The sequence below is a fragment of the Filicampus tigris genome, chromosome 1 (assembly GCF_054856515.1).
Source record: "Filicampus tigris isolate MCC_2025a chromosome 1, RoL_Ftig_1.0, whole genome shotgun sequence".
Classification (NCBI taxonomy): Eukaryota; Metazoa; Chordata; class Actinopteri; order Syngnathiformes; family Syngnathidae; genus Filicampus; species Filicampus tigris.
In genome coordinates this window covers 33,626,771-33,831,482 of record NC_141217.1, presented here as the reverse complement: position 1 = coordinate 33,831,482, position 204,712 = coordinate 33,626,771, and the positions used below count along the sequence as shown (strand labels likewise).

At 42.1% G+C, this 204,712-nt stretch overlaps 15 protein-coding genes across 35 annotated transcripts; 11 read left to right on the top strand and 4 right to left on the bottom strand.

The window, feature by feature from the left end:
- Nucleotides 1-3,700: 3,700 nt before the first annotated feature.
- Nucleotides 3,701-7,608, top strand: amigo1 (adhesion molecule with Ig-like domain 1). The gene is made up of 2 exons (XM_086034990.1): nucleotides 3,701-3,814; nucleotides 5,963-7,608. The coding sequence occupies exon 2, from the start codon at nucleotides 6,079-6,081 to the stop codon at nucleotides 7,573-7,575; it is 1,497 nt and encodes a 498-aa protein (XP_085891116.1). The 5' UTR covers nucleotides 3,701-3,814; nucleotides 5,963-6,078; the 3' UTR covers nucleotides 7,576-7,608.
- Nucleotides 7,609-15,040: 7,432 nt separating this feature from the next.
- Nucleotides 15,041-26,195, bottom strand: sypl2b (synaptophysin-like 2b). Its single transcript, XM_086035039.1, has 6 exons — nucleotides 25,769-26,195; nucleotides 25,575-25,652; nucleotides 23,529-23,647; nucleotides 22,025-22,229; nucleotides 18,431-18,622; nucleotides 15,041-16,260 (listed from the first exon to the last, which is right to left on the bottom strand). The coding sequence occupies exons 1-6, from the start codon at nucleotides 25,784-25,786 to the stop codon at nucleotides 16,135-16,137; spliced, it is 738 nt and encodes a 245-aa protein (XP_085891165.1). The 5' UTR covers nucleotides 25,787-26,195; the 3' UTR covers nucleotides 15,041-16,134.
- A 2,280-nt stretch (nucleotides 26,196-28,475) lies between these two features.
- LOC147153709 (sortilin-like) lies at nucleotides 28,476-50,183 on the top strand. The gene is made up of 20 exons (XM_086034887.1): nucleotides 28,476-29,035; nucleotides 31,966-32,025; nucleotides 32,167-32,240; nucleotides 32,319-32,421; nucleotides 32,503-32,664; nucleotides 33,030-33,103; nucleotides 34,581-34,630; nucleotides 34,730-34,857; nucleotides 35,881-36,025; nucleotides 36,091-36,246; nucleotides 37,692-37,798; nucleotides 38,381-38,483; nucleotides 39,234-39,399; nucleotides 41,435-41,625; nucleotides 43,653-43,842; nucleotides 44,704-44,820; nucleotides 45,433-45,541; nucleotides 45,640-45,749; nucleotides 46,936-47,077; nucleotides 47,718-50,183. Exons 1-20 carry the CDS (start codon nucleotides 28,796-28,798, stop codon nucleotides 47,730-47,732), a joined length of 2,442 nt encoding a protein of 813 aa, XP_085891013.1. The 5' UTR covers nucleotides 28,476-28,795; the 3' UTR covers nucleotides 47,733-50,183.
- Nucleotides 49,816-54,782, bottom strand: ngrn (neugrin, neurite outgrowth associated). Its single transcript, XM_086034903.1, has 4 exons — nucleotides 54,063-54,782; nucleotides 53,769-53,879; nucleotides 52,957-53,098; nucleotides 49,816-52,030 (listed from the first exon to the last, which is right to left on the bottom strand). Exons 1-4 carry the CDS (start codon nucleotides 54,278-54,280, stop codon nucleotides 51,614-51,616), a joined length of 888 nt encoding a protein of 295 aa, XP_085891029.1. The 5' UTR covers nucleotides 54,281-54,782; the 3' UTR covers nucleotides 49,816-51,613.
- Nucleotides 54,783-56,972: 2,190 nt separating this feature from the next.
- Nucleotides 56,973-71,628, top strand: nfyal (nuclear transcription factor Y, alpha, like). 6 transcript variants are annotated; one of them, XM_086034827.1, is made up of 10 exons: nucleotides 56,973-57,165; nucleotides 59,084-59,187; nucleotides 62,059-62,145; nucleotides 66,237-66,383; nucleotides 66,453-66,584; nucleotides 67,760-67,862; nucleotides 68,189-68,355; nucleotides 69,314-69,487; nucleotides 69,567-69,677; nucleotides 70,845-71,628. In XM_086034827.1, exons 2-10 carry the CDS (start codon nucleotides 59,107-59,109, stop codon nucleotides 70,908-70,910), a joined length of 1,068 nt encoding a protein of 355 aa, XP_085890953.1. In that variant the 5' UTR covers nucleotides 56,973-57,165; nucleotides 59,084-59,106; the 3' UTR covers nucleotides 70,911-71,628. The 6 variants fall into 6 exon arrangements, with proteins under 6 accessions (XP_085890953.1, XP_085890964.1, XP_085891002.1 ...); XM_086034838.1 differs by having other exon boundaries at nucleotides 56,974-57,165; nucleotides 62,059-62,142; XM_086034849.1 differs by having other exon boundaries at nucleotides 56,982-57,165; nucleotides 68,189-68,337.
- A 370-nt stretch (nucleotides 71,629-71,998) lies between these two features.
- On the top strand, nucleotides 71,999-93,689 carry ahcyl1 (adenosylhomocysteinase-like 1). Of its 2 annotated transcripts, XM_086034787.1 has the most exons (18): nucleotides 71,999-72,185; nucleotides 72,253-72,764; nucleotides 79,983-80,097; nucleotides 81,053-81,196; nucleotides 81,867-81,967; nucleotides 82,038-82,140; nucleotides 83,345-83,439; nucleotides 83,508-83,614; nucleotides 85,988-86,104; nucleotides 86,196-86,259; nucleotides 87,586-87,674; nucleotides 87,910-87,980; nucleotides 89,228-89,322; nucleotides 89,398-89,496; nucleotides 89,594-89,662; nucleotides 90,574-90,652; nucleotides 91,663-91,783; nucleotides 91,871-93,689. In XM_086034787.1, exons 2-18 carry the CDS (start codon nucleotides 72,570-72,572, stop codon nucleotides 91,875-91,877), a joined length of 1,671 nt encoding a protein of 556 aa, XP_085890913.1. In that variant the 5' UTR covers nucleotides 71,999-72,185; nucleotides 72,253-72,569; the 3' UTR covers nucleotides 91,878-93,689. The 2 variants fall into 2 exon arrangements, with proteins under 2 accessions (XP_085890913.1, XP_085890914.1); XM_086034788.1 differs by lacking the exons at nucleotides 71,999-72,185; nucleotides 72,253-72,764 and adding an exon at nucleotides 78,493-78,645.
- Nucleotides 93,690-95,791: 2,102 nt separating this feature from the next.
- pgm2l1 (phosphoglucomutase 2-like 1) lies at nucleotides 95,792-104,386 on the top strand. The gene is made up of 12 exons (XM_086034781.1): nucleotides 95,792-96,100; nucleotides 97,559-97,726; nucleotides 97,788-97,894; nucleotides 98,338-98,422; nucleotides 98,501-98,781; nucleotides 99,439-99,631; nucleotides 99,741-100,019; nucleotides 101,011-101,104; nucleotides 101,174-101,303; nucleotides 101,561-101,750; nucleotides 102,576-102,709; nucleotides 104,057-104,386. The coding sequence occupies exons 1-12, from the start codon at nucleotides 95,990-95,992 to the stop codon at nucleotides 104,157-104,159; spliced, it is 1,875 nt and encodes a 624-aa protein (XP_085890907.1). The 5' UTR covers nucleotides 95,792-95,989; the 3' UTR covers nucleotides 104,160-104,386.
- A 272-nt stretch (nucleotides 104,387-104,658) lies between these two features.
- Nucleotides 104,659-115,750, top strand: LOC147153704 (coagulation factor X). Of its 10 annotated transcripts, none has more exons than XM_086034794.1 (11): nucleotides 104,659-104,721; nucleotides 106,976-107,044; nucleotides 107,114-107,292; nucleotides 107,360-107,384; nucleotides 107,472-107,585; nucleotides 108,509-108,643; nucleotides 108,801-109,096; nucleotides 109,846-109,960; nucleotides 111,401-111,597; nucleotides 113,454-113,579; nucleotides 113,646-114,876. In XM_086034794.1, the coding sequence occupies exons 2-11, from the start codon at nucleotides 106,978-106,980 to the stop codon at nucleotides 113,886-113,888; spliced, it is 1,497 nt and encodes a 498-aa protein (XP_085890920.1). In that variant the 5' UTR covers nucleotides 104,659-104,721; nucleotides 106,976-106,977; the 3' UTR covers nucleotides 113,889-114,876. The 10 variants fall into 10 exon arrangements, with proteins under 10 accessions (XP_085890920.1, XP_085890917.1, XP_085890933.1 ...); XM_086034807.1 differs by lacking the exon at nucleotides 104,659-104,721 and adding exons at nucleotides 105,348-105,660; nucleotides 115,732-115,750 and having other exon boundaries at nucleotides 106,976-107,292; nucleotides 113,674-113,775; XM_086034797.1 differs by lacking the exon at nucleotides 104,659-104,721 and adding an exon at nucleotides 105,348-105,660 and having other exon boundaries at nucleotides 106,976-107,292; nucleotides 113,674-113,775; nucleotides 114,368-114,876.
- A 136-nt stretch (nucleotides 115,751-115,886) lies between these two features.
- Nucleotides 115,887-120,922, top strand: clrn1 (clarin 1). Its single transcript, XM_086034744.1, has 3 exons — nucleotides 115,887-116,156; nucleotides 118,571-118,750; nucleotides 120,292-120,922. The coding sequence occupies exons 1-3, from the start codon at nucleotides 115,898-115,900 to the stop codon at nucleotides 120,555-120,557; spliced, it is 705 nt and encodes a 234-aa protein (XP_085890870.1). The 5' UTR covers nucleotides 115,887-115,897; the 3' UTR covers nucleotides 120,558-120,922.
- An 864-nt stretch (nucleotides 120,923-121,786) lies between these two features.
- LOC147153702 (zinc finger protein 335-like) lies at nucleotides 121,787-142,011 on the top strand. Of its 2 annotated transcripts, none has more exons than XM_086034711.1 (28): nucleotides 121,787-121,929; nucleotides 123,361-123,557; nucleotides 124,435-124,714; nucleotides 124,831-124,896; nucleotides 125,952-127,028; nucleotides 127,656-127,862; nucleotides 128,115-128,279; nucleotides 128,579-128,834; nucleotides 129,804-129,981; nucleotides 130,077-130,189; nucleotides 131,091-131,109; nucleotides 132,340-132,459; nucleotides 132,827-132,903; nucleotides 133,137-133,297; nucleotides 133,568-133,791; nucleotides 133,865-133,964; nucleotides 135,404-135,492; nucleotides 135,575-135,834; nucleotides 136,843-136,957; nucleotides 137,033-137,227; nucleotides 137,489-137,631; nucleotides 138,260-138,402; nucleotides 138,539-138,636; nucleotides 138,704-138,790; nucleotides 139,687-139,770; nucleotides 139,841-139,900; nucleotides 140,401-140,494; nucleotides 141,199-142,011. In XM_086034711.1, the coding sequence occupies exons 2-28, from the start codon at nucleotides 123,366-123,368 to the stop codon at nucleotides 141,342-141,344; spliced, it is 4,749 nt and encodes a 1,582-aa protein (XP_085890837.1). In that variant the 5' UTR covers nucleotides 121,787-121,929; nucleotides 123,361-123,365; the 3' UTR covers nucleotides 141,345-142,011. The 2 variants fall into 2 exon arrangements, with proteins under 2 accessions (XP_085890837.1, XP_085890844.1); XM_086034718.1 differs by lacking the exon at nucleotides 121,787-121,929 and adding an exon at nucleotides 122,088-122,145.
- Nucleotides 142,012-143,635: 1,624 nt separating this feature from the next.
- On the top strand, nucleotides 143,636-146,616 carry LOC147153701 (uncharacterized). The gene is made up of 6 exons (XM_086034729.1): nucleotides 143,636-143,753; nucleotides 143,827-144,138; nucleotides 145,393-145,501; nucleotides 145,703-145,818; nucleotides 146,213-146,259; nucleotides 146,364-146,616. The coding sequence occupies exons 1-6, from the start codon at nucleotides 143,708-143,710 to the stop codon at nucleotides 146,472-146,474; spliced, it is 741 nt and encodes a 246-aa protein (XP_085890855.1). The 5' UTR covers nucleotides 143,636-143,707; the 3' UTR covers nucleotides 146,475-146,616.
- A 1,972-nt stretch (nucleotides 146,617-148,588) lies between these two features.
- prok1 (prokineticin 1) lies at nucleotides 148,589-156,838 on the bottom strand. Its single transcript, XM_086034758.1, has 4 exons — nucleotides 156,752-156,838; nucleotides 153,522-153,860; nucleotides 149,932-150,057; nucleotides 148,589-149,035 (listed from the first exon to the last, which is right to left on the bottom strand). The coding sequence occupies exons 2-4, from the start codon at nucleotides 153,594-153,596 to the stop codon at nucleotides 148,913-148,915; spliced, it is 324 nt and encodes a 107-aa protein (XP_085890884.1). The 5' UTR covers nucleotides 153,597-153,860; nucleotides 156,752-156,838; the 3' UTR covers nucleotides 148,589-148,912.
- A 70-nt stretch (nucleotides 156,839-156,908) lies between these two features.
- lamtor5 (late endosomal/lysosomal adaptor, MAPK and MTOR activator 5) lies at nucleotides 156,909-162,479 on the top strand. The gene is made up of 4 exons (XM_086034769.1): nucleotides 156,909-157,301; nucleotides 157,398-157,459; nucleotides 160,928-161,045; nucleotides 162,178-162,479. The coding sequence occupies exons 1-4, from the start codon at nucleotides 157,267-157,269 to the stop codon at nucleotides 162,236-162,238; spliced, it is 276 nt and encodes a 91-aa protein (XP_085890895.1). The 5' UTR covers nucleotides 156,909-157,266; the 3' UTR covers nucleotides 162,239-162,479.
- A 2,791-nt stretch (nucleotides 162,480-165,270) lies between these two features.
- Nucleotides 165,271-193,504, top strand: slc16a4 (solute carrier family 16 member 4). Of its 5 annotated transcripts, none has more exons than XM_086034691.1 (11): nucleotides 165,271-165,493; nucleotides 165,682-165,836; nucleotides 166,548-166,625; nucleotides 176,879-176,990; nucleotides 177,138-177,270; nucleotides 177,729-177,872; nucleotides 178,085-178,246; nucleotides 178,639-179,268; nucleotides 188,423-188,634; nucleotides 189,563-189,656; nucleotides 191,228-193,504. In XM_086034691.1, exons 3-11 carry the CDS (start codon nucleotides 166,585-166,587, stop codon nucleotides 191,437-191,439), a joined length of 1,740 nt encoding a protein of 579 aa, XP_085890817.1. In that variant the 5' UTR covers nucleotides 165,271-165,493; nucleotides 165,682-165,836; nucleotides 166,548-166,584; the 3' UTR covers nucleotides 191,440-193,504. The 5 variants fall into 5 exon arrangements, with proteins under 5 accessions (XP_085890817.1, XP_085890800.1, XP_085890788.1 ...); XM_086034674.1 differs by lacking the exons at nucleotides 165,271-165,493; nucleotides 165,682-165,836; nucleotides 166,548-166,625 and adding exons at nucleotides 173,558-174,592; nucleotides 174,921-175,024 and having other exon boundaries at nucleotides 178,639-179,079; nucleotides 179,175-179,268; XM_086034662.1 differs by lacking the exons at nucleotides 165,271-165,493; nucleotides 165,682-165,836; nucleotides 166,548-166,625 and adding exons at nucleotides 173,558-174,592; nucleotides 174,921-175,024.
- A 4,680-nt stretch (nucleotides 193,505-198,184) lies between these two features.
- On the bottom strand, nucleotides 198,185-203,179 carry rbm15 (RNA binding motif protein 15). Its single transcript, XM_086034649.1, has one exon. The coding sequence runs from the start codon at nucleotides 203,038-203,040 to the stop codon at nucleotides 200,488-200,490; it is 2,553 nt and encodes an 850-aa protein (XP_085890775.1). The 5' UTR covers nucleotides 203,041-203,179; the 3' UTR covers nucleotides 198,185-200,487.
- Between the last annotated feature and the right edge of the window lie 1,533 nt (nucleotides 203,180-204,712).

Sequence of the window (204,712 nt, the reverse complement as noted above, 5' to 3'; positions counted from 1 at the left end):
CCACTCAGATGCGCAGAGGGCGATCCAACGGGGCCGTGCCGCAGCTTTCTCTGCTCAAACGGGACGTGGAGGCTGGAACAATTGCACGAGGGGTTTCTGTGGTGCCTGAGCTGAACCAGGTGGTCGCCTAAAGCTCAATCTACTGGAGGAGGCGCCAAAAGGCTCGGTGGCCACATATGTGGACAGCACTTTCTCGCTCTTGTGTCCACTGTGGAACTGGGGGTGTTTTGGACACATATGCGGGCACTTACACTGCCATCTTGTGGTCTCAAAAGAGTATTACATACTGCAGTCAAAATACAGTATCCAAAATACACTGCAATATAATACAAAAAACTAAAAGATGATGCTTAGTTTTTCTTCTAATTAGGTTCCAATAAGCCCAAATATCAAAAAAAAAAAAAAATGCATGTAAAAAAACCAGCTTGGGCCTTCGGAGGTTAAAACAAAAACGCTCGTCATACTTGCCAACTTTCCCGATTCACGTGGGAGACTCCCGAATTTCAATCTTATTTTCCACGCGGTTCCCAATCAGTCATTTGTCCCGCTAATCTCACGATTTTACAGTGAAGTTAACATGTTTGGTTTTTTTTCATTCCTGGGCATCCACTGTGGTATGGTTCGAGTTTCAAGTGATGGTTTTAAACTAGGGTTTGGGTTTCAATGTAGGGTTTTAAATTAGGGTTGGGTTGGGTTTCAAACTAGGTTTAGGCTTTCAAACTAGGGTTTTAAACTAAGGTTAGGGTTTCAAAGTAGGATTTCAAACTACGGTTAGGGCTTATAATTAGGGTTTCAAAGTAGGGTATCAAACTAAGGTTAAGGTTTCCAATTAGGGTTTCAAATTAGGGCTAGGGTTTTAAAGTGGGGTCTCAAACTAGGGTTAGGGTTTCCAATTTGGGTTTAAAACTAGGGTTAGTGTTATGATACTGTGACTGGGTTTGGGTCTTTGATTCCTTGAAGTTGCTAGTTGCTTTGTCCTTTATTTGGTCACGAAGAGTTTTTTGTATGTAAGCTTGAGATACTTACACGTTGTCAGAACGTTTTGCCTTCCATGCCCTGCTCTGTTTTACTCAGAATTTTTGCATATAAAGATTTTTACTAAGACGGTTTCTGTCTCCTGTCTGCTTTTGGGTCCAATTCCTGCTCCACACGTGACAGTTAGGGTTTCAAACTAGGGTTCAGGTTTTAAATTAGGGTTAGATTTCCCAATTGGGGTTTTGAACTAGGAATAGGGTTTCAAAGTAGGGTTAGGCTTTCAAACTAGGGTTTTAAACTAAGGTTAGGCTCAAAGTGGTTTCACACTAGGGTTAGGGTTTTAAAGTTGGGTTTCAAACCATTAGTCTTTCAAAGTAGGGTTTTTAACTGGAGTAACGGTTTCAAATTATGATTTATTTTTGGAATGGAATTGTGGCATTTCCACTTGATAGCCATTTGGGAGGACTTAATGGGAGACTGATTCCGATTGCAGCCACGGAAGCCCACCTCAGAGCTAAACGGCGAGGCAAGGCCACAGGCGGCGGTTGCCTGGCAACAGCATCCCCATTGCCGCAGCAAGTGGAGTTAAGCAGAGCATGAATCACTTTCACATCCGTCTCGCCAGACGCGCACGGGCACCGAGTTCAGACACGCCTCAGCGCGCTTCCATTGAGTGACATCATTAGCGGTCTTCACTTTACTTCCCGGTTTTGAGAGCTTTTCCCAGAGCTGAAAACCAAACATTTTTACAATCCAGCCACTTTCACTTAGCGACATGGCATTTGGCAGCAATGTCTGTCGTGGGTAGACCCACCAAAAAGTCACAAGAAGCCTTACCCAAAAAGACACAGAAAGTCTTTCATTTTGTTTTTTGTCCGGGATATTTTGTTTGATTGCCGCCCAATTTAAACCACGGACCAGATAGATGGGTGAGACTTATCATGAGTAGACCCACAAAAAAGCCTGAGGAAGCCATGTCCGAAAATGAACAGGAAGTCAGCAATTTTTATTTGAAGCAACCATTTGAGGCTTCATTCTGGAGGGACCCTTTAAAGACAAATATGTCCTAGGGAGTTTGTCTGATTGCTTGATGTTTATGTTTTGTACTCCACTGTCCTTTAAAAAAAAAAAAAATTGTCTACATTATCCCCTGTCAATCATGAAAATTTGCGAATAAATGGCGCTCACCCAAAAAGGTTTGCAATTGCCTATAACTGCCTCAATTTGAAAGCAAAAATCACTTTTGGATGAAATTAAGTGGCAACATACACACACTTCAACCCCACAAAAAAAAAAAAAAAAATAGAGAATTTGTGAATCCCGAACCACAAATATGCAAGGTTTCACTGTACAATTGTGTCTTGAGATAAAGTTAATCTGAGTTGGACATGTTCATATCTCAACTCATCTTTCCCCATTTAAAATGAATGAAAATGCCATTAATCCCTTCCAGCCTCCCAAAAAAAAAAAAAAATTCTCATGTGATTTTTAACAACAAAAGTAGCACTCTAAAATGTACTTTATAAAAACACAGTGGTGACCGAATTAAATAGGATGTCAAGAATTAAACCGTTTTTTTGGTTTCAATCCGGTCTCAATTAAATGGACATTGTACTACTCCTCGTGTGTGCGCGTTGGCCACCTGGAGGCAGAATAATACAGACAAAACAGTTATACAGGAAGACAGTCACAACTGTATCTGTAAGCCACAGTAATACTGTCATTCTTTGCAGAGGAGAAAGATTACCAGGAGCTGGGCAATTCCGTCCCGGGGGCGGAACGGTCCTGTTCTCACGGAGGGGAGAAGAACAGGTAGAAGGAGAGGAAGAAGGAGAGGAAGAAAAAGGAGAAGAAGAAGGAGCGCTACATGGCGTCTGACCGCGGGAAATTTGAAACTGAATGCCGCAGCCGCTTCATTCGCGCACATCGGACAGGGTAGGGGCTTTGCTTGATAGTAGACAACGACTGGCAAAACAAACAAACAAAGGTTTCAACATCGCAATCAAGTAGCCGACACTGTGCTAAAGCTAATGCAAACAATATTGCCGTCTTGGTCAAGTTCAACAGCTGTAAAACACTAAAGAAAGAAAGTCAAAACACGCCGTACCCTCACTCACGGTTCTCCATGCTTGGTCGACGGAGGACGGACCGGCAAAAAAAGGGTCAAGTGCCCAGATCTGAAGATTACGTGCCTATGAGTATTAGGCATCAAGTTCTGTTGCTTAAATGTTGATAACAATTAGCACAGAGCTATTTGGTAGCCCATCTATAGTGTTTTGCATAGTTTGCTAGCTTTAAGTTCACGGCTAATTCCAAAGCAATGTCGTGTGGTTGTTGTAATTACACAAAGTGTAATTCTCTTTGAGTATTGTTACGATACGATGTGTCATTAATACATTCGTTATAATACAATACGGTCATGCAGTACAATACTATTGTACTGAATAATTTAGAAAGTCAGTAAGAACACTTTTTAATTTTGTGCATAAGTAAAAAAAGACACTAATGGAGTTGAATCGGTACTCCCGTTTGTACTTTTTTTTTTTTTTTATAACAAGTGTACTTCTACCACAGTGTGAGTATTTTACCACCGCCGCGTGTTTAGTTCGTTACAAAAGGCTGGCGGGCAAATGGCGTGTGAGCAACTGCGCATGCTCCGTGCATCCTCATCCTCCTCATCCTCAGTCTTGCTGCTCGGACTTCCTTTGGCGCAAAAGCGTCATAAGCCAGCACCGCAGCGGCACAATAACATTGGCGAGGGTATCTCGTGAGGGGTGGAGGGGGGGCATCTGCATCCTACGACAGCAGGCGAGGGGGGGGGGGGGCTTCAAAGATGAAGGTAAGCGTCTCCATCACGCTTGTTTTCTTCCTCAACGGAAGCTCTCACGAGGATGCAGCACAAATTCAATATATGTATGTTGAGGGTAAAAGGTGTGTGTGTATGGGGGGGGGGGGGGGGATTCTTCGAAGCCTAAATAATGAACGACGGATGTGCGAGATGAAGCACGTGACGTGATGCGCTTTCAATGGAAGGACAAGATGAATGGAGGACGCGGTTTTCTCCCAAGGAGCATTGGCAAGACCACAGTGCAGTCAGGAGACTTACATATAAACGTTGCCTTAAAACCTGCTGCTTTTTTTTTTTTTTTTCAAACAATCCAAAATCTGATTTCTTTTACTCGTTTTTATGATTTAGCTTTATATGTTTTTAAAAGCGGATGCTTTTATTTATACAGCTCAGTCAACAACAGTTCACTTTTTGAGACTTTTCATTATTATCATATACTGTTTGTCAAATCCTTGCTTTGTTTACGCAACCCTTATACAGTTACTTAGGTACCTGAAAAAATGTATATATCTGAATGAATCTCTAATTAAAAAAAAAACAACAACACTATTTGAATACTAATTTGATTTTAGTATTACTCAAATTAAATTACAGTTAGTGGGATGTAAATAATGTTCATTTTTGCTGGAGGCTAGGGGTGGGCGATTTGGGCAAAAAAAAAAAAAAAAAAATCTCGATATTTTTTCCACAAACTCAGTAACGATAATTTGACGATATTCAACAAAAAATATTCCAAATCTGCACTTGATTCACAGAACAATTATGGATTGACAGCATTTGCTATGTTCACAGGTATTGTTTATATTTTTGAGGTTTTTCTGAGCGTGTGTGCTTAGCTTTTGTTTAGCGTGCTTGTGGAGTCGTAAAGTTTTCTTCGGAATCCATATGGCTCGCGGTGGAACAGAATTGCTCTTCACGGTGACCGTTTTGGCACATCTAACGATGTTATTCCCACCGACCTCAATCTTGTCAACCCAAATCATTTACAGACTCGGGACGTGGATTTGCGCCTTGCTATTATTAGCGTACCCGCTGAGATGGGACAATCCTCCATATTTGAAACACGTTTGCTCAGCTGCTAACAGAGTCACGTGACTGGGCCCTGCCCGCCGATTTGCCGAATGAGGATTTCATCACTTCCTCCTACTTTGTGGCCATCGACGGACTCGTTCTTCATTCCTTTTCGGGGCAGTCTAAATACGCGATAATGTGAAATTGCACATCGTGATAGCAACGTTGACGATATCGATGACGATATATATCGCCCGCCGCTACTCGAGGCTACATGCTAGTAAAACACATCAAGAACTAATTATTTTACATCAAATCACGTTCCAAAATTATTAGCATCCCAGATGTTAATACTTTGCACCACCTTTTTCCGACAAAACAGCACTTAATCTTCTGCTACAATGTTTCACAAGATGGGAGGATACAGAAAGCGGGATCGTCTACCATTCCTCTTTGCACAATCTCTCTGATGGTTCTTCTCTTCTGCACTCTTCTGCGCTCTTTTGTCCCTGCCACAGGTTTTCAATGGGGTTGAGGTCTGGGGACTGAGATGGCCAAAAACAGTTTGGTTAAAAACAACACAATTTTGGGTCAAAAATGGACCGATCCACTAATTGGGTCAATTTGATCCACTTTCTCGCATTGTTTTGTACACAACAGCCCAATTTTTTTAGGTTATTTTGCAAAAAACTACCATTTTTCTTTGATTTATTTTTTTACTTGGGTTAGGATTTATTGACCCAACTAGTGGATGGGTCCATTTTTGACCCAGAATTTGGTTATTTTTACCCCAACTGTTTTTAGAACGTGTCTCTGTGGAACCTGTCTATTACTACAATTTGCATGAGAGTGTGTTTATGCAATAAAATTAAATTCATTTTTAGGCTTTTAACACAACTTTACCAGCGGCGCCAATAATTATGGAGGGCACTGTATGTGTCCGGCCATACAGGTAGGTGGGTAGTTATTGTTTCGTGTTGTTCTTATTATTTTTGTTAGGGTCAAATTTAAAAAAAAAAAGTTTTGTGATTAAAAATGTAACACTAGATAGAAAATGTCGTCCAATTTTGGAGTGAACCTCTGGACACGAGCAGAGGGAATACTGAAGGTATTCTGTTTGTTTTTCAGCCCCACTAAGCAATGTCCCAGACTTCTCCAAGGAGTGTTTTCTGCGATTGAGACCACAGCCCAGTTCTCCGGTGTAGGAATCAATCTGCGGCCAGCCAGCCAGCCAGCCAGCCAGCATGTCGCATCCGTCCAAGAGAAAATGTCCGCCCCGGAGCGACTGCTTGGAACGGGCCCTGGCTCTGGCCGTGTGCCTGGGCTACCTGTGGCCTCCCGTCGGGGCGTCGGCGGCGCCCTGCATCTGCGCCTCCAACATCCTGAGCTGCTCCAAGATGAACCTGAGCAGCATACCGACGGGGCTGCCGCTCTACACGGCCGTCCTGGATCTCAGCTACAATGACATCGCGAGGCTGAAGTCGGAGTGGACCCCGGTGAAGCTCCCAAAACTTCGCAACTTGCTCCTGAGCCACAACGGTCTGCTCTTCCTGTCGTCCGAGGCCTTTGTGAACGTGAAGCATCTGCGCTACCTGGACCTGTCCTCCAACGGCCTGCAGCAGCTGGACGAGTTTGTCTTTGAGCCGCTGGTCAACCTGGAGGTTCTCCTGCTGTACAACAACAAAATCACCCAGATCGACCACTCGGCCTTCGTCGCCACGCTCAACCTCCAGAAGCTCTACCTGAGCCACAACCAAATCTCCAGATTCCCCGTGGAGCTCATCCGAGAGAAGTCCCGTCTGGAGAAGCTCAGTCTGCTGGACGTGTCGTCCAACAGGATCAAGAAGCTTCCTCTCGACGAAATGCGAACGTTGCCCGCCTGGTTGAAAAACGGCCTCTATTTCCACAACAACCCGCTGCCGTGTCACTGTGACCTCTACACGCTGGTCGCCCACTGGCAGCTGCGCAAGCTCAACTCCGTCGTGGACTTCGGAGACGACTTCACTTGCGTCCTGCCGGGCCCGCTGAAGATCCGGGCGGATGTGTTCGACTTGAGCGGCGACAGCATGAACTGTAGCACCTTCAAGGAGGCGGAAGAGGAAGCCTTTCTGGAGCAAACGCTGATCCTGGGCTGCGACACCAAGCACAGGAACATGCTCAAGACCTGGACGCTTCCCGGTCCCTCTGCGCTGGTTCCCGACGGAAACCAGACGGCCAAAGTCATGGCGGACGGCAGCCTCCGAGTCAGTCCGGTCCGGTCCGAGGACTCTGGCACCTACACCTGCTTCGCCACCAGCGAGGCCTTCAACGAGACCATCTATGTGGTGCTGAAGGTGCACAACTTCACCATGCACGGCGGCGGCGAGACCCTCAACACGGCGTACACCACCTTGGTGGGCTGCCTGGCCAGCGTGGTCCTGGTTCTGGTCTACCTCTACCTGACGCCATGCCGCTGCTTCTGCTGCCCCGGCAAGGGAAAAGCCCGGGGCGACGACAGCATCCGCTCGTCCGTGCTCAGCGTGACGCCCACCCACGGGGGGGACCCCTCGGCGCTCAACAGGCACGTGGTCTTCACCGACGCCAAGGAGGCGCGGGGCCAGAACGGCAAGCTGAACCCCAACGGAGACCAGGATGACCAGGAGGCGGACGCGGAGGCTCGCTCGCTGATGAAAGGAACCAGGAAGAAATCCGTGGCGGAGTCCATCAGCTCCGTCTTCTCGGACACTCCCATGATGGTCTGAGGGAGGACAAAGATGAGGACGGGGCGGGGGGGGGGGGGGGGGGACAACAAAGCAGGACTCTTTTATTTTATTTTCTTTTTCTTTTTTTCTTTCCAGCATTCTAATGTGTAGCACTTATTGATTGACATACTGTGAAGGAACAAGAAGTGGACGTCTCGGGATGCGGTTGAGACGACTGGACTCTTCGGTTGTTGCAAAAACCACCAAAACCTGAATGGAGGCAACCGGACTCTTCAGGGTCAACGACCCAGAAGAGTCCGGTTGCCAAAGTTGAACTCCGGCGGGTGACCATGACCCGGATGCCTGAGGATCTGCACAGACGCTCAGGTCAGGATGTGATAGATGATATTATGCCAATGTTTGCAATCGCTTCTCGCCTAGAACATATAGTAGCATCGGTACAGTGTTCCCCCCCCCGGCCCGGCCGCAGATAGCAAAAATCCAAGTCACTCACCCCACCCCAAAACCCGCCGCTTGAGTTAAGTGCGGGAAAAAAAGGATACAGATTGTTGCCGATGCACTTTCAGACGCTTATTGAACATTACAAATAGTTTAAGCACATAAATACAAAATGAAAAGACTCACAAGGAGCATGAAGCTGACACTGAGCTAAACGCAGAGTAAACGGCTAACCGGAGTTCTTTCGAGGCGCAGGTCAACACGCACAATTGAATACATATCTCGATACCGTATATTGGGTGCGATACGATCCAAGGAAGGTACGTTGCAATTCAAGTGGAACCGTTCAGTTGGAATCGATGCACTCACGTTTGAAATCAAAACCGATTTTCCATTTTCCGATTCAAATCAACTCATGTTCATACACACAGTATGTTTATTAAAACCCTTTATAGGGCAAGTGACTATTTTTGGTCATTCCCGCACCCTTTGCAAATGGTCACCCTCTTGTACCTCAGTGAGGTCAAGAACCACGTGGTCCTCACTCAACCATACAAAAGTGATCACCCCACATCACAGATCACATGGCTGTGATCAGAATTATTAGATATTTATTTTTAGATTTATTGTAACTCTGGATATATCCCCCAATAACACTCTAACGTTTTTTTTTTTTTTTTTTTTAAATTTCATAGTATTTCAATGAGTGCCCTATAAAAGCTCAAAACAGATATTAGGGGGCTGGAATGGATTAATGGCATTTCAATTCATTCCAATGAGGATCATTGATTTGATACATAAGTGAATTGAGTGACAAGCCTGGTCATGGAACAAATTCAACTCAGAACGCAAGGAACCACTGTACTTGCCTGCACGAGATGGCAGCAGAGCACTACGTGAAGCTCCTTAACATACTTCAACATAGTTTCATTGCACCAAGATGCCGCAAGATAGCGCCAAACCATACTTAATTAGAGAGAGATTTGACCTGTACACAAAAACAGCAAATAGAGGATTGGTTCAACGCCCAAATCCATCAATCTGTGAATTTGCAAGTAGCAAATTGTGAATACACGGGGGAACACTGTATGTTTAATCAAGTACGAGGGACAGATTGGCTCCATAAGAGAGGCAGGAATAGGTGTTGAGGCTGGATTTGCATTGCACGCGTCAAGTGACACCAATCTTGCTCTCAAGTGACCATTAGCATGTGCGCCATGGTAGCCTTGAGGGAAAAAAAAAACAGAAATCGGATAGCTTCAGACTGGGAATCTGATAGGTGTGGGATATCTGCCAATGGGGATATACCGCATCAATGCCAACTCGTCGTCAATACACGTACATCGGTGACATACTATATGCCTGCGTCTGCACAAAATGTTGAAAATTAAAAATGATGTAAATATGCTACATTAGAGGTGCACAGTATAGGACATGAAATATAATGTTGTATGATACATTAAAGGTGTATGGAACATTAAATATGGTCGAAATAGCTACATTGGCGGTTTGTGGAACATTAAATATGCAAATACAGTGGTGCCTTGAGATACAATGACCCGATTTATGAGTTTTTTTTGTTTTTTTTTAGGTCTGAGCCATCGTTGGTAGCGCGCTACAACCACACAACGTTGCCTTCCGCTAGCTTAATGCTAACACACAATGCAAAACATCATAAACGGGCTAGCGAATAGTCATGGTGTTATAACCCTTTCGGCAAAGGACATTGGAACAGAAATTGTGCATCAATACATGTAGACTGATAATATAACAATACACACGGACATGTTTCCATTAGCCTCTGCGAAGAACGGCGAACATTGTGGCAGTCATTTACAGTAGTTGTGAAAGTCTCGTTTGTGTCTTCATGACTATATTCTACTGCCCTCTGGTGGCCAAGTCGCAGACAACAGAAGCGGTCGCAATGAATTAATCATGATGTACAAACTGTATTACTTTATGTTTCTATAGTAAATATTATAAAGTGATATTTTCCTTTATTCCATGACACACAATTGTATTGGGTTAGGGAGGCTGGAACAGATGAATGACTTTTCTTTCATTCGGTTCAATGCCAAAAGATGATTTGAGATGAGTGTTTGAATGGAATTAATTGGATTTGTATCTCAAGGTGCCACTGTATGCTACATTAGAGATGTGTCGATCATTAAATGAGGACAATAAAGTGTAGTCATGTGGAAATCTCCTCATTTAAATCAGTGGAGGCGAAGAGGCAGCCCAGGTCACCTAAATGATGTATAATGTTTGTATTATTTATGTATTATCGTTTACTTCCGTGTTGTCATTGCCTGGTGTTGACGCTTGTGTGCTACTTGTGTGTTGTTTTCGTGTGGATGTGGAAACAGTCCTATGGAATATGGGCATTAAGTGAGAATTGGGCCATTGGACCTGCAATGTAAATCCAGCCTAAGTGGATCCATCAGACATTTTACAGAGACAAGTGTAGCATCGACATAAGGTCATGGAGAGCCAAAAGATAGCTGACCTATCATTTTGTAGTCATGCATAGAGTCATTGTTCATACATTTTACTCTGTATAACTACGCTTTGTAAGCCTTAGTGACTAAAACAAGACATAACCTCCAGCAAATAAATATTGAATGCAGGGAAGCACTTTGTCTGACTTGTGATATGAACATATTTCGCGCGGATGGTTCTGAAAGGAAATCACCATTCACGTTGTTGAAGAAGCAATGAATCCGGAGGTGTTCACTAATTAATTCGACATGCTGTGAACAAAAAACTACTGCATTCAATCCAGTGAAAGTAAGACATTTCAAACGGACAGAAACACGTTCACCTGGGAATCAATTCATGCTACATTGCAGGCTTCAAGAAGTTCACTGACGCTGCGGAAACTCTTTGCAGACCGTGGTTGTTGTACACTGTTAAAAAACAAAAGACAGGAAAAGCCTACTAGGACATCTGAGCTTTAATTGGGGTTAATCAGAGGCGTAAGTTGCGGCAGGTGTGTGCAGACTCTTATTTTACATGAGTTTGAAAGCGACTGGTTAATTCCGAACACAGCCATGTCTTCCCTTAAGAGAATGTGCAGACTTGTGCAAGCACATTATCTCAGTTGTTTATTTTTACTTCCTATCTCAAAAAGATTGCACCGGCCAATAACAAATTTTAATCAGAGATGGCTTCATGCGTCCTTAAACAGACTTTTGACATGGATTGCTAAAATGTATTTTTTTCTATGACATCAAGTTTTTGAGATATTTTCACTTTTTTAAGTTTGACCTATAAAAGCTGGCACAATACGGAGTTTACCATGAGTTGGAATTTATAGCTATGACGTCACATTTAAAGCGGAAGTCAACGCAAACATATTTTTTTCAAGAATATGTTTTATGCAAGCCCATTAGTTGAAACAGGGCATTCTGATAAATATTGCGTTTGTGGAATAAGTGTTAATCCACTCGTTTTCAGCCATCTCTGGGGGCGGCCATTTTGTCTTCTGTCGACTGAAAATGACATCACAACTGCTCACAACGACCAATCACAGCTGACCCGTTCTCTGAATCTGAGCCGTGATTGGTCGTCTAGAGATGGCTAAAAACAAGTGCATTTTGCTACTTAAGAAACGCAAAATTAATCAGAATGCTATGTTTCAACTAGTGGGCCTGCTGGGAACATATTCTTGAAAAAAAAATGCTTGGGTTGACTTCCGCTTTAAGGAAAAGGGTAATGCCGTCTGTTGCTGAACCTAACCCTACATTCATAAATATGACTAAATACAGCATATTCCTAGATCGCATGTCATTTTATTGTAATTATACTATCATTATTATGAAAGCCTGAAGTGCTAGAGTAAAACATGAGGGCAGATTCAGAATCACAGGGGGAAAATACATCTAGAAATTGCATCTCTGATTAAAATAATTTTGTAAAAAATTGTTGACCAGTATTTTTTTTCCAAAGCCAGTTGCAGAGTTTGTCATATTAATAGTGAAAAACATATATATATATTGGTCTCATTTTGTTTTTACATCGCACGTGTAGACTTTTTAGAGCCACTCTATATGCCCCGACATTGGTTGGCGAGCAATCCAGTACGTCATCTTAAAGTACATTTCTTGCTTTAAGAACGAACATGTGTGGGTTTTCCAGCCTCCCAAAAGGGCATCGTGCTCATTTCCCGGATGAGTGGCCGCTGAATCGAGACAATTGGCGTGGCCTGAGACAGTAGCTTTCTGATAGTGGTGTTGTAGTGTGACTCATGACAAAAAGACACATCGAGATACGGCGGCAAAGTCTTTAATGACTCACACGCTCACGGCTCAGTTCCATTTTGTCCGTGTTGATTCCGAGAGCATCGATGATGTACTCGGATGATGTATATACATGTAATGCTAAATCTAGAGAGAGAAAGAGAGAGACACTATGGATTGGTCTCCCGCTTCATGTCAATCAGGGCACATCAAGATTCACGTGCTTGTAAAAATTGGTGAGATTTTTGATTGACGCCGCTGCGGGGGAGATGCTAACGGCAGAGGCTTGTTAAGAATCATTAGCTGGCTAATTTACAGAGCTGGGCAGTCCGTCCCTGGGCCGGACCGGTCGGACCCTCCGGCCCGGCCGGATGCCCATTTTTGGGGCAGGGGGTGGGTGCTGACAAAATTTTTTAAAATGGCTGGACTAAGCATGGCCGGAAGTGGATTTGAGTCCGGCCCCCTAATCGGTCCTCATGCGTTTGAGTGGTCACGAGGCGGCCAAGTTTAGTCTCAGCCTACTCGGTGAAAGGCTTCTTTTAAGGCTTCTTTCTACTCCCGCGTCCCGCATATAAATTCCTCTAAAACACCAAATGCAACGTTATTGCACTTTTAATGTACGTAGAAAATGTAGAGAACTGGATTAAAAAAACGTTTAAAACACTGTTAATATGCCGTTTAAGCATCTAATTCAGATTATTCACGTACCGTTAGAGGGAGCTCACACACCACTTCTACACTTTGAGAGTCACTTGTATCATATATTAACTGAAACGATACCAATTTGTGAGGGGAAAAAAGTCCCAAATATGTTGCACTCTGGCAGCGTAGTCCCTCTAAATGTGCTTTGAGGATAAAATTGGCGGAATATTCCAGGCACAGTACTGCGTGGGTGAGAATAGGAAGCCCAACTCGCCAGGATCATATAATGTGGCAGCTCCGGTGTCGGAACTAACACCTTTAGCAGATTCACGGACAATTAAGCAGTCTGTGTCCCCAACTGCGCGGAGCGTATCGATGACGTCAAGGACAGAGATACTGAAAATAAAATGTTACGATGAATGTTTTACCCTCAAATTGTATTCTATTTTCTGGGACGAAATATAGTCTTCTTAAAATGTACTACACTGCTCTTTGTTTGCTATAAAGAGCGATGCACGAGTATACAAACTCCCATTTAGCACTTGTTGGCAACTTTGTCTTCACTCTGCGGTCCAGCTCACCCCAAACCATCTTTATTGGATTCAAACTATGTTTTCATTTCACCTTTTTTTTTTGTGAACTTAGTGAATCATCTCAGTGCCTGTACTGTAATTGATAAGAACATATGAGATTTCACATCTTTGTGATTAAAAGCGCTCCTAATGTCACTCTCTACTTCCTCCTCCTTGACTGACATTGACAGCAGTGCTACTTCTACCGAGTACCAGTGGCACACTTTTGCTACTGGCAAGAAAATCTGACTCTTGCTGTTATGTACTCTGTGTCACTGTGAAAGACTTTTTTTTACTCTCTTTCCATCTTCTTCACACCACTGTGGTAACTTTCATTTTTTTCACAACTGCACCAACAAATTTGTTGTGCTACCGTCTTCCTGACTCACATCTGCACATACGCAGAGGATGGAAAAGTTGTACGAGGGTGAGCATTCCAAACAATCACGATAAATTAAGCATTTTGTTTTCAAACGTGATTCACTAAAGGCTAGACCAAAACAATAATTGCTTTAAATCACAGAAAACTAATAACTTTTCACAAGACATTTGGAGGCGACGATAGTTAATTGCCCGTTTGCGTAATGGTAAATAGACTAATAAGCAGTGGCGGTAGTAGTAGTAGTAGTAGTAGTAGTAGTAGTAGTATTGGTACTAGTAACAGTGGTGGCTCTAGTAGTGGTTGTTGTACTACGAGTAGTCAAAGATAGGCATTCCGAGCCAGGGACAGAACAGTTCATCCATCCGTGAACGGACGCCCATTTTGTGGACGAACGAATGGAGGACAGAAGTCTTTTAGAAAGGACGGACTAAGCAAGGACGGAAGTAAGTTTTCGTCTGCCCGTCTATTCGTCCCTAACCGGGTTAAGTACCGAGTGTTGTGTTTTTAAAAAAAAGCCAGACCAGTGTTCTCTTCTGTGATACCAAGGAGCCGCCTTTATTGATTGACAGCACAACACTTCATGTGCGCTCCATGCAGTACCATTGCACAGGCATACTCTGCCCTCTAGTGGTTCAACACATGTAATACCATGGATTATGGACCCCATTTCACTGATTGACAGCAACACAACGAGTCGTGATTGTTATCCGGGATAATTGGGCGTAGAAAAAAGGTGGATAGCAATTTTCTTTTGTTAACTATTAACATTTAGCACATAACTTTGCATGCAAAGTATGTATTTGTGTGTTGGTCGCAGTTTGTAGTGGGAAACGCTAACGGAAGCCCGTTTAAAATCATCAGTGGACCGGCCCATAGGCAGGTACTATTTTTTCCGTCCGGATAAATTGGCGAATACACGGATGGTGGAAAGGTAAGGCAATAAATGGACCGCAATTTTTTTTTTTTTTGTAAAATGCCCAGCTCTGCTGCTACAAGTAGTGGGTGCATCAGAAGCAATGATGGCATTGTCCGGTAACTAGTACTTTTGGTGACATAAAATTCATACTAGTAATGAGCATGGAGTGCTTCACTAGTAGTACAAGTATAACACAGATGTCAACTAGTTTACAGGTTTTGCCTCACTAGTAACATATTTGTTTATAGTACACCAGTCATTTCTACTAGTGTGCAGAAATGTCAGACAGTAGCGGAAAATCAGCACTTGGTTCTCCTTGTGCGTTGTTCTACAAACATTCACTTTATTGAATAAGCAGATATTTACAATAAACAAATGTTTTCTGCAGAATGTAGCCAGTACAAAGCCACGTAACAATATGAAGTGCACAGTCCATTTTGTAACAAAGTGGGTTTTATTAGCTTTAGCCATTGAAATATTACTGGACCTTCATGATGACGACAAGGCTTCTTTTCACGTCAACAATATTCAAGACCAAAAGATGAGAAAAGTCATCTGGCACAGTTTAATGTGTAAACAAATGTTAAAAAAAAAATCACAATCTCAAGACTTAAATGAATAAACAAGAATCATGAGAATAGCCAAGTCATGTGATGCAGGATGACAGAGAGGGAAAATACAATAAATAAAAGGAAAAAAAAAAAAAAAAAAACACACTTCAATCTAATTTTAGTAACCAAATCGAAAACTGTTTTACTCAAATTCCTTCATTCAAGGATTGAACAGGGAAAAATAATTCTTAAAAAACTGTTTTTATCCATTTGAGCAATTCAAGTGCAGCGCCAATATTATTATTACTATGAATTACTATTACTATTAGAGCCCCCACCTACACAAGCATACAAAATAAGGGCCTCTGTGATTCTAGCTGTTGGGTTTTAAATATACAAACTAATCATCTTGAAATGTAAAACAATTTCAAAGGTTTGCATTAATTTTGGAACAGTGTAAAAGACTGCATTTACACCAAATGATTCAAATGTAATCAGTCGCGCCGCTTGGAAAGTTAGAAAAAAAAAAAACGAGCCCCTGAAATCAGTTTGAATTGGCCCGAAATTGACCTCAACCAGAAATAGGTATCCTGGACAGATTGTAAACGTTAAACTGCAATGATTTTTTTTTTGTTTTTTGTTTTGCCGACGCCGTCTAATTCGGAGGAGCACCAAAGTTTGGTCATCATGACGAGTCAAAAAACACTGGATATAGGCACTAAATGGGAATGGGGCACTTAAACTTTCAGTGTAAATGTTTAGCCACAGAACCGCATACCTTCTAATCTGCAGCCGTTCTTCAACACTTTGTCACTCATGACAGGCAGACATGCCGCTGAGACAATTACGGGATGGGGAGTTATGATGGTCGGGCACCGCCCTCAGCTTCTGCAGCGGGAGGTTCAGCCGACTTGTGGAAAGGCGTTTCCTTGTAAATGAACCAACAGTTGCCACTCCACAAGATGAAGTTAAGGAAACCAAAAATCTGCACACACAAAAAGAGATGTGGAATGAAATAAGTGTAGACTTCATTATATTTTGTTTTAATTTGGCTTTTTGTGATACGTCACAAAAAAGGATTCCGGTAAGAGAAGAAGTGTCGAATTTATTTCCATCAACAGTTACAGTTGCCCTTAGGCAACCACTTTGAACTGTTTAATCATGAACATCTCGCTTCAGTTGGTACAGTTAGCCGGTGTTTCCCAACCAGGGGTACACGTACACGTACCCCTAGGGGTTTGCAAGCACATTGCAGGGGGTACATGGAAATCTTTAATAATTTTTTTCCAAGGTGATAAGTAAATATTCTGTCATTTCATAAGACTGTCAATAAGATGGTATGTGAGCGCTAGGGCTGCATGATATTGGAAAAACATCCCGATATTGCGATATTTAATATGTACCTAAAGAAATGACATTTTTCTATCTAATGAAAGAAGTACATGTTTTTCATGCAGAAAAATAAGCAAGCTCAATGTGTTCTTAGCTAATTAATTTTAATTAGCATCTGACAGGTCAAATTCAGATAAAAGCATAAAATCTCATAAGAAAATCATTTCATGTCTTTGCGATATGCATATTGCATAGACCAGGCATATCAAGTCCGGGCCAAGGGCCAAATGTGTCCCGTGTTCAAATTTCTACCGGCCCGCAACCTCTGGCCTAAAATGAATAGAGAGGCCCGTCAGTAGTGTTGACCACAAGACAAAATACACGTTAAAAAAAAAGAAGAAGAAAGAAAAAGCTGTTTTATATTTTACCACCAGATGGCAGCAGACCTGTGGCTGCACTCTCAGGTGCTTTCGGACATACGCTCCGAGCATGCTCTGCCTCTCCGAAAACACCACTCAAAGTCGTGTTAGGTGTCAAGAGTGAACACCTTTGTGCATGACCTTCTGTGTGGCCCTTTCCAGCCCATTTGAGAAATAGAGACTGTAGCGAAGAAAAATAAAGTTGACTGAGAGTGCCGTTGCTTCGAGGACAAGTGGAAATTGGCATATTTTTCACTGAAATACAAAACAACTGTGTCTGCCAAGTTTGCTACGAGACTGTGGCTGTTTTCAAGAAATTCAATATCAAGAGTCACTACCAGACGAAACATGCAAACTACGACAAGGTGAAAATTTTAAGCAGCTTGAAGCCCAATGGTTGGCCCCCACGTATTTTCACCTTACCAACCCTCTCTTCAAAAAGTTTGGACACCCTTGGAATAGACCATAATCGTGATATCGATATTTTTTCGATATATTGTGCAGACCTAGTGAGCGCTACAGCTTACTATACTTAGGAGACAATAACCAATGACACGTCCACGCCAAAATCACAACAGCTGCATGTCAGCCTGTCAGTGACTCGTTAAAAGCGGCAATGACCGATGAAAGGAAAGTAAAACTGCTATAGTGGGTCTGAATATTATGAAGGAGACTTATTCAAAGGAGGTCCCATTTTTTTGGTGGTTAAATAAAAGACAAAATAAGACAATGCCTTAGAATGAAATGTTACAAATTGGGGGGGATAACATAAAATGATTTTCATTTGATAATTAGTTGGATTACATTCTACTTTTGAATCATGACACGTATGATTGAGGTTGTATTCACTGCATGACAAAAAGTTTTGGGGGTACACAAGACAAAAAAGGGTGGGAACCACTGCAGTAAGGGAACAGCATGCACAAAAAAAAAAGAAAAAGAAAAAAAAAAGCTTATATTTGTATGGACACGGACTGATTTAACACATTTAAAAATGAAACATGAACATCATATTTATTTCTTTTTAGGAAAGGGGAGCCTCAATAGTTGCAGCCAATTTCTGCTGATGGTCTACAGAAGAAAATGGAGCAAAATTATGCTTGAAGATTGTGAGACCTCCAACGGGTCTTGCTAAAAATCAAGAATGCACGCACTGCGTACGGAACCCGCACTCCTTTTGTACGAATGGGTCACGCGCAGTCACTGTATGAGTGGCGTGCCGCAAGAGTCATACACAAGCACACTGCACTTCATATTTATGCAGCCCTCAAGACAGAAGTACGTCTGACTTTGGTCCTGTTAGTGTGGCATTAGTGTTTGTTATGTGTATTACAAATATGAACCGCATTCAAACTTTCCAAGTATTGGCGCACAATATATGGAAAGTGACGGATGCGAACTTACCACCGAGGCGTTGAGTCGGCCCATGTGAGGCGTTGCACCAGCTGTGCACTTGGTCTTGCCATCCTTGCACATGGTGATAAAAGACATAATGGTGGCCGGACTGGTTGCCCACTTCACGTCAGACAAGCCTTTGGCCCAAGCGGAGGAGGAAGCCAGCCACATAAATGCGAAGGCTGCAGTCAACAGCAGGTCCTTTTTCAAAGAAAGGGAATCATTTCGTCATTTTTGGTGGCTATCAAAAATGCCACAAACATGGGATCATAAAACGGTCTACTAAAAAACATCATATTTCAAGTATTCACAGAGTTAGACCACTATATCAAGGTAGATTTTGTTATTTTACATGCATGAAATAAGTATAAAAAATTCACTTTCGATGTTGCTGTTTACAATTTTGACTCGGTAGATAGTACACTGTACAGATTTTAAATCTTTTGAAATTCAAAGTAAATATTTGTTGCAAAGGTCTTTGCGCCTGTCTGTGATTTTTCTTTGTTTACATTTCTTTTAGCAATATTGAGGTATCACATGATCACAACAATAATCAATGATCACTAATCATTTTTGTTGCTATAATTATTTTACATTTTCATGCCGTAGCACCGTTCCTCGTTGCCGGTAAGAAGTCTCCACCTCCCCAGTTTCTGAACTGTTTCTGGACACAACAATTATACAGTAATGCCTGTAGCGATATATGAAGTATATGCACGTTGAAAGTTTAGAGATGGTCAAATTTCAAGTTTACCTGTAAATGGAGTAACACATTTTAGATTCATTCTGAAATTTCCTCCAAAGGCCCAATATCCCAAACTTTATGTGAGTAGTCAATGTACATATCGTTAACTGTGGGCCGAAACTTGGTCAATTTGAATCTTTGTTCCCAAATCAATACCATTCGTCAATCGTCACGTGGGTCTGTTATTTTTACAAATTATTTACCAATCTAGTTGAAAATGGTTTGCTCTCTTTGAAAATGCAATGGTGGCCGAACAAATATGGAGGTACAGTATAAGGATTCCACCCAACTCCAGTGTTATGCAGCTCTGGGAAAAAAGGAATGACACCCCCCCCCCCCCCCCAAAAAAATCTTTTGATCATTTTTTGCAAATAAATGATCAAAAGGATTATTTGCAGAGGTGGGCATTCGTCTATGCTTTAGTCCGTCCATGAGTTCCCGTCTATGCCCGGTCGGTCCGAGTCAGCCAAACAGCGTTGAGAATGGACTTTACCGGTACTACGTCACACGCAGGTGCCCGACTCCTGACACGTAGTCAAACACAGACAAAATAAAAAAATAAAACAGTGTTGTGTACCTTTCAGTCCCGCAGACGCAGTGACATGTGCCCCATACTGTTTTTATTTCACCGATCATCACGCCGTGCGTGCGTGTGTGTGCGTCTTTTGTTTTTATTTGACGCTTTTTTTTTTTTCTTTATTTGGCGGCGTGTCCGCTTGTGCGCCGCCTGCGTATGACGTGAAAATTATGTCCTCGACACCGACTGGCTGTTGCCGACGATGGACGGACTGGAGCCACGTGGGTCAGCCGGAAAATCCCGCCCAGAAGTTATAGACAGATAGACAATGCCCAACTCTTGATTATTTGTATTCAAAATTTGGGAGTTATGTTGTTGCTAGTCTATGGAATAAAACAAAACAGTTCATTTTATTCAAACATTCACTATAAATAGAAAGAACAGATAAATGAATAATTCCTCAGGAGTTTCAAATATTTTGTAGTATAATGATTATAATACTTCAATATATTGCATACATACAGGTATATCCCCTTTCAGTGTTTCCAACCAGAATGGAAGAGCAGCATGGTGCCATCTGCTACTAAGAAAGACCAACATTTCATTTACGCTGCTCTGCGAAGCCTCTTTCACACTGGCCATCTAAAAGCTAGCATTTTTCTAGCTTGCTTTCCTGCATGCATGAAGGTACCAATGTTTATTTTCGAACCCTAACCCCAAAAAGTATGTTGTCATAATTGCCTGTAAAAGGAATGGGGGGGGGGAAAATATATGTCATCTATTCTGGAATAAGGATGTAGCGTAAAATTGATTGGTCCCTTTCACTTAACAGGTCCTCTTTTAAATTGCGACTATAAAAAGCTTAGGATGTCTCTTTGAAAGAGGGTTTTATGGTTTCTTAATGGACCAATATGAGACTGCTTAACTTCTGCTTATTCTTGTACGAACTGCGATCCTAATGGGGAATAAGCGGTATATAAGCAGTACAGAAAAATCGACGGATGCTATTTAAAACATTACTAAAGGCTTGATTGAAATGGGTTATTATAAATACAATTTAGGGCTTAATGGGAATTCATTTCTTTATTTTTTTTTTTTAAAGTCCACCAAATCGAAGTCGGACCTGCATCACCGAGAGGCTCATGGCTAAATGTTGAGATAGTGATGGTGTAACAATACATCTATTTCATCGACGTATCAACGTCTCGACCCTACAATCCAGCTGCATCGATCAAAGCGAGAGTAGTTTACGTCACATATCGACGCAACATCATTTTTTACAAGTTATTGATCGATTTAATTGACATACTTAAGTAAATAATCCTACACTAAAAAATTCCAATACAGTTTTATTTTCTTATATAATCTTGAATGTTATTTTTAACCTACTCCTATTGGTTTTTCGCTCGTAGACAACATCTCCGGCCGGCGCTAGCGATTTACGCCAAGCAAGCGACATAGATAAGAGAGCAACATAGATCATGACACTCTGACTCTGCTTATGTGGAAACACTTTGAATTTAGCAAGAAAGGAAACTGTTTTGACAGGACAGTTGCCGTGTATAGCCTTTTCATATACCGAGTGAAATGTAAGGGGAACACAAACCTTCTATACTTTATATTTTATAGACTACATGTAAACTCAACTTTTAGGAAAACTAGTTTATCTTTTATTTATTTATTTAAACATCACTAGTAGAAAACGTCCACAGAGGTTTATAGAGCCATTAGTGTGACATCTACCGGTACTGTAATGCAGTTGTATTGAACAGGTTATGATCATTTCCATGGCCGGATATGCAGGAGTATAGCCTCTGTGCTTTTTGGACACAGAATTAGCCATTTCGGATTTTCAGCAACATTTTTTTTTTCCAAATACTGAGATCAATGCCTGCATTTATATGTTTGTTTAAGCATAATGTATACATGTCAATGTATGTATGTATGTATGTGTGTATATATATATATATATATATATATATATATATATATATATATATATATATATATATATATATATTTAAGACAGAGTTGGTGAGCTCCGTGTGCTTTTTTCTTTTCTTTTTTTTTTTTTACATACCGGTGTTAAAAAAAAGGGTATCGAGCCGTTCTTGACGCCGAAAAATCACAGTATGGTACTGGTATCGGTATCCGGTGCAACGCTAGTGTATATAAAGAGAAGACAACTAGCTGGTTCGGTTTCACTTTGTTTATGCTACAATATTAAGAGAAACTAGCTCGTTCTCATAGCAACTTCTGATGGCAGTTTTTTTTACCCTATGAGGTACCCATGACAAATTTGACCATAAGTGAGAAATGTGGTGAACCCCTAGAAACGTACCATAATTGGGCCACGACTAGATCCTCTGTACAGATGCTGGAAGCCCAAATAGATGATGAGTGACGCGGTGCTGTACAGAAACGCCAACACTCCGATGCACACATAGAACTGTGCCGACGACGCATAATCTCCAGTCAGGTAGTAGACCGAGGGCTTGGTTGCATTGGCAACACAGGTGGGAACATCATAAGGATGTTCCATCAACCTGCATAAACATGGAAAAGAAACACTGGCAAGAACGCAAACACAATTTGTATGTTTACTTTATATAGCACACATTTTATATTAGAAACATCACATGGCACATCAGTGAAATCACTAAAAAAATAAAATGTCACAAAAAGGAAAGGTCTCCTTAAAAAAGGGAAGTAAAAACAACTCTTTGCATTATGTTCTGTGTGCCCCAACTAATCTAAACATGATATTCTGATTATTATTGCATTGGTGTAATAAGAATTAAAGCGACACTTGGATGAGCTTAACATTGGCACTTATGCAATAGGTTTGCATGTAAAAATGACATCAGTACTAAAATGCCCATTTAAGGGCTTTTTTGGCGATTAGGTTTACGACAAATTGCCACCGCCCCTTTTTGGTGCGCGGCTCCTGTTATGTTTTCGGTCTCAGCTGTCTACGTCACGGGAGGGAGGCAAGCGTGGTAATATTGCTCGCTTTGTCAGTTCTGTTGTGTAAAACGGCGACCGATCGCCACCAAAATGCAAATGCACATTGCTACTCTTGTCCACTTCAACCTGTGAAAGTATTAAAGTGTTCTGCACAATAGTTTGCATTTATTGACATAAAACGTGATCTCGTCATGATCACCTCCTCAAAATCAAAAATACCGTGGCGTTTCTCCTCTTACACAGGCTGAAGCGGACAAGAGCAGGAATGCGCACACGAACCCCCGACTGGTTTTGTTTCGGACATTTAGCGACGCTAAACTCGTGTCGACGCTCGGGAGGCAGACGGCGACTGGCAGTGGGCAAACAATCAGGCAAGCATAAATCTATGTAGCTCTGCTCACTTTCACATTTCCTCATTCTCACATAAATCAGCCACGGAGAGGTTAATCCTTTTGATATGTTGAAGTGGTCATTAGTAACGATATCCACATAAATTTTGGTGTCAATTAATCAACGTTTTTGGATGTTATAAGCAAGGGTACAATGATTTCCAATGGAGAGTTTGCAAACGGTTCCTCCAGTGACTCCGACCGAACAAGGATAGAACAGTAGGGGGCGCGGCCATTCTCCTCATTAACAAGAGGCGTTATTCATGGAGTCACTTATTTCCTAATTTCTCCCAAATCTATTGATAAAATAGAAAATGACATCTCTTTTCATTTTCCTGATAAAAAAATATATAAAATGAACTTGTTAGTGAAAAGCCATCCCGGCCCCATCGTCCCTTTAAGCACATTAATTCACCCATTGCTACACAAATCTGAGCTATTATTGTTATTATAATTATAGTGGACAATGGCATGATAGTGCGTGCTTACCTAAACGGGTAGTTGAACTGTGCATGGATTTCTTGAATCTGGCTGCCAAGGCACTGGATGGTGATGCTGGTTGTACCGCTGTAGCCTCCAGTTGTGGCAAAGGCAAATATTGTGAACACCTGCAATCACACACATATTCAATGGAATATGCTGGTCATATATACAGTACATGACCAAACAATATAGAACAGATCAAATATGTTAGATAAACGCCTCAAGGTCTCATCTCATGACATGGAAAATCCACCAAAAATTATGCGCACCAAGTGCGGCAGGCCTTAGTTATAGCATTGACATCTCCCCCTGTTCTGTCCAGTCAAATCACATTTCAGCATTTTACGATTATATTGCAAATGCATCTAATCATTGAGCCCTAGTCCAGACACCCACACAAAGACTAACCGACCATGTTCTTGATGTCAAGTCAGTGGGCCACGCCCCTCCCTTAAAAAGCATGCATACAGCACTATAGCTGTTGATGTTGTGACGTGGCTTGTTTCCAACATGCAGTTATTACACTTTATAAAACCATTTTATGTCATTAGTTTGTTTCTCATGTTTTATTAAATTAGACTGACACAGTGCTACTCTTTTATTGAGAAGACAACTTTAAAATGTTTTTTGGGGTATGGTATCAGGTTAATGTCATTTCAATTAATACAATGGGGAATGTTGATTTTTTTAATATGAGTCAATAGGTCTTGGTCACGTAATAAATTAAGGTAAAGCTGTTACTGTTCGAAGCCTGCAGATTTTTTCCCAATATTTATTAAACAAATACGGATTTTTTAAATTTGTTTCCTAACCATCGTCTTTTGTGGCAAACGGTATTGGAGGGAGGTTTATCCCTATTCTTTCCAAAATTTGGGGGGTTTACAGTATATATTTTTGTTCAATCCATTTACTGTACAATTATACGCGGATTTTCACTGTTCACGGGCCGACCTGGTGATCTGAAATTCCTCCCTACCCGTCGAGACGTCGCACTAATGCCCAGTGCGCTTGTTCACGCATGCGCACAACGCCGATAAGTGTTTTCGTGGGAATTTTGTAACTTGTTTGTCCTACATGTCGTACATCCGGTTAAAAGCATTGCGTACTTACTATTTTCGTTTTTATTGAGTCATTTGACTTTTTCATTGCCTTGAAAATACTTTTGGCATGTGATTTCCGTCATAGCTTTTAAGCATTGTGTGTTTTCTTGTAGTAGCTACTAGCTTTTGAGCAGTGTTTATCTATTGACCCCATTCATCACACAGTGTATGTATACCACACTCAATTGTCTCATTCAATTGTCAGGACGTCCTATCTGCTTGTGCTTCCCTGTAAATATTTCCTTCTGGGATTTTTTTCAAGTACTACCTATGCATATAAACAAAACAAGCTGAAAGTGCACGGCAGTATTTGGGCTGTCAAATTACGCTCCGTTAGGAGGTTTCGCATGGGTAGGACGTTTTGCCAGAACATGCAGCCTGTCAAATCAGCCTCCGGATGTTTCGCGCTGAGAGGAGATTTTGGCATAACATCTGTACCTTCCCCTGCAAATGACGGTGGCCCACGGTACTCGGAAAATAAAATGTTTGCGCAAAAGAGTTTGAATACAAGCATTGCTTCTATACAAAACAAACAACAACAACTAATAATAATAACAACAACAATAATAATAACAATAATAATAATAATAATAGTTGCATGTGCTTGTTGCTAGGCAGAATTTATGCATGAGTCAAGCCCAATAGAACGCTGATTTAACAAAACGATACATAACTGTATCGGATGGATGGCATTGTGTTGTCACTCCCTTTTTAGCTTAGCGTGCTAACAGGAATTTAGCCAGCTAATTAGCGCGTGGCATCACGGAAGAAGACAACTTATTAACGTCATTCCAGCACCACTTTGCTGGTGCTTTCAGCTCATGAAATTGCTTCAAAGTCGTTTTTAAGACGAGCAACAGAATCAATTTGCGGGCTCATTTTGTCGCTAGCGAGCGAGAGTTACGGAATCACGAGACGGCTCATTGAGCCATATGGCGACGGCCAAACTTACCCATTCGAGCAACCGGATAAACGCCAACGGCTCTTTGAGGGGACCCAAATCGAATGTAAATCCAGAAGATAACACTTTCTAAAAGACGATATAGGGAGACGATTGGAAACAAGTGGAGAAGTTACTTGCTACAAAGTCACACTTTGAATGTGCGTTAGTTGGAATTAAAGTATTTGGTGTGTTGCTGTTGTTACCTGGGCAACAGATTCCATATTTTACCCAGGATATGGTTGCTGTAACTCTTTTTCTGCCGTGAATGTTGAACGCTGGTTTCGATTCGGCTCCTGTGAGCTTGTCAAAACTTTTTCCTCAACTTCAAGTCAGAGGCAAAGTGGCAAACACGTGACCCGTGACGCATGCAAAAGTTAATGTGTCAAGGCGTGAAGAATCCCACTGGAGATCTCGGCAGTAACACACGCATACAATCACATGACAAGACAAGGGCGTATTCTGACTGGATGCAGGAGCAGAAGGGCGTGTAATGCCTAGAACTCTAGTAGGATTCACTATAACGCGTTAAGAAGCCCTCTTGGAAAAATATGCGCTCATAACACGGACGTATATATGACGGTTATACGTCAATATATATTTTGTTCACCAAAGCGTACAAAAGTGTATTCAGTTGAATAACAACAAATCTGGAGACCATCTGCACACAAGTGGTGGGTGTGAGATACCTTCGAATTTGCGGGTAACTCTCAAAGAGGAAGCATGTAGTGGTCGCTTCAACCTTTTTTCTGCCACGGAACGGTTCATACAAGTCTATACCCTTCACGGCCCTGTAACTATTCCCCGTCCGGGGGTTGGGTTGGCGGGGGGTGGGAGAAACTTTCCAAATACGTCTGTTTATTTTACTCATTTGCTAGCTTGTGCATTTATTATTAGCGTTACGCGAGGGAGACAACTTGACATGCGTTAAGAGTCAGTCATAGATGGATGTAACGGAGAGAATCCGGTCACTTTTCAAAATAAAATGTTTTTTCAACTTCGGATAATAAATAAACCGGAAGTACTATACGGTTTTTTTCTACATCCTCACCCTGAATTGAGCCAAGGCACCTATTTTACACTACAAAAATGTTATGGTACCCATCCATCCATCCATTATCTGTACCGCTTCTCCTCACAAGGGTCGCGGGGCGTGCCTATCCCAGCTGTCTTTGGGCAGTAGGCGGGGGACACCCTGAACTGGTTGCCAGCCAATCGCAGGGCAAACAGAGACAAACATCCGCACTCACAATCACACCTAGGGGCAATTTAGAGTATCCAATCAACTTACCATGCATGTTTTTGGAATGTGGGAGGAAACCGGAGTGCCCGGAGAAAACCCACGCAGGCACGGGGAGAACATGCAAACTCCACACAGGGAGGCCGGAGCCGGGATCGAACCCACGACCTCTGAACTGTGAGGCGGACGTGCTAACCAGTCGAGCACCGTGCCGCCCGTTATGGTACCCCACTGAACAAAAATGTAAAAGTACGAATACTTAAAGAAAGATGAACTTGTCTCAAAAATGACTCAAAATGTTTCTTCCCCTGTCTGAAATCTAGCCACCTGTTTGGGAGTCCTATCATTATTTGTCATTATATGTGCAGAGGGGAAATCAAACCGAAAATTACGGGTGAAGCATGACTCCACTGGGATTCACACTGTGTTCAACACATCACCATTAAATGTGTCTGTTAAGGAAGGCAAACTAGTACGTCAAGATACGAGGCATGGAATGGCGGAGTTTTGTGAAAGCCTTAAAATTCAGCAAACTTGTTCCTCCACTTTTAAATTTTGGCAGCTTTATTGTTGTTGTCGCTGCCTTGGGTTGATGATTGGAACGTGTCAGACTGGTTCTGCCGCCCGGCGAGTAAACAAGAGCATAATCAAATAACTTCCAGAGAGAGCACATGATCTTCTCCTCCCTTCCTTCACAAATACTTGCATTTAACCTCGGCGCACATTTGAGGTGGTCTACACTGCAATATCAGATACCAAAAAAGGAGACTTATTACATTTATATAACTTATTAGTTAATAAATTGTCATCTGAAGCAGAGGTTATGAAGAGTTTGTTGCCCTGCCACACACAACCAAAAGTCATGCATGTTTGAGTGAACCATCTGGCCCATCGTCACATGCAGACATTTAATGGCACGAGCACACACACACACACATTCAGTGCTGCGTTTTATTTTTCAAATCAGAATTTCAGCCCAGTTAACTATGTCCCCCCCCTACCAATGCGTTACAATAATGGGCCTCCTGTGACCTTGATAATAATGTAACTGGGTCAATGTGACCCGGGTACATCATGTTTAGTTATCCAAAACGGTTAATTGAGCTAATCCTCGCAAACTCTGGCTAATTCATCAACCTAACTGGCATGTTTTTGGAATGTGGAAGCTTGAGTATCGGCAAAAAAAAAACACATACGGAGAACATGCAAACTCCACAAAGAAAGGCCAGAGTCAAGATTCGAACACCATCAATCAGGTTTGTGAGGGGTTTTTTTTGTAATTCCACTCAATTTCTATGTCACTATCATACTGAGTATATAAAATTAAAGTCGGAATTAAAACGGGTCACAGTAAAATTATGTTATAAGAGTTGACAGTGTGTTGAGGAGGAAAGTCTTTGAATATTTCCTCCGTCAGTTTAATGGTTAAAAGTTTTTTTGTTTTTTTTTAATGTTTATTTTTTGGTTAATAGGTTTTAGTTTCTGTTATACACATGACATGACAGCTTTGCTCTCAACCTACCATGGAAGTCTCTTGACAGTCTTTCTATTGTTACCTTCTCGTAATGGCACCGCCCTCAATCCAGATAACAACCAATCAAATTAAGAAAATGGGTGGAGCAATATGAAATGCCAGCCAATTACGTCATCGCTTTTCAGTGCGCGGCGGTACAGAGCCAAAAGCCACAAAATTGCTTCTTCGCTTGGTGTCAGGTGGACCATTCACAGTACAGAATTTGGCGTTCAGGTCCTACCGTCATTTTTTTTAATATCTGTTTTTTACATTATTTTCTGGATTTGATGGTCTATCTGTCGGATTTCAAATCGCTGTCAGTGGCGTTTGTGTTTTGTTGATGTCATTGGCACCACCAAAGCCCGTAGCGACCTTCAAGCTCAGTGAGGCTTGAATACACATTTTATTTATTTATTTTCCCCGCCCAAACTCTTTTATTTTATTTTTAAATTTTTTAACCAAACCAAAGTGGCGACGAGGATGGGACTTTCGCTACGCCGCTTCCTACTGTTTTCCCTCCTAACTCTGATAGCCGGTGCGGATTTCCTCCTGGACCTCAACAAAGCGCCCGGACGGGTTCTTTTTCGAGATTCGAACCGAGCCAAGAGGTCCGCGGCAGCCCTTTGGCGTCACAGCTTGAGGAAGAGGAGCGCCCCGCCGGACCCCTCCTGCGGCGCTCTTCAAGGATATGAGACCAAGTTGGACAATAACACGCACAGTGTAAGTTACCAGCTGCGCTCCACTTACACTTTGGACGGCCCAGGTAGGCAGGTACACCAATTGGCTCTAAAATGGCGGCTGGATTGCAGGTGCAGAACAAGGTTGACAAAAATATTATAACATAACTATCGTACAATGTCAGTAGAGCAAAATGTATCAAATGGAAGCTAATGTCCAGCGAGGTACACTAATGGTGGCTGGAATGCAGGTGCTGTACAGTAAAGGAAAATATCGGAATCGCAAAACTGTATCGATATAGCACAAAACAGTTTCAAATGGAAGATAAGTCCCTGCCACACTAAAATGGCGACTGGATTGCAGTTACAGAATTGTACATGTGGGACAAATTATTGGAATCATGATGTATCATACCAAATCCAAAATTGCGGCTAAGGTCCATGTAAACAGCCCCTCAAATGGTGGCTGGAATGCAGGTGCCGGACACTATGGGTTGGACTAAATAACTGTTTTGAAATATATTGTAACATATCAATAAAGCAAAATGTGTCAAATAGCAGATAAGCTAATTGGCCAGACTGCAGGTGCAAAACTGTACAGGTGGGACAAAATATTTCTTTTGTAATATATTGTTCTGCATCACTTGACCAATGTTTAAATTAGGGTACCTGGATCTCAGCTATTAGTTGACTTTAAAATGGTGGCTGGATTGCAGGTAGGACAAAAAATAGTGAAAATAGACGATTACATAGGCAAAAAAAAATGGGCTTCTGATTATGTTTAGTCAGACTATTTTGTTAAGTTTCCCATCTCACCGGGGCATAACTCCCTTCACAAAAATGTTGTACTTGCTTACAGATGCCACAAGGTTGCATCAAAGAACTTTTATTTAGACAAATCTATGGACTGATTAAATGAAGCTCCTCCCTCTTGTCATTCAAACATTTCAAACGTCCTCATGTCGCGCTCATTCATGTCGTGGTCTGTTGTATTCTGTTATTTGCAAAAATACTGTATGTCAGTTCTGTTAAATCTTCCATCTTTGTCAGCAAAACCTTTAGATCAAGATCGCTAGATCAATGATGTGGCAGTAATGCCATGGCATACCACAAAGTACTTGCTTGTCATTCAAGCATCCTGTAGTGTTGTGGGCCACGTGGCGCCATTTGAACTCTACCATTTGTTCCTCTTGAACAGCAATAATGTTCCAAAGATTAATTAGTCAACGAGCACGCTGTGTCAGCGTGTAGTAGAGTTTGACATTTTTTCGGGAATCCTACGGGATGAGAGTCAATTTACCTTTTAATCAAGTGATTGAGACCGTACAGGATAAAAAGTTAACGGGAGCGGGATTATCCAGTAGGAAAAAAAAAAAAAACTCGGACAGATGCGCAGCCATTTTTAATATAGCTGACCTCCAAAATGGGAGCGGTATGGAGTGGGAGTTGTTGTTGTTGTTATGTTATTTTTACTATGGGACAACGGGATTTTTTCCATGGGAGTGGGATGGAACGGGAGTGAAAATTTATTCCCGTGTCACCCTCTTATGTGTAGCGCGTCTGCCTTTCTATTAATTTGTATAGGGTTTCATTTCAACTATTATACCGTAAAGTATAATAGTGTTGGGAAAGCGTAACTCGCTATACTCGCCGCACAGCTCTCAACCGGTTTAACCTCTTCAGTGTTCTATTGTTTTTTGTGTTCCAACGATCCACATTGCATATTTTGCCCTAATAGGGGGCACCTTTTTGAAGCTGAGAGCTACTTCTTGGGTACTGAATACTGGGAAGGGCTACCAGTTAGATACACACTTCTGAAATAACGCATTTGCTCAAATGAACTTTAATTAAGTTAGTATATGGTATTATTAATCATAGTTAATGACATTCATTTATGTGAAACACTGATCTTGTTAATGATTTGATGATTTCTCACAATAATAACATTTCTTTTTGTAAATCTCTGCCAGTGTTTCCATTTCCAAACGATGACTTCTACAACCTTCCTAGAAAATCACAATGTGCCATTATTGGTGGGCTATTTTTAGAAAAAGCCCACGCTTCATTTTGGTGACTCCTGCTCTAAACTATCTGCCTGACCGCAGAGGAGCGCAAGGAAGTGACCTTGTGACTGGCTGTGTGCTGGTTATTAGTTTGCCTTATTTTTTCTGTTTGGGGACATCCAACAGTCATGGTTTCCATTTAAATGTTTCAAAAGCACTCATTTGTCTGAATGTTGGAAGCATTTTGACCCATGGTATGTGCTTCCTAAAGCTACAACAATTTAGCACAGGTTGACTTGCCTCACCTCAACAACTTTATATGAGAAAAGAGCTTGAGAGAGTGGGAGTGGTGTAACATTTTTTTCTTGAAAAACGGACTTACAGTGGATATAAAAAGTCTACACACCCCTGTTCAAACGCCAGGCTTTGTGATAAAAATAAATAAATAAATGGTGAATAAATGACAGTTGGATAAATAATTTTCCCCCAAAAATTCTCCACGGTTAATGTGACCAATAACCCATTCAACTAAATAATAAAAAAGACATTTTCAAGTAAAAATGAACAACTTACTGAGATAATATGATGTGCGTAATAATTGTGTGCTTATAACTTCAATGACATTTAAAGTGCCTCTGATTAACCCTAAATCATTTTCAGATGTTCTAGTTGGATTTTCCTGGCATTGTTTTTTATGTCTAGCATAAACCTGAAGATTTTGTGCTGTGAAAAGGCCAACAATTTATGTGTTCCTTTGAACACCAACTTTGACTCGTGTGGTTTTGTGCATTCAAATCTGAGGAGGTTGGCGGGGATGTGGAGAAGTCTACATCGTAATACTGCTGACCTGCAGCCTGTTGTACCATCTCAACCACACGGCCCCCCCAAATCTTGTATGCTATGAAAGAGGAGGTTTGAGGGCCTGTTCATTCATCCTTTAATGTGTTTTGCTTTTTTTCTTTCTTTTTAGCACACTTTCATTGACCTGAGTGGATCAGTGTCATTGGCCTGGGTTGGAGATGGCACAGGGGTGAGTGTCATGTTGCCTAAATAAACCAATTAATTTTTTCACTGTGTGTAACTTGTACACTTATTTGCGTGGCAAGTAAACTGATGGGTAAAAAGGATGAATTACCCAGCGCTAATCCATGCCATTTCCTTCTTGTGGCAGGTCATCCTAGTTTTGACTACATTTCAGGTTCCCTTCTTCATGGTCAAACTACGACAGTCCAAACTCTATCGAAGGTATTTGTGGTGCTGTCCGATCTGATGTCAGACATGGCGCGTTGATGTCTGATTTGACGGTGACTTCATTTCTTCCAGTGAAGACTACGGTAAATCCTTCGTGGACGTCACCAATCTCATCAACAACACCTTCATCCAATCAGAGTTTGGCATCGCCATCGGCCCTGAGAATTCTGGCAAAGTGAGCGAAGTGCACATGTCGTTTCCCGCCGTGAAATCTTTTTGGATTTGTCAGTCTGCATTTTGTCCCACACTGTGGTAGGTCATCTTGACTGGCGAGGTGTCCGGTGGTCACAGCTCTCGGATCTTTGTCTCAAGCGACTTTGGAAAGAGTTTCACTCGCCAGGAGCTGCCTTTCAACCCACTCTCAGTCATCACATACAATCCGGAAAATTCCAACGTGCTGCTTGGCCTCGGCAACAAAGTAAGCAGCCAATGGTCATCTGGTAAAAATGCGGACATATTATGGAAAAAAAAAATGACACCTGGGAACTCTTTGAAATCGTAAAAAAAAAAAAAAAAAATATATATATATATATATATATATATTGCAGAATATATTATGCAACACAGATTGGATTCAAATGGAGCTAATGCATAGTTAATTTGAGACTTCTTCCTCTTGACATTTTTATGGCGGGAATAAAACTCCTTCTTGTCAATAATCAGTCAAGTGTTGACACAGAGTACATTTATTAACATAGTCCTAGTTTGTTCAGGGTCAGGTCTGTGAAGCCAAACGTCTTCACTGCACAAGCGTTCCAATTTGTTCATTCTTTTTGTCCTCAGAAAGAGCTGTGGCTGACAAAAGATTTTGGCCTCAGTTGGAAAAAGATCCACGACATGGTCTGCATGGTGAAATGGTGAGAGACCAACCTCTTGTCAACAAGCCTCAGTATTAAAGTGGACATACAGTGGAGTGTTGCTATTCACATTGGATAAGTCCTGCCGCGGATAGCAAAAAAAAACAAAACAAAAAAACGTGATTAATTATCATCTCTCCTAAAAGGGATTTGTAATCGTCTATAGATGCCATTTAATGGCAGCAAAAAAAAAAAAAAAAAGGGCTATATGATGTCTCTAGCGGTTCAAATGCTCACTGTGGCAAGTTACAGAGTTAAAGAGCACACCCTGGTATTCCGTTGCTTTTCTAATTTGCTGTGGTCACAGACCACACGGAGAAAGAATAATCTGCTAAGCGCCAACACCATACATAAAATGTACACAATCATGAACCCATGTTACATAAACACTTTTATTCAGTGGTTAAATTATCCAACGCAACCTATCTTTCACATGAGACTCATCAATATTATTACCTAGCACACTGCCGAAATAACATGCTAGCACAAAGTCACGTGACATCACACTTGGGCAATCAAATAGCACTTTTGGAGCACTTTACCATAACCTCCGATTATGACATTTCCCCAGAATACTAAATGTTAGGGTCCCTAATGGGAAAGTAGAGTATTCCGCTATTGGTAGACGCACGGGGAGAGAAGCAAAAACATACTTTCTGCTTCAACTGGGTACTAGGTACATTCACAGAACAATACGGAAACTCCCACAATGGACAATAATTTAGAGACAGAATTTCAACCAGAGCACTGTTTCCTCTGATCATTTGCGATGGTAAATATATACGCAGAGAAATGTGTCTGTTCCTTGAAAAAAGCTGAGCATGGGCAGAGAAACTGTGTGATAAGAGTGGTTATTTTGTAAATTACATTCAAAACGCTGGCTTGCAGATACACTTTCGAAAGTAGGCAGCTAACAAAAGATTGACTTGTTTTTTTTTTTTTTTAATTTCTCACTTGATGGGCAGGAACTCACTCCAACTACTGGGGTACAAGACATTCAAAAGTCCTGGCTAGTATGCTAACTTTCCTTTTCTGTTCAGTTAGATGAGGCAGTAGTAAAAGTCTAAACTGCTATTCTATTCACTTTCCTCTACAGTCTTCCTTCTATTGAGCTGTTGATATATAAAATGCAGTTCATGCCCTAGTTAATCCAGTTTGATGACTCAATTATGGCGTGAGACAAACAAGTTCACATCAATTCTCTTGGGTATTTTCCTCGTTGCTCCACCTTTGCAGTAAAAGCCGCTTGGCAAGCAGACTTGTCGTGTTGCTCTGGAGGCACTTCCTTGTATGTTTGCCTGTCGCCATAGTAACATCGATAGTTGAGTATCTTAGGTTTCAAGCGTGTACTTTAATGCTGTGAGTAGTAAAAGCGTTGAGCACGCGGGACAATCGAAAACAAATATTCACTAAGTGTTCTATTCTTCACTTTTGTTCATCGTGCTTAATTAAAAGCGTGTTCCCACTTTGATTCCAGGGGGGCGAACAATGCCATCTTTTTTTCAACCAATCGCAATGGATCCTGTAGTAAGTGTTCCAAACCGTCACTGATTTAACACTTCGTTAATGCTTCACTGCTATCAGATGTTACTAGCATGTAGTTTTTATGACTAATTTGTTATTCAGATGCCCGCGGAGCACTGGAGATCAGGAGGACGACTGATTTCGGGAAAACAATCAAGACCATTGCTACCAAGATTTACTCCTTCGGCCTTGGCGGTCGCTTCCTGTTTGCTTCTGTGATGACCGGCAAGGTTGGTTTGTGGCAAAATAGAGGCGACGTGCTGTTATGTTAGATTAAAAAAAGCGATGGCATTTCTGCAAGCATGTGTGAGGCAACATGATTCGGACGGTCATTGGACGCATCATTATGCCCCAGTAAGATCCAATATAATAATAATTAACAGGCTTTTGCAATCGCATTTTTGTGTTGAATTCTTGGGAAGATGATCAAAAGTTGCAGACATGCAGAATTGCACTGATATAACAAACAACACACTTAATCAAAGGTGGATGTTCCGTCCCTGGGACGTAATCATCCGTCCGCCCGCCCATTTTGTGGACGGTCAGGCGGAGGACGAGAACGCCTTTAAAAAGAGCAGACTAATCAAGGACGGAGGTAGGTTTTTGTCCGGACCAATGGAACGTAAGGACGGAAGCGCTTTAAAAGGACAAAAGGATACATATATATATATATATATATATGTTAAATATTGCAATAGTATCGATATTGCTAAATTCAAGAACCACATCACATAACGCCTGTTTTTCCAATACCGTGCAGCCCTAATGTGAATTCACTTGAGCAGAATATTGACTGATAAACCGCCGCCGCTATCATAGTCTATCATACGGGTGTGTGGTTGCTCTGCGATGCCGCAATGATATGATTGTCTGCTAAATAAACAAATGGCAGAATGATGTGGAATTCCATGCCCTCCGATAAGCACTTTGGCATTATCCGTCGTCAACTCTTGCAGCAGTGAATTAACTGCCAGAAAGTTCAACAAGTGACAGAATACAGTAGTATGGAACTATTACGATTTTTAAGGCACTATACTTATGGCCGCGGTGCTGCACGGAATTGCCTGCGGGTTGGTCAACTCTTGGTAAGAGAAGCTAAGAAGAAATTAGGCTTTAAAAATTTTTTTTTTATTAAATTCTAATAGGCTCTTGAGCACTGTAGGCGCCTGGGCTCAAGCCCGTTGGCAAAGGCGGCATCTCTGTGCATTATTCCCAACTCTTCCCCTCATGTCGGTTGTGGTTTTTCTTTGCAGGCCACTCTGAGGATGATCCACGTGTCAGTGGACCAGGGCGACACCTGGAACATGGCCCAGTTACCAGCCATCGGTCCCGAGCAGTTCTACTCCATCTTGGGAGCGAGCAATGAAATGGTCTTCATGCACGTCGACGAGCCGGAAGGTTAGTCCAGTAACCTGACACCTTTTATCTTAAGAACGTGACGCTATCTTGATATCTTTCCTCAGATGATGGCATCGGCACGATTTACGTGTCAGATGACCGGGGCACCGTCTTCTCCAAGTCATTGGAGCGCCACCTTTACACCACCGCAGGGGGCGACACTGACTTCACCAACGTCACCTCCCTGCGAGGAGTTTTTATCACCAGCGTCCTGGATGAAGGTAGTTTTGCTCATGTGTCTTCGAGCTGTGGCTCTCACACAAGGGCCCGTGAGCTGTAGCTTGATGGGGTCTGAAAAATAATCAGTCAATCATGTCGGATCATGTGCATACTTACATGTAGGGACATAATAGAAACAAACATACTAAAACACAGAGGTGGCCACGTCGGTCCGTCATTATTTCAGGCCAGCCCACTCTGTCGTCATGGACGAGAACGTACTTGCTTCGTCGAGTGTTATTGCGGCCTGTTGGACCGAAGCTTTTTTTTTTTTTTTTACTTGAGTCTGCTTGCGCTGCGCCTGAGTGTGACGTAGTGAGTACGTTCTCGACGCCGATTGGCTGTCGTTCGCGACGGCGGATGGACTGGGTGAGCCTGAAATAATGACGGAAGGACGACTGACGGGTGCTCACCTCTGCTAAAACAGTTACTCCTCCTTATCTTAGTGTTGGGCCAATTAAAAGCGCTGATATGATTGTGATGTCTCATCACTTAAATCTGACATCCCATTCCCTAATAAAAAGCATTCTTTTTCAATAATGTAACCTATTTTTTTAAGAGAATAAAAATAATTTTCTCAATAAAAGGCATATGGGAATACGGTTAATAAAATTAAAATATTACTTCATATGAAGAACAAGTTCTTCTCTTCTTAAAATTTGACTTTGATTCCAACCTTTTTATTAGAAAATAAGACAACCTATTTTCTCTCTCTCTCTCTCTATTGTATGTACATGTGTGTATATATATATATATATTGTATGTATATATATAAATATATACATACACTGTGTATATGTATGTATATATATATATATACACAGTATATATATATACTGTGTGTGTATATATATATATATGTATGTGTGTATATGTATGTGTGTATATGTATGTGTATATATATATATATGTATGTGTGTATATATATATGTATGTGTGTATATATATATGTATGTGTGTATATATATATGTATATGTATATATATATGTATATGTATGTATGTGTATGACATTTACATGGTAGTTACATTTAGTTGGTTTTGAAATTATGAGGAGGTGGTTGGAACAAAATAAAAACTCAAGAAATTTTCATTGATGTTTTGACAAAAGGGCTTCCCCTACATTCCCAAAAAGTACTTATCTGTAAGTAAACAAAAATAACTATTTCTATTATTTCTGTGGACATTGACACAAGTTAATGCTAGGGGGAGATGGTTTCAAAACCTGTTTGATATCTGTCTCAATCAAGTAAATCCTAGGAGGAAAAAATAACACAAAACTTGATTTGAATGCCATTGTCATTTGCCTTTTCTATGAGTGAAGTGAGAATTATGAATTGAAATTGTATTTTTATGGGGGGAAAAGTCCGAATTAATTTTAAGTCCATATGGCCCAGCTATAAGTAAGTAATTTAGTCAGTAAAGTAAATGCACTTTTGTTGTTCCAGACAAAGCTGTGAAGTCTATGGTGACCCGTGACATGGGAGGCGAGTGGACTCCCTTGCACAAGCCTGCCAACAGCGAGTGTGACTCAACAGCCAAGCTCCCAGAAGAGGTGAGCAGAGAATTATAGCGAGTGACGATAAACACACGGGCTTTATATTTCCCTCTTACCTTCAGACTCCCTGCAAATTTTGGCCCATTTGCAGTTTGACTAAAATTTTCATGAAAAATATAACATTGAACAAGGACATTAACAATAACTGATGGGGGTGGTTTAAAATCCTTGATCATCACTAGAGTAATCCCTTCACTAGAGTAATCCCTTGCTTATTTGATGATCAAATTGACCAATTAGTTTTTTTTATCTGTGGAAACTATCCCCTGCTTTTGGCTGATACTCTACAGTCTAAAATGCCGTAAGATGCCACAAGGTGGCGTTAAAGCCTTGTCCAATTGTAACATTGGTGTCAAGGAACTATGTTGAAGTGATGCATCTTGACTGGGAGATGTTGACAGGTGCGTTGAAGGAGGGAAACATGTAAAACAGGCTGAATAGGGGCTCTCAAGGACGGGACTTGGGCACCCCTGACTTACATCATTGACACGATATTGGCGTTTGATTTAATTTCATCAGTTGGAATTTGGTGTTACCACTGCGCATGTATTAAATGCTACGTTGTCTCTGTTTGAACAGTGCGGTCTCCACATCCATGCATCTTACAGTACTGCTATGAAGCTCAACGTCCCCATGCTGCCCCTGAGCGAACCAAACGCTGTGGGCTTAATATTAGCTCATGGTAATTACATTTTCAAATCAGTCCCTGTGACACATTTTTAATTTCTGGACCCTCATGCTTAAAGCGGAGATCAACCCAAACGTATTTTTTTCAAGAATATGTTCCCAGCAGGCCTACTAGTTGAAACACGGCTTTCTGATTAATTTTGCGTTTGTGGAATATAAGTTAAGCAGCAAAATGCGCTCGTTTTTAGTCATCTCTGTTGGCGGCCATTTTGTCTTCTGTCGATTGAAAATGACATCACAACTGCTCACAACGACCAATCACGGATGACCTGTTTTCTGAATCTGAGCCGTGATTGGTCGTTGTGAGCAGTTGTGATGTCATTCTCAGTCGACAGAAGACAAAATGGCCGCCCCCAGAGATGGCTAAAAACCAGTGGATTAACACTTATTCCACAAACGCAATATTTATCAGAGTGCCCTGTTTCAACTAGTGGGCTTGCATAGAACATATTCTTGAAAAAAAATGTTTGCGTTGACTTCCGTTTTAAGGGGATACTTCACTAATTTGGCAACATTCAGCAGTAAAAAGTAAATATTTTGTCTATAATGAATTTGATAACTTCATTATTTGTCACGTCCAACCTTTAACACCTTTAAAAAAAGCACATGTGATGTCATTTTCAGTCGACGGCAAGTGGCAAACTGCATGTTCATTATAGACAAAATATTCACTTTTTTACTGCTGAAAATTGCAAAATTAGGAAAGTATCGCTTTAAGTGGACATTTATGCCCAAATCTTTGCAGGGAGTGTCGGCGACGCCGTGGGGACCCCCGACGTGTTTGTGTCTGACGACGGAGGCTACACGTGGATGAAGGCTCTGGATGGCCCGCATCATTATGCCATTCTGGACTCGGGTGGGCTGCTTGTAGCTGTGGAGCACAGACCCGATGAACCAGTCGACAAGATCAAGTAAGTGTCACTGTCTCATGCTGTTCACATGTCACCAGAGGGCGGAGCTAGGGTGTTGCAAATAGGCAAGCAGTTTCATGTTCTCATACGGCCCAGACTCTGAGGAGAAATACAGACTTTTACATTTTGGACATCACCACAAACACATGTACATGAAAGTATAGCATTTGCAATCACGTGGTAAGTGTTTCAGCGGGATTCTCTATTCAAACGCTCGGGATTCTCTAGTCGAAGCTACCAAAAGAATGAAGGTAGCAAGAAACAAGCAGAACAGTCACTTTGACTCTAATATTTCTTGCTTTTGTGACCCTTCAAACTGTAAAACAGCAAAAACATCATCTTTATTGAGAAAATACATTTCACAATACTCAGGATATATGATTGAAAACTAGTATAATAGTTATAATACTCAAAAGGAGTAGGCTGAAGCGTGACACTTATAAACGCCAAGCCCATTTCCAGACTGGGAAAGGGCAAACCTATAATTTTTTTACAGATAGCCAACTAAGAAATGTGCCATGAGCGACACTGACTCACTGCATGGCTTGAGTTGCACATCAGTGGCTTTTTTACGCCATCAAGTGCGTCATCTTTTCTCACGATCACAACAAACACTTTCTACTACCTACCACGACACATCCGTTGTTTATGCTTGAGCTGCAACTAACAATTATTTTAACAATCAGTTCATCTGTTATTTTGTCGATGAATTGGATTTCTCAAAAAAAAGTTTTGATTTCCATCCCTATATTCAAAAACAGGCCATCATTTGAAATTGAAAGTTGATAACATGCAGAAACATAAATTCAGTTAGCTTGGTCTGTAAAATGTCAGAAAATAAGCAAAAGGGTTGATCATTGTCTTCCAAAGTAAAAGCAGAGCTTTGCAAATCGGTTGGTTCTCTATTAATCTTTGCAACTAGTATATACCATACGTATACGTACTCTTTTCATGCGTGAGGCGTCTAAACTTGCCCGCCTTTTGTGGTGCCATTTCTCACCCTCATGTTCGACAGGACAAGCCAAAATTCACCCCCTATTCTTGAACTTCTACTCAAATCCAAAGCGCTGCAACGTCGCCATCTCTAGGGATCTGATGGTCATTGCAGTTGTGTAAAATTTTATATTCCCAGACAGGGAGCGGGACACCTTCCTCCATGCCTAACCTTTGAAAAACGTACTTAACGAATATATTCCTCAGTTGCAATACACGATTGAATTCCAATTCTTGACGCCAATAGCTGCGTATGACTACATTTGCATGCAGTCAATAATCCTTTAAAAATCCAAATATTGGCATTATTCAGCTTTTGAAGGGCCATGAATACGTACAAAAACCCAAATAAGACCCCTGGATTGTCCCCTTTTCAAACACAAATATTTAGTTATATAAATGCGATTGGAATTCTTCTTTTGAAAGGAACATCGGTTCGTGTTCTGCTCATGCTCTGTCCGCCAGAAATCTATTGAGTCATTTGAGTACAGGAAGTGCTTGTATGCTCAGCAATGCCGCTTACTCGCCGTAGCGAGAAATGAAGCCACCAGCAGCCATCTTATGTTGCCATTTGCTAAGTAAGCCTAACTTGAATACAATTGATTTCTCCGCGGCGTTTTCACATTATTTTCTGTCTTATGCGGTGAAAATGACACATCGTGTAAATAGACATAATATATGCAGAGCTGGGCATTTTACTAAAATTTCCCGGTCCGTTTATCATCCTTCCGCCGTAGGTCTATCTGCCTTTTTGTCCGGCTGGACCAAGTAGTAATCACCTATAGGCCGGTCCGCCTATCATTTTAAACGGGCTTCCGTTACCGTTTCCGCCTACCACCTTCGTCCAACTTCCAAGAGCTGGTGCGGGAATTATGTAAATAATAAAAATAAAAATGTCACCCTATGACTTTGCCGTCTTGGTCAAACTTGCGAAGCACTCCACTCAGACACATTTTGGGAATTGGGTAGCTAACAAAAGATTGACTTTTGTACTTTGAGTTTATGTTTTCTAAGTTTTTTCGACTCTCTGATGTCCTGACAGGTTCTCGACGGATGAAGGACAGTGCTGGCACATATACACGTTCACCGATGAGCCCATCTTCTTCACAGGCTTGGCGTCAGAACCGGGCGCCCGCTCCATGAATGTCAGCATCTGGGGCTACAAAAACAGCATCCTCAGCCAGCACTGGATCTCAACTACCATCGACTTCCGGGATCTCCTCACCAGAGACTGTGAGTGGGAACAATATTGAGCAGGGAATACTGCTGGCCACATACGGGTGGGAGTGTCGAGGGCTACGTCCTTAAATGTGGCCCACCCAGTACTTACATTATCAAGAGTCTTGTAATATTTGTTACATTCATTAAGCGGTCATTGCACCCCTAAAACACATAATTAAAACTTTTTTTTGGGGGGGGGGGTTATCAATGGGTTTAATTATTTTATTGCAAGTAATATAACAAAAATATGTTAGTAAAATTAACAATTTTGGATATCCAGTACCTTAAAAAACATTTTTTAAATTAATTTTTCATTCCGTAATTGGTTATTTACTGTATAGAATATCTATTAGTAAAATAAACAATCGTACTTACACATTCAGCAATGTTTTCGTTATTTATTCATTTATTTCAGCTGGTAAATAATTGATTTATTGTAGTTAATAAAACAAAAAATATGACTAAATTAAAACATTTTACATATGCTAGACATCTTTTAATTGTTTTTATTCATTTATCTCATTAAATACTTGGTTTGTTGATTATAAATAAAATACAATAAATAGTAAAAAATGTATCATGAAATAAAATTGGTAAACACATTTTTACAACATTTTTATAATTAGATGCAAATAAACATTTCCTTTTTTTTTTTTTTTCCGGTGATTCCGAATGTGCTCTGTTGTTTTCACTAGCGCATCAGGATTTCATAATAATATGTAATATGATAATGTATTTAGTAATATTTATGAATTAAGGGCTCGGATCAGCAACACATGAAAGTTTTTTACTGAAACATCGTCGCTATAAATTACAATGCATGGTAAAATCCGTGTTGCAAAAGCTTTTACAGGTCAAACTTAGAAGCAAAAAATGAAAATATCTCAAAATCCTGATGTGCTAGAAAAAAGTAAAGAAATGTTTTTAAATCACTGCAAAGATACGTTTTAGGAAGACATGAAGCTACCGCAGATTAAAATTCACTGTTGACCAGTGTTATTGTTCATTTAATTAAGTCATTAATTAAACATTGACATTTATGAACTATTTTATTTGACTTTCACTTAGAGCACAGGTGTCAAACTCAAGGCCCGGGGGCCAGATCCGGCCCGCGATATCATTTTATATGGCCCGCGAAGCCAAATTGTGTGTGTTGACTTGACTTGAATTTCTTTGAAATTGTCTTCACTGTTAACACAACATATAAGATACTTCAAGCATTTGTTACCAATCTAGTTGAAAAACCTATAAGCTGGCTTCTGATTTCAAAACTAGCTTTCCATCAATTTGTTGTGTATAAAACGATCATACATTTACATGGGTTCAGTCGTAACCTATTAATACGGCGCGCCATATGGTCTGTAAAATATGATCCGTTTTTAATGAAGGAAACAGGCACTGCATAGCTAAATATAAACATAAAAACGTACTAAAACATGATACAAAAAGAACATAAACATAAATTGATTCATTGAACAATGAAGCTGAATGTCACACTCATACACATTTTAGTACATGCTAATGTGTGTCTTTAAGCCCGTATCTCACTGAGCGGCCAAGTTTGGCGAGTGTTTGCGCACGAGCTGAATGTCGATTTTTCGTCAGGTTTCGTTCGCTCGCGAAGACGTTCGACAGACATTCACCAACCGTTTTAATGGTCGCAAGCATTTTTTCTTATGCTAGCGCGACAACATTTGGCACCTTGCCATCAGGGCAGCAAACGTGTTCAAAGTTTCTTTGCAGCAAGAAAAAACTGTTTGCAACCTTTTAGGAACCCTGACGAAAACCGACATTTGCTACGTGCACAAACACTCGTGGCTCAGTGAGGTACAGGCTTTAAGGAGCGTGGCTTGACGTCAGGAACTGCATTCGTGCGGTTATTGTCTGCTCTCTGCGGGTGTTTTCATTTTGCAGTTGTTGACTGAAAATTTTGACACGCAACAGGAGCATTGGCCATGAAAACTGGAGTGTGGGGGCCCCCGCCCCCATGTCATTTTTTTATGTGTTTGTTGACTAAGGCAAATTGACTTTCTCCGTAGGTGTGGATACCGATTACGTGCAGTGGCTGTCACACTCGGATAACATCAGCGACCCCAGCAACGGCTGCATCCTGGGCTACAAGGAAACGTTCCTGCGTCTCCGCAAGGATTCTGTTTGTTATAATGGACGAGATTATCTGGTCAGCACGCAGCCGACGCCTTGCCCGTGCACTTTGGATGACTTTCTTTGGTAAGACAGAAGACCCAATGATTACTTGCATTAAGCGTTGGGTCATTCTCAAACTTAAAGTGGAAGCAAACCCAAACATATTTTTTTTCAAGAATATATTCTATGCAGGCCCACTAGTTGAAACATAGCATTTTGATTAATATTGCGTTTGTGGAATATGATTTAAACAGCAAAATCCACCCACTTTTAGCCATCTCAGAGGGCGGCCATTTTGTCACTTCCGTCGACTGAAATTGACATCACAGATGCTCAGGGGCATTATGGCTCAGCTTCAGAAAACAGGCGACTGTACCCTGGACTAGACGCTGATAGTAGCACACTAAGAAGTAGACACTGATGCTAGAACATCAAGAATAGACTCTGCTGCTAGAACATTAAGAGCTAGAAATTAATACCAGACATCAAGAACTGGACACTAATTCTAGAACACTACAAACTGGTCGCTCGTACTATAACTTGAAAAACACTACAAACTAGACAATGATACTAGAACATCAAGAGCTAGACTAATTAAAATTGTTCTTTTTTTTCCTCTTTTTTTTTGTTGTTGTATGGCTAGTTATTGCGATACTTTTCTGGTACCGGCATTCCATGCAACCTACAATGTTATTACTGTATTAAAAAAAAAACAAATACATGTTACAAAATGTTGTTGATGTTTTTGGGGGTGCTGGAACAGATTAATGGCATTTCCGTTCACTTCAATGGAATTTGAGGGACAAGTGATTTGCTTTGCAAGTGTGGTTATGCAGCAAAAACTCTTAAGTCAAGGTAACAAACTGTATTTACTAGCACCACTGGGCACCGGAAACTCAAAATTGCCATGCAATTAATAGTAACGTCCTTTCCTTCTTGACCCAGTGACTTTGGATATTACCGCAAAGAAAATAGCTCCGAGTGTGTGGAGCAACCGGACCTGCAAGGCCACGTGCTGGAGTTCTGTCTGCACGGCCGAGAGGAACAACTGCGAACCCAAGGGTAAAAACCTCGCTAGACATTTCAATCAGCATCAAAGAAATAGTTCTTGGTCAGGGTTCAAGGCTGGGAGTTTAATCTATTTGTTCCATACATTCAAATTCACACTGCTGGCTAAAAGTTAATGATATTGGACTTTTGGGTGAAATTTCAGGATGAAAACCTGTAGCCTAAACTTTATTTGATCTTGTAGTAAAACTTAAAAACAAATACCGGTACAATTACATTGGTTCAGTGATAGACCAATTTAACTGATTCCTGAAAAAATATACAATTGCCCCCATTTGGATATGTGTCTGCACCACCACCACGTATTAATAGTTTATGTTGTTTATGCTGTGAAATTGCATTTTTTTTTTTTATTTTGTTGAATCTTGAAGAAGTGCACTGCACCTATTTACACTTCAAGTTTTTGGATTGTTGTACAGTGTATTTGATGTGCTGATGGTTGTTCATTGGTTAGTTTTTAGCAAGTTATTACATATTTTTAAATTGTCGCAATGCTATACCCAGATTAAAAAAAGTGTTTCTTTCATTTCTTTTGAGCAGTGTATAAAAAATGTTTAAAATAAAAACTAAATCAAATACTAAATCTAATTAACTTTCTCTCCACAGCTACAGGAAAATCCCTGGTGATAAATGTGAGGGAGGTACGATTCCTGAACGCAAAGAGATTGACCTGAGTGAGAGGTGTGTGAGTGATCTGCTGGGCCCGGAGATCCAGGTCAGTACAGAGTTCTGCTTTCTTTATTTTTTTTTTCATTGCTTATTTATTCATTTTAAAAATGTTCTTCTTTCCTCTTTTTCCACCTTCTTTTACAGAAAAAAGGCAACTCCTCTACATCCGTAGCCATTGTGTTAACGATAGTAATCATGCTACTCAGCATCGCCGCCGGAGTCGTCTTCATCAAGAAATACGTCTGCGGTGGCAGGTTCGAGTGCCTTTTCCCCACCTAATTAACCCTCCTCTTAGGCCCTGTCTACACGTAGCCGGGGTTTTTGAAAACGCCGGATATAAGCCTGCGGTTAGCCCTAGCATCCACACGTCCCCGGAGTTTTTTTCAGTGAAAACTCAAAACTCCGGCCGCAGTGGAGATTTGCGGATATATCCGGATATCTCCTGATCCGCGTTTTCGTCTGGACGGGTATAGCCGGAGATTTACGTCGTCGTCGTGCTACAACAATGCTTTGACGTCACTTGCGTGACTTGTGTTTTCATGCGAGTCAACATGGATTCTCGCGGCGCTGCGTTGGTTATAGCCATTCTCGATGCGATTTTTGCTTACTTATCTGTCCGCAACCAACCACTGCTTCTCGGTGAAAAGTTTAAAAGCAATTCTGACCTTTTGTTGGTTCTCCCGAACGAGTTTGGCGCCGTGTTTTCGGTTTCGTAGAAGTGACGTCAGGGGACGGAAGTTCTTCCGGATGGACAGTATTTGGCTAACTACTGCCGCCTAGAGGCTTGGCGTGCGTTTGTAAAACGCACTTCTGCGGTTACGTGTGGATGCGTTTTTTAATGTGTATTCCAACGCAGCCGGTGGGGGGGTGGGGGCGGGATATACGGTTGTTAAAAAAACCCGGCTACGTGTAGACAAGGCCTTAGGTAAAGAATGGGAATTGTGTATTAATACGTTTTAATACGTATTAATAAAAAAAGATTTCAGTGTCTTAATAATTTACAAAATTGAGAGATCTTTATTGTTCGTGTATTTTTTATTCTGGTTTCTTAGAATATCACCCGAATGGTTCGCTTTAGTTTATTTTTTCAAAAAAATGTAGCATTCACTTGTCATCTTTTCAAAATAAACATATTTAAAAAAATATCCGTTTTTTTTGCACTGAAAATATACCGAACCGAAGTTTCCAAAAAACCGAATCAAACCGAAATGTGATTTAGCGTACCGTTACACCCCTAGTATGTGTGTGTGTGTATGTTGCATAGAGAGAAATTCTAACAGACTTTTCTGCCATCTTCAGCCACTTCTATTGCTGCCAGACTCATGTATTTCTATTTTTGTCGTTTGCCATTTTTTAGCCTTGACGTTGTCCAGCAACCAGTTTGTTGTTTGTATGTGACACACAGACAAATCTGTAATGTCTGACTTGTGATCTCTGCAGGTTCCTGGTCCACAGATACTCTGTGCTGCAGCAACACGCCAACGAAAACGCGGCGGAGGGCGTGGACGACATGCTGGACGACCAGCTGGACAGCAACCACGGAGTCAACGGGAAGATCGACTTTCACGATGACTCTGACGAGGTAGGCTGACGTCGGCGCGGCGCAGATGGCGACCAATTTCTCTGTGTCGATCAACATTTTCAATAGAGCCACACCCCAAAAAAATCCATATGACGGTGAATTACACAACCAGCTATCTGTTTTTTTCCCAATGTTTTCTGAGCATTAGTTTTTGTTTACATTTATTTTAGTAATATGATCCGTTTGGTCATTATACGGGCGGCACACGGTGGTCGACTGGTTAGCACGTCCGCCTCACAGTTCAGAGGTCGTGGGTTCGATCCCGGCCCCGGCCTCCCTGTGTGGAGTTTGCATGTGCCTGCGTGGGTTTTCTCCGGGTGCGTGGGTTTTCTCCGGGTACTCTGGTTTCCTCCCACATTCCAAAAACAGGCATGGTAAGTTGATTGGACTCTCTAAATTGCCCCTAGGTGTGATTGTGAGTGTGGATGTTTGTCTCTCTGTGCCCTGCGATTGGCTGGCAACCAATTCGGGGTGTCCCCCGCCTACCACCTGAAGACAGCTGGGATAGGCTCCAGCACGCCCCGCGACCCTTGTGAGGAGAAGCGGTATCGATAATGGACGGATGGATGGTCATGATAATCTTGATATGAAATTCTCTTTTTGGTTTAATCTCCAATTCTTCTCCAATTTTGCATTGCAGGACCTGTTGCAATAGCAGCCGGAGTTCTGTCAATCATTCCGAAAGGATTCCCGGCCTTGCGCTCTTGCAACCGGACGCTCCTTCCGTTGCGCTGCGTCTTTCTTTGGCTCGAACGTCGATCTGGTGTCACTCAGCTGTCCTCTTCCCCAACTCTGACAAACGTCCATGCTCAGAAGTGAAGAGAAATTAGTTTGGAAGGGAAATGCGTCCGAATTTCCACTCTTGAAGTAAGAAGCACCACTCCAAGCGTCCATTTGATAGCAATAAAATGTACGTACTTATTTCCATTCATGTAAAAAGCTTCCGTACCGTAGCTCCAGCTGCTGCGCCGTAGAAATGAAGGATGCAAACCACTCAGAGAATATTTCATGTCAGTACAGTGGTGTTTCCAAGTTGGACCGCAAACCCTCAAAATTTCCCATCGAGATCAATTATCCACGTTTATTTTCAACAGAGCTTATTTTCATTAGAGTCATAGTTAGGGGGACCTGGAAACGATTCCAGCTGACTGTGCGAGGGGCATGTTACAACCTGAACTGGTCACCGTTCAATCGCAGGACACATGTAGATAATCAGTGGACTGTTTAATCCTTGGGTCCAGTAATCTGGACCAAGACCCCTTAGATGTCCAGGAACCTTTGGGCTCCAGGAACCTTACCTCAAATGTTCAAAAGATATTGGGTTCTAGAAACCTTGAAAGTTCTAGAGCCTTTGGAGTCCATGGAACCTTGCCTAAGATGTCCAAAAACCAGTTCGGTCCAGAAACCTTAGATGTTTCGTAGCCTTTGGTGGCCAGGAACATCTGCAGCCCGGGAAGCTTACTTTAGAAGTACAAAACTTGTTGGGATCCAAGAACCTTAGACATTCTGGAGCGTTTGGACTCCGGGAACCTTACCTTGGATGTCCAAAAACCTTTGGGGTCAAGACTCTGTAGATGTACATGAGCCTTTGGAGTCCAGGAACCTTACCTTAGATGTGCAAAAAAAAACATTGGGGTTCAGCAAATGTGGATGTACATGAGCCTTTGGAGTCTAGAAAGCATTCCAGGAATCTTACCTTAGATGTACAGAAACTTTTATAAACATTTTAACGTTAAGAATTTGATGAATAGGTCTAGGATGAACACATTTCACCAAATTAGTGACCATTGAGGACTTTTTTTTTTTTTTCCAACATTAACTGAGTTTATTAAGTCGACTAACGTAATGTCAAATGTTTTAAAACATAACAATCGTGAAACACTTTATTTTGTGATCGCAAGCGGCAAACAATTTGACATAAAACCAGTCGTCAACTAGCCACAAGTCTACACCTCATGTCTTGTATGGCAAACGTACCAGGCAGACGGAAGGTCCAAATCAAAACTGTCCCACGTGGGATGAGTCCTGTCAAATTGTCCAACTTTTGCCGTGCTCCAACTTGAAGGCGGTACTGTACTCGCAGTTAACAGCACAAAACAAAATGTTAGGTCATCATCACAAAGCAATAATTTCAAAAGTTTTGTACTCAATTTTGAACAAATTGCTATGCAGCTCATTAGTGGATACAACACGAGTCGGGTTATCAATCATAGATTTTGTGTAATTAGTCATGAGAGACAACATGAGTACTTGAATGGTGGAAATTTTGTAAGACAGGTTGACAGATGTTTCAAATACGTTTGTTTTTCCTTTTACCTTTAATGTATGTTAGGACGTAGAACTCAAATCTTAAAATACTTTTCAAATCGTTTCCACTTTCCAGATGTCTCAGTAACAGCTCTCTGATATTTGAACAAAAATGATCAATGACGGTGGAATGATCTCAATTAAAGTCACACTGTGACATCACAATCCAACTAATTTTGAAAGGGCTCACTGGCAGGCACATTTAGAAATAATCAGCTAACATAAGATCGACCCAACTATTTGTACATGTTAAAATAATCCACGTGATGTAATATGTCCCGTTTAAATGTTTTTTAATCCCTCTTCTTGATATATTTGCACTTCTTTCATACCTCTTTTCTATTTATTTGTAATTAGCACGTTCAGAGTGCAGTAAATGTGGTGTGGTGTGGATCTTATTTGAAAAATCGATAGCCTAATAGCTCAAGTGTCCAAGTAATTTTTGAACATCCTTGGGAAAACAAGAAAAAAAAAAAAATACAAATTCAGAGTCCAGTTGCCTCGATTCAGCCATTGTCGATTATCAGGATTTGGATGACTGAAAATCTACACAGACACAATTTTTAGCAAGCAAATTAATATTTCTAATTAATAATTGCAACAGTGAGTTCAAAATGACTGAGGCAATTAAGCTGTTAGGCTATCATAAAGTGATGCGATCACATTTTTCTTAACATCTAAATAAAATGATGTGCAATTTAAGGGTTAATTGTAAATATGCAATCTTTGTATCTGCTGTTTGTATCATTCCTAGCAATTTTATCTTTGGGTTTGCCAATAAATTTCTATTGTTCCTCTACTTGTAACTCCTGGTTGCCCTTTTTTTGTCACTCATAAATGTCATTAAATGCACAGACGGGGGTCACCTGACATATTAAACGCTCAACGTGCACAGCATTTTTGTGCCATCTAGTGGTGAACTATAGAATGCAACGACCTAATCTCGAAGTGCGTGCATTTTGAAGCGCGTACATGTGCCGTGCACTACAGTAGTGATTTTTAACCGGTGTGCTGTGGCACATTAGTGTGCCGTGAGAGAACATGGGGAATTATCCAATGTCAATTATTTTGACAAAAAATATATATTTTCTAATTGAAAACGCGTTTTGTTCATTTATTCATGCCAACCACGTATAGTAATAGCAAAATATATAAAATGTTACAATAAAATGTTCTATTACTAGATGACAGAAGGTATGTAATGACCCTGTGCAGCCACTTTTTGTGAATCATTTTAAGTGATATGCTGTGAGATTTTTTTCCCGATGTGAAATATGCGACTCTGCTCGATAAAGGCTGAGAAACATTGCACTACGGTGCCTCAGGGAGATTACACGTTGCAAGCTTACCACCCATTTCTTCAGCACAGGTACAAGTAAAAATGTTACCACAAATGACTTCTAGAAATTGCGCAAGTGATAAAGCAAGTGCATTGATTTTATTACACATGCCGTATTCATGATATGGAGCAACTACACTCAACCAAAAATATAAACGTATTGTTTTTGCTCCCTTTAATGAGATGAACCGCCCACAATAAAAGGCCACTCTGAAAAGTGCAGTTTTATCACACAGTACAATGCCAAAGATGTCGCAAGATTTGAGGGAGCGTGCGATTGGGAGCACGTTGACAGCTGGTGTCAACCAGAGCATTTGCTTGTGCATCTATTGAATATTAATTTCTCTACCGTAAGCCATCTCTAAAGGCGTTTCAGAGAATTTGAATTTTTTGGTATTTTGAATATTTTGAGTATTTTATTGTGGACAATCTAAGCCAAGGAATACTTGTGCACCACTCATGGTGTCTATCAGCAAGAAAAAGTTTTATACCTCTGAGTTAATCTCATACAAAAATGGGAGCAAAACCAAAAGTGGTGCGTTTATATTTTTATTGAGTGTACGTTCACTAAATTTGTCTCCTTCGGGTACCCGTAGCAGAAAGATGGCGGAGAGACATAGCAGCCCTTTGTCAGGGAGGTGCGCCCTATGTAATATAATGAGAGATTACTTCACCTACGATTCGCTTATATTAAAAAAAGAAAAAGTACATTGATGTGATAGAACATCATTTTTTGCATAATTAATCGTGGGTTTTCAAAATGAATGAACTTTGAATAATCAAAACATCCTACACACTCACTTAAAAAATATCATCTGAATTTGAGGCGCTTATCAATGAAAGTAGCAATGTATATTTCATATATTTCACTTTTTTGTATCCAGGGCTCATTAGATTCTGTACAAAAAGTGGCCGTTGCCATCAAAGAAATCATTCCCAACTCGTAGCACGGGCGCAGGATTAGTGTCCCTAAACTCATCGAGCTCTTCCTCAGAAAACACTCGTCCATCCCATGTCTCGTCTTCCGCCTCCGCCGGATTGACATCAGCTGAGCCATCCTGTCCCGGCCACGCGGTTGTTGCTGCGGCATCTTTGTGGTGTCTTGGCGGCATCACCGGAACAGTAACAAGAGCGGAAGCTTTAGTGGGGGGTTCATCCGTACGTGCAGCCACGGGAACCAAAGCCGCTTCCGGGTTTCCGGCAGGCAAGAACTGGGGCGGCGAGTGGCCCGCGTGCAGAGCCGGTCGGCTTCGCTCTGTCCCGACTTGACCTGAAGGCAACGCTGGACGCTGAAGCCTGGACATCACCTTTGTGAAGGAAAATATTTTCAGTTATGAGACATTAACCCATTAAGGCCGGGAGCGCACAACCGCGTTTCTACCACTAGAGAGCCGGGAGCGCTGTTGCGTCTTTCTACCCTTAAAGCCAGGAGAGCGTAAACGCCATTTTTTTTTTTTTTTTATCCAATTCTCAAGTCTCTTAACGAATTAAATGCATCAGAAAATACACGCAACGGTGTTATGAGCCGGCGGAGAATATTCCGGAATTCTTTCGAGTCATAATGGCGGGCGCCGTCGATCGCGGGAGCTCTGAAATGAGTAACCACAGTGATTTTGTGTTTGTGGACTTTGAACCAGTAGAACGGGTCAAACGTGATATATGATTAAGATAAATGTTTGTAGACAATATCGAAGTCTTTCTAACAGAATAGAAGATTGCCACTCGATTTTTAAAAAATTTAAAATAGTGCTTCATTTGCACTTACACTTTATTTTTACGTCTTCGATTGAAACAGTAAAGATTGATAAACTTGGGCCTGGGCGAGCCACATGTCTAAGCTCTCAAATTCTTTTGGAATGATGTTTCTACCTGCTACAAGGATCTGAGATATTAATTATTTTGTAGGTGTGGAATTTCCCGGGGAAACTTCAGGGGTAACTCCAAAGACGACCTTAGGTTTTGGGGAGGTGTTGAGCCAGGCGCTTTAAGCTTTAATGGGTTCAACTGGGGAATAGGCCAAATGTCAAATTTCCCATTAGTGAGAATTGAGAAATCAACCAAATAAAATGAAAAAGTTTGGGCTCTTTTAAGTATGAAATCTGGTTATTCTGGTCTGAATTATACAAAAACACAGTTTCCACGACCACATTATGTTTCCTTGTTCCCATCAACTCCTTTTAATTTCCATGTAAAATTTCCAACTTTGAAAATTCACAGGATTTTGCAACCTTACCTTGGCATCCTGCTCTGCTTTCCTTTGAAGCGTCGGGCTAAACTTGGTGCGGACCACCCTTCGGATTACTGCGGGGCTGACCGAAAAGCCTTCAGCTAGATGCTCAACCGTCCACTCGTCGGGATGCTCTTGCTTTAGATACCTGAAACAAGATCCATGATATTAGATGCGACGTTGCTCTGCCATTCTCAAGTGGACAGCATTGTATGTTCAACTCTTATCACATTCAGGAGCCTTAGAGATCCAGGAACCCTTGTGGTCCAGGAATCTGTGGAGTCCAGGAATTTAAAGCGGGAGTCAACCCAAACATGTTTTTTTCAAGAATATGTTCCCAGCAGGCCCATTAGTTGAAACACTGCATTCTGATTCATTTTGCGTTTGTGGAATATAAATTAGTCATCTCTGTTGGCGGCCATTTTGTCTTCTGTCGACTGAAAATGACATCACAACTGCTCACATCGACCAATCACGGCTGACCTGTTTTCTGAATCTGAGCCGTGATTGGTCGTTGTGAGCAGTTGTGATGTCATTTTCAGTCGACATAAGTGACAAAATGGCCGCCCCCAGAGATGGTTAAAAACGAGTGGATTAACACTTATTCCACAAACGCAATATTAATCAGAATGCCCTGTTTCAACTAGTGGGCTTGCATTTAACAAAAAAAAAGAAAAAAATCTGTTTGGGTTGACTTCCGCTTTAAGGGATCCAGGAGACTTTGGGGTCGAAGTACCGAATATTTGTCCAATCTGCTAGCCATCGCTCTGTTGCCTCTCACTACTTAACCAAGTCAGAGTCCTCACCAAAGAGCTCACCTGATGGTCTCCATGGCTTCCCACGTCAAGTTCCTCTCTGGAGCGCCCGACGGTGTCATCTTCTTGTGAATGATGTTGTACTTGATCATTTTCCGCTTTTGTATACTTTCTCTGGCAAAAAAAACCCAAAACAAAACAAAAAACTGAATAAATTGAATTTAAATTCTTTGGCCAAAATACAGATTCGGGAATGTAGGCCAATTAATCCTCCCCTTATGCTGTGGGTCAAATTGACCCATCAAAGTTTAATATAACTCATCGTGGCAAATAATGACATTTCGGAACTAAACTTACTCCAGCAAAGCGTTGAGTTTGTCCTCTACCTCCTCCATGATGGAGTCTTCTTCATAATCTTCCATCTTTCTTCTATTTTGCTCTCCGCATGTCTTTCGCACACGTCGACTGCTGCTGCTGGCATAACGGCAAAATGCCGAGGGAGGATGCAGCGCCTCCGTTTTGAGGATACAAGCACGAACCCACCGGGAGAGCACACAGAGACGTCCGGCGGCCATGAAGGACGTGAGTCGCAGACTTGGGAGTCTTGTTGGTTGGAAAATGTGGGAAAAATGTCTTGCTCCTGCTCGCTGATCAGCAGACAAGGGATTCACCAATCGCCATTTTAAGGAAACAACTTTCCTTAGCTGCACAAACTATTTCCTGGCTTTGTACGGCAAAAGCGTTTGGACAAATTACATAAGCCCAACCAAAGAGGCGAAATCAGATGACAAACACGACCCTGCCCTTTAAGGGAATAAAATTAACGGAAAGAAAACCTATAATGCCAAAAATGTGTCTGTCACCCAGGTCATTAGTTTCTACGGCATCAACTTGGACCAAAAATATGCTCGATCGAAGATGTGCATATAAAACCTGCAGCGCATTTAGACAACGTAGGTGAACATGCTCCGTACTTTCGAACAAATTCAATCAAAAAAAAATATATGCTCCGTACTTTCGAACAAATTCAATCAAAAAGAAAATTAAAATCATTGGGAGAATACATAACGTTTTTCACCCATGTCCTTCAGTTGACAGTAGACTTTCTGTCGTATCCTGCCCCCTGGCGGCCAAGGTGTGCATATCACAAGAAGCAACACAATGGATGTCCAACTTTACCCGCTAACCCAGGGATAGGGAACTCCAGTTCCTCGAGTCATATCCTATCTGTGTTGGATCTCTCCCTACTACAACACACCTGATTCAAATGATCAGCTCAAAAGCATGCTCGGTAGAAGTCTGAAACGATCCTGATCATTTGAGTCAGCTGTGTTCAACAAGCACACAACACACTGTAGTGTAGTAGGGAGAGATACAAAACAGGCAGGATATGGCTCTCGAGGAACTGGAGTTCCCTACCCCTGCGCTAACCCCTTCTGCACACTAGTCCGCACTTATGTAGCACAGCACTATGTACTACTGTACAGTAGTTCCTTCGTTCTGTTGGGCGAATCGGGCAGCGAATCGGACAGCGAGGCGTTAACCCACTTAAACCCAAACATATTTTTTTCAAGTATATGTTCCCAGCAGGCCCACAAGTTGAAACACGGCATTCTGATTAACTTTGCGTTTGTGGAATATAAGTTAAGCAGCAAAATGCACTCGTTTTTAGCCATCTCTGGGGGGGCGACCATTTTGTCTTCTGTCGACTGAAAATGACATCACAACTGCTCACAACGACCGATCACGGCTCAGATTCAGAAGAGAGGTCAGCCGTGATTGGTCGTGAAGGATCTGAATCTATAAGAATGGCTTTATATTAGCCAACAGGTTAACCAAAAAACAAATTGGGAATTACACATCGCATAATCAGTTCAAAGTCAGCGTGCCCTGATCTGAGCACGGGATCAGCTGGTGAAGATCAGCCCCATAGGCCAGCCAGGGAGGAGACCAACCCACATTATGTTTAGATTTTGAAGACAGTATAAATGTGAGGGCTGCATGTTAGACCGCTCCCCTTTTCTGCCCTCGCCCGTCTCGGGTGATAGCATTCTTGAGGATGGAAAAGCTGCCAGATCTGCTTATTGTATGATTCCTGAACTTAAGAGATGGTAAAGAAAACTCAATCGATTTGTGTGAGTCTTTATTATAATTATTATTTACATATTGGATGCCTTCTTGAAAGATAAAACAAACACGCAGTGAGTTGTTTTTGTGAATTGATATGGGCTTGCGCCCTGGTGACCCTATAGCAACCAACAAGTCCAACAGTCGTTGTGAGCAGTTGTGAGATGGCTAAAAACGAGTGCATTTTGCTGCTTGACTTAGATTCCACAAAAGCAAAATTAATCAGAATGCCGTGTTTCAACTAGCGGGCCTGCTGCGAACATTGAAAAAGATATGTTTGGGTTGACTTCCGCTTTAAATGTGCATTATACCGTAGGGTACACAGACAATGTCAGTGGTCATTAAATAATGATGACATCATCATTTTCATTCTGTGTGTTTTGTATTGCATGCTGTATTTTTCTTATTAAAACAACACGTTCGCTTTGGCTGATACTGACAGGACACAGTAGGGCGTAATTTTTCTCTGCTTTTTATGGCCAATTCCGGTTGGCGTTTTTACTGCCGGGCAACGATCAAAACGACAGTGACAACAATGGATATCGTGCCTTCTACAACTTAAGGGACCTAGATGACTAGGCTATGCATTAAATTGTTTTGCGAAAACGATCTGGAAGGTGGCAGCGAAGGTGATGCGTGCGTGTGTTTGCGTCTTTACACACAGACACACACACACGCGCACACGCCCCCCCCCCACACACACACACATACACACATATACACACGTACACACATATACATGTGACATAACACCCACGCTGCCAAACTAGTTTGATTCGCAGCAGCAACAAGCTGACCCACCACACGTGGGTCCCCTCCCTCCGTGGTGACAAATAAATTGCCCTCAAATTACTCAGCCGGGGGAAAGTTTACGTCATTGCAACATGTGATATAACGGATCAATCACGAGAGAAAATGCGCGCAACGTCGTATAAGCAGCAACAATTTCTGACGTGTGCGTGGCATGTGTTGCAGAACTGTCGCCAACATGTCGCACGGCCCTACACGTCGGTCACGTGATGCAATGGAGTATAAAGACGCCTATAGAATCAAAACTCGTGTACTTGGTGTAAAAAGTTTCTCAACCACTAGGGTGAAGACTGAAGAGCTTCTCAAGGCTTCCCAAAGGAAGACTCTTGTATGCGGATTGCGACATCTGCCGGGCACCTGGGGACACTGCAGCACCTCCTTTCCACATTTCATGCTCCCTTCCTCCTCCCCCTGAACGGGGTTGCTTCATTTGCGGCCATTTTGTTCGCTCACTTTGTTGATTGGGCTTTAGCGAGCTGTACTGGAGCCAATCAGAGGGAAACCGGACAGCGGCGACTACACGGTAAGGGAGAGCCGATTGAAGGCATTGGGTAGCTGTCAGCACGGATTGGTTTGCGGCGGACCAACCAAATGACTAACCCGACAAAGTGCTCAAAAATCGAATGATTTCGGGGCCTGTGCCCAAATTTGCGGGACATGATCGGTCTCGCGCCTCGTTCGGGCGAGCTAACCGCTTAGCTTGCTAGCTCGAACAAAGGGACGATGGAGAATGGCTGCATTCGCCGCCCTGGAACGGCTTCTCTCTTAAAATTGCGGACTAGTGGAAATGTCTTTTGGCGCCCCTCAGGATCAAATCCGGTCAAATGGATGCCCCCCAACGAGGCCCCAACATGAGTGCTATTTACCTCCCCACCCCCTTGTTGAGTTAGCTTTAGGCGCCATGTAGCCTCGTTATCAAAACAACATGCTGTGTCTACCTTATCGAAATTGCTTATTTGTACGCGTATAATATTCAATGCTATGCAAAACCTTTCACAATCTTGGGTTGCCTCTTAGTCTTATAATTATTTTCTTCTTCGGAGGTACAGCCTTAAACCTGGCTAAAATGGGTTAGAAATAAATAGAAATAAACATCTTGAACATCCATCTCAAATGTCCTAGAAATGTCACATTGTTGACAGCCTTTTAAATGTTTCCTGTTCTTGAGTGGTCAACAGTAGTTTCCATTACCATGTTTTAAACTGTAAATTCTATAGTGCTGGCATTTTATGTAAGATAGTTACTATATTTGTACTCTAAATAGTTTTGGATTTATTAGCCATAAAAAATCGTATTTTTCTGCTGAGATTTTGTTGCGATGTCGACCTGTTTTTGTCCAATATTTGAGTGTTTTTGTTGTCTAAATTTGATGACCAAGACACAAAACCTATTTGCATTATTTTCTAAAGCGTAAAAGGGATTTCTGCAAAGAGCATTTTGCGATAGAATAATTTTTCCTCAAATAAGGAAATGTGCAAGATTTTCTCATAGGGTACAGAATGTCTGCAAATTTGTGAAATTTGTCGTCGGGGGTGGAACTGATCCACTGTTATTGGCTGAAAACTCACGTATTTGCTGTTTTTGTGCTCAGATGAGAACCATGTCTAATATAAAACTATTGCTTTGGTGTCATGCAACAAATTTGAACTGAGGGGAGGAGCATCATTTAGTCAGACCATAGCCTTGTCTTTGACACCTTCTGGTGTCATCTGCAGGCAATTACAAACCTCTCAGGGTGGGCATAATTTAATGCGAATTACAGCAATGCTTCTGGATTGAAATCTCAATACAAGTCTTATTTAAAAAGTTTGACATTTATTTTTCTTTTTTCAAAATTTAGGCCTCGTTTATTCTTACAAAAAATGAAAATCCTTAAATATGCTGGTCAAATGTCTTAAAAATGCCAAAGCTTGGGCAAAAATAATTTCACGTGTCTGTTTCATTTACGTGAGTTCATTCTAGTTTGCTTTACCATAATTACAATTAATTACTTATAAATTGTTTTTATTTTTTGATAATTCATCTACATACAGTTCCACTCTGGAAAAAATGTAGAAACCACTGCAAAATTATAATTTTGGGGGATTTGGCTATATACAATTATGTCTAAGTAAAATTAACATTTATAAACTACTGACAACATAACTTCCAAATAAAAATATTTACATTTAGCGCATTTATTTGCAGATAAAAACAAATAAAGTGTCGTTGTTGTTTTTTGGCCTCTTAATATTTTTCAGAACTGTAATTTTAAAATTAAATTTAAAATTAGATACCATGATATAACGAGCTTGTATCACCCACTCCCTGTGGTCACATTATTGTGTACAATGAATAAAATGTGGGGAAAAAAAGGAAAGCACCAAATAATCCCGTGAAGAGCTGTGTAAAATGTCTGTCTGTCTGTCTGATCTCCCTGACAATGTGTGTTTCCGTTGAAGAACGGCGTGTTGGTTAAGCGGCCATGGAGCAGTACACGGCTGCCGCCACGGCAACTGGAGAGCAGATCGTAGTGCAGACTGCCAATGGACAGATCCAACAGCAGGTGAGCCTCGTCTCGAGGGAAGCTAGCGCCAGCACCACAAGCAGCGAGCGTTAACAGTTAATCAATTAACACCCACAGGCACTCAAACCTGAAAACATAGTGATGGAACATTGTCCCCTCGAAATGTATTGGAACGGCAAGGTCAATACCTTTGTTGTTGTTGTATACTGAAGACATTTGGGTTTAAGATCAAAAGATGAATATGAGACAAAGTTCAGAATTCCAGCATTTATTTTGTGGTATTTACGTCAAGATGTGTTCAACGACTCAGGACAGAGCACCTTTTGTTTGAAGCTACCCACTTCTCAAGCCAGCAAAATTATTGGAACAGAACAGACATTATTAAATGAACTCCAAGTGAATAACATTGAATATTTGGGGCCATAACTTACTTGCAATAAATAAATAAATGCATCAAACCTACAACCCTTTTCAGGTTATTGGTCATATGTGACGAGACTGTGGGGAAATCTATTGGTGGAAGCATGTCAGTAAAAACATTCATAAATAACCCAGAGAAAAAAAGCTGCATTTAAGTAGGTTTATTTTAACATATTAGATTTAACCTTTAATAAGACATCAACGCAACTATGAAAAATTCCAATAAACTGGTCATATATATATATATATATATATATATATATATGTTAGGGGTGTAACGGTACGCTAAATCACATTTCGGTTCGGTTTCTTGGAAACTTCGGTTCGGTATATTGTACAATTTTTTTGGGGGAAAAAAATAAAATAAAAATAAAAGCGAACCATTCAGGTGACATTCTAAGAAATTACACCAGAATAAAAAATACACCAACAATAAAGATCTCTTAATGTTGTAAATTATTAAGACACTAAAATCTTTAAACACTCAGCAGCAACAGGCTATGACACATCTAAGTATTCAAGTTAAAGACAAGTTGTCATTACAGTACATATACACTTTTTGTGATGAAAAAAAATACATACAATAACAGTTACAATTATTGCTAACTGTATTAAAACTCTTTTTATAATGAAATATAGTAACTTTAAAATCTTTATGAAATTATTTACACTTTTTAGGCATTGAAATCTTTGAATGTTCAACAGCATATTGTCACGAATTGGGTTATCTGTGTTGTGGTCTGATTTGTGTTTTGCTGAGTTGTAATGTTTCCGAGGTTCATGAATGCATCGTACGGCTAGCGAGAGAAGCAGCGGAGAACGAAACGAAGAGCTGTTGGACTTTGTTTTTGGCTAAAAATACTGCTTGCTTCCTCTAATAGGAAACATTAAAAGTCGGATATTCGTTATCATGTCAGACATGTTGCAACATTGCTACCAATCTCATGTAGCAATGTCGGTACACAACTTTGGGACTTATCCACGTACATTTCCCCATCGGCGATTTTAACAGGAAAGCTAGAGTGTTCCCAAACTGGGTAAACGCAGTGTACGGGGGACCTTCGAGCTCTGGCTTGTTTGCGTATGCCATTATAATGCCATTTATCCATGCATTTATGATTTAATGCATTTTAATTTATGTTTTTTGTCAGAGTTGACTTCGATTTACGTGTCTCCAAAGTTTGAGCACACACACGCAGACAATGTTGAGCGGCTATTTGAGCCGCAACAAATAAAAATGCATCCGTGCAAAGATGTCAAGCGGTAAAATATTAAGAGGATGAATTCGGCCATATGTTTCAAGCCAAGAGGGATGAAAATATGCTTAATGATGAGTCACCGCCGAGTGGTAATGCCTTCTGGCGCGTGGTATTACGTCATAAGTAGGCATTATCTTACTTTTCCTACCGGGTGGCGCGTGTGATGTTACTAACTGGAGATTGGGTAAGCATGAATTTCATACGTTTTATTTATTTATCCGTTTATATTTTAAGGTGAGTGATTTAAGAAGTGCAATCCACGTTTGCATATGTTTCATGGAATGAAGTGATGTGTAGGATGTGGTAGTAGAGTTACTAGATTATTGCGTATCGGTCTATGTAAGAAGTTGAGTGATTAAGAAGTGCAGTCCACATTTACATCACGTTTCATGAAACAAAGTGATATGTAGGAAGTGGCAAAACTACTGATTTGTTTACATAATTGTCGTAATCTACGTATCCGTATCCTTATGTTTACACCACACCTGTGTGGAAGAATTATGTTGTCATGGTGAACGCTTACAAAACTGCGCATCGAAATAATTTAGTGAGTTTATACCTGTAATTGTAGTAGGTAAACTGTCTTTCATATGAATTAATGATTCATTTTGCCTTTACCTTAGTATTGTATAATGCATAAGAAATCTGACATTGTTTGTTGTAATAGATTAAATGCTGAGAAATACATTGGAAATATACATTAAAACAAATCTCAACTCCTATCGCAATAGCAATTTTTAGGAAAATCTTCGCAATTTTCCATAATTGTTCAGCCCTAATGTATGTATGTATAGATAGATAGATAGATAGATATTGAATTATTGCCCAGCCCGAATTAGCAAAATCAACTCTCTCTAAACAACCCATTTACTTGAACAAGGTAAATGTAGTGTACATCTATAAATGCTTCATTTTCATTTTTCAACATGAACCTTCACACAAGTTTGAAATAGAACTGCTGATGTCATTTAAAATGTTAACACAACCCACACAAAATACTTTACGGCTAACATAGCAGCTCTATCTATGGATATGTTTTTTCAATCGTGGTCCTTTGGTCATCAGTGTCGTGAAAGCAAAATACACATGCCGAATGAATCATTTGAAACGAGGCGCCGATCTCACGAATGAGTCTGATTCCAGATTGTCCTTCTTTTTGGGCCGTTCCACCTCGAAGGTAGCACGACTGTGTTGGTTTTTGTGAGGTTGCATTGTGGTGCCTTGCCTGCAGGCCCAGGGCACAGTGACGGCTGTGCAGCTGCAAACGGAGGCGCCCGTGGTGACGGCCTCGGGCCAGCAGGTGCAGACACTCCAGGTAGTGGTGTTTTGGCCGCTTCGTGTCAGTGGCGTAAGCCTGGTATATGACTCCATATTTGCTCGTAGGGATCACACGACCGTGGCATAATAAACACATAAATAAATAAACAAATAAAACAAAATACCAATTCAAAGCGGAAGTCAACGCAAACATATTTTTTTCAAGAATATGTTTTATGCAAGCCCACTAGTTGAAACAGGGCATTCTGATGAATATTGCGTTTGTGGAATAAGTGTTAATCCACTTTTTTTTAGCCATCACTGGGGACGGCCATTTTGTCTTCTGTCGACTGAAAATGACATCACAACTGCTCACAATGACCAATCACGGCTCAGATTCAGAGAACAAGTCAGCTGTGATTGGTTGTTGTAAGCAGTTGTGATGTCATTTTCAGTCGACAAAAGACAAAATGGCCGCCCCCAGAGATGGCTAAAAACAAGTGCATTTTGCTACTTAATTTATATTCCACAAACGCAAAATTCATCAAAATGCTGTGTTTCAACTAGTGGGCCTGCTGGGAACATATTCTTGAAAAAGATATGCTTGGGTTTAAGTATTTTTAATCATAGGTATGGGAAAAGTGCATACTTTTCAATCTGGATTTAAAAGCATTTACACATTATTGGTATGTTTTGAATTTTTTATTCAATCATATGATTCACTCTGGTAATAAAGCATACCAGCAAATCAGAGGACTTATTATGCAGACAAAAAACTGCCTATTAAGGGTGAATTTGGGGGACTGTATTCTGCACGTGTGTGTGTTATTCACACATTCATGGGATTTTATGGTAATTGACAAGTATACGTGTCAATGGCAGCGAATACAAGTGTTCGTCCTTGTTCAAAGCAATAATGTGAATAAATTCAAGTCAAGTACGGTGGTACTTTGACTTTTGAGTTTTATTCGTTCTTTGGCCATACTTGGAACTAAAATCCTAGTTTCTCAAATCAACATTCCCCAATGAAATGAATGGCAATGCCATGAATCTCTTGCAGGTTGTTTAAAAAAAAAAAACACCTACAAAAATGTTTGTAATGCCTTTTGTTAATTACAAAATGTTAGGGCCCGACCGATAGGATTTTTAAAAATACAGATTATGCTATCTGGCAGAATGAAATTCTGATAACTGATTCATTGGACGATTAATTAAAAAAATATATAGAATAAATAAAATAACATATTTTTTGATCCCTGAACGCTTATAAGAATGACTGATTTAGACTGATTTACAATACCGGGTTCTTGTTTAACTTTACAACAAAGAGAAAAATCTGTAAAAGTCTGACGATATTTTGTTTTGTTTTTTCCCTGATTTAAAAAAAAAAAAAAAAATTTTTTTTTTTTTTTTAAAAAAGACTGACTGATTTTGAAAGAGCTAATATCATCTGAAGAATCCTGTGTAGTAAATTTGGAGTCATATGCGTTTGCATGCAACAGTCGGGGGCAGATTGCTTGTATTTTCATGACGCATCTGACACGCGGCATGCGTCTCCCAGCTGTCTAAAAATCCCCGCATGCTGCTCACTCAGCACAGCGTCTCATGTGGCGTCCGCCTGTACCGTCATTTTGTGCCATGACTGCTGTTTGTTGGTGTTGAAAACATCGGCAAAGGGTTTTCGGTTCAACGTGATCACCAGTGACTTGCATGAATTCATTGTCATGCACTTGCTAGTCCGGACAGCAGAAGCTTTCATTCAGTTCTTCACTTTTTGTTTTCTAACGTGGAAATTGTGTTGCCACTAGGGATGAAACGTTTCACTGATAAAACATCATAACATTTCAGACCACGGTGACCATCCGCTACTCATGGGCAACAGGGACATCAGGGTCATTTAAAACACACACTAGTATTCCTTTTGGTTTAATTTGTTTACTGTTGTTTACTGTGGTCTGTAACATATTCAGCAAAGCATCAACACCATGCAATTAGAATGTACACAGTCATGAATCCGTGTTACATAACCATTTGTGTTCAGTACATTTTCAACACAAACAAACCACCTTCAAATGAGGCTCATCAATAGTATTATCTAGCACAGCCCTCCCCCTTAGATGCCAGCGAAGCACTACTTATGTCTAAATGAATGTGCGCGTATGTCTTTAACATACTTGATGCCAACTAAATGGTACCAAAGCAATACTTATTAATCATTGCTTTGAACTGAGCACAAAAAAGTGAAAAAGCAAGCTTTTCATTGTATAATGGAGGATAGGTTTACCCAAAATAAAAATAAAAATCTATGAATTTGTGAATTCTGAATATGCAGGGGTTCACTGTATTGGTAATATGGAAGGATAGCACACAACTCAGACTGTTTTATCTTGTTTTGTTTTTCAAAATGTTGTCCGTCTTTCATCAATTTTACATTATTGTATTTTAGTATTCCTAATATTTTGTTTACTTTTTGTCTTATGGTAAAAAAAAAAAATTCTAACATTTAAGTCTCACTGTTTGGCTTTTTTTTAAAAAAAAGTGTGTGTGTGTGTGTATATATATATATATATATATATATATATATATATATATATATATATATATATATATATATATATATATTCCCTCTAATATTTTTCATTTTCTTTTGTATTTTTTTCCAAATACATTGTTGCTTGGTTGATTTATGTTTTCCTTTTTTGCTTTGTTTTGCGAGAAAAACCTTTGAGTTCCGGGCAAACTTCAGTTGCACTGCTGCTTGAGCGAAAGAAAAGGAAAATTAGAAATATGGGTGCCCTCGCATGTTGGCAAAGAGAGCCGCAGTCGCCGATGCACTTGGAGCCAACTTCTGCAAACAGTCAACCACATGAATATAAAATAAGAACAGTCGCAATTAGTTGCAGTAGGGCCAACCCAAATTCCTGTTCCGGATGTCACTCACTGCGCCACTCCCCCCTAGGGGCACATATTCAAGACATGAATAATTACACTTTACTAAACCGGTTATTACTTTAACTTCTCTTCTGTTATGTTTCATAATCAACTTTTATACAATACTGTGTTTTTTTTTTGTTTTTTTTTAAAATTATTATTGAAAACACGTAACATTTTAGACATTTGAAAACATTTTCAGCATTGTTGTTTTAGCTAGTTCAGACACCTGTGTAGCATTTGACTTGTCCCACCCCATGTGCAAGTCCCGGGCCTGTTTCTTTTTTCAAGGTGGTGATAATGCCTATAACCATGATCATTTTTCTCAGTCATCGTTATATGACATTTTCTTATCGTTTCATCTCTAGTTGCCACTGGCTTGTGCGCACTCATTGGTTTACGTGTCATGTGTCAAGCCAATTGATGCTATTAACGCGGGAGTTAACCCAAGCATATTTTTTTCAAGAATATGTTTTATGCAAGCCCACTAGTTGAAACACAGCATTCTGATTTATTTTTGTGTTTGTGGAATATAAGTTAAGTAGCAAAATGCACTTGTTTTTAGCCATCTCTGGGGGCGGCCATTTTGTCTTCCGTCAACTGAAAATGACATCACAACTGCTCACACCGACCAATCACAGCTGACCCGTTCTCAGAATCTGAGCCGTGATTGGTCGTTGTGAGCAGTTGTGATGTCATTTTCAGTCGACAGAAGACAAAATGGCCGCCCCCAGAGATGGCTAAAAACGAGTGGATTAACACTTATTCCACAAACGCAATATTTATCAGAATGCCCTGTTTCAACTAGTGGGCTTACATAAAACATATTCTTGAAAAATTATGTTTGCGTTGACTTCCACTTTAAGTGTTTGCCAACAGTCAACCCTCACTATTGGCGGGGAAGAAGGCCCAAGACCTGCCTTGAATAGCAAAAGTTTTAGAAGGGTATTTTCTGTTAAATTTACAAGGCAATTTAAACTGGGGAGTTAACTCAATTAGAAAGTTGCCAATTTGTAAAAATTCCCCAAATTTTGCAAACCTTGTTATTTTTGTCGTTTAGTTGATTTTGCCTATGGCAATTACGCCAATTGGCGAGGGATGACTCTACATTTAAAAAAATAAAATAAAAAAAAGATAGTATAAAAGACAAAAAGAGTCTCTCCTTCATGAAATGAGTAAAGCTTGCCGTGCTGCTGTGACAGTGGTGGTCCTCGCATGCAGGTCCAGGGGCAGCCTCTGATGGTCCAGGTGAGTGGCGGCCAGCTCATCACGTCATCCGGACAGCCCATCATGGTGCAGGCCATGTCGGGCGGCCAGGGCCAGACCATCATGCAGGTTCCCGTGTCCGGAGCTCAGGGGCTGCAACAGGTCAGGCATGAACCTCGCACGGGGAGTGTGTTCGCATTCGGTGTACTCATGCATTGTGTGCGTTCGTAGATCCAGCTGGTGCAGCCCGGTCAGATCCAGCTGCAAGGTGGTCAGACTCTGCAGCTCCAAGGTCAGCAGGGCCAGCCTCAGCAGATCATCATCCAGCAACCCCAGACGGCCATCACTGCCGGACAGAACCAGGTGTGAAATATTGGCCAGCAAAGTGTTAAGGAGATTTATCATGCATATTTTCCCACTACTTTATGGCATTCTTGGGTCAAAATCCACAAAGGATAAAGAATTACATCACACTTACATCCTCTCGGAACACTCTGGTTGAAATCACTCACTTTGGGGAAGGGGGAATTTTGTCTCATGCAAATGAGCCACCGCGTACCCTGTACAGCTGGGCCATTGTAAAGTATGGCGTTCATTACCATGACGACCGGCGAGGGTGTTGTGTCCAAGGGAGGACTACTTGGTGTTGACAATTATATTTAGCGACTTTTCCAACCCCCTCTGAAGACTAGTTTTCCAAAAAGCTACTCACAACAAATCTAGTCCGTTTTTGTGGTGTCATTGGAGACTCGTAGAGACTCTGAGATTTCCTCCAGAGCCGGAGATGTTCCCCCCCCCAAACTTATGCGCAGCCACCATTGGCCACCAAATTACAATTTGTCATTGAATGTTGCGTAATGTCTGTGCATGTTGCACATGCAGTGGACTCAATTTAGCCGAAAATTCGAGTATGTGTCGCTTATCAGATTCGCTAACACTGCAGCTCTGCTGACCTTTTGCCTTTTGGAGAAATCTGATGTGGTTGCGGTATTATGTCAACTAACCAATGTCACAATCTGCTTGGAAAAAAAAAAAGAGAGAGAGGGACACACAAACACATTTTGGACACTAGTCAACTAGAAAATATTGACTTGGTTGTGTAATTTCACACTTGTTGGCTTGGCAGGCACACCGCACACATAACTTTCTGTAGACAACACATTTAAGTCGTATTTACATCTCATGTCCCCAGTAAAATCTCATCCGTCCATCCATGTTCTATAATGCTTGTCCTCACATTTGTCCAGGTGACTGATACACCATGAACTGGTTGCCAGCCAATGTCTGGGCACATGTAGACAGACAAGCATTCACACTCACATTCACACATACTGTATGGATAGTGTATTTGTCTTAAATGGTGAACGACATACGAAATCCGCACAGGCGGTTCAGAGTCTAGATTTGAACCACGAACCTTAGATCTATGAATCTATGAGGCAGACTTGCTAACCATTCATTCACTGTGCTGGCTAAAATTGTATCCACTGTATAAAATGAAAAAAAAAAAAACGTTATTGAGTGTCTCTTCCCCACAGGGTCAGCAAATCAGTGTGCAGGGCCAACAAGTGGCTCAGACAGCTGATGGTCAGACTATTGTCTACCAGCCAGTCAATGCAGATGGAACCGTTCTACAGCAGGGTAAACTAAGTCACACATCACATAGCACAGAATGGCCAAACAACAGTGCAAAACACACAGATTTATTTATTTATTGCTCTTTCAACACTCTTATGATTTGGGTCGAATTGACGGTTTAAAACTCTCGAAAAAATATTTTTAAAAAAAGTATTTAAAAAAAAAAAAAAAAAAGGATGGCTTGTATAATGTGCAAAGGCCCTCTTGGAATCAATCAACAGTTTCTGCACGAACGTGTATCCTGGCGAATGCGTGGCTACATGTGGAAGGTCAATTCTTTATTTGCTTTGTGCTTTTGAGTTGTCTAAAGGAGGATCTGTGTTTGTCAGGAATGATCACAATTCCCGCTGCCAGCCTGGCGGGTGCCCAGATCGTACAGGCAGGAGGTGCCAACACCAACACCACCAACAGCCAAGGCACTGTGACCGTCACCCTGCCCGTCTCTGGCAACATGGTCAATGCAGGTGGAATGGTCATGGTAAGACCCAATGTTGAGGTACCCAGCATCTTATTGCATTTGTGTTTGCTCTCAATTACCGTATTTTCCGGGCTATAAGCCGCACCTTTATATAAGCCGCACCTATCTATGTTGAAAACTTTTATATTTACTGCATTTACAGAACGATTAAGCAGATTCTTTCCTAACAGTGCCTTTTAACACTGCAGCAACGATGCTGATTAAAACAGAAGAGAACCAAGAGAAAATAAACAGTACTTATCTTCATTTCACTGCCGACTGCCGCTCCAGTTTGTCGGCTGATGTCCACCAGACTCCACCATCTATTGTTCTACTACATTCTACATATGCACATGCCTTGTTTTATGTTAATAAAGTCAGCCAATCGAACACACGACGCGCTAAATCAACAATAGCATTTCACATCGAAACAACAGAACAGACGTAACATCAGCCAATCGCATTCAAGTGCACTTCAGGGACCTCTAGGAAAACATAAAATCGAAGCATTACAGCACCTAATGCAATAACCTAGTCTATGGCGCCCTCGCCTGTTGAACTCCTCCACCTACAGTCACATCCAGTTAATGGGAAATGTATTGAATTGTACTGTCATTCTGGTTAAAGCGCCCCGAGCGGTGGAAGAAAAATCCACAGAATATCAATCAATCAATCAATCAATCACATTTTATTTATATAGCACTTTTCATACATAAAAATGCAACTCAAAGTGCTTTAAAACATTCAAAGCAAAACAAGAATAGCCGCACTGGACTATAAGCCGCTGGCTCAAAATCTAGGGAAAAAGTCGCGCCTTATAGTCCTGAAAATACAGTAATCATACACATGGCTTGGAGGTGCACTGTGTGTGGTGACTGTATTTTTAGCTTTCCCAGTTAAGCAAAAGATATGTTTTCAGACCAAAATGGGCAAACAACAATATTTTCTGAATTGACGGAGAGTCAGAGACATTTATGCATAATATGTTCTGGATTAGATGGTGCCGGGAGGTGGCGCAGTACCCACAATGCAGCGGATTCCTCTGCCAGGCGCCGAGATGCTGGAGGAGGAGCCACTTTATGTGAACGCCAAGCAGTACCACCGCATCTTGAAGCGACGGCAGGCCCGAGCCAAGCTGGAGGCCGAGGGCAAGATCCCCAAAGAAAGGAGGGTAAGGCTCACTTCTCCTCATGCTGGTTAAATGGCGTCAGTCAATAAATTCAATGCAATGCGCTTGTTTTTACTCTCAGAAATACTTGCACGAGTCTCGCCACCGTCACGCTATGCAGCGTAAGCGAGGCGATGGAGGGCGTTTCTTCTCACCCAAGGAAAAGGAAGAAATGGCGTTAGCGTTAGCACAGGTAACAAGCACATTGGTCCACTAGTACTTTACTACTTACCCAACTGCGTGTGCTTACTTCCGTTGCGAGCCACGGATTTCGGTTTTCTCGTATTGTATCATTATTTGGGTCCAACAGACGGCCAGAAGTCGCATTCAACAAGTTACTTATTTATTTTCCACACTTCCCTTCGTTCACGGCCTTCAAAATAAAAGCATACCAGCAAACCACTATACACAGCAGGTTTGCTACGGCATATTTCCGGAAGTAGAAGACGCCAGAAGAAGTGCATGAACTCCACCTTGATGTGCCAGCGTCATACTTGAGTGCTGCGCGCAGATAAATATACTCCCGGACACAAGTTGTTTTGAAACAGTTGAGTTCCAAGTCGGGGGGTGTCGCTTCAAAAAGACAGCAACAACAATGGATATCATGCCTGCTACCACCATAAAGGGACCGAGATGACTAGACTATGCATTTAATTTTATTGCCAAACTAGTTTGCTTTGCAGCAGCAACGAGCTGCGTGCTGTATCCTCTCTCCTCTTCCTCTCCGTGTGGGAAACTGTATGTCATCGCAACATGTGACATAATGGACCGATCGGAGTAGCAACAATTCCTGATGGGTGCGTGGCATGTGTCGCAGACCTGTCGCCAACAGCACAATGCGTCGGTCACGCGAATCAATGTGGCAGTTGTCGCTCGCGCCGACGCGGGAGTAGAAAGAAAGCCTAAAAAGAAGCCTTTCACCGAGTAGGCTGAGATGAAATTTGGCCGCCTCGCGATCACGTCAAACACATGAGGGCCGATTAGTGGGCCGGACTAAAATCCACTTCCGGCCATGCTTAGTCCAGCCATTTAAAAAAAAAATTGTCAGCCCCCGCCCCAAAAATGGGCACCCGGCCGGGCCGTAGGGTCCGACCGGTCCGGCCCAGGGACGGACTGCCCAGCTCTGCAGACACGTCAATCAAAACGCTTTATGCATACCTGACACAAAGGTTTACCCACAACTGCAACCACACCACAAGTGACAGCAACCTGGCAAATACAAAACACTACTGTTTAGTTACCACGAGTGGTTGATTTCATGTTATTTTTCATTTCATAACGTCATCGTCAAAGCATTCGGGTGACCTTATTTCTATTTTGGTCCCAATGTGCTATAAATAGCCAATGTTTCTCTTCACAGCAACAGCAGGAAGCGGCACAGGCGGCAGCCGACGAGACGGTGGCTCAGATGATCCGAGTGTCTTAGCGTGACTATGGTTGACTCTCCATCCCGTCTGCCAGCTTCTCTTCTATTCTACTTGCCACTCTGGACTTCTGGCTAGCAGGCCAGCAGCAGCAGCCCCCTTTTGTGGAACTTGTCATTCTTTTTTTTTTTTTTTTTTTTTTTTTTTTTTTTTGGGGTCTGAAGTTGAACAAATAATTCTTCTGGCCAAACACTTTCGGCTACTATTTTCCCCCGGACTAAAATTATGGTTACATTTTCTTGTCTTTTTTTTTCTGTAATGAAATTCTTCCTTCCTGGCCAAACACTTAGCACCTGTTATTTATTTCCCCCTAGACTAAAATTATAGTTACATCAAGTCTGCTCCGTCGTTCAATGCTGATAATGAGTCTTGACATTCAACTGGTACAGCCTTTTTTTTTTTTTGTCTTTGAACTTGTTAATGCATATGTTGTGAACTTCCTTTGCTTTGACACCACCCCGCTCCCTCATAAAAGAACTTAAGTGAAAATATTGTATATTAATAATTTTTCTCCTCCCCCAGTGTACTTAACTAGTTTATCAGCTTTTTTGGACACATTTTATACAATGTTGTTTGGATTTTTGTTTGTAGGGAAAAAGTTAAGTGTTTGAATTGTACATTTTTATTCATCAAATGAGTCAATGTTTTTTTTTACATGAACTGTTTATAAAAAAAAATTGGTTGAGCACCTATTTAATTAAACTGCAATAGGTCACTCAATGTGTGTGGCTGCTTGTGTTTAAACTGTTATGCTCTGTTTTTTTTTCTATACAGGTATGACAGACGTATTTTTTAAGGCTGCATTTTTATGTTGCCATAATATATGCCTAATTGTGTACTATGTCTAGTATGTCTACGGTGATTATTATTTGACTTGTAGTTGGGTGGCTGTCAATTGGCACATTCAGACTAGAGCCGCGGGTTCACAATCGAGCAATCACGGTGGAGAGGGCGGGACTATTACTACACTTTGCAATGAGGGAGGCGGGGGGGGTGTTACCATGGAAACGGACAATGTGCGACTGTCACTAACTCTGAGTACAAAGCAACTCAAAATCAAACAATAGCTTTCATTTCACCGAATGAGCTTCCACCGCAGAGCAGATGAAGGCACACTTTACGGAAGCTCAGGTGGCCTTGACTGTTTCACAATCGACCAATCACGGCGAAGACGGCGGGACTATTACCGGCTTTCTTGAAAGGGGGGTAGTCCGAACCAAAACATATCGTTGTGTAACCATGGCAACACAATGTTTGACTGTCGCACTAACTCAATGGTACAAATTCATTCACAAAGTCCAATAATGGCTGTCGTTGGTTTGACTGCCCTGCTTTCTCCCGCAGAGTCGATGAGTGCGACCGCCTCCACCCCTTCCCGAGAGCTCAGGTGACCCGCTCGCTCCCTAGCATCGCCCCCTCCCCTCCCCGTGGAGATGCAGCCTGCCTGCGGACCGATGCGAGTCCAGCTGTCGCTAGAACCAAGCAAGTGTCTTCAAACAAACTCGCCAAGACACGAAACATCTTAATATTCACGTCCAAAGTTAAATACGTGTGCTTTTGTGGTGGGCCCACACGACCGCTCTCCTCTCCTCCCTCCCTGCGGCAACCTTGTCCCATCACCCCCTGCTCCCCGAAACGGGACACCATACTCGGCAGATGAGATGAGCGACTCGACGGCGTCCGACGGAATGGTGGAGGTCAAACAAGGCACCAAGTACGTCAAGGAGACCGAGAACGTGGCGGAGAAATACTCGGCAATGACCGTGAGCAAGAACAGCAGCGACGTGAACATGAACGTCGGGGAGATGCCCTCCGCCGCGTTCACCGCCGTCCCAACGCTCAAGTCCGTCAAGAAGGTAAGGACGGGGCGACCCGCCATCAGCCTGCCAGGGAGGAGGCGGGCGCCGCCGCATTACGAGTCGGGGGGGTGGGGGGCAAACCTTATCCTGGCCCGGATGGTAACTGCCGCAGTACAGTAAGATTAGGATAACATCCTAACGTAGGGCTACGAGCAACGTGTGGGACGAGTGTGAGGTTGTTTGCACGTTTGGGTTGAGGGTTCAAATTGCTTGCCTGTGGTTTTCCTCCCACAGTTCAAAAACATGTTAGCCTATTCGCTTCATTAAAGAACATATCGTCCCGAAGTGTGAACGTGAGTGGGAAGGCGTGTTTGTCCCACTGTATGTGCGGTGATATTGAGTGGTGACTTGGGCTGAAATATTTTGAAAAATAATCCACCCCCGCCCCCACCTCCCCAGCATTTTTTTCTTAAATCCTGTGATTGAGATTTAATATGGGAATATTTTTTCAAGGTCCTCTTCCCTTGCATTTTTTAACAAACACAAGGCAATAAATTAGTCTGTATTACAACAAACAATATTAGATTTACTATACAACATATGTTGTTCTTATATGGTAGGCTCCTGCGAAAATAAAGGCAAATGAACCATGAATTAATATGTGAGACAGTTTATGTATCTACTTAGTTAACTTGTCACTGTATTAAACACTTTTACTTGCAGTCTTTGAAGCGTCCACTACAACTACAGAAAATTCTAACAAACAAACGTGGTGTAAACAAATCAAAAATTAGATTACAATATTGTAAATAAATGTGTATATTGGGGACAGCATGGCTCAGTGTTAGAGTGTTTGTTTCCCACCCTCGAAGTTGGGGGTTGAATCCCTGGCCATTGTGACCGCAATATTAATAAGTAAGCCTATGGCTTTATTGTGTTTTTATCCCTTTGGCAGCAGGTGTGCGGATGTATATTTCATACATGCTTCATTGTCGATAAACATGTCAATCAATCAATCAAATGTAGAAGTGTCCTTGCAAGATATTGAACCGGCAGTTTCTCCTGATGTTGCGCCATCAGTAGTTAAATGAGGTAACTGTGAAGCGCTTTGAGTACCCAAGGTATAAAAGCGCTATCCAAGTGTCAGCCCATTTACCATTTGTATGTACATGCACGTCTTAAGAAATGAACTTATCAAGACATTATATAAATGAATGAAAATTAAACCTACTAACTGACCGACTACTATGAAGCAGAGGGCTTTTTTTCCTCTGCAAATTGAAGCCTTTGCAATTTAATATTGCAGTCTGCTACATTTTGATGTCGACTTGAATATGATTAATTGTTCAGCCCTGGTGACGATTAAATTGTTTGTCGAAACATGCCCTGAGTTTGACTTGCAACTACTCTGTTGTCTATAAGTGGCATGACATTGACTGGCGACCCTTGACCCCTGACTGACAACCAGTCTATTTTGTCTATTTGCCCTGACAATGACTGGCAATCTGTCTATTGTTTGTCAATACATGCCCTGACATTGGCTGGTGACCATTCCAATGTTTATCTCAATGTGACCTGTTGTGTGAATATTAAAAAAAAAAAAAAAATATATATATATATATATATATATATATATATATATATATACAACTTTACAACTTTCAGGACCATATTACATATGTTGACATCATTTAGCGAGTAGGGGCAGTACATAACATCACTTGATTGTAAGCTATTACTTCCAGCTATACTCAAATAATAAGTTCTTGTCGCTCTTGGAGCTTCACGCAACGTAAATGCGCGAGTCAACTTTCTTCCCAGGAAGTCAATCGTCTTTATATTATTGACAACAACTAAAAAGGGCTGAGGGCGTATTGTTTGTGACAATAATCACTGTCACACAAAATACAAGCAGGAACAAACCTAAGTAAAACGAAGGGAAGAAACTGCAAACAAATAAGTCACTGTGCTTTTTAGATACGATTTCATGAACGTAGCGCCGTCAATTGCCATATGTAAAACGTAGTGATTCTGATTGGCTGTTCGCAATCAAAATGCAAATCATCTGCCGGTGACAAATGACGTCACGCTACGGCATCATCAATCGGACAAACTACAATAGACGCCATTATTAGAGTCTGACGCGCTCTTTGTCTCCATGTAGTAAAAGAACATTTTAACGAACTGAACTTTCAATTATTATAATCTGTCTATCTATATTGTTAGACCAATTATCGATTATATGCTATGCATCACTATTATTTGTGTGTAAATGGCAAGCGCTTCACACTGTACCTCATCTACCTCCTGATGACGCAGCATCGGGAGCAACTGGGGGTTCAGTATCTTGCTCAAGGATACTTCAGCATGGTCACAATGGCCGGGGATTGAACCCACAACCTGCCGGTTGGGAAAGGACCACTCTACCACTGAGCCATGCCGCCCCCAGTGTGTAAATTAATTTGAGAATAATGATCATTTCATTTGTGGTTTACAGTCTGATGATTTATTTACTCGACAAAATATCAGTTCCAATATTTATTTCTAAAAAATAAATCTTATTGATACAAATATTGATTAAAGGGTAGTGATGTCCCTCCACACCATAGGGTCGAAACATTTAATATTATAGACCACACTATATAGTTAAATATGCTCATAAATTAACTTTACCTGCTAGAGTATGGCAGCAAATTTTGCATTTTCCTTTTAAGGTCTTGAAATCATTATTAAATAAATTAATCCCCGATTTTTGAAAAAGTAACTTAAACTTGTGTAACGCATTACTCTACAAATAGAGTAATATTGTAAAGAAACATTACTTTCACATGCAAGTAACTAGTAATATGTAATATATTACATTTTGGAAGTAACTTGCCCAACACTGTATATATGTATATATGTATACATTTACTTGGCCACACCCCTTAAAGGCACACCAATACTTAATTTCAATCTGTAAAAATTGTGAATACAAACCCTCTCACGAACAAATTACACTCAGTAAATCAAAGCGTACGCAAATAAAATAATATATGAAAGAATAAGAATAGAATGAGCGCAGCAGATTTTCTTTCAAACTATTCACAGGTCAATTTGACCTGCAGTATTAACAGTGGGGTTTTCAAACGATGATGCATGAACAAATATACAGTGAGTCTCATTCCCAGCTGGGCGTGTTGTGTAATGGCTCGGCTCCACGGGAAGGAGACAGAAGGTCACTGACTCACATATGCGGACAGACGGACACTCACTCACTCACTTAGTTGGACAACTTGATCATGATGTTAAAAAAAACAAAAAAAAAAAACAGCGGCAGTTTCATTCGTATTGGCTTGACAGGACTCGGCCAGTAACAGACGACTTTTAGTTGACAACGGCCCTTGAAATGAACACAGTCAAATATGTCTCCTTGAAGCATGTTTGACTCGCATATTCATTGGTTTTCTCCGCGGTGCGGGTGCCGGCTCAGTTGGACTTGAGCCTCCGGTGTGTATTCATAACAAAGTGCTTTGTTGTCATAAGCTCTCTGCAGCATTCCTTACCATCCAATATTGTTTTCATATTGGAACAGAGTCCACATGTTGTTCTTATTGCCTGGCAGGTGAGCAGAATATGTTATCCAAGTGGTTTTCAAACTGGGGTCCTCGGACCCTCGGTCGGGGCTCTGCAAGTCACAGCTTGGGGCTGCGCAAAAATAATTAGCAATAAGCACCAAACAAACAAAATAAACACAAACTAACTCAAAATACTCCTCCCTGTCTTAGCTTTTTTGGGTCAGTTACACAGTAGATTTCGTAGGGTCCATTTTACTCTAAAAAGACTATATATTTGCTCCCAGTCCAAACAGAGTAAAATTTACACTTGGAAGATAATAATATTCAGAGTAAATTTTACACGGAAAGTTGTTTACTTGAAAAAAACTATTACAGTTTTTTTTTCATCGCTCATGTGGTAGAGTGGCCATTTCCTAACCTGAAGGTTGTTGGTACATTCCTCAACCCTAACGCAATGCGAGTAAAATTGACTCAAAAACTCTCCTTGTAAAGTTTAATCAAATTTCTGAGTGGAAAAACTTTAATAGTTTTTTTGTTTGTTTTTTTCAAGTAAAAATGTAAAAATTTACTCTGAATATTATTCTCTTCCAAGTGTAAATGTTACTCTGTTTGGACTGAGACCAAATATAGTCTTTTTAGAGTCATGTACTATATAATATTGTATGTATAAAAAAAAAAGACTAATAATAAAATTAGTAATTATAATGTATGTAAAATGTACTCTACGAAATTACTGTGCACAGTACTGTACTCTGCATTGCCGGCGTCATATCAACAGTGACATGAGCGACGTGCGGCCGCACAGTGTGGCATTGCATTGCGTTATTATCAAAATATGACTTTATCTTGGCAGATTGCGACTTTATCTGTCCCTCTTTCTCATACTGGTGTTGCGTACACGCCATGATTTGTGTGTAATCCGCTGCGACTCAACGGCCTCAAGTCATTTATTTTAAGACATAGACGAACGGCCAATGCGTTGATTTAAGACCGTCTGTTGGATGACGTCCGGGTCAGTAAGTTGCTAACACAGTCAGACAGAAAGACCTCACCGAAGCAGCTTAAGTCTGCCGCTTGGCCAGTGATCGCCTCGAGGAAAACCCCTTTTTTTTTTTTTTTTTTTTTTTTTTTTTTTTTTTTTAAGCTCTAAGATGTAATTGGATGGCTTGTTTGTTTAATGAAAACAAGGGCCAGGCCAATAAAATGTGGTCGTACTGTCAGAGCGGGCATTGATGTCGCCCCTTTGCAACCTGTAAAAATAATTACTACTTTCTTCCTATTAGCCATTTGTCGACTTGATCTGATTTAACTCACTGATACATGTGCACTTATTTTTTAAACCGATATATCGCAAACCTCTCTTTAGTTGAGCACTCAACTCTGCCTTGGATGGTATAAGAAAAAGGAAAAAAAGAAGGAAGGAAAGGATGGTGGCGAAACATAAGACGGAAATTGGGAGGGAAAACAAGAAGGAAGTAAAGGAGAGGAGAAGGAAGGAAAGAAGAAATTAATTAAAGAAGATAGGAACAGGAAGGATAAAAAAGGCAACTGAAAAAATTTAGGCAAAATGAAAAGGAGTGAAAGAAGGGAGGACTGAAGGAAGGATGAAACTGAAGAGAAGGAAAAAAGGGGACAGAAGGAAAGAAGGGGAAAAAACAACAGATGAGAAGGAATTAAAAAAGGAACAGGAGAAGGAAAGGAAAAAAAATAACTAAATAAATAAATGAGGAAGGAATTAAGGAGAGGAAAATAAGGAAATAAAGAATGAAGGGGGAATGGGAGGAAGGATAGAATGGAGGAAAACAAGACGAATGAACAAAAGGAATGAAAACAGGGGAAAAGAGAGGAGCAAAAATGAAAAAAGGGGGAAGAAGGAAGGATTAAAGCCAGGAACAAAAGGTTGGAAAAAAGGCATCAACGAAATAAGGAAAGAGGAGAAGATATAAGAAAATAAAGGAGGAAAGAAGGGGGGAGGAATGAGACCAAAGGAAGAAAAGAAGTGTGGAAGAGAAGAATAAATGAAGGGAGGAAGGAACAGAAAAAGAAGAAAAAAAAGGGGACAAAACGCTCTCTGGCTATTCTCCCTCTCTTCATCACAGTCTCTTACTGTCTTTATTTCTGTCTCTCACTCCCTATCTCTGTCTCCATCTTTACCTCGCTTGGCCTTTCTCCCTCTCTTTCCCTCTCTCTCTCTCTCTCTCTGTGCCCGCCGCTCTCCCTTTGGCCATTAGAAAGGAGGAGAACAGGTGAAGGGTGCCTCCCACTCGGGTTTTTCAAGGAGGGTTTTCCCGGCGCGGTAGCATTGGGTCCAGCAGGTGCTGAAAATGTCACACGGGGAGCGCAGGGGCAGGGATCAGGCAGCGATGGCACACACGGAAAGGGTGAGTGGCCGCTAACAACCCGAACTTATCGGGCCTCATTTCAACAGGCGCGCTTGTTTTGCTCTTGCGCAATTCATGGCAAGATCCAAGCGAGTCACACGGCTTTGGAAAAGGCACACTATTTGGCATTAATCTGATGACGGCGAACGTTAGTGTAAGCGAGGATCTTGATAGAGTGACTGTACGTTAGAAGATGTAGCTTGGACAGATATTTATGTTGTCGATTCAACATTAAAAACCAATAAAGAAGCTAGCAACAACTGTATGACCTTGTGGAGAATGATCTTTTTCAAGAGGCCACGACTTTGCCAGACTTGACCGGACTAGACGATATGGCGTAGGCTAACAACATTTTCCGAATTTAACGTTATCCATTTCAGATAACTGCTTCCAGTTTGGGTTAATTCCCTAGCAGGAGTTTGTCAACGTAGGAGCCAGCTGACCTAAAATGACTGCTTCAAACCAAAATGGTAAACTCCCTTTTCAGTTTCAGGTATAGGTCCTTGAGACTTTTTGGTCTGTCCTCTTAGGATTGACACATCCACCCAATTGGATGCCGATTGGTGAAATTGATGTCTGGGGCCGATTTTTCTACCAAAACTTTCCGCGGGGGGGGAATTGCTGATGGAATTTACCCAAAATGGCTGCTTGAAACCAAAATGGCAGACTTCTGTTCAATTCTGGACATGGGGCCCTTGAGACTTTTTGACGCATCCTGGTTGTGATAGACCACCCAATTTCCTTTCGATTGGGCTGATTTTTATCTTTTTTTTTTTTTTTTTTTGGAGAATTGGGGGCCATTTGAGCAAATTCCCTTGAAGGAGTTTGTCAGAGTACAAGCCCTTGCCATTGGTGTGCTCCCGGATTTATGCATGTTTTGTCAACTGTGCTGACCTGCGCGTGGGTTTTTAGTGCAAACACATTCTATGGACATCTAAAATAAGGAGGAAATTTGACAGCATTCCACAGTGAATGAAAACATTTGAAAGAAGTGATCGCTGAAATCCTGCGGATACGTTTGCAAGAGAACAGACTTATGCTCACAAATGTTCAGGAATTAGAAGGCTCAAGAAACAATCTGGAGTTTTGTATTCATTGGCCGTATTATTGTATTTGGTTGACTTTCAAGACAAAATTGCCTATTGAGAGCTCTTCTATGTGTAAAATGTTCTCAGCTGGGAGAACAAAAACACGACATATTGTACAACTGACACTCAAACACTATGGGGGAAAAAAAAACGACTTTTTGGATACCAATGGAGTCTATTATGAAAAAGGAGTTTGAAAAATTTGAAAAAAATTGACAACCTTATTGTTGTGTTTTTCCTCTCCTGTAGATCCAGTTTGCCAATGCAGAGGACAAACAGGAGTTCAGCAAATACCCGACCAAGGCTGGCCGCCGCTCCCTCTCTCGCTCCATCTCGCAGTCATCCACAGACAGCTACAGCTCAGGTACCACACTTCATCTTAGCATCCTAGCATCTTAGCATCGCTTCCGTAATCAATGGTGGTTAAAGTATGGCGCGTGTGCTATTCAATACCCGGCCCATCTTTTCGTCTTGCCCACGTATATAAAAAAAAAAACACAAAAAAATTTTATTATTAGAATTAATTTTACATACATTTTTTTTCATGTTGCCTAATATACGAATGAGCTGACCCACTTGCTTACACCCTATTCATTAGCTTGCTAAAATTAACCCGTTTTGAGAGGGTGGCCCTGTCTCGTTCAAGTGCACAACAGTTCACCCCGCCCTATGTATAGCTGAGCCAATGGTGAGTCTGGATTTTGTTACCACGACAACGGTGAAACTCAGGTATTGATCGGGGCAAGCTGTGTCTACTCACAGGAGTGGAGTCCAGAGTGTGGGCAAAAAAAAAATAGTGTGCGTCCTTAAAACAATAAAAGCATTTTCACACTTTCACTAGTGGAGGCAGATGCTTCATACACTTGTCAATTAGCCGTGGGGGTGTTGCTATGTCAATTAGCGGGCTCACTCAGCCATATTGTCAGAAATAGATAACTAAGTACTTGGATGCAAATTCCATCTATTTTTGGAATAAGGCTGTAACATAAAATGTGGAAAAAGTCAAGTACCGTTGTCACATTTCCGGGATGGAGGACCCAAATGCAGTGAGGCAGGAGAAGCAGGGGGTACTGAAGAAAATATTTATTAACAAAAACGCGGACAAACAAATCTTGAAAAGCCCAAAACTCAAAGTAGCAAAGAAACAACAAGAAACAAAACAGAACACCGGCAGAAACAAAACAACCTGACAGCGACAATGATCCGACAAGGACAGCGCAAAAACTAGGATTAAAATGGCCTCTTTTTATGTATTTATTCACACTTCTGTCCATCCTTCCTACTTCCTTCCTTCCTTCCTTCCTTCCATCTTTTGCCAGCTGCCTCATACACTGACAGCTCTGATGATGAAACGTCCCCAAGAGACAAAGCTCAGGTCAACACACAGGGCAGCAGCGACTTCTGCGTGAAGAACATCAAACAGGCCGAGTTTGGCCGCCGTGAGATTGAAATTGCAGAACAAGGTACTTTTGAAAATGATCGCTCATTAAGTAGGGCCCAAACAATTAAGCAGACGATATATTGGCTTTAAAATTTGTAAAAAAATGGCCAACGTTTTGCTGATTTGCTACAAAAGATAAAGGTATGACATTTAAACATTCTCTGCCCAAAAAAAGCAGGCGATTTTTTTGCAGATTTTTCCCTCTGTTGTAAAGTTAAACAAATCCAAATCCTAAAGGCCAAAGTATTGCGAAACAAATGTTCTGCCTGTACTTCACATCTTTGTTTTAAGTGTTATTATTCTGACAAATATCAGAATTGCCCAAAGTCAGCTGCAATTGGCTCCTGTTCACCATCTAAATAAATTCCAATTAAGAAATATATATATATTTTTTAAATCTCAAATGTGGGCACAAAGTGCAAATGATTAAAATTAGTATCGCTCCTCAACAGTTGGGTAAGCAAATGGAGCGCACATCTCCAGAAAGCTAAGTAGAGGTCATCCCTCATCGCTGTTCCTCACAAAGGTGCGCTTCATTTGCTGGCCCAGATGTCCAAATTGTTCACGGAAATGACGTTAACCCGAGAAATGTGCATTTTGTGCCAACTTGTTTCCAAGTTTGAAAATCCTTCCAATTTTGCAACGCTACTCCCAACGTGACGAGCGTTCCAATTCACGTTTGCTTCCTCCAGACATGTCGGCCCTGATTTCCCTGAGGAAGCGGGCCCAGGGTGAGAAGCCTCTGGCAGGGGCCAAGGTGGTGGGCTGTACCCACATCACGGCTCAAACGGCGGTAGGTTGCTCACTTTCTTTGCATCCTTCCCAGCGTGTTTGTCATTTTGTTCATCCCCATTGCCTGTCAGGTGCTGATCGAGACCCTGGTGGCTCTGGGGGCTCAGTGTCGCTGGACCGCCTGCAACATCTACTCCACTCAGAACGAGGTGGCCGCTGCTCTGGCCGAGACAGGTGAGATGCCCGAGGTTTGACCAGGAGGTCCACATTTCTTATTTCAATAGTTTGACCAACACTTGAAATGTAGCATGCACAACTGCTTGTTTTTTTTTTTTTTTTGCATAGTTTTATTTTAACCTGTGTAACTTATTGGGTAGTTAAATTTTAGCCTCAACAGATTTTCTTGGTACCTTTATAACTTTTTTGCTAGCTTTATTTTAACCACACACCTTTTTAGGGTACTTTTATTCGAACAAGTACAACTTGTATTTGGTCTTTCTGTTTTAACAGGATCAATTTTATTGGTTTTATTGTAACCTAGACTACTACTTCCTTTTGTAATTTCATTTTAACATGCACAACATTTTTTTTTTTAGTTTTAGTTTTACATGCCCTGCTCTTCTTTTTGTTAGCTTTGTTTTAACCCGATAATTGTTTTTCAATTTCATTTTATTTTATTAGCTAGCTGTAGTTTAACCTGGAGAAGTTTGTTATTCATGCAGGTTTTATTTTAACCTGTACAATTTTTACTTGGTGGTTTTAGGTTAACATAATCAACTTTATTGTTTATATTTTTACATAGACAAATGTTTCCATTTGTAATTTTATTTTAAACCGTATCCCTTATTTTTTTATTTATTTTTTTGCTTGTTTGGTAGTTCTATTTTAACCTGCACTCCTTTTTGTCGTATATTTATTTTAACCTGTACATCTTTTATTTTCATTTATTAATTTATTTCGTTATTCGTTTTGCCTGATCAACATTTGTCTGTTTTAATTTAACCTACACAACTATACTTTTGGGGCCGGTGGGGAGGGGGCGGGGGGTGACAGTTACGTGAGGGCACATATAGACAAACCATATTGACAATGACAAACAACTCAGGGAATGTACAGTATAGGCAAAAAAACAAAAAAACATTCCCACTCACATTCATACCTATGCACAATTTGGAATCCTCAATATAGCCAAATGTTTTTGGAATAAAGGAGCTCAAACACACATAAACACAGGGAGAATATGCAAACCCCACACAGGATGGAGAGACTTGAACCCTGAACCTCAGAACTATAAGGCAGGCGGGCTAACCATTGTGTATTATGCTGCCCTTACATCCTAATGATGACAAGTCCAAGTCCAACATTTTGGTGGTCTTCCAAACTGCCCAACATCTTGTGGCCATCAATCTTGATCCTTTTGGCACGTTGCCTTCTGCAGGAGTGCCTGTGTTTGCCTGGAAGGGCGAGACCGAGGACGATTTCTGGTGGTGCATCGACCGCTGTGTCAACACGGAGGGCTGGCAGGCCAATATGGTACACTGCGGTATGGCGTGGCTTTGGTGCAGCGAGGAGACCTTCAACTCTCATCGGTCTTTTTCCAGATTTTGGACGACGGCGGAGACTTGACTCACTGGGTGTACAAGAAATACCCCAACGTGTTCAAGAAAGTGCGGGGCATCGTTGAGGAGAGCGTCACTGGAGTGCATCGGTGAGACTCTTGAGTGCCATTGGCGGGTTGCAGACGAGATGCGGAGAGACTGGGAGAGTGACAGAAAGGCATAGACGTGAACATCTTTGGAGATTTTTTTGTGGCTCAAACACCTGTTGTGAATGTTGCCGCTAAGTAGCACTGAAACACTGGTAAAATAGGCAGTAACATTTAATACACAGTGAGTTTCGCAACAAGGTGACTCAGTAAGCCGCTGTAATATTAGTTTGGTCCAAGAGCATTTAGAGATGTATAGACCAGCGGCAAGATTTCTTGATATCTCGTGATTCTTTGACTCACAGGAAGCCAGTGCAGTGATATGAGGACAGGTGTGATCTGGTCCAGTTTCCTGGTTTTTCTAAGGACTCTGGTGGCAGCAATTTAGATGAGTGCAGCTGTCTCATTAATTGTTCACTTTATTTAGTGAGTTTTTGACCTGTCTAGTAACTATTTGTCCCAGAAGAGACTAGCAAAATTGACAACAATGTTAGCAAAATTATTATTTCCTCACTGTGGAGGGAAGATGGCCAAGAGGATTGGCCAGATAATGCTACACAAAGCTAGCGTTTCATAGGCCGTAGGTATTGGCTGTGTTTTAAGTCATCACTGTATCATTATACGTCATTGTTAATAATATTCTACTTGCTTATAATTATCTATATATTTTGGGGGTCCTGACTAGGAATGGCTAATGTGAGTTGCTGGCTGGCGCACAATATTGTTAGAATTTTGGAATGTGTAAAGAGGAACCTTTAATAGCCCCTTATAGGGGTGGGCGATATGACGATATTAGATCGTTAAGGACTTTAACGTGTTGACGATCTCATAAATCCGAAAGATCGTTTGATAGGCTACATGGCACATTCTATACAGCTTAGCGCTATGGCGGCTCAAAGCCGCTGACGCACACCCGACCAACCAATCAGAGCACGCACAGTGCACCGTGCGTGACACTCCCCGCCTCCCTGTTTGTTTGTATAGCGGGAGGCTATAGCGGAAAGTCACCACGAAGCAGAGTTGGTCCCGAAAAGAAACTCCACTTCCACAGTGTCGATTTGGTTTGGCTTTTCCTCGGAGGAGAAAGCGCAAACCAGTTATTAGCAAAGTTTGCAGGGACTCGGTTCGGGCGTCAGATGGCAACACGACAAACCTGTTTAATCACTTGTGGAGATAGGACCCAAAAAACTACGCCGACAGCCAAAGCAAACGGAGATCAGACACATGGTAGCCAGAGGCAGCCGCTAGCTCCAAGCTAACGCAACCCACGGTAACACAGTCATTCAACAAGGGCACTCCATATGAAAAAACAAGCAAGCAGTGTAAAGAAGTAACTGAGGCAGTGACTTAATACCTTGCTGAAGACATGATTGCCATTAAAACAGTGGAAAACGAGGGCTTTAAAAGACTCTTCAAAGTACTAGACCCGCGTTACGAGCTGCGTTTTTATGTTTACGTTACCTTTTATGTTTACATTCACTGCACATTTTAATAAAATTTGGCACTATTCAAATTAAAACCTGTTCAGAAAGCTTAGCTGATGTCTTTTTTCGTCTAGGGTTTTATATACATTTTAAATATGTTTTATATGTTTAACATGAGGAAAATGGTCAAAAATTTGCAAATTAGTCTAAAAAATTATGTGAAAAAAAGAATCATGATCGTGATTTTATTTTTTAAAAATAGTGATATGATATTTTTGCCATATCGCCCACCACTAGCCCATTATAATTTTGTTTTATATTTGCATTTCCCAATTACTGTATAACAATACATACCACATCCATGTAGTATTCTATTGAAAGACAATATGCTTTTTATAAACAGATTAGAAATAATGTATAACGAAGTTGAGGTTTGCATGTTGGCTTGGTCCTCTGCAAGCATTCCACTTTCTCATGTGGTCCCTTTGCAAAATTAATTGCTTACCTCTGGCATACACTAGTATAACTCGTAAGTAATAATAACTAGTGGCTTGGGACCCAAAAGTGCATCGCAGATCCCATTCTTGTTGGGGTTAGGTAATGAAGAATTATGTTTTATTTTTATTCCGTTTTTTTTTTTTTTCAAGAATAGTACTGAGTCATACCAAGTCACAATATTGGGTAAGGTTTAGGAAATGTTCCTCAAATACAAATACAGTGCAGCTCAGCCTTTGGCTAGCGGCTATCATAGCTAGCGATATACTTTTGGACTAACTCATTTGAAACTTTGTTTGAAAATGTTTCTAAAGGCTATTTTTAAACAGAAAAAAAAGGCTTTATTCTTTCTCTTAAATAGTTCGTACCTCTGCAACAATAGGAGGATGCGGGTCCCAGAGTGACAACAGTTGAGAACCACTGCTGTAGATTTTTGACTGTGTGGCCACGTTTGTAGATTGTACCAGCTGTCCAAAGCCGGCAAGCTGTGTGTCCCGGCGATGAACGTGAACGACTCGGTCACCAAGCAGAAGTTCGACAACCTCTACTGCTGCCGTGAATCCATCCTGGACGGGTGAGCGTGAACGCACTGTCCTTCCGCCACACACCGAAATGTACTCCTTTTTTTTTTTTTTTTTTTTTTTCAATCTCTTTTTCTTGGCCAGCTTGAAGAGGACCACGGACATCATGTTTGGTGGCAAACAAGTGGTGGTGTGCGGTTATGGAGAGGTGATTTATCATTCGGAATTGATTGAAATCTCAATAAATTAGAACATGATAGAACGTCTTTATTTCTGTTAATTGTAATGATTATGGCTTTCAATTGATAAAAAAAACGAACTTCAGTACAACAGTAAACACCCACTAGACCAGAGGGATAGGGACATCGCAATTTGAAATAAATCTATGAATAATTAAAAGTTTTGTAATTTTCTATAGATGCCATTAGAACAGGGGTCGGGAAATTATAAGTGAAGTTTATTTTGTTTGTCTCAAAAACGTGTATCATGTCTTCTTAAGTCAAAGTTTTTGGACACTTTAATATGTGGTCCTAGATCGGATACCTATCAGATTTTTTGCAATGCGACGGCAGTCTGAACCGCCAGGTCGCATATATATAAGACATTGATGTCATCTGGAGCCCAAAATGGGCGGAGTGCTGGCAGCGGGAAGATCAAATCTACAAAGTTGTTTTGAGTAACAGTGTTGACTTTATATTTGACTTTAATGTAATCCCACTTGAAACATGAAGCATAAAATGAAGCATAAAAATTTATGGTGATAGTAGTAATTCAGCCATGGCTCAGATCGGCTCATTTTTTTTACGTGCGGCTATGAAGACGTGACGTCATCTTTAGTGACGTCTTCATGAAATGAGATGGAAAAGCCTCGCCTCATCATTTCCCTCAAATACCGTTTTTCTTTTTTCTTTTCAAAAAAGACGTCAGCTTAGAGTCCTGCGTAAAGATGAATGTGTTTGAAAGTGATTTGCAGGAGCTGTGCGCAGAGGTTCAAGAGCACAAGTCCCATTAACCAGGTCAAATAAATATTCAGGCAGTTATTTTGCAAATATTTATTTTCATTCTTCAGTGAAATAGTCCGCTTTCATTCCATTGTATATTTAAATTCAGGTCAAGTCTACACGTGCCGAAAGCCCAAAGGATGACGGCTCACGGCGTTTTTGTTTGCTAGATGGATAATTTAAGTTCAGCTTTTTAATTCATTTGAAAGAGACCATCAACTCTGCGATTTTTTTTGTTTTGTTGTAAGAGTTCAAAATGTGTTCATTTAATAAGTAAAAATTAATGTTTGCATCTCCCAGCGTTTTCTTTTCCGTGGTAACCGGGTCGAAATGACTCTTTGACTGTGAAAGGTCGCCGACCCCTGCATTAGAATATGTGGCAAAGCACTACTTATGTTTAAATGAGATTCCTAAACTCACTACAACTTACATTCTTGACATCAACATGTCACCAGAAAGCGCCAAAGCAATCCTGTCATGAAAATGTTTTCTACCATATCAAATGTACTGAGTTGCACCTGTACATGTTGAAGGTGGGCAAAGGTTGCTGCACGGCTCTCAAAGCACTCGGAGCCATCGTGTGCATCACTGAGATCGACCCTATCTGCGCCCTGCAGGCGTGGTGAGTGTCTTCTGATATTTTCATGTCAATTAAAGTTGCTAATTGCTTTTTTTTTTTTTTTTAAATAGTTGCTCAAGGGGCCAGAAAGTGGCTAAATTGCCAACACTGACTGCTTTTGCAAACTAGCTCCTCTCTGTTCGAAGCCGTGTTGTTAGTGTAAGATGCTAATATATCCTGGAATTGTTGGGATTTTTCTCAAATTGTTGACAATGTTTGTGGAATCACAACCAATCAGCATGGACGGCTTCCGGGTGGTCAAACTGAGCGAGGTCATCCGGCAGATGGACGTGGTCATCACTTGCACTGGTAAGACGCAGAAAAAAAACACGCACACTTAAAATCGGACTTGGACAAAATTTCTTGGTTGTTTTATTTTAACCTGCACAATTTTGTTTTTTTATAGTAGTTTTATTTTAACCCATACACATTTTTTGGGTACTTTGCGTTCAGTCTGTAAAACCTGTTGGTTTTATTTAAACCTCACACATTTTTAGTAGTTTTAGTTAAAGTTACACAATTTTTGGGGGGGCGGAGTTTGTCATATCAAACAGTAGACTGATCATCAAGGTTATTATAGTTAACACAAATTAACCAAATAAACTAAAATTGTAAAAAACATTTTCGTTAATGAAACAAAATAAAAACGAGAGAGAGCGAACAAACATGGCAAAATGTCCTTTGTTTTCATCTTTGTCAATTAATTTCATACATGAGTTTTGGGGGTTAATTTTAAATTTTAAAAGTTTTTATTCCAGTATTGCTTGCTGCACAGAAGAAAGAATATTAAACAGTCATTTGGGAATTGTACTTTGCTATACATCATTATAGAGTACTTTTTTTTTTTTTTTAATCTTGGAACTCCACAAATACTCAATTTAAACTATTGCTAAACCTAAAAAAAAATCCTAAACGAAGCATAAAAAAAACCCTAACAAACAAACTCTAAGAACGAATTAAAAGTAATTGAATACAAAATAAAAAAATCTAAATAAAAATCAACCATAAGGGAAAATCCAAAACTGTTATAACACTGCTGATCACCAGTCAAAACACGGGACACATATACGTAGACGAGGCACGGGTTTGACAGTCAATGACAGGGCATATGATACATAGACAAATAATTGTTCAGTTGCAAATCAGTGTCAGGGTGCATTTAGACAATTTACTTGCCCGCTAGGCAAAAATAAATAATGGACTGGTTACTAGTCAATGACAGTGTGTACATGCAAGCAACTGACTAGTCTCCAGTCAATGTCAGAGCACTTATAGACAACAATGAACTGGCCGACAGCCAGGCCGACTTCGCCCAGCCCTGAAAAAAAATGGAACAGAGGCATTAACTCATTCACTGCCAGACATTTTCAGACCCTCTTCTACCCTAACGTTTTGAAAAAAAATATATAAATAAATTCCTGGGATTGAATGGTTGGACTGTGAAAAGACAAGTCAATTCATCAATGGCAGCGAATGAGTTAAAGCACTTGCACCTGCATGCTATTGGCGCCATTGTCTTTCTGTTGTGAATTTCTCGTGCGTTTTTGGTCCCAAAGGCAACAAGAATGTCGTCACCAGAGAGCAACTGGATCGCATGAAGAACGGCTGCGTGGTGTGCAACATGGGCCACTCCAACACAGAGATTGACGTGGTAAAAATCACATGTCCGTCCCGCGTCCTCTTGTTGAAGACCACCCTCTGATTGTCTCTGATCCGCGTCACGCAGGCCAGTCTGCGCAGCCACGAGCTGACCTGGGAAAGGGTCCGCTCGCAGGTGGACCACATCATCTGGCCCGACGGGAAGAGAGTTGTGCTTCTGGCCGAGGTGACGGATCTTTGGCGAGATCGCTTTTGAATGATTGCACCAGTGGTTTTACTCATCGTTTTAGCGTCCATCTCGGTTTGTTTGTGTTCCCTCCCAGGGTCGCCTGCTGAATCTGAGCTGCTCCACAGTGCCCACCTTTGTGTTGTCCATCACTGCGACCACTCAGGTGGGTCCTTGTGCGCTCGCTGTGCATTCAGTAACCACTCCGGAGCCCAAGACATGACATGGAAATTGAATTTATCGCCACAATATAGATAGAAAGTGCACACAAAATTGTACTTTGCGGCCATGAAATAACAATCTGGCCACTAAGCAGGTAAAATGCGCACACAAAATACTAATTAATACTATTTATATAATTCTAATATTATATAAAAAAAAAAAGCTTGTCTAATAACAATAAAGTAGACGACATCACTTAGTCACAAAGATGCGCTCCATTCGCTTATCTAGAAGTTCAAGTTGTTCATAGGAATGATATGAAACCCACAAATTGGTATTTTGTGTGCACATTAAAGACACTTTGTAGCAAAAAATTAGTATATCATACAATTTAGTATTTTGTGACCGCAGAGTAGCCTTTTGCGTGCACATTAGAGCGATAGGAAATGTGCCCCTGCCGCGAATTGCGAAAATCTGTGCATTATTGACGCTTCTACAAAAAGTGTTGTATATTGTAATTACCTATGGATGCCATAAAGATGTTGGCAAAGCACATCCTTCTGTTAGAAAAAAAGTTAAGGCCTGACGAAATGTTCCTTCGCTGACTTTAAAATAGATGCTCGCCACCAGATGGTGCCAAAGCAAAAGTTTAATATGAGACGTGACTTTGGCCTTGGCACAAAAACTGTTTTCCAGCAAACAATGGAGAATATAGGTTTAAAAAAACCAAACATTTCTATGAATGCCAAACCATGTCGAGCTTCGCTGTATAGTTATATTATTATGGCCAATAATTTTTTCCCCATGCCATGTCAGGGGCTACACATGACATAAGTACTTCATGGCGATGGTTGTGAATGTCAGCTCTCGCTCTCTCTGTTTCTGTCTCTCTCTTGTGTGGTTGTTTGCCTGCAGGCTCTGGCCTTAATTGAGTTGTTCAACGCTCCAGAGGGACGTTACAAACAGGACGTGTATCTGCTGCCTAAGAAAATGGGTAAAGCTGCGCTTGTGTTTTCTCCACCCGACAAAGCAAAACACGGTGTACCCCAGAGATGCACGTATTTAAAAGTGGTGACTCATGCTCTGCAGAAAAATCTCATGGGACAGCAACAAAGAAAAATGTCACAAAAAGTATACGCAGTCAACCACCTTAAGTGAAAATCAAGATAGAAGGCAGCGGTAGCACGAAAAACAAATACTGTATTTTCCGGGACATAAGCCGCACCGTTATATAAGCCGCACCCGCGCTATTTTTTTTTTTTAAAGAATATTCTGGGAAAAAAACTTAAATAATGAAAACTTTTATATTTACTGCATTTACAGAAGGATTATGAACTGTAAATGTACATGTGTGTACCTGAGCAGATTCTTTCCTAACAGTGCCTTTTAACAGTGCGGCAACGTTGCTGATTAAAACAGAAGAGAACCAAGAGAAAATAAACGGTACTTATCTTCATTTCACTGCCGACTGCCGCTCCAGTTTGTCGGCTAATGTCCACCAGACTCCACCATCTATTGTTCTACTACATTCTACATATGCACCTGTCTTGTTTTATGTTAATAAAGTCAGCCAATCCAACACACGACGTGCTAAATCAACAATAGCGTTTCACATCGACACAACAGAACAGACGTAACATCCGCCAATCGCATTCATGTGCACTTCAGGGACCTCTAGGAAAACATAGAATCATAGCATTACAGCACCTAATGCAATAAGCTAGTCTATGGCGCCCTCGCCTGTTGAACTTCTCCACCTGCAGTCACATCCAGTCAATGGGAAATGTATTGTATTGAATTGTCATTCCGGTTAGAGCGCCCCGAGCGGTGTAAGAAAAATCCACAGAATAGCCGCACCGGATAATAAGCCGCATGGCTCAAAATCTAGGAAAAAAAGTCGCGGCTTATAGTCCGGAAAATATAATGAATGTGCCGATAGAGTGAAATTGGATTTGATGATTGGGCATGTGCCCCCACCGTGATGAGGTAACTTTTTCTCTGCAGACGAGTACGTGGCCAGTTTGCATCTTCCCAACTTTGACGCTCACCTCACGGAGCTGTCTGACGAGCAGGCCAAGTATATGGGCCTCAACAAGAACGGCCCCTTCAAGCCCAATTATTACAGGTACCTTGCGTTCCTCCATACACTATACAGTATGTAGTGTTGGTTTCGATCTTACACGTGTGCAATCATGCTGTATTTTGTCCTCAGGTATTAATCGGGCGGCCTGCTGACGTTTCGCTGAAATGAACAGAGATATCTATTTTATTCGAGAAATTGCTACCAAATGGAGGACTTATTTTACTTATCTAACCTAAAAAGTATGTCAGTCATAGCTTCAAAAATGAATTGTATAATCAGCTAGCATGTTTGTCTTGTCAAATATGTAAACAAAAGCTCATTTGCATGCACTGTTAGCAGCTAAGGCTTTTTGATTTTATTTTTTTTTTTAACTCTGTGCCAAAAATGAAGGCGGTAAGAATGAAAGCCAGTCTGTGACATGAAATATTGAAGTATGATATACATTCCACTTGTACATTATAGTCTAGCAATGTCTTCTTTTTACGTGGACAAATTCCAGTTGAATTATATTTATATTTTATTTGAATACGTGCCGTCAAACGTATCACCAGGTCACCCTTATTTACTGCACCAAACGACAGTGAAGATATGGGACAACTGTTCCATATCAGAAGTCCTCAATTAATCCAGAACACCGCAATGTATAAAACGCATTCGAATTCGGACCTAAATATTTGATCCTCTCCTACCGAAATAAAAACACATCAAATTATGCACTATTCACTTAGCTTGGTTAATAATAAAGACTTTGAAATCCCCAAAAGTTGTAGTGCTTGAACTAAGATCAATGTAAATCCTCACCAAGTTGTGCCGGTCAAAATAAAAACTACCTTGAATCCCCAAGAAGCTGTGCTGATTAATACAGTGGTGCCTTGAGATACAAGTGACCTGGCTTACAAGTTTGTCAACATACGAGTCGCTGTTTGGCCGCTTTCCTTGTTTGGCAAACTGAATTATTCCTCTGTCTATTTAGTGCCGCTCCAAATTGAGGATTACAAATTCTGTTTTAAAAACACAACCTCAACATTTCTGCTCTAGGAACAACCACTAGCTTATTGCTTATGCATAATTTAAAACGCCATAGACAGGCATCTGCATCGATAATTGAAGTGTTATAAACGTTTAAGCATCGTATATCGGAAAACATATGGTGGAGCAGCATATTGTATGTAGACGGACAAAATCACAGGCATATATTCTTGATCCTGTACGTAATAACTACATTATTGTAGCTTATTGTGGTTAGAATCGGCCAATTGGGGATGATTGCAAACAGTTGGCAGTACTTCAGGGTGTTACAACACAAGTGACTATTGCTGAACCGAAAAAGATAGCAAAATCGTCTTGTGTTTGGAGTTGGGATACTGCAGATATACCCTAAAAGGTTTATTTATTTTCACAATCTTTCACAATAAATAATCATTAATCAGGGAACCTGAAACCTCCCCCATCAGGTTTAAAGTTGAAATGCGAAGGCTTATTGAATGTGTCCTTATGTGAAATCCAAAGTCAGGCTGAAGCGATCAAAACCTTCTCGGTTAGGTAAGAGGGAAAGAGATCTTATATCATAGCCATAACATGTTGTGCAGGTTAGACAAGCGGCATCAGTCACCAAAAGAACCACTCCACTGTAGGCTAGCCTCATTTACAAAATTATGCTAGTATGCTAGACTTTAGGCTACACCCAAATTTCATCTATTGCTATCTCCTGAATTAATTAGCTAGGCTCTCAGTGACCATGTAACTATGTGTGAATTTCCACCGTGCTATTTTTGAATCAACTTGCCTGTCGAAGAAAAACATTTGTCCTTTGTAACGTAACCTTAGATAGCGTGTTTTCTTCCTAACATGATTGTCTTCTTTTGTTGTCAACATGCATTCAATCAGCAATAAAAGACATTTGTCAGCAGCGGAGAGTGCATCTTCCAATAAAGCTGATTAAAGGAAATGTTTTGATTCATAATTTCAAACATGTAGTACAAAAAAAATTGCTAAATAAATATTTTCCCTTTCTGAAACACAGTGTAGTGGTGGTCCGAAAAACAGTATGAAGTAAAACTATTTAAATCCTACTCCCTTACCTAAGATGCGAAAAGTATTTATATATGGGTCATTCCATAACTGGAGGATATTCCCTCCCAATGAAATTTCAAAGAATCCATGCACAAAATACAAAAACATAAAATGACTGCTTAGCAGTCGTAGAATTAGTTATGATTTTAAATACCATCTAATTCCTGGCCAACCCCTGAAATAGAATTTTCTCTTCAGATGACCAACTTACATATCAAATGTAACAGTTTTTCTTTTTTTTTTGTGTTAAACTACTGTGTTTCCTTGGCGGCTTTCATGATGCGCCATCTTATGACGTCACATTTGTAAAAAACGTATTTTCCCATTGAAAATTACAAGATATCAATAGACTGAAAACCAAATACCAGAGCTGGGCATTTTACAAAAAAATTGCGGTCGGTTTATCGCCTTCCGCCAACAGCCAGGGTACCCTTCCGGCATCCGTCTAGCCGCCATTTTGTCTGGCCGGACCAAATCATTTTAAACTGACTTCCGTTAGCGTTTCCGTTGACCAACTTTGACAAACTAATGCCGAAGTCAGACTTCACGATGATAGCCCGATTTTGGTCAGACAGACATACAGACAAGTGCTCGTAGCCGATTTTGAGTTGTCTTGACGCATCAAAGCCCGTGTAGTGTGTGACATACTCAACGATTGGTCGTTTGGCATCTGGGACGCTTCACGATCACCGCCACGAGATGTCCTACGTCATCCTTCGATTGGTTTTTCAGCATTGATCAATAGGAAGGCAGTGTCGTCCTACTTATGACGAGCGACTGGATGTGGCGCGCACAAATAAACGGTATCCTGGTGCACAGTACTGTAGTTAAAAAGTGACTTGAACAAATGGAGGAATATTGGAAAGTCAACTCATGCTACGTTTTTTTTTGCTAACTGCAAAGCTCGTAGCTGAAGTATGGTGTCATTAAACAAATTCGTTACCTCAAGTTCTTTTTGGAGAATAGACAGTCTGTGCTGCCCTCTCCCCACCATCCAGGAACGGGTCCATAGTCTTTTTTTTTTTGGTTGCCTTTTCTGAACTTATGAACAACGCACATGCATTGGCGCCCAACGCCTCTGTCGATGTGACAACACAACTGCTTGTCCTGCCTCCGTTGACATAACTGACAGCTGCTTGTCCCGCCTCTGCGATGGATCTGCGCCGATGGGAAGAAACTTGGCGGAAGCGCGCGACGATTGGGCGGGGTCTGATCGTTGACGGACTTGTAGTGTGATGTCTCACGCGATCGAAGACACAGAACGATAATATCTTATTAGTAGTCTGACGGCGCGACCGTCGTGAACGACAAAAAAGTCCTTGTAGTCTGAGAAGGCCATAAGTAAATGGGCTTCCAACACAGGCTTTGTCCGACTTTATTTAAAGTTTTTTTTTTTTTTTAAGTTTCCCGTCTATCGCCTACAAAATGGGCATCCGTCATAGGCGGATAGGCGGACCGGCCTATCACATAGGCGGAATGCCCAGCTGTGCCAAATACTAACCTCAACCATACAGGGAGTGTGCCCTCTGCTGAGCACATGTGGTACTACAAGTAAGTGGAGGACGTCTTTTAACTATGGCCTATAGACACTCAGAACTCACATCAACGCCCCAATTTTCAGGGCCCCTGAACACACTTTACAAGCTTTAGTGGCTCTGCAACCCTCCGTTCACCCAGAATGGACGTCAAATGCCCGTTTCGACCACTTCCGTCCAACAGTTCATACCTAGTAATGGTCAATGTTCAGTGACGTGAACGTGAAGTGTTAAAAAGTAAGCGCGACGTCATAAAACGGCGCATCATTAAAACCACCAAGGAAATAGTTGAAGAAAAATGGAATAAAGAAGGCACTGACCAATCAGTATGGGCGGAGTATATATACGCAAACACACACATATCATTTGACTGTTGCATAACTTACTTTTAACATCTTAAAATTGCACGTATTTATTGAAATTGTCGAAATAAAGCCAAACGTGTCTGTTTTTTTTTTTACTTTGAAGGGCATACCTTTGTTTTGGAAGACAGCCGGAAGCTGCACTCACTTAAAAGGACTTGACTGTCCAACTTTTTGTTGGCGCTGCTCATCAGTTTAGCATCAGACCAAGCAATAGCTTTAGCAATACCAGGGTAACGTCGTCACGATGGCACTTAGCTCGCCAGTCTCGAGTCAGCATGGGCGACGCTGAGCGGGACGACGGAGCCACGGAGGCCGAGCAGAGGCCACCGAGCTGCGGCGATGATAAGGTGGACGAGGCGCTGCGGCGCTGGATGCGCTGGGACAAGGTAAGCCTTGAACACAAGCACCGCATCCTCCGCCCCTCCTGTCAATCACATCGGTGCTGCCAATGACTTTGATTGACCGCTCCTTTCACGCCACTGACAAGCTTCACGAGTCACGTGTGCTGCATTATTGACAAGTTGTCACGTGTTTATTCCTCTGAAGCCAAAGCGGCTTTAGACAAAATCGATAAAGCCGAATCACTTACCTGAACGTGATCAATAAGAACGTCTGATTATTTTAATGACATTGGTCAAACTTGTGCGTCAATACGGAAGCAAATGACAAATGAACGTTTGTCATAGCGACTAATAAATGGACTGTCTGAAGGTGTTTTGTGCAAACCTTCTTTGTGGAACATTTTGGATTTGTCCTGTCAGCACACGAATCTTCTGGAAAGTTCCCGGAAAATCAAATCAAAGCGGCTTTAACCCCCTCACCCCATAGGATAAAGGTCATGAACTCTGACAACCTTGAGTGTAAATGTCAACTCTCGCCTCACTTACCCGTAATATGATACTATACACGCATATCACCCTCCCCAACACACATACACAGGAACCTCGCGCACACACACTCACACGCACACGCACGCACGCACGCACACCCCAGCAAGCACACACACACGCCATTACACTTACACACTGTTAACATGACTATTGTTACAGTTGGGTGCGCACACACACAGAGTGACCACCCCCACACGCTTAGTCACACGCACATAGTCACACACGCCCAGTATGATATGAATGAATATGACCACACACACAGACAGTTACCATGACTACACTGCCATAAACATACACAGTTCCACATGGGCACGGATACATGTGAACATGACCTCATGGACGCACATACATATACGTAGGTACATTGTGCTTAGATATTACTATTGGATCATTCCAGAATTATTAGGCACTGAGATCTTTTTAAAACAGATCTTTTTAAAATAGTCAATTTTTTTTTAGAATAGGTTTGAAAAAAACCCTAACACAAACAGTGTAAAGACAATGTCAATTGTCCCGATCAACCATCAACTTGATCGGATATTTTACTTTACTGTGCTCTGCTGTGTTATGCTCAGCCCCGGTTCAAGCTTAGATTTTTGGATTTTTTTATTTTATTTAGTTTTGTTTTGAGTTTTGTTTTTGAATGTAGCTAGTTTTAATTCGTTTTCAGATCGTTTTTTTAAAAAATATAGATATAGATATAATATATATATATATATATATATATATATATATATATATATATATATATATATATATATATATATATCATGTCGTTTCAAAAGTGTAAAAGCGTTTTCAATGTTATTTTTATACGACACACTCTACACACACAAGGAACAACGTAAAACATGACCGCACACGCTCGCACGCCCACGCGCACATAACAGTGGTTACAAGCACAGTGATTACCCACAGTGAACACTGAATGTGTGTGTTTGTGTGTTTTGTCAGAATGAGTGCACTCGGGCGCAGGCGGTCGCCTTGCTCAGGTCGGCGAGCGTGCCCGAGCTGCAGCGCCGGTTCTGCTCCACGTTGACTTTTGGCACCGCCGGACTGAGAGCGCCGATGGGGGCGGGGTTTAACCGCATCAACGACCTCACCGTCATCCAGTCCACACAGGTCAGTGTTATGTTTATATGTGTGTGTTTTTTTTATGTTGATGTCTGTGTCTGTGTTGCAGGGGTTGTGCGCCTACCTGCTCAGGTGTGTTCCAGATGCAGAGCGCAGAGGCGTAGTGGTGGGCTTTGACACCAGGGGGCAGCCGGAGAGCGGCTGCAGCAGTCAATGGTAATTACGACTGCAGTGTGCGTTGTCAGAAGCGTCATGTATCCTGTTGTTGCCGTGGAAACAGCACATGTACTGCTGTGCTGTTTGCTTTAGTTGTTACTTTCAACACAACGTATTTACTGTTATTGCTACGGAAACAGCATCTTTACAGTTGTTCCCATCGAAACGGCGAATTTGCTGCGGCATGTGTTGCCCCGCGGCGTGTCGCTATGGAAACCACGCATCTTCAGCTGCGCGCGTCGCCATGCAAACAGCACATTTACCGATGTTGCTGCGGAAGCGTGACTTTTACAGTTGACTCTCGCCGTGGAAACGGCACGTTTACTTTTGTTGGCGAGGAAACCGCCGCCTGTACTGCAGCACGTTGCCATGGAAACCACACATGCACAGTGTCGCCAGGGTGACGTTGAGGCGTCAGCGCATGTGCGTGACGTTTTGTGCAGGCTGGCGTCACTGACGGCGGCCGTGATGCTGAGCAGAGAGGTCAGCGTCCATCTCTTCTCCAGCTACGTGCCAACGCCGTACGTGGTGAGCAGACGCGACGTTGCTTCCCGTGGCAGGGTTGGCGTGCGCGTGTGGCCATGACGCCTTGTCGTGCGTTTGCAGCCCTTCGCGGTCAAGGAGCTGGGCGCGGCGGCGGGCGTGATGATCACTGCGTCTCACAATCCCAAAGAGGACAACGGCTACAAGGTGTACTGGTGTAATGGGGCTCAGGTGACGGCGCCTCACGACGGCGCCATCATGGCGTGCGTGAAGGAGAATCTAGAGCCCTGGAGCGCCGCCTGCTGGGACACGGCGCTGGCGCAGCGCAGCCCGCTGAGTAGCGACCCGCTGAGGCACGTGGACGCCGCGTTCATGCGCGCCGTCGCTAGCCTCTGCTGGCACAGGTGAGAGGAGTTGTCGTGGAAAAGCAAGTTTGTTGTTGCTGTCATGGAAACGGCACGTTTACTGTGGTGTACCTTGCCATTGAAACGGCGCGTCCACTGTTGTTGCCGTGGCAACATCGCATGTAAAGATGTGCGGGTCACACTGCAAACAGTATTTGTGGTTATTGCTATGTACTATTACAGTGTGTGTTGCCTGGGAAATTTCACTTGTACAGCGGTTGTCATGGCAACAGCACAATGAAACGCGCGTGCCAACAGTGTCGATTGGTTGTCGCCATTGAAACAGCACATCCCAGAACAAAAAGTGCGGCAACCTCGCATTTACTGTACAGCGGGATGCGTCGCCATGGAAACCACATTTACTGTTGTTGACAGGTTGAAAAGCGCATTTACTGTCATGGCCACGGCAACAGCACATTTACAGCGGCGTGGGTAGTCATAGAAACAGTAGTTGCTATGGAAATAACACACGTAATGCTGCCACGAACTGCAGTGCCACATGTATTGCTATGGAAACAGCACATTTGCAGTCGTTGTCGCGACAACGTCCCACACACAGCTGCGTTGCCATCGGAACGGCACGTTTCGTGTCGTTGTCACGGAAACAACACAACGACAGCCGACTGTGTTACTGTGTTGTTGTGTGCTTGCGTGCAGGGAGGCAAATTCGAGGTGTCCGCTCAAGTTCGTGCACTCGTCTTTCCACGGCGTCGCTCATGACTTCGTCCAGCGAGCCTTCGCCACCTTCGGGTTTGATTCGCCGCCCATTCCCGTCCCCGAGCAGAAAGACCCCGACCCTCAATTCCCGACCGTGCGCGTGCCCAACCCTGAGGAGGGCCACTCCGTCCTGGTAAGACGCTATCTTCTTCTTCTTCTTCTTCTTCTTCTTCTTCTTCTTCTTCTTCTTCTTCTTCTTCTTCTTCTAGCCCTTCTTCCTCTTCCTCCCTTCGCATTTCCAGGAGCTGTCTTTTCGTCTGGCCGAGCGGGAGAACGCCGCCGTGGTCCTGGCGACCGATCCGGACGCCGACCGTCTGGCGGTGGCGGAGCTGAGCGACGGCGGGGAGTGGAAGGTGTTCTCGGGAAACGAGCTGGCCGCCCTGCTCGCGTGGTGGATGTTGTCGTCGTGGAAGAGCACGCGCGGCGACCGCGCCGACCTGCGGGACGTCTACATGCTCACCACCGCCGTCTCCTCCAGGATCCTGCACGCCCTCGCCCGCCAGGAAGGATTCCATGTGGAGGCGAGTCTGACGCCACCATGTCCTCTTACAGTATTGTACTACCGTATTTTCTGGACTAAACGTCGCACTGGAGTATAAGTCGCTCCACCCCCTCTCGGAATCCAAGGTGTCCCTGTCCCGCAACGCAAATAAATGTGTCCATCTAAATCAAATTGATAAAATTGTGCGCTTAGTACACAACATTTCCACCGAGCTATGATGGTAACATGTAGCTAACATTCACACATGTAGCATTACAAGAAAATTACGGTAAGATTACTTTAAACTCATCCAAACGGTCGTAGATCGATTAAATAAGTCTTTTATTTGTCGCCGACCTTGCAGAAAGTTTCCAAGTCTTGCGTGCGTGTGTGTGTGTGGCTGGCTGATGATGCAACACCACAGCCAGGCACGGCGCATTTAAAGGAACACTACACTATTTTGTATAGATGGATTGTCAACTTGTCTTTTTGTCATACTATTTTAATTGCTTATTTAACAAAATATTAGATTTTAACCGTTTAAATTATGCATGCATTTTAATAGCTTTTAGGATTTGTCTTATGTTTCTTTACATGGGTTACAATAACATGTGAAATTGATATAGAGGTAATTGTCATGGCTTGTTAGTGCTGACTTGTATTTGTGACGTCTCCCTCTGCAGCTTGACCAAGCTGTAAAATGGCTGTAAACACGTCAAGCTAACATGTCGCTTAGCAGACTACGTGAACTATGAACTGGAGGTGGCGTGATTAAATCTGCCAATAAGAAAACAAGTTAGAAATATTGGGCACAGATTCAATTACGCTAAAGCACCTGCAGAGGGAGACAAATCATAAGTCAATACAAGTCAGCACTAACAAGCCGTGACAGTAATGATGTGTTAACAATTTCGCACATGAGTCGCTCCAGAGTATAAGTCGCACACCTGGCCAAACTATGAAAAAAAAGTGTGACTTATAGTCCGGAAAATGTAGAAATGAAAGAAATCAACTTTTTTTCTCATCAACAGGAAACACTTCCTGGCTTCAAGTGGATCGGGAACAGGATTCAGGAGCTCAGAGCAGAGGGAAAGACCGTCTTGTTCGCCTTTGAAGAGTCCATCGGTATTTGCCACCGCCATTACGTCGCCGCCATCGCGCCGCCCGAATCGTGACACACGTGTGGGCACGCAGGCTTCCTGTGCGGCAGTCTGATTCCCGAGAAGGACGGCGTGAGCACGGCCGTCGTGGTGGCCGAGATGGCCGCCTACCTCCATGACAGGAAGCTCAGCCTCCAGCAGCAGCTGCGTAACATCTACCTTACGTAGGGACACAGCCGCTTCCCGTGGTAGACGCATCCACTTCCCGTTCGACACACCTACTCCTGTGCGGACACGCATCAACCGCCCGATCGTCACGTTTGCTTCTCGTGTCAACTTCCCGAGGGACAGATTTACTTCCCGCGTAAACGCACGTCAACGTCACATCCGCAATACTTCCTCACTGGGCGCACGTCTCCCTCTCTGGCGCACCTACATGTCCGTCCCGTGCAACGCCCACGCGTGAACTTCCTTTGCACAGGTACGGCTCTCACCTGTCGCGGACGTCTTACGTCATCTGCAACGACGCCGTCACCACCCGCCGCATCTTCGCTCGCATCAGAGACTTCGGCGGCGGCGGCTCGTACCCCGACGCTTGCGGCGGCGTACGCGTAGTCCACGTGAGAGACGTCAACGTGGGATACGACAGCAGCCAGGCGGACAGACGCTCGGTAACACGCCTCCTGTCTCTGCCTGCCTTCTTCTCTTCCCTTCCTTCCTTCCTTCCTTCCTTCCTTCCTTCCTTGCCTCCTTCCTTCCTTCCGTCCTCCTGCCTATTCTCCTCCTTCTCCTTTCTTTTGCTTCTTTTCTGCCGTCATTCCTCCTTATCCTTCCTTCACTCTTTAATTCTTCCTTCCTCACCCCGTCCCTTCCTTCTCCATCTTTCTTCTCCTCTTTTTTTCCTTTCTTTGACTCATTCCTCCTTCGACTTTCTCTTCTCCCCTTCTCCTTCATTCGGCCTTTTCTCCTACTTGCTTATCTTCTATTCCTTCCTTCTATACTTCCTTCTCATATATTCTCCCTCCATTATTCTTTTTTCTCCTTCTTCTTTTCCCCTTCTTCTCTTTTCTCCTCCTCCTTCCTTCATATTTCTTCTTCTTCCCCTTGCTTTCTTCTCTTTCCTTCACAATCCTTCTCCTCCCTCCTTTTGACCCTTCTCCTCATCCTTCTGTTTCCTTCTCTTCCCCTCCTTAATTCTCTTCTTGCATCTTTCTTCTACTCCTTCCTCATCCTCCCTTTTCGTTCTCCCTCTTTCCTTCTCCTTTCTTCTTCTTCCTCTCCCTATTCTCCCTCCTCCCTTTCTTCATCTTCCCCTCCTGCCCTCCGTTCTCTTCCCTTCCCTTCTTTCATACCTTCCTCTCTCCATTTGTCCTTCTTTGTCTTCTTTCTTTCCTTCTCCTTCCTCCTCTGCCTTTCCTCTACGTCTTCCCCCACCTTTTCTCCTTCCTTGTCCCGTACCACCTGACGCTAAGTTTTTCCTTGGTTTCCCGGCTCAGGTACTTCCCATGAGCAGGAGTGGTCACATGATCACCTTCACGCTGGAGAACGGCGTCGTGGCCACGCTGAGGACGAGCGGCACCGAACCCAAAATCAAAATTTACACGGAACTGTGCACCGCGCCTGGAACCAGGTGACACGATTCTTACGTTTTTCATTTCTGCTTTAATGCGACAACAAAACACAGTATTCTGTAGCAGTGGCTCTCTGAATTTACAACCTTTTAAATAAAATCGTTACAATAATATGTTCTATGCGTCTCCACTAGTCTAAACGTTCTGATTAATCTTGCATTTGTGGAATATGACTTAAGCAGCAAAATCCACCCCTTTTTAGCCATCTCTGTCGGCGGCCATTTTGTCACTTCTGTCGACTGAAAACGACATCACATATGCTCAGGGCTCAGCTAACAACCAATCACGGCTCAGCTTTAGAAAACAGGTGAGCTGTGATTGGTCGTTACCTGAGCCCTGACCATTTGTGATGTCATTTTCAGTCGACAGAAGTGACAAAATGGCCGCACCCTGAGATGGCTTACTCACAGAAATAGTGTAACGAATTGATTTATCTGTGTTGTGGTCGAATTTGTGTTTTGCCGGGTTGTGTTTCCGAGGTTAGTGAATTTATCGCGCAGCTCGCTGGATGGGAGGGGATGGAAGCGAGAGGAGAGTAGGAGGAGAGCCGTTGCACTTTTTTGACCGAACGGTTGTCGTACTGTATTGGCGTCGGCTGCGGCCCACAGTAGCCGGTTGGACTAATAAAAACGTGGTAATCAAACTACGTCTGTGTTCTTGGAAGACGCTACAATATATTTTAAAGCGAAGGACCCAATCACATCTGCTACCCACACCGGCTTGCTGCGGTCTGCGGGCCGGATCTAATAATAAAGCAATATCATCTCAGGGGCCGTAGAAAACCTTCTCGCCGGATGTGGCCCACGGGCCTTGACTTTGACATGGCTTTTGATGTGCTCTAAAGTATATTTAATGTTAACATTAAGCAGTTTGAACTACGGCTGTCACTATCGAATATTTTTAGAATCGATTATTTTCTCGATTAATCGAATAATCTGATAACATTTTATTTTGCATTTAAGTGTATTCGTTTTTTTTTTTTTTTTGCAGATAACTGTTTATTAACCAGCTATTGATGTTTATTTGTTATCGTTTAATGATTAAAAAAAACAACAATTAAGAAATATCGATGATCCTTTTTCAAACTGATTCAGTTAATGGTCCAGTCACTGTTTTCCAAAGTCAAAGCAGATGTTTGCAAATGTCTTATTTTAATCAAACACAAGAGATAATCAAAATACTGCAAAAAAAAAAAAAAAAAACATGAAGCCACTGTAAATTTCTGCACAGCTTGAAAATTAACACCGCGCTTGAATATAGTTAAGTAGTATTAAAATAATAACGAAGCATCAGTCTGACGTGTGACCGGTCGACCAATCCTACTTATCGACTCCATTGCATTGCAGTGAGGTGTCTGGCCTGGAGGCGGAGCTTCGGAAGGTGACTCACGCGCTGCTGGATGACTTCCTAGAGCCCGAAAAAAACAACTTAATTCGCCGCGCTGTCTAGCTCCACCCCCTTTGTGATGTTATTTCCTGTTCTGTTTCATCGAGTACTTTAAGAATCTAATGGCAAAGCCTGAAGTTGCTATTGTGATGGTGACAAATCCAAAGTGTATGTTTACATGCGCGGAGCGTGAAAAGATGACTATAGCTTTATTTATTTTTCTAACGTTGCTGCTTCCAGTGTTCACAAATATTTCATGTTCTGCAAATAAAGCTGGCTTAAAGTTCAAAGACTAAAATGTTTATATTTATGGTTCTATAACATTTATGGGTATTGTGGGTATTATGGTTAACTTTGGCAAATGTCAACTTTCAGGGTGAAAGAATGACATTTTGGGTGTTTTTTTTAAATTTTTTTTATTGCTGGTAAATGTCAAAATGAGTCACAGACGACTCAAACAATATTAAGTGATTTGTCTTGAATATATGTCGTTCGGCTAATGTGTGCTGATGACGACATGTCCAAGAACATCAATGTTTGAGTTCTGGTTAACGATCAACGGAACCGCCATTTTAGCTCCAAAGTAACGCCATCTGTCAATCATCGTCATCTGCGAACGCACCAGGTAGGTCTGCAGTTGTGGTTACTATTTTTGTTTTTAACATGGAAATACAGTATTCATAGTGTGCTACATTTATGGAACTCCTTAGTTTTCTTAACCAGCCATGTGTTGTTTTACCTAATAAATACAATGATGAACATAATACTTAGACGTAGTGGGTGTTAGTTCCCGTGTGTTTGCGAGATTTTGTTATTGTCTGATAAAACGAATGTTGAACTTGCCTAAGAGATATATATATATATATATATATATATATATATATATATTTAAAAAAAAAGACAAGAATAAGTTGTATTTAACAACATCACCAATTTGCCGGTCCAATTTAAAATCACTGTCCAATTTAAAACCCGAATTCGAGACTGTTGGATTTAGATGCCAGGGGGCCCAAATCAACAGGGTGAGATGCACAAGGGCCACTGGGACCGAACACCACAACTTCAGTATTTTGTTTAAGTTCAATACGTTTTGTTCCATTCAGGCCTTGATTTCCTCCAGACAGGACAAAAGTGGCCTTAAGGCAGGGGTAGGGAACTCCGGTTCCTCGAGAGCCATATCCTGCTTGTTTTAGATCTCTCCCTACTACAACACACCTGATTCACGTGATCAGCTCATCAGCATGCTCGGTAGAAGTAAGCGAAGAAGACAACAACCCGGAAATTGAGACGTGCTGACTACGGCGCTCCGTTTTGATACGTTGCTAAAAGTACGTTGTACTTTTTAAATTTGAAAGGAAGCGCCTTTTCATCCCTCCGTGACCCGATGGCTTGTACCACAAAGGTTAATGAAAGGTGTTATAAGTGTTAAGAGCCGCTTAGGAGATAATACTTTTTTTCCCCCGGGGAGCTGGTGTCACGTGCTCAAAACGAAGATGCCGACTGGCCAAAGAGGCGATCTGCAATCGGCTTCTCATCCTAAAGTTCCCGTATGTCTGTCACTGAGGTTTGAATTTTTACTCGTCGAACTGAATGTGAGCATTAGCAGCATAGAATTTTTAGTGAGGTGACTTTTTTTTTTTGGCGGAATTAAAAACGCATTTTACAGTCTTGAATTCAGTTTCAAGTATATTGGGATACAGTTCCTAACAAAAAAAACTAATCAAATTTAGATCGAACAATTCAGATTCAAATTAAACAAATATACAATGTATGTAATTCTAATTCAGTTTTTCAATTCAATAATTGAGTTTTTCGATTTCAGTAATGCAGTTGTCAATTCAAATATGCAGTTTTCAATTCAAATATTGAAGTTAAGCAATTCACATTCAACTCAACAATATTCAGATTCAGTTTCTGGTAGAAAAACTCAAGACAAATATAAAAGTAGCATTTGAGGGGACACATACACGGACAGCCACTTGAAAGAACTGCTATTGTCACCATGTATTTTTGCAGTTTTTTGCAATTTTCATGTTGTAATTTGTATATTGAACATTAGCAGTATCACAATTTTTTTTTCCAATACATTATAATAGTCCGTTTTACCACCCTTTAAATCTGTTTGAGTATATGCAAAAGGTTCGTCCCAACACAAAAACAACAATAATAGGTTACAAGTACTTTGCCATAGATTTTAATCTCACTAATTCCACTTCACAACAAAAAAGTGTACTCACACAGAAGCTGCTGTTGTGGGCCTTGTGCTCAGCAAAGTCATTTATGAGTCTGTTACCTTGTTTTTTTTGTCTCTGGGGAATGGTCTGGTTAGCCTACAGTACACAAGCAGGCTGCTATTATACTGCTTTTTGGTCTTGATGTCAGGCGCCAAATAGGGCTGCAGCTATCGACTATTTTGGTATTTGGATATCCTTCTGAAATTTCTAATCCAATAATCGTGTATTTGGGTAAAAATAAAAAATATATATATATTTTTGCTTGGTTAAAAGATACTCAAGACAAAGTGGAAGTGGAAGTGAAATGTCTTTTACATCACTTAATTAATGGCCAACTGGTTTTTGTCTTTAGATATTCAACATTTAATACTTACATTTAAATTGTGCAAAGCAATACACCAATTTATTCTCTAGAAACATTAGTGAGCTTTCAGACAAATCTCTCCCCCTAGTTATTAGTCTATAGCGATTTTGAGTAAGCCTGCCCGGTTTGCTAAAAAGCGATCAGTAGGAACGGAAACTGTGTCAGGCCGTCAGCATCAAAGTGTGTGCAGTCATTTACGTCCACCGCCTTTGAAAAGTAATGGAAAAGCAGCGCTCGAGTGCAGGTGACCTGACTCGCACCCTGCATGTGCTTCTTCGCAGACATGTTGACACCTGTCGCCACGACAACCACACTACTGCTGCTCGCCGCCGCCCTCGTGGAGAGCACAGGTGATGCTCACTCGGCCGCCGCCGGCCGCCCGTTGATGCTAACGCTAACGCCAACGTCTGCCGCCGCAGTGTTCCTGCAGCGCGACTCCGCCGGGCAGATCCTGCGCTCGACCGCCGCCAGTAGGAGGCGCCGAGCAAATGCCATGCTAATGGAAGAGATGTTTCCCGGTGACCTGGAGCGGGAATGCTACGAAGAACGTTGCTCCCAGGAGGAGGCCGCCGAGATCTTCCAGTCGCGGGAGAAGACGGTGAGAGCCTTTCTTCCCCCGGGGATACTGTTATGATATGCTGCTATAGTCTGCTGTCACTCCCCAGCTGGAGTTCTGGTTCCGATACACGAGTGAGTCCACCTGGAAGCAGGAAGCAATGTCATGAACAGGAAGTAATGAGCTTCTGCCGTGGTAAACAGGAAGTTGTGCTTCTGCAGACTTGAACCCGTGTGCGACCAACCCGTGCACGAACGGTGGGAAGTGCACGCTGGAGCGGGGAGACTTCCTGTGTCTGTGCCCGCCTCGCTATCACGGCAGCACCTGCCACTTGGGTAACCGTGGCGACCATTCGCCCTGCCTACTCGCCTCTTTCCACTGACGCGAGTGTGTGGGTGTGTGTGTGCATGTTTCTGAATGTACAAGGGCTGGGATGGTACAGGTAACCGGTCTGCATTGACAAAACCTTTTTTCCCATTCATTCATTATCCAAACCGCTTAGGGTACACCCTGAACTGGTTGCCAGCCAATCGCAGGACACACACAGACAAACAATCATTCACGCTCACAATCATATCTAGGGACAATTTAGAGCGTTCGATTAACCTACCATGCACGTTTTTTGGATGTGGGAGAAAACATGCAAACTCCACACTGGAAGGCCGGAGACAGGATTTGAACCCTCGACCTCTTCACGGTGAGGCTGACATGCTAACCAGTCGTCCTCCATGCCGACCAAAACTTTTTTCTCTCTTAAAGTGTAATTCAACCCAAACATATTTTTTTCAAGAATATGTTCAATGCGGCCCCACTAGTTGAAACCAGACATTATGATTCATATCGGGTTGACTTCCCCTTTAAAATTCTCTCTCAAAACACTACTTGGATATGAACACTGGAGAAGCGGGGTCATATTGCTTTGAGTTTCCTAAAAAGGACAGGTTTCAAGCAACGCTTGCAAACTATAAAAATATATTTGAATGAAGGCGGTGCCTCTTGAACTTTTCGGATACAGTTACAACTGTGAGTGGGTGATTGTGCAACAGGCCCGTGAACACACAGTACGGAGCATCAACGCAAAGTGAATTGCAAAATTGAAAAAAAAAAAAAAAAAAATGCTGCCCGCAATGACTCATTGTCCCGTGCAAATTATAGGGAACGACCGAGTACTGTCTCATCCCTCATGTGTAAAGGCGTGTGTTTATGCGCGTGCGTTTGAACATGTGTGTGAAAGTGTATTATGTTTGTGTGCCTGTAGAGGTGTCATCGTGCACCTATAGAAATGGCGGCTGCCTGCAGTACTGCACAGACCTGCCGGGAGGCGCTGGTGTTCAGTGTGGATGTGCCGACGGCTTCAAGCTGGAGTCTGATGGACGTAGCTGCTCCAAGACAGGTGCCGCCCACATCAGTGACAACACTTCCTTTGGCCAACTCACACACACACACACACACACACCTACACGCATAGAGACACGCAGACAGACAGACAAGACACACACATATAAGCACGCTCACAATAAAACAATTATTTGTCTTCTGATTGTGCTTAGTGGCCTTTCCCTGCGGCATCCAGCAGGCGGCAGTGTTGCAGAGGGGTCGCGCCCTCTGGAAGCTCTCGAATGATGCCAACTTTACAGCAGAAACTGACATCATTTTGGATGACGCCAATTTCACTGCGGAAATGGACGCCATCTTGCACGACACCAACGTCACCGCGGAAATGGACGACGTGTTGGATGATGACCACGCCATCCGCTTCAACTGGACACAACATACCGGCGATGGGCCATTCAGTCCTCGCATTGTAGGAGGAACCTTGGAGAGACTGGGAGGAAGTCCCTGGCAGGTGAGGACATTTCCATTTCCGGGATTTGAAGAATTCATTTTCCGGAAAAGGAACAATTCAGTTTCCCGCATGGGATAGTTCTATCTCGCGAATGGGAAGAATTTTGTTCAGATGGGAAGAGTTCCCATAACCGGATGAAAAGAGTTCAGTTTTCCGAATGGTCAAGAGTTCCATTCCCGGAATGGAAAGAGTTCCCTTTCCAAAAGGGAAGGAGATCGGTTTTCAGGATAAAAAGAGTTCCGCCAACATTCCGTGTTCCGATTCCGAGAGGGGAAGAGTTTTGTTTTCACGGGGGGGGGGGGCAAGTTCTGTTTCAGGAATGGGAAGATTTTGGTTTCCAGGATGGAAATCATTCAGTTTTTGGTAAGGGCAAGACTTCCGCTTTCGGGATGGAAAGCATTCTGTCGCCGGGATCGAAAACGTTCCGTTTCAGGGAAGGGAAGAATTGTGTTGCCATAAGGGGAAGTATTACATTTCCAGGAGGATCAGCGTTCAAATTCCACGATGGAAAGAGCTCCGTTTCGGGGATATGAGAAGTGTTCCTTGTCTTGGATTGGAAGTATTAAGTTGTGATGGGAAGCTTTTCTGTTCTGTATTTTTTACTTATGACTTGCTTAACCCAAGTAATGACTCACTTTATTTAATTTTTGCCAAAATGACTTAGGACTTGCTTAAAATTTGAAGGTTAAAATTTGAGACTTACTCCTGACTTTCAGTATGTGACTTACTCCCACCTATGCTGCCTTCAGGTTCTCATTCGTCGTGCTGATGGTTACGGATTCTGTGGAGGAACGCTGGTGTCGGATCGTTGGGTGGTCTCGGCCGCGCACTGCTTCCAGCAGACCGCTCACCATGTCACCATAGGTGACACCCTCACGCTAATGTTAGCATGTAGCGTCAACACAAGCGGAGAAATCAGGCTGCCACAATGGACCCCACATGTCTTCAGTGGTGTTAGCATGTGTTACCTTACCTACAGTGTATGTAGGCCATATGTTAGCCACACTGTTAGCTATATGTTAGTACCGTTAACATTTTAAAAAATATATGTGTTAGCTGTATTTGGGCTATGTGTTAGCCACGGTGTTAGCTATATTCAGGCTATGTGTTCGCAACAGTATTAACTATATTTTGAATTACATGTTAGCCACATATTAGCTTTAGGCTATGTATCACAGGGTATCTACTGTATATTTAGGTTATTATTAGACACATTATTAGCTAAATCTAGGATATTTACAGAAGTGGCAAATCCAGGTCCAGAAAGAAAGGTCCACGGGAGCTCATTGAGTAGAAGCACCGGGTGCTAAAGCCAAACTGTGGCAGGGTTTTTACTTTCTTGACCTGGATTTGCCACCTCTGGATGTTTATTAGCCACAGATTGCTAGTGTCCATGCTGGTAGCTGTCAACACCAGCAAGACCAGCATATTTGGGATTTTTTTTTTTTTTTTTTGAAACACCATTCACGTAAAAATAAGAAAAATGAAAAAAAAAAAGTTTTTTTTCACAGGGCAGCGACGATATGCTGGTTGTTGATGAATGGTATGGTGGTCTTCCTGGTGTCAACAGATACTAGACTGTTATAGTTCTGTAAACCAGCATCGAACAACATTCTATGTTGATAGAAGTCAGACAGTAACATAAGATCAGCATTTTTCAACTAGTTAAAAATGAATGAGCAGAAATCTAAAAAGTGAAAAAATAGAATTAAAGGTAAAATCACTAGATGTGAATGCCAATTTATTCTTATTCAATGCCTTTACCTGGATAAATAAAGATTAAATAGAAACAAAATGTGCAAGATACTGTCTTGGAAACAAGAAATACAATAATAGAAATAGGCCAAGCCCTTTTGTCATTTTCTGAAATTGAAAAGTGCGAATCGGGGTGGCCACAAAGTGACAAGGAGTGGCCTTGGCCGACCTGTAGCTCCGCCCCTGCCGCTAGGGTACTGATGCCAGTAACTTAATTTTAAGGGGCCCACCACATTTATTGTTCAATAGCCTCTGACCGGACACACTGAAAATCGCGCACACAGACCCATCCAGCAACATGGGAACAACTGTGCTGCCAATTCCCCATTGTATTCCACATCTCACGCTGGTCCACCGGCATTCCATGCTGGTCCACCAACATCCCATGTTGGTCCACCAGTAACACCAGCACAAACCGGCATAAACTATCTTATACCAGCAAATTATCCATACTGGCCGATGCTGGATTTTTTTTTTTAGCAGAGAAGATATGCGTTAGGCACAGGTTAGCTATATTCAAGCGATGTGTTTTGTCTGTTGCCCGTGAAGGAGACTACGACAAGCAGCGTCATGATTCTGGCGAGCAGACGATTCCAGTCAAGCAAGTTCTGCTTCATCCTCACTACCACGAATTCACTATGGACAGTGACGTGGCTCTGCTCTACCTCGCCCGGCCCATCGTCAGGGGGCCCACCGCCATCCCCGCCTGCTTGCCAGACCCCCACCTGTCCAAATACCTTCTGAAGGTGGGTGCGCATCAGCATGCTTAACCTCACCACATCATTATCACATTATGCATCGCAGGGAGGGATGGGAGACTCAAGAGCCACATTTGATTTCTTTCAAACGGACGACAGATGAGACAGCTTTTTTGGAAGAAAAAAAAAAAAGTTGAACGTGAATGTAAAATATTATTGGTCATTAGGGCTGTCACTATTGGATATTTTTAGAATTGATTAGTCTATTGGTTATTCCATCGATTAATCGAATAATCAGGTACAATTTTTTAATTTTTCATTAAAGTGTATTGCAAAACTATTTTTCCACGAATACGGTTTATTCACCAATTATTGTTGTTTATTTGGTATTATTTTGTGATTAAAAAAAGAACTAAACCACAATTACATTTTTGAAACTGATTCATTTACTGGTTCGGTCATTGTTTTCCAAAGTACATGTAAAGGCAGATGTTTGCAAATGTCTTATTTTGATGAAACAAAAAGGAAAAGGATTTGGGCAACTTTAAGTTAAACTTACTTGAATATCAAACTAGTTGTTGATTAATTTGATGATCGTATAGTTGTTGATTAATCCACTAATTTTGGAGTAATTAGACTATTATTTAACAAATAAAAAATATACAATTGCTTATTTTACTCATATTTTTGCATTTTATGTAAAATTATTTATTTTAATATTAAAATAATCCATATTTTTATTTCTTGTTTTACTGTTTGCAATTTGATAATCAATTAGGCATTTATTTACGGTTATAAAAAAAAAACCCCAATCCAAAAGTTGTTTATTTTATGAATATTTTTATATTTTATTGAAAATATTTTTTTAATCAAATAATAAAGCGCTAATTTTTATTTAGTTTTTAATTAAAATACATTTGTCAATTACTTAATAATAAAAATGTAGACGTGTTTATTTGCTTACATTTCAGAATTTTATCTAAAATAATACATTTTTATACTAAAATAATGAATGTTTTTTGTTGAATTATAATAAATCTATCAATTCTTTAATAAAAGTGTTTTGGTCAAATATTTGCTGATGTTTAAGATGTTTTAATGAAACAATTCATACTCATTGTTTATATTTTACAATCGATTTTTAATCAACCAATAAACATGTTAAATGTACAGTGATTGTTAATATTTACTTAGATTTGCTATTTAAAAAGTGTTTAGTAGTCAGTTATCCATTGAGAAGAATGACTTAAAAAAAATACATACCTAACCAATTTTTGGAAAACAAAGGTTTTTCTAAATGCCTTGATGGTAAAGCTGTAAGTGGGATACTGTATATCATCCCAAAAATATCAGGAAAAGCCTACTAGAACATCTGGACTTTGAAATCCATGATATGGACTAATATGACTGAATGTGATCACAGCCACAAACCCCAGTTAGAAAAGGGTGTCCACACTTGTGCAATCACATTGTCTCAGTTGTTTATTTTCACTTTTTCCACTGGAAAGATTAAAACTTGTTTTCAATTTAGTTGTACAGGTTATACTGTACATCACATCAATGGTGGAAAAACCTTTGAAATTATTTGTCTTGGTTTACTTTTTGTACATCACAAAAACCTGGCATTTGCGCGTACTGTAGACTTTTTAAATGGTATGGGTATTGTTGTATCCTCTGCATGTATGCGTTGCTGCGTTCTGAGTGTTGAATCAGTTATAACAGTTGTTTGACGGTTTATAATTACCGTAACATCAATGCTAATTTGTGTTAGCCTGTGTATGGCCTTTCTCATTAAGTGTTAGCAATACGCTAGTATACTGTTGTTAGACAAAATGACATGATTTGATTGAAAATTTTCATATTCAACTATACAATGTTTAATTGTCTTTTTGTTTTCTGTTCAGGAGGACAACCGGGGGATGGTGACGGGATGGGGGGCCACCCACTACCTGCGCCGATCCTCCCGATTTCTCAGGAAGGTGGCACTCCCGGTGGTCAACCACCATGTTTGCACAAAGTCTACCGAGCAGGTGAGCATTAGCGTCATGCTAGCATTGTTAGCAGCATGTTGATAGCCTGTACCTCCCCCTTTACAGGCAATCACAGACAACATGTTCTGCGCAGGCTACGTGGACGCCGCCATGGACGCGTGCAGCGGAGACAGCGGTGGGCCCTTCGTAGTCCACTACCGGGGAACCTGGTTCCTGACAGGCGTCGTTAGCTGGGGTGAGCGCTGCGCCGCCACGGGCAAATATGGCGTCTTCACACGCCTGGGAAACTTCCTGACTTGGATCAGGACCACCATGGAAAGGGTGGACCGGAACGCCACGCGCAGCTGAGCCTTATCTTCATTCATTGGCTGGATGGAGGAAGTGGGCCAAGCCAAGCGTGTGTGTTGTGCTTGTGGATGTGTGTACAGTGAACTACCGATTGCAGTATTTTAGACATTTTAGTAGTACAATCACAGCGCTGCAAATGTATGCTAAGTTGTTGTGGCGCTACGCCTCGGGTTGAAAAATGTTCAACTTGGACAGGCTGTGACATCAGAGGGCACATCCAATAGGAGAGGGGTTGGCAGAGTGATTTCAGAATGCTAATAGCAATAGACTAACCAGTGGTAAAAGCATCCACGCTACTTCTCGGTAGGCTGCTAAGTAACCACGAAATATGGACAAGCTTGGCCCGGAGCGCCGTTGTCCCTGCCAAAGCCGTAGAAACCGAAGTGTGGGCATTCTTTGAACTGGTTGCGCTGCTCCACATCGGTGAAATAAATCCATGTCACATAGTTTATGGACGTCACCTTTGTTTCTATTCCCAGCATTTCCTTGCATTAGCTTCAGACAGTTTCTGGTCTTTTCGTCCTTCTGGCTCTTCCGATCATCTCATCATTTCCCCAAATCCCCAAAATGATGACGCCTGTGGGGTCGGCAAACCCAATATTCATCAACTGTTAATTAAGCACAATCTAGCATCATTACTTTGAAAAGATAATGAATTTATTTATGTCAAAATAAACTTCAACCTCTTGGTGTCACCAAATTGTAGTGTCGCTGCTGACTCTCAGAAAGCTCTTGAGATACTCTAATGGTTTGTTACGACAACCTTTTTTGAGGATGGCATACTTTGCTGCGGATGTGATATGAAAGTGGCCAAGTTTTAAAGGCAACAAAAAAAGTCACTTTCATTCGCAGTAAATTTTCATTGAGTTATATTTTTGTGTGTGTCAAATTCACATTTTGTTGGTTCCGACTTTTGAACCCAGTGATTTCATGTGCACCAAATGTATTGTTCGTTTTGTGTGCTAATAAAATATATACCTGTTTTAAATTTGGGGGGAAAAAAAAGTTTTTCCAATTTTGAAGGGTTCAGTGAATGCGCGCTTGAAACTTGTGGGGCTCAGTACCTCCAACAAGGTTAAGAACCACTGATTTCAAGTCATCAATGAACCTAGCATGTATTTTTTTTAGAATGAGACAAGAAACCGAAGTACCCGAAGCAAGGGGAGCACTGGCAGCTCCACACAGGGAGGGCGGAGCTCGGATTTCAACTCCAAACCTCAAAACTGTAATGCAATGCAGTAGTTTGGCGCCTGGGTGGGAGTATAAAGCGGCCTTTAGACTTCATTAGGGCAGTGTTTTTTAAAACTCCCTGACACTGATATTGTCAGGTGTGCGGTGGGAAATGATCTAATTTTTGTGCCTGTGCGGTCTAGCGCCTGGGAGCGTAATCATGTCTTTACGACATTGTAGTACTCTTCCATACCAGCAGGTGGCAGCAGCAGGTAGCTAATTGTCTTTGTTAAGAGACAAGCGAATTATGTGGTGCATGTTTATCTAAACAGGCTCATGTTTCACACTAAGTATCAATATGAAACATTATAAAATACTTTTTTTCATTATTTATTTAATTCCTATTCAAGACGTTATAATATAACGTCATTCTTCAATGTTATAAAATGTTTATATAAACAATAAAACACTTATATTGTTAAAATAAGCTTTTTTTTCACAATTTCAGCTGGTGGTGTGCCGTGGGATTTTTTCCAATGAAAGAAATGACTCCAAAAAGTTTGAAAAGCACTGCATTAGGGGACAGAAAATGTCCTCCAATTCAGTAATGACCCATATAATGAATACAGAATAGTTACCCTATTACTTATACGCAGATTTTCACCATTTGCAGGCTCCTGCCTGCCCTATGCAATATGGGGATACACACAGTATGACCTCTTGGGCCATCCAACCCACTGTATATTCTCTATCTCCGCCACTGGCCCAGGCGCGGCGCGGTCGCCATGGAGACGAGGTGGGATGGGGGGGGGGGGGGTCATTGGTGAGGCAGGACGGCCATGGCAGCGGCGCGGCGACACAAGCGTCTTCTGCTGAGCTTCGGAGGCGGGCTGGCGGCGTGCTGCGCGCTGGCGGCCGCGGTCTGCGCCGGACTTCCTCGCTGGCTGGACGGGTTCGTCCTGTGCAGAACCGGAGCAGAACTCGTCAACGCCACCGGGAGCGAGCTCGACAAGTTCGTGGGACGTCTCGCCTACGGACTCTTCCACGGAGAGAGAGTCAAGACCTGCGGCTTGGGCGGGAGGACCTCACGTTTCTCAAGTAATATGCTTAGATATATATTACATATTTACCATTGTGTATATTGCTTATGGGTCATCCAAGAACTGTAAAACATTTTTTGGGCCCCCGCAACCCCCCCTCCCCCCCTCCCGAGCCCCTAGTCCAGTAATGCCCAATTTGTCCTGATCGACACCAAATGTAACTGTACTAAAAGTGATCCATAACAAATTTTAAACGACAAATATAGAACTCCTGAGAACCCCCAAACTGTTTTTTTTTTTTTTAATTATCTTGTCTGTCGTGATGACCAACTTATATCTCAAGTACAACGGAAGTGGTAAATAAACTTTTTGTGGGTTAATTTTTTTTTAATATATCTTCCTACTATTTACACGCAATCCTGTTAGTAAAACCATTTTAGCCGTTTGGAGAAAGACAAATAACTTATTACTTAGTTAATATTAGCCTACTTATTACTCATGGTCAAATAAAGACATTTTAACATCAGGGGTTTATTTATTTCATTTACCATTAGATAGCCTAGCTAAGTTTCTTCTAGACCAGTTAGCATAACAGCTAACACGGTCAGCAAGTATAGCCTTGGGAAAAAATCTTTAACATTAGCATTGATATGCAACTTTGTCACTGTAATTAAAGTAAAAAAAAAATGAATTTGCAATGGCATGAAATTTTACAATATTTCTTCATAAATTCAACAACAGCTTGAAAATATATATTTTTCAGGTGCCTGAGTATCTAACGTGGTTGTGCCAAACAGCAGAATATATGATACTGCAAATTAAATATCTCTGAATAGGAGATTACTTCAATAATATAAAGGTTTATTACCTGTTTTTCTTGAAAACATAACAAAAATGACATCATAAATGATCTGTTTCTCAGACATGTTGGTGCCTAAATTGTCGCCAGTTCCGTAATGACCCATCGATTCTTTAAACACACACAAACACAGATTGATGCCATATCCTGACATCTTGAGGTAGTCAATCGGGTTTCATCAGCTGTAGCTGAGCAATGATCGTCAAATCACAAGAAATATTTTACTGTGTGTAGTGAATACTGTAGCCTACAGTATTGTTTGAGTTTCACTTTTTCAATTGAACCGCTGAAATCCCTTTAGTTTTCCACATTCCCATATATTGCTACGCTCATGTACGTATATATGTATGCATGTTGGCCTACATGCCACATATGTGCTGCACGTGGTGTATGCACGTGCTTGTATTTCAGTGTTAAACACATCCGTGATAAAGTTTCACCTCATCAATAATAAAAGACAGTAGCGACTTCTTCAATTATTCAAAAACTTGTTGACACTAAGACATCAATATCATTTACATATAATGTTTTTGTCATATGTAACTGTACACTACTTGGTCGCTGTCCTGTGAAAAACACGTATGTCCAATTTTGGAATTTTTAAAAAATGTTCATGCTAATGCGATGCCTGTAACGCGAAAACCACATTCATGTAAAAATAAGAATTTAAAAAAAGAAAAAAAAAAAAAAAAGACATAAGTGTTTTTCACAGGACAGTGACGATAAATGATATTGAAAATATCTAACAGTCATTGTGGGAAATGGAATAAATTCAAGTCCTTGCTTAGTTTAGAAGCTTGGTATTGTCGTGCTCACTGCACATTTGATAAGAGGACAGCTTGTGGACACAAGTGGACAGTTAGACAAGTTTATTGTCTCACTTGATATGAGAGCAGTGATCCAGCTCTAACAAGTTCTCAATGGCCTTTAGGTTTCCGCCTCGCTGCTTGTCTGCTGTGCTGTGCTTCACAATTCGCTAAACAACTCTGGTCTCCACACTAACATTCCCAATCGCGTGTCTACGTGTCCTCAATTATGTCCTTACGTTGTATTATTTCCTCACTATGTCTTTAAAGCGACAATCTGTAGAATGTTTAGATTTTTCAATGATCATTCATTTGACCCACTATTCATTTCAACAATATGCAAAAAAAATGCTGTATCACATCAACGTTATTATTTTTATATAATCATAGGTGAAGAAATCTCTAATTGGGCCCGCCTCCCCTTCAGGAGGCTGCCATGTTTCACTGCCATCTTTGTGCTAGGGATAACCGAAGGAGACAAACTTAGCCGACGTAGTTATGAGCATCATGACTACCGCATGTGTAACAAATGCAACGCACTTACATCAACACTTGAGGGAATACTAAAAATCGTTTGTGATTACATTTTTCTTGCACCTCTGCTGAAGAAACTGTCGGTAGGCATGCAACGTGTCGTCTCTCGAAGGCACAGTAGTGGGTGTGCTTCAAAATGCACTCGCTTCCATCTTAGGTTGTTGCATTCTATTAGTTGACCACTGGATGGCACTGAATTCTACACATTGTCCTTTTAAATGTTTCTAAATGTCCCCGTTGCGTCTGTAAAGTTGTGTGATTTTTGTGCGGCAGTCTTTTCAGAGTTGTTGGACGCCATCCCAGCAGGTCTCCACGTGACCATCATTTTCTTCTGCGGCGCACTCATCGTCTTCTCGTCCGTGTCCAGCGGCTTCTTCTTCTTCAACGCCTTTGGACGTCCTTACGAGACGCTGCACGGCCCTCTGGGACTTTACTTGTGGACGTCCATCTGCTGTGAGCTTTATGATGATTATTACCAGGAATGTTTTTAAGTTGACAAATTTAACATTGCCATCGAATGGCTTGGCGTGTGGAGAACACCTTTGTGTTTCTTAAACCTCTCCAAAATTGAGCCATGGCACGCACAGAAAAATCTCAAAAGTACACCACCTAAACAAAATGTCACAAAAAGTATATATACTTGAATCAAGGGTGGACAAACTATTTCCCGTGGGCCACATGTGGCCTGCTCCGTTCTTTGCTCTGGTCCACCAAGTGTCTACATCACAGGTGTCAAGCTCAAGACACACATCATTTTATGTGGCCTGCGAAAGCAACTCAAGCTTGTCAACTTCCATGAGGTTTGCAAAAATCTGTACCAAAATTTTAAATTGTTATATGTAATAAGCATTTCTTCTTGCTTTATTACAGTAACTTCAACAATACTGTAGTTGAACAAACTATTATACTTCAGATGTCAAACTTTATTATACTTTAGATGTCAAAGCTAGTTATCCATCAATTTGTTGTGTACTGCATATTAATTTATTTGTGCTTTGTAAAACAATTGGATATTTAAACATTAGTATATTTATTTTACTAAATGTTTCATTTATTTATTGTAAATAAATCATAACAGGAACATAGTGACATTAACAACTTTACCTATACATTTTTTGAAAATATATTTCTGTTTTTTACATTTTCATTTAAAATACATAAATTAAACAATTGTTTGATCAAATAAATATATTTGTAAAAACATGTGGTAAGTGTAATTTCACTAATTTAAAAATGCAAATTCCTTTTTTGCTAGTAAAAAGTTTAAATGAAAAAAAACCTCTCATTTTTCACTTATTTGATTAAATAATAATTTTATTGATTATTAAACAATTACAATATCTAATGTAATACTTCAGAATTAGTCTATTTAAATTTTTTTTAAATAAAATAAACTATATTACATCCACCCCTTTTTCTCACTTACCTCGCCAACAACCGACCTGCCCCATTTATATGATTTAAAAATTAAATCCAGCACGAAGAGCCTCCAGTGTAAAAACTGCCGAACACATCATGCTAGCGACTTGGCAAACGCATTTATAATTAATTGCACCTCTAGTTTAGTGGACACAATTGTTGTGCCTGTCACTGAACATCTTTGGCACAGATAGATGAACAATTAGTTGGTGGCATTTGATCGAAGGAAACGCTAACAGAAGCCCGTTTAAAATGATAGGCGGACCGGCCTATAGGCGATTACTATTTGGTCCGGTCTGACAAAAAGGCAGATAAATGGACGGCTGAAGGGTATCCACGCTGCAGATGGAAGCCGATAAACGGACTGGGAATTTTTTGTAAAACGCCCAGTTCTGCACAAAACAACACAGGAGGTCTACAATGTTGGTTTGAAGAGGTGATTTCCAGGCATCCTTCAAAGACTAACATGACGCTTGGCAACATTAATATTGGTATTATTTCTGTATGGTAAATAAATACAATTTCAGACACTGGATTGAAACTGTCAATCATCTCGGGACTCTTCCTCCTGACAGGTGCATGCAGCTTCCTGGTTGTGGTTCTGTTCGCATCCGAGGTGAAGATTGAGCGTCTGTCGGAGCGCATCGCCAACTTCAAGGAAGTGACCTTTGTGTTCCAGACGCACGGCGAGCGCTTCGACGTCTGCTTCTGGATCCTCCTCCTCGTTTTCTTCCTGCACGTGCTCAACGCGGCGGTGATACGACTGGCAGGGATGAACTTCCCCATGTTGCGGGGAAAACACTCGGACCCAGGCGGGGGCGCCGCTGACCTCATGTACTGAATCAATTTTTTTTTTCTGAACACATCACAGCTAGCTAGCTAATTAGCATCACTGTGAGCCCACAAAGAATTTTAAATGAGTATTCCCCATTGAGACAAACTGAAATGCCATTAATCCATTCAAGTCCATAAAGAACCATTGTTTTGTTGTTGTTTTTTAATAAAGAACAATAACACTGTATTTTTTTAAATCATTAAGAGAAGAAAATATCCCAAAAAAATAAGACGTAGTGTTGAATGTTTGCCTTTAAGGGGCGTGGCCGAGTGATGGCCATCAGAAAGGTGGACGTGCCTTTTGGCATAATGTAGCTCTTTGCTAGTGTTCTCATTTTATATTTGTGTATGTTCAATAAATGGCTGAAAGTGCACTGGTGACTGTTGCTCTCCTTGCCCACATGCATGGGCATTGCAGTAGCTTAATTTCACGTCACTCGAGTGGTGGCGTATCTTTGATATATCGGTATAGCATGTCTCGTTAAACTATTGCGCTCACACCGCTTTGCCTATGTTTTTCTGTGATTTCACCTTTTAATTCGGTGAGTTAATTAACATTAAAAAAAAAAAACGTCCCCTCACACAGTATTGCAGCCAATGACTTGGTGGCTAGGCTGGGCAAAGTTCCAGTGGAGGAACCACATTTTGGTACGACGGCTGAAGCTTTGACGTTGATTGGTGACTAGTTCAGTTTGTGCCCTGGCGCTGGCTGGTGACCAGCCTGTTGTTCGTATGTACCCAGACATTGATTAGCTACCAGTACACTGTTTATGTGCTCCTCGAGGCCAGTTCTGGAGGCCCTCTTTAGTTGATCGATAAGCTCTTATTCCCCTTGTTCACCCTAATAAGGACAAGAAAACGGTTACTTCCTTTTGTGTCGTAACTTTAGATGCTGTCTGTAGTGTTAGTCCATAACATTATAATAACAAAACAGATGCGACGATTTTACATAATAGGTCACAAAAACGACGGCTTCCAAGGGTTTCGATTCATTTTCTAAAATTAGCTCTGCGACGTCTGGCTGGTGGGACGACGTCTGCAAAACGGCACATATTCCTCCGCGCAAACGGGCGTGATTCGCCTTGCACTAAAAGCAATAGTCCGCTCGTTTACTTCAAATAATACACTTAATGGTCATCAAACGCTAACAAAATAGTTTGACTATGAGTAACGAAGAATCGACTAAATTTGTTGGCACGCCAGTGTCTGTGGTACGAATCGGTTTGATCAAAACAATAAATAAGACCTGGCCACACGAACAGGAAGCGAGGAGATTTTCATGGCGCCCGACTAGAATGAAGCTACAATTACCTCTTACCGATGCCTGTACTATTAAGCGCCGCTACGCTGAAGGACACGTATCCATTCGCAAATACACGGTAAGAAAAAAATAACAGACATTCGCTAGGTAGGTTACGTATATTTATTTTGTTCAGGGAGAGCGTTTGGGCGGTCTGGCGCAGCTTGAGGCCCTCGAGGTCCCCAGTTGAGCTTCCGAGAATGCCTGATGTAAAAAGACGCCCGCCTGTTGGAAAATGGCGACGCGGCGCAGGCAGGATCAAGGGCAGCTAGGCCATAAGCTACGCCATGCTAAAGTACTTAAGTACAATACTCCAGTTTTGGACCTTTTTGCGACCAAAACGCGGACTTTGTCGAGTCCGGAAAATGTGTTCGGTTGCGTTCATGTCAGACAGTCTTTAAATTTAGTTGGACATTACTGTATAATGTTTGAACATCACTACCCGTTAGGGTTAACGCTGACTACGTAAATGACAAGGGGATCGAACCAAGTTGGGTCCAGTGTGTCGTTAAACCCCCAACATATGATTCATCTTATCTACAGTATTTGTTAAGTTGGGATTGCCTTTTTTGGGTGAAAATGCCTCTAAGATTCGTAAATGACCAACGTTACCTGCGTAGTGAAACTCCTGCATATACAGTATACGTTACCACAGAATTACGCTGACAAACATGCTTTAATCCAGTGGGTTTCAAACTTTTACACCAAGTGCCACCCAATAAAACATATTTAGATCTCCAAGTACCACCACCGTTGCCAACATTAAAGTATGATTAAAAACAAACATTTCTCAAAGGTTAAGTTTCAAATGTATTGTACTTAAGTCACCTTCAACAAAACTTTACTTCATTGTACTATATTGTATTTGAAGGGGAAAAAAAGTGATTTTTAAAGGACAGGGCAGCTTTAACCAACCCCTCCAATATCATCACATTGACTGGATTTGAGAATGGTTGACTCCTGACTGATTTGCACATGGAGAAGACATTAGCGTTGGGTTCACATGCATTTTTCCACTGCAATATAAATGTTTACATGTTGTTTCCAATAAAAGTACAAAATATAGCCTACATTTGTTGTTTTATTAGTTTAATATTACAGTACTATGGTCCTCTATTGTTGTGATTTAGATGACCATCAGATCACATTTTATGAAACATTTTTCTGAAATCCTGGTATTCCCAAAGGGCTTCAGACTGTGTTTCTAATATTTTGACTCATGCAAACTGAGGTAACCAAAATAGTGTTATTGGCCCCTATTAAAAAATAGAATAATAATAATAATAATAATAACAACTTCCTGACAGTGTCAATCCAAACAGAGCATCATTATGTTTGTGAAGGTGAAACTCACATGAGGGAATTGTTTATCATAATTCAGATTGCAGGCACAACATAATTACCTAAAATTCTTTCTTGGCCTGTAAACATTTACAGTACCCATATTTTTGATAATTAGAATCATTTTTACATGTCTGTGTAGAGACTGATCTTATACTTTCTTGTACAGTACTGATGGATTCTGAAGAGAATGAGGTGGAAAGCAGCAGCGATGCAGGCCCCTCTGGAATGGAGGAGCCGTCGGAAAGCGGCATGGGCATGGAGTCGTCGGAGGCCATGTCGGCCGACAGCAGCGATGCTGCCTCCTCTCACGCACAACCACCCGAGTCGGACTGTCATGTGGGACAGAGCTCTGAGGGATTCGTGGTAAGATATCGCTTATGATTTCAACAGGGGAACCACGGTAGGCGAGAGATTAAGAACTTCTGCCTCACACCTCTGAGGGTCTGGGTTTGAATGTTCTCCCCATGTTGCTAGTAACACAATACGTTGACTTGTGTGCCGGTAGCTTTTTTTGGAAAAAGTTTTGATTTGCACTGATTACTTTCAGTTGCGTTGCGGCAATGTTGTCTCATGCTATAATTAAGCGTTCATGTGTTGAATGTCCAATAACTAATACTGAAAGCAAAAAGAACTACCAGTAATCAAAAGTGAAACAAATAGGCGGTCACTACACAAAACAGTAAGGGTACAAGTACAACAAAATGATGCACATCAAATAAGTAAAAGACACCCAATTACAGTACTATTGGACTATAGAAACACAAGCAACTAACATTTAATAATGAAACAATTCACTAAGACTATTTACAATTGCTGCTAGACATGGTGGGAATTCAGCGTCAATGGCCAAATTTTATTTCTTTACATTTTATGTGCATTGGCTTAATAAATGTTGGGGAAACATCACACTACACTCATTGCCAAGTGTAACTGGACGGCTTGGCGATGAAGCACTACCTCCACCAGTGAAAATCTGTCTTTGTTTGCTTTTCACATTCTTTATTGTTTGAAAACAAGAAACCAATTCGCTTGGCTGCAATGCTTTAGCCCTGCCCCGGGTTTCCACGGTAACAAAAGTCCATCCATTAACTCATTTAACGCGGACGAGAACTGCCTGAAGTGCGACAAGTGGATTTTGCCATTTATTTTGACCAAAGAATGTCAGCGACCTTTTATATAAAAATCTGATAACAGATTCAAAATGTGAAAAACCGATGACGTCACCTTTATACTTCTCAAGGTCTTCATCCCAGAGACCAGCTCCAGCACGGACGTCCGAGTGTCCTCGGTTCACCTTCCGGACTCCTCCTCGGTTGCCCAGTCCACCAGCGTTTCCAGCGTGTCCACGGTGACTCAGTCCGTGCTGGTGTCCGAGTCGGCCCAAGTGCTCGTACACTCCAGCGCCGCCGCGTCCGAAGGAGCCATGATGGTGTCCGACTCCACTGCCTCTACCTCATCCGACCTGGGCTCAGCCATCGACAAGATCATTGAGTCCACCATAGGCCCTGACATCATGAATGGTATCTCAACGTTCCTTTCTTGCCACAGAATGGACAAATTCAATTGTTTTTGTTTGGATCGCTAGACAAGGCAAATACATGTAATGTATGTTTCTTCGCTACTTTTTCCCCAAAAGGTTGCATAGCCGTAACCAGTGCCGAAGACAGAGATGCAGAACCAACCCAATATCTCATACTACAAGGTGCAGATAATATTATGTGTTAATCCTTTAAAACAGGGGTGTCCAAATTACGTCCGGTGGGCTCACAGCCCAGTTGATGCTTTCTGTATGCGGCTATTAGGAAAAAAGGTTTGGACACCCCCTGCTTTGAAAGTTCCAAAAGATACCTATACAGTAAATCCCCCCCCATCAAGGGGGTTTATGTTCCAAACCACCCCTGCAAATGAAATCCGCGATGTAGAAATACACTGTAGTCCCTAGGCATTTTATTATAGCATTTAAGGCACTTATTTTTTTTAAGGTCTTTAAACTTAAAAAATAATACAAACACATTCAAAAACATTTAATATATTGAGAGAGAGCTAGAAGAGCAATGGATAAGACAAAGTTATTGTACAAATAGTGTAACAGTGTGCCGATTCCTGCGTTTCCAGTCAACGAATCCCATTATTTCCAAACGAACAAACTTATCGTGATCTCACAATATAAATCAGTAATTATGCCCAAAGTACATTATAAAATGAGCCTACAGCCATTGCTTTTGGCAGAGCTGGGCATTTTACAAAAAGAATTGCCGGGGTACCCTTCCGCTGTCCGTCTTGCCGCCTTTTTGTCCAGACGAAAAAAAAAATAATAATCGTCTATAGGCCGGTCCGCCTATGATTTTAAATGGGCTTCTGTTAGCGTTTCCGATTACCGACTTCGACAAACTACCACTTCCTTCAACACAAAGAATGAGCGGTCAGCTAGAATCAGATATTGAACTTTGCGAGCCACTGTCGGCCTTCCGCCTCTGATACTTAAAGCGAAGATGCCAAATTGGCGACTTTACTTTCCTTCCGCATCGCTACCTTGCACACATGACAGCAAGCCTGTAAAATCGGCGGGCAAAAAGTGACGGCAAACTTGCTATCATTGCGGGCCCTCAGTGAAGTGATCATTCCCTCAACTGCAACTGTCAAGTCACGTGTAGCCAGCCATGCAAAAAGTTGGGCTTCCCCGACAAACAAGCCAACTATTTTGAGCATCACGTCCGCTGTCATTCGATCCGGTTTTCACATCTCTGTCTTCCTTAGGTGCTCCTATGGTAGCCCACATGTCCTCATCGGCCTTGTCTAGTCGTATAGCCATCGAGGCACTTTCCGAGGGTCCCACGTCCACCTGTCTGGACCAAGGAGACATTCAGAGGAGCCAGGAGCCCGACCAGCCCGACGACCAGCCCGGACACTCTGGCTACCCAGAAGACAGCAGCAGTCATCCTGATCAGCCGCAACACTCTCACCCCTCCCAGTACATGGACTGCGGTGCAGATGGCCCGGACCAAACAGGGGAGTCCTCACCTTCCTACGCGGAGTGTTCTGAAGAACCCGACCAGACGCGCTCCCAGTCGGGCTTCCCCGACTACAGTGGCGACAACAGCGACCAGGACCTGCCCGGGTATGTTGAATGCAGCAGGGCGGATTCTAACGCCACCAGCCGGGGGAACTACGTGGTGGAGTGCAGTGCCGGGTATCTGTGCGCCGTGGATGACGGAGAGCGGCCGCATCACTCGCGCGCCTACATCGACAGCAGCGCCGATCACAAGACGCAGTCGAGCCGGCAGTACGCCGGCGAGTACGGCGGCGTCGCGGCTGCCGATTCGGAGCAACCCGAGTGCTCCCGTTACCGGGCAGGTGACGACGAGCAGAACCAGGATCCCGATCAGCCGCAGCAGCAACCCCAGCGTTACTGCTACACAGAAAACAGCAATGGCCCCGACGCGTCCCTCTATACTGACGACAGCTCCTCGTCAGACCGCCCCGTCGCTGACACGGCAGATTCAGGGGGCGTCCCAGAGGCGGCCGAGTGCAGCCAGAGCCAGCTCTACATCACCAGCAGTGGCACCTACACGGCCAACACCAAGCCCGCCGCGGCACCGCGTTGCTCGGTCGGCCGGGATGAGCCTCGGCAGGAGGAAGCCGCCCAAGGCCAGGAAGTGGACGCGTCGGCCGTGCCTGAAGGCTCCGGAGACCGGCCGCCCAACTTGGCTGAGCTGGAGCAAATGATGGAAGTTGTGATTGTGCAGCAGTTTAAATGCAAAATGTGTCCGTATAAGAGTGTCTCCAAAGACACGCTGATTAACCACATGAGGGACAAACACTTCAAACCGGCAGGTAGGTTAGCATGGTTGACTTCAATGGAACTTTTCACATGACGTCACAAGTGCCTGCGGGTGCTAATAACTCTTGACGGCTTGAATTATTAATCAGCCTTCTTTTCTGCTGCTGTAGTTTGGAATACGTCACTTGTCAGTCGCAAAGATGTCAGACATAGGTTACACGATCATTGAGGGAATGGCTAAGCAATTGACTTTTCCCTTGCTCAAATTAAAAGCGATTAACATCATTGACGGTGAAATGAATAGCACGCTCAAGAGCCGGCGTTCGCTAACAAGCTAGCCATCATTTTTGCTAAGTTACTCCAAAAAAAAAACGCAGTCAAACATTAGACGTGCCTGTGAGAAAATGTCTACAATAAAGTCAACGATCAAGGTTTGATTCCTCGTCCAGCAGGTCTACGAAGCCACTAGGCGGTCTTGCGATCTTCTCTGTACAACTATTTACGATACCCCGCTTGATTCCACGATAAGTGCAGTTGAACATGGACGTTATTATTAAGCCGCTCTAGAATTCAGATTTTCCATATAATAAGGTCTGCATTAAAGATTGATATTTAAGAGCGGTTTATGTCATGATACGCGTGATAATCTTTGAGTTGACTATCCCTGTTCTGCGTTCAAGGAGGTTTGCAAACTAAGCGCAAACGTGGCCGACCTCCCAAAAGCGCCGTGCCGGCTCCTCAGCAGGCAGACCAAGAGAAGAAGAAGAAGGAGGCGGCGGCGGAGAGGAAAGCAACGCAGGCAAAGGTATCCGCATCTCATCAAGCTCAAGAGGATGAGGATCAGGAAGACCAGGTTCCAGATGCTGGCGCCATTGATGATTCTGAAGGTCAGTGTTAGGGTTTATCAGGGAACCCTCAGTCGATCTTCGTTTTGGGTTGAGAGAAGCTCTGTTCCAAACTTTTGGTGTGAAAAAGTACAGAGGGCTGCTAATTGATATTTATCGGACGTAAAATAAATGTTTTGGACTGTGTATCTGCGATTTATCTTAACAACATTGTGATCTTCCCGATAATGGCGATCATAGAAATCAGTCACGCTGTTTCATCTGTGATGTCATCCCTTCTCATTTGCTCCCCAGAGGACAGCAACTACAACCCAGCTGAAGAGGACCGCCGCGGAAGACTGCCTGCCATTTTGAAAAAAAACACACCCCCGATCTCTTCCTCCTCTCAAGCCCGTCCTCAGCGTAGAGTTGGCCGTCCGCGGAAATACACCCTTCTGGAAGATGATGACGACACTCAAGGTGGGTGGTTCCTTTCCCGAAGAGCATTACAGCAGAAGTGCGGGTTACTTTCAGGCAAGGCCTTGAAGTCACTGCGGCAAAAATCAAGCAAGTCAAGTCGAGTCCCAACTCCCCACGCAATTAACAGCAAGTCGAGTCAAGGCATTACTTGGTTTATGCAAGTCAAGTTCATAAGTTTGAGCTAACTTTCAAGTCCCGATATTGGTCTTAGTAAAGTCATGCGACTACTGGAGCCCTCCACTCTGCCACGAGTGATCCGCCCGCGTGAGAACGTTTAATGTGTTCATCCCTCCCCACAGAGGCTGAGAGTTTAGCGAAGAAGCCGAGATCGAATGGCGACCCGAGCGCGGCGGACGAGGCCAGCTCCTCGGGCTTGGACAACGGCAGCGCTCTGGCGGCCAACGGGGACGAGGTGGAGGTGGTGGTGAGCCAGTCGGACTCGGAGAACAAAGACCCCTCGTCCAACTCGCAGCAAGAAGAATTCTTTGAGAGGAAGCGAGGCCGCCCCTCCAAGTGTTTTCTCCGCAAGAAATACAAGAAGCATTTGAGTCGCAAGTAAGTGCCATTTCTCTTCTCTTTTAGCCATTTTTAGCTGTGCATCTCCTCTTTCAAGGTTCAAGGAGAAATTTGTCTCGGACAAGGGACAGCTGCTTACCCAAATACGAAACAATCATAAATCTATATCGCATTTTCTTGTGGAATTTCTCAGATACAGAAATTATTTCTTGAGCTCAGTTATAGTCTTTCGCTGTCCTTATTCAAGGAGCAAAATGCAGCAATCTTACACATATAACTGGGCGAGTTCAACTATATTTTGATTTTCAACAAAAATACTCTTTTCTCTTTCACTTTAATGACAAATGAGGTGGGCTGAGAAACTTAACAACAAAAAAAATCACAAGAATATAAAATTAACCACTGATTTTGCTGGGCGTCATGGCCTTTAAAATACAATTTATTAATTTTTTTCCCACAAAAATCTGATTTCCGATTCTAATCGATTTATTTTCCCCCTCTTTGCAAATGACAATGCCACAATTAAAAACAAGTAATTTTTTTTTTAATTTAGCTCTGCTTTTGCACATCTAATTAGGCACCATGTCTTTGGCAATGTTGATTATTGACTTCATGATTGTCTTCCACTGGACTAATTTATCTTTGACAAAATAATGCGAAAAGGATTCCTCTCCTTTTGTCTATGTCTTGGCAGGAATAAAAGTTGCCATTTGCTCCTTTGAAAAAAAGTTGCTCGGGGTGGCTAAAATACTTTCCATTAACCTTATCGCTTGGGTTAGCAATGCTAACTGTGCTTATGTAAATTCAATTTTCTCTGTTTGTAGCCATGTCTTTAGTGTAAGCAATGTATGTGAAGACAACCCCCCCCCCCCAACAAATCAGTTATCCCCCCCAAAAAATGTCTTGACAGAAAAAACGGACTTATCAACATCTATGAAATTGATTGATTGCCCTGCCCGAGTCTTACATTTAGTGTAACGCGTAGTCAGGCAAAGTTTCCTCTTTCAGTCGGTACTACAAATCCCTCAAGCCGCTCCTGAGACCTCACAGCTGCTGGATCTGCGGCTCGCGCTTCCTCACGCAGGAAGATCTGCGCTTCCACGTGGACTCGCACGAGGGCAACGAGCCGGAGCTCTTCAAATGCCTCCAGTGCAACTACCACTGCAAGCGCTGGTCCTCGCTCAAGGTCTGGAGGTGCCCCATCGCACGCGCGCACTTCGGCTGGTGTTTGTGTGCGTGTAACGTTTTGCGTACGTGTGTGTGTGTGCGTGCGTTTTGCAGGAGCACATGTTCAACCACGAAGGTACGAAGCCTTTCAAGTGCGAGAAGTGCGATTACTCGAGTGTTTACAGGAAAGATGTCATTCGTCACTCCGCGGTTCACAACAAAGAAAAGTAAGGTTCATCGGTCAGTGTGCACCAGGGGCTGGCAAAGTGTCCGAGTATTTACGTTATCTAGAGTCTTGTAATAAGAGGTTGCATGCATTTTTTCATCTCCTTCCAAACCGGTTAATTAGAATGATGTATTGATAGGGCTGTCAAAAGATTAATCGCGATTAATCGCAAATACGGATTTTTACGTAGTTTGACTTAATAAGTTACTTGACGGCTCATTGGAGAAATCCAAAATAATTTGCACACTCTGCACAGCCAAATTCAAATAACATATTTGCTGTACATCTTTGGTGTATCGTTTAACTGTTGTATTTTACAGGAAAATAATCATATTCAAGGATCAAAGAAAGCTATTAGAACAGTCTTTGAATTGAAAAATACTTTTTTCCACATTAATTCTTAGATTTTACTCAAGTAAATAACTATTCAAAGCTTTGTAAAAAATGTAGTTGAAAAATGCGATTAATCGCGATTAATCTTTTGACAGCACTAAAATGACATTTAAACATAACCCAATTTCCGTCGTTTTTCTAGACCGTTTATCCTCATTAGGGTCGAGAGAGTGCTGCAACCTGACCCAGTTGACTTTGGCCGAAAGGCAGCATTCACCCTGTACTGGTCACCAGTCTATTGCAGGAAATAAACCATTTTATCCAAACATTTGATCATTTTGTAGTAAGTTACTTCAATTGTTGATTCATTAACTGGAATTCAAACACGGTAATTACGTCATTGTTTTATAATAAAATTTTGAGACTCATTTTAATCTCACCTGGGAATTAGCTGATTGTTTAGAAAACCCAAATGGATCTGAAAAGTTTGCTCACCCCTGGTTGACACTAAGCTATACATGAAAATTTGTTTGACAATTTCTAACTGTATTCATCTTTACATCCACCAGGAAAAAAAAGACAGATGTGGTAAGTTTTTGCCATAGAAGGGACTTATGTAAAATTGACTTTTTGATATCTTTAAAAAAGTTGTGACTTCAGTGCCTTTTCACCCATCAAGTGTGAAATTATACAACCAAGTCATCCATTCCCAAAATTATTTTGGATTTAATTTGTATCAATCACACAATTCTGCTCTCACACAACGTTTCTTTGCCCATGGTGTGGCAGATAAACTCAGCTGGGCCATTTGGTGAGCAGAGCTGCAATTTTAGAGCAGACCGGCATTATTTTGCAGTGGATTAACTTCTGATAAGTGGCACAAATGCTTGAATTTTTAGCAATGTTGTCAACATGAGGGCATGGGTACATTATGTGCGGAGCCACTAAACTAATAAGTGTAGTTGGGCTGCTTGGTAATGAAGTGCTGCCTTCACAGGTGAAAATACAATTAAGTCTTTGTGGCCGGTCACTTTTTTTTTTTTTTCTTCATGCTGTGGGATAATTGTATCCAGCCCACACCCCAACCCCCGGAAATGACTGATGCCTATGCCTGCGCCAACACTGTTGCCCTGCTGTTAGCTTTGCCATGATCGTCCTTTGGCTGCTGCGTCCAAGTGGTTCTTTTGCGTTGCAACCAGGGGCGGAGCCTAATGGGTGGGCCCGGAAAAATCAGGGTGGGCCTGAATATTTCTCTCACTGAGCACAATCCACCCGTCCCGACACATCTTATATTGAAATAAAATGACAAACTGAATAATATAAAGGTCAGATCTTCCTTAGACAACCACATTTATGCCATTCTTAATATTCGATAAAATAAAAAACACAACGAAACACAAATTTAAAAATAATTTCATAGTAATTGACTAAAAATGTAAAAGTATTTATTTTTTCATGAATCTCACTGGGTGGGAAGTCTGTCAATCTGGGTGGGCCTGCGCACACCCGTGCCCACCCATCGCTCCGCCCCTGGTTGCAACTTGATCCGGCTCAGCTGATCATTTCATTGGCTGAAAAATTGGTAGTGTCATCTCTAATTACTGTATTTAATAATAAGAAATGAATAAACCCAACCATAACGGACACATTTTCAAAGTTCTAGTCCAATACAGTAACTAAAAAATGACCAGGTTGTTTCATACTACGCTTGATGGCTGGGCAGGTGCTCCAACAAAATCAATTTTCCATCATGTGGCAAAATGTCAGCAATCCATTTTCGAACGCTTGATGGGTCCACTTTTTGTCCTTTTCTTTTAGCCGGTGGCGACGATAACCGAGTTCCCGTGTCCTGTCTGTCACAAAGTTTACCCCATGCAGAAAAGGCTGACTCAGCACTTGAAGACCCACAGCGCCGAGAAACCGCATATGTGCGATAAGGTCCGGCTAGCCAAAATGTCATTATAGCACGTTAGCAACCCAATGGCGAAAAATATCATAGTGGCCTTTAAGGGACAGTTGGCACTGCTCAGGTTTTTAAAGTCCCTTAACCCTTTCATGCAAAGTGGTCTCTACAGTGGACAGCTATTTAAAAGTTGCTTTCGCCTATATTAATTCATCTAAAAAATATATTTTTAAATCATAACATTAAATCATAAATGAATGCACGTAAGGGTTAAAAACATTTTTAAAAATGTAGATGAATTAATATAGGCGAAAGCAATTTTTAAATCGCTGTCCACTGTAGTGACCACCATGCATGAAAGGGTTAAACTTGTAATCTGATTCTTTCTTTCTGTTCTTTCAGTGTGGCAAATCCTTCAAGAAGCGCTACACGTTCAAAATGCACCTCCTGACTCACCTTCAGAGTGTGGGAGACAGCACGTCAGTAATGCGCATTTTTGTATACCTCTTACCTTCTGTATTAATTTTTCACCTTGTATATACACTACCGTTCAAAAGTTTGGGATCACCCACACAATTTGAAAAGATTGGCGGTCACTCATAAATATAAGAAAAGCTTCTTTTTTTTTTTTTTTTTTTTTAAACCAGATCAACAATTTCTACATACGATTTGCTCAGCGTGTTGGGACTAACCCAGTGTGTGTGTTCATCAGATTCAAGTGCGAATTTTGCGACTACACTTGCGCCAACAAGAAGCTTCTGCTCAACCACCAGCTGTCCCACACCAGTGATCGACCCTTCAAGTGTGACCACTGTAAATACACTACTTCCAAAGAGGACTTCCTAGTGTCCCATCTGGCTATTAAACATACAGGTCAGTTCAAGTGGATCTAAATATGTTACCAGAGATGGGCATTCCGTCCCAGGGACGGAACGATCCGTCCGTCCGTCTGTCCTGGACGGAGGACGAGAAGTCTTTTAAAAAGGACGGACTAAGGACAGAAGTGGGTTTTTGTCCGTCCCTGTAATTGTCTCTAACCGGGTCAAGTACCGACTGACGATGTAAACAGACCATTAGTTATTGGGCACTTTGACTTGCAGTGTTGTTCATTTGGACTTTGCTCTAAATATGTCTTGTACGCAGGAGACAAGCCCTTTGCCTGCTCTATGTGTCACTTCGGGACCAAACACCGCAAGAATCTTCGGCTCCACGTGCAGTGTCGCCATCCGGAAGCTTTCGAGGAGTGGTCTGTCTCTCAACCGGCGGCGGAAACCAAGACACGTCGCAAGCCCTTTTTTGCCTTGCAGCACGTAGAGGAGAAAAAACAGCAGCACGAGGACGGAGCGCAAGTCGTGCCAAACGCCATCGTGAGTCCACGTGGCCGCTTTACATTTGATTGTAAAGCGCTCAGCGCTCTCCTTCTGTTTTCACGTCTTTCAGGTTTCAGTGGACCCTGTTGCGCTTGAAGCTATTCAGGGGATGGGCAATGCGTCAGTGTCCCAGGATGCGCTGGGGAACACCACCATCATCTATGAACAAGGTTGGACACATTGACCAAAGTCATTATTAAACCTCTTGTTTCACTTGTTTTTCCGTAACAGCTATAATCTTATTTAGCACGTTAGCTCTCAAAATGTATGGTTCACAGAGGATAATTCACTTATTTTTTCTATTTAAAAAATACAAATGCATGCTCTGTTGTTTTGTATAGAAGTATGTGAGATGAACAATTTCCATTGTTTGGATTTAATGCCAAACATTTACTTTTTACTATCCCTCCATATTTGTTTGTCCTCATAAGGATTGTGGGTGAGCTGACTTTGGGCGAGAGATAGGGTACACCTTTGACTGGTTGCTGGCCAGTGTTGGGGTACATAGACAAACGGTGGAGTGGTCGCCAGTAGAGCTGCAACTCATTTTTATTTTAGTGATCGATTAATCTGTTGATTATTTTATTTTGTTGATGAATCAGATTGGATAAAAACAAACCAAAGTGTAATTTCCATCCCTTCATTAAAAAATTCGACATTCTTTCAAATTGACATTCCTTCATTTATTGCTTTCACTTGTTATATTATTGCTGTTTTGTTATTGTAATGTAAAGTGCTTTGTCACAGCTGTAGCTGTTATGATAAATAAAGTTGCATTGTATAAAATGCACAAACACAAATAGATTAAAGTTCAGTCACTGGTTTGGTACGTTAGATGTCAGAAGCTATAGGCAGAAATCGTGATCATTTTATTCCAAAGTAAAAGCGGATTGTTTCCAGACGATGCATAGAGAACAACAGAAATCTACAAATATTTACTGTTGAGAGCAGGGGCGGAGCCGGAACGTGGCTAATGGGTGGGCCTGGAAAAATTGTATATTCAAATAAAATGACAAACTGAATACTATGAAGTTCAGATCTTCCTTAGACAACCACAATTATACCATTCTTAATATTCAATACAATAAAAAAAAACAACGAAACACAAATCAAAAAATAATTTCACAATAATTAAAAAACATTTTAAAGTATATTTGTTTTCATTAATCTCACTGTGTGGGCAGTCTGTCAATCTGGTTGGGCCTGTGCACACCCAGGCCCACCCAAGACTCCGCCCCTGGTTGAGAGGCTGACATTTTGAGGATTTGGACAATTTAAAATTAAAGTCTGAAAATGATTGATTATGAAAATCATTGATTGATTTCATAATCTATTAATTATTGATTTAAAAAACAAAAAACAACAACAACATGCAAACACTCGGGAGAACATGCCAACTCGACACAGGAACGCCCGAACCGAGATTGAATCGGTAAGGCAGGTGCGCTCATAACTGTGGCACTGTGCCTACAACTACGAATGGGTGAATTCGACCTGCAACAATACAGGAGGGTTAAATCTATCTACCAGGGGACAAATTAAGTAACTTCATGTTGCTCGCTGTACTTGAAGAGAAAATCTTAAAGTGGTGTTTGCGTCCTCTCCCCAGCTGAATCCGGCGAGCTCTCCGCACAGAATGCCCTGAGCCTGCTGCTGAATATGAGCAACGCCCGGGAATTGGTTGGCGACTCCATACAAGTTGGTGAAACTGCTCAAATAGCAACACCTGCATATGAAAATAAAAAGAATTCACCGACCCGACGCTGACTGTGCTCCGCAGGTGACGGTGCTCAAGGCGGACGGCAGCACAGAGGTCAAAGCTCTTGAGAAGGAAACGTGGAGCGCGGTGTCGGCGGCACCGGTCCAAGCCCACAAGGTCGTCACCGTCCACGTTTCAGAGAACGGCGACGCCGTTTTGCAGGAAGCCTACGAGGCAGAGACAGAAGAAATCGCCCAGATCGCCATGGAAACCTACACGGACGAAGGGGAGTTCAATGTGGTGGAGCAGGTGACCGAAGAAGTCCAAAGCTCAGAGTGCAGGTGACGGAGAGGATGCAAATGACTTCCTGTGTCTTTTCGGGCATGGCTCCCTGAGATTTTTATGTGGGTCTGCTCATCATAGACATGCCGACCAAATTGAATTTTGACAGCTAAATTGCCTTCGAGGACTGAATTCCCCAAAAGTTGAGTTATTGTCTTCTAAAGTGAGACTGTCTAAAAATCTGTTACACAGTGACAATTATTGGAGCATGTAATTAACAACATCATTCAACGATCAACGCCATTATCAATTAGGGCCGTCAAACGATTAAAAAGTTTAATCGAGTTAATCACAGCTTAAAAAATATTTGATCGTAATTCATCGCAATTCAAACTATCTCCGAAATATGCCATATTTTTCTGTAATTGTTGATGAAAATTAACATTTTTAAATTAAACTTATTAACATTCTTTCTGTAGTAGACATTATTTTTATTCGCTACAAAAACGCAAAAGGGCCTCAGAACAGTGACAGAAATATTTCAAATGTGTGCAAACAAAGTGTGTGTGTCTAATGTAAATGTGGCCCTTGTAATATTCTTAGAGTTTATGTTTTCCGAGTGGTCCCTGAAGTGCACACGGATGTGATCGGCTCATATGTTATGCCGTGCTATGCTGTAGGCGCTATCAGCACGTCGTGTGTTCCTCCTTTAAACTGACTTTATGAACACAAAACAAGACAGCCCTCTTCTCTACTCATCCTCAGTCCCTGAAGCAAACCGATTTATTCACATTTCTGAGATTTAAAGATGCCCCCTTATTTCGAAATGCTTCTTACACTCCCGCGGGCGACGCGTCGGTATTATTATTGTTATTGAACACAATCATTAGATGTCACTCAAGCAAGAAAAATGAAATGGACCAGCTGTTTGGTACTTCTTCCAAATCTCCCAATCGCCACCACGCCCGCGTGGTTGCAAAAAAAAATATTGTTGCCGTACAAATCATGAATTAAATCACAGATTTTCCAATGAGTAAATTAAGGATTTTTTATTATTTTTTTTTCAGTAATGAGAAAAGCGATCAGGTTCAGGCCGTAGAGGGATCCGAGGCGCAGAGCCCGCAAAGTGACAAGTTCTACATCGCTTCCGGGTTGCCCGATGGTGTTCTGCAACAGGTGGAGGTACTAACGTTGTTTTTTTTTTTCACAAAGATGCTTCCACATTGAGCGTGTCTCACATTTTCCGTTTGCTCGTAGCTAAGCAGCGAAGCTCCTGCATCTCCTGCAGCGAGCTCGCCCAGCGTCAACGCCAAGAGGTTCTCCTGTCGCATATGCATGGCGTCTTTCCACGGCCGCTCGGACATGGAAAACCACAAGCGGGCGCATGTGGACCCCAACACCTTCAAGTGTCCAGACTGTGACTTCACCTCCAACTCCTGGCCTGAGGTCAAGGTGGGTACAGAAAGCTGTGTGGTGATACCCAAAAACACACATGGGACTAAATCTGCATAGTTGTATGGCACTTGGACAAACTTAGGTGAGATCGAGTTTGGATCACTTGCGAGTCAAGCTGCTGAGGGGTTGAAAATGCTGAGTTTGTGGTAAATTGCCATGTGAAGTTATGATGAGAAATGTTGGAGTTCACAGCAGGCAAGGTTTCGGATGCACAGCTACTAAATGCTAACTTGCATAACGGGTGTTTGTTTGCTTCAGGCTCATATGGAACTGCACTCGTACTTGCGGCCTCATAAGTGCCCCAGCTGCAGCTTTGCCTCCAAAAACAAGAAGGACCTGCGTAGACATCTGCTGACACACACCAACGAAAAGCCATTTTCTTGCAAACTTTGTAGCCAGAGGTAGGAGCAAAGTATTGTTGTACTGTGTATGAAGCAAATTATTTACATTTGGACAAGGGATGTCCCGATGCGATCGCATGATCGGAATCCGGGGTAGATCTTTCAAATGAATTTGAATTCATTGATTTAAAGCGGAAGTCAACCCAAACATATTTTTTTCAAGAATTTGTTCCCAGCAGGCTCGCTAGTCGAAACACGGCATTCTCATTCATTTTGCGTTTGTGGAATATAAGTTAAGCGGGAAAATGCACCCGTTTTTAGCCATCTCTGGGGGCGGCCATTTTGTCTTCTGTCGGCGGAAAATGACATCACAACTGCTCACGACGACCAATCGCGGCTGACCTGTTTTCTGAATCTGAGCCGTGATTGGTCGTTGCGAACAGTTGTGATGTCCTTTTCAGTCGACAGAAAACAAAATGGCCGCCCCCAGGGATGGCTAAAAACGAGTACATTTTGCTACTTAACTTATATTCCACAAACACAAAAACTAATCAGAATGCTGTGTTTCAACTAGTGGGCTTGCATAGAACATACTCTTGAAAAAAATATGTTTGGGTTGACTTCCGTTTTACGTCAACCGCCTAGCCTTCCTGTATTTTTGTGGTCTGACGAGCACATGTTTTTCAAGCTTCAATCGCAACGGCCACCTGAAGTTCCACATGGAGCGTCTCCACAACCAGGAACAGGCCACCACGCGCAAGACCCGTGCCGCCGCGTCCCAGCAGACCGTCATCGTCAACAGTGACGAGGAGGCACTGGCCACGCTGCAGTGTAAGACTTCCCAAACGTCACCGCACGTGATGCGTAGGCGGCCACGCCGGACCCGCAACGATTTTCATACGACGCATTCAAACGTCACTTTTGTCGATCACGTGTCCCCTAAAAACACGGTGGGTGTGCGTTGCAGCCCTGCAGGCCCACCAGGCAGTCATCAGGCCGGATCAGCTGCAGGCTCTGGGTCAAGAGCACATCATCGTGGCTCAAGATCAGGCTCTAACAGAGCAGGTAGCGCAACCTAGCGGTCACTCCGAGCTGCGCGGCACATGACAACATTCTTATTTGCGCCGATCAGGAGGAAGGCACGTATATCCAGCAGATCACCACCATTGACGGGCAGACGGTCCAGCACCTCATGACGGGAGACAATCAGGTCACCGAGGTAAGGATCTGGAGATCTTCCGATTGACTCGGATCACTTCCGGGCTGTACAGACACTGGCATACTCGCAAGCAAGTTCGGAAATATCTGGATTTTTCGGATTAAGTTATTTTGCCATTTTTCACCTGTCACGATGTATTCTTAGTGTCTCTCTCTTGCGCACGCTCTCTTACTCTCTTTCTCTCCTTCAATTTCACTCTCTCGCTTTCAAGTTCTCAACTTTTCTCTCTCTCGTTCAAATTCTTTCAATCCCCCCCTCTGTTTCACTGTCAATTTCTCCCTCTCTAGCGGATTGTTCATTTAAACGCATCCATTTTCTATCGCACTTAACACTCGTTAGGGTTAGCGCGTGAGCTGGCTGGAGCCTATCCCAGCTTACTTTGCGGCGAAAGGGAGGGTACATTATGGCTGGTGGCCTAGCCACAAGCTAGCATGGGTTTTGTTAGCTTGTCGACTTCCTTGAGGAGGAAGAAATTGCCTGCGTGTGGGAATGCTTGTTTGCCTATATGTGCCCTGACTTTGAATGCTGACTAGTCCATTTTTTGTCTATACGTAACTCAAACACAGCTCCAAGAATTTGTTTTTTCTTTTCCGGGGCTAGCTTGTGGCTCGACCGATACATCATTTCTAAACATATTTTAGAATATCAATTATCAAATAAAACGCTGTAGGGGCTTAACTGGGGCCACGCAGAGATCTAATTTAGTCTGGTTAGTATGCCGCCCTGCTAGCAACTCCTCTTGATTGACCTAAATGACTAATTCAATGCTGATTTGTTTGTTTTGTTGCACACCCTGGAAACGATTGAAAGGACAAGTTGTGACAAGTTATGCGAAAGTATCTTCTGTGTTCAAGCGCTAATCTCAGTTTTGATTGGACGCGCGGTGCTGTTTTCAGGTGCAGTACATCATCTCCCAGGATGGGGTGCAGCACTTAATTCCGCAGGAGTATGTGGTGCTAGCAGAAGGCAATCACATCGAGGTGAGTCACGGTTGACCGAGGGCTGAGCGTGGTGGACGTGAGACTCACACCTTCTGCTAATTTCCCTCAGATGCCAGATGGACAAATCATCCAGTACCAGCACGAAGGAGTCTTTCTGCAGGAGCAACAGGTGACACCATAAAGCAGGGCTGGGCCACGTATGGTCCTCCAAGCGTTGACATTTTCAAGTAGGGCTGTCACCTTTGACTATTTTTAGAATGGATTATCCTGTCGATTATTCCAGCGGATATAATCGAGTAATTCGATGCTTTTGGACACGGGACGGGCGTTCAAATCCAAGTCACGAACGTCCGAATGGGTCACTAAACAATACCCTTTACACTATTCACTGCAACTACATCAGGAAAGGCATATGTTGTAAAAACTGTGCCAAATATATCATCTCTGTGACATGTTTTTATGGTCATTTTGGTCCATTTTTTTTTTTTTACCCCAAGCCCTATTTTCAAGGGTCTGCTAATTTGTTGAATTAATTTAGCATTTCCCCTCTAAAACTGGTAAATTAAAAATGAATTCATTCACATTTTATTAATTTCTCGGAAATACTAATTTTCATATGGTGCTATTTATAATCATAATAAATTGAGGTTTTTTTTGTTTTTTTTGTAGATCGCAGTCAACGCTGACAGTCAAATCCAATACTTGCCCACTGCTGCGTCAGAACAGCAAGACCTGGAGGTCGCCGCCCAATCTGCCGTCACAGGTATGCACTCTCATTGGAAGGATTTATTGACTTACTACAAACTGCGCAGCTTGAGCCACAACATGAAGAACACTTTAATGAATAATTAATGAATACAATACAATACAATTTTATTCATTTTACAGACAAAAAATAAATAAATAAATGAAAGAGCGCTTCAATGAGCTCCAAATCAAAATCTGAATCAAAAACACAAGAGGGTCAAAATATTAGAAACACAAGCAACCAAGGAAAGTCTGCTGATGTTAAATTAAAAGACAAAAAAAAAAAAAGTGACAAGCATATGTAGCTAACCGATCGGCTGCTAGCTTGAGAGGCTACCATAGCATTCCACATGTTGACTCGGTGATTCTTCGTGCGCAAATATTCAAAACAACGGCCTTTGTTCATAAAAAGCTGCTCCAGACAGATAACTATGTAGGATGAATAGTAAGTAAACTTTTTTTTAGAGCACTTTTCAATTACAAGCACGTAAGAGGAAATTTTGAGCACAAAAACTGACTGCTCGTCTCACGGACGTATATGATAATCTGGACTGCTAAATGCTGAGTTACTTGCCACCGGCGGCCATCTTACATTGACACTCACTAAGATCACCAACCTGAATACACGGATTAACTTTTTTGTATGTGGCCCTCGATGGAAAAAAAATTGTTGACTTAAGCTGGTTCAGACATGAAAAGTGGTCAATTTTTCCGTTGTAGCGGTGGCAGACGCGGCGGTGATGGCGCAGGCGCAGGTACAGGAGGTCTACACGGAAGCAACGCCCGAGCAGCTGGAGCAACTACAGCAGCAGCAGCAGCAGCAGCAGGGCATGGACTATGACGTCATCACCTTCACCATCGAGTAGCACACTCTACAGCGCCACCTACCTGCTTTGTCACGCAGTTCATCTGCATTTAAATGAGCTCTACATTGTTGCCCCCGAGACGGATTTACAAAGTACTGTATACAGAGCAGAGTTTATGAATGTTTTCCTTTGGGGGAGAAAAGTGACTTGTCTATTTATTAAGTTTATTCATTTTTAGAATGCCAAAAAGATGTTTATAGAAAAAGTTGTACATAGCTTTGATTCTTGGGTTTTTTTTTTTCTTCTGGTGAATCGCAAGTGTTAAATAAGCTAATCACTGACACCAAATAAAACATTTTCTTTAGATTAAAAGGACATGTGTTTTATGAATTTATATGTGTAACACTGATTTGAGAAAATACAGCTCTGGATAAAAATGAGACCAAAATAAATGCTGGACCTTTTTGTGTTTTTACCATTTTTCATTTTCTGCAAATATTAACATTTATATTTGGAATTTGAGCGATATGTTAATAGTTTCACTCGACGATACCTAGAAATAGCAAAAATGAGAGATACCCATCGTCTATTTTCTTCACAGAGCTGTACATATGCAATCATGTTTTTCTTTTTCATGTCATGTCGTTATTTCTGATTAACTGATTTGATCGACCGTGGCAATGAATGGAGATTTATGTCTTTTTTAATAAACTTTTACTGTATACAAGCAGTAATAATAACATAAAATTGAAAGAACTTACCAGTTTTAAGAAAGATAAATAAAAAATTCCCAGGTGTCTACTAAAGGCTCTGTGACATTTTTTGGGGACAAAATACGCAATAAATGAAGAATTACAGCACGTATTTCACTGAAATGAGCCCGTTTTGAGCGGGCGCTCCTGTCTCACACAAAGAAGATACTAGTCACTTCGTACTGCTTTGGCGAATACCAAGTATGACTTTTGTAACTGTGACAACTGAGTACGGCAGCCTAGAGTGTGTGTGACCTTGCTCAACAGATGCATATTACAAGCAGGATTAATGCTGTCCTTTTTACAAACTCAGAAATCTACTGTACTTGTCCTGTATCTGGTTTATTTTTAGTTTATGTTATAGTCCGTTATGGTCAGTTTGGCAGCTTGAAAATAGATCTTGGGTCAAAAAAGGTTGGCACCCCTTTACTAGATAATGCCCATTTGATTTACCGTTACTTTGCTTATAGTGTGCCGTACTTCTATCATATGCATTTGCTAGCAAACAGTCAATCACCGTTTTGCAGAGATGGGCACTTTACCTTATTTCGCCGGTCCGTCCTCCATCCGCGACCATGGGCACCCTTCTGTCATCGTCCCTATTCATGAAAATTATCATCCTCCAACCCCATCCGCCCACATCCTTTAGAAGCGCTTTCGTCCTTACATTCCGGCAGTCCGGCAGTTCAAATGTGTACTGTATTTTGTGCAGACTTTGCCTTTAATTTTGGGAAAAACTGTACAGTTTTATCAGTCCAAACTTCACATGATGATGGTATTCATCTCCAGGAACAAGAATCCCCTTGGAATTATTTTGTACTTATTTGAGAAATGTTTTTTTTAAGCCAGTTCAGGTGTGAGAGAAATGATCAATTGTGTACTATATTTTGTGCTTGCTTAAATAATATTTAATACCAGTGTTGCTACACACGAAAGAACGAAAGAAAGAAAGAAAGAAAGACAGACAGAGAAGAAAGAAAGAAAGAAAGAAATATTCACATATTCACAATTCACTGTTAAAGGTACAAAAACACACTGAAACTGTAACACAATCTCAAATATAAAATTGACGAAACAGAGGCTTAGGACTATAATTAAAAAGGTCTCCCAAAAATTCTTTACTAGAATATGTTCTATGCGCCCTCACTGGTCTAAACACGGCATTCTGATTAATAACAGTTTGTGGAGTATGAGTTAAGCAGCAAAATCCAACCGTTTTTCTACATCTCAGGGGGAGGCCATTTTGTCACTTGCTGTCGGCTGAAAAAGACGTCACAGTTGCTCAGGGGCCAGGTAACCATCAATCAGGGCTCATCTGTTTTCTGAAGCTGAGCCATAATTGGTCGTTAGCAGAGCCCCGAGCAATGGTGATGTCATGTTCAGTCGACAGAAGTGACAAAATGGCCTCCCCCTGAGATGTCCAAAAAGGGTTGGATTTTGCTGATTAACAATTCCACAAATGCAATATAAGTTTAAGTGTGTTTAAAGTGACACAGACACAGCGGTTTTTACTCAAGACATTAAAAAGTCCCATGTCCCCTTTAAATCTGACGAAATGCTTCAAAGGGAAGTCTTTGCACTTTCTGTGCTTCTAATCCAAATGGAGAACTTGTATTTTCTGTTGACGAGGTCAAAAGGAAAAGAGGAAAAAGTCCAAAGTGTTCCTGTACTATGACACTTAAAATGAAGCTCCAGTTTGTGGTCCTTCTTTTGTTAGGTGAGGCTGAGACATTTTTTTTTGCAGTTTTCTGTTGTTCTCTGCCTCTTGACTCATGGCAGTCGTTCCCTAGATGTTCCCGGATCCATCGGCCTGCAAACGGTGGAAGAGTTTGGCGACATTTCCCTGAGACTCGAGTTCCCGCCACTTTACAGTGGATACACCAAGTCGTGCTGCAAGGTGTACCCGAGCGGGTGTCAAACTCTCCTGGACAGCGCGGGCTACACCGCTAGCTTGCTGAGAGGAAGGGTGAGCATCAGGGAGACAAACAGTTGGATTGAGTTCAAAGTGGCCCGGGCACGGACGGGAGATGGAGGCTACTACAGATGTGTGCTGCTGGGCACTCCCGTCTACATTTACGCGGATCATCAATTTTATGTCCTTGGTAAGCTTTCACTTCAGATAACCGGAGACTTTTTCATGATGACTGTAAACTATCGGGGCACTTCTAGATGACAGAAAATGATCAGATACTCCTGAACTGAACTGAAAATGAAAACAAAAGCTTGTTGTCTTTGGGGTAGCAGACATAGGAGGTTCAGGCCCGACACTAGTGATACGATATTTACCTTTTGCCTAATTATTGTGAGTGATCATGAACATGTTTGGTGTCTACACATAAAAATATCATTAATTGCTGTAAATGTAATGCAGTGTAAATATATATAAATATATATTATATATACATATATATTAGGGTGGTCCTTCCAATGGGGTAAAATTTCAAATTTATATTTTCAAATGTATATTTTTTTCAGCTCCAACCCCGTGAATTTGTTGGAATAGTTGGAAAAAAATCATTCGTCATTCGTCAGCAGTCTGGGTACCCGTCCGTCATCTGTCAATCCGTCTATTTTTCAAGCCAAACCAAACTGTAATCGTCTGCCGATCAATCCGTCATGTTATTTTAGCCTCACTTCCGTCATTAAACATCAAAGGTCTCCCAGTCCGTTTATTGTCAATCCGGGAAAAAAGGTCCAACAGGTGAAAAATCCATTTAAAATGTACATGTACATCATAATCATATCATAATGTGTTGGCTTGCTGCTCAAATTTACCATTTTTACTTTAAAGTTTTACTTACCTTAACCAGAATTGTTGCCAAAGGTACAATCCTGAAGGTCTTCATCTTCTTCCGCTTCTTCTTCCGTCTTTTAGCAGTTGGCAAACAACTTTTGGTGCATTACTGCTACCTTCTGAAATAGAGTGTAGGGGGCGGCCAAAATACCATTTCATAATAATCGAACCCCACTCTTTCCAAAAATAAAAATAGAAATGTGAAACTTAACCCTCAAGAACTTCTCCGTAAAATTGTATTTCAATTCAAAGCAACTACTTAGTCACCCTGACCGACTAATGATCCTCTCTTTGGTGCATATCGTCACCTGCTGTACATATACAGTCAATGCAGTCTGGGTTGCGTTTCCGTCTCTCTTCAGCAAAACGGTCGTCCGTCAATAATGGACTATGAGGTCCGTTCGGACTTGACCAGGTTTGTTATGATTACACAGACGGATGAAAATCCACTATGCTTAATCCGTCTTTTCTTTAAAGTTTCCCGTCTATCGTCTAACATCAGCAAAACGGGCATCCGTCATAGACGAATAGATGGACCGGTTTATATTCATATTCTTGCCAGGAACCTCAGGTGACCAGAACAACCAGTCCCGGGTCACACTACCAACCAGAACGCAGAGCCCGGAGTGGACCGGGACTGAAGTTGTGCAGGAGACCAGCGAGCCTCTCACGTATGTACAATACCTGTCTTTTTACCTTTGCGTCTGTGTGTCTTATCAATTGTAATGTCCATGTATACCGATCAACCAGACCCTGTCCTATGAGTGAGTGCCACTTGCCGTTCTATGGTTATCATCACATAGAGTGGTAGGATTTGTGTAGTGGTTCGCTCTAACTGTTCTCTGACAAGATGGATGCTTTGTCCCCTCTAGAAGCCAAAGACTCTGGACTTCTGTCGCCCTCGCCGCCATCACTCTGATTGTTGTTGTTGTTGCCTTAGTAATAGGAGCACTTTGCTTCAGAGGCAAGACCATGTCCAAACACTTGAGTAAGTCCTATTATTATTATTACATTACAAATAATAATTCATTGATTGGCCACCAGTCCTTTCATTTGTCAAAATGTGCCATGATTTTGACTGGCTGCCAGTCACCAACCAGTTTGATCAAGCCAGGCAGTGCCAAGGCATATATGGACAAACAACGGGCCGGTTACCAGTCAATCATAACACATATAGATTAAAAAATTGACTGGTCAGTTCACTCAATAGTCAGTGCAATCAATGAAATGTTTGTCATCTTCACTGAAGCTAACATGCTAACATTTTTTTTTTTTGTGAGTGCTACGTTTGGCTTGACTGCTACTAACTGACAGTGTACACGTAAATAAGCGGGTACTGGAGGACTCTGCATTGATGAATCCACTGCATTTTTTCATTTTAGACAAGTGTGGAAAAACTCAGCCCGAGTCAGCTAAAGAAGAGGCCGCAGTAGGTGTTAAAAGAGGAACACAATTCCACTGACTCACTTTTGTCCCCGTTTTAAAAAAAACCAAGAACACGGAAACGAACACATTGTTTGTCTGCGCTCATAGGAGACGTCCAGCGTCATCTACACGACGGTAGACTTCCGAGCCGAGCCGAACGTCACAGGAGCATCTGATGCTGGTGGGGTGGAGTACTCCGTACTGGCCGTCCACCAGTGAATGTGGTTGCCCGGAGTACGAGGAGCAAAGTTAGGACTTCAAATTGTGTTTTTACATGATATGTAAAATTGACTTTTGAATGTATTGTCCCCAAGAGGCTGTGCGCCAACCCGTCAAGTGTGAAATTAAACAACCAAATCAATTTTTTTTGTTATCTCACCATTTCATGAAATGACTGGCGATTGGCTAATTGACTTACAGTGATAGCAAACGTCAGATTTAGCGAGTAGCAGAGCTGGGTATTCCGTCTATCCGCCGACGGACACTCGCTTTGCCGATGGTTGACGAATGACGGGTAAAATTTTAAAACGGACTAAAGCATAGTCGGAAGCCCATGTATTTAATCCGTCTTTTGTCCGTAGTCCGTCTTCAGTCTATTTTTCATGGCAAGGTTTCGATGGTCGTGGCAAGCGAGGAACAATAGTGAGTAGTTGTTGTTGCTTGGGGGACAGATTTGAGTGAGGGACTAGGTTGTGAACAGGCTTCCACACTGCAGTGAGTCATTGGTGAGTCACTCTTTCTGTTCAAATATCGGTCAGCGGGGCTTATTGAAGTTTGTGGTCGGAATGGCTATAGGCGGGTACTCTTTTTTTTTTTTTCACCCCCCAAAAATAGGTGAATGATCCACGCCGTAGACGGATGACAAATAACGGACGCTCAATTTTTAGTCAAATGCCCAGCTCTGGCTAATAGCATCATCAGCGTTAGCTTCTGATAGTGATCATCAAAAGTCCTGTAATATTTGTTGCATAAATTATTATTTTTTTCCCCCCAAGAAATTGGTTAATTCAAACCAAATTAAAAAACATTACATTAATAATATGGCCTCGACAACTCAAAGTTAAGCGCTGTACAATAACAGCCATCCACAACCCAAAACACACTCGTGGTGAACATGTTTGTGTGAGTTTTGAGGCATGTTTTCCTATTACCATTATTCTTGGTGATCTCTGATGAGTGCATAAAAATGACTCATTTTGAGTCGGAAAAGTTTTGGATTTATTGACTTTGGCAGGCTAATTCCACCTTAAGGGTCTAAAGAATTCATCCGTGTGCTTGTCTTTCACTCTGAGACCTTTTCGCAGTCTAAAGTCTGTTATCATGACATCTTTATTCTTCTTTTGAGGCCCCGTCTGGTCACAGGCTCAGCGGAGGCCGCTCGATATTTTATTTTTAGTCCAGGCTTTTGCTTGTCTTTTAAAAGTCCTATAGGTCTCACATTTTGTTATCATTTCTTTGATCAAAGGTGCAACATTGTACGACATTCATGACGCAAATGGAGTGACCCTTTCTTGGCATATATATATATATATAGGTCACGGCTCAGATTCAGAAAACAGGTCAGCCGTGACTGGTCATCGTGAGCAGTTGTGATGTCATTTTCAGTCGACAGAAGACAAAATGGCCGCCCCCGGAGATGGCTAAAAATGAGTGCATGTCGTGTTTCAACTAGTGGGCCTGCTGGGAACATATTCTTGAAAAAAAATATGTTTGGGTTGACTTCCGCTTTAAAATCAAATAATCTATCAGCTGTTGATTTTTTAGGGTAATGTTGTAAGATCAGTTTGTAATGATATTAAAGTGTTTTTGAGTTACAGTTTGGGGGGAATGTGTAGGATTTAAATTATGTAAGGAGGCAATTATAAAAACTGGGGGTGGTGGGGGGGGGGGGGGGGGGGGTTGGCTTCAATTACTCACAGATTTGTGCTAATTGTGTTTGAGGCTTAGCTCCAGAAACCGTGAGGTGGTGGGAGTGAAATTCAGGTCATGACTCACCTCTCTGTGCCGGTTGGCTGAATCGCAAATCCAGCCATTTATATTGTTCATTATATTGTTCATTTCATTGGTTGGACCGAAGATCCTGCCTCAACGGAGGACTTGTAGTCAGCAGAGCAGCATCCAGACAGTATTAGCATTGTCATCACCATATTACAAAAAACAATCTGTAGATGACTACAACTAAAGTGCGTTTTCACACATGCAAACTGCACTTTAAATGGTCGTTGCACCTCCATAGACAAAAAAATATATAATGTTAAAGTTGGCCATCAAGAGGCAGAACAATTGTTTTTGCTTTTCAATGACGTAAAACTACATAGAATGACGACCTGTCCTCAGTGTGTACATCTTTTATTGGCAAGAACAGTGTGGTACAGTCCTATCTTAAAGTAACAACACACAGTACAACAAATACATGAATGGGTCACAAAACGCTTGAAAGTGCCTGACGTCCCTTCCGTAGCTTGTTTTTGGTACACGTCCACGTCCCTCCCTGTGGCATGACTACATTCAAGACAGGTCACATTTATTGTCCGACTGACAACATTTTGGATATGGAAAACGGACAGGTGGGTCGTACTTTGCCCAACGCTGCTAAATAGAGTCACCAAGCTGTATTTGTCATCCCCAAAAGTCTTGAAAGTGATCCGTGTGGCATTTTATTGAAAGTCGATGTTCTTGTAGTCTTCGGTGCATCTGTACTTGCTCCCGGCGTAGCGGGTGCACACCAAATGGGGGAGGCAGGGGCATGTGTGGTGCTGCCTTTTGCCAGGATAGGGCACCTGCACAAGGGCGAGATGGTAGGATGAGTTAGGCATTGAGTGAGGCACTTCATTCCCGCATTGATGAGCTCCCCCAGGATCAAATTCCTTCTGCGCCTACCGGCGGCTCATCTCAAGCTTCCTGTTAGCTTGCAAAACTGAACCCAAGAAATATGAATTAAACCAAAAAGCACTCTAAGTTCTCTGCTGGCCGTATTATTTCATCGATTAGACAAAAAAAAGTATTTCATATTGAAATTAATATGAAATATGAATAATGAAATTACAATCTGATTAAATAAATAATGCATTTGATAGAATTGTATTTATTTAATGAGTCTCCCGTTAAATAAATAAAATGAACAAAATTAAAAAAATAAATAAAACAAATGCAGTATCAAATTGACCCACAATAAAAAGATGACTGGACTATTTTTTGTGCTTTAGTTTAAAAAATAATGATGACTAGTTGTAATTATCATTTTTAAAGTATGTAACCCTCCTGTGAAATTGGGTCAATATGACCCCCCCCAAAAAAGGCTTGAACTTATTCTTGTTGGTCATTTTTATTTTTTTGTTTGTTTGTTTGTTTCTTTCTTTCTTTCTTTCTTTCTTTCTTTCTTTCTTTCTTTCTTTCCTGACTAATGAAAAAAAAAACGATTCTTTATTTATTGAATTACCCTTTTGTTAAGTATCTCAAAGTGACCCATAAAAAAGAAATTATTGGACTTATTTTTTTTTTAAATTTATTTAAAAACAATATTCCATCAATCAATTATCCGAGCCAACCCATAATTGTCTGTGTAACGCTGTGTAAACTAGCATGATACAGACCCTTTAATGCCCGACGTTGTCGTCTTAATGATGTTCGGCGATCAATGATTACGGTACATGACGCGGACGTTTGCGTGTCCCACCTTGTGGCTCAGTGGGTGGCATAGGTCGCCTTCCGTACCCCTCGGGACGCACATCCTCAGGCCCCTCAGCCACAGACTGACGGCACAGCACAGACCCAAGCCACACTGCATGTCTCGCTCGCAAGCCTGTAGGGAGACAGTTTATTGACTCACGGATGCCGATAACCTCGCCATCATGCTTCTTATATCGTGACCTCGCTCCATCACGATTTTGAAGCAATTGTGCCTCAATTTCAACATATTTTAAATACATTTAAATGCCTTGTATACATTTCGAGTCTGAAAACAATCCTTTATAAACATTTCTATTTATTTTTCATTGGGGTTTTTTTTCCTCCAAATGGCTAATATTATATTAGTGGTGATACTATATTATATTACTATAATATAATAGTATTTAAAAAATATTCAGATGAATAGTCCTTAGTCCACTCTCAACCATAATACTGCTCTTTTTTTGCACATTTAAATTGTACTTAGGTGCAAATGTGAGTGAAAATACATCAAATACATCTTTAAATATTTATACGAGATATCTTTTAAAAAGTAGTTTGTTACAACAATCAAAAATAGTTGACATGAGGTAAAACAATTCCAGTTGCATTGAAAGGATTATTTGCGTTACGTATAGCCAATTTGATCATTGTCATTTCCGATCACTTGAAATAATTGGTTTGCTTCCCTTTAAGACATGAGTTTACATGAAGTGAAACATTTCTGGTTGTACTTCAAAGCTCAAATATTAACAATAGTAATAATATTAGTAATCACCATAACAATTAGATGAAGTATTCCATCAAACTACTAGATGCATTACATGGATTACTTCATCTAATTGTTATGGTGATTACTAATATTATTATTATCAAACTACTGGATGCATTACATGGATTACTTCATCTAATTGTTATGTAAAAAAAAAAACAAAAAAACAACAACAACAAAAGAAGCAAGACCGAAGCCGAGCAAATTTGGGAGTTTTAGATGAGGAATTAGATGAAGTATTCCACCAAACTACTAGATGGATTACATAGATGACTTCATCTAATTGTTATGGTAATTATCTACGCATAGATGAGAGAGATTCTGTGTTGCATGCCCATCTTGCATGAGTTGGCGCTGCATGTGCTAAAGTAGCAGTTGTTCGACGCTTTGATAATGTGTCGCTCTTTGAAGAGTCATGCGGGAATCTCCAAACAGTGAAAGAGTAAAGTCACATCACGAGACCTACACTTGCAATGTTGCAAATAAAAATACACTTTACCCTGTTCCCTCAAACACGGACTAAGGTGTAATCATCCACCTATTCGTGTCAGACAGGCTCTGAGTACACTTTGAAAAGAGCTCTAATTCACAATTCTATTTGATACGGACAATTAGTGTGAGAAGGGAAAAAGAAGTTAGCAAGTCCTAGAGCATTTCATTTTCGGGCTCCAGTGCTCTGGAACGCTCTACCCGTGGAAATCAGAGCAGCTACTTCTGTAGAAAGGTTTAAATCTCAATCTAAGATTTATTTCTACACTCTTACACCTATTATGCGTTTCGACTCTTGCCCTGCATGACCCCGTGACGTTTACATTTTGGCCTGTTTTACTGCCGATTCTCCGCCACATTGATAAGGTGCTCCGAAAGGCACTTTGAACATGTTGGCGTGCGTCATTAAAAATACAATATACAGTACGTTTGCCTGCAAAGGCTATTTTATTGTACACATCTATAACAGTGAGTTGTAACAATAGGAAAATGCCCGCCATTGGGACACTCTGTTCTCTATGACGGATGATGTAAGATGCTTTGGTTGAATTGCATTTGGGCTTCCATTCGCCCACGCACATTTTGTACTGTTTCATGGCTCTGATCTATTTACAAGCGGCTATCAATTGCCGCCAGGATATCGTTCCCTCCGGTGGACGTGAAGGAGGATGAGGATGTGGTCTCCACGCTGTCAGGCGTAATCACTTTTCACTTAATATAGCAAGACATGTGACTGTGCTTTTTTGACGTTTATTGCATTGGAATACAGCAGATGAGCTTAGCTTCTATTTATGATGAAGCGGATTAAATCGATTCCAGTGGATGAATGTTATTTGCGCACTTCAATAATATTGACAAATTTGCACCAATGCGGCACAGCATATGCATTTGCCTGTCAGTGAATGAAACCAGGATTGCCTGGTACAAATGTACTCAATAATTATTTTTATTCAGATGGAGTCATGCTTTGCAGTTGGTTAGAAATGCAATGTAAAAAAACATAACTTGTATTTTTGGGGATCAAACAGCCATTTAAGCTGGAAGGTCAAATAAAATATGAAGTCTTGACATTTATGGCAGCAATATTAGCACAACAAAGCAATGTGTTATTTGCTCCAAAACGATTTGCTAAGTTGTATTTACTTATATCTTAAAGTTGAGGACAATACAAGGGACAATTAGTTCTGTAAACTTTGATTTCTTTGATGTTAAATATGGGAAAGACGATTTTTTTTTCAAAACGAGACAACTTCAAATATTTAGTTGAATTGCCTAACTTGAAATTGTATTGGTTTGTTGCCTTGAAATGTTAACCCATTTTTTCCCCTTTTTTAACAGTCACAATTACTCCGGCTTCCGTCAACATTTGTTGAAAAAAAAGAAATAAAGCTTAAGTTTCAAGTCTAGCGTTTAGGCGGCACGGCGGTCGACTGGTTAGCACGTCCGCCTCACAGTTCAGAGGTCGTGGGTTCGATCCCGGCTCCGGCTTCCCTGTGTGGAGCTTGCATGTGCCTGCGTGGGTTTTCTACGGGTACTCCGGTTTCCTCCCACATTCCAAAAACATGCATGGTAAATTGATTGGACTCTCTAAATTGCCCCTAGGTGTGATTGTGAGTGCGGATGTTTGTCTTTGTGTGCCCTGCGGTTGGCTGGCAACCAACTAGGGGTGTCCCCCACCCACTGCCTGAAGACAGCCTTGATAGGCTCCCGCGACCCTTGTGAGGACAAGCGGTATAGATAATGGATGGATGGTCTAGCGTTTATCACCTACAAAATGGCCGTCCGTCATAGGTGGAATGCCCAGCTCTGCAATTAACCCAGTAAATTAGACGCATTTGCTTTAGTTTTCATGGAAAAAGCATTTTAACTCATTCGGGGCCAGACCCTCTTTCACCCTAAGGTTTGAAAAATATATAAATAAGTTCCTGTGATTGAATGGCTGGACTGTGGAAAGACAAATAAATATCTCCTTGGCAGTGAATGAGTTATTATGCATATTAATTCGATTAACTCATTCAATCCCAAGACAAGACAAGTCAAGACATATCAATATCTCTTTGCCACTAAATGAGTTATACGCATTAAAAGCTACACCCGATAAATCGCAAAACTGCAACTATAGCATCTTCAGAAAACATGTTGCAAAACATGAAACTGCAGGGACATTTTTTTGGGCATTGAAAATATTACTTTAGGATATCATTTTTGCGCCAAGTGTAACGGTTTGAATTATACTTTGCATACTGCCCTACTGAATTGTACTATGTCACGGTTTTCAAAAGAAATCAAAATAGGAGATATACATACAGTATATAATCTGCATGTTAAAGACTCACTCCTGTGATGACGGCTCCTCTGGACCAGCTGACAGATGCAAGAAGGAAGGACAGCAGCACCACTTGGAAGCTCATGTTGACAACGGATCCTCTTGCGAAGCTTTCCAGCAGTCACTCGGGCTCCCCTCCCGGTTCGTCTCTTTATCCACTCGGGCTCCCTCGCCTCACCTCAGCTCACCTCCCACCCACTCCCTGCGCGAGGTAACCCCACGGCCGACTCCTTAAAATGCTTACGAATAGCAAAAGCAGGAATGCCGTTGGATGGAGTTTCCTCTGTCTTTGCTTCTTGCGGGAGTTTTTCAAACATCTGCTTCTGTGACTCAGCCGATTCAAAGAAAACTGGAATAAATATGACAGAAGTTCAACATATAAAGTCTACACACCCCTGTTCAATTGCCAGGGTTTGGATATTTAAAATAACTGTAAAACTCAACTGAATTTGTTTCAAAAATGTTTTCTAGTTGTGAAGTTGTTATAAACAACAGAGATAAAGCGGTTGCACAAGCGTGCGCACCTTCTCATAACTTTGGATGGAGCTGTGTTCAGAGTGAACCAATCACATTCAAACACGTTAAATGGGAGTCAGCACACACATGCCGCCATTTGAAATGCATCTAATTAACCCCAAATAAAGTTCAGATGTTCAAGTATGGCTGTCATGACATTCCTCTTTATAGAAGAAGCCTTAAAGAAGGAAATCAATCCAAATTTTCAATATTTTTTTCAAGAATATGTTCTATGCAGGCCCACTAGTTGAAACACGGCATGATTAATATTGCGTTTGTGCAATATGAGTTAAGCAGCAAAATCCACCGCTTTTTAGCCATCTCAGGGGGCGGCCATTTTGTCACTTCTGTCGACTGAAAATGACAGAGAAGTTGCTCGGGGCTCTGATAACAACCAATCACGGATCAGCTTCAGAAAACAGGTCAGCCGTGATTGGTCGTTACCTGAGCAGTTGTGATGTCATTTTCAGTCGACAGAAGTGACAAAATGGCCGCCCCCAGAGATGGCTAAAAATGGGTCTTTACTTTGTCTTTAAGGTTTTGTGTTAACACTGACTGCTTCTTCAAACTGCTAATTATTTCCAAACTTAGTTCACCGGACCTTAGCAAAATCTCCCAAGGTTAAGCTTTTTCGGACATAAATCAAAAGGTACATTTGGCGCAAATGTGACATTACCAAAACAACATGAATGCTACAATGAAGCATGCTTTCATACTTTGGGGCTGTTTTTTTTTTTTGCAGCCGGAACTGGGGATTGAGACAAGATGGAGGGAATACGAAAAGCTCAAAATAGCAGTCGGTGTTAGCAAAAAGCATTCAGGCTTCTGCTTGAAAACAACAACAAAACAAAAAGTCATGAAAACCCTACTAGAACACTTGAACTTTGTTCAGGCTGAATCAGAACCATTTTAAATGGAGACCAATGTAATATAGTTAGCTAGCTAACTAAACTATGCTTACACCAAAAAAATTGATGTGATAGAACATATTGTTTTGCATACTATTTAAATTAATTGTTTTTTTAATGAATGAATTTTGAAAATCTAAACATTATACACACTGTCCCTTTAAATTATTATTGTATTTATTTTTATTCAAAATTAAAAAGATAAATAGATACAATAATTTGACTGTCAGTTGTTGTTCAGTGTGCTGAAATTTGTTCCATGTTTCCTCACAGATATTGTTTTGATCATTGTGTTAAGTAGAGCAAATGATATAACCAAATCTTCTTTTTTTTTTTAAATATATAAAAGTCTTAAAATTTATGATTGACTTCAATGTCGCACCAACGGGAAAGTGTTGGACCATCAGTCTTTGCTGCACTGTAATTGGCCGATGTGCACTTCTGAGGTGTGGCTTAGCAAAAGATCAGTTGTCCGACTTGTCCAAATATTTTAGAGCCTGGGATAGAAAACAGCCGCAAAACACCAAACTATGGGTCAAATCTCCATTTGGGATTTGACTCTTTTGGCTGATTTAGTGAGGTTGGGATGTGGCCACATGCAGCCAAAACAACGCTATGTCACAGATGAAGTGTGTGAGTGTGAGTGTGTGTGTGTCAGGTTTTGATTGAGTGTTTCATGAGCATTATTATGATGCAAGCTTGCCGCAGTGCTGCTGATGGATTCCTCCAATGTACCAGCCACATAATCACGTTGAGTCAATTCTGCCCCGTCAGCAGCGCCGCCTCTGAGGCCCGCCTATTTTAAGGCTGACTTTCCCTCAAAACCCATCAGCATAACGCTATACAAATTAAATGCTCTAGGTTTATGCCCATCACATTTATGTCATATTTTATGATCAATGCGATGCCTCATGTGAGCAATGGTTTGATGTTTTCATGCTGATGTTTTAGAACAGCGGGGCTAAAACTTTTTGCACCGAGTAGTACCTCCCAACCCCCCCAAAAAAATCATAGCTCTTCAAATTCCAGCATCGTAACTAACATTAAAATACGGGAAGGTAATGGTTTTATTCCTGTAATGTATATTTGATACAGTATTATTGTAAGACAGTGTAACATTATGTACAGTTTGAATAATGACACTGAGCTAAAAAATAAATAAAAAACTGTAGTTAATGATTAAATTAAATGCATTGCACATAAAAGTTAAAAATGTTACTTAAAGCAGAAGTCAACCCAAACATATTTTTTTCAAGAATATGTTCCCAGCAGGCCCACTAGCTGAAACACGGCATTCTGATTAATTTTGCGTTTGTGGAATCTAAGTTAAGCAGCAAAATGCACCCGTTTTTGGCCATCTCCGGGGGCGGCCATTTTGTCTTCTGTCGACTGAAAATGACATCACAACTGCTCACAACGACCAAGCACGGCTGTGTGCTAACCAGTCGGCCAAGTTGTTTTGAATAACTAAATGAATCCATCCATCCATCCATCCATCCATCCAGATGTGCTAACCAGTCGCCACCTGTTATTTTGAATAACAAACTTAATGTTATATTTAATAAATAATGTAGCTTAATATATGAGTACAATCCTTTACATCAGGGGTGCCCACACTTTTTCAGCCTGAGAGCTACTTATGACATGACCGAGTCAAAATGATCTACCAACTACTAAAAATGCAAAACACATTACTTATAAATATATTGAGAATTACTTTTATATGTACCGTAAATGCTGGTATACCTTGCATGACTGCATCAACCTATATAGCACAATACAACAACAACAAAAATGTTTTGTAATTAGTAATTACCTTACTCTAGTGATGGGACGAGCAACACTAGTGCATCAGCACTGTGCCGAGATCTCAAGTGTGAAACCCCGTATTGGTGCGTGTATCGCTTTAACAAAAAAAAATCATGTGACCAATACAGGAAGTGTGTCGTTTGGCTGTGCCGTGTCAAATTGTGTTTATAAGGAAACAAACTGTATCGACGTGTTGTGGGTTTGTTGGATGGAGATTGAACACTTTGGTTGACAAAATCCCATACATATATTATATGTTATTTCTAAATTGTATTAGGTACATTTATTATATATTCTATGCTAATGTGAGCCTTTACACAAATTTTACACTCTTCCGTGTTTTTTGCCTGTGCTTGTGGCCGCCGTTTGTGAAAACGCGTTTATTCGCTTTTTCGGCCTATGCGGCGACTCGTAGCGCTGAGCACGTGACGTAACAGTCACCTGACTCCTCACCGGAAAAGCAACAAAACACCGACAAGTCATACAATTTTTCTTTAATATTCCTCTTAAGTTGCATTAGGGATGGAGTCGACACTGGAGCAACACCTCGACGACACGTAAGACATTAATAGTGCCTGTTTGGCGTTGAATGTCTATAGTATTGATGCAAGAAAATGACGTTGTTTCCCCCTCGTCCGCCGCTTGGCTCGCAGCATGAAGAATCCAGCAGTGGTCGGGGTACTTTGTACGGACGAGCAAGGACACAACCTGGCATGCAAGTCAACTTTCATTCATCCACCCGAGCCGCTTATCCTCATGTCACATATACGCGTATGATTTAGGAGGCGATTCTCGAACTTTTTGAGTCCAGGGAGCAATTTTTCCAAGAACCCTATCCGCACAACACCCCCCCCCCCCGCTCACAAATAAAACACACTCTAGTGCGCACACAACAAAAATTTTTTAGACGCACATCATCACCAAAACATTGTCACATATAATACCGAACACACGGTTATGAAACCCCCCAGTGAATTTCAATAAATACTTTGGTACAGAGCTGGGCATTTCGTCCCGGACGGACGCCCATTTTGAGGACGGAGGACGACAAATTATAAAAAAGGGTCGGACTAAGCAAGGTCGGAAGTGGATTTTAGTCCGTCCCACTAATCGTCCCTCATGCGTGTGATGTGGTCATGAGGCGGCCAAAGTTCATCAATCTCAACCTACTTGGCGAAATGGGCAAAACAAAAATTGCTTCCGAACGCTTAAAACGTGCCACTAGTTACCCAACTGCGCATTCTCACTTGCATTGGGCACGCCCTGGCGGGAACAATGTGCACTGACTGCACACGTTCGGTCTGCACGGAGGGTAGAAGAAGAGGAAGAAGGAGCACTGGCGTTTGACTGTGAGAAATTTGAAACCTGAATGCCGCAGCCGCTTCATTTGCGCACATCGGAGAGGGGAGGGTGTTTGCTTGGGAATATACGACGACTGGCAAAACAAAAAAAAGGTTTAGACATCGCAATCAAATGGCCGACACTGTGCTAAACTAATGCAAACAATATTGCCGTCTTGGTAAAGTTCATCAGCTGTAAAAAACTAAAGAAAGTAAAAATATACAAGATATAACAATCTTCTCGCTCACGGTTCCCTGGTCTTTTTTTTCTACTTTCATGGTAGTGGTAGCCTGCGTATTTCATAGCTCACGATGTCCACAAACCACAATGATAGTCTTTTCCTTCGTTTTGCGCTCTCCACACAAAACTCAGAGTGTACAGGATGCTGTGTGTGAAGCAGTACTCCCCGACGCTGATTGACTCCCGCAAAGCAAAGAGGGAAAGAAGTTCATTTGTTTTAGCATCTGCGCTGCGCCGCACGCAACCGCCCACGCTAACAACATTGACTTCAATTGAATTGCGCCGCGCGGCACGGTGGTCGACTGGTTAGCACGTCCGCCTCACAGTTCAGAGGTCGTGGGTTCGATCCCGGCTCCGGCCTCCCTGTGTGGAGTTTGCATGTTCTCCCCGTGCCTGCGTGGGTTTTCTCCGGGCACTCCGGTTTCCTCCCACATTCCAAAAACATGCATGGTAAGTTGATTGGATACTCTAAATTGCCCCTAGGTGTGATTGTGAGTGCGGATGTTTGTCTCTGTGTGCCCTGCGATTGGCTGGCAACCAGTTCAGGGTGTCCCCCGCCTACTGCCCAAAGACAGCTGGGATAGGCTCCAGCACGCCCCGCGACCCTTGTGAGGAGAAGCGGTACAGATAATGGATGGATGGATGAATTGCGCCGCCAGATTCAATTGAACATTCACATGTAGCAGTACCTAAAGTGCTCCTGCGCGATTTGTTTCTCCACACACGGACTGAGGGTGTTCCACTCGACGCTCCAGAAGCGGAGGGGAAACCAGCGAGCCAATCAGCAACCCGAAGGGCTGACCAATGGAAGCGCTCCCTGGACCGGGCGTCTCCGCCCGTCCGTTCAGAGACTGACCTCCCTCACGTCCGCTGTATTGACATATAAACAATGACCGCTGGTAAATAAACTTCATCTCCTTACATACATACATACATACAACTTGTGGTGGCAAGCGGTTCGTCAAACTGTTACTGTTAACTTACAAGTGGGCGCCCATAAGGTAAGCGGATAGTAAATTCGCCAGCTAGTGAGATTTAAATAAACCTCTGGCTTTAGCATCCTTCCCGCGGCATCATGAACGGATGTGCATGCGCGGACGGCGTCTTTTATACTTATACTTTACTTTTATACTTATACCTTATACTTTTTATGAGTAAGGACGGACGGAGGACGGACCGGCAAAATAGGGTCAAGTGCCCAGCTCTGCTTTGGTAGTTCATTATTCTAAAAAATTGGCAACTTTTAAATTCCTATAGGGAAAAATTCAGTAGTGTGTGTGAGCATTTTAGAAATCAGTGTGAGAGTGTTTGTTATGTGTGAGTGGAAAAAATCTGTATCAGTAGTGTAACTGTGAGAGGTGATAAAATTCAGTAGTGGGCAGAGATGGAAAGTAAAGTATTTGTACTTACGACTGTACTTGAGTAGTTTTTTCCAGTACTTTGTTTGTAGTATTTGTTTTTTAGAATACTTTTTGCTTATACCGTTACATTTTATCACCAGTAGTTCATCTGTAGTTTTAGGTTAGCTTACCAATTAGCATGGCTTCTCCGGTTTTCCCTCTGTTAATTATTCATCGCAATACGTTTTTGAAAACTATACTTCTAAGAAGTATATCTTACTCGCCGCCCTGAATGCTATGAGTACTGACTTAAGATCAAAACCTCAATGCATTGTTTAAATGTAATAGTAGTCAGCCAAGGCTTGTTCTTAGCTAGCTGCTGAGGTGCAAGTCGAACCGATTTCACCTCGACCTGCCGATTACCCGCGTGAGGGTAACATAATCATCTCAGTAAAGCTGAGAAAGCTCAAACTGAAAAATCTGTGATTCTCTGTTTTGCAGTTCTTTGTGTTTTAATGAGGCTCAAAATGCTTCTTCTCATAGTTTATTGGTGCATTACACCTCTTTGATGCATACTGCCGGCTCAAAATGTAAACTGCTATGCGAGCCTTGTGTAGTTTGCAGGAGCAACCAGCATGTCTTGAGGCGCCTTTTTTTGGTAAATAGTTACTACCGGTAATAATTACGGGTTTGTTGTTGTTGTTCTCCTTCATTCTTTCCTAAAGTAGTACAATCCATTTTACGTTCACCCACCTCGTTATTTATTAATTTTCATTGATTGTTAGATTTAATTTTGCACCCTATGTTTGTAATGTATTATATGTAATGTCTCTAACGTAAGGTATTATGATTCACTTCCCTTTGTTGTTGTTCAATCTGCCACCTGGTGGCAAGTGTGTGAAATAAGAATGGTGAATGAAAAGGGCTTTTTGCCCATCAAATCAAGCCTCCTCTGTCTTTCTTACTACTTGCAGTTTGCTCTCAGTGGCAATGCGGGTGACAAATGACGATAAACATCGTAAGAGCAGTGACACAATAGAAAGTTTTCTATTGTATTTTGCTCTAGTGTGTGAGAGTATTTAATGCTATTAAATAATACTAGTGTTTGTTAGCAAAAACGTTGTATAGTATATGTGAGAGTGTTTCAGTAGTTTATGTGAGGAAAAAAAAGTGAGAGTATTTTAGTGGCGTAAGTGTGAGCTGTAATTCTGACTGATGTGTGTTGTTAACATTTGTTTTCCTTCGTTGACCCTCCCAAACAGGCCGGGGCTCGCTGTCAGACGAGCACGGGGGCGTGGTGTCCGTTTTAGCCAAACAGGCTGCAGCTCTCACCAGAGACCCGACGGACACGCCCACCGTGTGCTTGGAGTCCGACTCCGGGTGAGTGCCAACACCAACTTTGTTAGTCTTTGTTAATTTGAAATGACTGACACGGACAATTGAGCTTTTTTTTTTAAAGCAATCTTTCAGCATTTTGGAGATGTGGATGACTAAAGCTGTATGAACGCATCATAAGTTGAATTTGGTTTGTTTGGCTATGCTGCCACCTAGTGGCAGCTTTCTCAACTTCCAGTGATGTTTGCTGTTTAGAATGGTCTGTAATAACATTTGTGTTACACCAAAAGCCGAATTTTAGTCCAGTGTGTTACCCTTTGTTTTATTTAATGAATGTCTGTCATGATGGATTCTGAATGGTCACCTTTTTGGAAAAAGACATTTAGACAAAAATTCTAATGTACACCTTTTCACTTAAAGCAATACTGGCAGACCGGGGGCCAGATCAGGTCCTCCAAGCATGTTGGTCCGGCCCGCGGAAGATTGCCAAAAAAACCCCCAAAAAAACACAGACGTTCGTTACATGGACACATCCTTATGTGACACACCGCCTGGAGGTAGGAGGCGCTGTGGCATTGTCCAGTGCTATGCCTCTCTACATACAGTAGAAAAATAATAAGGAAGCGGCTTCAGAGCTCTTCTTCCTGCAAGTTAAAATTAAAAGGGGATTGCAGAATGGTAGAGGTGGATGTTTCCCCACAAAGCAGGAGGAGAAAAGGAAGAAGCCTGAAGCCGCGGCGGTGGCGTGCTCCAACACTCGGTCTGTAAACATGTTGCTTTCAAAACTGAAAAAAAGAAAGGTTGATAGAGACATTGCATTGGTTTAATACCGAGTGGACCGACTAATAAGCATGCATTGAAGCTCCCAAAGGTAGACTCATGCTTTTGCTCTGTAACCAAGTCAATGCAGCCGCAAAAGAACACAATTAGGTAGTAGTTAAATGAAACTTGAAATGTGAAAATTTGCGTGTTGTGTGTTGTGTCATAGCACAGGGGAGGGACTGGGGTGGTCCGGCCCCAATCCCCTGAATAATTTGGCTGAAAAGCCCTGACTTAGAGCCCTCTTCAATGTTGTACATTGATAGTTAATTTAAATGCTTAACAATGCACTGTTACCAGGAAGATAAAAAGAAAAGAAAGTAGTATGCATTGTGATTTCTTCCTGCGTGTTTTTCAGCAACATTTTGGTGAGGAGTCATGGGGCTGTCACGGTTGCCGTTCACAAGATTTCCTCCTGAGAGCAACTTGTAAAGGAAATGTACAGAAAGTACCGTGGTTTTTGTCTGGCCCAAACATGTTTGTCTTTGCACCCTCGAGTGTGTCAGTCTGTAATTGTTTGGATGTACAGTCTATGCATCTATTAACAAGGAGACATTGTCTTTCGTAATAATAAACTTGTTATCATTAGACATACCGAAAGTGCATCTCTCTGCTTAGTATGGTCAAAACAAAATGTTGCAATAAAAAAAGAATAATACATATAGATGGTTTTTTTTTAATAATTATTTTTCTTTTGTTGATTTTTTTTTTTAACCTCAAGGGCCAAATACTGAAAAATCAACAGTCTCAGTTGGGTGTTACTGGCGACAAAGCAGAAGTTTATGTGTTAGTGTGATGACTACAGTTTAAAAAATATGTATGTATATATGTGTATATATATATATATATATATATATATATATGTATATATATATATATATGTCTGTATATGTCTATGTCTTGCTGCATTTAACTTATCACACTTTTTTTAATTAAAAAAAAAGTTGTAGCAGTAATTTTTTTTAAATTGTAAAATGTAGGTAAATTTAAAAAGTTGTGACAAATATTTATATTCAAACGATTCTAAATTTAAAAAGTTGTGACAAATATTTATATTCAAACGATTCTGATTTTTTTAAAAAAAATCTTGTAACATTCCACCTTTGTTAAATATTTTTTATTTCGCTTAAACAAGTTGGCATCTTTCAACATATTGGTCTGGTTTCACATACAAGGCTTATATCAAGCCAGGAGTAGGTCTAAATCAGATTAGTAAAGCTAGGCTGTTTAAGTGGCTTGCATGAACGTATCTTAAAACTTGGTCCTAGACCAGGGGTCACCAAATCCGGTCCTCAAGGGCCCCTATCCTCCATGTTTTCCATCCCTCCCTGCTGCCACACGGCCTGTTTCAAATGATCTGTATCGTTATCAGGCTTCTGAAAAGCTTGCTGGTGAGCTGATCATTTCAATCAGGTGTGTTGCAGCTGGGAGAGAAGGTAAAACATGCAGGATAGGTGCCCTTAAGGACCGGACTTGGTGACCCCTGATCTAGACTAAGGAGTCCCAGAGTACCCTTAAATGACAACACCAGGGTAAAGCCTCATTATCTTAAGTTAGGAGCGCAGCCTGATAGCATAATGGTGCTCTTGAAAACCTTGAACTAGAATTCAGGACAGCTTTTCTGGAGGAAATTCTGACCCTGAACAATGGCTGAAAGAAAAATAACGCCTTCAAAAAACGATACAGAGTATGAAAAAAGACTGCTGAAACAAGTTGTGGGGAACCATGTTGTTATTTTAAGTAAAGGCCGGCTTCCATTTACAATGAATTCAATGAAAATGTAACCACAAGAATAGTACAGCAACTGCAGGTGAGACATTCCTCACAACATGTTATGACATTGCTTACATTCAACGATATCTGCCTTGATATATGGAAGAACATCAAATTAGATTTGAAAAAAAAGGAAATGCAGACACCAGAAGATTTACGACTGGTGGCGGATCATTTGGACAGTGGTCAAGAAGAACTGAACCCAATTGGTAAATATACCATAAAAAGTTCATAAGTGACTCCCTGTAACTACAGATTATTAACAGAACATTAAATAGATGAAAGAAGAGCAAGATTACAAGTCCAGTTCTTACTGTTCCTGTGCTCCTCGGCATCGGGAGTTGACGGACACTTGATTTTTGATATGATGTCCATCTGCCAATCACTCCGGTGAAGTTCCCGTATTCGCGGAATCGTGCTTTGTAGTTGGCTTGCTCGGCGGCCTCGGAGAATTTGATGGTTCTCAGTTCAAAAATTGTACTGCAAACATTGCGAACTATTCTACACACTGTTGCTTCACTGTGAACGATTTCACAAACAGTACTAAGTTAAACCTGCCTCTTTGCAGGATTAATAGAATCGTCAGTTTAGTCCTATATGGCTTTGCTTAAACCAGAACAGGCTAAATCTATGACTATTTTAAGATACACCTGTGCAAGTGACTTAAAATTAGGCCAGCTCAAACAGCATATTAGTCCAAGACTAGGTTTAAGACTTTTCTGTGAAACCGGGCCATTGACTCTTTCTCATAACCTTTTGAGGCAATGGACTGCAAGTTGCCAGTCTTTGGACTCCCCTAGTTTACCGGGTGTTTAAAAGGAAAAAAAAAAACAACAACAACAAAAATCTTCAAAAATAACAGTTTTTTTCCCCATTAAAATGTACAGCAGTAATTTGACATGTTCAGATATGGCCGCTGTTTGGGGGGGTTGAACTCAAGACCCAGCAAGCTGCAGTTTGTCTGATACTGAATAATTCCTCAAAAGAGATTTTAGGCTGTTTGTTGCCGCTCCCAGTAGACGTTTACTGACAAACTAAACATCAAAGTCGGTTACAGATTGTGTATTTTAAGTCTGTTTTGCCTAATGCTAATGTAACGGATGCCAGGTTGGTTTTGCAAATTTTACCTTTAGTCAAACCTCTCTTCTCAGTCGGGCGTGTTCGAGCCTCAGGCGGCGCAGTGTGCATTGCATTGAAGCAAATAATGTGCCAAAAACCTCTTTCATTCGTTATATCCTTTGCAATGAAGTCGTGACTAATGTTTTTGTTTTACATAGTGCAAGCAGTGCATTTATTAAAAAAAAAAACAAACAAAAAAAAACTGTCGTTTAGTTTTGGGCTGGAACAGATGAATGACAGCTGTCACTGTCCTTACTGGCCGCCTGCTATTCCGCCAACGGCCTGTTGGTGGTCTCAAGCTACGCAGTTGTGGTCAAGACGCGACTCCAAATTCATTTTGTATTTTATCGCTATATGATTACAATCAATAGTGGCGTTTTTGGCACGAGACCGAATAGTAATGCGACTAAATGAGGGTTGTAAGGTTTATATATTGTACACCCATTCTGATTTCCTGGGAGTCTCGATTACGCCACCCGGCGCAGCTATAATCCTCCCCCCCCCCCCCCCCCCCCACACCGCCCCCCCTTCCCAAAGCACCCTCTATCCATCTCCCTTTCCCCGGCCCCTCTGGTTGACTTGCGCGCTCAGACGTCTTTGAACAGAAGGTGAGAAGATGCAGAGGGGACGCAGCCGCGGCGTGTAGAGGCACAAGCAAGATCCAAGGCACGAGGCAGATCGCACACACACCTTACCCTCTCTCCCCACGTCACCCCTCTCTCTCCAAAAAGTGCAAGTTATGGCCGTAGGAGAAGAAGAGCCCCCGAAGGCGCGCCTTGCAGGTTTGGGGAAGCTTTCTCTATAACTTGCTTTTCACATAGCTATCGATTGTTTGCTTTAGCTTTGCTAAAAATACAAGAAGTTATTTACGGCTTTAAAAGAGTGTGTCCGACCCCCCCCACCCCACCCCCCCACCCCACATCCCCCTCCTCACCCCTCCTCCTCTCACCCACGTTCGCTCTCCTCACAGGTGGCCCGCAGATGACGATGACATGCGCTGTTTAAGTGTCACTCTGCGTCCGCTGTGAGGAAGAAGAGGGCTGTGAGTAGGGGGCACCGCGCCGACGCCACCGCCATGCAACCCGGCTGCGCTCCGGAGATAACAACTGGCAGCTTCTACACGAGGTAAGCCCCCCACTTCTCGCCCTCCGAGCGACTTTAATGCGTCTTGCGCGTAAGGCGCTCAAACTCGGCGTTTACAACATACTGTAAAATCTCCCTTCGTCAGCACGGTAATGTCTGTGTTTTACTACCCTGCAAGTCTGCAGGAACGTGCAGCCAGTGGTGCCTTGACTCACGAATTTATTTCGGGCCGTGGCCATACCTGATATTACTCGTATCTCAAATCAACTTCCTCTATTGAAATGAATGGAAAAGAATTTGTTCTGAATGCCCCCAAAACACCTTAGATTGTTTTATATTATGTTTTTACACCTGCAGGGAATAAAATTGAAACATTATTATTATTTTTTTTTTGCACAGTCATTGGGTCACATTGACCCACTAACATGTTATAGTGTTAAACATGCAGGAGGTCAGTTTGACCCGTTCATGTTTTGGGGCGTTTTAAACATGCAATGGGTCAAATTGACAAACATGCAGCAAGAAAAATTGACTCATTAATATTTTGTGGTGCATATTGAACACAAACATACGGGTCAATTATTCAAGTCAAAAATTGGTTTTGAGTTAAATTTGCAGCGGCATATAGCCCCACCTCTGCTGACACTGTACTGTACATATTTTTACCAAAACGAGGAATCGAACAGCATTGTTTTTACCATTATCGGTAGGATATTTGTGACACATTAAACTTGCCTAATTGTCTTGTTACAGTTTGAAGCGCTCGAGCTGAGAATGTCATGCAGAGACGATGACTTTTGACCTTCGTTCCAAAGCAAACCAGCAAAACAGGTGATACAAAATATTTTTCTTTTTGTCATTTAAAAAAAAAAAAAGCCCTGTTTGGTTAGTTGGTCATGCCTTTTTTTTTTATATCGGAGCAGTTTTTCTATGCTGCAGTGGGAGTGTGACTGTGAGGAAGTAATGGGACAACTTGAAATAGTAAGTGACGTAACATGACAGGACAGATGTAGTGAGCCAGGCAATACTACTAAACCCATGTAAAGAATTCTGAGTGCCAATGAGAGGACAGTCCAGGAAGTCGACCCACTTGTCAAACAAAACCTGCGTGTGTTTCTCACACCCATTTTGTCTCCTTCAAAAGTGTAGCAGTGCAGGAGTGTTGTAATGTTGTAGTTTCATAGTGTAGTAGTGGAGGAGTATAGTAAACTAGTAATGTAGGAGTGTCATAGTGTTGTAGTGATGGAGTGCAGGAGTGTTGTGACGCTGTATTGGAGTAAGGCACATTTCTTTCATTGAAAAAAATCCCGCGGCACACCACCAGCTGAAATTGTGAAAAAACTAAAGCTTATTTTAACAATATAAGTGTTATATTGTTTATATAAGCATTTTTTTTTAACATTGAAGAATGACGTTATATTGTAATGTCTTGAATAGGAAGAAAAGAGTATTTCATAATGTTTCATATTGATACTAGTGTGAAACATGGGCCTGTTTGGGTAAACTTGCGTCACTAATTCGCTTGTCTCTAAACAAAGACAATTAGCTACCTGCTGCTGCTGCCACCTGCTGGCATGGAAGAGTACTACAATGTAGTAAAGACATGATTACGCACAGGCACACGAATGAGATCGTTTACCACGGCACACCTGACAATATCTCGCGGAACGCAATTTGAAAAACACCGCTCTACAGTGTTGTAGTTCTGTAGTGTAGTAGTGCAGTATTATAGTACTGTAGTAGAGTAGTTGTGTTTTAGCATCCTGGTGTAGTAGTGTTGTTGTTTCAGCGTCATAGTTTCATAGTGCCGTAGTGTTTTAGCGCCATAGTGCAAGGAGTGTTGTAGCATCAGTGTTATGATTTCATGGCGTAGTACTGCTCCAGTGTCGGTGTCATAGTTTCATAGTGTAGTTGGGTTGCAGTTTTGGTGTCGGATTCTCATGATGTTGTTGTGTTGTAGTGTCAGTGTCCTAGTTTCATGATGTACGTGCCATAGTGTAAGCATCAGTGTTGTAATTTCCTAATGTAGTAGTGCTGCAGTGTCAGTGTCATAGTTCCATGATGTAGTTGTGTTGTAGTTTTAAAGTGCAGATGTGTCAAAGCGTTGTAGCATCAGTGTCATAGTATAGTTGTGTTAGCGCCCTAGGGTGGTAGCATTGCAGTGCCAAGGTCATAGTTTCACAGTGTAATTGTGTTGCAGTATCATAGTGTCGGATAGACCAATCCGACGTTGGCCAACAGTGACCGGCGCTTAGCAACCGTCGGCGCGTCACGCTGGAAAAAATACACAGACAGCGGCGCTGACCATTAAAGTCGATCTACGTCGCTACGTCGATCAGACGGCGCGATCCGACGCCCCGACGCGGACCGACGTTGGATTGTGAATGTCGTAGTGTTGTAGTATTGTAATGCCGTAACTTGTGTCGTAGTGTTGCAATGCAGTAGTGTAGTAGTGTGGAAGAGTCGTAGCGTCGTAGTGTTGCAGTGTAGTAGTTTCATGTGTCGTGCTGTTGTGTAGTAGTAGTATTGTAGTGATGGAGTGCAGTGCAGTATTATGGTGTTGTTGTGCAGTGTCATAGTGCGTTAATGTTGTGGTCTGGTGTTGTAGCGTGTGTAGCGCGTATTATAGTGTATTTGTGTCGTTATGCAGTAGTGTTGTAAAGTGTTGTAATTTACTAGGGCCATAGCGCAGTTGTGTGTTTCATGTGCTGAGCTATTGTTGTGAGGGATCCCAAAAAAAAAACATCAATTTATGAGTGGAGTCTCAACTGCCAGCATGTCATAAATTGAGTGTAGAATGTGAACAGTGGACTTGCCCCCTCCACACACACCCCATCCCCCGCCCCCCCAGCACACTCACTTCCCCCCACTTTGTTTTGACTTCTTTATAATTCAATTCGATTTGATTAGTTTTTAGAGTGGGTTCGTTAGTTTTTCTTAGTTGTTTTCAAACGTTTTAGTTGAGTTTTTATTAGTGTTAATATTAGTTTAAAAAAATATGTATTTGGAGTATTTGGACTTTTTCGCTATATAGTTAGCAGAGATGGACATCTAAATACTAATACATACTAAATTTTTGCTGGTTTATTATTTGTCATCCGTCAGTCCGGCATTTTTTCAAGCCGAACCAACCTGTAATCGTCGATTGGTCAGTCAAATAAGGGTTTGTGCAACGTTGGTTAGTGACAATTACACTGACGGATAAAAACCCACTTCCTTCCGTGCTTAGTCCGTCTTTTTTTTTTTTTACCCGTCTATTATCTAATTTGAGCAAAACTGACATCCCCATCAGTCTGACGGAATGCCCACCTCTGATAGTTATTTTAGGAAGTTAAAATATAGTTGTTACTTTTTTTTAATGTATTTTAAAGCATTCTTCAATTTTATTTTGTCTTTCGTTACAGAATTTTTTTTTTCCCATTTTATTTTTGGTGATTTTGTTACTTTGCATTAACTATAATAACTGCGATAAGTGTTCTCAACCCCCCCCCCTCCCGCCCCCGCCCCTTCCATTGGAATTGGAACACTCCCAAAGTGGTACTATTTGGAGTTCAGTCAGTATACATATCATATTACATATGGGTGGAGCATGGTGTCAAAGGTTTAATTTCTGTTCCTTAGCATCCCCAATGTACAGTATGTTGTTTCTATACCACGCTTTTAATTGGAGCTTTCTTCCTTAACTCATGATGGTCCATGCAAATCGGCCCGTTATTGTTTGCTTTGCCATAATCCTGCTGACAGCTGGAATAACAAAACCAATAGATTCGTTTGTGTATGCTAGCACAAGACAGGGTATATGCGGTCAAGCAAAAAGACACTTCGGGTTAGAGTGCAACTTATATAATGACACATCGGGAGGTTTTTTTTCCTCTTACCTCCAGGGTGTTAAAAAAAAACCAAAAAAAAAACGCTATCACGAGTCCACGGGAAAACGCAAAGTCTGCACCAGTAAAGATAATGAGACTGTAGATTAGTCAATATTACTAATAAGTGATCAGAATCACTCATTTATCATGAAAATGTCTCAGAATAATGAAACTTGCGCAAATGCCAGGACAATGATAGGTTCCTTAAAATGTGTTAACTTCATTTTATACCGTTTTTTTTTTTTTAATTGGATGTACGATGTACATAACTTTGGCATGTCCCACACACCGCTCTGCTATAATGAAAAAAAAATAAAAATGAATGAAATGACTTGGTTGTATAGTCCACAACGTTATCTCATAAAATAAGTCATTTTCATCATTCTATTTTCATGATCATAATGAACGTTTTTTTTAATTGCTCTTGAGAGTGCGGTCCACTCTGTCGTTCTTGGGCAGCTGCCCCTTTAACAAACCCTACCATGTTTTCAGCGACATTACTACCAGCATTTTTGTCTTTCTTCAACGGAGGCTGAAGCAGCGGCTGGTTGCAGTGTAAATATTTGCGTTTGTTTTCGTAATTGTCATCATTTTTTTCATTTTTTATGTGTAATTGGAAAAAACATTTCCACTCTGTCACAGTCAAATATCATCTGATATCAAAACCATTGAATCATGTTTCGAAGTGAAGGTCTAAAATGTCCCATTAAATACCGAACAATGAGCCCAAAATGTCCATCATGTCATAGTCAACCCTGTCAGCAAGCTCACATATTTGCATTGTGAAATTATCTTAAAAAAAAGTGTCGGAGCTTGACTAACACATGAAATGAATACGATATTTTTTTTTTTCTCAAATGATGAAACAAAGAGTACGTCACATTGACACGTGAATATTACTGTTAATAAAAACCCCCAAAACATAATAGCCTGTACTGACAATGGGCTCTGAAATGCACTTTATGCACGGTACTTCAATTTATTTGTGTTTGCAAAGATGACAGGCGCGCTGCTTGTTTTTCGCGGCAAAAAGCGGGTGGCAACTTCATGTCAAAGTGTGGCCGAGACCATATGAGAAGGGTTAGAAATACAGCTGACCAAGTTTAATTCCTAGTCAGTCTGGCTCACTCAAAACAGGAGGCCAGGGTTAAAGTTTCAGGCCGGCGAGACGCCCGGCTGACGTCAAGGTGAAGAAATGGTACCGTCCCCTTTTGGAGGATTGTGAAATCATATGCTAGACCGCACTGCCGAGATCCCTCACCCTGTAACGTGAGCTGCGGTTTGGGTTGAGTTAGTCCAAACCTCCCACGCAGAGTTTTTTAATAGAACCCGCAAACACCAAAACACAAGTCTGGTCTCAACATTAGGTACAGCCGCACAATCTTGATAGCTGTGTCAAAATTGACAACGCGCTAATTCCTGCGCTTGCGTTACTTCCAAAATGTGGAGTCTTTTCAAAGTAATGAGTTCCATCGCAATATTATCAATCAATCAATCACATTTTATTTATATAGCACTTTTCATACATAAAAATGCAACTCAAAGTGCTTTAAAACATTCAAAGCAAAACATAGAATTATCTTCAATCAAAAGAAAAGATAAATTATTTAAAAGTTGTTGAAAGCCAACTATTAGTGTCTCCTCACCAGAGTACGAGGTTAAACTGTAACAGGCAATCATTGCACTACTTTTGGAATAAATTACTCCCAGCGCTGGTTACTTTAGAAGAGAACTTTTTTTTTTACGTGCTTAACAAGCACTGAGTGAATGGAGAGTTTCATTTTAGGAAGACAGTGTCTCGCCATCACAAGGTGAAAATTAGGGATGCCAGTACTGTACTCAGACCGGAAACAAAGGCTCTGATACCTACACACTGATACTTTACCAGTCCGACATATAACTTTTCAGACAGAGACACCACACAACTTGTATTATAGGATTTCTTTAATTGAAATGTCTGGCAAGACTGTGGGAAAAACATGCAGTTGGATGTTAAAAATGTCAATAAATGACAAATTTTTACTCTAAAAACTAGATTGGAACCCATGTGCCATCTTCAAAAAAAGTTTGGCTTTCGTGTTTTTGAACAATATTTGACTAAAGCAAAGCACATTTTCATCATAAGTCCCATTATCAAGTCAAGGAAAATGGTGGTCAAGGCATCCATTTTGAAATCGTGAACCTGCCCATGCCTTAAATGTGTGTACTTTTAATGTGACAGAGGTACAGTAATAGCGTTGAAGAGGGAGCTTGAAAGATTTCAGAGAACTGTCTGTATTTTGGACAGGTTCCCGCAGAAACATGGGCCAGCTGGTCTCTGAATGTTCATGGAGGAATCTTGATTTAGTAAAACAGTCCAAGTCATGTATATGTGCATTCTTATTGGACATTGGGGGGAGTTTGAAACCGTCTCGAGAACTGTCTGTGTCCCACCACGTTTTTTTTCGCAATAACATGCACCTTTCAAGGGTCATCGGTGAGGGGGGGGATCTTGAAACAGCGAATAAGTAAAACAGCATAAAAATGATGAGAGTCTTGTTGCCGACCTGGTTAGGTTGTACAGGTGTACCTAATGAAGTGGCCAGGGGTTGTCCATCACGGAAGCGCGCGCGTGCAAACTATCGAAGGAGAAGTGCGGCGGCGTGTCGTACGTCCTAGCGCAAGCGTGCCCAAACACGAGGCGGTTAAACCCTCGCCGCGAGGTGCCGATTGCCAGCCCCCTTTGCTCGAACCCGCAGACCCTCGGCACATTCCCAAACATGCACTCAGGCATGCTTGGCGGACAACTTATGAAAAGCACATGGGAGGCAAATATTTCCCCCAGCGGTACACTGGTCCAATTCATTCCTCTTTTAATCCGCTCTGCGCCCTCAGCCTAAAAGCGTCTCGCTTTCTTATACAAGTCACTTATTGATTCAGGCCACTAAGTCTAAACAAGATACGGCGCTGCCTTGAAGTTCCAACACAATGCATTCCGTGACTTCCATTTGATTGACCTTTCCAAACAAAATTTCTCCATAGAGATCAATTCAGTTCGGAATCATTCATTCCAGAGTCTGACATCAAAAGTCTACATCAGGGTCGGGGAAACTTTTGGGCTCAAGGGCTACATTGGATTTTTAAACTTGTGGCAGATTATTATTTGCAGATGCAGTTAAAAAAAAAAAAAAAAAAAAAGGCATGTAAACCATCCGAAATTGGTTGTTTTTATAATAAAATGTTGTTGTTTTTTCACGTTTTATAGTTTATTCAATTATAATCAGGCAACCCAGCTGTTTGTAAACTAAATGTAACAACTTTAAACATACTGTATATGGGTGATTCTCAGAAAGTTTGTTCCAGCGGAATTTTTGAACGCCTGACCCACCTCGAGAGTCGATATTTTTTCCCTTTACAATGAATCACCAAATTCTACTGCTTACAATATTGCAAACATACTGCAGGGATCAAATAAACAACCTTACAGAGATTCGTGCTGTCGGTTGTGGATGAATGTACTTTTACTGGGGAAAATTAGCCGCCGTGAGCACTTTTAGCGAAGTCACACGCCGAAACGTAATACACGACCGGATCAAGGTGGGGGTCGTACGTCACAATATGAAAGTTAATCGTCAACGGTTTGACCGGCTCGGAAATAGACCGGCCATTCGGGAAAATCAACACATTTTCCTGAAATTCCAGACGGCCAGCACGCTCCCGACTGTAACACAAAATTCTCGCGACGGATTTGAACTTTTATTTTTTTGGACTGTACAGTTGACTAAAAAAAAGAAGTACCAAGGTTACCTAGAGAGCTGAAATGTTGCGAATTTCATGTCCACTTCTAAATTCCGTTAGCTCCACTTCTGTCCGCTGGTCATATGCCCAGTCGCTGCCAAACGAAAGATGGCTGGGCTGGATATTCCACCACAGTTTCAGCAAACGCTACTGCAGCCCAATGTAACCTCCTGGTTTGCGGGTTTGCTGCGAGTGTGCCGGACAATGCACAAGCATGATTGACGCCTCGTCGGCTGTTTTTCCTCGGACGTTGTGGGCAATTTCGTTTTTCACGGATCATTTTGTCCTGTCATTCCAACAGTTTTAATACAAATAACAGAACATGTGATTTTTGAGAAAATGGCAAACTCCCCCCTTTAATTGATTGCATTGTCTTGAGTTTATCATCTGTATTATTTCGCAGTCTTGGGACCGGGAGAGTGGACCTGAGAAGCAGGAATTTCTTGTTGGAATCCTGTTTCGTATTACAGTGCGCAGGGATACTCCTGTTACAAGTCCATGCAGAGTGAAAAGATGCAATCCCAAGGTCATTGTGAGGTTTTTCGCTCACAGCGATGCAGCTCATTGCGCATTCTAGCACGATTGTGTTACACGTCACACGTGTTACGGAACGACTTGTAAAAGTCCCTCGCTGAGGTGGCGGCGCGCCATGTCCGTCAAGTAAAAGCTGCATAATTGAGGGGCCTTTTTACATTTTTTTTTTTTTATCATTTATTTATTTATTTTTTTATTTTTTCAACGCCATTGTTGCGCAATGTGGCATAAAGGGACTGCTGAAGGACAGAGCAGGGCTGATGAAAGGCAGATGTGGGACGCAAGCAAAGGCAGGCCTACGGAGTAATGGGTGGGACTCAGCAAGCTGCAAAACAAGGCCAAAAAGCAAGCAGACACGAAAAATCCACGCGGGACCGTCAGACGTTTATTGGCGCAGACGATGCTGTGATGCCTGCTCGTCTGGACTGTTTGTTAATTTTTGTGGTCAGGCCCCACCGTGATCTTTGGATTTGGAGCAAATGTCTGACTCGCTGTCAACAGCAGTGTGTTTATGTACGGCTTCCCCGTTGGCAAGTTGCTGGGATCGTCTGCTGCCGAGCTGCAGGCTTCCTCAGACGGTGGCGGGCGCTTTATCGGTTGTGTGAGGTCCCACGGCAGGTATTATCGATCCGCAACTTTGGACTTTATGCCTCGGCGTTAAATCTCCTTAGCAGTGAAAGTTGCATTAAGTCAACTTTGGGGATGATGACTCGAGAGAATGTCACACATTTTGCCCACGTGTATCAATCTCATGCTGCTTTGCGCTATTTTGGACCTTGTATCTCACGTTCGCTTTCATCATCATCAGTTAGAATAGTTTAACATTAACATTGTTCTAGGAATGAAGATCTGATGGCTCGCAATGCAAATACTTCGGTTTAATAGCTACTGTTCTATTCATCAAGCGGACCAGGAGGAATTGTTTTTGTGCTGTTTTTCCACGCAGGCTCAACATACCCGCCACGGTCCCGGTGACACGGCACAACCATCAAACCATCATCGTTGTGGGGCAGGATTAACTTTGTGTGTGTTTTGCTCTACCTCGGCCTTGTGAGTCATTTCTCCCGAAAGGAGACGCCGATTAGAGAAGAATATCCACAGGAAGTTAAGCAAGCAATCATTTTGTCCAAAGTGTTCTCCCACTCAATAAAGTTTTATGCTTACTTCTTTTGTGCCAATTCCTGTTGGCATGATCGGCCATTATCGAGTAAGGGAGGACTTAGCTTATTGCCATGTTCTTGTATGCCTTCCTAGAAGGAGTCCGTCAAAAATACGAGCCCTGGATTTCGCCCATAATGGCTGCTTCAAACCAAAACTGCCTACTTCCTGTTACATTTTGGGCTACTTTTATTTACCTGTTATGATGGGCACGCCCACCCAATTTCGTGTCGATCGCTGAAACTGAAATTTCCAACTTTCTACTTGATACCATGTGGGAATCTTGGATACATTTTCACCAGGATACAAATCACTGCGTTTTTGGCCATCCCGAAGACCCCCAAAAAAGTGATTCGTTTGTTGATTCATAATAAACACAGCAATTCCGAGAGGCCCTCGCTGAAGTGGAAAACATCCCATTTCTTATCGAGTTTTACAGCGTTGTTCAAGTTTCACCGGCGTATAGTCAACAACCACCAGCGATGTCTTTGAAAAATATTGAAAGTGAGTTGCAGACATCACAGAGATGCTACAAAGAGCAAAGGTCAGACCACTCCACAAAACAGTCACAACTCGTCACCTTAAGATAGCAGGAAACATCTTGTGACTGCCTAACAGCGGCATTGCAAAAACAGCAATTACCTGAACATCTCAAGATGGGAAAAGAAAAAAAAAAGGACGACCACGGAACAACTGGAAAAGAATATTTAAGAAGGACCTTGAGGCTCAAAATATATTATTTTCCTTTGTGGAGCAGTTTTGCAAATCAATGACTTCTTTTGAGGAATAACTTTTTAACTTTTTTAAGCAATTTTTGTATTATTTTTTATTTTTTTGCAGGTTAATCCCAGGGAACTGAAGCAAGAGTTTTATTAAAACAATAAAAATATGACAATAAAATGAGTGAGCAATTGGTTTACTTTTCTTTTTGTTTTATAGAATCAACAGTTTTTTTTTCTTAAACTGACATTGTGTATAGCAGCAAAGTATATATTCTTGTCTAGAAGAAAAGCTCAATTGAAAAAAAACCCCTCTGCTGTAATGTAATTTTAATGTAACTCTACTGTGAAAACAAATAACATTACTGTCAATTATAAATATTTCATACTATACATTTAAACTTATAGGCAATTCCTACTGTACAGCGTTACTCAAGTTAAACATGTCTGGATCCGGTTCAATTTGGCGTGGATGATTTTCTCTCCAGAATCCAGACATTTGTTTGATTTGCCTGATATTTTGCTGTTCAAAATTGGATGTTCTCAGATTTTTCGCCTTTCCAGCCAGACAAATGTGAAAATTACGGTGTTACACGCTAGCACTGTCAATCTTATGTTAGCTTAGCATTTAGCATGGCTTCTCCATCTTTTCTTGTCATCCCTACGTGTATGTCGGAAATGTAGCTTATTTGCTGGCACGCCAGCGGTGATTACTGACCTAGGAGCAACAAACTCTGTGTTCAGGCGCAATAGTAGCCAGCTAAAACTGTTGCTAGCTAGCTGCTTCTTCGTAAGTAGCACAGAGCTCCCCTTGACCTCCGACTACCCACGGTAGGTGACGCGAGCGCAGCGAAGCTTTTTTGGAACCGTCTTGGCGGTTCTTCTTCTTCTTCTACTACCTTAAAATACATTTTAAGAAAGGAACTAAGTCTAACGAAAACGATTAGCATGTTAAACTATCTTCCGAAAGAGTCTTAACTTATACGCACATCTATTTGTTTCTTGTTCCCCCCCCCTCCGACGATAGGGCAGCCATGAAGCTCTTCAGGAAGGATGATGTCGCCACGAAGAAGGACAAGGAGTACGAGGAGCCACCAGATGGTGGATGGGGCTGGCTGGTGGTGCTGCATTGTTTCCTGGTAATGTGGAGACAAATGATGGTTACTGCTTTCATATATGAAGACTAAACATTGAAACAACGTGAAAAGGTGGAAGGCGGAGGAAAAACGGTTGATCTAGCTCAGCACCTTTCTGTGATATTTCTCTCATTTCCGTTTGTTTTCCAGGTTAACGTCCTGGTGATGGGAACATTGAAGACCTTTGGGATCTTCTTCTTGGCATTCCAAGACGAGTTTGGGGGCTCGGCCGAAAGCATCAGCTGGATCGGTTCTATCATGTCAAGTTTGCGTCTCTCTGGAGGTTTGGCAGCACTGTCCTGTCTGGTCCTGTCCTATATCCTACTTGTTGCTTCTTTTCCTCACAGGGTGTGGCGCTGCCGTGCTCACTTCTCCTGCCTCTTGCTGTTCATATTTTTGCTCCGTTCTACCTTTTCACCCCGTCTGCAAACTCTCAAAAGTCATTCTGTCCGACCGCACTTCAAATAAGTATTCACCAGTAATAACTGCAATAGTGGGAGTATGTTCTGAAAACTGTTCTGACACGAAAATGCACCGCACTGCATGACTAGTCAGCCCAACAATGTTAAAAAAAAAAAAAGAAAGAAAGCTAATGCCGTTTGAAAAGAGTGAAAAATCGATTTTTAAAAATCCTCAAAAGTGTGGCACCTGTGCGCTGCACTGTGCTTTGATTGCCTAGTCAGGTATTTTGTTGGGTGTGCCTGTATCGTCATGCTTCCTCCCTTCGCTGTCACCCATCAGCACCCATCGCCTCGGTGGCCTGCGCCAAGGTAGGAACCAGGGTGACGTCCATTACGGGCGCCTTGCTTGTCAGCGGGGGCTTCCTCATCAGTATTTTCGCCAACAGCGTGGTGTTCCTCTACATCAGCATGGGAGTCATCGTAGGTGAGCAGGAAACGTCCTCCTGTGGATTTCTGTAATGACTCTGGGACCCCCCCCCCCTCGTAAAAATTCAACATTACTACTATGTGAACATGTTCAACGTTTTTTTTTTTTAATGATACGCCATAATGATTTATCGCAGATTATTTTGCAGATCCCTAAACTACAGCTCGCGGGGGTTGATCACCACTGCTCAAAAACTTTCTTCCATGCAGGAATGGGTTTCGCACTACTCTACCAATCCTTCTCGGTGGTCACGGCGCTCTACTTCCGGAAGAAGTTAGCGACGGCGTATGCCATTGGACGCTCTGGCATGGGTTTGACATTTGCCCTGGCTCCGTTCACTCAGCTGCTCCTGGACCAGTATGCTTGGCAAGGTGGGCGGTACAAATGCATCACCTACCTTGCATCACTTTCTCTTTCTCTCTCTCTTGGGATTCAGACATTCACATTATACAGGGTGACTCCCCCCTGAAAAAAATACGGTCCCTGAAAAAGGATTTGGAAATTTGAAATGGATTTCTAAAGAAGAAAAGTCCAATGAGTAGAATGTTTTAATGTGATGTTCCAAACACAACAAACTAGTTATACCTCAACATTTTTCTTCATTTCTGTAATTATTATTTTGTTTGATTAAGAAATGAAAGTTGGGGCCCATTTCATTGGGGTCACCCTGTATTATTTACTTCCATAATATCATCGATGATACGTATCTAGACTGTATTCTAACAGAATGGTCTATTTTGGCTCCTCTCCGTGTCCCTGGCAGGCGCGCTGCTGATCCTCGGTGGCCTCATGCTCAACCTGGTGGCCACCGGGATGCTCCTGCGGCCCATCCAAGTGAAACCCCCCACCTCCTCCAGCTGCGCTTTCCCCAGCCAGAGGAGCCCAGCCGTGTCCCTTAAGAGTTCCTCGGAGAAGGAAAACGCCAAAAGCTGCCTGAACGGCTCCTCGCATTTATCCAACGGCATCTCCAAATCGGACTCACTTCCGTCCCCTCCTCGTCCTCCTCTTGAGGAGCTGGATTGCACTCAGGAAAGCAAGCGGCAGTTGGAGAACGCCGAACTGAACGGACTGGTTCTCAACGGCCACGACACCCACCAAGACGTGGGTGTGTGCAAGACCACCGCCGATGGCTCCCTGGAGCTCAACGGCACCACGAATGGGTCCACCCCGGTCGGAGTCCCTTCCGTCCACGCCGGCACGCCATGTGAGGAGAGCCCCCCGAATGCCAAAGTACTCGATTTTTCCTTACTCAAGGATCCGTTCTTTTGCATCTACACGTGGTCGTTGGTCTTCAGCCAGCTGGCCTACTTCATCCCCTACTTCCACCTGTCCGCCCGAGCCAGAACGCTGGGCATCGACCCCATGGATGCTTCATTTATCATCTCTGTGGCAGGTAAGGCCCGCACTTTGGGCCGTCTTCTCCCTGCACACTTACTAAATAGGACATTTCGCCATGACGTGGGGCTGCGCGATACATACCGTAGATCGGAGCTGGGCATTTGACTCAAATTTCCCGGTCCGTTTATCACCTTCCGCCTGCAGCCGGGGTGGCCGTCGGCCGTCCGTTTATCCGCCTTTTTGTCCGGACGGAACAAATAGTATGTAGCATTTGAAACGGGCTTCCGTTTGCCTTTCCGTCTTCCAACTTTGACCGACTTTCAAACAGCAGCCGTACGTGCCCCTACGTAGTCACCCATCCTCTCTGCTTTCCCGGCTGCTCGAGAACTTCCCGGGGAATGCGAGGCAGGCGCTAAGCTAACTAGCTATGAGGTGAGGTAGGCTCGCAGAGAGAACCAAAAAAAAACAAAACCTTTTGGGATAGGGCCTTTATCTGGCAGTGCAACACCCAAAACCATTTTTTTTGTCAACATTTCAGTTGAGGTCAGCGGCGGTCAGTCTTAAACGTACATGTCGGATGTACCCTGCGACCTATGGTCTATACTTCCGCTATCTGCAATGCCGACCAACTTTCATTTGGTCCACATTTAAAACAACTTGTCGTTTGAACTGAATTCTATTTTAAGTTACGTCGTCCAAACTGTCACCACAAACTTCAGCGAGCTCGACTTCAGCCACTGATGTGACTTACCAGGCCACACCTCTTAAAGACACATCCGACAAATGTATAGTAGAGTGCACAAAGTAATTGACATTTTCTTTTTTTATGATTCATTAGTTCTACTTTGACTACCCAATTCCACACTCTACAGTAGGCCTATTGTACTTAATAAAAACATACAGTAAGAGCATGATTTGATACAGTTGAAAGAATTAAACAGTTTGTGCTTGATTATTTCATGCATTGTTTCAACAGGCATTGTGTATCTAGTGTGTCTTGTCCACCAGGGAGAATTATAATACATAAGACCTTCTATACTTAGATTCGGTGATGATACACAGGAAAAACCCTTTGCGACTAAGATGCACTAATATTAGTCATTTTTTCCAAATATCTGTATGTATGTGTTGCTACCATTTCCTGTTCGAAGAGAAGTTGTTTAAAATTGTCCAACTACGGCTAATTTCAATGCTATTTCCGTTAGCCCCTCTGTGGTGTTTCCCATTATCTGTTAGCATTAAGCTAGCGGGCTTTTGTCAGGCAAAGTGATTTGATTAACTCATCCACTGCCAGACATTTTCATTTTACCCTAACGTTTGAAACAAATTGAAAAAAATATATAAATAAGTTCCTAAGATTGAATGGCTGGACTGTGAAAAGACAAATAAATGGTCAATGGCAGTGTATGAGTTAAAATACGCAACGTGCAATTCAAAATTTGATATTTCGTTTTTTTCAGTAAGCTCCAACTGGGAGTGTTAAGAAACATCTTGAAGCAAGAATTTGACCCCATTTTTTAAGAATTGTTCCGACATTTGAAACAGCTAAAGGCGCCATTAAGTCAGGTTTCGTTCAACAATGGTTCAAAACGCGGCTGTTGCCGCGCCTAAGGCAGGACAACAAACTTGATAATGCTTCTCCAGCGATGCGAACACACAGACTCCGTGGAATCGTACAGAAAAGTATAAGCAGCATTGACAACATGTATGGATTTGAAATGACCACGCGAGTGCTGAACGTGCCGTTTATGAGCTGGAAGGAGACCTTTCGGGTGCTGTAGGAACAGCTTCATCAAGTCCTCCATCAACTTTGGTGGCCATGAATTATTTGTGAGCTGCTCAGACGCTGCAGTATTATGCAATGAATGCTCTTACATAAAAGCTGAACTTTGGTCTAGTGGCTAGGGTGGGGGGAGGCGGTGGGGGGGGGGGGGGTTGCGGGGTTCACACTCACACTATATTGTGAAAACAACATGTGCGTTGGGACCAGTTGCACGCATGCATTCTTCAAGAGCGCCCCCTCAACGCGCTTGTTAATTATTGAATGAGGATGCATGATCTTCAACATCATGCTCCCGTCTGCCTTTCACTCGAGTCAATCATTGGATCCGTTCTCTGTTGCGCTTTTCCTTAATTGAATCGCGGGTGAGCTGGCGTTTTAATAAAGCCCACGCGCGACCACCGTCGGTGTCGTTGTTATACAGTAACTCTGTTAGCCAAGGATATTTTGACGCAAACGGTGGAGCAGCAAATATAGACAGATCATATAACAAGACTCACAGGCATGCATTCTTTATCCTCTGCGAAGAACAAGTAATATTACTGTTGCGCTCCGTGCACAGTATCTCTTTATGTCTCTATTACACCGCAGCCTCCGGTGGCCAAGGTACGCACACCAGATGGAGCAGGTGTTTAATTGACAAGAAAAGTGCACAAATATGCTTTCTTTACATTGGAAATGCGTCATTACAGTTTTGTGATAAGGCGATTTACCGTATTGAAAACACACTACAAAAATTTCTGTTGTTTTTTGGGGGAGGCTGGAACAGTCATTTGAAAGTCGAAAGATGATTTGAGATTCCCGTGTGTGGTCATGCAGCAAATGAAACTTGTATCTCAAACAGAAAAAAACAGTCACTGAATCCATGCAGCCCACCGAGCATTTACATTATCAAGAGTTCTGGAATGTTTGTTGCATTCATGTATCCTTGAACTGCCTAAAATGAAGGAATTAAGATGAATTATATTTGGAATAATTAATGCCAACATTTTCACATGATTAATTATCATACAAGTAGCATGAAGGAAAGCAACCGGTTTACAGTAATAGGACCACTCACCATGCTGTCACATTTTCTTCTGGGTGGCACTACTAATAAAGCACTCTATGTCATTTAACCAAGGCAGAGCAACTGAAAAGAAAAAAAAGACTATGTATATGGATAAATGATGATTTTAGCCTTCTTCCCTACCACCACAATTTGAACGTGTGACGTGTCAGCCGAAATAATGATTTCATGTGAGGTGAATCCGTGGACACATTTCAAAACACAAATACACCGACCACCAAGTTGACAATGTAAATGTAAAACTAGTAGGCATGGTGGTTTGGGAATCGGTGAGGGTTAAATGTATTTCTGGAAAAAAAATTTTTTTTTTACAGTATATACTGTATTTAGGGGTAAAAAGCTTAACATAAAAAAGCACTATACTTAAAAGGTTACTCAACCCCGCTCAAAAAGTTGTGCATTTCTGCCAGCTGTCGGGCAGCAGGCGGGGCACACCATAAACTGGTTGCCGGCCAATCGCAGGGCACACACAGACAAACAACCATTCACACTCACAATCACACCTAGGGACAATATAGAGCAGGGGTGGGCAATTAATTTTGCAAAAGGGGCCACAAGAGAAACTGGAACGCTTGCCGGGGGCTAAAGCCAACATGCTAATGCTGACTTTCTTCTATATTATTTTTTATGTATTTAGGAAAAGCATATTGTCTACTTTCATTAAAATGCTACAGTATGTGTGTTAATATGTTATATGTTGTTATGATTAGGAAATACAAACTTGAAACAAAAGTATAAGTGGTCATTAAAATTACATAATTACACATAAAAAAAAAAAAAATCTAACATCAATTTTGTGCACCAACCAGCAATTCTTATTAGCCATTCCTAGTCAGGGCTCCCAAATATACAGGTAAGTGGTATTGGCAGTAATGATGTATACATTGATGACTTATAATACATCCAACACATACAGTCTATGATACTGTAGATTTGTGTATAATTTTATCAGGCCAAATCTTTGTGTCCCTCTTCCCTCCAGAGTGCAGGAAATAAGAATGTTTCTAGCATTAGGATCACCGTTGTCATCTTTGCTTGTCTCTTTTTGGGAAAAAAAAATGATGCCAGAGAGTTTGGAAAAGTCACTAACTCTAGCAAAAACGTTGCTAAGTTGGCACAAGTTGTGTAGACACCAGTTGTAGTTCTTGCTCGCTATCTCACGGCTGGCTCATCTGTCGTTTTCACAAAAGCGCAAAACAACCTTTGAATGCTAGTGACTGGTCACTATTGGTCACTAGCGTAGATAGAAGAACAGCAAAAACACATCATATGTAGAAGGGATGAGCGCTTTCAAAAACTCGAACTACACATTTTTCCCTGAATCGATAGCGATTTAATATGCAATAATTTGTTCAATGTCTTCCATGTATTTATCAAAAAACACAAGCAATAAATTAACATATAGACCATGCTTCTTAAAAGGGAAGTCAACCCAAACATATTTTTTTCAAGAATATGTTCCCAGCAGGCCCACTAGTTGAAACACGGCATTCTGATTCATTTTACGTTTGTGTAATATAAGTTAGGCAGCAAAATGCACTCGTTTTTAGCCATCTCTGGGGGCGGCCATTTTGTCTTCTGTCGACTGAAAATGACATCACAGCTGCTCACAACGACCAATCGCGGCTGACCTGTTCTCTGAATCTGAGCAGTCATTGGTTGTTGTGAGCAGTTGTGATGTCATTTTCAATCGACAGAAGACAAAATGGCCGTCCCCAGAGATGGCTAAAACCGAGTGGATTAACACTTATTCCACAAACGCAATATTGATCAGAATGCCCTGTTTCAACTAGTGGGCTTGCATAGAACATATTCTTGAAAAAATATATTTGGGTTGACTTCCGCTTTAAGCACTGAAATTGACTGATTGATTGGGTGATTGGGTGATTGATTGATTGATTGATTGATTGATTGATTGAATTCAGTGTCCACGTGCAAGTACAGGAGTACAGAGCAACTAAATTCACAAAAGTCACAACCTGTCCACGAAACATGAAAAAAAAAAACAAAACTAACCAACAGAGTTAGACAGAAGGGGAAGCCTGGCAAGTTTCTTAGAGGAAAAGGGAAAATTCAAGGAAAGTGGAGGGAAAAAAAAAAGGCTCGAACTTTGCTTCTTTAAGAGGGGGCACAGTATGAACCTGGAAAGAAAAACTCTGCAAATACAGCCAGTCAGCCACTTATCTAACTAACTAACTAACGAACTAACTTATGACTACATGAAACCTAAATGTATATCAAAACAAAATAAAGCCTATAGACCAACTGAAATTGCGACCAGTGATGTGAAACGGGACGGTCACACCTGATGAATTCTCACGGCGCGGTGGTTGGGAATCACTGACGTCGTGTGTGACTCCCTCACGACCACCCGACTCTTTCGATTGGGGCCTGTTTGTTCTGTCACGTTCGGAGCTCATGTGCGCTCGTAATGAGAGTGACGGAGTGCCACCCGCGCCACAAAAGCGCCGTACTGGCATCCCGCTGGCCCCGCTTTTCTTCCCCCACCCCGACGGTTGTCATAGAGGCCCATTGACTCAATGGAAGGAAGGTCCGGTTCGGCCTGTTCCTCAAGCCCTTTTGAGCTAGCCGCTAGTCGCTAAGCAACGGCCGGCTGAGGAAAGTTGCCGGTAACGAGTGGGGCACCCTCGCTCCGTGCGAGGCCAAGCGAGAGACACTTTGCCGAAGGGCACTGAGGCGGCAGCATGCACAAAAGAGGCTGGCCGGCGGAGCCGAGGGTGCAGCCAAGTTCCTTGGCCAAGCTGGGAAAAACCAACAGCGGCCGCTTATTATCCCCAACTTTCATCCCGTGACTGCACGTCCGTCAGGAAGGGGAGCGGCAGGGAGGACGCCTTTTGATGCCACGCACCCTAACAGTAACCTTTTGATGCCTCACCTCATATCATGCCCTAAACTTTGGTGCCTTGCCTCGGTTCACCCTGAAACCTTTTGATGCCTTAGCACCCTACTCTCAATTTTTGAATGCCACACACCTCATAACTTTTGATGCCTCACCTCATATTCTACCTTAAACTTTAATGCTTCTCCTCACACCTTACTCTAACCTTTTAACACCTCATTTCATACCCTACCCTATAAGCAAGGTAAGGCAGGTTTACATATATAGTATATTTCAAACACAAGGAAAGTAACTCAATGTGCTTCACACAACCAAAAAGCACAACACTTAGAAGCATTTACAAGAACAACAGTTAAAGGGGATGTCAGCCCAAACATTTTTTTTTCGAGAATATGTTCGATGCAAGTTCACTAGTTGAAACACGGGATTCTGATTAATATTGCGTCCACCCAAATCCACCCATTTTTAGCCATCTCAGGGGGTCGGCCATTTTGTCATTTCTGTCGACTGAAAATGACATCACAACTACTCAGGGCTCAAGTAAGGACCAATCACGGCTCAGCTTCAGAAAACAGGTCAGCCGTGATTGGTCGTTACCTGTGCCCTGAGCAGTTGTGATGTCATTTTCAGTCGACAAAAGTGACAAAATGGCCGCTCCCAGAAATGGCTAAAAATGGGTGGATTAAGTCTTATCCCACAAACGCAATATTTATCAGAATGCCTTGTTTCAAACTAATGGGCTTGCATAGAACATATTCTTGAAAAAGTTTTTTTGTTGACTTCCTTTTAAACTCATTCACTGCCAGACATTTTCAGACCTTCTTTTATACTAACGTTTGAAAAAATTTGGAAAAAATATGAAAAAATTCCTAGGATTGAATGGCTGGGAAGGGCAGTGAATGAGTTAAACCCTGGCCTCATACATACCGTTGCCTTTTGTAGCCTCACACCTTTCCCTAACCTTTTAAGACCTCACCTCATACCCTACCGTAAACCTTTGATGCCTTCCAACCAGGGCATGTTGGCTATCGGGATTTTGGGGAGAATTTTGTGATTTTTCCCGAACGGCCGGTCAAATATCAGTCCCCCACATCGACGCTAAAATTTGGCGTGACAAACCTACCCAAACCTTGAACCACCTAACCTCATACCCTACCATAACCGTTACATGCTCTGCACCAAACTCTTATTTTTTTCAATGCCTTACATTCTACGCTCACATAACCTTTTGATGCCTCGCAAACATTCCTTATAACCCGCCAATTGTCCCTTAGACACCCGCGCACAAGCCTTCTACGATTCCGATCAATTTAAGGCGCCGCTCGAATCTATTTCATCCCGGTTTGAACAGGAAGAGCTGCGGATGTGCGCCAACCCGCCGCAGCCAAAGCACACAAACAAACGTGCGGGTGCAAGCGGGAGACGCGCCGCGACGCCACCTCGGGTCGGGACACGGCGACGCGCAAACACGTAAACACCACACAGCTGCATCTCCGCTGCTCTGCGACCTCGCCGCGGACGTTGGTTATGCAACAAGCGCCGTTTAGATTTCTGCTTTTACATCCTCGTGAGCCGAGATGGACCACGAGCCTGGACGAACAGCGCTGGCCGCCGCTCCACGTCAGGAGTGGCAAAATGGCATTAAATAAACGGTTAATCGCTTTATCGCGGCTGGACCGTCCGTCGTCTGACAACAAAAACAAATATGCCCAGCCCTGGCGTCTGCTTTTGTTATCGCATCTCCCCCGATACCGCTGCTGCGCATGCAGCGCGTCGTCTTCGTTGATGCATTGAGCTTGAAGTTATCCCTGCAGCAGCACGGGCTGCGGCTTGTGCACTGCGGCCGCATATCTGTTGAGTCATCAAGCGCCACTCCATCACTCTCCGCGGTAGCACATGGCCGATGGCTTACAGTAATGGCCGGATGACATCACTGTTTATTTTTGACTGCTTTGTGGGATGGTTCCCCCCCCCCCCCCAAAAAAAAAAAAAAAAAAGAGAAACAAATCGATCGAGGAGGGGTCTCCTGTGTCGTATATCAAATTCAAACAGACATCCTGCTGTGTCGTCTTGGTTTCGCGAGCCTGATTTTATTTATAAGACCTGCTAAATAGAATAATAATAACATAATACGTCAAATTTATGGAGCACTTATACCCACCTAAAGACACTTTACAAAAAGCAGATAACAATAAATGTCTCTGCTTTCCTATGACTCCCAGGCAGAATATTTGCCATTTGAAAAGCAGAAATCGGGACCAACAGATAAGGCATAACTAGTGTTGTGTTTGTGCAAAACATGTCTTGGAATTACGACCAAAAAGTTCAACCTTGGTTTTATTGTCCCGGAACACATTTTTCCCCGCGTGTGTTTGAGAAATGTTGTTATGGGATAATGAAACCATGCCTGCAGTGTAGCACGCTTGCGGCTTAGACAAGGTGGAGGGAATTACAAACAGTTCAGTGTTTGCACAAAACCTTCAGGCTTCGGTTAAAAAGCTAAAAATAAAAACTTTGGGAAAAACTACTAGAGCAGCTGAACTTAATTCGGGGTTAATCAAGGGCAATTAAAATGGTGGCCAGTGATGGTTTCTGGTATGTGCAATATGTAAATATGGCGGCAGGTGTGTGTGTGTGTGTTGGGCAATTGAAAAAAAAAATGCAACATCGTTTGATTTTTTATTGGCGTTATAACATATAGTGATGTGCACGAATCAGTGGTGACTTGAATTGCGATGCAAATTGGCTGTTCAAAAATGAATGCTGAATCATAATTTTAGCATGTTGTCCTGTGCCCTAGTGTACGGGACGGGACGGGATCTGGAGGTTAAAATAAGCTGAGCTGGGCACTTGACCCTTTTTTGCCGCTCTTTCCTCCGTCCGCAACTTGGGTGCCCGTACGTCCTCATCTCCTCCGTCCTTATTTATAAAAATAATCGTCTTCGGAACCCCGTCCATCCTCGCACTTTTAAAACGATTCCGTCCTTACACTACGTCGGTCTGCCCCCCCCCCTCTGCCGCCGCCACCGCCCAAAAAAAAAAAAAAAAAAAAAAAAAAAAAAAAGCATCCGTGCATAACATTATTTCTAACTCATTATCTGGCTAATTTCCTATGCACATCCACTTACCGCCTGGGAGTATCGTGAGTGGATTGAATTGTTTACAACTGTTTAACTAAGCCAGCAACCACCGTCGGATGTGATGATGAAGATGATGATGATGATGATGATGATGACGACGCGGAGCAAGCCAGGGGACATCATGAGAATATTTAAGATTGCGTAATAACACCAGGCTGTTGGGTTTTGTTGCACGTTTTCACTTTATGTTACGTTATTTCGCAATAATTCAATAATAATTGAATGTTACACTACACCGGCATCCACGTGGACAACAAAATAAGAATTTCACAGCAAGGGGGAAACATGTTTCGCCTGATATCCTTTGAATCTTGAACATGAGCGCGAAATATGTGACTTTTGTTTTTCTGTCTTTTGCAGGCATCACAGAGACCATCGCCCAGCTGGCCTCGGGCTGGGTGACAGACCGGAACCTGTTCCACAAGTATCACTACCACAAAGCTTACCTGATCCTCTGCGGCTTGGTCAACCTGCTCTCCCCGCTGGCCACTTCCTACATCCTGCTCATGGTCTATGCCGTCTTCTTTGCCATCTTCTGTGGCGGCTACATGGCTCTGTTGCTACCTGTTCTGGTGAGACGGCAACTCAGTGAGCATGCGTTAGCGTTAGCTCGGACAAACAGTCCATATAAACATTAGTGATGTCATCATTTGTGCTTTTCACCTCTTTTCCACCCACGTGTTTGTGGAATTTATTCTTCATGTCCTCTCCACCCGCATTAGAGGGCACAAGCAATAATATCTTTTGCAATTTAGCGTGACAATACCTGCTTATGATTTGGTCTCGTTTGGCCCAATTGCCAATAAGCGTTGGGAAAATTACAAGCTCGGGAATTCACGCGAAAAGGGCCATCTTCCTTTACGATTTCAGACGTGCGTCTAAGAGACTATTTGGTCCATTCTGTTATGATAGACGAGCCCAGGCAAATTCGCGTCATTCGATGAAAGCGGTGACTCGGGCTCCTTTTTTTCTGAGCTAGCCAGGGTGCGGTACTAAGTACGTTTAGGGTGACATTTGGGTTTACACGTACATTTTCACTGGTTACAACATGTCCTGTAGGCCTACAATGATCTCAACGAAAATATGCAGTGAGCAGAGTGCGGGCCGAATGGAATTAAGGGTTTCACATGTTGACTGTTGAAAGATTCGAGGCCACGTTACTGTACACGTTAGCTGACGAGGAGTCAGAGGGTGGCGTGTTCGGACCACTATCTGCTTAGCACAGAGGAAGTTATCATGTGCAAGTTGATTATCAAAGCTGCTAATCTACCCGATCCACGCACATGCCCGTGTCAATATGAAGTATTGCCATATTGCAGCATGTGTTATTCCATCCTCTTGTCATACTGCTACTAAAATAAACAAAGCAAAATATCACATGTCCTCACAGAGTGAATTTGTGAACATTCATCTACTGTATGGGCGCTATTGTGGGTGACATTTTTCAATGTTTAAAAATTGCTGCCCCCCGAGATAATGTTCACATTTCTTTTCCGGCAGGTGGATCTGGTGGGGGCAGAGAAACTCAACAACTCCATGGGCTTCTCCATGTTCTTTGTAGGCCTGGGCTGCCTCACGGGTCCTCCTCTGGCAGGTAAGTCACCAAACAGACTGCCCCTCACATTCCCACAGATCGGTGACCAGTCCATTATTTATACATACATGTGACATGTATTTTTTTTTTAGACCTACCTTTAATTAGCATAGGTGTATTTACAGAAAAGCTATCGTTACGAGATCAAAACATCATATCAAAATCACCATCTTATCGAATTGTATCGTTAAAAAAAAAAAAAAAAAAAAAAAGCCGCTATATCACTTTGTGTCGAATCATCGGGCCTTATATCATATTGGTCAAAAAAACGTCTACGCAAGTTTCTCCCCCAGTGTCAGCCAGGAAAATTGACAGGCCCACATGCCAGCTGCAGTATTTCAGGGTTGAAATGTAACGAGTGACTCCTTCGAGGGCAATTCGTAAATAGCGCACCACTCATCAAGAAAAACAACCCTACCGTTTGACAGACAACAAACCTGAAGCAGATTCTTGTTTGCGCACGCCCGACTGCGCTGTTTATTCTGCATGGTCTCCCTCCCGAGGGTAGCCCTGGGCAAACAATGCGCTCAGTGTGGCCATATTCAATTTTTAGAACAGATCAGCTCGTTCTGAGATGAGTACAAACAAGTAAAAATGCGTATGTCGAAATAGTTCCCCTTTAATAATAAAATAATAATTCATTCTCATTGTTGCTATTATTCTTAACTGTTAACATACCTGTCAACTTGTACGTTTTCCCCGTATTTTATACGTTTTTTTGATCATTTCAAATAGTGTACGCTGTATAACAATTTTTGGACGGGGAAAAAAAAAATTTTAAAAACTCGTTTTTTTGTTAGACCGATCTCGTCTTGCCCATTTCGGCTCTAATCCGGAGCGTCCGTTAGCGATTCCGACTGCAAACTTCGGCCGACTTTCACGAGCAAAGTCCCCCAGCTCCCCCCCCACTCCTCTCCCCCCGTTGAGGGATAAACACTGTGTAAGATTGAAAATAGATACTGTGTAAGATTATACACAAAAATGTACGGGCAAATTACAACTTTTTTAAGATTCAGCACAGCCCAGGGTTGACAAGTATGTATTAAATTATTTACCAATTATTTCAATATAATAATGCGATGAAAAAAATGCATTTTAATTCACCAAATTTTAAGTGGAATTAATGGTGAAATAAATGCAGCGAATACAGGATCTTCAAAATAATGTAAATTGCACGGTGGGCCAAATTAAAGAACGAGGCGGGCCTCCCTGTATTGATGGAAATGCAGGTAAATGTTGGCTGGCCTTTTGGGGGTGACTGATTGTCAATAGCGCCGGTTTTCTTGGCATCATTTTCGACTAGCCAAGTGCCTTCAGTTGATGTGCGTATGCCAACCAATCGGTTGTGCTCCATGAATTCCGCTTAGCGACAAGGCGTCTTAGTGAAAACTCATTGACATTCTTGGGCCAAAATACAGAAAGCGTAAGCAATTAAAAAGAATTTGATTTAATTTAGCATCCACCAGCAAACAGCTTCCCCCGGCACTCACTCTGACAAAACTGCTGCTACTCGACTTCTCTTCCCGGTGTTGAATGGGAATTCATTTATTGTGTTTTCTCTGCATGGCCAGGCTTCCTGTACGACTACACGCAGACCTACGACTGCTCCTTCTACCTGGCGGGGCTCTGCTACCTGCTCTCCTCCCTGTCGCTCTTCATGGAGCCGCTGGCCCAACGCTGGAGAGCCCGGCAAAACAAAGCGTGCCCGGCCAAGACGGCGCAGGGCGGCTGCAGGACCAACGGCAGCTTCGCCCCAGACCGCCCGCACAATGGCGTTGTGTGAGAGCCCACCAGCAGGGTCGGGTCCCCGCGTAGCCCTTCTGGCCTTCAATCGTCACCCAAGGATTCATGAGACTGGTGGACAGAATGTCGAAAAGCCAAAATTGTAGTGTATAGAAATACAGTATATTATATATAATCCCTTGTTTGTATCAGAGGCACATGGCATCCAGCACATTTTGGATAGCAGCGACATACACTATTAGCCGACTCTTGCCTTGTTGAAAATAAGCTATGCAAAAAAACTTGCTTTTCACCACAAGCACACGCCGTTAAGAAGCCGTTACGCTCGCAATGAAGCACTTTGGGGCCAAATTGGAACAAGCTGCATGACTTTGTACAACGTGGATAAACACAATGGGCTCCAGGCTGCGATGGCGCATACGTAGGTTTTACATACACCAACATGTGTCCATTTACCCGCTGGGAGAGGCCAAGGAGGCTGTGCAAAGGGGTGGGGCTCCTAGGAGAACTAGTTTTATCCTTTTTTTTTAACAAAATTATTTTGGGGTGATTTTGTCTTCGTGCGTAACTTTTGGCCTTTTTTTTTTTTTTTTTTTTTTTTTTTACATTAAAAAAAAATGTAATTGGCAGATGACCAGCCCAGGGTGTGCCCCGCCCCTCGCTCAAAGTCAGCTGGGACCCCTGCTAACCCATCCAGCCATCCACCCATTATCTGAAACCGCTTTATCTCCAAAGACCCTATCCCACTGAACGGCGAAAATCTGCGAGTGTTTTCGAAGGCAGCGAATGTTGCGTTCACGTCAGAATTCGTTCAAGGTCACAAATGACGGCCAAACGGTCGGCAGACGTTCGCCTGTAGCAACTATAAAAACCACTGGAACTGTTGGTGAACGTTTGGCGAACATTTACGACATTGAACGAGCCCTGACGTAAACGCATTTGTCCACCGTCGCCAACAGTCGGAAATGTTCGCCCCTCAGTGGGATAGGGGCTTAATAGGAATATGGATGGATACGTATAGTGGGTGACTTGAAGACGTATTTCTTCGTTTTTCTTTACTTTTGTGTCACTTTTTCCTCCTTTGAGCACCAGAAGCTTTACGTCCTCCTGGAGCGTCAGAACCTTCTTTTTAAAAGGAGCAGCTGATCAAGAGCACAAAAATATCATCCAATAGTGAAAATTGGCCGTTAGGTGAGGGACTAATTCAGTTGCTTTTATCCTTTTATTCGAATGTACATTGCAAGCGAGTGTAACGTGGTCCCGATGCCTTCTTCTGTTTTTTTTTTTTTTTTTTTTTGGCAACAATATTGATCTTTACAAAGACGCCGTTTTGCAGCATCAGCACTACTCGGCCTACCTCGCCCGCGCACGCACACGTACACGCACATGCACGCACGCATGCACACACTCACGCACACATTCAATGGGTCAATGCGAGCAGGCTCAGCTTTTTTTGAGCTTTATTTCCGCAGTTGTCTCGGAGTGAGGTGTCATCAAATGGCAACGTTTAGGATTATTATGCAAGTCTTCCGGGCTGTTTTTGTACTTTCCTTTTCCACCACTGTTTGCCTTAGGGGGTACACTGCAGCAACTACTTCCTGTGATGTCAGCCAAAGACATGTGAGAAATTTACTAACAGGCTTATTAATGGTCTTATTATTTCTACATACTATAGGTATTGTTACACTGCCCTCTAGTGGCAGACGAGGGCTCCTACTGCAAGAATGTCAGCTCAATGAGTTCTTGTTTTTCTCCCTCAAGTCACTTGCACAACAATGCTGCACTGAGCCCTGAAGCCTTTTTGTGTTGCTGTTGCAATCACCCCAGCAGCCACAATGTACAAAAGCCCCCCCTTTCTCACGAGTTGCGTTCAAGGGCCAAGCCACATTTTGTAAAGCGTTTCTTTTGATTGGGGTTTATTATTACCTGTCGTCTATTATGTTGATAGCATTTTCTTTTGCTTCGCAGTTGAGTTCAACTGTATTTTATTCTGGCTAACTGATCGAGAGTGTAGAAAACGTTGTGCTTTTAACCAATCAAAGGTATTCTGTTTGTTTTTGTTGGTTCATTTTTAAATGCCAGCTGAAATAAAATTGACACGTGGCTGTTCTTGTGTGATTTATCCAAACGCGAATGAATCAGGACAATGTTGAATTGAACTCAATTGTTTTATTGAAATTATTTCATTTACAGTACAAGCAGTGCTGTAGACATTTTCATGTTCGTACATAAGAGGCGCAAAAGTACTTATGGGTGGCGGAAAAGTGATTGACGACCGTTAACCTAAACTGTAAACGCTGACAAAAACAGATATGCCTCAAAATATTTATTTTTTTGCAAAGATCGCAAGACTGGGAACAAAAACAGTTTGTGATAACTTTTTCACAGGTATGTATAAAACCATTTGGTTGGGTTGTCTTTGAGTAATTTAGCAAAGCAGCGCTACAGCATACACTCTCCGTCTATCTATCAATATAGTGTCTCGATGCCATTAAACCGAGTAAAAATATTCCATTAATGAGCTTGTCTCTCAATGATGATTTTGACTATGTCTGAATTTCCTCCACGTCTATTTTGGAATTAACTCGTTGAAATGTAAATTACGACAGGCGTGTCTTCTCTGACTTCTTGCAACATATTTTCCATTGACACATCACACATTAAAACCAAGACTGTAGATTAGCTAAAATCACCATTCAAACCATTCGCCGTTTTCCTATACCACTCTGCCTTGGTCAAATGACATTTTAGAGTTTGTTTACTAGTGGTGCAATCAGAGTTTTTGCCACCCAGAAGTACGTGTAAAGTGATTTTGTACACAAAAGGGCAAAACAACTTACCTTAAGAGTAAAGCAAAAGAGATCACTTACAGTAGACAGGCTGTGTGGCGGTGCGTTCAATGCCCTGTGGACGAAGCAGCCTTCTCTCACTTAAGCTTGGCAAAGGAAACACACACAAACATATTGTATGTTATCGTATTGTATGTATTGTTTGGTATGTGTGTCACGTGGTCTGAAAGTGCACTCTGGTCACTTTTGATTAATGGACATGGTAGGAAATGTATAAACTTTTGATACAGCTTTTGTAAGATAATTTAGGAAACTATATGATAGAGTGCTTTTTTTTCAAGGATAACAGATGATATCAAGATTGCTCTGATTATACTTGTATATGAATACAGTATTCATATTTTTATCACATAAGTATTCAGAATAGTTATGTGATAATACTAATACTTAATTATTGTACTTAAGTGGATTTTTCAGGCATCTGTACTTCAGTTATTAATTTTTTGGTGTCATATTTATTTGAAAACGTATCTGTACTTTCTTACCCTGATTCGTGATGAATGTGTCGTCTTATAACAGTCTTAAAAAAACATCAAATTCTCCATCAAATCTGAGAAAAAAAAACAAACAACTAAAGATGTGTTGATTTCAGTTGTCATCTTAAGCTAATTTAGCATTTTTGTTACTCAGTTCACAGCTTTGGCAAAGCTATGGGACCACGTTTTGATACGTGTCCAGAGAATTATTTTCCTTCTCATAAGGAGACTATCCAATTTAATGAGAGGGAAACTATTTTGTGTACAGAGAACATTTCACCCTCCAACCCCCTATTGTGCCAAGTTATGAAAGTGGGTATTGATTATCTTCCTGGCAGCAAAACAACATTTTTTATTACATTTAACTTTTACTTAAGAAGTTGAATCAGTACTTCTACTTTTATACCTACTTTTTTCCCTTTTTTTTCCCAAGCACAGAATTTGAGTACCTTTGCCACTTCTAGTTAATATTAGGGTTTTCTCATGCTACGGCATCATGAAATATGGATATTGACTGATATGCCAACTTTATCTACGAGGCAAAATGATTCTTAGATAACCTCAATCCGTCCATTTTTATGGATACTTTCTTAATAATATTTTATGCAGTTATTTGTGAGATTGTATTATCATTTGTCCAGCACTGTTACGGCTGTGGTTGCTGTTAAAAGCGCATGAGGGATAAAATCGAATCAATTGGCGTTAAACCGCGACACTCCGGGATTTCCGTGTCGAGACATGTTGACATGTTTTCAATAACGATTTGTATTGTATGTAACGATAAGTCAAGTGTTTCCCGTAGACCAGTTTTGGGAAAAATGCTGTGCTCAAGGGCCTTCTCATTCCTAGACAGGGTAAAAAAAAAAAAAAAAAATAGCGTAAATATGAGTTGTGCCAGAAAATTTCCAGGACTCGTCTCACATAATATCTACAGTACTTCAAACCCTAAACTACATGTTTTCCTTATCCATGTGGGCCAGACGACCAACAAAAAGATCCTGTGGCGTTTGCTTCATTCACAAGAGGCGAGTGTTGTGGCAGTCATGGCTAGTTTATGACGACTCGTGGCTGCTCACAACGCCCTGAGCATCGGACAGTTCCTGCTCGCGAAGAACATCGCCATCCAGGAGGGCTCGTCAAGGGGATGACATCAAGGTGGCCGCGACGATGACGTGGCGGAGGATCCCTCACGCATGAATGTGTGGCAAAGAATGCTGGGCAAGTGCGTAAGACTCCATAGGGAATACTTTGAAGGGGACAACTTGGTAGTTTGGATTTGAAATGTGTCTTTTGAGACACCAGCCGTTATATATGCAGGCCGTGGGCTATAGGTTGCCAATCCCTGCCGCAGACTTGATGTCAGTGTGTCAGAACGTAAATATAGATAGCCAGTACTTCTACTTTTATACCTACTGCACTTTTTGAATGAGCGGGACAGTTGTATGGAACTTCATCAAGCTCGCTCTTTGGTTGTCTCCTTTCCAGTGGTGTGTGGAGACTGCGATGATGTCATACTTTTCGGTTCTATTTTCACCGACTTTACTTGACTTTACCGGTAGCTTCTTTGGTTTTGTCTATTTTGTTGTTTCTTTTTGTTCTTGTTTTGCTGTCGTTCTATTGCTGCCCTCTTTGGTCATCTCGTCTTATTTGTGACTATCTTGCAGATTTTCCGAATGTAACTCCTCATAAAAAAATGGACATGTGATTCACATAGCGACAAGCACATACGTGAATATATTCTATAAAATGATTCCCAGCCTCTTGGTCAATTATTACAAATGATGTATTGTTGTTCATCTATGCCAGGCAGATTTAAATTCTCTTCCACTCGATGGCAGAAGGTACTATTAATCTGTGCCCCATCTGTTGCCATCATACAATAGAATCGCTTTGTATTCAACTAAACAGGCCCACCTGATTTCACATGAACTTAATTGACATGAGATCATTATTTCAAGTATGGTTTACTTGTTGTGAGATTTTTTTGTTCATGTTTTGAATGTTCTGAGATGGTTATTATTATACAACATGGACTACTGAAAGGGTTATGATTTTAAGTGGAAGATTCAATACTTTGCAGAACATAAAAAATCGGATATGCAAATTTATCCGTCAGATGCCGTTTGTGATCTCATTTTAGTATACAAGTAATTTGTTTGTACTTATTTGGTGACACTGAGATTTCGTATGTTATTGATTGTATTGCGTATCTTGCTTGTCTATGCCTGAACCTCGAGTCTGCAAATAAAGCTGATTGACTATTTGTGTTTTGGCTCAATGAAGGTTATGAAACACTATTCTCTGAGTACGTGTGAAAACGACCAGTTTGAACCTTAGTCACGAGAAGGGTCATTAATCAAAGGTGAGCATTATCATCGTCTCCAGGCCTTATTCTTGGAATTTTTTAGATTGCGTATGTGTCGTGGGACGCGTTGCCATGACAACCACGGCACTTCTTTACTTACCGCTGCCGCCTTAGCTAGTGATACAAAGCTAGCGGGGCGGCCTTGTTGTCCTCCTTCGTACTCACCTCGGCAGCCGAGAAGCGGGGACGGACGGACGGCGTTAAACTCCTCCAGACGGGCTCAATCTTGACTCCTTCTTTGCACGCTAACACGGCTAAGATGGATGGAGTGGAGGCGGGCGGGGGGGAGGGTGTTTGGAGGACTCCTCAGTATGGATTCCTTCCGGTGGCGTCAGGGGGAAAAAAAAAAAAAAAAAAAAAAAAAAAACAGTAGATGATGAAGACGACGAGGAGGATGGATCTTGTTGTTGCAAACAATATTCCCACGGCGGAACATGCTCCTCCCCAAGCAAAACCACACAAAGCACCCCTGACACAGCCAGGGCTCGGGGGTCGCCATGGCAACTTGACAGGCGTCACCCGAGAGGAGTGCTTGGAGTGGACTCCTGCCCAGCGGTTTTGCGACTCCTCCGTGCTCGCTTGAAGTAATTTACGTTGTGCAAACTCTATGCAAAACAGCGAGTGGGCTCCCTTTTTCTCTCGCCCACCCTCTCTCCGAATATTTCACTTCAGCTTCCTGGGAAACACAACCATCTCCTCGTTTTCCTCAATTCACTTCCATCCAAGAAACTTGGAAGCTTTCTCCTTCAAATGAACAATTTATTGATGCACTTTTTTTTTTTTTTTTGCGGGTACGTCAACAGCTCGCTCTCCTTCTTCGCCCGTGACATCGGCGCGTACAAACGTTACACGGAAGTCAGCACACGGCGCAGAGCTGTGTGTGTATGTGTTGGGGGGGGGGGGGTGGGCTACACAACTTAAACACGTCGTGGTCGTCGTCGAGGGCAGAGTCCTCGTGCCTCAATACATTTCAGAGCAGTGGTGATTCCACACATACAGTGGGTATGTTTACACACCTCTGTTGAAATGCCAGGTGTGTGTGATGTAATTTAAAAAAAAAAAAAAAAAAAAAAAAAAAAAAAAAAAAGACCAATGTAAATCTTTCCAAAATGTTCTTTACCCTTACCGATAAAATGCACAACACAATTAACAGATTTAAAATAATAATAACCTTTAGTTGTACTGGTTATAGGTGATAATGGTACAAAACGTTTAGAAAAGATTTATCTTGGTGCCATGTTTTATAAGACAAAAACATTGCATTAGAACAGGGGTGTGTAGACTTTTTTATAGCCACTGTGCAAACAGATACAATAAGTAGGCCTCGGTGTCATGTTATGGATTTCTGAAATTGTCAATTCAAATGCTGAAATGATGAAATAAAATGACACAGCCCTACTTACTGATTGTTTTAAGGACCATTTTGTGGTTTCAGTCAAAATGTCAACACAAAACATTTTTTTTTTTTTTTTACTTCTAATTTTCTTTTTCCTCCTCTGCCCCATAGACTACACAGCCGGTTCTATTAAACAAAACAAAAACAGCAAACTAAAGCACGGAGCAAAAACAAGTTAGTATTTGTTATTGTGAGAGCACAAGTATGGCCACTCACACCCCTCATGTCTGCCTTTACCAAGACAACAACAAAAAGGAAAATAATAAGCGCTCACTTGTGATTGTTGTCATCGAAGAGGTATTCCTCGGACTATCTGCAGGTTAAGCCCACCTGTTACCTGGGGGGTCAATTTGACTCATTTTAAAGAATGCAGTTTTACATATAAAAACATCAATAGTTAGTATTGTAATATAAACAATGTATATTGGGATTTCTTTTACTTTTCTGACACTTTGGGATGATTAAACATCACCCGGGTCAACTTGAGCCTGGAATACTACTGCTGTTCTTGAAAAAAAATGTACCAGGAGGATTAAGGAAGACAGTTAGAAATTAAACTTTAGGCAAATGTAATCATTCACTTAATATGAACATTTAGGGGGCTCAGTATTGAAATCACAATATTTTACATACAGCTTTGAACAAAAACTAAGAGACCAAACAAAACAAAACAACTGGACTTTTTTTGCACTTTGACTATTTTTTAAAATTCAAATAAAATGCTTTGAATTATATTTGTATTTAAAATTTGAGAATTAAGATATCAGTAGTTAGAACAAATATTTGTACTCAAACATATACAAATCAAAAGCAAAATCGGAGAAACTGATAATGTTGCAGTGGTTTCTTAATTTTTCTTAAGAGCTGTATCAACAAAGTTCATAGAGTTCCACTCTTTCTTTGTTGTGCTAAAATACCAAATGGTTAAACTACAATAAATATGGCATTTGGAGCTCACAAACTTGACGGTACATCGGCGTATGAATACGTCATCATGCTGTAGTTACTGCGCGCTGTAATTACGATTTGACTATTGCCTCAGCTTTGGTTAGTGTTCAGACTACAGCGCGTTCCCACTTGCGTACAAATTAAAGTTAAATCGAGGACTCCCGTCATCATTACCATCTTGGTAAAAGCAGACTTCCATAAACCAGCGGTCATAATGCATGGGGCCTTCTGGCCTGGCTGTGGTCTAACATTGAGATTGTGCACAAAAGAATGTTTGTCAATTCTTGAACATGGAAAAAAAAAAAAAAAAAAAAAAAAGTTGACCCAAAAGTACCGGATGATCAAACATGTCACAACTCCGCCCCAGTGCGCCACCTGCCATCCTCTGTGTGTCATTGCACACTTGCTCCTTGGTTTAAAAAAATAAAAAAAAAAAAATAATAAATGAAAGGTGTTACTGTGGGGAGAAGCAGCGTGACATGAATGACTGTTGTATTATTGTACCAAATTCCTGTTTTTTTTTTAACGGAACTTAAACATTTGTCTGTGCATACTTTTGCATTCACCCCATTCTTCATCCAGGGATTGAAACGACACTGTCCTCTGTGTGGAGCAGTAGACACAATAACAACACGTGAAGGCCAGGATCACTTAACAATGTGTCCACTTAACACTTAGTTCATTGGGAATAATTTATCTAGTTTTCTACACGTCTCGCTTGTTTTAGAGATGTTATTGTGTCCACTTCCTGTATGGCTCCAATTTGCTTCTCCTCTGAAACATATGTTTTAAAGTATTCCAAATGGTCGTTTGGGATTTTGCAACCTGGGCAAATTTCAAAATTTGCACGCCCTTTTCGTTTGCAGCGGAGGAAAGGAGCCGCCTGACGTTTTAGTGGATAACATGGCAACATACAACATCCAAGAACCATACTAGAGTAGCCCAAAATGCAAAACACACGGCATGCAATGGTTACTGGAATACAGCAGTTGATGTTTTCTTTTTTTCTTTTTTTTTTTCCTTTTTACACTCTCTGACTCGTTAGCTGTTTGTTTTAAGATGCACCTCGCACCACAATCATGACCAGATAGTCTTCTTTGCTTTTGGCCAGAGCTTTGGCAGAGGAATCCAGGAACTGCTGGGAGAAATCACAGGGAGGGAAAGCATGGAGGACCCCCGTGGTGTCCTTATCACGGCTCCCACCCACGGGCAAGCCGATGACGCCCGCCGCCTGCTTTTGGTTGAGGTAGGACACCAGGTTGCGGAGCGGCCGTTGGGTGGAGACGGCCGGGTCGGACGACGAGTCCTCGGCGGAGCCCGGAACCGCCAGGAGGACGGCGTAGCCGCCGGGGCCCGCCGCCTTGATGCGCCGGGAGACCTCGTCGAGCTTGGGCTGGTCCAGGCGGAGGCGTTGGGTGATCTTGAGCTCGCACACCTGCTTGCCGGTGGTCCCGTCCGCGAGCAGCTCGCTGGCGACGCCGTGGTCGCCCTGCAGCAGGTGCATGTTGGCCGGGAAGTTGCTGTTTTTCAGCAGGAGCATTCCCCGCCAGGCCAAAGTCAGCTTGCTGTCGTCCGATTTGGACGTCGGCGCGCTTCTGGAGGAGCCCTCGGAGCGTTCTCTCTTTGCCGCTCCTTTGCCGCCGTCACCAGATTTACGTTTACGCTCCACGGCCAGCGAAATGTTGCCACCCGACGGGCCCTTGTCAGAGAGACCCTTGAGTCTCCGCTCGGTCCCGCCTCGCTCCAGGCTGCTATGGCGCTCTCGTACGGGGGAGGGTCTGTCGCCCCGCGGGGGACGCTCCGAATCGCTGAATCGCCCCCCGTCTCTGCTGCTGCCTCCGGGGCTGCCGTCCGGAGAGGGGCGCCGACGTCTCACTGTCCTGTCAGAGCTGTCGGGCGAGTGGTCGAGATGGCGTCCGTCCTCCATGAGACGCCGCTTTCGCGCGGGCTCTCGCCCGTGCAGCTCCCGCTCCAGAGACCAGGGCTCGCGTGCCCGCCGCTCGCGTTCCAAGTGTTCGAGGGGTTCGAAGGGGGGGGCCCGCACCCGCTCTCTGAGAGCCGAAGGATTGGGCCACTCGGCGCCAGGGAAGAGCTCCCTGTCCCTGAAGTGAAGCGGCGGCGGAGTCCGTTCTCTGACCCTTAGAGGCTCCGGCGCTGTGCGGTGGACAAACGACTCAGCCACCATGTCAAAGGGGGCGATTGGGAGAGGTTGCAAAAACTGCTGCTGGTAACGATGCTCGGTGTCAGCAAAGTCCACTCGGAGTCTCCTCTCGGGCCCCCCCAGAGGGAAGCCCCGCATGTGCGTGCAAGCCGCTTGCGCCGCATCCAGACTTTCGTACTGAATATACGCCCAGGTGTCCCCCTTCCTGTAGTCTATAGTCCTGATGGTGCCAAAGCGATCAAATTCTCTGGCGAGGGCGGCCAAGGGCACCCAGTGTCCAAGGCCCCCCACCCACAGACGTGTGGTGGGTGTGGCTTTTCCGTAGCCTATCTTGATGGGGTTGCAGCCCACTATTTTGCCAGACATGCTGAGCTTAGCACGGTGAGCCATGTCCAAGTTCTCAAATTTCAAAAAGCCATACGTGCTAGTCTGGTCCCGTATGGGCCTCTTGATGTCCACCTCAGTGATGACGCCAAACCTGTTGAAGGCTCTCCTCAGGTCAGCCTCTGTGATCTCTGTGTCCAGGTTGCCCAGAAACAAGGTACGATTGGCTCTTTGGTCATCCTCTGGCGATATAAAATCCTCCTCGCGGAAGGCGGCCCGCTCCGTGATGAAAGCCGGCCGGGCCCGTGTCTCGAACAAGGCGAAGTCCCGGTCGCGCTCCAGCTCGCGGGGCAAGGGTGGCGGGGGAGGAGGGGGCAGCCGACCCAAGGCCAGCTGCTGCAGGCGGTAGTCTCTGTACCCCAGGCCGGTGGGCGACAGGGGCCTCTGCAAGTGTCTGTGACTCGGCGCGGCGGTATAGAGGTCTCTCTCGACCGGCGAGCGGCTCCTCCTGCGGTTAATGTACACCGCCTCGATTTTCAGCGGCCTGTCGTAAAGCACCAGCCGGCCCCTGGCGTGCTTGGCCGCTCGAGCGTCCTCCGGCTTCCGAAAGTTGACGAAGGCGATCCGCTCCTCGTTGCTGCGGCTCAGCTTGACGCTCACGTCACCGAATTTTTTGAATTCGTGAAAGAGCCCGTCCTCGACGTCCTCGTCGCTCAGCTGGCTGCCCAGATCGCTGATTTTCAGGGTTTTGTACTCACCCTCGGCGCCGAGAGCAGGCAGGCGCTGGTCCCCGCGCGACGTGCTCCTCGCCGCGGCCAAATCCAACGAGAGGCTCAGGCTGCTGTGGTTCTTGCTTACGGAGCCGACCGCGCCGGGCTGACAGCTGTGGTTGTTACCGAGCCGGCCGTGTCCGTCAAAGTCCCGGTCCCGTTTGTCGCCGAGCAGGCTCCTCCTAGTCGAGCCGCCGTCACTTTTGCCCGAGCTGTTTCCATTATTGTTACTCCCGCCGGACAGGGACAGCGCGCCCATTTTCTTGCTGCTCGGGTGGCATCCTCCCCGATCGCGAATGTCGTCCAAGGCCCGGGAGCGTTTTTTCAGCGGCGACCGCTCTTTACCTTTCATGTCGGTCCACGCGCAGCCAACCCGGGGGCGCCTGGGGCTTTTGGTTGCGGCAATTCTGCGTGCGACCGCAGAATTTTGGCGAAAGAAATTCGTGTTATTCACTGACCCTGCGGCAAAACAACAACGGTCGCCATTTTGTCAAGAGTTTCTTCCTGCCCCGCCCCCCACCACGCGATTGGTTAGAAAAGTGGGCGGAAGACGTGAGCGTGCACGTCAATCAAAAACCGAGCAGAAGCAAAACTGATAAGCGGCTTATACTGTATACTTCAACATAAAATAAAGTAAAGCAAAAATAAATAAATTAATTAAATAAATAAACAAAGTTGTCTTTCGCAGATAATCACTCACTCAATGAACGATTTGCATTCATCAATGGAATTATTTATTGCAATTAAATTATTTTAAACAATCATTTTCCTTCTTATATGGACTGTTCACCAAGCTCTCGTCCGAAATTAGTTCATCAGTATAAATGTTTTGCATGGCACTGCAGAGAGGAGCAGTGCTTGTTGTTTTCCACACGATGGCAGTGTCCCAGACGACATACATTTTAGACCAGTGGTTCTCAACAACTTTTCTATGACGTTCCCCCTGTGAAATATTTTTTTTTAGCCAAGTACCCCCTAATCTAATCAGCGCAAAGCATTTTGGGATGAGGAAAAAAAAAGAGACTTAAAACAAAGAGCTGTACCGTCAGTGTTTGATTTATTAAACTTTGAAACTGCTTTTGTAGTGGCATCTCTAGAACTTTTTGAAAATACAATAAAAAGAAAGACATAAAGACTTAAATAAGACACAAGTCTTATTTAAATCATGCACACGTTATCAAAACACACACACACACACACAAATACACACTAAACTGGGGATTTTACCCTTTATTTGCCGGTCCGTCCTCCATCCACGACCTGGGTACCCTTCCGTCTTCGTCCCTTCATCCTTATTAGAAAAATTATCCTCCTCCGACCCCATCTGTCTGCGTCGTTTTAAAGCGCTTCGGTCCATACATTCCGTCGTTAAAAATTAATTATAAATTACAATAATTGTCATTGATAAAGTGCATGCGTCACCAGCTAATTGACTCTGTATACTGTGCTCCACATTATGTTTTCGCTGTACCTTCTTGCCAGTGGTCCCAATTTCTTTTTTTTTCTCTAAGCAGTCTTTACTTAAAGTTGCATTCCACATATCTATTGCAGCATTTCCTTAACAACCCCTTTCCCTATCACACCTTCAAAAAAACAAATAATTGACATTTATAGACAAGCATCTTTTTCAGTCATGCAAAGCTGCAAATTAAAAACACAACACACATAAAGAGTCACTCAGCAGTAGTGGAAATCAAGCTCGTTATTTATTGTTATTTAAAGACAAGTCATGTTGTTTTTTCTGAGAATCCCGTGTAAAAATAAACCAGACTGTCACCACCATTTGCTGTTTCTTCAGCTTTTCTTCAGATGGCCATTTTCTCAATCCCTTATCCCCACTGACAAGTCTTCTTATCTCCTTCACTCAATCTGGGATTTAATCAGAAGGGGCTGAGGGGCAGTGGGGGCTAACGTAGCTGCCCCCCAGCCAGGGCCCACAGGCTGCAATTTGAAGCGGCGTGTATGCGGAAGAGCATTTCTATTGGAAACACATGTTAGTGTTGGTGTAACTGGGGAACGCGGCT

What these genes read in the sequence shown, in the direction of transcription:
- LOC147153704 (XM_086034791.1), top strand. Translation starts at nt 106,978, where the DNA reads ATGTTGACACCTGTCGCCACGACAACCACACTACTGCTGCTCGCCGCC. An exon ending in CGGCAGCACCTGCCACTTGG is followed by an intron (nt 107,586 to 108,508) that starts GTAACCGTGGCG and finishes GTGTGCCTGTAG; the next exon opens with AGGTGTCATCGTGCACCTAT. An exon ending in TGTCCAAATACCTTCTGAAG is followed by an intron (nt 111,598 to 113,453) that starts GTGGGTGCGCAT and finishes TTTTCTGTTCAG; the next exon opens with GAGGACAACCGGGGGATGGT.
- slc16a4 (XM_086034662.1), top strand. Translation starts at nt 174,281, where the DNA reads ATGGGTGGGACTCAGCAAGCTGCAAAACAAGGCCAAAAAGCAAGCAGA. An exon ending in GGACCAGTATGCTTGGCAAG is followed by an intron (nt 178,247 to 178,638) that starts GTGGGCGGTACA and finishes TGTCCCTGGCAG; the next exon opens with GCGCGCTGCTGATCCTCGGT. An exon ending in CACGGGTCCTCCTCTGGCAG is followed by an intron (nt 189,657 to 191,227) that starts GTAAGTCACCAA and finishes CTGCATGGCCAG; the next exon opens with GCTTCCTGTACGACTACACG.
- LOC147153701 (XM_086034729.1), top strand. Translation starts at nt 143,708, where the DNA reads ATGACACTTAAAATGAAGCTCCAGTTTGTGGTCCTTCTTTTGTTAG. An exon ending in TGTGGTCCTTCTTTTGTTAG is followed by an intron (nt 143,754 to 143,826) that starts GTGAGGCTGAGA and finishes GTCGTTCCCTAG; the next exon opens with ATGTTCCCGGATCCATCGGC. An exon ending in GACCATGTCCAAACACTTGA is followed by an intron (nt 145,819 to 146,212) that starts GTAAGTCCTATT and finishes TTTTCATTTTAG; the next exon opens with ACAAGTGTGGAAAAACTCAG.
- prok1 (XM_086034758.1), bottom strand. Translation starts at nt 153,596, where the DNA reads ATGAGCTTCCAAGTGGTGCTGCTGTCCTTCCTTCTTGCATCTGTCAGC. An exon ending in GAGGAGCCGTCATCACAGGA is followed by an intron (nt 150,058 to 153,521) that starts GTGAGTCTTTAA and finishes GTCTCCCTACAG; the next exon opens with GCTTGCGAGCGAGACATGCA. An exon ending in GCCACCCACTGAGCCACAAG is followed by an intron (nt 149,036 to 149,931) that starts GTGGGACACGCA and finishes GCCCTTGTGCAG; the next exon opens with GTGCCCTATCCTGGCAAAAG.
- amigo1 (XM_086034990.1), top strand. Translation starts at nt 6,079, where the DNA reads ATGTCGCATCCGTCCAAGAGAAAATGTCCGCCCCGGAGCGACTGCTTG.
- ahcyl1 (XM_086034787.1), top strand. Translation starts at nt 72,570, where the DNA reads ATGAGCGACTCGACGGCGTCCGACGGAATGGTGGAGGTCAAACAAGGC. An exon ending in CGCTGCTCTGGCCGAGACAG is followed by an intron (nt 82,141 to 83,344) that starts GTGAGATGCCCG and finishes TGCCTTCTGCAG; the next exon opens with GAGTGCCTGTGTTTGCCTGG. An exon ending in ATCTGCGCCCTGCAGGCGTG is followed by an intron (nt 87,675 to 87,909) that starts GTGAGTGTCTTC and finishes ACAACCAATCAG; the next exon opens with CATGGACGGCTTCCGGGTGG.
- nfyal (XM_086034827.1), top strand. Translation starts at nt 59,107, where the DNA reads ATGGAGCAGTACACGGCTGCCGCCACGGCAACTGGAGAGCAGATCGTA. An exon ending in TCACTGCCGGACAGAACCAG is followed by an intron (nt 66,585 to 67,759) that starts GTGTGAAATATT and finishes TCTTCCCCACAG; the next exon opens with GGTCAGCAAATCAGTGTGCA. An exon ending in TGGTAAGACCCAATGTTGAG is followed by an intron (nt 68,356 to 69,313) that starts GTACCCAGCATC and finishes GTTCTGGATTAG; the next exon opens with ATGGTGCCGGGAGGTGGCGC.
- LOC147153709 (XM_086034887.1), top strand. Translation starts at nt 28,796, where the DNA reads ATGGGACTTTCGCTACGCCGCTTCCTACTGTTTTCCCTCCTAACTCTG. An exon ending in GCCCTGAGAATTCTGGCAAA is followed by an intron (nt 32,422 to 32,502) that starts GTGAGCGAAGTG and finishes ACACTGTGGTAG; the next exon opens with GTCATCTTGACTGGCGAGGT. An exon ending in GCACGTCGACGAGCCGGAAG is followed by an intron (nt 36,026 to 36,090) that starts GTTAGTCCAGTA and finishes ATCTTTCCTCAG; the next exon opens with ATGATGGCATCGGCACGATT.
- pgm2l1 (XM_086034781.1), top strand. Translation starts at nt 95,990, where the DNA reads ATGGGCGACGCTGAGCGGGACGACGGAGCCACGGAGGCCGAGCAGAGG. An exon ending in ACGTGCCAACGCCGTACGTG is followed by an intron (nt 98,423 to 98,500) that starts GTGAGCAGACGC and finishes GTGCGTTTGCAG; the next exon opens with CCCTTCGCGGTCAAGGAGCT. An exon ending in GCCAGGCGGACAGACGCTCG is followed by an intron (nt 101,751 to 102,575) that starts GTAACACGCCTC and finishes TTCCCGGCTCAG; the next exon opens with GTACTTCCCATGAGCAGGAG.
- lamtor5 (XM_086034769.1), top strand. Translation starts at nt 157,267, where the DNA reads ATGGAGTCGACACTGGAGCAACACCTCGACGACAC. An exon ending in GAGCAACACCTCGACGACAC is followed by an intron (nt 157,302 to 157,397) that starts GTAAGACATTAA and finishes CTTGGCTCGCAG; the next exon opens with CATGAAGAATCCAGCAGTGG. An exon ending in TGCTTGGAGTCCGACTCCGG is followed by an intron (nt 161,046 to 162,177) that starts GTGAGTGCCAAC and finishes CGTGTTTTTCAG; the next exon opens with CAACATTTTGGTGAGGAGTC.
- sypl2b (XM_086035039.1), bottom strand. An exon ending in TTATCCGGTTGCTCGAATGG is followed by an intron (nt 23,648 to 25,574) that starts GTAAGTTTGGCC and finishes GTGTGATTGCAG; the next exon opens with GTGTTCACAATATTTGCCTT. An exon ending in CTAGTCGTGGCCCAATTATG is followed by an intron (nt 18,623 to 22,024) that starts GTACGTTTCTAG and finishes TCTTTGAAAAAG; the next exon opens with GACCTGCTGTTGACTGCAGC.
- LOC147153702 (XM_086034711.1), top strand. Translation starts at nt 123,366, where the DNA reads ATGGATTCTGAAGAGAATGAGGTGGAAAGCAGCAGCGATGCAGGCCCC. An exon ending in AGAGCTCTGAGGGATTCGTG is followed by an intron (nt 123,558 to 124,434) that starts GTAAGATATCGC and finishes ATACTTCTCAAG; the next exon opens with GTCTTCATCCCAGAGACCAG. An exon ending in AACCGCATATGTGCGATAAG is followed by an intron (nt 132,460 to 132,826) that starts GTCCGGCTAGCC and finishes CTGTTCTTTCAG; the next exon opens with TGTGGCAAATCCTTCAAGAA.
- ngrn (XM_086034903.1), bottom strand. Translation starts at nt 54,280, where the DNA reads ATGGCCGCCGGACGTCTCTGTGTGCTCTCCCGGTGGGTTCGTGCTTGT. An exon ending in GAAGCCATGGAGACCATCAG is followed by an intron (nt 53,099 to 53,768) that starts GTGAGCTCTTTG and finishes ATCTTGTTTCAG; the next exon opens with GTATCTAAAGCAAGAGCATC. An exon ending in AAGCAGAGCAGGATGCCAAG is followed by an intron (nt 52,031 to 52,956) that starts GTAAGGTTGCAA and finishes TCCTTCACAAAG; the next exon opens with GTGATGTCCAGGCTTCAGCG.
- clrn1 (XM_086034744.1), top strand. Translation starts at nt 115,898, where the DNA reads ATGGCAGCGGCGCGGCGACACAAGCGTCTTCTGCTGAGCTTCGGAGGC. An exon ending in GAGGACCTCACGTTTCTCAA is followed by an intron (nt 116,157 to 118,570) that starts GTAATATGCTTA and finishes TTTGTGCGGCAG; the next exon opens with TCTTTTCAGAGTTGTTGGAC. An exon ending in CTTGTGGACGTCCATCTGCT is followed by an intron (nt 118,751 to 120,291) that starts GTGAGCTTTATG and finishes TCCTCCTGACAG; the next exon opens with GTGCATGCAGCTTCCTGGTT.
- rbm15 (XM_086034649.1), bottom strand. Translation starts at nt 203,040, where the DNA reads ATGAAAGGTAAAGAGCGGTCGCCGCTGAAAAAACGCTCCCGGGCCTTG.